Below are 224,833 nucleotides of genomic sequence, written 5' to 3'. Positions count from 1 at the left end.
AACTTAAAAGGTGAAACTAATATACGAGATAGACTAGTTACATGCAAAGCAAGATAGTTCAAGCCGTGATTTGTCATAATTGTGATGATTATGGTTTATAGCTCATGAAAACTCCAAATCCACAATCTCAGAAAATTAGAATATTACATGCATTCAATAAAACAAGGATTGTACATAGAACAATATCGGACCTCTGAAAAGTATAAGCATGCATATGTACTCAGTACTTGGTTTGGGGCCCTTTTGCAACAATTACTGCCTCAATGCGCCATGGCATGGAAGCTATCAGCTTGTGGCACTGCTGAGGTGTTATGGAAGACCAGGATGCTTCAATAGCCTTCAGCTCTTCTGCATTGTTCGGTTTCATGTCTCATCTTTCTCTTGACAATGCCCCATAGACTCTCTATGGGGTTCAGGTCAGGCGAGTTTGCTGGCCAATCAAGCACAGTAATACCACGGTCATTGAACCAGGTTTTGGTGCTTTCGGCAGTGTGGGCAGGTGCCAAGTCCTGCTGGAAAATGAAGTCAGCATTCCCATAGAGCTCATCTGCGGAAGAAAGCATGAAGTTCTCCGAAATCTCCTGGTAGACGGCTGCATTGACCCTGGGCTTAATGAAGCACAGCGGACCAACACCAGCAGATGACATGGCTCCCTAAATCAACACAGACTGTGGAAACTTCACGCTGGACTTCAAGCATCTTGCACTGTGTGCCTCTCCATTCTTCCTCCATACTCTGGGTCCTTGGTTTCCAAATGAGATGCAAAATTTGCGCTCATCAGAAAAGAGGCCTTTGAACCACTGAGCAACAGACCAGGTCTGTTTTTCTTTAGCCCAGGTAAGATGCTTCTGATGTTGTTTGTTGTTCAGGAGTGGCTTGACAAGAGGAATACGACATTTGAAGCCCATGTCCAGGATCTGTCTGTGTGTGGTGGCTCTTGATGCACTGACTCCAGCCTCAGTCCATTCCTTGTGAAAGTCCCCAACACTTTTGAATGGCCTTTTCCTGACAATCCTCTCCAGGCTATGGTCATCCCTGCTGCTTGTGCACCCTTTTCTTCAACACTTCTCCCTTCCACATAACTTTCTATTAATGTGCTTTGATACAGCACTTTGGGAACATCCAACTTCTTTTGCAATTACCTTTTGAGGCTTTCCTCAATGATGGTTTTCTGCACAACTATCAGGTCAGCAGTCTTTCCCATGATTGCGATTCCTACTGAACCAGACTGAGAGACCATTTAAAGGCTCTGGAATCCATTGCAGGTGATATGGCTTAACTTACTGATTAGAGTGGGACACTTTGAGCCTAGAATATTGTACCTTTTCACAATATTCAAATTTTCTGAGATTGTGGATTTGGAATTTCCATGATCTGTAAGCCATAATAATCACAATTATGACAAATCACGACTTGAACTATCTTGCTTTGCATGTAATGAGTCTTTCTCATATATTAGTTTCACCTTTTAAGTTACATTGAAATAAATGAACTTTTGCACGATGTTCAAATTTTTCGAGTATCACCTGTAGATAGCCTAATGCAGCACTCTGAAACATGCCTCAATGCACAAAAACACATGCCCTGTGCCTCACAGGATTCTGGTGTAAATGAGCCACTACTGACACTGTATAGCCAGTATTGTAGTGTACATACCAATGCTGGCCTTACACCTGTAGAATTTAATTTAAACCTTTGGAGGAGTAAGTATAAAAATCAAATGTCCGACCATTCAAAGATGCCTTTATGGACCCAACTAATTTTGAACAACTTTTTGCTCAAGTACCATGTCAGTGTCTTGCTTTTCATAGAAAGATTTTGGTGTGAGTGGAAGTTATGTATTATTGCATGTGCATAAGACTGTGTAACGTGTGTCACCAGTGCAAAACAAACTATATAAACAATGAATAAAGAAAACCCTTAGAGCCCGTTCACACTGAGGCAGCACGACTTGCAGCGCGACTGCCTCAGGCGACCGGGATCCGACTTTAGCGGCGGCTTGTGAAATGACTTCTGTATAGAAGTCAATGCAAGTCGCCCCAAAAGTCGTACAGGAACCTTTTTCTAAGTCAGAGCGACTTGATTCGCTCCGATTAGAACGGTTCCATTGCATAGAGCGGGACACGACTTGTCAGGCGGCTAAGTCGCCTGACGGGTCGCCCCTGTGTGAACCGACCCTTATGTGTGGTTTGCTGCAGTGAAGTTAACTTTCCTTAATTGGAGTGAAATTGTAAACCAAAATATATATATACAGTAACTAACAAAAGCGGGTACACCCCTCACATGTTTGTAAATATTTTATTATATCTTTTTATATGGCAGCACTGAAGAAATTGCACTTTCCTACAATGTAAAGTAGTGAGTGTACAGCTTGTATAACACTGTAAATTTGCTGTCCCCTCAAAATAACTCAACACAGCCATTAATTTCTAAACCACTGGCAACAAAAGTGAGTACACCCCTAAGTGAAAATTTCCTAATTGGGTCCAAATAGCCATTTTCTCTCCCTGGTGTCATGTGACCCATTAGTATTACAAGGTCTCAGGTGTGAATGGGAAACAGGTGTGTTAAATTTGGTGTTATCACTCTCACTCTCTCCTACTGGTCAGTGGAAGTTCAACATGGTACCTCATGGCTAAGAACTCTCTGAGGATCTAAAAAAAAGAATTGTCGCTCTACAAAAAGATGGCCTTAGTTATAAGTAGATTGCCAAGACCCTGAAACTGAGCTGCAGCATGGTGGCCAAGACCATACAGCAGCTTAACAGGACAGGTTCCACTCATAACAGGCCTCGCCATGGTCAACCAAAGAAGTTGAGTGCACGTGCTCAGCGTTATATCCAGAGGTTGTCTTTGGGAAATAGACGTATGAGTGCTGCCAGCATTGTTGCAGAGATTAAAGGGGTATGGGGTCAGCCTGTCAGTGCTCAGACCATATGCTGCACACTGAATTAAATTGGTCTGCATGGTTGTCATCCCAGAAGGAAGCCTCTTCTAAAGAGGATGCACAAGAAAGCCTGCAGTTTGCTGAAGACAAGCAGACTAAGGACATGGATTACTGGAACCATGTCCTGTGGTCGATGAGACCAAGACAAACTTAATTAGTTCAGATGGTGTCAAGTGTGTGTGGCAGCAACCAGGTGAGGAGTACAAAGACAAGTGTGTCTTGCCTACAGTCAAGCATGGTGGTGGGAGTGTCATGGTCTGGGGCTGCATGAGTGCTGCCGACACTGGGGAGCTACAGTTCATTAAGGGAACCATGAATGCCAACATGTACTGTTGTCAGGGCTGGCTTAGCCCTTCCTTCTCTGGGCTGGCTGCTCAGCTGTCGGCTAATTGCCAGCTCTCATCTCTCTCCACAGTTACCCAACATGGTAATGACCCCAATCACACCTCCAAGACGACCACTGCCTTGCTAAAGAAGCTGAGGGTAAAGGTGATGGACTGGCCAAGCATGTCTCCAAACCTAAACCCTATTGAGCATCTGTGAAGCATCCTCAAACAGAAGGTGGAGGAGCACAAGGTCTCTAACATGCACCAGCTCCCTGATGTCATCATGGAAGAGGACTCCAGTGGCAACCTGTGAAGCTCTGGCGAACTCCATGCCCAAGAGGGTTAAGACAGTACTGGAAAATAATGGTAGCCACACCAAATATTGACACTTTTGGCCCAATTTGGACATTTTCACTTAAGGATATACTCACTTTTGTTGCCAGAAATGAATGGCTGTGTGAGTTATTTTGAGGGGACAGCAAATTTACAGTGTTTTACAAGCTGTACACTCACTACTTTACATTGTAGCAAAGTGTAATTTCTTCAGTGTTGTCACATGAAAAGATATAATAAAATATTTACAAAAATGTGAGGGTGTATTCACTTTTTTGAGATACTATACCCCATAGACAAATATTAAAGTGCTCAAATCAATGTGTTACATAAAATAAATAAAACAATAAATGGGTTAGTAAATTGTCCAAACATTTGGCCATCCAACACCACTGTGACATGTGCCAGAAACCAGGATCATGTATAATCATAATATAAAGTCAATTGAAAGAAATCTCTCTGTGCCAGTGATGATTCCCTGCATATGATTATGCTGTATAGTGATTCACCCAAATCAAAATGTGATTGTTCCACCACCTTCCAAAATTTACACTCACCAAATAGCGGTATATTTTGACTGGTTCGTGACTGGTATAACCAGCTACTCCCATTTCCATTCTGCCCTTATCTCCCCATACAGCCTGCAATATCTTCATTGCAGTTCTATTGAACACTCAGCTTCAGCTGCATTCTATGTGGATTGTTATACCCTTTGATTGGAGAAATTCCAGGCTTGGTCTCTGTGGATAGTGATTTACCATTGGAATAATCTCATCTTTTTTATCCCACTGTCTGTGGAAGAGCTCATGTATCCCCATAGACTTATTTCAGTGTGGACTGTGTGTTGTGGTGTAGGAGGTGTGCTGCTGGCAGATATCTGAGTTGTTTGACAACGTTGTCATTTTTTAATTTTTGCACTAGTGGTCGTTTTTTTGTATCAAATCATTTTATCATTTTAATTAAAGTTGTTTTTTAAGTCCAGAGTATTTCTTAATAAGGTTTCTTGGTGATCTTCAATCCCCATTTTTTCAGTTTATGCATGATCTTGAGGAACCACACCTGTTAATTTAGTAGGGGGTCCCAGCATAGGGCTACGGTTCTGACGTTGAACCACCCTGTGCCTCAACTATTTATCGGTCTGCCTGGGTGTCCTTTTATACATTTTTGAGTAATGGTATATTATGAGCCTGATCAATACATGGGTCTTTTAGGTTACTCCTGTGGCACCCGACTGGTACAACCATATTCCTCCATATTCTCTGTTGGCTTTGCCAACCACACTTTTAAATGTGAGTGGAATCTATAGTGTTTTTTTATAATTGAATACATTTGTGATGTTGCGCAATGATGGCTAGTCATTTGATTATATGAGAGGGGAGTTTGGTGAGACCAACAGAGAATACAAAGGAATATCATTGTATCGGTCAGGTGTCACAGGAGTTACTTAAAAGACTGATTGATCAGGCTCATAATATAATATTTGGTGAGTGTGACTTTTGGATGGTTGATGGAACAATCACATTTTGATTTGCGTGAATCACCATACAGCATAATCATATGCAGGGAATCATCACTGGCACAGAGAGATTTCTTTCAATTGACTTTATATTATAACTACACACGATTCTGGTTTCTGGCATGTCATAGTGGTGTTGGATGGCCAGATGTTTGGACTAACCCATTTATTGTTTTACTTATTTTGTGTAACACATCGACTTGAGCACTTTAATATTTGTCTATGGGGTAGCTCAGCTATATATATATATATATATATATATATATATATATATATAAAATATATTGTGCATAAGACTAGTTATGATTTTTCCAAACTGGGAGCAAATTCATTGAAATTCATAGAAATTAGGTTGTTCTCATTTAATTTGACCAAAATTTTTTTATTTTTTTACAATCAGGAGTGCTTTATTGGAGGAAAATATACAGTACAATAATGCAAGAGTGACTTCAGCATTAAAATTACAATCAGAACATGTTGTCAGTACAGGCATGTCACATATTTCAAGGTTAACATCCATTATTCAGTGTGCTAGTCGGGTCGGTATAGAAGAGGGTACACTACTCAACATCAAAGCTATTAACCAGTTGTAAGATTCCACATGTGAGGGGAGGATAGGGGCAGGAGGGAGGGGAGGGAGGGGAGGGGGCTGGGGGCAGAAGGGGATGGGGAGCATAAGGTGTGGAAAAAAGGAAGACAGGAGGGGGGAGGGGCCACGGCCCAGACCAGTCACTGTTTATGGCGCTGTCCATAGTGACCACACCTTGTCAAATTTCCAAGGGCATCCACGACTAGTATATGTCAATTTGTAGAGGGGGAAAGCAGCATTAACTTTAGCCTCCCAGGTGGCTACAGCCACGGGGTTAGATGAGGTCCAGTGGCATAAAATTTCTTTTTTGGCGTAGAAGAGAAGAAATTAAATCAATAATTTACTATGATGTGGCCTTTGTTTGTTCTCGTGAACACTCAGTAAAGCTAGTTTAGGTGTCATAGGGACCGACAGTTCAAGACGGACATTCAGTTGTTCAAAAATACCTGTCCAATATATGGAGAGCATGGGATACTCCCAGAACATATGGAGATAGGTGCCCAATTGCGTCTGACAGCGAGGGCAATAAGGGTCTCTATCTGGATATATTCTACACATACGCACTGGGGTGAAGTATACTCTATGGAGGAACTTAGTTTGTACGAGTTTATCACCTGCAGAAATTACCAACTTGGGTCCCTGTTCCAGGCAGTCCTCCCATTCCTCCCTCTCCAGTGCCGGTATGTCAGCTTTCCATTTTTCCCATAGCCTGTCCATATTTTGGGAGTCTTTGGGTAGCAGAGTGCCATATAGTGTAGAGAGAGGCTTCCTTAGGTCATCAAAGGACAAGAGGTCCTCTACTGGATCCAATTGTAACGTTGATGGGGTAGGGAATTGGGCCCTGGCTGCATGTCGAAGTTGAATATACCGAAAGTACATCCAACCTGGTAAGGCATAGCTTCTAGTTAATTAGTGGAATGTCAGCAAAACACCCGCAGGCATAATGTCTCTTAGTGTCTTGATACCGAATCTCGCCCACAATTGAGGGTCCGGTATCGACCTAACATGGGGCAAATTAGGGTTACCCCAGAGAGGCTGGACCGGGACCAGCGCTCCGTCTGGGAGAATCTACACCTAGCCCTAATCCACACTCGAATCGTCGCCTTAGTTGGTGCAGGAAGATCTTCATATGCCCCCATTCCCCAATACACTAAACTTTGTAAATCCTGCAGGGAGCCCAGTCTAGTTGCTTCTACGCAAACCGCCGCATTTGTGCGTTTTGCCCCGAACCACCAGTACGTTGTGACTAACATCGCTGCCCAATAATAGATCTGGAAATTTGGGAGGGCCAGCCCCCCAAATTGAGTTGGCATGTGTAGTGTAGACTTCGACAGTCTTGGAACTGTTCCATTCCATAGAAAGGAGGTGATGCATTTGTCTAACTCCCTGAAGAAGGCTGTTGGTATCCAGATCGGACTGTTCCGGAAGAGATAGTTGAGTTTGGGCAATATAATCATTTTAAGGATACTTATTAGCAAATTTAGCGGGAGTCCAGACCAGGACCGGCATTTTCCTTTGAGGAGTCGGAGCTGTGGGATTATATTCAAGGTGTAATATTGACCAGTGTCCCTAGCCACCCTGATCCCAAGATACTTAAATCCTGTCACCCACAACAGTGGTGTAGGACCAGGTGTGGCCCGGGCCCGGTCATCTAGCGGGAAGAGCACCGATTTCGTGTTCCGAACCTATTAAACAGCTCTAAGGCAGCCGACAGGGACGGGCCAGCATTATTCAATTAAAGCAGGGTATCATCAGCATATAGGGATATCTTTTCCTCCAAGTTGCCAAGTTTCATCCCCTGGACCTCCCGAGACTCCCTGACCAAAATCGCCAGTGGTTCCAGCGCCAAGGCAAAGAGACTGGGGGACAGAGGACATCCCTGACGAGTGCCTCTGTGTAGTGAAAAGAGGATAGCCAGTCATTGGTGCGTACCCTAGCCCTTGGTGCTTTGTATAGCAATTGTATCCAGCGTAGAAACTTAGGGCAAAAGCCAAAACACCTTAAAACTCCACATAGATACTTCCATTCTACGGAATCAAATGCCTTTTCGCCATCGAGGGAGGCAATTACCCGGGAACCAGTATTATTATGATTTAGGGACAAATTTAGAAAGAGGCGCTTGATGTTTATTTCCGTGCCCTTGCACGGCATAAATCTGGTCTGGTCAATGTGGATCAATGTGGATATTACTGAGGATAAGCGGGTGGCCAGTATTTTTGCCAGAATTTTTGTATGCACATTGAGCAGTGAGATGGGTCTATATGACCCACATTCTTGGGGATCCTTACCGGGCTTGGGGATCAGAACAATTACAGCTTCCTCCATGGATTCGGGCAGGACCTCTGTCTCGGCAAGGCCAGTGAAGAGGGTTTTTAGTCTAGGGGCAAGGAGGTCTGCATGTTGGGAGTAGAATTCCGTAGGCAGGTCGTCTGCCCCCCGTGGTCTTACTGTTCTGTAGAACCCCCAATTGCAGTCTGGACCTCAAGAGAAATATCCCCCTCCAGCGCCAGTTTATGCTCATCTGAGAGTGTAGGGAAGGGGAAACTGTCTAAGTAGTCCCACAGCTCAGTGGAAGAAAAACTAGCCCTAGATGTATACAGTTCCCGAAAGAACTCCAGGAACCTAGCATTAATGTCTTCAGGGGAAGACAGGATCCGGCCCTGCGCATCTTTGACACTAGCTATATGGGTGGAGGCTGCCTGGTCCCTTGCCAGCCATGCCACCAGTCTTCCATTTTTTTTGCCATGCTCAAAAATCCGCTGCTTAGAGTAAAGCATGGACTTTTTGGTCTGTTCAATATTATGCAAGGATAGGTCCTGAAGGGCCCTCTGCCACATCCTATGATTAGTGTCACTGGGGGATTGGACATAACTTTCCTCACACCTAGCAGCCTCCCTCTCCAAAGTCTCTAAGGACCGGGAGGCCTCTCTCTACAGGGAAGAGATGCTGGAAATATATTCCCCCTTGTCCATGACTTGAAGGTGTCCCATAATATAGTGATTCCCCATTCAACGTCCAAAAATTACATATGGCTTCCATCATTGTTTCTTAAATTCTATCATCTATCGCCCAGAACCTGGACAGACGCCACAATTTCAGACCTGGGGATCTGGCCAGGGAGATCGTAATATGTACAGGGGCATGATCTGATATGCCTCGGGGTAAGTGCCTTGCCTCTCTCGTTCAGCTCAAAGCCCCAGAGGAGGCATAAGCCAGGTCTATGCAGGAGAGGGCCCTATAGGTGGAAAAGGGGCACGTGTACTCTCTATCAGACGGATGAAAGTGTCTCCAAACGTCAGTGAGAGTGAACGTGTCTGCCCAATTCTGCAAATCTGACAAAGAGCGGGTTGTAGCATGCAGTCTGTCCAGATCCTACGATGGTACCATATTATAATCACCTAACAAAAAAACTTCCTGTGTGTTATATTCCATCACAATATGCATAATGTCATACAGAACTTGTATGTTGGCAGGGGGGGGGGGGGGATAAGGTATAGTCCCACCAGGACCAACTTTCTATTATATAGAGTGATATGTATAAATACAAACCTGCCCCCCGGGTCTGTCCGGACATCCAGTATCTGCATAGGGAGGGACCTACGGACCAGAATACTTACATCCCTGGCATAGTTGGAATAGGTGGAGTGATGATGAATTCACACCCATGCCCTCCGGAGACCAAGTATCCGTGTGCCTATCAAGTGAGTCTCTTGGAGGACACAGATGTGAGGGTTATATTTCTGAAGGTATTTAAACACCAGGGACCTCTTGATGGCTGAATTTAAACCACGGACGTTCCACGATATAATGGATAAATTAGCCATGGAATGGTGGGTATAAAAGATTGACCGTGGCCCCCAGGTCCCCCCGCCCCCCCAACCGATCCCCAAAGGCAAAGAAAATCGATCTACACACATTTTCCAGATACTGCAACCATAGAACTTGTATCACAGTCCTTTGCATACAGTGCACAAATAAGGTGCCAGTACTCCACTTCTGAGAAAGCAACTCCAAACTTATAACTTGAACATAAAAGTTCCCAAATGTCTGCAACGGCAGACAACACCCCCCCCCCCCCCCAAGAACCTGGGAGCGATTAATATCCCAAAGCCCCAACATAAACATTAAATTATAGAGGGCGCTCACTCAGAGCGAGAGGTGCTGTTAAACATATCAGCAGAGATGCTGGTAAAGAATGTGTAATTATACTCCTAGGTAACCCCAGGGGTGCATAGCTTGGTTTCAAGGACAAAAAAAAATGTATACAACCGTGTAACAGTCAAACGTAGATCAGAGAGGTGCAACCCGCTGCAAGTGTAGCTCAACACCACTACCTCCAGATCAGGCAAAGCGGTTCAGTCAGGCACATGCCAAGAAGATTCCATCATTGTGTTCCGCAGCCTGTGACTCAAGCCACATGGGTACTCCCAGCTCCCTGGAACAGGCGGCGATGCATGAGATCAGCAAGAAAGAGTTCACAAGCTGTGCATAATGGACATTAATTGGGACTTTTAACGAAGCTATGGCCTGGTAAAGTCATGTGTTTCCATCCCACGGGACTTTAAATGAAACCATGGCCTGGTAAGGTCATGCGTTTCCATCCCTATTATATTCAAAAAAAAAGGGGGAACAAGGGGAACAAGGGGGACATTGGGACTTTATATGAAGTATGTGGTAGCAAGAGAGCAGAAGGTGAACTAATAGGAATTTTATTAATCGTTGCAGTTGGATTTACAAGAGATTATTACTTTGTTTATCATTGTACTTAACAATACATGATAATGGTAATAATGATAATAATAGTACAACATGATAATAACATGAATATCACAAAGTATCATAATAAAACTCCAAAGTTCACCGCAGCAGGATTGAATAAAAGCATATGTAGCATAATGCCTGCAGGACCAAGGTCTTTGTGCACCAATTAGGGTAATGTATAGTAACGTCAGAATCTGAATGTATTCAAAAGAAGCACGGCATATGATAGCTCTACGCACGTTTTGTGGCCTTTGTACCACTCATCAGGAGCAGAGCACGCGTTCAATCTATAATAAAGAGTAATATAATATTCAGAAGTAAGGTAACTGAAAAATAAAAATAGTAATTCCACCAATAGGGGTGGAATAATAAGTGAACCACCGTGAACATACACTAGGTGAAAGTAAAAAACCAATGACGCCGGTAAATAGAAGTGCGATGGTGCTTATTAGGGATAGGAATGCAGTGAAGGAGTGAGAGATTAAATTAAAAGACTGCATGTGATCTGGTGTATAAAAAGCCTCGAGTAACCACACCCCCTGGAGAGCCGCCCCCATGAGTACCACCACAAGTCGTCCCACCACCGTCACGCTGCATGGCGGGATGGGGGGAGAAGGGCTTCCGTCAGCCGGATAGTATGTATCTCTGGTCTGGCGGCTCCAAACTACCCCCATAATGCCAGCAGTGTGTAAACCTCAACTCCCAATGTCCCCCTTTTATATACCAGATCACATGCAGTCTTTTAATTTAATCTCTCACTCCTTCACTGCATTCCTATCCCTAATAGGCACCATCGCACTTCCATTTACCGGCGTCTTTGGTTTTTTACTTTCACTTAGTGTATGTTCACGGTGGTTCACTTATTATTCCACCCCTATATTCACAGCTATGTTTGGTCCTCTCACCTTTTTGCTCGGTGAGTCCTCACCTTTGTATTTTCCTTTTCTTCTTAACATTCAGCTCCCCTAATTATCTTTCTTATTCCTTCACTCTCTCCACATCTCGCAAATCTCCTAATGGTTCTAATTTTTCACTCTCTCTATAGAAGTGCCTCGTGGTGACTCTATGCCTGCCTGTGCTGCGGCCTTTTGTGGCTATCTCCATTGAGTTACCCACCACGGCTCCCGGTTGGGGGTGTATATTGGATGGCTTGCGGCACCCACCTACTAGACCATCAGTGTACTCACCTAAGTGAGTAAGCATGTATTAGGTGTGGGTGACTTGTTTACCCCACCCTTTTTCATGCGTTTTTATTACTATTTTTACTTTTCATTTACCTTACTTCTGAATATTATATTACTCTTTATTATAGATTGAACGCGTGCTCTGCTCCTGATGAGTGGTACAAAGGCCACAAAACGTGCGTAGAGCTATCATATGCCGTGCTTCTTTTGAATACATTCAGATTCTGACGTTACTATACATTACCCTAATTGGTGCACAAAGACCTTGGTCCTGCAGGCATTATGCTACATATGCTTTTATTCAATCCTGCTGCGGTGAACTTTGGAGTTTTATTATGATACTTTGTGATATTCATGTTATTATCATGTTGTACTATTATTATCATTATTACCATTATCATGTATTGTTTATTACTTTGTTTATCATTGTACTTATCTCTTGTAAATCCAACTCCAACGATTAATAAAATTCCTATTAGTTCACCTTCTGCTCTCTTGCTACCACATACTTCATATAAAGTCCCAATGTCCCCCTTGTTCCCCCTTTTTTTTGAGAGTTCACAAGCTGGTGTAGCCATGTAAGGGTCCATTCCCCGGCATGCAGGACAAGCCGTGCCTCCCCTCCCCCCCTTTTTGATATCCTGCAGACATGACCACTGTAATGACTATGGCAATGGGCCAGGGCACACCATAATTCAATGTGCGCACGCCCATCGCCCGGGAGCAGGGAATCCAAGCAACTCGCATAAATTCAGCAGGAACATTAATTACCTGTCAGGTATATTTATGTAGGGACCCGTCACCCTGTATGCCACTCAGGTCAAGCAGTTTAAACTCTCAGCGGGTACGGTTCCCATAACATTCAGGTTGGCAAAGTAGGGATATTCCAGCATTGAGGTCGTTGTTCTAGGACCAACTTGCCAATCGCAGTGTAGCAAATAAAACGTAGGTATGGGTAGCGGAGAGACCCAGGCCGCTCCAATTGGCCTGGTAGAGGCTAGGTCATAGGTGGTCAGGTGTCTACCCGACCCGCACGTACTGGGGCAATGCATCCAAACACCAGTTTTCATAGATAGGAATATACAACATAATACGTCAGCAGGGAATTGAGAAACTCGAGCAGGCTGCACACGGCGTCAACGTTTAACGGGCGGGGGGCAGCGAATCCAGCCAGGCTGCGGCATCACGGGGTGTAGTGAAGAATTTAACAGTTTCTCCCATTTGAACCCTCACCTTGGCAGGAAAAAGGATACTGTATTTTATGTTCCGCACAGGAAGGCCCACTTTGATCTGGTCAAAGGATGTATTTTTGAGTTTCAAGGGACTAATCGGGGAAGAACATCAGGGTAGTATTCTGCTATTTCACCTCACCTGCCCTGTGAGCTGCCCGGAGGGTTTCATCCTAATCCCTAAAGTTGAGCATCCTAAAGATCAGGGTGCGAGGATTAGATCCAGGTGGATTCCGGACAGGGAGGATCCGGTGGGCATGCTCCACCGTATAATATGGGAAGAATTGTGCGGTAGGTAGGACTGCTCTCTGTAGTTCTTCAACAAAGACCATGGGGTTTTTTCCTTCCACACTCTCTGGTAGGCCAACAATCCGGAGGTTATTCCTCCGGTCCGGTTCTCTGCATCGTCCACTTTGTATTCAAGGGCCCGGACCTTTGTTTGGAGGGTGTGGAGAGACATAACGTGTTCCATAACAGTATCTTTTGTCTGCCCCACGCGCTGCTCCACCTCCGTTACCCGCGAGCGGAGTTTATTCAAGTCCTGTTGGATAAGCCCAACATCCAGCTGCACCGCCTCAATCTTGTTGGTCAGAGCAGTCTGGCAAGTTGCGATCGCCGCCATTACCTCCTGGAAGCCGATCTGTGTCTCCGCTGCCCGTTCTTATGTCTCTGTCTGAGACGACATATTGCCTACTCACCTGGGAGTGACTGCCACGTGTGGAGCCGCTTGTACTGATATATCCTCCGCTCCTTGCGGAAAAGCTTTTTCCCCCTGGGAGAAGGATCTCTGTTCTTCAGTGTCTCAGACGATTTATCCACACCCCAGCCTCCTTCTGGACACTTCCCCTCTAAGGATTGTCCAGAACCCGATGAATATTCAAGCTGGTTGATTTGACTCTCCTGCCCTAAATTCTGGAAGCTTCTTCCAAAGGCAAGAGAAGCAATTAAACTCCCAGCTTATGAGACCCTGTACAGGCCAGATCAAACAAACAGAAGGAGCAAAAGATAAATTTGCCTAGCCACCTATGCTAGAAGGGTGCTAAATGACAGGAGTTACACAACTGCAAATCCTCAGGCAGGTAAAACATTTATCACATATATGTGTCTCTAAGGTATTTAGAAGTTTGCCTTTAACAATGTGGTAGAGAAGGAAGATGAAAGTAATATATTCTAAACATATATACTTTCGCTCATAATAAAAATACTGTATTTATCAGCGTATAACACGTACAGGCGTATAACATGCACCCTAATTTTAAGAGGGAAGTTTCAGGAAAAAAATATATTTTTAAAATAAACAACTTTGAAGCAAATTAAGGGTCAGTGCCCATCAATGTCCATCTGCAGCCTGATTAATGTCCTCAATGCAGCCCGATTAATGTCCTAAATGCAGCCGATTAATGTCCTCAATGCAGCCCGATTAATGTCCTCAATGCAGCCTAAGTAATGTTCTCACTGCAGCCTAAGTAATGTTCTCACTGCAGCCTGATCAATGCATCAATGCAGCCTGATTAATGCCATTTGTTTAAACTAATTTTAGTTAGGTTGCAGCCGCACCATCTCTCATAATTTGCAGCCTGAATCAGGAAATCACAAAGCCATCATCTCCACTCCACTCAGCTCTCCCGTCACACACACACACACACAGTCCCACCTCTGTCATCGGCATTGGACCAGCTCCTGTCCTAGGCAGAACACTGGTCCAATGCCGGTGGCATGTGTGTATGACGTGAGATCCGAGTGAGAGCCGAGTGGAGAGGAGATAACGGCTTGGTGAATTCCAGCGGCGTTCGTCCCCCTCTGAGGTACGCTGTCGGCGTATTACACGCACCCCTGATTTGCCCCCGATTTTCAATGTAATTCATTAATTTTAGAGAAGGAAGATGGTATTGCAATATGATGCAGTGGTTTTTGGTAAGCATTATAGTATTGCAATGTCATGGCGATTGAGTGCCAGATGTTGCAATGCAGTGTGAAAAATTTTGTTTTGTATTATATAACCCGTGATTACCAAGCACACCATTCTTCTCTCAAGAGTTTTCTGCTGTAGCTGGGACATTTGTCTGTGGCTCAGAATAATTTTTGATGTCTCGGAATCATTCTCAGTGGCTTCAAATTGTCCTTGGTGGTTCAATATTGTCCTACATTTAGGAATCATCCTTAGTAAGTTCAAAATCGTCCTTGGGGTTTAAAATTGCCCTCAGTGACTCGGAATTGTACTCAATAGCTCAAATTTATCTCCTGGTATTTCTGTAAGTGTCCTTGGCTCAGAATCATGCTCAGCATCTTAGAAAAATCCCCTGTGGCGTGCTAATGTTCTTCGTTTGCTCAGAATCATCCTTAGTGGCTCAGAATCATTCTTAATGTCTCAGAATTGTCTTCTGCGGCTTGGAACCTTTCTTTAGTTGCTCAGAATCATTCTCTATAGCTGGAATTATCCCCAATGTCTCGGCATCATCCTCGATGGCTCGGAATGCTCCATAATGGTTCAGAATCATCCTTGATGGAGTGAGATCAAATTTGAAGTTCAGAATTGTGCTTGGCGGCTGGGAATCAACATCAGATTTCATAATTATTCAATTGCTTGGAATTTTCTTCAGCAGTTTGGAATTATCCTCAGAGTTGCAGCTTTGGCTGCTGATGGCTGAGGCGGCACTTTCACTCCGACGAGACGTTTTAAATCAGGTCAGCGGCTGTACAATATATCTGCCGTTCGCTCTGCCAGCACACTGGCTCATGACAAGCAGAGGAATCGTCTTTAATTAGTGCTAATTAGTTTATATGCCACAATAATTTCTCACAGCTGAGCGTTCCAGCAATCTGCAATGGAGGGCAACAGTCTGTTGTGTTTTGTAAACATGAACCATAACATGAAACAAACAGACAGAACCCAACTGCTAAAATGGAATCCGGACCGAAGACAGAGGATGGACGACTGGGAGATTCAAATTGTATTGACATTGTATCTGCAGTCTATTATCTCTGTAATCAGCCATTATTGGAGGCTCGTCAGAGGCTGACAGATTACTGGTGTGCACAGATTAGGCGTGCACCTGAAAATCACCCCCCCCCCCTCCAAGGAGCAGTATATAGAATTTAGTTTATGTCACATCAAATTTTTTTGATCTTGGAGACAGGATTTGTATTAACAGATCATGGGTTATAAGCAGGCTACCTTCAGGTAGACCAGGGATCCTCAAACTACGGCCCTCCAGCTGTTGCGAAACTACACAACCCATGAGGCATTGTAAAACTCTGCCATTCACAGTCTTGACTAGGCATGATGGGAATCATAGTTCCTGAACAACTGGAGGGCCGTAGTTTGAAGACCCATGAGGTAGACTAATATTCACAGACCATGGGTACATCTCCCAAATATACCTTATTTGGAGGGTCTGGCCCTTTTTTGGAACCAAATTACGCTGTCCTTCTTTCCTTCTCAGTTGTCCCTCAGTTTAGACAGATCTGTAGACCTCTATAATAAATGCCTAAAGTTTTGAGAAATGCTCTGAAATTGCCACCAGCAGCGGCCCTGCCCATACAGGGACTCCACCCCCTTAATCCATGCGCCCGGCCCCTAAATTACATGCAGGGCACCGGATGCATGGATTCCAATGGGTTTTTTTTTTTTTAGAAGCATGTGATTAGAGCCTGAGGTGCTAATTGGCTTCAAAAAAAGTGAGCTTGGGGCACAGAACACTGCTCTCCGAGCCCATCCATTTGTGTGACAATTGTAAATGAATATTCGCTATTGTCTTCCTGATTCTCCACATCAGTAACAACATTGAACTTCCCCCAATTGGGACTTAAAGGGCAATATACTACAGACTGTTAAAATACATGTATGTAGATCTTTATTTTAGTACAAACCAATAAAACTAAGTAATGGCTGATTTTCTTTTTATACATGTATAATATATCACAACATTATGATACATCAATACCCAACATTCCCACTCAACATCTACAATTCTTATCTAGAGATGGCCTTGCGGTTCGCCCGGCAGTCAGTTCACAGCGAATTTTGCTCGTTCGCGATTCGCAAAACCGGCGGACTTCTGTCGCTGTTCGCGGCGGCCATATTTGTTTACATTGTGAAGAACTTTGACCCATGACACATCCATCATGGGGTACAGGACAGCCAATTGAGACATTTCAGCACATGGACAATTGGACATACTGTAACCCTACCTTATAAATAGACCTGATCTGGCAGCCATTTTACATTCTGTCTTATGTCAGCGTAGGGAAAGGACGCTGTGTGGAGCAGGCACAGTCAGTCTAATCACTAGCTATTGCTATTAGGTCCACAAAAGTCCTTTTAAGGACTGGTATAGGTGTACAGTATTATATAGGGTTGTAATACACCTATAATATACTTTCTTTCAAGTATATTATGGTGCACTGCTGACTGCTGTGCTGCTGAGTGCTTGCTGACCAATTCTGCAGCTGTCTTTTATCAGTGTAGGGAGGGACAGTTTGGTGTTTGGAGCAGGGGCACTCTGCAAATCACTAGCTACTAGGTCCACAAAGGTCCTTTTAAGGACTGATATAGGTGTACAGTATATAGGTTTGTGCACGCATAATATACTTTCTTTCAAATATAGAAAGCATGTTATACTTGACTGCTGTGCTGCTGAGCTGATTGCTGACCGATCGTGCAGCTGTCTTTTATCAGTGTAGGGGCTGAGGGACAGTTTGGTATTTGGAGCAGGGACAGTCTGCAAATCACTAGCTACTAGGTCCACAAAGGTCCTTTTATAGGTGTACAGTATATAGGGTTGTACACGTCAGTGGCGTCACTAGGGTTGGTGTAACCCGATGACAAAAAAAAAAATGGTGTCACCCCCCACCAACTATAGACCCATCTCTCAGTACAGATCCCCCTCCACTAACTATAGACCCCCCTCCCGCAGTATAGATCCCCCTGCCTCAGTACAGACCACCCTCTATCAATATAGACCCCCCTTCCTCAGTATAAACCTCCCCCCTCAGTACAGACACCCCTTCAGTTCAGACCCCTCCATCAGTACAGACACCCCCACCTCGGTTCAGACCCCCCATTGGTACAGACACCCCCACCTCACTGCAGACCCCCCTCTATCAATACAGACACCCCCACCACAGTTCAGACCCACCCAGCAGTACAAACACCCCCACCTCAGTGCAGACCCCCCCAGCATTACAGACACCCCCCTCAGTGTAGACCCCCCAGTGCAGACTCCCCTCGGTACAGACACCCACCCTCAGTGCAGACCCCTCAACAGTACAGACACCCCCCAGTGCAGACCCCCCTCAGTTACAGACCCCCCTCAGTGCAGACCCCCCTCAGTACAGACACCCCCCAGTGCAGACCCCCTCAGTACAGACACCCAAGTGCAGACGCCCCAGTACAGACACCCCCAGCAGTACAGACACCCCCCGTGCAGACACCCCCCGTGCAGACACTTCCCCAGTGCAGACACCTCCCCAGTGCAGACCCCCCAGTACAGACATCCCCAGCAGTACAGACACCCCCCAGTGCAGACATCTCCCCCAGTGCAGACACCCCACAGCAGTGCAGACACCCCCCAGCAGTGCAGACCCCTCCAGTGCACACCCCCCAGTATAGACACCCCCAGTAGTACAGACACCCACCTTGCATACCTCAGAACAGCAGATTCACACAGCAGTGTGTATCCCTCCAGCTCGGGCTCCTCCTTCTCTGTGGATGTAAACAGAAAGGAGGGGGAGGTGGCTTCGTTCCGCTCTGCTGAGGGACACAGCCATGGCGCGAGACTCATGGGTGTCACCCCTCTAGTGGGTGTCACCCAGGTGCGGCACGCACCCGCCTAGCAACGCCACTGGTACACGTATAATATACTTTCTTTCAAATATAGAAAGCATGTTATAGTGCACTGCATGCAGTGCTGCTGACCGATTCTGCAGCTGTCATTTCTCAGTGTAGGGAGGAACAGTTTGGTTTTTGGAGCAGGGACAGTCTGCAATTCACTAGCTAGCTACTATTAGGTCCACAAAGGTCCTTTTAAGGACTGGTATAGGTGTACTATTTGGTGTGCAGTATATAGGGGTGTAATACACGTATAAAATACTTGCCCATATAGAAAGCATAGTATAGTGCATTTCCACTGTGCAGCATTGTGACTGCTGAGCAGTTCTGCAGCGATACTACAAAGAGTGACAAACGCAATTAGAAAAAAGTATTATAACTGGTGTGATAGACCAGTGGCCCCCCAAAATGACAGATTGAAGCAGGGTGTTATATACCTTCTTCCACATACATACAGCACTTCTCTAGAGACTTTTGTCACAGGGTCATTTAAAAAATGACAGGCAGAGGAAGAGGCAGAGGCAGGCCCTTCCACAGGGGTGGTAGGGGTAGGGCAGGAGCAACAGGCTTGAGCCAAAGTGGCAAATTGCAGAAGGTATGTGCGATCATGTCAAAGGATGCACCAGACTTGGTTGAGTGGCTCACTCAGCCTTACTCTTCTGCACCCTCCTCATCCTCTCGATTCTGCACCCTCTTCATTCTCTGCTGTGTGCACCCCCAAAGACACTACCACCAACACCACCACCATATACCCTCCGCTTGAGTCAGGAATTATTTTCCGATCCATCACAAGACATTGCCGATGCGCAGCCACTCTTGGCATTGGATCAGGAAGAGGAGGTAGCAACAACCGCCACTCAGCAGTCTGACGACAGTACCCAGATCAGCCCAAGGAGGAGGTTGGTCCCTGGTGTTGCTGCCTACTCCGAGATCTCTAATTATAGCAGTGGGGAAGGTGACGTAGATGATGACGTGTCTAGTGATGTCACGTGGGTGCTTACAAGAGAGGAAGAGGAGGGGAGTTCAGAGGGAGATATGGACCAGCAGATAGGGAGGAGAAGCAGGCGGAACTTAGATTGCACAGGAGGGACAAAGCAGACTGCTAAAGCATCAGGAGCGAGGCATCAACCATGTACAGTCACATCTGGCGCTCCCAGGACGCTGGCACATGGCTCCACAGTGTGGGCTTTTTTTAAGTCCGCTGCTGACAATAGTGTTGCCATCTGCAGCCTTTCCAGTCAACGCATAAGTCGCGGTAAGCCCAACACTCACCTAGGGACGACCGCCTTAAGAAGGCACATGAGCTGCCATCACCGAGCCCAGTGGGAGCAACTGAACCCACAAAGCCACACTCCAGGCTCTCACCGTCCAGCCTCGTTTTCTACTTCTCCTCTCTCCTCACAATTGTCCTCCACTCTACCTTCCATCATGCCGTCCTCACGTTTTTCTGCAAAAAGGCAGGCTTCCGTGGACCAAATGTTCGAGCGTAAAAAAATGATGACGCCGGGTAACCCTCTTGCCCAACGGTTGACAGCTGGCTTGTCAGAACTGATAGCCCGCCAACTACTGCCATATAAACTGGAGGCCTTTCGAAAATTTGTGGCCATTGGAACACCACAATGGAAGGTCCCAGGAAGGGAGTATTTCTCACAGAAGGGCATCCCAGAGCTATATGGCCATGTTTAGCGGCAAGTGAATGTATCGCTGGCACACAGTGTCAGTGCCAAGATACATCTGACCACAGACACGTGGTCTAGCAAACACGGGCAGGGAAGGTATATAACTTTTACTGCCCACTGGGTGAACCTTCTGACGGCCGTCAAGCATGTAATCCATGGCACCCGTGTAGATTTGGTTTTACCACCACGGATTGCATGCAGGCCTGCCTCTTCTTCTCCTCCTCCTAATCCATACTCTTCCTTCTCCTTCTCGGCTGACTCCTCCTTTTCCGCTGCTAGCGTCTCTTCCGCTGCGCCGCCCAAGATCCCCAGAACCTATTTGACGTGCCAGGTGAGACGTTGCCATGCTGTGCTGCGTCTGTTGTGGCCTGGAAGCCAAGAGCCACACTGGCCCTGCACTCCTTTCAGCTTTGCGCTCACAGGCAGATCAGTGGCTAACACCGCTCAATTTGACAGTTGGTAAAGTGGTGTGTGACAACGGTGCCAATCTGCTTAGTGCATTGAAACAGGGCAAAATTACACACGTGCCATGCATGGCACACGTCTTAAACTTGGTCGTGCAGCTATTTGTCAAATACCCTGGGGTCCAGGACATCTTGCGGCAGGCAAGGAAAATCTCTGCCCATTTCAGAAGATCTTACACGACCATGGCTCGCCTTGCTGACATTCAGCGTTGACACAATCTGCCGGACGTCTTATTTGTGATTGCCCGACGCGATGGAACTCAACCTTCTATATGCTTGATAGGCTGCTCCAGCAGAAACGTGTAGTTAACGACTACCTGTAAGAACTCTGCGGCAGAACAGGTTCTGGGAGCTTGGTTTTTTTTCTCCACGTCAGTGGCTGCTCCTGCGTGGCAAATGCAGACTTCTGCGGCCATTTGATGAGATCACCAAACTGGTCAGTCGCAGCCATGGCGCCATCAGTGACATCGTACCTTATGCCTTCTTTATGGAGCGTGCATTGCGTCGTGTCATTGATCAAGCCATGGTGGAGCAGGAGCAGGAAGATGAGGAAGTCGCAATGCTGGATGAATTCCCAGGGGGGGCTACTCTATCTGAGACAAGTCAACAACAGGAATCTGAAGAGGAGTCAGAGGAGGATGGTGCCGGGGCGGATGAGGAGGAGCAAGAAGAGCATGCTTTAAACCTTTCTGGGATCCCTGTTGTTGTGCGTGGATGGGGAGAGGAGAATGAGGAGGACGACATTATCCTGGATGATGAGCAGGAGCCAGGCCACCACACCGCTTCCAGTTTAGTGCAAATGGGGGCCTTCATGCTCCAGTGTTTTAACAGGGACCCCCGTATAAAAAGCATAAAGGTCAAGGACCAGTAACTGGGTGGCAACGTACTTAGACCCCCGGTACAAACACAAAATGGCGGAAATGTTACCACCATCACAGAGGGCTGTCAGAATGGAGCTCTTACAGATCTTGCTTTGAGAAATGCTGCATTCTGCTTTTGCGTGCGCTGGCAGAGGAGGAATTCCCACTCCCAGAGAGAGAGTTGCGGTTACCAATCCAACAGTGCCTGCAAGAAGAGGCCGGTTTGAAGATGTGTTGGTGACTTCTGATATGAGGTCATTCTTTCAGCCGACCCATCAACAGGTGTCATCCGGATCCAGCATCAGGGAACGCCTAGACCAGTGATGGCAAACCTTGGCACCCCAGATGTTTTGGAACTACATTTCCCACAATGCTCCTGCACTCTGCAGTGTAGATGATCATGGGAAATGTAGTTCCAAAACATCTGGGGTGCCAAGGTTCACCATCACTGGCCTAGACCGACAGGTGTCCGACTACATTGGGTTAACGGCCGATGTGGACGCTCTGAGGAGTGATGAACCCCTGGACTACTGGGTGGGCAGACTTGACCTCTGGCCAGAGCTTGCCCAATTTGCAATGGAACTGTTGGCTTGCCCCTCGTCCAGTGTCCTGCCCGAATCTACGTTCAGGGGCCACTGCCCGATTGACACCATCCAGCACATACTACCTACATATTTCCTATTTAACATTACTGCATTCTGCATGATGTAAGTCACCTCAGACAAAAAAAACACACCCCTTTAAGCTATGTCCCATAATATTTTGCATAATTTAAGCCACACCCACATTTTTCTGCAGCAGCCGAATTATTTTTTATTGATGCCTAGGGCCCACTTTTTATCTTGCACACGGGCCCATTCATTTCATGATATGCCTTTTTCTTTGACATTGCATACACACATAGGCTTTGTGTTTAGTGGCAGGTTCTTTTACAGGCAGCAAAAAACACCACTGCTAGTGAGTCCAGCAGCAGAGTTTAGGCAGAAAAAACAACTGACACTTGTAAATGTACGTAAACGTGTCTAAATGCATGTTACCACTAGGTGTGTTTAGCACTTGAGCATTAATTAATTTCAGTTGCCAGAATAAATTATTATTCTGCACAATTAAAGAAGTTATTGTCCAAGTCCTGGAGGTCTGTAAACACGCCTAATCTCTTGTAAAAAGTATTAGACATTACAAGCCTCAGGTGTTTTTTTTTCTGCCAAAAATGCTGCTGGCGGAAGAAAAGGCCCCTAGGAGAGTTTGTAAAACATCCAGAGTGAGGCCAAAAACACATTCTTCAGGGGTATATGATACAGAGGGTATGCCAAGTACCGCAAGTGATGCAAGAACAAAATATTCAGCTGTTATTTTAAAAGAAACAGAGGTTTGCTGTTGTAAGGGATGTCAAAATCAGGTACCCCCCATAAAAACAAATAAGTATCACATTTCCAGCTCCAGCAGTCCAGGATTATAGTTCTGTTCATAGAGAAAGTAAAACTCATGGCATTTCTATAAAAACACCAATAGATGGGAGCATAGAGTTAAAAGCCTGAATGATGGAGAGCACATTTTAATGGAAAACTGCTAATATAGCAGAGGGAACCAAAAAGACAGACCTTTGTTTCTGATGGGAACAGAATAGCAGTTGTTATCCTGTCTATCAGACTGAAGGTCATGCTTTATGTCATTGCAGGTAAGAGGGAGACTATTTAGGGCTATAAACAGGGCAAAATAGATTTAATTTACATCCCTGTGATCAGTAAAGGCTGCTATCGCTGCTGTGTGATTAAATAACATATCAGCACATGTGCAAAATGTTTATTATTTTCTATGAGAATGTTATTCCTGTATACGAGAATATTATTATAAATGTAGATGTGTATTATTATGTATGAACAGAATAGCAGTTGCTGTCCTGTCTATCAGACTGAAGGTCATGCTTTATGTCATTGCAGAAAATTTTGTATAAAAACACTTCTGGTTTCACCCAGCCCCCACATTGGAATTACTGAACTTTCAGCATATGTGCAACAAAATTGGCACCCAATGTGGGGCTGAGTGAAGAAAATGCAAAAAAGGTCATGGAAGTGGAAAAGAGTAGTTATGCTGTCCGTGGCAAAGCTGAGAGAAGATTAAGGTATTAACCGTTGCTGCATGGAAATCATACAAAGATGGATATAGAAAAGTTGCAAGACGAAATCAGTGGGCACCTGATTCACCTGACAGTCGGTGATCTCATTGAGACTTGCCAGTTTATCAAGGCCTCTGAAGCAAGTATGGCAAAAGGAAAAACTTGGCGCCACTACATGCGGATAGTCAATGAGGAGATAGATGAACTGGTCGAGAATGAAAGTGAAGAGGCGGTGACAATTTCTTCAAGCAGCTAAAAGATTCATTGGTGAGCTAGAGAAGAAGACGGACAATTCTGAAGCACCAAATCTCAGTGAGAAAGACCCCAACCGGAACAGAAATTAGCCAATTTGAAACGACAATACCACACTATGCATGAGAAGTTCCAGGATACCTCCAGAATGATCGAGGAACAGATAAAAGAGCTGAGTACTGAAAGCAGGGCCGCTGATAGGGCAGTACAGCCAGCCCTGTTTTACTGGGCCCGGCCCCCAGCAGCTCCACAGGGGGGCCCGGACAACTTTACAGTTACTTTCCAGCTATTACAAAGTAGAGCTTTCTAAACTTCACCATCGTTCCCCGCTACTACTTGCTTAGGGAAAATAGTGTAATTATATTTTCCTGGACCCCATCGGGTCATCATAGAGGCCCAGAAGGTGAGAGCAGTGTTTGGAATATTTCTTGTTTTTCGGGCGGATGTACATAAAAGCGCACCGCACATTGCTCCGCTTTTTAATTAGTTCCGGCCACTGCTGCTCACTGCCTTCCCTGGAGGAGGGATAATACGATGCTCTGCTCCACTGGCTGCCAAGACCTCATGTGCCGAGACTGATGTGACTGTGACTGATGTGGCTCTGTGGCTGACAAGGGAGCAAGAACCCGGACACCGTGGCTGCAGTTCACACAGTGAGTGGAGCACAGAGGATAGAATCCTCACTGTGTGTTGCTTACACATAGCATGGCAAGTTATGATTACTTACACAGGCAGCACAGTCAGCATGTGCTCTGTAATCTGTCACAGTGTGTCATATTGTGGTTGGGTGCTTACTTTGTTATGGCTGTACTGGGTTAGAGATTGTAACACACAGTATAGCCAAAGTCAGAACCCAAAAGCCATTTGACACTGACAGATCCATGACAGAACACATGCTGACTGTGCTGCCTGTGTGATTTTTATAATGCTGGTAAGGACGCAGTGAGATGCTTTACACTTGCATTTGGGGGGCAGTAAACATGTGCCCCCCAACCACTTCCCTTTAACCACTTCCTGTCCAGCGCCCTACTGGTAAATTGCTGGTTTGGAAGGGTGAAATCTTGATTATCGCTACAGCAATGATCAAGATATAATTTTTTAGACCCAGCAAATCCGCACAAAGTAATAGTAATCTTAGTGGCTAAGAAGCCCCTCTTATATTTTACAGGCAGTCAGTTGAAGGGGGTTCCACCACCATCCCACCACCACCTTTACTGGGCTCTCTGAGCAATCAGGGGTCCTGTTAAGGATGTGAGCAGCAGCATCCAGTTCCTGAGACACAGTGAGGGGAACTGATGTCGTTCCTCCCACTGTGTGACATCAGAAACCAGAAGCAATTACCAGCTTGAACAAGCGTCTGATCAAACAGATCTGGGTTTGATCAGATGCTTTGGAGGCCAGAGGATAGGTATGGGGTCTAATAGACACCAGATCTCTCCATAAAGGGGACCTGTCACTGCCCCATGCTATCACTAGGGATGGTGTTCATTACTTCTGATAGCAATAAAAGTGATACAAAAAAAATTAAAGACACAGTCTCTGTCCCCCTGTACTGATAAGCCATAATGATTGTGTACGCATATGTAAATGATGACAAATCTGCAGAAGTGGGGACAGGGGAGGGGCCTGGGGTGGGGTTGAGGGCAGGATTAAAGGGGGCCCCATCAGGTAGGCTGTATGGGGCCCCATGATTTCTAACAGCGGCCCTGACTGAAAGCAAGGACTCGAGTGACAGTCATCCAAAACAAGAAACTATTCCAGTTTTTCAGAGACTTCACCATGGTAACTTGCCAGAAGTGACATTTAGGAAGGACTTTAAGATAGCTGGTCAGATAGATGAAAAGGAACAGAAAGACAAGCTGTCCTATACAAACTTTATGCACCAGATCGACATGGGACTACAAGAAAGGTCTTGTGGAAGCTGTGGTAAAAGCGATTAGTCCCAGCTTAAGTCTCAGAGATATGCTGGAAATGAAGAATGGACTGACCCTAGTGCATCCTAAAAAGCCATTACAAGGAGAAAAATGCTTCCAAACTGTACCAACAACTGATAAATATTGTTCAGAAAAGGGGTACTCACCGAGGCCAAGATGCAGAGAGCGGTTCACTCTTGCGACTAAGCGCACTCCACCCCTGGAGATGGTACAGTGGATGGATTGCACAAAGAGGCACAAGCTACCAGCAGGATGCCTGGACTTGCGTGATGGTCACCGAGGGACTGGATAGCTGTGCAGTATAGTTCTTGGACCCAGCAGGTAGGTAAGGCAACAAGTCCTGAACAGGTGCCAGCAGCAGAGACAAGTATGTAGGCAGGCAAGAGGAAATCAAGAGCAGGTTGGGGGTCAAACAAAGGAGAAGGCAGGAAATCCAGGAACAGGCAGGGGGTCAGAACACTGGAGACAGAAGACAATCCGGAAACAGGCTGAGGGTTAAGGCACAGGAGCCTGGAGACAAATCCCAGTACAGGCCAAGGGTCCAACACAGGAGAAGGCAGGAAGTCCGTAAAACTAGCCAGAGGTCAGCTCCAGGAGAAAGTCAGCGTAGGTTCAAACAATCCGGGTCACAACAGGTAGACAATCAGCAGGAAACGTGCTCCATTCCGCCGCGCATGCGTGCAGGGAAACGGCGAAGCTGACGGGACTGATCTTGGTTTCTTCCCTGACAATATCTCACAGAATAGTACAGAAACTCCTCAGAATTTCCTGTTCAGAGCTATTAAGTTGAAGGACTGCCTGTTTATCTCACAGGGAGAAGGCTCAGATGAACACTTTGGGACTGAGCTGATATAAAAGAAATTCCTAAGGACAGTGGGTACTGGACTGAGAAGTGACCACATCAAGTTCCAATTAAAGCAGTAGTTAGACGAGCCTTCCATTCCAGATGAGGTGATCATAGAGATAATGAATGAAGTCACTAATATTCAGATGGAAAGGGAACAGAAGCAAAAGAAAGCTCAGTCCAGCAATTCGATGAAAAGGAAAGTGTCAGTCCAATGTCTTACAGTGTCCTCAGGAACCAGATGTCTTGACAACTACCGCCAACACAATATCTTGGTCCCCACCACAAACAAGTAGCCCAGCCATCCAACAGCTGTCAAAGAGCAACTTTGAACTGGAAAAGCTGATGTTCCAGATGCAAAAAGAGATGATAGAGATGAAATCACTCTTCCAAGGTTTGAGAACTCAACAAGAACATGAATTCAGAGGGCCTCAGATAACAGTGGGCATGAGCAATGGATGCTGTCAATCTTGTAAAAGAACTGGTCAGAGAACTGCCTGTGACCATTGCTTCAACTATGGTCAATCTGGACAATTAGCGAGATACTGCAAAATGACCACACCCAACCAGTTAAACGGGAGAGGGTTTCTGTCGAGGGACCGACAGTAACCTGTGCTAAATTCAACCCTGTGTCCCAAAGTGTATCTCTTGCCGGTAGCAACTCAACAAGCTTTCAAACCACCATCAGTGCCACGGCTGGAAGGGTGAACCCAGATCCCTTTCAAAGGATACCCAACCACCATAACCAAACATTCTACTAGGTGGCTGAGGAAGAGCCAACTCACGTGGATGGAGTTACCATAAGACAAAACAGCAAGTTACTGAGTCTCTTTGGAAAAAGGTGCCTTGTGAAATAGACGATACTCCTGTCCAGGCCCTATGGAATACTGGCTGTCAGGTTAGCATCATCAATGAGAGCTGGAGACAGCGGGTTCTGCCACATACAGTACTCCGATCTTTTGAAGAATTGCTCGGGCCAGAAGCCCTCCTAGGTAAAGCAGCTAATGAGACTGAGATTCCCTTCTCCGGGTGGATTGGTAGTTTTGCAGCTAACAGCGGGAAGTAACACCACCCGAGAGCTAATAGTGCTATCGTAGGATGAGAAAGTTGCTGAAAAGCCCATCATCGGTTATAATGTCATTGAAGAACTCTTCAAGGAGACAGCTACCAAGGGAAAGGAAGCCATTCCAGGTTTTGGGGACATACTAGGGACAGCATTGGAACTGTCGACCACCAAAACAGAGATCCTTGTAAATCTACTACAAGCCAATCTGGGAAACCGATGGTACTACACTAAAGACTGGTACTAAGAGCCAAAGAATTCTGGCAAACACTGTGACGTATCTCAGGTGTGGAGCTCACCTGACCGCCATCCAATCCCTAGGATACAAGACATGCTGGACAGCCTAGGAGGAAGTTCATGGTTTTCATTGCTAGACCAAGGGATAGTGTACCATCAGGGATTCGTGGAAGAATCCAGTCAACCACTGACTGCCTTCATCATACCTTGGGGTCTGTATGCGTGGATCCGAATACCCTTTGCCCTTAGTACTGCACCAGCTGCATTTCGACGCAGCATGGAAACCTGTTTAACCACTTCAATACCGAGCACTTATACACCTTCCTGCCCAGACCAAACCAGTCGCAGTTTGAATGACAATTGCGCGGCCATGCAACACTGTACCCAAGCTAAATTTTTATCATTTTGTTCCCACAAATAGAGCTTTCTTTTGGTGGTATTTGATCACCTCTGGAATTGTTATTGTCTGCTAAACAAATAAAAAAAAATACAGAAATTTTTGAAAAAAATATAATTTTTTTTGTTTCTGTTACAAAACTTTGAAAATACGTATGTTTTCTCCTTCACTGACGGGCACTGATAACGTGGCACTAATAGGCACAGATGAGGTGGCACCAATGAGGTGGCACTGATGATGGGCACTAATATAAGGCACTGATAGGCGGAACTGATGGGTACACATAGGTGGCACTGAAAGGTGGCACGGATGGGCACTGATAGGTGGCACAGAAGGGCACTGATAGGTGGTACGATGGGCACTGACAGGTGGCACTGATGTACACTGATAGGTTGCACTGATGGATGCCAGTCAGTGCCAAACAATAATGCCTGCCATTCAGTGATGCTCATTGTGGGCACGAATTGGCATCCATTGTGGGCACTGATTGGCATCCCTGGTGGTCTAGGGTGGCATACCTGATGGTGACATTCCTGGTGGTCCTAGTGGTGTCCCTGGTGGTCCAGTGAGGGCATCTTCGGGGGGGCTGCACTGATAATCAATCAGCACAGACCCCCCCTGTCAGAGGAGCAACCGACCAGCTCAACAACGATTGCCACGATGTGCGACATCATATGTAGTCCGGTCAGGCTATCTAAACGACTTTGCCGCCGTCATTTTGCTATATGGTGGGCAGCAAGTGGTTAATGGGACTGAGGGATGAGATCTGTCTGCCGTACCTAGATGAGAACTAGGGATAAGCTGAACACTACCCCCCCCCCCCCCCCGGTTCAGTTCGTAACAGGCAAAAAATTTGTGCAAACACTGTTAAAGTCTATGGGACACGAACATGAAAAATCAAAAGTTTTCATTTTAAAGGCTTATATGCAAGTTATTGCCATAAAAAGTGTTTGAGGACCCAGGTCCTGCCCCAGTGCACATGTATCAATGCAAAATAAAAGTTTTAAAAATTGACGTTTTTTCGGGAGCAGTGATTTTATTTTTGACATTGAAAGCAGAAAAGGGTCTCCGTTGGACTTGTACAAAATTCTACACACAATCAGATTGTCTTGGCACACTGTTGGCACTGAAACTTAATCCCTGACCTTCCCGCACGGCGATTCAAAAAATTTGGAAGCCTGATGGCTCCCTCCCACAAAACCCTCAAGTGGTCATGTGTCTCTTTACTCCTATCACTCTAAACTCTAAGAGGTCCCTGAAGTACTGGCACCAGGTAAAATTTGGCCCCCCATATTTTAAAAATATGTAAAGCCTTGCAAAAAGGAATGACCATTGATGTGGACTCTAATAGGGCCCACATCTATACGATACCAAAGCTGAATAAGGACCCTAGTGACGTGGCAAATTATTGTCCAATATTGTTAATTAAGAATGACTTGAAACTACTGGCAAAAAAATGGGCTAACCTACTTAACACATTTTTGGAGAAGTATATACTTATAGATTAGATCAGATTAGTCGCCAGACATCAAGCAGTGGCTCAGGTTTGAAGAGCAATTAATCTCATCTTGCTTTTATGCTCTAATTGGGACAGAGTGGGGGCCAAACAGTGAATGTTACCATCACTTGGTTTATGTAAAGCTTTTGATTCCTATCTTGGCCTTTCCTCTTCTATATATTATGGAAATAGTATTTCAGTCTCAAGTTGCTTACTCTTCTAAAAATTCTGTACTCTAAGCCTACCGCCAATATTAGTAAAGGAAAATATTCCTGCGCCTACTCAGGGTAGAGGTAGATAGTGTACTGCTGCACACACTGGGAGGGAAATATCTGAACCCAGGGGAGTAATAAATAAAGAAGAAGAGGTAGTGGTGTGCTGTACTATGGTGGAATATGCCTATCAACAAGGGCGATATACTGAATCCACAGTTCAGGAGGTACAAAATAAAATTTAGGGTAAACTGAATAGGTAAAAACACAACATATATGTGAGCCTGTGCAGCATATTAAAGTAGTGATACTTTTAGCGTTAATAGATAGTATAGATATAGAACATCAATATACAAAATACGATATAAAAAAACGATATAGAAATAAAAGATATAAATTCCAAAGTGCAGCGTGTTGCGATAACAGAAATCGCATAAAGTGCAAGTGCTCTAGTGTGATGCACATAGGCAACCCTTGAAATATACACAGAAATATTGTGACAAGCAATGCCGGTGTATTGAACAAATGTCCGTTTCAAGTGCAAAGTGCTGCGATTATTCCTGTAATCGCACAGAGTGTGAATGCTTCAACATAATAATTTGTGAAAAATGTGGGAGTATTGCGATGGAAAGGGCAGTGATGCTGGTGATGGGGGATATATCCTTTGTGGTTCCGTGTACTCTGATGATGGGTGTCTCCTTACCTCACCGCTGTAAGGTAACAGCGTATATAAAGATCTTTGGGATCCTTTGGCGGTGTTTCCCTTTAGTGTTCTATTGTGAAGTTCCCAGGTCCTGACAAATGGTGTTGTCAAAATGGTAATAAATAGGATACAATTCATATACAGAAAGGCACTACTTTTTGTAGTTGCTATGGAAACTTTAATGAAAGCTATCAGAATCAACCTAGACATCCATGGTATGTCTAGTGCTTGCAAGACCCACAAATGTGCTTTATTTGCCAATGACTTGTTGATGTTCATTACTGAAATGATTGTGACCGTGCTTAACCTGCTCAAAACCCTGACTGACTTTGGAACCTTTTTGTGCTCAAGGGTAGATCCGGGCAAGTCTTAAGTGCTTGATATTAACCTTCCCACTACAACACTGGCATCTATTAAGGCCTCCTTCCTCTTTAAATGGAGTGCACATGCCCACCCATATCTCAGTATAAAACTCAACCTGGACATTTTATTGCTACATTTAAATTATGTTCCTCTTTAATATTCTCTGGAAACTGAACTGATACCAATGAACACCTACAATCTTTCCTGGATGGGTAGGATAGTCGCAACAAAAAAATACTATACTCCCTAAAGCATTGTACTTTTTTAATTTATTTCCCATTTTGGTACCTTCCCTTTACTTAAAAAAGGCTCCAATTGTTAATGTTTCCATTTATATGGAGCCCTGGAGGCTTTCCAGTTGCTTGCTCAACACTGTATACTCCTAAATTGCTCGGGAGTCTGGGTGTTCCACACCTTCAGAGGTATTTTAAGGCAACCCAATTAACCAAAATAACTTAGACCTTTTACACCATTTATAGAGCAGACTGGGTTGTACTTGAAGCTCATGCTTATGATCCACATCCTATTGATCTCCTTTGTGGCTTCTCCGCAAGGACTGTAGGGTAATCCTGAGCCTTGCACTGTCGCTCTCTCACCATCTTTGGGACTTGCTGATTATGATGTACATTTGCACCTACATACATTCTTGTATTCATCTCCAAACCTTAATACAAATATTGAAACATAAAAATTAACCAACCCATCTGTATTGTCCCCAAAGTCTCTGATAAACGCCAATATAGTGTCTATATTCCATTAGAAATCCTGACACTGGCACCGCGTGGGACCATCCTGGAGTTAAGCCTGCTCACCCACCCAATGCAGAGCAGCTCTCTCACAATAGTGGTGGCTGGAAACATCCTGCTACAGAGCCGACAGATGGAAAAACAGAGTCTGTTTTTTCTACAGTAAATTGACCGGTCACACTGGCATTTCCTCACTGGATACAAGGAGAAATATATTTACTGAATATGTGCGGACAGTTTAAGCCCTATCTCTAGGTTGGATAGACCCTACCTCCTTAGAAAAGCCCATCAGTCCTTTAAAAAAAAAGAAAAAAAGAAAAATTGTATACATACCTTTTTTGGAGCTGCCATCAGTATGGTCATGTAATGCCTCTGGGTCTTCCTGTTTCTGTAGCAGCTTAACAAGTCACATGCGGATGGTTCTCTGCTGCAGTCTCCTGTAAGCTTGCTCCTCTAGAGAGCGGGTCCTTGACACACTGGGCTCACAGAAAGGGATTGGAATAATGTTGGACTGTATCATTCAACCTAATAGAGGAACGGTGGCCAGGACAGGAGAAGGATGTGGAGTGCTGGAGCATGGAGAGGGAGAGTATTGATTTAGGACCTTTCTTTTTGTTTGTTTTTTAAATGACGGGTGGGGGGAAGGATTTTTGTAAATGCAGTAATTTGAGAGGATTTCTATTTAATGTGTGCCAGTTATTGCATGAAGTGTGTGTGTTTTTGTCTTCTATGATCCCTTACATTAAACAGATCTCCACCAATCACCAGTAAATGACAAAATAATTTATTCATTGAGTGATAAATCACATCCATAATTGTCTCCATCTGTAAAAGTATTTTGTAGTCATTACATGATTGTAATATTCCTGCACTGCGTGCTGTGGCAGGAGTGGTGGTGGATATTGGAGTTCACACATCATACACGATTCTCCTATAACTCGCTGAGCTCCGTCAACTGACTCCCCTCCTCATCCAGCTACTCAGCAGCACCAAATTTCTATTGATGAAGGAAGCCACCCGACCTCATCCTGGCCAGACCTAATATGGTCCTATTCCTAAAGAGCCAGATACTATGACTCAATCATCATATTTAGGCAAACACTGAAATATCAGTAATTCCATAATAACCAGGTGTGTCCATGATAATAAAGAATTTTCCACTGTTGCCAAATGACAGGAATGGCACCATCTGATAGCAATTACTCCATTAGGTGTTGGCCACTACCCATATAAATATCATCACATCCATCTCCCTTATTTCCGAAGCTGCAGATGTATTGGGTCATCCTTCCAGGCGATACCAGACATCCTTGTTTAGTGGGACAGTGCTCAATGAGACAAACAACTCCCCCAGAGAAGAATCTTTATTCTTCACCTGGAACTTTATCACATGACCATCCAAATGCCCCACTTTGAACTGCACCTGCCACAGAAACAGAGACATTATCAATTTGTATGTCCAGAATAAGATCATATAGAGATGTACAAACATGCAACAATGTATACATTCAATCTGTATATCTATATTAGGAGTATACAGAGGAGTCATACATACACACAGAAACAGACATGATTAATCTGTAGATCAAGAATAATATATTTATACTTACTGTGAAATACTGTTCTTGAAGTCCATTGAGTGACTCAGTTAATCTTTCACACTCAGGTTATACTGCTGCCTACAGAAGGGCTAGACACTGGCAAACAAAAAACAAAAACTATAGGCCAGCCCAGGATAACCCCTCCCACTTCCAGATTGCCTCAATTATGTAGCAAGCAGCACCAAGAGCATGATCATAAACACAGAGGGGTGGGATCTGCATCCTTCAATGGATTCCAAGGATTTTTTCTCACCCCTTGAAAGACACAGGTGGGTTGATTTACTAAAACTGGAGAGTGCAAAATCTGATGAAGCTGTGCAGGGTAGCCAATCAGCTCATAGGGTCGGTTCACACTGAGGCAGCACGACTTACAGCGCAACTGGCTCAGGCGACCTGGACGCGACCGCTGCGGTGACTTACAAAACGACTTCTGTATAGAAGTCAATGCAAGTCGCCTCAAGTCGCCCCCAAAGTCGTACAGGAACCTTTTTCTAAGTCGGAGCGATTTGCGTCACTCCGATTAGAGCAGTTCCATTGTACAGAACGGGACGCTACTAAGTCGCCTGACAAGTCGTCCTAGTGTGAACCGACCCTTAACGTCTGCTTGTTCAATTAAGATTTGATTGGTTTTATGCAGAGCTGCACCATATTTTGCATTATCCATTTTTAGTAAATCAACCCCAGGAAGTCTTTCACCTTCATGATACCCAAAAGCAGCCCAGCTGAGTGGTGGGCAACATTAAGAAAAAAAGCTAACAGGACCAATGTTAACAAGGAAAACTGAGGACTGAATGCAGCTCAAGAGCCGCCTGAAGAACTAATTCCCAAAGATGGCACTGGGTGGGGCTAAACTCCCATCTAGTAAGGAGGACTTGAGCAAAATAAAGCTAAGTGGTAAATTAGTATGGAGAACTATTCTTGATGGCAGAAAACCAAACAATTACTCACATAACTAGTGAGAAACAGTTCAACTAGGGAGAGAAAACACTGAACCATAGACCATAAGCATGGAACAGGTCTACCTTATCCAACCAGATAAGTGGAAGGAGAAACAATTTCTCAACAGGACAAAAACTCACAGTCTGAACCATGGTCAACAAGGTGCAATGTCCCCTTTCTAAGAACTGGGATTATACATAGGGAAATTAGAACAATGTCCTGTTAGAGCAGTAGTCATCAACCCTGTCCTCAGGGCCCACTAACAGGTCAGATTTGCAAGATAACTGAAATACATCACAGGTTATATCATTTGCTGCTCAGTGATTGCAGTATTCTAGTTTGCATCTCCCCAAGGTAATACATAAAACCTGGCCTGTTAGTGAGCCCCGAGGACAGGGTTGATGACCACTGTGTTAGAGGAAACACTGGAGCCATCATAAATTAGAGAAGACTGTCAACTCATCCAATCCCAAAAGATTAAATAGAAACAAAAAAGGAGTCTGTGTCTGGAATGAATGACAGAGCAGACAGTCACCTTGCCAAGGTAATGACTACTACTCTGAGGATGGCCTTGGTCAGAAATATCTCCACTGAGTGGTTCCTGAACCCATTTAGAGAACCAAGATTTGATCACAAGAAGTATGAATTAGGCAGGGGATTGAAGGTACATCCCCTCACAAAATTTTAACAAGGAGGAATACAGACCAAATAGAGCTGATGACCAAACTTAGCTTCCACTTCTCCACAAGCAAAAGGATAACCCTGGTGCGAAGCCCTAAGGTAGAACCTGTTGAAATATCCTGCCTACAGTATTTGGAGCGTCAAAGAGTTGCAGGACTAGATATGCTCCTGACTCCGCTGATCCAACGATGCATCAGAATCCTTAAAACAGCACTAAGCGACCTTAGGGTGGTGAGAAACATTCATTTGGGTGAATCCAAAGGAAAACTGCCAGAAAAGCCTTCCTTTCGGGTGTGCAAAACAAACAATCGAATGTAAATCGAGGTGTGCAGAGTCATTAGGGCATTCCCAGCTACTACCAGAGGGTTTCTGCATTAGGGAACTAGGATGTTTAGCATACAGATGGTCCAGGGCAAGGGCATCTTGGCCCACCCTCTGAAATCCTCCACCTGCAACACAGGATCTGAAGAACACCTTGGTGGACCGCTCCCCAAAGAGATTCAGTTGGGAAAAACTGGCCTCTAAAAAGGTCGCACTTGAAATGACAGGTCTAGACACAAGGTTTCATCCAATTCAGGACCCAAACTACCCTTCTTGTCACAGCAAGAACTCCTGTACCTCCACTATGGTAATGGCTATGATGTTGTCCATTGGTATCCATATGCAAATATCTGTCCAAGGAATGATGCTGTGATGTTCTCGATGGAGAAATAAAGGAATGGTAGATATAATGGATATTGTGCAAAATTGTTAGGTTTACATGACCCAAAAAAGACAAACCTTTTCTCTGAGAGAGAGATCAGTGGCCGGGTTGAGATGGTATTAAAGGAGAAGTACAGGTCTCACACCACACATAGGGGTTTAATGGTATTGGCGCTGGAAGCACAAGCTTTTGGACTACCACACAAGTGATACCCGACGTATAATCTAATTTAGAAGGTTTGGAACAAGACTAAATATCTCCAGAAGGTTACTGGCTACATGGAATTTAGCCTAATATGGGGTAATGACCCTTATATGGAACTGCCGAAATTGAAGTATGGGGCTAGGTGGTCAGCATATGGAGTAACACACCTTAAGCAGATATCCCATACCGGGGCACATTTGACATTTGCTGCATTACAGAGTAAGTTCAACGTCCCACAGTCTATGTATCTTTATTACATGCAGCTGCAGCACGCTGTTAAGGCACAGAGTAACTCCTCAGAATGGCACTTGTCGCCCACTCCAATATTCAGTCTCATCAGGGATGCCAAGTACTCCAAAGGATTTATTTCCACAAAGTTATGCTATGCTCCTGCAGTCCTACCTGAGTCAGCATCCCTTGAGACTGATGGAACTTTGGGCACTTGGATGGTGAACAGTTGCTGTGGTCACGTGTTCCTTAAATGTTTCGCAAAGGTTGACTCAACTGCATCTCCTTCTCAGGGTGTATTATACTCCTCACAGTCTCCACTTGATGGGTTTGAGATCAGATTCTACCTGCACAAGGTGTAAGAGGCACCATGGTGACCTAATACACCTTTTGTGGTGAAGCCCGAAACTAAACTCCTACTGGGCAGGGGTGGTACAACAGATCAATTATGTATTTCAGGTGGCCCTTCCCATAGACCCAAAAGCCTTCTTACTGGGTGTGGTGGATGAGTATGAGTGGGAAGTGTGTACTAGGGGGGTCATCCTCACGGTTTTGTTCCAGGCCCGCAAACTGAATTTGGTTCACTTGAAGTCGGATGCTCCCCCCACTGTGAGTGGATCAAGAATATCGGTGAGCTGTTAAGACTGGAAAAGCTTATATACCAGCATAGGGGAACAAGTATAAATTTGAGAGGCTATGGGCACCATGGTTGGATGTTCCGGGGCTAGCCCCGGTGTATTTGATCATGGATAGATTGCTTTGACTATATGATGGCTGATTAGGTGCATCTCTGCATGGTGTATTACTAGACTGATTGAGAAGGAATATCTTGTCTTTTTGAATGATGTAAAACTTCCTGCAGTTTGATTACGCTTAGATAAACAGCACTGTCTATTGTATTACCAAGCTTAATGGTTGGTTAACATTGACTTTGGGATGTGTTCCCGTCGGGTCTTACATTTACATGTACTGTTGTCAATGTATGATGATGCATCTTCAATAAAAAAAAATGTGTTGGATTAAAAAAAAAAAAAAAAAAAAAGGGAGAAGTACATACAGCCAATGCTTGTTGGGCTGTATTCCTCCTATGGATCACAGGAGTGGAGTTCGTTCTGCACTCCTGTGACCCATATTCAGCAGACAGCAGGCTATCTGCTGACATCACAGAGCCAGTCCAGGCTTGGGCAAGATCGCGACAGTGGAGTCGGGATCCACCTACATGCCTGGATTGGCACCCAAATCAGCCGCTCAGCAAACCACTGAGAGCCTGAGCCAGTTGCTAACGTCCCCTCCACAGCTCAGCACTCCAGTGAGCGAGGAGGGGACAGAGCAGAAAGCAGTGGCTGACAGTCACCAGCTCTCTGCTCACGGAGCCCTGAGAACCAAGCGATCAGCGGTGTTAGATTGCTCGGTTCCCAGTGTTAGAGCTGGTGTGGACAGATGCAGCAGCAGACCGATTGCTGCATCCACCTAGTTAAGTATGATTCTGAGAAAAAAAAAATCCCATACATCTCCTTTCTCTTTTAATGAGACCGAACTGGCAAAAAAGCTAGAACAAGGATCATTGGGTACAGGGGGCAGAGGTTCATCTGCTAATCTGGGCAGTGAAGGTGAGCAGCTGAAGGCCATGCTGGTGGTGGGGTTCAGTCTGTAATCCTGAAAGGGCACTCTGCACCTCATTGTCTGAAAAGCAAACTACCCAAGCACCCACAATGGTTAACAAACATCCCCCTCATGGGCGCACGTTCATGCTGATGGAGGCTTCCCTGAAGGTTTAGCAAGCTTCCTATTTCAGACCTTTCAGGAGGCTGGAAAACCAGGTTTGAAAAACCTAGACATGCCTACTCCAGGAGCGTGGGAAGGAGAGGGAGGAAATTTTGGCCTCCAATGATATTCTGGACATCAAAAGATTTTTCCAAATAGACGTCATACCTCAATTATAAAGCAGGGACACACTCTCCATGAATGCAGCGTCCACAATCTAGCACTTAAACCAGAGTGTTCTGCTCATCAAGGAGAGAAGCCCAAATGCTTTCAGCGGTTGCTGACATGTAAGGCTCCACACACTCTATCAGGATAAGGTCCACTGCCACAGTGGAGAGATCCCTTTTGAGGGATTTAGACAATTCTGCCATGGTTTGCCAGAGGGGGAATTCCTACTGTTTTCTTTTAAATATGGAGTAGTAGCAGAAGACTGTGATTCCTCTAAGATGATTGTGTCAGTATGAAACAGAGTCAGAGATGCTCACTGTGACCGATGGCTTGTCTGCCTCTAAGACTGCAGGCAACTCAGCAATAGACTCTCCAGGGGAGGGTGCAGAAGCGTGCTTAGAGTCTCTGTGGTCAGCGCTAGTGAGGAACTGGGTAAATTTGGCCACAAAGTCTTGCATGAGTGTGTATGTAGTAGAAGCCATGGCCGAAAAGGCAAGGGGCTCTGCCTCACCTGGGGGAAAAAAGGTTTGTGAGGACCCTATAATCCTAGGTTAACAGAACTCCAGATTACAGACTGCATTACCTTTAGAAGGCACAAAACAAACATCCGCACAACTCTGGGGGAGTGTATGTTGAGGTCACTCCTTGCAGCGGGACCAATTTTTCTGTCTAGATATATAAATGTTGTGACTATTTTGTTGAACGTCTTCCAAGTACTCGAATAAACCCAGATAACTGGTAGCGGGTGATGGTTGGATGGGCAGAGGAGACCAAGGTCACTGTAGGTGGGCAGTAAGGATTTGGACCAGAGATCAGAATTCCACATGGTTGTTTGCAAAGCAACAGCAGCAGCAGTGAGTAGATGTTTCAACACTGAGCAGCAGGAAATAGCATGGTTTGCATGAAAATCTCTACCCGGCGGATAACATAAGCACTTAGTCCCTCATCATTAACCCTTTCTGCAATAGAGACTGATAGAAAGCAGGAAATGTAAAGGCATCAATGATAACGCACTGAGGTAGCACCCAGTGCTTAGCCTAATCATCTTCATGTCAAGGTAATCCCACAGAAACCAGAACAGCAGGGTCCAGATGTGGTACTCACAAAGCCAGAGTGAGGATGGCCACACTAGATAGCTGCAGCGATTAGCTCTAGCAGCAATGCAGAAAAAAGTCTTCAATGAAGAATAAAAAAAATGTTAGCAACAAATAGGTTAGGTGTTTTCCAGCAGATCAGAAGAAAAGACATCCATCCTCCTAAAACACTAGTAAAAACACGTAGGCACACTGGGTAGTAGGAGGGCTATCCTAGGCTGGCTTACAGTTTTTTGTTTGCTAGTGTCTAATCCTCCAGTAGGCAGCAAGATAATTTCTTATGTCCCTCAATGGAGGAGAAAGAAAAGAGTTTACAGAGGAGCAGTGCATATACACTGCAGGCTCCATCTTGATCAGTCCTTGTTTTCACATAATCAGCATCAATAACACTGTGACAGGTATAATCTTTGTCATACAACATTAATGTTTTCTACAACATCTTCATTATCATCATATTTATTATCATCATCCCATGAATACTGCAGTGACAGGGAAACTCAGTGGGGACATGTTTTGCCAATTAACCAAACCAGCATGTTATTGGATCATGGCAGGAAAAGTCCTTCATGGGTATTGAAGCCAGGATCTTAGCGCTACAAGGTGCCAGGGTGGTTATGGATCAGGCTGGTAATACACGACACTCTGACACTGGACAGGGATTGGTTGTCAGGTGGCCTTTAACCCCTCACACCATGGTGTCCCTGTCATTGTACTCACCAGCTTGTTGAAGGTTGGAGCTGGATATCTGGCTGAGGATTTGACTTCCTCTCTGGATATCTCCAAGTTCTGATAACAGAGGGAGATGGTGACGCTGGCAGTGGGGGTGGAGCCATCTGATAAATACTGGAAATACAGAGAGAGGTGGGAGACTTGTAGGTTTATCATCACAAAATTTCCAGGAGTGGCCAAATCATCCTATCAGATTAAACAGTACTCCTACCAATCATGAAAACTATATATTTGGCCTATAACTATACAGGGAGAAGGTAACCCCTTCACCTTTGCTGCCCCTAGGTTCAGGCATGCTGTGTCTAACTAACAGCAATTTCTATGTAGAACACTGAGCACCTTGCCCTCTTGTGTGTGCTAGAGCTGCACGATTCTGGCTAAAATGAGAATCACAATTTTTTTGCTGAGAGGATAGATCACGATTCTCTCATGATTCTCGCACAGTAACATCATATTTCACATTAAAACCCCCAAAAATTGTGCTAACTTTACTGTTTCGTTTTTTTGTTTTTTATTTATTGAAGTGTATTTTTCCCAAAATATTGCATTTGAAAGACCGCTAGGCAAATACAGTGTGACATAAAATATTGGATGGAGCAATTGCCATTTTATTCCCTAGGGTCTCTGATAAATATATATATATATATATATATATATATATATATATATATATATATATATATATATATAATTAGCAGAGACCCTACGGAAACAAATGGCAATTGCGCCAATATTTTTATGTGTTTGGGGGTTCCAAGTAATTTCCTAGCAAAAAATATTGATTTTAACTTAAGAAAGAAGTGTCAGAAAAAGATTTCGACTTTAAGTGGTTAAACTTCCTGCATTTGTTGTTGAAAACTTGGCAGATAGCCTGGATTATTTGTTTACACAGAAGTTCTATCCCTTTGATCTAAGAAGGAAGAGTTAATTACAATGTTTCAAGTTCTAAACTTGGCAGACTGCCCAGATGCTTTCTTTTGACAGCAACTTGTTTATATGAAAGAATGGCAAACTCAGCAGGAGAGACTGTTGGGGGGGGGGGGGGAGGGGGTGAATCGAGATCACAATTTTTTAATGATTAATTGTGCAGCTCTAGTGTGTGCCCTCTGCAAACTGCCAGAACATATCTATTGTTATTTTGTTATTTATTATTTAGGTAGGAACTTACAATATTTCGGAGATGCTTAAGGTGGACGGAGAATATGGGAGGAGAGAAGGAGAATTGAATCTGAATGCCTTGCTCACCACCTGTTCAATCAGAAAAGAGAACTGTCTGTAAAATCTGACATGGTTTCATATTATTTATTCAGAACATCTGCCCGCCTCAAAGTAAAGAAAATCAGTGAAATATGGCTCTGTCGTCATGACATGGGGGACACTTACCTACTGCACCATTCGGCTCAATGTTTAGGGGTGCCTTGAACTCTGTCAGAATTCGCTCACTCTGTGGGAAGAGAAGGATGAATTGTTGCATTACTTTTTTTATTTTAACTAAAGAGGACCTATCCGTTTTAAAAATGGCTATTCAGAGATTCTTCTCTTCAAAGAAACACCTCAGTTGACACTCTAGTTTATAAAGCTAATTTTAGGCCACCCCACCAACGTCACATATCTCACCTTCAGCTAGAAATTAAGGCATTCAGTGTGGAGAGTCCTAGCAGACGGTTTAAAGTGGGGAGCATGGATAAAGTAAGGGTTTATGTCTAACAAATGTTCGCAATTTGGCGAACGGGTGAAAATATTGGTCGTATTCGGCTAGTTTCCCCCGCCCGAACCTACAACTGCCCCCCGAACCTACTCCACTCAGTTGGCCTCCGTGACTCTGCTCTTTCTTGCTTCTCCTCCTACCCATCTCAGCACAATATCAGTGCCACATTCAACTCTTTCTGCTCTTCCTTAGTCTTTTGGGGTCCCACAAGGCTCTGCCCGCAGAACCATTCTATTCATTCTCTAGTCTACACCAATCCCGGGGCCAGTTAATAACCTCCCATTGCACCCAAATCTATCTCGTTACTCCTCAGCTCACACCTTCAATCTCCTCATGCATTTACTGACAGACATATCAGTATGGATGCCACACCACTTCCTCAAACTTAATCTGTCAAAGACTGAGGTAGTATTATCCTCCCCACCAAGTTTGTCATCAAGATCAATAGCACAACTCAATCCCCCCCCCCCCAGTCCAGGATGTTAGGTGTATTCTCAGACTCTGACATCTCCTTTGGGCCCCACATCTAATCACTGACTAAATCATGTCTCAAAATCTCTGGGTGACATCATTGACCAAATACAGTGCCTTGAAAAAGTATTCATGCCCCTTGAAATTTTCCACAACATGAAGATATTTATTGGGATTTTATGTGTTAGACCAACACAAAGTTTCACATACGGTAATTGTGAAGTGGAAGGTAAATGATAAATCATTCTCCAATTTTTTTTACAAATAAATATCTGAAAAGTGTAGCGTGCATTTGTATTCAGCTGAGTCAATACTTTGTAGAACCACCTTTTGCTGCAATTACAGCTACTAGTCTTTTTTTGGGTATGTCTCTACCAGCTTTGCACATCTAGAGAGTGAAAATTTTGCCTATTCTTCTTTGCAAAATAGCTCAAGGTCTGTCAGATTGGCTAGAGAGCATCTGCGAACAGCCATTCTAACAAATGAATATGCTTTCATCTAAACCATTCCATTGTAGCTCTGTGTCACGTATCGGGTGTGACCAGAACTCTGTGGACAGCAACAGAGGAACAAAATGCATCTAAGGTGAAAATATTATGATTTATTAAAGATAAGTGAACATATATAAATACAAGCACCTTCAATAACACACAGTGCACAACAACCAATACCAAACAGAGACCCACAAATAGTAACAGTCAGACAAGTATATACAATAATAGGGGAATGCCAGAATTGTAAATGTAGCCAGGCCAGGGTCATCAATGGGAGGTAGCAGATGGGGACAGGGAACAAACAGGACAAGGAGGGGATGGATGGATCAGGCAGTATGGCAAAGGTAAGGGTAACAGGATCACTGGAGGGACAGGGTTCAGGTACAAGGCACAGGGTTCAGGTACAAGGAACAGGGATCAGTTAAAAAGGCACAGGGTTCAGGTTCAGAGGCAGGATCGGGTTTCAGGTTCAGAGCTCACGGAATCAGGTCAGGGCGCAAGGACGATACCAAGGCAAAGTGTGTGTGTGTATTTGCCTGGTATTTATACACATGTCCTGCAATCAGGCTCAGGTGATGCCTGATCACAGGAGATGATGTTGGCTCCACGCTGCCAGGAACCAGCCGTTGGTGGGCGCCAGTACTGCGGGCCGAAGATCAGATAATACCACCAGCAGGAGAGAGCTCCCCTGACAGTCTAGAACTGTCAGGAGAGACATGCTGGTGGACATCAGTACTGCACGCCAAATGCCTGACATAGCCATCAGTGGATGGAAGCATTCCTGACACTCTGGCTGTATGTTTAGTTTCGTTGTCCTGCTTTAAGGTGAACCTCCGCCCCAGTTTTAAGTCTTTTGCAGACTCTAACCGGATTTCTTCCAAGATTGCCCTGTATTTGTCTCCATCCATCTCCCCATCAGCTTTGACAAGCTTCCCTGTCCCTGCTGAAAAAAAAGCATCCCCACAATGATACTGCCACCACCATGTTTCACGGAATGTGTTTAGGACAATGTGCAGTGTTAGTTTTCCACCACACATAGCGTTTTGCTCTTAGGCCAAAAGATAGGATTTTTTGTACTCACCGTAAAATCCTTTTCTCTGTAGTTCACGGACTGACACAGCTCCTTTCTTAGACCATTGGGTTGTTATGCCACCTTCAGGAGAGGACTAGGCAGAACATGTTAACATGTTATAATATGGTAACAACCCCTCAGCCTGCTACTGCAGCCTCAGTACGTCAACAAGCAGTATAACGTAGACAAAAATAGGAGGGGAGGGTGCTGTGTCAGTCGGTGGACTACACAGAAAAGGATTTTACGGTGAGTACAAAAAATCCCATTTTCTCTTACGTTCACCGACTGACACAGCTCCTTTCTTAGACCATTGGGACTTCCGCCGTGGCGTTGTCTGACTGGATCCTGATCGGACGCCCTCAAAGTGTTATCGACCATGTGGAGAGGCACAGCCTGATCGCTCTCAGCTCGAGCAGATTGGCAACTTGGATTCCTCCACCAACCAGAGGCCCTGGGCCGACTGAACTCCCATTACTCCACCCCGACCGAAGTGACGGGGACCTTAGCCACCAGAGCAGGGAATCCCTGACTAACCGGCTCACCTGAATCTGCCGATCCAGGGACAATGGAGATTTGTCCCACTTTGTCAAAATCTCCTTCTGCAAGACTCTGGTGTGAAACTGGGCATACGGTACTGCCTCGAAGGAGGCCACCATGAGTCCCAGGACTCGCATGCAGAAGCGTAGTGACGACCACCTGCTGTTCATCAGCAGTTTTACTGCAGCTCTGAGAGTCTGCAGCTTGTCTGAAGGGAGAAACACTCTTGCTTCCATGGAGTGCAGCAGTAAGCCTAGGTACTCCATACGCTGAGTCCGTACAATCACCGACTTTTTTAGGTTCAGCAGCCACCCAAATTCCTGCAGGGTCTGCATGGTGATCGCCACATCCTCCTCTAACTCTGAGGCAGAAGATGCTCTCGGGAGGAGATCGTCTAAGTAACCTATGATTGCAATCCCGCGTTGTCGCAGCAACGCCAAAACAGGAGCCAATACCTTGGTAAAGACTCGGGGGGCTGATGCCAAACCAAAGGGGAGAGCCACAAACTGGTAGTGGGCTTCCCCAATTGCAAATTGCAGAAACCTCTGATGCCGAAGGCATATGGGTATGTCCAGGTACGCATCCTGGATGTCCAAGGACGCCAAGGAGTCCCCTTGATGGAGTGCAGCGACTACTGAGCGAACTGATTCCATTCTGAACCTCTGTACTTTTACAAAGTAATTGAGGGCTTTTAGGTCCAAGATTGGACGTACCCCTTCCTTTTTGGGTACTACAAACAGATTGGAGTAGAACCCCTGGAAGCGTTCCGACTCCGGAACAGGTACTATCACCCCGTGACTCAGCAGATCCCTTACCGTCCCCAATAAGACCTCCCGGCGAGCCGGGAGTACAGGTATGCTGGAGGGGAAGAATCTGTTTTGTCGCCAAGAGAGGAACTCTATCTTGTAGGAAATCAGATCGCAGACCCATTGGTCGGACAGCCGAGAGGCCCACCAGGCTGCAAACTCCTGAAGGCGACCCCCCCACCCGTGTTGTGGGCGGGGACAAACCTTCATGCGGTAGCACTTTTGCTCGCAGGCTTGTGGTTCCAGGGACACTTTTGTCCTTCAGAAGTCGTCCTGTCGGGCTGGGGACGCTTAGCCGAAGCCCCGGGTGGACGAAAAAGCCGTTTGTGAGTGGAAAATGAGGGCCCTTGCCTACGGCGTGGCTCCTTAGCCTTCCTGGCCTGTGGGAGTAGAGTACTCTTACCACCTGTGGCATTTTTAATAATGTCGTCTAATGAGGCTCCAAAGAGCCGTTCGCCAAGGAAGGGAAGATCCATCAGGGCTTTCTTAGATGCCTGGTCAGCTGACCAGCATTTTAGCCACATCAGGCGCCTCAGCACCACTGCCAACACTGAAGCCCTGGATAACAAGAGGAAGGGTATCCAGGGATGCGTCACAAACGTACTTAAGGCCTTGCACTAACTGGTGTGCTAGTTCCACGCAGACAGTAGAAGCCTGTTGCTCCCCCAATTCGTGGTGCAAAAGCTTTGACTACTCAGTAAGTGTCTGAGACTCAAGTGTGAATGTCAGTACTGGTCGCATTGTTGACCCCACAACTGTAAACAAGGAATGAGCCACTGCCTCAGCCTTCCTGTCCGTGGGTTCCTTAAAGGAAGGAGTCCCCTCTACTGGGATCGTGGTTACTTTGTTTAGCCTGGATACTGGGGGTCCACGACCAGAGGAGCCGACCACTTTTTGAGAAGGCTCTCCTCAAAGGGGTAAAACACCGCCATGTATTTGGGGACCGAAAAAATCAGTTGCGGTCGACCCCATTCATTGTATATGAACTTATCGAAATAAGTCAGATACGGGAACACCTTAGGTGTACGGGCTGGCTTACTGGACCCAAAAGGGACCGCTACATCAGCAGAGGGATCTGCTGGCTCCTGAATTTTCAGGGTATCACGCATAGCTGTGATAAGTGCTCCAACAAGCTCTTTGTTGCGCACGGACCCAGACAGGGACTCATCTTCACTGTCCGGTCGGTTCTGGTCAGCGTAGTCTGGAATGACAGAACAGGGGTCACCAGCTTCAGCAGGGCCCGAGTCTGCACCAGAGCTCTCCCCAGAGGAAGGGGGGGCAGGGAACATTTTTAACCACCTTTGCGCCCATGCACCGCCTCCATCTTGGCAACAAATTAAGGACCGCAGACAAAGCGTCCAGAGGCACTGCACTGTTTGCAGGTGAACCGGTTGCAATTGCCTGGATTACGGGGGTAGAAACACCAGTTTCTGAAGCCATGCTGACCCCACCCTGTATGCCACCTGTTGGGGACTTAGGACAGTGATGGTCCCACCCTCCTAACTGCTGCTGGCTGAGGGGCTCTTCCCGTAGGACTCACCACCCTGACCGAGTTCTGCGCCATCCAGCTAGGTGTGCCTGTGTCCTGTGTCAGCTCCCAGATGCATAAGAGATCAAACCGCGCTGTGCTGAACTGTTCTGAATAGCGCTGAAGCTGAAAAACGTGTTCAGGCTTCAAGTAAGTGTCCAGTATAAAGGACATAATCTCAGAGAAAATGGCCGCCGGATTACAGGAAAATGGAGACAGAGCATGCTGCTCCCTGTCACACCAAAAAAGGCTGCCAACCACTATGTGCCATGAGGGAAAGTGAAAAAACAGGCAGAGAAATGGCGGTGAAACCGCACTATAGCGATCAGCAGACACAGCCTCCAGACACCTCAGGGGAGAGACCTACACACATCCAGGGCACAGCTATCCAGCGCAGTCCCCCCCAGAGAGCCCCTGTCTATGGCACACACACCTCTCAGCAGCCCATGCAGCATCCCCCACAGGGAAGGGGGAGGGAAGATAGGGACAGGGAGAGAAGAGAGGGAGGTGAGGGACCCCCGAATCGACCTCCCAGGGTATGCCCAGCTGCTCAGCCCCACTGAGGCAGGGAGAACTGTACTTACCAGTCCTGAAGAGCTGGGAGACATTCCATCACAGACCCACTCGCCAATCAGTACGGGGTGGCTGCTGGCCTGGCACACTGTGACGTAGACATCAGTAGCCCGGTCATATGTGTGTCCCAGGGCATGACGCCCACTGGCCGCCCCTGGAGCCTGATTGGCATGTCGTGGCCGACCCAGCGTGGAGCTCTGGTCTGCACAAGCTCGCTGGCCAGGCTGGGGAGACTACAAGGATAAGGGTACCCAGCCTGTCACCCAGCCGGCTGTTGATAGCAGATCACAGGATCTTTAATCTTGCGCAAAAGGTAGAAACTTCTGCAGAAAAATCCACAGGCCGATGGGCCCGCAGGGTTCCTAGGTCCTTCTCCTTCACTAGGCAGAAAAAAAAAACTGAGCCTGCAGTAGCAGGCTGAGGGATTGTTGCCTAAGGGACAGCCCCTTGGGCAGAACTAGAAAGTTCTAGTTTTATTATAACATGTTCTGCCTAGTCCTCTCCTGAAGGTGGCATAAAAACCCAATGGTCTAAGAAAGGAGCTGTGTCAGTCGGTGAACGTAAGAGACAGTATTATTTTGGTCTCATCAGACCAGAGCACCTTCTTTCACATGTTTGCTGTGCCACTTGGATTCTCACAAACTGCAAACTGGACTTCTTATGGCTTTCTTTTAACAATGTCTTTGAATTTTTGGAAATCCCTGGTTAATTTCTCCATACTCAAGTACAAAGTCCCTTATTCTCATGGTTGCCCTGCCAAGTTTGGTAAAGTTTAGAACATTTGAAAGGAATCCTTTACCACAAATGCTACACAGTATTTGTTACTATGGTCCTGAATTGAAAATCTCTTTTGATTGCCCTTTTTTTAACTCCTGACCACAGGTATTCACTACGTATCCAACAGGTGGCGGTAGTAGTGGGTTGAGTGTATTTACTTGTTGTGTCATGTCTAGTTTAATCTTCTCTTTAGTAGACCTGAGCAGTTTAGTTTTTTAGTTTCCTTTTTTTTTTCTTTTGCTTGGCTTGCTGGTTGCTATGTACCTCTATCTCGATGTATGTGCAGAGCCAGGGAATGCCCAGAGGCTCTGTTTTGTTAACTTTTCCACATTTGAAAAATATTAAATATATATATTTTTCTAAAACAGAAAAAACATACACAGCTGAAGCTGTTTGTCAGCTGTTGTTTGTTTCGGGGTGGGCCCTCATATGAAGATAGCAGACGAGAGATTAGAAAGAAAGTATACCTGATGCTTTGGATTGAGGCTAGTACACAATAGAAGGATATGCTATGTTCATTTTTCATGTTAGAAGTTTATCAACTAGAGATGCACTGAAATTTTGGCCGAAAATGGAAATGGTGTTATTGGCATTCGGCTGATAAGAGAAAAAGGTACTGATAATGGCTCAGAAAATGCATGATTTAGCAGCGTTTTTGCGCCGATTTTACCGTGCTTATTGTGCGTTTTTTATAGGTCATGTGACTGAAAAATCGCAACAAAACCGCAACACGGGTGTGTTAATGATGCATTCTTGGTACGTTTTAAATGCATTTCAACTGGGAGGTGTGTTTTTTTAACTGACCAAAAATGCAGCAAGCAGGATTTTTAATACCACAATGGAAGCCCAACGGACCAGTGTGCAGACATACATAGAATTTAAAGGGATACATTTTTCTTCTAGCTTTTCTTGCGCTAAAGGTGCAAATAATGACCGAAGATAAATTCATATTAATTTATGACATTAAAGGGATTGTAAAGTGAATTTTTTTTTTTTTTTAAATAACAAACGTGTTATACTTACCTTCACTGTGCAGCTCGTTTTGCACAGAGTGGCCCCGAACCTGCTCTTCTGGGGTCCCTCGGCGGCTGTCTCTTCTTCTTCCTGCAGGTACTTCTCACGTTCATGTGAGCTCCCTCACATGGTGAGAAGCACCTGCGGGCACGCTCCCGTGATACAGCCGGCGGCTATAGCCGCTCGCTGTATCACACGGCCCCGCCCCTGGCGCTCTGCGTCAGTGGATGTGATTGACAGCAGCGTGAGCCAATGGCTGCGCTGCTTTCCATCCATCCACTCCAGCCAATCAGCGGCCAGGCTGAATGGTGAAAAGGACGGCGGGGGCGAGCGCGGGATTTTTGAGGGGTGAGGTAAGTAAAACGGGGGGGCTGGGGGCGCAGGCAGTGTCAGATGTTTTTTCACCTTAATGCACCTAGAATAGAATGCATTAAGGTGAAAAAACATTTACCTTTACAACCCCTTTAATTAAAAAGTCGAATATAATACAATTATATATAAAATATATACTTTTTTTTTTTTTTATTCATTTTTCGGTTTCAGTTTTTGGCCAAGTGCATGTTGCATTTTCGGTATCGGCACCAACATTTCTATTTGGTGCACCTGTCTTTTCAACCACTTTAAAGAGGAAGTAAACTCTGATGGGTTTACTTCCTCTTTCATTCCCTGCAAAGGCAAAGCATAATGGACTACTATGCATCGCATAGGAGCCCATTATGTGTCACTTACCTGACACAGGAGCCAGCGATGTCACCGCTGTCCCCTGTAGTCCGGCGCATCCATCTTTTCGGTGGGGTCTCGCAGCTCCGCCGCTGTCATTCGGCGGAGCCGCGATGACGTAACTCCCGCGCATGCGCACGGGAGCCGACACGCGCGGCAGCTCCGTTGTTGGAAATGCCGCGCTCAGTGCGCCTGCGCGCCACTGTCTACGGCGCATGCGCCGTAGACAGCAGTGACTGTCTTCGGGCAAATATCTCCTAAACCGTATAGGTTTAGGAGATATTTCTTGGACCTACAGGTAAGCCTTAATCTAGGCTTACCTGTAGGTCAAAGTGGTTTGTAAGGGTTTACAACCACTTTAAATAAAGGGCTTTTTTCTATTGAGTTTGTGTTTTTTTTTACCATTACCTTTTTTATTTGTAAATGAGTAAGAAAGCGTACTATTTACTCTGTAAGTACGGGGAAGGGGCCCATGTTCCAAAGAGGTTTTCTACCCCCATACCCACATTTTGAGGGACAGGATGTGGGGATGAGGCCCTTTTTCCCCAGCAGCATGAGGACAAGGTGCCTTGCAGGGGGAAAGGTTTGACAAAATGAATTCACCCAGATTAGTATACAAACAAGCCAGAAAGAATCTCTCAGAGGGGGAAGTGATACCATCACTAAATGATGGATCCCTGTCTACAAAAAAAAAAAAAAATAAAGGAGTACATATTACTGGTTTAAGGCATTCACAATGTTTAAAAGTATATGTATATTTTTTTGGCCTCTCCCCAATGGCAGTGCCTAGCTACCCATGCCCGGTTTTAGATAAAAACTTGTACAGTAGCATTGAAAAAGGCCATTAAGAATAACAAGAATAGATATAGATTTTATTGGGGATTAGTGGATTTAGCTTGGTTTGCTTCTCACTAGTGGGGAAAAGAGAAGGGGCCTACCTAGCTTACCTGTAAAATCCTTTTTAAGTCAGATACGGGAACACCTTAGGTGTACGGGCTGGCTTACTGGACCCAAAAGGGACCGCTACATCAGCAGAGGGATCTGCTGGCTCCTGAATTTTCAGGGTATCACGCATAGCTGTGATAAGTGCTCCAACAAGCTCTTTGTTGCGCACGGACCCAGACGGGGACTCATCTTCACTGTCCGGTCGGTTCTGGTCAGCGTAGTCTGGAATGACAGAACAGGGGTCACCAGCTTCAGCAGGGCCCGAGTCTGCGCCAGAGCTCTCCCCAGAGGAAGGGGGGACAGGGAACATTTATCATAGGACACAGAGCCTCAAGTATTTACTTAGTGGGTTATGGGCCTACCTTCAGGTGTTGACACTGGTATAACCAATACAGGAAGTTGACTCCCCTATATAACCCCTCCTCCTTCCAGGAGCACTCAGTTTTTGTAGCCAAGCAATATAAGCAAGATATTCTCACCCCATAAAACAGAGGGGCAGGGAGCTCTGTGTCCTATGATGTACTCCAAGAAAAGGATTTTACAAGTAAGCTGTTTTAAAAATCCTATTTTCTTTATCGTACATCATAGGACACAGAGCCTCAAGTAGCAATGCTACTTGAGGGGAGGGAGACACAACCCGTAGGGTAATCCCAGACCTGAGGACTTATACTGCTGCCTGCAGCACACTGCGCCTGAAGGCAATATCCTCATTCCATCTTGCATTCACTTGCTAAAATTTTGCAAATGTATGTACTGAAGACCAAGTCGCAGCCTTGCAGATCTGAGACATGGAGTCCTGGTGACGCACTGCCCAAGAAGCACCAACTGCTCTGGTAGAGTGCGCCTTAACTTGAAAAGGGAGAATCTTTCCCTTTAAATCATAAGTTTCAATTATAACTTGCCAAATCCACTTAGCAACAGTGGATTTCGACGCTGCCTGTCCTTTTTTAGGACCCTCAACTTCTTATCTGTTGGATCTTTAACCACTTCGCACCCAGGCCAATTCTGACATTTCTCTCCTACATGTAAAATTCATAATTTTTTTGCTAGAAAATTATATAGAACCCCCAAACATTGTATGTTTTTTTTAGCAAGACCCTAGAGAATACAATGGCGGTCGTTGCAACTTTTTATTTCGCACGGTATTTGCGCAGCAATTTTTCGAACACGTTTTTTTGTTTTCTGCTTTAAAAAACAAAAACAGTAAAGTTAGCCCAGTTTTGAAAGTGTGAAAGAGGAAGATACGCCGAGTAAATAGATACCCAACATGTCACGCTTCAAAATTGCACGTGCTCGTGGAATGGCGCCAAACTTTGGTATTTAAAAATCCCCATAGGCGACGCTTTAAATTTTTTTACTGGTTACATGTTTTGGGTTACAGAGGAGGTCTAGAGCTAGAATTATTGCTCTCGCTCTAACGTTCGCGGCGATACCTCACGTGTGGTTTGAACACCGTTTTCATATGTGGGTGGGACTTACGTATGCGTTCGCTTCTGCTTACGAGCTCATGGGGACAGGGGCGCTTTCAATTTTTTTTCTTTTATTGTTAATTTTATTTTTTATTTTTTAGTTTGACACTTTAAAAAAAAAATGGATTACTTTTATTCCTATTACAAGGAATGTAAACATCCCTTGTAATAGGCATATGGCACGATCGGACCTATTTACAGTGAGATATGGGGTCAATCAGGGCCGTTTTTAAGGCAGGGCAAAAGGGGCAGCTGCCCTGGGCCCTGTCATTGTTGTGGGGCCCAAAGAAGCTGCCTCATACTTGCCAACTATCCTGGTTTAAATTCCCTCGTCCTTTGAGGTTTTAGTCCCGTGCTGTGTTCCAATATCTCAGTGTGAAGTACTGCTACTAATGCTGCCCAGCTCTGCCCTATTGTTGTGTACAGTTGACTCACATGCAGACACTGTGTTTACATGCCAATTACCGGCATTCATATGTAAATAGCGACAGCATTCATATGTAAATAGTGGCGGCTGGCGGCATTGATATGTATATCATGCCCCCCTGAGGTCATAGCCACTGTAATCTCTAGCAACCTAGCAACAAGCAGAAATCATGTGCTGTAACCACTAGCTACTAATCAGTGAACCGTAATGTGTGCTGTAACCTCTAGCAACCAGTCAGTGAGTGGTAATGATATACTGTAACCTCTAGCAACCAGTCAGTGAGCGGTAATGATATACTGTAACCTCTAGCAACCAGTCAGTGAGCGGTAATGATACACTGTAACCTCTGGCAACCAATCGCAATAGCTGCCTGATTTGATTCAGTACACTGATTTTGAGTCTATCTGCTGTTTATTGTATGTCTCAGAGCAGGTGGAGAGCAAAACTGTATGAGGGGGGGCTCCAAGAAAAGTTTTGCCCAGGGTCCAATCAATATTAAAGACGGCCCTGGGGTCAATAAGACCCCATATCTCACCTCTAGGCTGGGAAGCCTAAAATAAATAAAAAAACTATCCTGGCTTCCCAGCCAAAGCGGCGCCGTTAATTTGAATGCAGAGGCCGGGCGTGACGTCATAACATCGCGCCCGGCCTCCGAACGATCATAGAGACTCCAGGGACGATCTGGTCTGCCGGAAATCTCTATGATATCATCCGGGGGCCGGCGGATCCTGTGACCGACTCACCAATGGAAGCGGTGAGCCGGTACAAGCACCAGAGAGTGGCGGGAGGGGGGGGCGTTCCCTCCCGACGCCCGTAAGAATGATCAAGCGGCGGAACAGCCGCTATGATCGTTCTTATGGTGCAGGGAATCGCCGGCTGAAAATGCCCATATCTGAATGATGTCTGTGGCCTCAGGCATCATTCAGATATTACGCCACAAAGCCCACAACGTCATATGACGTAGTATGGGCACCAAGTGGTTAAGCATAAGTGCATTGTCCACTGGCTAAGTTAAACTTTTTTTTTTTCACATTGGAAATCGCAGCGTCAACTGCTGGAACTTTACATCTTTTAGTGAATTTTTCTTCCATAGGATAGAGACTTGAGAGTCTCTTTGGAAAGAAAAAATGCTTATCCGGATGATCCCATTTAGTATAAATAAGCTTTTTAGTAATGCGTGGACGGGAAACGCATGCAAAGGCTGTAAAGGTTTAAAGGAACCCAAGGAAGAGACCGGACCTACAGCTAAATCTGCATGAAAGCAGAGCGAACCATCTTTGTAAGGCTCTGTACTTCAGATTGTGAAGTAGGAAGCTCAAGTATTGTTTCCTCCGCAGAGAAATAATCGGCATGTCTTTCCTCCCGATCATCTGAGGGCAATACCCCATCCTGTCCCCATAATTCTTTTGGACCCTCCACTGACTGTAAAGAGTCTAAGGTGGGGGAGGGGGATCTAGGACGCTTCCTATACACTTGGATGGAGGATGCGATTAAAGCCGCTAATCTTCCTTCTAAGCCTTGCAAAATGCATCTTTAGTCACATATACAGGGGCTGAAGTGTGTGAAGCAGTTGCACCACTGCTAGCTTCCAATGACTCACCCTGGTTTGCCATGTCTGATCTCTCCGAAGAGGAAGACAGTATGGAGGCATTACTGGGATTCCCAGCGCCTGGAGGTGACACCTTTGGTACCTTTACGGTAGGTCTGGAAGACATAGTGCAAAGCACAAAATAACAGTTCTTTTGCTGCTAAGTAACAATAGTTTTTCCTGTCTGGAAATGCCTGTTTACACCCTTACGTGCCCAGCGCTCTGGTGTCTCTTAGTGTGACAGACTGTCTCTCTTCAGTTAAAAAGTCTTTATGAAATGAGAGTGTCTGTGATATAAAGCCTCAGGTGGAAGCTGATTGGCATCCTCAGCGCTTCCCCCTCAACTGTGCGGCAAGTGCTGTGTGTGTGGACGTTAAATCCATACACAGCGCCACGTGACCTTGCGAACATGCCCCTCTGCGTCCTCAGGCCCTGCTAGGGACCCGAATGGCCAACACAAAGTAAGGTGAGTATCTGTAACTAGTGGACGTACTATACACCTCTACAAGAGAGGAGAGGGGGGATTCTGTCAGCAGATTTTTACTCTTTAAAACCACAGAGGCACAAGGAGTTTCCCCAATGTTACTAGGCGGAAGTGCTGGGTTGTAATTAAACCATGCAGCTAAAGCAGCTGTGTCAACCCAGCCACTGCCCATATAGAACTTTATACACATCTCTATATTAGTAACTGCTGTATTTTTACTAAATCCCACAAGATTTCTTTAAGAACCCCCTCTGTCGCTGGGACCACACATATTTTGAGACAGAGCTGCACTAAGACATCGCACATAGGTAGTGTAGGTTGATCCATATAGAGGAGACATTTTTAAGGCATATAAGCCTCGCTGCAGGATACTGCTGATTTAACAGACAGATCCAACTTTCACCCATCACGGCGGGCAGCGTAGTTTAAACCTTCAAAGACTGGGGCCCATTAAATAGGGGTTCCGCTCCATTGGGCCTTGTATAGCACCCTTCAGGATAACTTTAGGTAATGTAGCAAGACCAAAAATAGTCCTGGTTCCTAGGGTCCAACTCTCAGAGAGAAGCTTACAGGCAAAACCTTGTTCTTGAATCGAGGTCCAGGTACCATCCTATGGCCTCAGTGGCGAGGATGGATCCGGTTGTGGAGGTTCTTTTAAATCCAGCATGGATCCCTCCCTGAAGCTCTTCAGAGCACATCTTCACTCGTGCCCAACACCTTAGACACTGGCAAAAAAACGGAGTGCTCCTGGAAGGAGGAGGGGTTATATAGGGGAGTCAACTTCCTGTCTTGGTTATACCAGTGTCAACACCTGAAGGTAGGCCCATAACCCACTAAGTAAATACTTGAGGCTCTGTGTCCTATGATGTACGATAAAGAAATATGTGTTTATTGTGAGGCAGAAGGAGAGACAGTTTCTAGTCAACAAGCGAGGAGAGGCCATACAGACAGTTTATAGTAGGGAGAAGTTCAATAAAATGTTTTCAGTGGGGAGAAGTGGAAAAGTCCAAAAGATGGTTTATAATGGAGAGAAGTGGAGAAGCCCCATAGACTGTTTATAGAGGGGAGAAGTCCAATTGAAAGTTTATAGCAGAGAGAAGTAGAAAAGGGCAATACATAGCTTATGGAGTGGAGAAGCCCAAGAGATGGTTTATATTGGAGATCAGTGGAGAAGCCCATGAGTTTGTATATAGTGTGGGGGGGGGCGGTAGAGAAGCCCAGGAGCTGGTTTATAGTGTGAAGTGGAGAAGTCCAATATATGGTTTATAGTAGGTGACAGTGTGACAGTTGAGTAGCCTAATTGACAGTTTATAGCAAGGATCTGTGCACAGAAGCACAATAAATAGTCTACAGCAGGGAGGATAAGAGAAGACCAATAGACAGTTTATCATGTGGATTAGTGGCGAAGCCCAATAAATAGGTTTTAGTGGGGAGTATATTTAAATTGGGGAGGAGGTGGTTTTGACAGGGGGAAAAAAACAAGGACATAAAGTCTAAAATATACAATATATAGAAGGAAAGTCTGAGACCTGATTCACACCTATGCAGGTTGCAGTTTGCATACTCCAGGTGCATTTTGCATTTTTCAATACACATTTTTGATCCAATGAAGTATATGGAACCAAAAAAACAGAAAAAAGTCCCTGGCCATTTCCATAAAATGCACAGACGTAAACTACACCCATAGGAAACCATGTTAAATGGACGGTAGTGTGTTTCTGCAAAACTGAAAACACACCAAAAAATGCTGTGTGAAACAGGCCTCAAAATGAATATCACGGGTCCGAATTTCAGGTGAGAGTCAGTCAAGCTCTGCTTGTCAGGTGAATGATGGTGGCATGGCCTTACAAGATATAGCAAAGAATCATTTTCAAATCTGTTTGCCCACTCTGCAGTGTATGGGAGGGACCCCAGAGACAATTAAGCAGAACCTCGCACTCTCCTGGAAATCAGGGTGAGTTGGCACCCATCAATGTTGAGAAATATAGTTCCTCCACAAAACTCAGCCTGTCGTAGAAAACTGGCATATCTGGCAACCATCAATGCTTGGAGTTGTATTTCTTCAACGGAAACTCAGAATGTCCCAGAAATAAGTTGGCAGTCATCAGTACTGAGTGCTGTAGATCCTCAGCAGAACCTCTTATGCCCTGTACACAAGGTCAGACATTCCGACGACAAAATCTGTCGGATTTTTTCCGACGACAAAATCCATCTGATTTTTTATGACGGATTTTGGCCCAAACTTGTCTTGCATACACACGGTCGTACAAAGTTGTCGTAAAATACGATCGTTCAGAACGAGGCAACATAAACCACGTACGACGGGACTATAAAGAGGCCAGTAGCCTATAGCTTTCATCTCGTAATTTATTTTGAGCATGCATGGCACTTTGTGCGTCGGAATGGTCTACACACGATCGGAAATTTAAACGATCGGATTTTGTCGTTGGAAAATTTTAGAACCAGATCTCAAACTTTCTGTGTCGGAAATTCCGACGGAAAAAGTCCAATGGAGCCCACACATGATCGGAATTTCCGACAACACAGTGCGATTGCACATTTTCCGTCGGAAAGTCCGACTGTGTGTACAGGGCATTAATCTCCTGGAAATCAGGTAGAGCTCATAGCCATCAATGTTGGCAGTTTTAGTTCAGCAGGGGAAGATATGCCCCCTTCTGGAGATTTGTTTTGGTGGGGTCTGTGATCACCTTACTGTCCTGTCATCAAACAGCACTGGAATTGATCCATCTAAAATCAATATTTCTCTCTCGGCTGTTTCTGTGATTTATATAATTATTTCACTCCATTAGTCTTAGTGTTTCCATCATTAAATATACAAATCTATTCACAGGGTGAAATGTGGGCTGCACAGTGCTGATCCACCCTACATACTGTGGGTGAAAATAAATGTCTCAACAGTGCCTGCATAAACAGTGTTATTACTTTAATTCGATTCATTCACAAACCACAACAATGACACAAAGGACATGATTTAATTCAGCATTTCATCATTCACTGCTCAGGATTCCTTATCCATGTAACACATTAGAGTGTAGTTGGGGTTGCAGTCAGTATGACCCATTCACTTCCACAGAGTTGATACTAACTCCACTCTAAAGCTGACTATAGATGGCTCGAATCTCAGCCCGTTTAGCAGGAACCGGCTCAGATTCGAACCATGTATGGGTAGGCTGAATGTACCCAAGTTGATCGATCGATCAACTTGGGTACAACCAGCCTGTTAGATTTTACACGCGATTTAAAATTAACAGCCCACCTGCCCCAAAGCACCCCCCTCCCGATGTTGAGGGCATGTGGCCTGGTATGGATCAGGAGGGAAGCACTTGCTTGCCCTTTCTTGGTCTGCATGCTCAAAAAAGGGTCTGGTATAGATTTTGGGGGGACCCCACACCATTTTAAAAAACAAATTTGGTGTAGGGTTCCCCCCAAAATCCATACCAATCTTGAAGGTATGGTGTGGATTTGGGGGGGTACGACCCCACACTTTATTATTTTTTTTTCGTTGACAGCCATTCTTTTTTCTACATTCATCTGTCAGCAGGGAACTCCGCTGACAGCTGATGACTCATCAGCTAAAGACGCATCGGCCACCCATTCCCTAACAACCGGTTATTTACAGTTTGTTAAGAAAAAAAAAATAGGATTTTTTGTACTTGCCATATATCCTTTTCTCTGTAATTCACCGACCGACACAGCTCCTCTCTTAGCCCTTGTACACACGGTTGGACATTCTGACAACCAAATCCGTTGGATTTTGTCCGACAGATTTTGCCCGAAACTGTTGCATACACACGGTCGGACAAAGTTGTTGGAAAATCCAATTGTACATAATGTGATGACGTTATTTCGTTATGACGGGACTACGTTCAGGCTAGTAGCCAATAGCTTTGGTCTAGGAATTTGAACTGAGCATGCGTGGCACTTTGTCCGTCGGAGTAGGCTACACATGATCGGAGTATGTCCGATCGGAGCATTTTGTCGGAAAATTTTACCGGCAAGTTGGAAAAGTTGATCCGTCGGATATTCCGATGGAAACAGTCCTATGGAGACCACACACAGTCGGAATATCCGACAAAACGGTCCGATAGGACACATTCCATCGGAATCTCCGACCGTGTGTACAAGGGCTTAGACTATTCGGTTGTATACCTTTCTCTTTAGGAGACACTAGGCAAAGTTGTAACAAAACACTCAGAACTTTCAGTTCCGCCCAGGGGGAGGTTCCCTAGGTATCAACCCTCCACCCTGCCTTGCAGTAATCAGTACGCTAACAAGCAGTATAACGTAAAGATAAAAAGGAGGGGCGGGTGCTGTGTCGGTCGGTGAATTACAGAGAAAAGGATTTTAGTACAAAAAAGTACAAAAAAATCCTATTTTCTCTTATATTCACCGACCCAGCTCCTCTCTTAGACCATTGGGACATCCCCAAGCAGTGCCAAATGAGGGGTGGGAAAAACAGCATAAAAACCTCATCCACCATGGCAAGTGGGAACTAGTAAAACTGTACTCACAAAACCCTAGTGCGTGGAAACCTCCACCACAAAATCAGGGTACCCTCAAAGGGAGTGACTACCCACAACCGCACAAAAAAAAAAAACTGCGGAAGTAATACAACAGTGCATTCTTAAAGGTACTGTGTTTTTATCTAAAAAACCGAAAAAACAAAAAAATATTGCATATTCAATTGCAATTATACAGCCGCCTGCAAAAACGTTGCAGCCAAACAGGCATCAGCCGATGCACTGACGTCTACCTTGTAGAACTTGGTAAATGCGTGGACAGACGACCAGGTCGCCGTCTTATACACCTGAGTGACAGACGATTGGTGTCGGAAGGCCCAAGACGTTCCGATTGCTCTTGTGGAATGGGCCATAACCGGAAAGAGGGGCAACTGCCCCTTTAAGGTGTAGGCTTGTACTACAATTTGTCTGATCCAGCTGGAAATGGTGGCTGATGAGACCGCCATTACTTTCTTGGGACCAGCTACCGAGACAAACATGGAGTCTGACTTTCGAAAGGGAGCAGTGGTAGACAAATACACTTTCAGAGCCCGAACCACGTCCAAAGCGTGAAGGTCCACCTACCTCCTTAGGGTGTTTCGGCCTAGGACAGAGAGATGGTAACACAATGTCCTCATTAATGTGAAAAGCCAAGACCACCTTCGGTAAAAAGGACGGTTGCGAACGCAACACCACCTTATACTTATAGATAACCAGATAAGGTGACTTGCAAGACAAGGCCGCCAGTTCCGAAACCCTCCTGGCCGAGGTGATGGCCACTAGAAAGACCACTTTCTGGGAAAGAGTCAACAGTGGAAACTCCCTGATATTTTCAAGCAGCGGGTCTTGAAGCGCCGATAACACCAGGTTCAAATCCCATGGGGGTAATGGTGGGCGCACCGGAGGGACTACATGACGAACCCCCTGAACAAAGGTACTCACTATGAGAGAGACGGCAGGGGTCACTGAAAAAAGACAGCCAAAGCTGACATTTTTGCCCCTTAAAGAGTGCTTAACGCCATTTTCTGGTCTACTCCTTGCTGAAAAAACAGCAGGATCCTGGATATGGAAAAAAGAGCGCGGATGCCAACCTTTCTCCGCACACATGGAGATTCAGGCCATCCAGGAACGATGATATATCTTCCGAGAAGAAAAATTTCCATGCTCTCAACATAGTTGGGATCACAGAGTCTGGCAGACCCGGTTCCTCAATACCTGGCTCTCAATAGCCGTGCCGTTAAAGCCGGTGATGGTAATGCAGGATGGAGAATCGGACCTTGAGACAGAAGGTCCTCTCCTAATGGCAGTCGCCAAAGAGCGTCTACCACCAGACGCTCCAGGTCTGCGTACCAGGGACGCTGAGTCCAATCTGGGACCACCAGTATTACTGGGATCCCCTCGGCTTCCACTCTGCGAATCAGATGTGGTAACAGCTTCAGTGGAGGAAAGGCATAGATTAGCTGGTAATGATCCCACAGAGCCACCAGCGCGTCTGACGCGTCTGCCCACGGATCGCTTATCCTCGACACGAATCTCGACACCCTCCGATTGAGACGGGGGCCAGAAGATCCACGTCTGGTGTGCCCCACCTCAGGCACAGTAACCTGAATATCTCCGGATGCAACGTCCATTCTCCTGGGTCCAGCATCTGGCAACCCAGACAGTCCGCCTGCCAGTTCTCCACTCCGGGGATGTAAATGGCCGACAAAACCAGTACGTTGCTCTGCCCACCGAAGTATGTGAGCGACCTCCCGTGCCATGGCTGAGCTACTCGCCCCCCCTTGGTGATTGACGTATGCCACTGCAGTGGTGTTGTCTGACTGGATCCTGATCGGATGTCCTTGCAGTCTCATTGACCATGTGGAGAGGCACAGCCTGATCACTCTCCGTTCGAGCAGATCGATCGGCAACTTGGATTCTTCCGTCGACCAGAGGCCCTGAGCCAACTGAACCCCCATAACTCCACCCCAGCCAAAAAGGCTGCCTTCCTGTGTGATCACTGTCCACTTTACAAGTAGGAACGACTTTCCAGCCTGAATCACCAGGAACCTCAGCCACCAGATCAGTGATTCTCTGACTGACTGACTGGCTTACCTGACTCTGGCGATCCAGGGACAACTGAGATCTGTCCCATTTTGACAAGAACTCCTTCTGCAGGACTCTGGCGTAGTACTGGGCAAACGTTACAGCCCCAAAGGAGACCACCATGAGCCCCAGGACTCGCATGCAAAAACAAAGCGAAGACCACCTGTGGTTCATCCGCAGTTTTACTGCGGATCTAAGAGTCTGCAGCTTGTCTGAAGGGAGAAAAACTCTCGCTTCCATTGAGTCTAGCAGCAAGCCTAGGTACTCCAAACGCTGAGTCGGTACAATCACAGAGTTGTTTAGGTTCAACAGCCACCCAAATTCTCGCAGAGTCTGCATGGTGATCGCCACATCCTTCTCTAATTCTGAGGCGAAAAATGCTCTCAGGAGGAGGTCGTCTAGATATTGCACGATCGTGACCCCACGTTGCAGTAGCAACACCAAAACCGGAGCCAAAACCTTGGTAAAGACTCGGGGGGCTGATGCCAGACCAAAAGGGAGAGCTGCAAACTGGTAGTGGGCTTCCCCGACTGCAAATCGCATAAACATCTGCTGTCACAGGCATATGGGTATGTGCAGGTACGCATCCTGGAAGTCCAAGGGTGCCAGGGAGTACAGCAACTACTGGGCGAACTGATTCCATTCTGAACCTCTGCACTTTAACAAAGTGATAGAGGGCTTTTAGGTCCAAGATTGGACGTACCCCTTCCCTCTTGGGAACTACAAGCATATTTGAGTAGAATCCCTGGAAACGTTCCGATTCTGGAACCGGTACAACCACCCTGCGACTCAGCAGGTCCCTTACTGTCCCCAAGAGGGCCTCCAGGCGAGCCAGGGATAAGGGTATGCTGGAGAAGAAGAATCTGTTTGGCAACCAAGAGAGAAACTCTATCTTGTAGCCTAAGGAAATCAGATCACACGTCCATTGGTCGAAAACCGAGGGGACCACAGCGCAGCAAACTTCCAAAGGCAACCCCCCACCCGAGACATGGGTGGGGACAACCCTTCATGCGGTAGCACTTATACTCGCAGGCTTGTTAGGCTTCCGGTTCCAGGGACGTTTTTGTCCATCCGTGGTCGTCCTGTCGGGCTGGGGTCGTTATACCGAAGCTCCAGGCAGACTCAAATGCCGTTAGTGAATGGAAAAAAGGACCCTTGCCTACGGCGTGGCTCCTTAGCCTTCCTGGCCTGTGGGAGTAGTGTACTCTACCACCGGTGGAATTTTTATTAATGCCATCCAAAGAGGCTCCAAAGAGCTGGTCGCCAAGGAGGGGAAGATCCGTCAGGGCTTTTTTAGATGCCTGGTCAACAGATCAGCATATTAGCCAAATCAGGCGCCTCAGCACCACAGCTGACACTGAAGCCCTAGATACAGAGGGAGGGTATCTAGGGCCGTGTCACAATGTACTTAAGGACTTGCACTAGTTGGTCTGCTAATTTTGCGCAGACAGGAGAAGCCTGTTGCTCTCCCAATTTGCGGTGCAAAAGTTTTGCCCGCTCAGTCAGTGTCTGTGACACAAGTGTGGATGCCAGTACTGGTCGCACAGCAGACCCCACAACCGTAAACAAGGAATGAGCCACTGCCTCGGCCTTCCTGTCCACTGGATCCTTAAATGGTGGAGTTCCCACTACTGGGATCATGGTTACTTATTTAACCTAGATACTGGAGGTCCACGACCGGAGGAGCCGACCACTTGTGAGAAGGCTTTCCTCAAAAGGGTAACGCACCACCATGTGTCTGGGGACCAAAAAGGTCCGTTGTGTGCGACCCCACTCCCTGTAAGTGAACTTGCAAATAAGTCAGATTCAGGAACACCATAGGTGAATATGCTGGCTTGTGGGACCCAAAAGGGACTGGTACATCAGCAGTGGGACCTGCTGGCTCCTGAATCTTCAGGGTATAAACGCACAGTTGTGATAAGTGCTTCAACAAGCGCATTGTCGCGCATGGACCCGGACGGGGACTCATCCTCACAGTCCGAACGGTCCTGGTCAGCATCATCTGACAAGACAGAGCAGGGGTCACCAGCCTCAGCAGAGCCCGAGCTCTCCCCAGAGGACGGGGGGAACAGGGGCCACCTTATTGCACCCATCTTCCCATGCAGCGCCTCCATCTAGCAATGAACGAGTTGAGGACCGCCATCAGGGTGTCCATGGGCACTGCGCAGTCTGCTGGTGACCCGGTTGCCATTGCCTGGACTTTGGGGGAAGAAACACTAGTTTCTGAGCCATGCTGACCCTATCCTGTCTGCCACCCAAAGGGGACTTAGGACAGTGACAGTTCCACCTTCCCTGCTGCCACTGACTGAGGGGCTCATTCCCGCCGGACTCACCACCCTGGGGAGTTCTGCGCTGTCCACAAGTGGTGCCTGTAGTCCCTGAGTGCGCCCAGGTGCAGAGGAAACCAAAAACTGAGTTGGTGATAACCCCTGGAACGATCGCTAAAACGATCAGAAAAAATGCTCAGGCTTCCATAAATTGGCCGCTCAGCGTCCAGTACACAGACGGGAAACACAGGGAAAAAAAGGCTGTGAGAGCACATGAGCCGTGCTGCTGTCAGGGAACACTGAAATATGTTCAGGCTTCCAGAAAATGTCCGCCAGTGCCTTGAATAGGAATCACATAGAAAATGGCTACAAAAGCCCAGACAGTCAGCCTGCTCTGCCCACACCTAAAATGGCCGCCAAACATCGCCATGAGGTAGATATAAAAAAAAACCTGCAAATCCACAGCGCTGCACCATTCCCAGCACACCCTCACAGGCACCTTCCAGGGGCATACCATACAGGTTCCAGGACCACCGCCATTCAGCCAGCCCCCCATGTCAAGTGAGAACCCACAGAGAGCCCCAATATAGACACACACACACCACTTAGAAGCCACATGCAGCATTCCCCCCCGAAGGGGGGAGAGAGGGAAGATAGGGACAGGGGAGAGAAGATAGGGAGGTGAGGGGGCGCCCTGAATTGACCTCCTAGGGAATGCCTAGCTGCTCAGCCCCATCAGAACAGGGAGAGCTGTACTTACCAGTCCTGAAAAGCTGGGAGACATTCCATTGTAGATCTACTCCTGATCAGTACAGGGTAGCTACTGGCCTCGGCATACAGTGAGGCAGACATCAGTAGCCCGGTCATATGTATGCCCCGGAGCATAAAAGCTCACCGACCACCTCTGGAGCTGAGGTATGTCATGGCCTGCCGAGCCGTAGCTGCGACCTGCACACGCTCGATGGCCGGACTGGGGAGACTACAAGGATAAGTGAACCAGTCTGTCACCCATCCGGCAATTGATAGAAGATCACAGGATCACTCATCTTGCACAAAAAGCGAAGCTTCTGCATAAAAAAACACGGATCTATGGGCCCGCAGGGTTCCTAGACCTGTCTCCTTCACTAGGCAAAATAAAACTGATTACTGCAAGGCAGGGTGGAGGCTTGATACCTAGGGGACCGCCCCTTGGGCAGAACTGAAAGTTCTGAGTGTTGTGTTACAACTTTGCCTAGTGTCTCCTAAAGGGAAAGGTATACAACCCAATGGTCTAAGAGAGGAGCTATGTCAGTCTGTGAATATAACAGAAAAGCAAAACGCATGAAAAACACAGCAAAAACGCCTGTTCAAACATGCAAAACACATCAGAAACCTGCATTAACCGCAACTGCACAGATGTGAACCTAGCTGTAGGAAGGGGTTTTTTTAGGGTAAGAGAGGCTAATTTGTTTTGTAGGAAGGGTTAATTAGACTAAGACAGGTTAGTTTGTGTTGCAGGAATGTTTATTTAGGGTAAGTGGGGTTACTTTATTTTTTGTAGGAAGAGTTCTATAGGGCAAGAGAGGTTAATTTGTGGTGTAGGAAGGGTTTTTTAAGGTAAAATAGGTTAATTTGTTAAATAGGAAGGGTTTATTACAGTAAGACTGGTTAATTTGTGTTGCAGGAAGGTTTCTTTAGGATAAGAGTGGTTAATTTAGTGTTGTAGAAAGGGTCCTTTGTGGGAAGAAAGATTCATTTGTGTTGAAGGCAGTTTTTTTTTTTTTTTTTTTTTGTAGGGTAAGAGTTTCCGTTGTGTTGTAGGAAGGGTTATTTACAGTAACAGTGGTTAATTTGTGTTGTAAGAAGGGTTCATTAGGATAAGAGAGATTCTGTGTTGTAGGTGGGTTTCTTTGGGGTAAGAGAGGTTAATTTGTTCTGTAATTCCAGTAAGACTGATCAGTTTGTATTGTAGGAATATTTATTTGGGGTAAGAAAGGTTAATTTGCATTATAGGAAGGGCTCTTTAGGGTAAGAGTGGTTAATTTGCGATATAGGAAGGCTCCTTTGTGCAAAGAGTGGTTCTCTGTGCTTCTGTATGCAACAAATGCAGCTGATTATGGCAGGTAGAAGCAGTCGGCATTGTGCAGTACATAGCTCTTGAAAAACATCACAGCACCCTGTCGCAGTACTCATCTCATCTCAAGAGCCTGCAGCCCTGATGCAAATATCACAATGCCTTGATAGTGCTTTGAAGATAGATGACAGCCTGGAGGAATTGGCATTTCTATACAGGCTGCATTCTCATGCATCACCCTAGGCAACATGTGATGATGAGCTTCCAGGACTGAAAGAATTGAAACCAGTGAATGAAAAGGATTAGCCAGGTTTTACCTGCCTCAGCAAAGTGTGCTGTTAAATCAGAGAAAACTATTTCAGTACAGGAGAGGAGCTTGTATAACTGTTCAAGACTGAAGGGAAAACTGATATTCAGCTTTAAGTGCACATTTCAGGACTCATTAAAGATTGGTATTCAGGAAGCGGGAGGGTTTACACACAGATATTCCCTCTGAACCTGACAACGGGCAGATGACTGCTCTATGGCCCAGCGAGGTTCAGCATTCCGGCTGCCAGTTTATAGTACATCAGGTCCGGAGAGGCAGAGCAGTTTATGCCGTCTCTAATACACACGAGAAAAGCACTCAGATAAATCAACCGCCTTATTTACAAACATTTGAAAGTATCAGCAAAGTGATCAATGTTCCACAGAGGTTCCCCAATAAATATGCGCTGACACCTCGGGCCTCTCACTTCAGGATCTCATTGAATTAATCATCCGATTATTTATCTCTGGAATCACAATGCGAGGCAGTAGAAAATATACCGATGTAAAACGAGGAGCTGTACACAACTCCACCTGAAATGTCTCCAAATTCCCATCAGCCACTCATTTATTACACACCAGATGCATAACGGCTTCCGGCTAGAGAACTCCGCTGACAATTTATCACACCGAGAAACAAGATTGATCAGTTTTTCAGGAATCTCCATCGGCGTTTATCCCGGTGGGGAGGGGAACTGCTACTCTGAGATCGCTAGAAGTGAAAGAAGTTGAAAATAATTACAGCTGTCGAGCAATGGATCGCAAACAGCCAACGACAGAAAGTCGGGAGAATAAAACACAGCGCTCGTTTTTACCAACAAGAAAAAAATGGTGCAAACAGATGACACCAGAAATTTCAGACTTGAGTGTCTGTGGTGTAAGACTAAATCCTGACAAGACTACACCCAGTATAATTCTGCCCTCCAAACATACAATTTCTACCTCTGAACTATTTTTTCACTCTCACCAACACCCACTCACACAGTCCCTGTCAACTCTTTTCTACCTTTAACGCCCTACTTTGTCCTCCATGTCTCCTCCACCCACTAACTCACTCACTGCCCAAGAATTTGCAAATCATAAAAAAAATTGACTTTTCGTGATGAGATCCCCATTTTACAGATATCTCTTGCACCAAACATTCCGTGTCCACCTGCACACTAGGGCTGTTGAAATTAATCGCTGAATCGATGCATCGGCATTCGACCGTCCACGATGCGGCATCGATGCTGTAGCTTTAAGTAATCGATTATTGAGGATGACGTCATCCTCGTGCCATGCCATCCGAGTGGAACCGACAGCAGCTGAAGCTTTCGCACCGTTTTCTCCTGCCTACCGCCTCCTGCAGACGTCATGCGCCTGTGTCGCGGCTCAGAGAGAGGAGAAGAAGACGCCGGCCCTGCAGTCTGACCTCCTCCGAGTCCCAGTCCCCCCCCCAGAGCTTTCCTCCCAGTGGGCTGCCTTCCTCCCCAGGCCAGCACAGACACTGAGCACACACTCAAGGCTGCCGCTGTTACAGGGGGAGAGGGAGACCGACCGTCCATCCGTCAGTGCCGTCGTCAGGCCCGCCATCACCTGACTCAGGAGGACACAGTGACAGGAGTCAGGAGGACTAGGAGAGAGACCCGAGCTAGGCTGTGCTGTCCTCACAAGCAGCAGGAGAGGAGAGGAGAGAGACCAGCTCCGTCCAGAGTCCAGAGCACCTGAGTGCCACTGCCAGTCAGACACAGTGCCACTGCCACACTGCCTGCCACTCAGCTCAAAGTCAGTACCATCATCAAATCAATCAGGTAGGTAACTGACTCTGTGTCATTGTCATGTTAGTGTCACTATCACACACAGACACACACACACACTGTGGAAGAACTAGTACAGTCACTGTAAACTTGTCATTCTTCTGTCCTGTCCTCTCAGATTCCAGTCCTCATTCACACTCTCACAGGCAGCAGCAGGAGAGGAGGAGAGAGAGACCTGCTCCAGAGTCCAGCACCAGAACAGCACTGCGCTCAGCTCACTCATGGTCATCATCATCATCACAGGTGGGGGTAACCAACCAAACTCAGTCTCACGGTGTCTGTCTGAGTGCCTGTCACACACTAGTAGTAGTAGTAGTACTAGACTAAAAGAGGTGGTAGGGGTAGGGTACGGTACTACCAAACTAAGATAAATTAATATATAATCTAAAATAATAAAAATATCAAAATCGAATCTGTATCTGTGTCCGTCAGTGTAAATTTAATGTAAATGTCAAATTTTCACATTATACTAACTAAAAAATTGGGCTAACTAACTACTTTACTGTTTTTTTTTAAAATACATAAAACCATAATTTAATGAAATGGGGGCAGGAGGATGTTGGTGGGACACAGGGACAATGGGACAGTCACAGCGTGAGGTAGAATAGGATTTTTGTCAACTATTTGTTTAACATATCAGTAACAAGTTTACTCTACTAGTATGATGTATGTATGCAATTGTATATGACATAATGACATATACAATTACATACATCATATACTACTAGTAGAGGAAACTTGTTACTTTTCTGGTGATCTTGTTGTGGCAGTGGCAGGCTTTAGGCTTAACCACTTAAATTTTTTTTTTCTTTTTTTTTTTTTTTAATACCGACAGATATTTTAGACAACATTGTCATCACCCCTGTCACAATTACATGGCATGATGCTAGACTAGTAAAAATGGCAGAAGGAGACCAAAAAGAACGAGAAATAAAAAATGCACCTAGCTTTTTAAAAGCAAACATCTGGGCACATTTTGGCTTTTATGAACATGAACAAAGTGGGAAGCACGAATTGGACAAGTCATACGCTGTGTGTAAAGCCTGTCACACAAAAATGTAATATCTAGGGAATACTACTAATTTGAGAAACCATGCTAGCCGTTTTCACTCAGAGATGCTAAAACCTGCCACCACCACCAGTGCCAAGGAAAAAGACCGACCTCAGCAAAGAATTGATGCAGCAATAATCTCAACTTTGCCGCCCCAACTCTGAAAAAGGGAAGAGAATAACAAAAGCTGTAGCAACTTTCATAGCTAAGGACCTGCGCCCTTACTCGGTTGTGGACAACACTGGGTTTCACTACCTGTTGAAGACGATAGAGCCGCGTTACAAGATCCTGTCACAAAGTCACTTTACAGAAAACTTTATACCTGCACTCTACCACGAAACCAAAGCTCAGATAATTGCGTCAATGAGCCAAGCAAGTCGAGCCGCAATAACGTGCGATTCATGGACTTCAGTCACGACGGAGTCTTATGTTACAATAACAGCACATTACGTTAGCAAGGACTGGCAGATCATGTCGCATGTGCTACAAAGGAGAGCCATTTATGAATCTCACAGGGGTGCTCATCTGGCAGAGCTACTGTCTCGTGTTGTGGAAGAATGGCAACTGTCCGATAAATCTGTAGTGCTTGTGACCGACAACGCGTCAAACATGATAGTTGCAGCTCAAGTTGGGAAATTCCCCCATGTGAAATTCTTCGCCCATACACTAAACCTTGCATCCCAGCGAGCGCTGAAAGTGGCCACACTCTCCAGGCTTCTTGGCAGAGTGCGACGGATATCCACATTCTTTCACCGCAGCACTAGAGCAAGCCACTGTCTAAAAGAGAAACAGAAATGTCTTGGCCTGAAGAATCATAAGCTGATAACTGATGTGCCAACAAGATGGAACAGTGCATACGACATGGTCAAGAGGTTCTTAGAACAACAACCTGCAGTCTGTGCCACCTTGCTGTCTCCAGAAGTCAGAAAAGGAGAGTCCGATCTCTGCACTCTCCAGGAAACAGATGTGTCAAATGCAGAGGACGCTGTGAGTGCATTAAAGCCAATGAAGGATGCAACCATGCTGATGTCAGAAGAGCGCAATCCAACAGTTTCTCTCATTGCCCCTCTAAATGCACAACTCCTGCAGAGCATGACATACACTATGGGAGACACACCCATGATCCATGATATATAGAATGCCATCAGAACAGATCTCCAGAAGAGGTACAACAGTGAGGCAGAGAAGAAGATCCTTCATACAGCCTCTGCACTGGATCCTCGCTTTAAGGGACTGCCTTTTATCCTCACAGAGGAGGAGAGATTGGAAATATACAAAGGAGTGTCTGAGGAGGCATGGGCGTCCGCAGGTAGGGGCAAGGGGGTCAAGTGCCCCCCCCCCTGGAATCAGGGATCAGATCTTAAATTCAGCACAGTTGCATCGCTATCGGGGTGCCATCCACCAGTGGGGTAACACCATAAAGATGCTGTCAAGCCCCCCATCAGTGTAGTGTGACTTCGGGCTCTTTTCCTTGCTCAGTTCAGCAGAGAACTCAGCGTCACTGTGACAAGAGAAAGGCGTGCTGCGGGCTATCAAATGTTTCCCCCACTCGCCCCCCCCCCCCCCCTTTCTCCTGTCAGGGACAAGAGACGGCGGCTCTCACCAGGTTCCCCGCTCAGCTTCCTGCCCGAGAGACACACTGCCCAGTTCCACCAAAGAGAAAAACGCTGCCCATTGCCACCAGAGTGAAAAAATGAGCCACTACCAAGGTACAGACATGCTACACTACTGACCAGAGTCGCCCCAGGGGAACCCAGAGTGAGAGATCATCCAGCCGGAGGGATCACTGCTGTAGTTTTGTTGGGTCTGGTAAGAGGGACTGTTGGCCATTATCCATTACTTATCCTAGGGACTGTACTATGTCTGCAGTCTCTGACCATGATAATGTGATCATGACATTGTCGAAAAGGGGCGGTGCATGGGTGACACTAAAATGATGCCCCCCCTGAAAAAAGTTCTGCAGACGCCCATGTGAGGAGGCTGCATCCTTGGAGGTAACTTGAAAGCCAATGCTTCTGAATCTGATGTGGTGCGGGAACTGCACCGTCCGTTTCCTGCGCTTTTTCATCACCCCATCAGAATCATAGGCAATTGATAATGTGTTTTATTTATTTTTTTCTATTCTTTTTTGTTCAAACACAGATTACATCTAGGACACATGAGGAGGATGAAGTTGCAGTGCCTAGAAGAAAAGAAACTCTGGAAGAAGAAGAAAGTTCACCCATCGAGGACAACCATTCTCCATCTCCTCCCAAAAGAAAGAGATCGCTGCTCATGACTTTGCTCGGACAGTCTTTCACTGACACTCAAGGTACAATAGAACCCAAAACCCCCTATGCCAAGGCTGAAGAGGAAATGGAAAAATATTGTAAAGCCCCACCTCTGCCTCTCACGAGGACCCTTTGAACTGGTGGCGTGAGCATGAGGTCACATTTCCCCTCCTTTCTCAGCTGTCAAAGCAATACTTGTGTATTCCAGGCACAAGCATGTCTGCAGAGAGTGTTTTTTCCACTGCAGGAGATGTGGTAACTGCAAAAAGAAGCACCCTCAAACCAGAGCATGTGGATCAGCTAGTGTTCTTACAGAAAAATCTACACATTCCTAAATGCTAAGCAGCATTGCGTGCGCCTTGCAGTGATCCATTTTTGTTTTTTCTGTCATTTTTTACTTAGTGATGTTAGTCACATCCAGTAAGTGATGCTGTACTGTTGTTACGCATCTGCCTGCCAGTGCCCCTGCCCTGCCCACTGTCAGTCTGCCACACCAGCGGTGTTAATTGTATATATTTGTTTGTTTATAGCACTGTCTGCCATTGAAATAATGACTTGTTTTTTGCAGATTTTCATTAAAAGGCCCTCTTTCCCTTTCCCTTCCCGCTTCCCCTATTCCCTTCCCCTTTTCCCTTCCCCTATTCCCCTTCCCCTTTTCCCCTTCCCCCCTCTCTCTCTCTCTCCCTCTCTCCCTCCCCCTCCCTGTCTTTCTCTTTCTGTCTTTCTTTCCCTCCTTCCCTTTTCCCCTTTTTCCCCTTTCCCACCTTTCCCCCTTTTCCCCCTCTCCCTAATCTATTCCCAATCCGTATGTTATTGTCAAGAAGACCTTATAACGACAGTTATGCCACTCTAGTCTAGTGCGCTGTCAACGTCAACGCAGGCACACTGTTGTTGACTCAGACTCACTGGTGGTGGCAGGCTGGCAGCTGACCTGCTGGCAAGGTGGCTGTGGCAGTGGCACTGGCAATTGCAAACAAACAATGATGATCAGTGATCACAGTGAACCTCAACCTGGAGTATTATATGATATATATTATTTGTTAGAACTTTTCTAGCCCTGGAGGAGATGGAGAATGGTTTTCTAGTTCTATTCTATTTCTACTATTATTGTGTGTCCAACTCCATTTTGAATTTTTAGTTTTGCGTCGTGTACCTAACTAATGGCATGTTTGTCACAGTGTGTCTGTTATGCTCTGTGACTGTCTGTCTGTTTTAGGGGTTTAACCTTCAACCAATTCTATATTTAATTGCAGACAACTGACACCCGCCAAGGCAACATAGGAAGGCAAATCCTTGAAAGAATAAATTGAATCTTAAAACCTGGAGTAAATCTCTATTGGATCACACCAATACACACAAAAGAACAATCACACACCGTCTGACGTGTGTGTTTTTTCTTTGTGGTATTGTGTGTATTTCTGATCCCATAACGGTTTAACTCAAGGTTTTAAGCTTCAATTGATAATTTATTCTGTCAAGCATTTTTGGGCTTCCTCTAATGGTGGTGTGGCTTGGCTTCAGTTACAGGTGTATCGTGGTAGAGTGCAGGTATTTTTTACTGAATGACGACTCGAGTGTCAGTCAACAAGCTTTTCTAGCACTGTGGGAAGATGGAGAGAATGGTTTATTTTTGAAGATTGTGTCAGACACAATCTTCAAAAAATGTGTCCATTACATTTTCACACTTGATGTGTGTATAAATAAACTGTATGATGATTGTCAAATGTAAATTTTTGGGGGGGTCAAGTTCAACTTAACCCTTAGCTAAATAAATTCTAAAATTATATTTAATTCCAGACAACTGACGCCTGCCAAGCCACCAGAGGAAGGCAAATCCTTGAGAGAATAAACTGAACCTTAAAACCTTGAGTAAATTTAATCTTTATTGGATCACACAAATACACACACAAGAGAGAAACCACACACTCACTGACCTGATGACAATGAGTGGCTGTGCCAATGCCCATTACCTACCCGACTGTGGCCCACCCTTTCATGATTCTGATTCTGACGTGTGTATTTCTGATCCCATAACAGTTTAGATCAAGGTTTTAAGCTTTAATTTATTATGTCAAGGATTTTCCAGCTTCCTCTAATGGTGGCTTGGGTTGGCTTCAGTTACAGCCAGGTATATCGTGGTAGAGTGCTGGCTGGTAACGTTTTCTGTAAAGTGATTGGGTGACACAACTCTGAGAGCTTATAACGCTGATCTAGGTGATCTGTGCTGTTGACTCACTGGGCAGTGGTGGGGGTGACATTGGCAAACAATCATCACGGTGAACCAGGAAATTCTGCAACACACTGTGTGACTGTGTTATAGGTTCACTGTGTTTGCCACTCAGTCAGGAAGTGGAAGTGCTCTGTTTTATAGATGTAGGTGGTAGTGTTACTGTTACAAGTAGTTTACTTCTGCATAACAAATATTAAAATGTAAACTACTTTACCAGGCCAGCACTGTACTACACAACAGGTTTTGATGTCACAGTACTCTTTTAAATAAATACTGTTGTCTGTTGCACTGTTCATGTTGTTCATGTTCAGACTTTGCTATAAGCAGGGAGCTTGGTGTAATTTGTTTAAATAGCAGATACAAATAAATATATTTCTTCAATTTCTGACTGCTTGCATTTATTTTTTGATGAAAAGTTGAAAACAATGGGCACTTGGGTATTAATCGTCATGCATCGTGATGCATCGCGGAATCGAATAGAATCGTGGACATGATAATCGTAATCGAATCGAATCGTGAGGTAAGTGAAGATGCGCACCCCTACTGCACACTCAATACTTCCCTCGTTTAACAATGGTACTATACAGGAGGTCACTACATTTTTTGTTAATGTCTACCTAACTACCTGCCCCTGAACCCCATTCCCTCACAAATGCTACAGTCACCACCTCTCCCATGCTCTGACAGCCTCAATCTCTCCCCCCTCTGCTGATGTCTTCCCCAATCCTCTAAAATAAATTCTGGTCACTCCCATACTTAGAAAGCCCTGCCAATCTAAAGCTGGATATATACAATACAACTTTATTTAGATTGTTTTCATTTAGATTTAACAAAACCACTTAATTTGAGGTCAAACCTAAACATTTTTAATGTGTATGCAATCAGGCAGGCCCTTGGACTACATAGTTGAAGGTAAATCTAAAGGAAATCAAACAAAAGTTGTATAGTGTATATGGGGTCTTAAGCCTCGTACACACGGTATGATTGATTGTTGGCCAACTGAGCGTCTGATTTTTGTCATAAGGACATGTGCCAGGATATTGTCTTGCATACTAATGTTACATAAATTGTCAGTTGACAACACGAACGTAGTGAGGTACTACGAAGAATTTTAGCTCTTGAGTGCCACCCTTTGGGCCCCTTGTGCTAACTTTGTGCTTGGTGAACATTGATTCCGAGCATGTTTGTACTTTTGACTTTTGTGTGACAGATTTGTGCACTGATCATATGAAAATCTGACATCAAACCGTTGTCCGCCAAAAATTTACTAGCCTCTTTACTAGCCTGTCATCCAACATTTGTTGGCGGAAAGTTGGACAACAATTGTCAAAAGGAGCATACTAACGGTAAGATTTTAGGACAACAGTCTGTCAACAGACAATCCCTTGCCAACAATCGTACCATGTGTCTTTAGTCCTATTTCCTTGCTCCCTTTTCCATCCAAACTCTTTGAATGCCTAGTCTACAACTGCCTGACCCTTACTTTGCATAAACTTCTTGACCCCATTCAGTCTGGATTTCACACATAACACTCCACAGAAAATGCTCTCCTAAAACTCACAAACGACTTACTAATGGCTAAAGCCAATGGTCACTATTCTGCACTCTTATTGGACCTCTCTACTGCTTTTGATACAGCTGAAAAACCACTCCTCAAAATGCTCCAATCCCTCGGTCTTCCTGATTGTACTCTTTATTGGTTGTTATCTTACCCATTTCACTGCACCTTCGGTGTCAATTACAATTCTAACTGCTCCGCTCCTCTTCCCTTTTCCATCTGCACCCCTAAAGGTTCTGTCCTTGGATCTCATTTATTCTCGATCTACACCTCCTCCTTGTGTCAGCAGATAACCTCTTGTGGCTTCCAACAGCATATCCATGCTGACGACACCCAAGCCTATCTTTGTAACCCTCAGCTTACACCTTCAGTCTCCTCACACATCACTAATTTACTAACAGACATAGTATGGATGTCACACCACTTTGTCAATATCAGTCTATCCAAAACTGAGCTCCTAATATTTCTTCACCCACGTGCCCCTTCGCCTAACTACTCTGTCGAAATGAATGGCAACTTTTAGTCTGTCTCTACATGCCAGGGTGTTAGGTGTAATCCTGGTCTCTGAACTCTCCTTTTGGCCTCACATTAAATCCTTGTCCTAATCTTGCCACCTTAAACTCTGCAGCATATCGAAAATATGTTCCTTCTTAAGCAATGACACCACAAAGCTTTTAATTAACTCTGTGGTTATCTCTCACCTGGACTACTGCAACTCCCTCCTCATTAGCTTACCTCTACATAAGCTATCACCCCTTCAGTCCACCATGAATGCTGCTGCCAGAATTATTCACCTTACTAACTGTTAAGTGACTGCTATCCCTCTCTGTCAATCCCTCTATTGGCTTCTGTTCACTAGACATGTGCATTCATTTTCGTCCGAATGCATTTTCGTCCGAATTTAAGCTATTTTCGTTTTCGTTTTGACAAACGATAACGAAAGCACAAAATCCGAAAAACGAAAGATCCAACATAAATAAATGCTTTATTTTCATTTTCATTGTTACAACAGTTCGATATAGAATAGGAGATTCGACATGACTCTGACAATAAAAATCAGTCTATAGAACCTGTGGTCGAATGTGCCTAACCTTACCTCTATTAGTCCAAGATTATATAGAGAAAAAAGATTTGACAGAGAGAAAAGATTCTGCAAGTTACTGTCCTAAAAAGTGTTTGGGGACCCGGGTCCTGCCCCAGGGGACATGTATCAATGCAAAAAAAGTTTTAAAAACGTCCGTTTTTTCGGGAGCAGTGATTTTAATAATGATTAAAGTGAAACAATAAAAGTGTAATATTCCTTTAAATTTCGTGGGGGGGGGGGGGGGGGTGACTGTCTATAGTATGCCTGTGAAGAGGCGCATGTTTCTGGTGCTTAGAACTGTCCCTGCACAAAGTGTCATTTATGCAGGAAAAAAAGTCCTTTAAAATCACTCGCAGCTATTATGAATTGTCGGCTCCCGTAATAAAGAGAACACTCATTGAAAGTCATTGATCAAAAAATAAATAAATAAAAAGCGTGGGGGTCCCCCAAATTCAATTACCAGGCCCTTCAGGTCTGGTATGGATATTAAGGGGAACCCTGCCTCAAATTTAAGAAAAAAATTGACGTGGAGTTCCCCCTAAATATCCATAACCAGACCCTTCAGGTCTGGTATGGATATTAAGGGGAACCCCGCGTCAAATTTAAAAAAAAATTGACGTGGGGGTCCCCCTAAAAATCCATACCAGACCCTTTATCCGAGCACGCAACCTGGCAGGCCGCAGGAAAAGAGGGGGGGACGAGAGAGCGGCCCCCCCTCCCTCCTGAACCGTACCAGGCCACATGCCCTCAACATTGAGGGGGCACAGACCCCCAAAGCATCCTCCCAAAGCACCTTGTCCCCATGTTGATGAGGACAAGGGCCTCATCCCCACAACCGTGGCCGGTGGTTGTGGAGGTCTGCAGGCGGGGGGCTTATCAGAATCTGGAAGCCCCCTTTAACAAGGGGACCCCCAGATCCCGGCCCCCCCCTGTTTGAAATGGTAAGGGGGTACAAAAGTACCCCTACCATTTCACAAAGAAAGTGTAAAAAATAGTTAAATAAGACAAACACACTTTTGAAAAATTCCTTTATTTAAAAAAAAAAAAAAAAAAAAAAAAAAATTCCAGCAGTGGTAATCCACTCTTGCTATCCAGCGACGGACGGTCATCTCTCCAGCGATGGCTCATCTCATCCAGCGCAGCGAATACATCCTTCTTCTGTCTCCGCGGAGGAGACACTGCAAGGATTCTGGCGGCCTGACGTTTCTTATATACGGAGGGCGGGGCCACCCGTCACCTGACCCCGCCCCCCTCTGACGCAAGGGGAAACCCGGGGTTCCCTGTGACGTATGGGTGACCCCGCACCCCTCTGATGTAACACAGGCAGGTTTCCGTTACATCAGAGGGGGGTGGGGTCACCCATACATCACAGGGAACCCCGGGTTTCCCCTTGCGTCAGAGGGGGGCGGGGTCAGGTGATGGGTGGCCCCGCCCTCCGTATATAAGAAACGTCAGGCCGCCGGAATCCCTGAAGTGTCTCCTCCGTGGAGACAGAAGAAGGATGGATTCGCTGCGCTGGATGAGATGAGCCATCTCTGGAGAGATGACCGTCCGTCGCTGGATAGCAAGAATGGATTACCACTGCTGGAATCTTTTTTTTATTTTTTTTATTTTTAATAAAAGGAATTTTTCAAAAGTGTGTTTGTCTTATTTAACTATTTTTTACACTTTCTTTGTGAAATGGTAGGGGTACTTTTGCACCCCCTTACCATTTCAAACAAGGGGGGGGGCGGGATCTGGGGGTCCCCTTGTTAAAGGGGGCTTCCAGATTCTGATAAGCCCCCCACCCGCAGACCTCCACAACCACCGGCCACGGTTGTGGGGATGAGGCCCTTGTCCTCATCAACATGGGGACAATGTGCTTTGAGGGGTCACAGACCCCCAAAGCATCCTCCCAATGTTGAGGGCATGTGGCCTGGTACGGTTCAGGAGGGAGGGGGGGGCCGCTCTCTCGTCCCCCCCTCTTTTCCTGCGGCCTTCCAGGTTGCGTGCTCAGATAAAGGGTCTGGTTATGGATATTTAGGGGGAACCCCACGTCAAATTTTTTCTTAAATTTGAGGCAGGGTTCCCCTTAATATCCATACCAGACCTGAAGGGCCTGGTATTTGAATTTGGGGGACCCCCACGCTTTTTTTTAAATGTATTTATTTATTTTTTTATCAATGACTTTCAATGAGTGTTCTCTGTATTACGGAGCCGACAATTCATAATAGCTGCGAGTGATTTTAAAGGACTTTTTTTCCTGCATAAATGACACTTTGTGCAGGGACAGTTCTAAGCACCAGAAACATGCGCCCCTTCACAGGCATACTATAGACACCCCCCCCCCCCCTACGAAATTTAAAGGAATATTACACTTTTATTGTTTCACTTTAATCATTATTAAAATCACTGCTCCCAAAAAAACTGCAGTTTTTAAAACTTTTTTTTGCATTGATACATGTCCCCTGGGGCAGGACCCGGGTCCCCAAACACTTTTTAGGACAGTAACTTGCAAATTAGTCTTCAAAATTAGCACTTTAGATTTTGAACGTTGGAGTCCCATAGACTTTAATAGGGTTCTAAAGTATGCTATATATATACTAGCTCCGTCGAATCTTCTTTATACATTCGACAGACACCATAAGCCTTCAAAGACAGATTCGACCGTAATTCATGTGGATTTTCGGACGAATGCAATTTTTGAACGAAAAACTAAATAAAAACGAATTTCGGGAGTAACTAAATAAATTACGTTTTCGGACGAAAACGAAATTCCGAAACAAAATATTTTACTCTGCATATGTCTACTGTTCACCCAACAAATGAAATTCAAAGGACTAACAACTTCTTACAAAGCCATCCACAACTTTGTCCCCAGCTATATCACAAACCTAGTCTCAAAATACCAATCAATTCGTTCTCGTCGTTCCTCCCAAGACCTCCTGCTCTCTATCACATCTGTTACCTCCTTCCATGCTTGCCTCCAGGACTTCTCCAGAGCGCCTTACCACCATCCTCTGGAACTCCGTACCCCAATCCGTCTGACCATCTCTCACTTTATTCACCTTTAGGCAATCCCTGAAAACCCATCTCTTTAGAGAAGCCTATCCTGCCTCTACCTAACAAATGAACTTTTGTTTTCTCAATCAGCTCACCCCTCCACAGTTTTTACCTTTTTCTTCACTTTTTGGTTGTAAGCTTGTAAGCAGGGCCTTCTGATTCCTTCTGTATTAAATTGTATTGTAACTGTACTGTCTGCCTTAATTTTGTACAAAGCTGCACAAACCGTTAGTGCTATATACCGTAAATCCTGTATAATAATAAAAATCTCCAGTTCCTCCATAAAAGGCGGGTGCCAATCTTTATTGCAAACATCATAAAAAGACCAATAGGTCAATAAAATAATACCATCATTTCACAAGAAGTGACATAAAAGTACAATATTATACAATACAGGAGTACAGATACCCTAGACTGAGGTACACTGAAAAAACTGGCAACAATCATACAGTTTGGTCAGTCTGCGTAAAATCATCAGCCAGATTTCGACGCATTTTGGAAAAAGGGTTTCCTTCTTCAGGGATAGAAGGTATATCAGATATAAAATGTAATTATAACAATGAGTTCAGGCCCCATTGTCCCAAGCTGAGTATATATACACACACAATAAAGTCAGACCACATTTCACAATTTTTTTTTTTGGATTGTGGGTGGAAACTCATACAAAAACAGAGAGAACATAGAATCACAATGCTGACAGCGCTTAGGTCAGAATTGTGCCAGAATGTTGGTGATAATTTCTTAGTCTTGGTCCCCTGATATGTTCTCATGCTCCTAGGGGGGTTCAGGCGGGAGGGGGGGGGGGTCACATGAAGTTCTCACCATTTTATAGATCTTCTTTAAGCCCTTCACAGCTGTTTTCCGGACAAATTTTGACAGAGATGGCGTTGCCTGTCCGGCTAGTTTTGCAGCGTCCCCTGGGGTCATGTTTGCGAAAGCATGGATCAAGAAATTTAACTTCACAGAAACACACTGCAGACTCTCTGTAATCTTGCTGGAGGAACAGAGAAAATATTTCACAATTACAGGAATCTTTTAATAATCACTTCCAAGTTAGAGCTATGTATCATCGTCAGCCTACAGATTATCAGCAATTACTGCCATTAGCTGCAACTCCTGAAAACCAATCAAGGACTGGCAGACTAACAAAAGATGATTTTTAATTGGATTAAGGCTTTAGCTGTGCTATGTGCAATTTTTTCACAATGGTTGGACCTTGTGGAAAATGAATCACATTTCACTTGTAATAAATACAATAGGAAAGCTATCAGCTGTTAAGGGTTTTATTTCTGAAGCCATATTAGGAATCATGAAAATGTCTTGATAAAAATCTATAATTATTCAATAACCTGTATCCTAGATTCCATCACTGCATGCCTGGATCCCGAATCTCATCACTCCATACCTGGATCCCAAGTTCCATTATCTTATACCTAGATTCAGTCATCATATACTGGTATCCCAGACCCCATCACCACATACCTAGATCCCAGGTTCTATCCCCACATACCTGGATCCCATGTCTCATACCCACATACCTGGATTCCAGGTCTTATGACTGCATACTTGGATCCCAAGTACCATCACCACATACCTGGATCCCATCACCAGATACCTGAATCCTAGGTCTCACCACCATATACCTGGATCCCAGGTCACATACCTGGATCTCAGGTACTATCACTACATACCTGTACCTCATAATCCTGTCACAACTTACCTGGATCCCATCATTAAATACTGATATCCCAGGCCCCATCACCATATACCTGAACCCCACCACCACATACCTGGATCCCAGATCCTATCACCGCATACCTGGATCCCAGATCCCATCACCGCATACCTGGATCCCATAGCCACATACCTGGATAACAGGTCTCATCACCACCTAACCAGATGCTAGGTTCCATGACCACATATCAGGATCTCAGGTCCCATCACCACATACCTGGATCTTGGGTCCCATCATCACATACATATATGCCAGGCCCCCATCTCCACATACATGGATCCCAAGTCTCATCACCAAATACTTGGATCCCAGGTCCCACCATCACATAAATGGATATTAGGACCCATCACTATATTCCTGGATCCCATAAACACATACCTGGATCCTGGGTCCCATCACCACATACCCGGATCTTGTGTTCTTACACTCACAGAAATGCCTGGGTCATAACTTGTTAGCCACCATTTAGATCTCTTTATTTTGTATGTATGGATGAAGTAGATCCTTACCTTGTAAAATAATTTGTTGCTTGTAGATCAGAGTCATATGGCCGCAGGTTGTCATGGACATACTTCAGATCATGGATGCCAGATAACTCATCAAGACCAGCCTGCAGCATCTAGAAGGCACAAAAGGCCAGGAAGTCATTAGCAGCAGTACTTTCTGCTTGGGGGGGGGGCTTGGTTTTCTATAGACAGACTACAGTAGCAGCAGGAGGAAGTCAGTAGGGTTATATCTGTCCTCTAACTCAATCAGCTATCTTCGTAATCTAAATGTGGACTACTGAACTCTGTAAACACAAGTTACAAAATCTAGCAGTAGCAGGGGAAGGATGAGCTATGTCTGAGCTGACTGGAGGCCGACTGTCTGACCGCACAGATGCACACATTCACTTTATCTCAAGATAAAGTCTGAGTCGAAGGAGGGGGTGCTCAATATCAGTTTAGGAATACCTTCAAGTGTGGGCTAAGCCGGAAAAGGAGGTGTGTTAACTGACAATTTGTATTGTAGAATACATTGCACATTGTGCAGATGGCTCACCAGCTCCAGGGTAGTGATTAGTAAGGTGCTGTGTCTTCGGATGATGTTGTATGCACAGCAGCAGAGATCCACAAACTCCTGAGCACGCTGCGAGTTCTTCCCTCCCTCTGTGATGAAGTTTTCCATCTCACTGGTGAAGATGAACGGTGCCCGGTCTCTGCAAAGAATAAGCCAAAAAAACTGCATCACACAGAATAAATCTCTCAACTTAGCTCTAGTGATGTAACCAGAATTCCAAGCTGAGGTCTGCACAGTATACCATTTGTTATATCAGTTTAGGGTTATTAGATGTTGCAAGGTGCAGTGACCTAAGAAGATCAAACAGCCCAGGATGCCACCTGGTGTCCAGCACACAATCAACCAGCTCACTGGAAACTGAGGCCATCCTTATATCAGAGCTATTGACCTCTACAGCATCCCCATTGCAGGTTGAGTAGGGATTAGTTTTGAGTTTGAGTAGAACTCATTTTCGACTCGAACATTGCCTGTTCGCTGAACAGCAAACAATTTGGGGTGTTAGTGGCAAATTCGAAAAGCCACGGAACACCATGTAAAAGTCTATAGGCGAAATCTAAAGTGCTAATTTTAAAAGCTTATATGCAAGTTATTGTCATAAAAAGTGTTTGAGAACCTGGGTTCTGCCCCAGGGGACATGTATCAATGCAAAAAAAAAAAACAGTTTTTTCGGCAGCAGTGATTTTAATAATGCTTAAAGTGAAACAATAAAAGTGTAATATTCCTTTATATTTCGTACCTAGGGGGTGTGTATAGTATGCCTGTAAAGGGGTGCATGTTTCCCATGCTTAGAACTGTCCCTGCACAAAGTGTCATTTCTGCAGAAAAAAAAGTCATTTAAAAGCATTCGCGGCTATAATGAATTCTCGGCTCCACGTAATACAGAGAACAGTCTTTGAAAGTCATTGAATGGATATTAAGGGGAACCCCGCGTCAAATTTAAAAAAAAAAATACGCGGGGTTGCTCCCAAATATCCATACCAAACTCTTCTCCGGTGTCCAGCGATGGGTGATCTGATCTCTTCTCTGGGGTCCAGCGATGGGTGATCTCTCCCGATGGTCCAGAGCAGCGCATCCATCCTGTCTCCACAGGAGACACTGCAGGAATCCTGGCAGCCTGACACGTCTTAGCTGAGGAGGACGGGGCCACCCGTCACCTGACCCCGCCCCCACTGACGCAAGGGGAAAGCCGGGCTTCCCCAGTGATGTACAGGTGACCTTGCCCCCCTCTGATGTAACGCAGGTTTCCTCAGCAGTGTCTCCGGGGGAGACAGGATGGATGCACTGCGCTGTACCATTGGGAGAGATCACACATCGCTGGACCCCAGAGAAGAGATCAGATCACCCATCGCTGGACACCGGAGAAGAGGTCACCCATCGCTGGATAGCAAGAGTGGATTACCACCGCTGGAATCTTTTTTATTTTTAATAAAGGACTTTCCCAACGGTGTGTGTGTTTTTTAACAATTTTTTACACTTTCTTTGTGAAATGGTAGGGGTACTTTTGTACCCCCTTACCATTTCAAACGGGGGGGGGGCGGGATCTGGGGGTCCCCTTGATAAAGGGAGCTTCCAGATTCCGAAAAGCCCCTCGCCCGCAGACCCCCACAACCACCGGCCAGGGTTGTGGGGATGAGGCCCTTGTCCCCATCACCATGGGGACATGGTGCTTTGAAAGGGTCAAAGACCCCCAAAGCATCCTCCCAATGTTGAGGGCATGTGGCCTGGGATGGTTCAGGAGGGGGGGGGGGCGCTCTCTGATCCCCCCACTTTTCCTGTAGCCTGCCAGGTTGCATGCTCGGATAAAGGGTCTGGTATGGATTTTTGGGGGGAACTCCACGCCATTTTTATTTTGTTAATTTGGCGTGGAGTTCCCCTTAAAATCTGTACCAGACCTGAAGGGTCTGGTATGGATATTTGGAGGGAACCCCACATCATTTAAAAAAAAAAAAAATTGACGTGGGGTTCCCCTTAATATCCATATCAGACCAGAAGGGCCTGGTAATTGAATTTGGGGGAAACCCACGCTTTTCTTTTTATCAATGACTTTAAATGACTTTTGTTCTCTGTATTACGGGGAGCCGACAATTCATTATAGCTGTGAATGCTTTTAAATTCCTTTTTTTGCAGAAATGACACTTTGTGCAGGGAAAGTTCTAAGCACGGAAAACAACTATACTCACCCCCAGGTACGAAACTTAAAGGAATATTACACTTTTATTGTTTCACTTTAAGCAATATTAAAATCACTGCTCCTGAAAAAAGCAGTTTTAAAACTTTTTTTTTGCTACATGTCCCCTGGGGCAGGACCCAGGTCCCCAAACACTTTTTAGGACAATAACTTGCATATAAGCCTTTAAAATTAGCACTTTTGATTTTGAACGTTCGATTCCCATAGACTTTAATAGGGTTCTAAAGTTCACACGAAGTTTAGGTCTGTTCGCAGGTTCTGGTGTGAACCGAACCAGGGGGTGTTCGGCTCATCTTTAGTCAGTAGCTTTAGTGACGACTACTCTCTCCATCCAGCTAGGACAAGGACTGCTCTTCATAAAAACACAAAATTTGTCCAGAACATCACAGATTCTACAACCAAATATGTATGAGAATCGAGTGCACTGCATTTGGCACAGAAAATCCACATAGCATGGAGAGTTAATCAGTGCATAGCAATAATTATGCACAATTAATTATACTTGCTGCAGGGGGTTTATTTACATTGATAAATTATAAACCAATTAAGGTCTGGTTTATAATCCAGCAATATGTTGTCACCAAGATGACACCAAAATGTAAATCCACAAAGTAAAAAAAAAAAAAAAAAGTGTGGGGGGGGGGGGGGGGGGGAAGAGTTGTGGGTTCTCGTTAATTTTTAAACCTGACCCTCATCTAGGCATGCAGCCTGGGTGGCCAGTAATTTTTCTTATTATTTTATTTCAGGTACTTATATAGCGCTGTCAATTTACGCAGTGCTTTAAACATACATTGTACATTTACATCAGTCCCTGCCCTCAAGAAGCTTACAATCTAAGGTCCCTAACTCACATTCATACATACCAAGGCCACTTTAGACAGGAACCAATTAACCTACCAGCATGTCTTTGGAGTGTGGAAGGAAACCGGAGTATCCGGAGGAAACCCACACAGGCACAGGGAGAACATGCAGACTCCAGGCAGGTAGCATCATGGTTGGGATTTGAATCAGCAACCCTTTTGCTGCTAGTGCTAACCACTACACCACTGTGCTGCCAAGTAATTTGAGGGCAAAGAGTGTGGTCTCTCTTCCTCCTCCCGATCCAGAACACATGCCTATCAACATTGGGGTGCAGCTACCTTGTATCTTGCTCAGCACCATATCCCAATGTTGAGGGACATGAACCTCTTCTACTCCTCTGCGTACCCCAAGAAGGAGTTAGAGGTAATAGTAAAATAAGTGCAGTATTATTACAATAAGGGTGATACTCCCAAGAGAAATTAATACAGGGGTACATTAGTACCCCTTACTCATTCCCACAAAAAGAAAAAAAAAAGGAAACACTGAGTTAAAAATCTTATAGGGCACTTTCACACTGAAGCAGTGGGGGCGTCGGCGGTAATGCGCCAATGCTTTACCGACGTTTTAGCGGCTTTTTTCGGCCGCTATCGGGGTGCTTTTAACCCCCTCTAGCGGTTGATGAAGGGGTCAATACCGCCCGTGTAGCTCTGCTGCCGAATCGCTTTGCGACACTGCTCCTAAAGCTCTTCAAAGATGCTGCTTGCAGGACTTTTTTTTTACTGTCCCTCAAACGCACCACTCCAGTGTGAAAGCCCTCTGGCTTTCAAACTGGAGTGACAAGAGAGGCGCTTTACAGGTGCTATTTTTAGTGCTAAAATGCCTGTAGAGCGCCTCAGTGTAAAAGTAGCCTTAATCATACACAAACACATAGTTAATAACTTTTAAAATTACGTTTATTAACCTCTTGCCACTGCTGTGAAGCAGCCCTTTAAGAGGGTCTTAACTTAGGGAGGTGGACTTCCCAATCCTGTGAGCAGGGTGATTGGCTGTCACAGTGATTAGTAATCATATGATTGGGAGCTCAAGATCATAAGCAATGGCCAACAGCTATCAGTGACAGCTCAGTCACTGTGGGGGAAGCGCACTCTCAGCACAGAATGAAATTTTTTGCCTTAATGCAAGGAATGCATTAAGGCAGGGGTGTCCAAACTTTTTTCAAACCAACTTCTGAACTATCAGAGACCCTGACATCTAAAAATTTTACTCAATCTATGCTTCGGGGTCGAAACGGCAACCATGTTGCCCCTCCCTCCAAGGATGAAACAGTGGCACCCATCTTTAAAACCCAGATGGCGATTAGAAGCCCTACCTCGGGGGGCAAATCGAATGTGACCAACACTTCGGACAGATTGACCAGGTCTAGCACTCTTATTGATCCACAATGAAAGGTGGCCAGTGGAGTTGGGCTTCATGGTCCCACCCCCACTTTGGATGATACTCCGGATCTCAATGTGGTCAACCTGTCCTCTTACACTCTTGACCCCACTGAAATTCAGGTTTTAGCTCGAGGTCTGAGTTTCTGTCCAAATCAAAATTTGGACAGATTTGAAGCCCTCAAAGACATGCAACTTTTTGCCATGAAATTGATACTTAAACAACTCTATTCGAAAGATATATATCAGTACAATCAGTATATTGCAATATTTACTTGCAATGTACTAAATATACCACTTCTCCTTACAGTGTTCTACTTATCCTATAGGGTTATACTAATTGATGTCCCTTGTGAGTACTTTGTCTTACGGTGACGTTTGCTGATCCTATTGGTGCATGATCCACTTACCAGTATTTGGATAGAGGGCTCCTTTGTTTACTATCTTATATCCCCTATATCATCCAGTGCATTGACTCTGTTTATTATAGCGGTGAGTGATGCTCCTCCCCCTTTTTTTTTTTTCCGTCCCCTCCTTTCTTCCCTCTTCTCCTGCAACTTCTTATAACACATATGTCCTGCACGTCCAATCTCCAATATAATTATATCTACACACTCCATCTATGCTCCTCTCTTTTACCTTCCTTTCTAAGTTTTTTAAGCCTTTTTACCCATTTTTAATATATATTTTTTATCTTCCTTCCATCCCCCTTTGTTTACTCATTCTTCCATCCATTCTTTGATTTTTTCCAAATAGGATTTTATCCCATAGATATCTTTACCGATATGTACATAAGATTTCACCATAGACGTTGACTTCCTCCTTATACTAAGCCGCTCCAGCTCCCTCTCTCTCCCACTTCCCTCTCCCCTCATTACTCATCCCACTTCCCTCTCCCCTCATTACTCATTGTTTTCCTTCTCATACTCGATCGTAGCCATGCCCCTTCACTTGCTCCTAGTCCGCCTCCAGCCCCGCCCACTGTCCTTAGCCTGCCCCTATTTATATCCTGAGTCCCCTGCATTTTTTTCTGATTCTGCCTGATGAAAGAGCACGGTCGTCCGACAATCTCGACCCGCACGCTCAAGAAACGCGTCGCATACCCGCTGACGTCACAGCCCCGCGCCCTGGTCGTCTCTGCCTCCCAAGCCTCGTTTTGAAGACCGCACATCTCATGTCCACCACAAGCCGGCTGCTTCATACAAAACACCTGCAGTGGACAGCATGTGAGAGGAACAGGAACAACGCGATGAGATGACAGATGTGGACCGGACCACTGGCTGACGTCCCAAAAATCAGATATACCAGATGACCCCTGGTGTTTAATGCTTACTTTTTGCCTACTAAATGTGAGTGCAAAATTTTATGTTTTTTACACTGAAAATAAAACCTTTTAAAAAAATCTGCACCCAGAGGCGCCCCTTTCTCTCCTTTTTCTCCTTTATCCTGCAACTTCTTACCTATTACTATTCAGTTGTTGTTTTATTGATATAGATACTAAGTTTTGTATTATTCTGTTTTTAGATTTCCTGTTTTCTGTTTAATGCAATTTATTCATACCCCTGATGAAGAGAGTTTATCTAGGATCTCGATTAGGGGATAGTCAGACAGATTGGGGTAGGGAGTTCCAAAGGTTGGGAGAAGCTCTGGAGAAATCCTGGAGGCGAGCATGGGAGGAGGTGACAAGGGAGCTAGAGAGCAGGAGGTCTTGGGAGGACCAAAGAGCAGCTTGGTTGGTATTTTGGGACTAGGTTAGTGATGTAGCTGGGGGCAGAGTTATGGATGGCTTTGTAAATTATGGTTAGTACTTTGAATTTTATTTGTTGGGTGAGTGGAAGCCAGTGCAGGGATTGACAGAGAGGGGTGGAGGACACTGCATGGCTGGTAAGATGGATGAGTCTTGCAGCAGCATTCATTATGGACTAAAGGGGAGATAGTCTATGTAAAGGCAATCCAATGAGGTGGGAGTTGCAGTAGTCGAGGCGAGAGATGACCAGGGAGTGAATTAGAAGCTTGGTGTGTCATTAGTTAAAAAGGGGCATATTCTGGAAATGTTGCAGAGGCTAAGGCAACATGATTTGGACAGGGATTGTATGTGGGCCTGAAAGGACAGTTCAGAGTCTAAGGTTACCCCTAGCAGCCTGGCATGTGGGGACAGACTGATAGATATGCCATTAATCTTGACAGAGAAGTCAGGGGAAGGGGCACGTGGGGGAGGAAATATTAAGAGCTCGGTTTTAGATAGATTAAGTTTGAGGAAGTGGTTTGACATCCAGGCTGATATCTCTGTTAGTAGATCAGTGATGCATGAGGAGAATAATGGGGTGAGCTGAGGGGCAGAGAAATAGATTTGGGTGTCATTGGCATATAAAGGGTAGTGAAAGCCATGGGAGGCTATCAACTGACCCAGGGAGGACATGTAGATCGAGTATAGTAGAGGTCCAAGGACAGAACCTTGGGGGACCCCAACGGAAAGGGGAGTTGGAGAACAGGAAGTGGAGTTGTAGGTGACACTGAAGGTGCGATGAGATAGATAAGATCCGAACCAAAGGAAAGTGCAGCCATGGAGACCAAGCAAATTGAGTTTTTTGAGGAGGAGGGGTTGGTCGATTGTATCAAAGGCAGCAGAAAGGTCCAAGAGTAAGAGTATGGAATAATGACCGTTGGTTTTGGCTGTTAGTAAGTCCTTTGTGAGTTTTAGGAAGGCAGTTTCTGTGGAGTGCTGTGGGCGAAATCTGGACTGAATGGGATCAAGAAGGTTATTCTCAATGAGGTGGTCGCTCAGTCGGAGGTAGACTAAAGGTTCAAGGATTTTGGAGGCAAAAGGGAGTAAAGAGATGGGTCTTAAGTTGTTAAGATTGGTGGCGTCTGAGGCCTTTTTTGGTATGGGAGTGACTAGCGCATGTTTTAGAGTGTTGGGGAAGATGCCAGTAGAGAGTGAGAGGTTGAAGATATGAGTTAAGGAGTGTAGGATTGAGTCAGATGGTGACCGGATGACAGATAGAAATATGCCTGCCTTTTGACTTCAGAAATTGACCCTGACTATTCTAAACCTTGCCTGTCCGCTAACTGAAAGTACCTCTTTGCCTTGCTCAGTTTGCACATGCCCTGGCATGGGGACCAGGCACTATAGCTATGTGTATAAGTCCTGGGAGCATCCAAGTACTGGTAGGCCCGCTTGCCTTATGGGAAAGGGGGCTGCTAAAGATGAAGAACACAGAAGCCAGCTATAGTGTCTGACCACCTACTGTACATTAGGGGTAAGCGTGATATCTTCAAAAAGTGTTCAGAGTCAAGCTTTGGATTTTTTCAAATTTTTGTACTGTATGGCCAAACTGACAATGGATGGGGCATGAGCATGTTTGGGCAACACTAGCCAGGACCTTCTATCTTCATGTTACATCATTTATAAGCAACAATATCAAATCAGTGTTACTTAGGCTGGCCATACATTAAACAATTTTCTTGTAAATTTTACCAAAACCATATAATATGAGGTCAAACCTAAACACTTTCAATTAGTATGCAATCAGACAGACCCTTGCACTACACAGTTGAAGTTAAATCTAAAGGAAATTGAATAAGAAAATGGTATAATGTATGGCTAGCTTTAGAATGAGGCTGAAGAATAAGAAAGAGAATATAAAAATATTTTGCCCTGATGGGGCAGAACAGGAGCTCAGGCCAATAATGTGTATTTGTTCCAGAGCTCATCCTCATTTAATGAAGGCACACAGATGATTAGCTGAATAAGTGATAGGTGCATGCTTGCTTTGGGTCAGAGACCTACTGACTAGTGGAAGAAGATGAGGATAACAGGTCTAAAGCAATGGTAGGTCCCATATTTTTGTCCTGAGGAGTTTAATTTATAATATTTTGTTTAATTAACCTTCTGTATCAATATTAAACCATCAAACTCAGAATGATCAAAGTCATAATATTCAAAACTGTGTATGTAAGAATTTCCTGTTTTGAGTGTAATTCTGTTGAAAGCATGTCAGTGCTGACAACTTTGAGGATGATGATGTTAATAATTAAAATCCCCATCACCACACAGATTACAACAATAGAAGTTGTCGGGACATTCCCTGTTATCCCATATCCTAGGACTGAGCTCCACTATAAACCACTGTGTCCAGTCATTTGAATCATGAAAGTCGTATCTCGGCTGCTGAGATGAAGGCACAGCTTGTTCTCTGACCTACATATGGCGCGGCGGCTAGGAACAAGGCCTAATGGCTCCCCCGTGTCATTATCTCCATCTCTCTGCCTGACACTAATCATACCTGACGTCTACCAATTAAACATCTAATAGACGTTTTCCTCACCGGCTGATGAAAAGTGACAGCAACCATAATAAGCCGGGACCCCGTGTGACCCCCGGGGACATCTCTACCACTTCAACACTCAGAGGTCAGAAAAAAACATGTCCATCTATCAGGGAAGAGAGCCGATAAAAGTACTGCAACGTAAAGAATGGGAAGGTGGAGACAGGATTATATGATGAAATAACCTCATGATGAAATGGGCAGAATCAACAGAACAGATAAGATACCTGGCAGTGTTCTTTTTCAATTCCTTTGTCCTATCAGGGAATTTTCACTTTATCTCCAGTTCCAGATGAAAAACAGGAAATGAGAAGAACTCTACCCCATAGACAGTTGTGCCCATTAAAAGATTTCCTCTTTATTCCTATTCTGGTGACACCAGGACAAATAGAGAGCGGGAATCTCCCCTACAGATACCTATTCTTCTCTGCTTCATCCAAAATTAGGGCTCGTTCACACATGCAATGTCCTCTGAAGCATGATTCGATGCTCTTCAGAGGCCATTTGACAGAAGACAAAGAGGGGTTATGTTGCCTCCTCACCACCTGATTTAACCCCGTAAATGTTGCACCATCCCACCGCAATTGCATGGATTGCACACGGTTGAGGCACAGCACCATAAACTAGCATTAGCAACATGTGGTTTAATTTTTGCTATGGCTGAGAGCTGCAAAACTTTAACATTTCACATTATTCCCTGTGGAGGAGAGTAAAGCCGACCACAGATTCATCGAATCTTGGGTGGTTCAGCCACGACTTGATGATATTTGATCCATCTATGGGCAGGATGGTTGTACTCAAGTCGCTTCATCGATTGACTTGGGTACAACCAGCCTGTCTGATTTTTTACATGTGATTACTGCTGCCGGCTATACCCGCTACTCGTAATCACTGTGTTCTGTTAACTAGGAAGGCTCCCTGCTGGCAGAATACACTGCAGAAGAGATTGATAGGTGAATCAGATGATTTCCTTGCTTTCCACCCGTGGTGGAAGGAAAGAAAATCAAATCATCTATGGCTTGCCCAACTGCTGATTCCAACAGCATTGTATGTAAAGGCTAGTTGGTGTGTGGTGTTACACTGAAGCAACTGTGACTTATGCCCTGTACACACATTTGGACATTCTGATGTCAAAATCCGTCGGATTTTTGCAGACGGATTTTGGCCCAAACTTGTCTTGCATACACACAGTCGCACAAAGTTGTCGGAAAATACGATTGTTCAGAACGAGGCGACGTAAAACACGTACAACGGGATTATAAAGAGACCAGTAGCCAATAGCTTTTGTCTCGTAATTTATTCTGAGCATGCGTGGCACTTTGTGCGTCGGGATTGTCTACACATGATCAGAATTTAAACAATCGGATTTTGTTGTCGGAAAATTTTAGATTCTGATCTCAAACGGAGGGTCGGAAATTCCGACGGAAAAAGTCAGATGGAGCCCACACACGATCGGAATTTCCGAAAACATAGTCTGATCGCATATTTTCCGTTGGAAAGTCCGACTGTGTGTACAGGGCATTAGAGGACTGCCTTCTGAATTTAACATGGTTAGAAGTGATTTGGGGTCATGGGGTGTCTAACATACCTTCATACTGCCTTGTGAAGAGTAATAAAGCAAAGTGTAATCTGATCTCAAGCTGAGAATATCTGTCCTCCAACAGCGATGGATGCTGGATCTTATGATTGTTGTGGGACAAGCGCACACACAGGAAAAGACTGACAGAGGACTCCTCTCATGAATCAGATTTCAGTCCTGGGAAAGTTTACACTTCCTGACCCTACATATCCCCTTCCTCAGCGGGTGGTGTGCAAAAGATATGTGGAAGATTGGCATGTGTGTGTGTGTATGTGTGTGACGTCTTCCACACAATGTGTCACTAAGCAACTCATTATTCCCTTTTATGGGAAAATAAATTAAAACACATCTCAGTCCCATGGGAAGTTCCCCCCCCACCACTGACAATCTTCCCATGATGTGATGATAATAACATGTCATCCAAAAACTATCAGAGAAATTTCTGTAAGGTGAAAAAAACTGCAGAATGTTCTGGACATTATCCAGTATATGGCGACCCACCATGGAGGCCAAGCGGCAGTACAACATCTGAAAGCACTGCTCCTAATCACAAAAACATATTTTATGTATTTAAAGGGAACCACGTTGGATCTTCCACCAGTGTGTTGTATATATTTTACGTCTGTTTGGCCAGAGGGCAGCCACGCTAACAAAGTCTCCATTATACAAAGTTGCCAGTGGTGAGCATCTCTTCATAAGTAGCACATTGAGCCATTGTAAGATTTGTATAATTGTCTGCGCCAATCATGAACTCCTCTCACCCAACAAATTGTACAAATTGTATACCCACCTTTTTACCTTCCCAAACATCTGTGCATTGCCCAAAATCTTCCCAAAATCGATGTGGAACATGTGTCCCGTGCCTGTCAGCATTATGTTGTCATTGTGGCGGTCACAGATACCCAGGATGAAGGTGGCGACACACCAGCCAGCACAGGAATACAGGAAATTATCTGCGGCCTGAGGAACACATCACAAGAAATTACACATTACACACATGATCTTTGTTGATGAGTCGTGTTACAAATGTGTATAGATTTTATGAAATATGCACATTTATAAGATAATCGTATAGAGATATCATACATCTGGGAAAGTAAATGATGGAGAAGGGTCTGGGTGTTATGGTAGAGCATAAACTCAGGACTCTGCACTTAGCACCAATCAGTAGCTTCTGGGGCTGGTTCACAGTCGGATCGCACGAGAATGTGCATGTTCCCATGTAATTACTGCGCAGTGTGTTTTGACAACCTATTCACTTGAAAAAGTGCACTGGACCATGGAAAAAGTAGCGCAAGAGCTGCTTTTTCAAAACCTTATGCACCAAATCGCATGGTAATGTGGTACCATGTGATTTGGTGCTCACAAACGCACTGCGTCTGTCATCTGTGCCAGGGGTGCCATTAACATTATATTGGTACTCATATGCAGATCGCAAGGGCAGCATGTTCACCTGCGGGAAATGTGCACAGAACATGCCTTTCTCACACCGCGTTCTGGTGTGAACTGGCAATTAGAGGAAGCAAGATACTTTCTTGTATTATAGAAAAAGTATAGACTCTGGTGAGAGAGACAGACATGATCCGCCCTAGTACAACGCATTAGTAAGAACTCTTATCTAGAATATTCAGTTCAGTTTTGAACACTAGCTCACAAGAAAAAAATATCAGAGAAGTGGAGAAAATGCATAAAAAGGACACAAAACTAACAAGTGGCAAGGAGGAGATCAGCTATGAAGAAATAGTAAAGTCCAATTGAACCTTCAGCTTAGGGGCTTATGCACATGGCAAAAGACGTGACATTTCCATCAGTATTTTTCTTTAACTTATCTGAAGCCAGTTGTATTGTTTCCTATAGACTCATGCAAATCGTTGCGTAAAGACCAGTAAACTTGTGCTGTATTCAGATATGCAAAAAAATAAAAAATAAATAATTGAAAAACCTGCATCTGAGGTTCTGCGTATGGGTCATATTTTAATTGTTCGTGCTAACATTTACATGTGTACACTGTACAGCACAAATAAATCTATTGGAGTACAAGAGAAAGTCAAGCACCCAAGCAATACAGGATGCTAAGGGGCAATAGCTAACTGCATCCTAGCACTGAAGGATGTTGCTTTCTGTGTCTGAAGCAAATAAGGATGCTAGGTGGCAAAGTTTCCAGCATTCTAGCAAAGGAAGATGCTAGGTGGTAATAGCTACTTGCGTTACAGCAACTGAGGACATTAGGCAGCAATAGCTGCCTGCATCCTAGCAAAGGAAGATGTTAGGTAGCAATAGTCACCTGTGTCCTAGCAACCAAAAGGCTTCATTAATGTTGTACACTTGTATGCATGTAAAAATTGCTCAAATGTTATATGTGTACAGGGCACTTTTTACTCAGGATTAAGGATGAGCCGAACACCCCCCGGTTCGGTTCGCACCAGAAACTGCGAACAGACCTAAACTTCGTGTGAACTTTAGAACCCTGTTAAAGTCCCTGTTAAAGTCTATAGGATTCGAAAGTTCAAAATAAAAAGTGCTAATTTTAAAGGCGTATATCTAAGTTATTGTCCTAAAAAGTGTTTGGGGACCTAGGTCTTGCCCCAGGGGACATGTATCAATGCAAAACAAAATTTTAAAAACTGACTTTTTTCAGGAGCAGTGATTTTACTAATGCTTAAAGTGAAACAATAAAAGTGTAATATTCCTTTAAATTTCGTACCTGGGGGGTGAAAAAAAAAAAGCGTGGGGTTTCCCCCAAATTCAATTACCAGGCCCTTCAGGTCTGGTATGGATATTAAGGGGAACCTCGCGCCAAATTTTTTTTTTTAAATGACGTGGGGTTCCCCCCAAATATCCATACCAGACCTGAAGGGTCTGGTATGGATTTTAAGGGGAACGCCATGCCAAATTTGAAAAAAAAAAAATGGCGTAGAGTTCTCCCCAACAATCCATACCAGACCCTTTATCTGAGCACGCCCACCTGGCAGGCTGCAGGAAAAGAGGGGTGATGAGAGCGCCCCCCCACCTCCTTTAACATACCAGGCCACATGCCCTCAACATTGGGAGGATGCATTGGGGGTCTGTGACCCCTCAAAAAACCATGTCCCCACGGTTCAGGAGGGGGGGCTCTCTCTTGTCCCCCCTCTTTTCCTGTGGCCGGCCTGGTTGCGTGCTTGGATAAAGGGTCTGCTATGGATTTTTGGAGGGAACTCCACGCCATTTTTTTTTAAATTTGGCATGGAGTTCCCCTTAAAATCCATACCAGACCTAAAGGGTCTGGTTTGGATATTTGGGGGGAACCTCACGTAATTTCTTTTTAAATTTGGCGTGGGGTTCCCCTTAATATCCATACCAGACCTGAAGGGCCTGGTAATTGAATTTGAGGGAAACCCCACGCTTTTTTTTTAATCAATGACTTTCAATAACTGTTCTCTGTATTACAGGGAGCCGACAATTCATTATAGCCACGAGTGCTTTTAAATTACTTTTTTTCCTGCAGAAATTACACTTTGTGCAGGGACAGTTCTAAGCACGGGAAACATGCGCTCCTTTACAGGCATACTATACACACCCCCCCCCAGGTACGTAAATTTAAAGGTATATTACACTTTTATTGTTTCACTTTAAGCATTATTAAAATCACTGCTCCCGAAAAAACTGCAGTTTTTAAGAGTTTTTTTTGCATTGATACATGTCCCCTGGGGCAGGAGCCAGGTCCCCAAACACTTTTTATGACAATAACTTGCATATAAGCCTTTAAAATTAGCACTTTAGATTTCTCCCATAGACTTTTACAGGGTGTTGCGCAGCTTTTCGAATTTGCTGGGAACACCCCAAATTGTTCGCATTTCAGCGAACAGGCGAACAGGCAATGTTCGAGTCGAACATGAGTTTGACTCGAACTCTAAGCTCATCCCTACTCAGGATGAAGCATGGGCTCAGGCGTGTTCACAACTTCACATGCCCACGCCCGCCAGGAAGCTGACACTGAGCAGCGCTAATCACAGGCAGTGAGACATTACCCGATCCGCAGCTGCACAGATCGGGAAATGTCTCACTACCTGTGATTAGCGCTGCACAGTGTCAGCTTCCTGGCAGACACAGGCACGTGGAGTTGCGAACACGCCTGAGCCCATCTTTACTCAAGATCTTGCTGCCAGCAAGATCCCGGGTATGAGTTGTATTTTCATACAGTCATATGCATGTACACATTGTGTTTATGAGGAAATAAGCAAAATGGCAAGAAAGCGAAGTAGAAATAAAGAGTCTTTTAATTAAGGTGAAAGAGTAGAGTGCAAAAGCTGGCCTGAAATTGAACATTAGGAAAACTAAGATCAAAGCAACTGGTCTTATCACTCCTTGGCAAATAGGAGAATAAATGAAAACATGACAGATTTTACCTTCCTAGGCTCCAAGATTACGGCAGACGATGACTGTAGCCATGAAATTAAGAGACGCTTGGTTCTTGGGAGGAAAGCAATGGCAAACCTAGACAACATTATAAAAAGCAGAGACATCACCCTACCGACAAAGTGCCGTATAGTCAAAGCTATGGTATTCCTAGTAGTAACCTATGGCTGTGACCATAAGGAAGGATGAACGCCGAAGAATTGATGCTTTTGAACTATGGTGTTGGAGAAGACTCTTGAAAGTCCCTTGGACGGCAAAAAGATCAAAGCAGTCAATCCTGAAGAAAATCAACCCTGAATATTCATTGGAAGGACAATTCCTGAAACTGAAACTCAAATATTTTGGTCACCTAATGCGAAGAGAGGACTCATTGGAAAAGACCCTGATGCTGGAAAACATGGAAGGAAAAAGGAGAAGAGGATGACAGAAAACAAGATGGATAGATAGCATCATCGAAACCATGAACATGAAAATAAGTAATCTCCGGGAGGCAGTGGAGGACAGAAAAGCCTGGCGCGCAAGGGACTATATGAGGTCACGAAGAGTCAGACACGACTAAATGACTGAACAACAAGCAAAAACTTAGACAAAGGAGTGGCTATGCAATTAGGATACTTGGATTTCGCAAAAATGCTTGACAGTTCCCCACGAACAGCTAATGTGGAAGGTCAATTCTACAGGCTTAGAAAATTTAGTTGGATAGAAAACTGGCTAAAAGACTGTATTCAGAGAATAGTGATCAATGATTCAGACTCTCAATGATCTAAGGTTATTTGAGATGTATCCCAAGGTTCAGTGTTGGGACCCTTAATTTTTAATATACAGTATTTATAAATGATACAGATTTTGGGATTAAAAGTGCCATTTCAATCTTTGCAGATGATACCAAGCTATGCCATTTCCTTAATGGATGTCTCCAACTTCCAAGCAAACCTCAGTGCGCTTTTTAACCACTTGCCTACTGGCCACTTTTACCCCCTTCCTGCCCAGGCCAATTTTAGGCTTTCAGTGCTGTCACAATTTGAATGACAATTGAGCAGTCATACAACATTGTACCCAAACAACATTTTTATAGTTTTTTTGAGACAGAGTTTTCTTTTAGTGGCATTTAATCATCACTGGGATTTTTATTTTTTGAAAACGAAAAAAAAAAGAGTGAAAATTGTGAAAAAAAATGTTTTTAGTTTCTGTTTTGCAAAATTTTGCAATTAAGTAATTTTTCTCCTTCACTAATGTGCACTGATGAGGCTGCACTAATGTGCATTTATAGGTAGCCACTAAAGAGGCAGTACTGATATGCGGCACTAATGTGGCGGCACTGATAGGCAGCACTGATTGGCACTGTTGGGGCTGCACTGATAATCAGGACACTGATGATCATTGCCCTGATCATCAGTGTAGATGTCCCCTGTCACACTTACCGGTTACCAGTTCTCCTCTCCTCACGCTGTGACAGTGCATGAGGAGAGGAATGATGATAACTGGCAAGTGTGTTGAAATTATGATCAGCTGTGATTGGACATAGCTGATCGCATGATATAGGGCTGCTGTGATTGGCCCTTTACCCTGCTCACAGAGCGCACTGGATTTGTATTGCAGAAGGTGCACAGGGGAGGGAGGGAGGGAGGTGTTTTTCTGGGGGGATGTCCATGGACACCCTTTCAGAACTGGACGACCACACTGTAGTCATTAGTTAGTTGGGTAGCTATGTGAAAAATTACGTTTTAAGTTGATAAATGTAAAGTTATGCACTTGGGGGCTAAAAACATGCGTGCATCATACATTCTAGGAGGAGAACAGCTAGGGAAGTTAATAGTCGAGAAGGACCTGGGTGCTCTGGTAGATCACGGACTTAAATTGGTTATGAAACTCAGACACGAAATATGAACAAAATATATCCTTCTATAGTGCATACTTGTCTCAATTAAGAGCACTATGAAGTTGATTTACTAAGGGTAAATGGAGTGTGCACTTTGCAGTTGCTCCAGAGCTAAGTAAATGTGGTAAAGCTTCACTTTGCAAAGAATACCCAATCATGTGCAAGTAAGATAAAATAAACTGCATTTTTGCTTGTACATGATTGGATGATTGAAGTCAGCAGAGCTTCTGCTCATTTACTAAGCTCTGGAGAAACTGCATTTTGCAAAGTCTGTTTGTCTTTACTAAATCAACCCCTATGTGTCATTTCAGTCTGCTGCTTTCTTCCTCAGATATCAGCATGAATCGCATCTGACACATGGAGAAATATGGTGACAGGGGAGGGATCTCCAGCTGATTAACATGCTCAGCTCTGTTCCTGTGTGTGGTGTGAAGGGGGAGGTGTGTCCCTTCCCTCCAATCAGCTCTTATAGCTCTCCTCACTGATATCTGTAGAGTGTAATTTCAGTTCTCTGTCCTCTTTTTTCTCTACCAGTTCAGATAAGCTTTTAAATTCTGGACTTTGAACAAATGTAGAGAAGATAAGGCTCAGACAAAAGGGCATAACCTATGTAGTATAGGGATGAGCCGAACACCCCCCGGTTCGGTTCGCACCAGAACTTTCGAACAGAATGAAAATTTGTGCGAATTTTAAAACCCTTTTGAAGTCTATGGGACTCGAACGTTCAAAATAAAAAGTGCTAATTTTAATGGCTAATAAGCAAGATATTGTCCTAAAAAGGGTTTGGGGACCCGGCTCCTGCCCCAGGCTCAATGGCAAATTTTTTTTAAAAACTGAAAGTGAAATATTCCTTTAAATATCGCGCCTAGGGGGTGTCAATAGTATGCCTGTGAAGTGGCACGTGTTTCCCGTGTTTAGAACAGTCCCTGCACAAAATGACATTTAACGGAAAAAAGTAATTTAAAACTGCTTGCGGCAATACGGATGAAAATCATTGAGAAAAAAATGGCATGGGTAGCCCCTCCTGCCCATTACCAGCCCCTTTGGGTCTTGTACGGATATTAAGGGGAACCCCGTACCTAAATTAAACAAAGGAAAGGCATGGGGCCCCCAGGCCCTATATACTCAGGACAGCAGTATACAGACGGCGCAAACAAGAGAGGGACTGTGTAGGTTTGTTGTGTTAAGTAGAACCTGTTTGTAATTTTGAACCAGCACATTTTTAAAGTGTAGCTCCAGTCCAAAAATCTATTTTTCAGCTTTTTGGAGAACATAGGGAAGGGTTATCACCCCTGTATAATTTTTTTTGTCCGTCCGTCGTTTTTTCATCTAACTTCCTGTTGTCTCCTTCTGTTTGCAAGTAGGAGACGTTTGTAAGTTGGATGTTTGAAAGTAGGGGCCTGCCCTATATGCTCTGCAGAAATGGCGGAACAAGGTGTTGCCACAACACTGTAAGCCCTCAAAGTGACTCTTGGTGGGCGCTAGAGTGCCCTGCTGTGAAGATTATATCAAGAACTGCAATTACATGCCATTGTTGAACAGTGGTAGAAAAATTGGGCCTTTGGTGGTTGTGGTAGTGGTGCTGGTGCAACAACACTATAAGTCCTCACAGTTACTCTCGGTGGGCGCAGTAACGGGCCCTGCTGTGAAATATTATATCAAGAATTGTAATTACATGCCCCTGTTAAACGGGGGCTGAAAAATTGGGCCTTAGGCACTGGTGCCACGATACTGAAACCTCTCCCATATACTCTAGTTGGAGTGCAGGAATGCCTTGCTGCAAAGCATTTCATCCAAAATACATGCCCCTGTTAAACAGGGGCTGAATAATTGGGCTGGTGGCATCACCCAGAACCAAAAATGTTCTTCCAAGCTATCAGCAGGATCATTGAGGAGGAAGAGGATAGTCAGTCAACATAACAGGACAGTCACTCAGCATCAGCATAGGCTTGAAGGGATGTGACATTTCAAAAAAAATTATTCGGTTACATCAGCTTCAGGTGCTTGGTAGCTGGTGGTGATCCAAGACTAATTCATCTTTATGAAGGTCAGTCGATCAAACGAGTCGGTGGAAAGGCGCACCCTGTGATCGGTTACAAAGCCTCCAGCAGCACTGAAGGTGCATTCCGAAAGAACGCTGGATGCAGGACAGGCCCGTAGCTCAATTGCATACTGTGCAAGTGTCATAAGATGCGCACGAGTAAAGCGCTCTGGCGCACAGTTGTGCACAATAGGAATAAGCTAAAGCACATAAGCACACACACACAGGGTGTGACCCCTCGCTGACCTATAAAGGAAGTGAGGTCGTCCAAACACACTGCTGGTTCGTCTTCAGCTTCCTGTGATTCCCACGTCTGCTCCTGTGATCTGTATTACCCGTTGTGACCCGGATTGCCTTATCGACCTCGCTGATCTTCTCCTGACCCGACCTCTGGCTTGACCTTGGACTCCCGCTTTCTGAATGTGTTTGACCCTCAGCCTGCATCTGGACTTACCTGCTATCTCCTGTGTACGACCCCTTGCTTGTCTTTGGATTACCCATCTGTCTCAGCGTTCCTGGTACTTGTTGTCTTCTGATCCGGACTGTGTTTGACCCCTGGCCTGTCTCCTGGATTCTGCCTTTATCTTAACGGACTTGCTACCATTGCATCTGGACCTTCCCATGGGACATCAACTTTCAGCTCTGCTCAAGCTACCTGCTGATCTACTAGCAAGTGACTGTCCTACTGGTAGCTTGTGCCTCTTGGTGCAACCACCCTCTGTGCCACCTTCAGGGGCGGTCTGCGCCGAGTCGCAACAGCGACCGCTCTCAGCATCTTGGCCTCGGCGAGTACATTTATATGATAGCAAGCTCTGGCCAGTGATCCATCCTCTAGACCCAGTAAGCCAGAGGATTTTTGGTGGGAAAGGTGTCCAAGTCTGACCTTGCCCCTAGGTATTCCCGCACCATGTAAATCAGACGCTGGCGATGGTTGCAGGAACCAATCATACCTTGGGGCTGCAGACTACAAAATTGTCTGAACACATCGGTCAGACGGCCACCTTCTCCACCGCTCTTTCTGTGACTGACCGAAACCTCAGCAACATGTTGTCCAGGATCAGGAGTTTGGAACGTCCCAGTCTCTGGGAACACGTTGCACAGACTTTTCTGCAAGGCCTCCCGGAGAGGTCTCATCCTCTGCTCCCTCTGCGACGGCAAGATAAGGTCCACAACCTTACCCTTGTACCGTGGATCGAGGAGAGTGGCCAGCCAGTAATGGTCCCTCTCCTTGATCCGAAGAATACGAGGATCCTTCCGCAGGCTTTGCAGGATCAGGGAGGCCATGCAGCGTAGGTTAGCTGAGGCATTCAGTCCGGAGTCCTCTGGGTCACTAAGGACAACATGACCGCAGCCACCTCCTCCCAGCCACGTACAAGTCCACGGTTTCTTGGGACTGTAAATAATCCCGAAAAGACTGCTTCTGCTGATGCTGAGTGCCAGGCTCCACCTCCATGCTGACACAAGCCTCCTCGTCCTCTTCCTGTGTGATGGGTGGGACAGCAGGAACACTGTCTGGATAAAGGGGGCCTTGAGAGGCAAGGACGTCCTCTTCTTCCTGCCTCTGTTTTGCCTCAAGTGCCCTGTCCATTATTCCACGCAGCGTGTGATCCAACAGGTGGAAAAGAGGTACAGTGTCACTGATGCATGCACTGTCACTGCTCACCATCCTCATGGCCTCCTCAAATGGTGACAGGACAGTGCATGCATTCCTGATCATGCCCCACTGGCGTGGTGAAAAAATAAAACGAGCTCCCCTGACCCTGTCCTAGAGCCGTAGTCGCACAGGTACTCACTGATGGCCCTCTGCTGCATGTGCAGCCGCTGCAGCATGGCCAACGTTGAGTTCCACCTGGTGGGCATGTCACATATAAGGTGGTTCTTGGGCAGGTTCAACTCTTTTTGGAGCTCAGCCAGCTGAGCACCGGCATTAAATGATCAGCGGAAATGCACACAGACTTTCCTGGCCTGCCTCAGGACATCCTGTAAGCCCGGGTACCTGCCCAAGAACTGCTGCACCACCAGGTTAAGGACGTGAGCCACAAAGGGCACATGGGTCAGTTGTCCCTCGCAAACCACCATTCCTGGCTGAAGCTGCCCCAGTGTGGCTCCTGTCCCCCAAACAAATTAGCGCAAGCACGGCATGGCATCTTTTTGCCTGCGTACTTGCGTAGCCCCTTGAACGCCTATGGAGCACCGCTGGTTCCGAGGACAAAGCACTGGAAGAGACCATGGAGGAAGACGAAGAGGAGGGGGTGGAGGAGAGAGGTGTGTCACAACTAGTAGTAGCATTTTGGAGGTGTGGTGGCGGAACAACCTCCAACACTACTGCACCTTGTCCTACATCCTTCCCAGCTGCCAGAAGAGTGACCCAATTGGCCTCAAAGAATAGGTAACGTCCCTGTCCATGCCTGCTGGACCATGAGTCAGTGGTAATATACACCTTACCGCGGTGCGATCTGATGCACTCGTCTCAAAAAAGGCCCAGACCAAAGAACTTTTGGAATAATGCGCAGAGGCAGCGCCCTGCACAGGCAGAGCTCTGCGGTGTGATTCAGTCGGTCTGCTGCCCCTAAGCTGGCCCCCGGAGGACATCCTGCCTCATTGGAGATGTGCTTCCTCCTCCTCTCAGGCACCCAGGTGGAGTCAGTGACCTCATCATCCCCTCCCTCTTCATCACTGGAGCAAACCTGGCAGTATGCTGCAGCTGGTGGAAGATGACTGCCAGATTGCTGTCCTTCTTGAGCATCCCCTCTCTCTGCGCTCATGCTACTGCCTTCCTCTAGCTGGGTATCATCAGAGCCTTTAAAACGCTGGGCATCCTCCTGGAGCATGTACCCAACACTGTGCTCAAACAGTTCGGGGGACTCCTCAGGAGGACATGGTGGGTCTAGGGAAGGAGTGACTGATGACATTGAGACGAGGGAAGAGGACGTGTTGGCAGCTGCTTTGCTAGTACCCTGAGCCTGGGTGAGAGAGGATGAAGAGGATGAGGAGGGCTTGGTCATCCACTCTACAAAGTCTTCGGCATGATGCATGATGCGGCTCAACATGTCCAGCTGCCAAAAATAAGGACAAGCGTGTCCCATGGCCACGTGCTGATGACGATATACCACTTCCACGACCAGCCCTGTTGTCTCTAGACACAGAGAGTGTTTGCCCTCTTTTATTGGCTCCTGACTGTCTGCCTCTCCTTGTTGGCCTTCCAGTAATGGCCTGCAGGGAGATCGGAAAACCAGCAATTGGGTAGTATATACTGTGCAGAAGGCACACAACACCCACTTTAACTCCTGCAGATGCCTGTATTAGAGAACACCAGCAATAAAGGGTAGCTGCAGGTGTATACTGTGCTGGAGGCACACAACACCCACTTTAACTCCTGCAGATGCCTGTATTAGAGAACACCAGCAATAAAGGGTAGCTACAGGTGTATACTGTGCTGGAGGCACACAACACCCACTTTAACTCCTGCAGATGCCTGTATTATAGAACACCAGTAATAAAGGGTAGCTTCAGGTGTCTATTGTGCTGGAGGCACACAACACCCACTGTAAATGCTGCAGATGCCTGTATTAGAGAACACCAGCAATAAAGGGTAGATATAGGTGTATACTGTGCTGGAGGCACACAACACCCACTTTAACTCCTGCAGATGCCTGTATTAGAGAACACCAGAAATAAAGGGTAGATACAGGTGTATACTGTGCTGGAGGCACACAACACCCACTTCAACTCCTGCAGATGCCTGTATTAGAGAACACCAGCAATAAAGGGTAGCTGCAGGTGTATACTGTGCTGGAGGCACACAACACCCACTTTAACTCCTGCAGATGCCTGTATTAGAGAACACCAGCAATAAAGGGTAGCTACAGGTGTATACTGTGCTGGAGGCACACAACACCCACTTTAACTCCTGCAGATGCCTGTATTAGAGAACACCAGCAATAAAGGGTAGCTACAGGTGTATACTGTGCTGGAGGCACACAACACCCACTTTAACTCCTGCAGATGCCTGTATTAGAGAACACCAGCAATAAAGGGTAGCTACTGGTGTATACTGTGCTGGAGGCACACAACACCCACTTTAACTCCTGCAGATGCCTGAGAAAAGAACACACTGTCCCTGCGTATACTTCTCTCCCTGCACGCCAGAACACACTACACAAGGCCGCCACGTTGGCGGCCTTATATAGTGTGGGGCGTGTACTAAACCCCCTAAATCAGTCTCTCTGACTAGACTTGCCGATCTACTGCCATTGGATCTCCTGAGCTCTTCCAACCTTCTCACTGAGAATCTTCCTCAAGAGTCACCCCCGTGTCTCTGCTGGGTCCCTAGCTGGGAACTCACAGATACTCCTGAAGTTTCACCCCACTGGCCTGCTCGGTCCCTGGCTTGACACACAAGGCTGCTCTCCAAGCGTCACCTCCGCTGGCTGGGTCCCTGGCTTGACACCTGCTGAAGTTTCCAATTCTTCACCATCCCCAGTTCGTGAAAATACTGCTCCGGTACTTGCTTCAGCTACTCAATGTGGTCCCTGGTAACAAGGTGGTTGGTCTCTTGGTGGCGACAGCTTCCCCTCTACCTCCAACACCAACAGGTTCTCCAGCAGGCAGAACCATCACTTATGGTTGGACTGCAAGACCCAACCCTATGCTGCTCTCTTGCTTCTGGATAGGCCCTTAGACAGCCTAGCAGCCATATGTCCCCGGGATAGGCCTTAGGCTCTGGCCTAGCAGCCCCGGGCAGTACAACACATGTCCACCCAGACAGCCGTCCAGGTGGCACAGAACCCTGATCACCTTACCTCACCCAAATAAATAGGCTCTCCCAGCAGACCAAGGGACCTAAGAAAATCCCTGCCCATTGGCTGAGATACCCTTATCTATTCCTAATCTGTCCTTGCAATGCCCTTGTCTTATCTAATGTCACCAGATACCCGGCCACCCAGCGACAGAAGAGAGAAGTGCAGCAATTCCAAAATTAGGGTAGAATCAATTGATCTCCTATCAATTGGCCAAGGCAACTATACCTGGCAAGTAAATTTACTAGAAACCCCGACTAACCATCAGGGTGCTACACATCCGAGGCTACACATGCAGTTTCTAAAGCTAGGAAACTATTTTCTTGCATTAAAAAAGATAAAGACTCCAGAGAGACAGACATAATTTAGCCCCTGTATAAAGCATTCGTGAGACTTCATTTAAAATATGCAGTTCAGTTTTGGGCACTCATTCATAAGGATTTTGGAGAATTGGAGAAAGTGCAGAGAAAGGTAATCAAACTGATAAGAGGCATGGAGGAGCTCAGCTGTAAGGACAGATTAGAGGAACTGAATTTTTCTTGAAAAGGAGGCACAATTAAGCGGGGATATGATCGCTGTGTATAAATACATAAGTGGGCCATCTAGCCAAATTGGTGTAGAGTAAACCTGGCTATACATAGATCAAAATTCATCTGTCTCCTTCCCCGCTAGGTCCAGGCAGACCAATCATCATCAGGAAAACAAAAAGTTCCTGGTGGTCTGTTGCCTTGAATGACAAACTTTGCATCGAAAGCAAAGAGGGCAGGGTAAGATCAAGCTGAGAGCAGGTTGGTGTATTTTTTTTATTCCTGGAAAGGCGTTTTTATTATCTACAGACCATAAGAATTTGGGATGTGCAATACTATTTTCAAAAAAATTTGAAATCTTTCAAAATAAATAAAATAAATTAGGAATGTAGAAAAAAAAAAAAAAAAAGACAGATAGACCAACCCAGACAAAAAAACAGGCACACAGTGCCAGTGGAATATATCCGGAAATTATCATATATAGGTAACAATAACCCCTGAAGAAGTTGTTGGATTAAAGCTGCCCATAGAATGATAGTTCTGTCAAGCAGGGACAGTCACACAGTGATCAGAATTCGGCCTGTCACTGCTGAACTGACTGAATTTTGATCCATTGATGGCCAGCTTTGTGAGTGCTCTTGCTTTCCCTACTAATGACTTGCCATGTAACTACACCCAGCCACTCAATTAGGGGAAAACAAACAGACTATAAGGGTTCCAACCTTTTTTTGAAAAATATATTGGCTCATTGTCTAAGCAGAGACAGTTAGGAGTACAGGATATTTAGAAACAGTAAAAATGTAAATCAGGCCTTCAAGTCACAGCAAATCCACTACCTTTGAAGTTGATAATGGCTCTAATATTTCAGTGGCAGCCTCCCAATTATAAATGGATTCTTTGAGATCAACTAATTGGTGGCACTAGATTTTTCAATAGCAACCTCCCAATGAATAGATCCTTTGGGTAGCACTATTGGTGACCTTGGATTCCGCAGTAGCAGTCTGCCAATGGGAGCTAACCTTTAGGTCCATGCAAACAATCAGTGATACCTTAACCACTTTCAGACCGGACCATTTTGCTGGTCAATGACCAGAGGTCTTTTTACAATTTGGCATTGCGCTGCTTTAACTGGTAATTGCGCGGTCATGCAATGTTGTACCCAAACAAAATTTGCGTCCTTTTTTTCCCACAAATAGAGCTTTCTTTTAAAGGTATTTGACTGACTCTGCGATTTTTATTTTTTGCGATATAAACGTAAAAAGACCGCAAATTTTGAAAAAAATTATATTTTCTACTTTTTGTTATTAGAAAAATCCAATAAACTCAATTTTAGTCATACATTTAGGCCAAAATGTATTCAGCCACATGTCTTTGGTAAAAAAAAAAAGTCAATAACTGTATATTTATTGGTTTGCGCAAAAGTTGTCACATCTACAAACTAAGGTACGTTTTCTGGAATTTACGCAGCTTTTAGTTTATGACTGCCTATCTCATTTCTTGAGGTGCTAAAATGGCAGGGCAGTACAAAACCCCCCCAAATGACCCCATTTTGGAAAGTAGATACCCTAAGGAAATTGATAAGAGGCATGTTGAGCCCATTGAATATTTTATTTTTTTGCCTCAAGCGATTGAATAATGACAAAAAAAAATTTTTTTTTTTTTTACACAAAGTTGTCACTAAATGATATATTGCTCACACATGCCATGGTTATATGTGGAATTGTACCCCAAAATACATTCTGCTGCTTCTCCTGAGTACGGGGATACCACATGTGGTCGACTTTTTGGAAGCCTAGCCGCGTACGGGGCCCCGAAAGCCAAGCACCGCCTTCAGGATTTCTAAGGGCATACATTTGTAATTTCACTCCTCACTACCTATCACAGTTTTGAAGGCCATAAAATGCCAATATGGCACAAAACCCCCACAAATGACCCCATTTTAGAAAGTAGACACCCCAAGCTATTTGCTGAGAGGCATGTTGAGTCCATGGAATATTTTATATTTGGCACAAGTTGCGGGAAATTTACAAACTTTTATTTTTTTTTATTTTTTTTTCACAAAGTTGTCACTAAATGATATATTGCTCACACATGCTATGGGCATATGTGAAATGACACCCCAAAATAAGTTCTGCTGCTTCTCCTGAGTACGGGGATACCATATATGTGGGACTTTTTGGGAGCCTAGCCGCGCACGGGGCCCCGAAAACCAAGCACCGCCTTCAGGCTTTCTAAGGGCGTAAATTTTTGACTTCACTCCTCACTACCTATTACAGTTTTGAAGGCCATAAAATGCCAAGATGGCACAAAACCCCCACAAATGACCCCATTTTAGAAAGTAGACACCCCAAGCTATTTGCTGAGAGGCATGTTGAGTCCATGGAATATTTTATATTTTGCCACAAGTTGCGGGAAAATGACAAACTTTTATTTTTTTATTTTTTTTCACAAAGTTGTCACTAAATGATATATTGCTCACACATGCCATGGGCATATGTGAATTGACACCCCAAAATAAATTCTGCTGCTTCTCCTGAGTACGGGGATACCACATATGTGGGACTTTTTGGGAGCCTAGCCGCGTACGGGGCCCCGAAAACCAAGCACCGCCTTCAGGCTTTCTAAGGGCGTTACAGTTTTGAAGGCCATAAAATGCCAAGATGGCACAAACCCCCCCCCAAATGACCCCATTTTGGAAAGTAGACACCCCTAAATTTAGGGGTACACTAGTGAGACTAGGTAATAAATGGCGGGTAAAAACTCAAGATACACTATCAATGACCTCCCGATTAGTATATCATCCCAGCTCTCAAACTCCCCCACCCCCCAGCTGCCACTTAAAAAATTAAATATATCTCTCAGAAGGTGAAAAAAGCAAACCTACCACTTACAATGCAAAAAACACCTTGTGGCGCTACAAAAACTACACACTGTTAGATAGCAATGTGCTATGATAACCAAAACTACACAACGTGAAAATTATAAACACATGTGCATAAATATAATCAACAATAAAATAAATCGTGATTAAATAGCAAAAAAAATACAATCAAAAAAATATAATCGCACAAAAGTGATGCAGTGAATATGTGACAAAAGGTAAATATAAGAAATGAACACAATAACAAATAGTGCTCTAATGAAGATGTGCAGTTCCAAAGTAAATTAGATTGATCTTCAATCAAGTACAATTATTGAGGAGCAATAACCGTAATGATGGCAATAGTTCCAAAAAAAATTCAAGTGAACATTCTGTAACCAAGTGTCCATCAAATGCAGAACCTCCACCGCACCCTTGGTGTTAGTGCCCCCCTTGTTCAGAACACTCACCAGCAGTATTGCCCAGCACTCTCGTGTCGGGCAAAAAACGCTTATAGTGTATACAGATGATGACTATTTCTCCAAGCCACTTCTTATGAAAACTTCGCAGGCAGAGGATAATCACTTAATATCTCAGAGTTACCTCAGGGAGACAAAAGAAACTTCCCATAGTGCAACATTGCAAAACTATTTTAATCTCAATAAAACGTTCAATTAAAATCACACTCACATGGATCCAATTAAAAACAGGCACTTCAAATAGACAATCCACTGGTCAATTCAAAGATCCTTCACTCATAGGCATTGGTGAGTACACTGGAAGCAAGTTAAGTTCATATCACATAGCACCGTCTCTACACAAGGTATCTGTGTGGTACCTGACAGCAGACAACTCAAATTTGAAAACAGCGCCAGATGGTGATATCCAGTCCTTCAACTTGTGTGTTCTCCTTCCTCCGCCTTCTTTCTAGTCATTTACTGTGTGTGCTGGTCGCCATATAGCCACGCCCCCGACATGTTTCATCCAATGGACTTCCTCATGGGTTTGGCTATCCAGCTGTAACAACCCCCCTTTTATTTGCAATCTCAGGCGACCAGTCCCTCCCAATCCAGGTGACCACTCCCCCTTATGTCCTCCAATTGGTTGATAAACTCTTGCGGTGGGTGGTTAATAGTTCGTACCTCCCCCAACCCCTCCCCATCTCTATGTGTAAAAACACTCCCAACTTCCCCACACATTGCTCACATACCGATCGGGAGGAAAAAAACACATTTATTAAGGAAGGCACATCAACCTACCCTTCTAAATGGTTTCCTGATCATTCCATAGCAATAGATGGTTTTATTCTATCGGCGCACATGCGCGGACTTCCGGGGACGCTGGTATACTTCGTCAGCTGATTGGCTCAGTCTAGGTGCCGCCGTCATCACGCTTACCCTAGCGTGCCTCCCCGAACCGCCCACTCCACCCGCGCCATCATGCTACACCCAGGTGTCACTCGTGAGCTGCGCACGCGCCAATCACTGCACCTAGTAATAACGTCCTTCCCACAGACCTCCCCCTCCACCCACGCCATCTTGCTGCACCCAGGGATCACTACTACGTCAACTGCGCAGATGCCAAACACTAAGCAGTGTCTTGGCGAGAAAAATGATTTTCTTAATCATTGGCGCTCCCCTTCTGTCAAGATACCCAATAGATCAAACAGGGGAAGTGCCATAATCACAACCAATCATGTTTCATAGCAGAGTCCTTCAGGAATCCCAAAATAAACGCCGTAAATGTGCACACCACTACGCCACACACAACACCCTAACGAACCCCTCACCTCCAACAAGCAGGTCCTAGACAATGTGTATATGTAACAGAATAAGTGTGTCCACAGACTTTTAGCGTCTAGATGGATCAGCAGTACCTATACCATACAATAATAAACTAACGAACTAAAAAATCGGGCAGAGGAGGAGAACATACAGAGAATTTTCAAAAAATTTATATTTAACCCCACTACTCAAAATTAGGATGCTAAATGTCACCCTTATTATTGAACAACTTGCTTGTGCGACCAATGCCCAAGAGTTCACATAATGATAAAAACAATATAAAAAAGTGTATATATAAAGGTATTCCATCTCCTAATCTATAGATATACTCTTTACAAAATATATATAAAAATAAAAATAAATAAAAATGTTAGCTATCATAAACACCAATTTCCTCAAACCCATCTACTCATTTCAAGATGAGATACATTTCCCCAAGATGCGTGCGGGTCATATCCTCCTAGTTTAAATACAGCTAATAGGGAAACACAGGAAAGCGAGGCGGCCAACCCCCCAGCAAAAAATCTTGTCAGGAGTTATTGATGAAGCTATTGACATCCAGCTCGATATTCATACCCACTGGTGCCAAGCTCCTCATCAAGAAAATCCACCTCGTTTCCCTTTGTGACAGATCCCTGATCCGGTTTGAACCCCTCCAAGAATGGTGAACATGGTCAATGCCGCAGAACTGCAGAAGGGATGGATCCTGCTGGTGGTGCTCTTTAAAGTGCATAGACACACTATGGTACTTGTACCCCTTTCGTATATTCGCAAGGTGCTCCGAAATGCGGACCTTCAATTGCCTTTTAGTGCGTCCCACATAATAGAGTTTACATGGACACCACAGCAGATATACTACAAAAGTCGTGTTGCAGGTCATGAACTCCTCTATTTGGAAGGACTCCCCAACCCCGTTGGTCACTGAAATTATGCCCCTATTGATCTTTGAAACCGTCCTGCAGCATATACATTTCCTACATGAAAAAAATCCTTTTAGATCTCCAGAGATGGTGATTTTCTTATTAGGAGCTCTTCTGTAGATGAATCTGGGAGCAGTTGGTAAAACCGCGCCCAGATATCTGTCCTTCCCCAAAATATGCCAATGCTTAGCAAAAATAAATTCTATGTCCCTATATTGGTGATGAAAACCTGACAAGAATTTAAACTGATGTTGTGTCCGATCACTGCTTTTCAACCGGTCTTGTAAACATACATCCCTAGGTATATTCCCCACTTCCTCTATTACTTTCTCAAGGCGAGTACAATTATTATGCAATTAACTTGCTTCCAGTGTACTCACCAATGCCTATGAGTGAAGGATCTTTGAATTGACCAGTGGATTGTCTATTTGAAGTGCCTGTTTTTAATTGGATCCATGTGAGTGTGATTTTAATTGAACGTTTTATTGAGATTAAAATAGTTTTGCAATGTTGCACTATGGGAAGTTTCTTTTGTCTCCCTGAGGTAACTCTGAGATATTAAGTGATTATCCTCTGCCTGTGAAGTTTTCATAAGAAGTGGCTTGGAGAAATAGTCATCATCTGTATACACTATAAGCGTTTTTTGCCCGACACGAGAGTGCTGGGCAATACTGCTGGTGAGTGTTCTGAACAAGGGGGGCACTAACACCAAGGGTGCGGTGGAGGTTCTGCATTTGATGGACACTTGGTTACAGAATGTTCACTTGAATTTTTTTTGGAACTATTGCCATCATTACGGTTATTGCTCCTCAATAATTGTACTTGATTGAAGATCAATCTAATTTACTTTGGAACTGCACATCTTCATTAGAGCACTATTTGTTATTGTGTTCATTTCTTATATTTACCTTTTGTCACATATTCACTGCATCACTTTTGTGCGATTATATTTTTTTGATTGTATTTTTTTTGCTATTTAATCACGATTTATTTTATTGTTGATTATATTTATGCACATGTGTTTATAATTTTCACGTTGTGTAGTTTTGGTTATCATAGCACATTGCTATCTAACAGTGTGTAGTTTTTGTAGCGCCACAAGGTGTTTTTTGCATTGTAAGTGGTAGGTTTGCTTTTTTCACCTTCTGAGAGAAATAAATGGCGGGTGCCCTGAAACTATAAAAAAATAACTAACCAACCAGCGTCACCTGTAACAGTTATATGGTGATCACTGGTGAAAGGGTTAACTAGGGGGCAATCAGGGGGCTTTATGCGGTAGTATATGGGGGTCCCTGGCGCTATAAAAAGCTGCGGCGAACCTAAATACCTACCTGCCTAACTAGCGTCACCTGTGACACTAATACAGCGATCAAAAAAACGATTGCTTATTAGGCTGGGTTCACACTGGAGCGATGCAGGAACGCCACGAATCCGCGGCGGGTTCCCGCATCGCATGCCTCCCGGCGGCAGTTCACACTGCCCTATGCGAACTGCTGGGAGTGTCAGTGAAATGTTAATGACACCCCCAGATCAGTTCGCATATCGCAGTGCGATCTGCAAACTCGGATCGCATGGTGTGAACACCCATGCGATCAGATTCTGCTGCGGACCAAAAAAAGGGTCCCGTGCGAGTTTGCGGCGGGTGCGACGCGAATTCAGCCATACTATCTGTATGGCTGAACTCGAATCGCACAGAGATCGGATGTGATTTGCACTGCGGTGCGAATCACATCCGTTCTCATAAACCGCTGCAATGTGAACCCAGCCTTAGTGACACTGGCGACGGGGGGTGATCACGGGGTTAAACCTTTATTGGGGGGGTTAGGGGGGTACCTTAGAACTAAAGGGGGCTAACCCTAACTGCCCTAACAGTTATTACAGTCACAAATGACACCAATGCAAAAAAAATAAAAAATGCAATTGGTGTCACTGTGACTGGGGGGGCAGGGGTAATTGGGGGGGTGAAGGGGGGGTGTGAGTGTGCCTGGCATGTTCTACTGTGTAGTGTCGTGTTGGTGCAACTCACCGATCCTCTCTCCTCGGTGCCGGAACGAAAAATACCGACACGGAGGAGAGATTACATCACTTCCTCTGCCTGTGTTTACATTACAGGAGAGGAAGTGATGTCACGGAGCATTTCCATTCGTCGGGAGCGATCGCGAGGGGGTGGCCATGAATGAATGGCCGCCCCCTCATCCCGGATCGCTCCCGAACGAATACCGACCGCCGCAGGCACCGGGGGGGGGGCGATCGGGCCCCCCTCCCGCGGGAAGGCAGGGACGTACAGGTACGCCCATATGCCTGCCCGTGCCATTCTGTCAACGTATATCGTCGTGCGGCGGTCGTCAAGTGGTTAAACTGCTAAGTAACAAGGACTTCATGCACTGTCCATCTGAAGCTGCTTCTCCTAATATCTCCAGGACATTCTTCTACATAGCACACATAACAGAATCCTCTGTAGACATCTTCCTGATCATTCAGCCCCAACATAGGCCAGCTTAAAGTGGTTGTAAACTCTCACATAGTGAAGGGACCATCCTGAGGTGATACAGAGAGAATAAACAAATCCTTGTACATAAATTATACCAGTTTATCTACATCCATTCAAAGTGCAAAATTTACACAGCATCTCTCAGCTTTGAATAGTGGGGGGTGGAGACCTGAAGTTACATCAGTGAGGAGAGCTCTGAGAGCTGATTGGAGGGAAGTGACACACCCCCTTCACACAGGAACAGAGCTGAGGCTGTCAATCTGCTGGAGCTCCCTCCCCGTCATAATTTTTTCTCCTATGCCGCATACACACGACCGGACTTTGACAGACTATGTCACACTGAACGAATCCGCCGGACAATAAGATCATGTGTGGGCTTCATCGGACCTTTGCTGTATAAAAATCAGATGGACTTTAGATTTAAAACATGTTTCAAATCTTTCCGACGGATTCGAGTCTACTCGAAAAATCTGTTCGTCTGTATGCTAGTCCGACGGATGAAAACCGACGCTAGGGCAGCTATTGGCTACTGGCTATGAACTTCCTTATTCTAGTCTGGTCATACGTCATCCCGTTCGAATCCATCGGACTTTGGTGTGATTGTGTGTGGCCAAGTCCGTTCGTTTGGAAAGTCCGTCGGAACTCTGCCGAAAGTCCGTCGGGAAGACCATCGGACCTAGTCCATCGAAAAGTCCGGTCGTTTGTATGCGGCATTAGTGTCAAGAGAACTTGTCAGAAGCAGATAGGAGAGGAACAAGACAGCAGACAACAACATTTCATATTCCTGATATGTGCCTGCTGCACCATGTACTTGTATGAAAAAGTATCCTGTTCTTTTTCTATTGCTTCCTTTGTGTGAAATCCCTGGTGTTCCTGCCAGCTTTTCTATCAAAAACTGACCACACTAAGCATAACACACTGTGGTCAGTTCTCTATCTATGCTGGGAACTCAGCCTGCTCTCCTCCAATGATCAGACTTGTCCTGACAGCCTTTCACTGGAAAGCTCGGTGTAATGCTGCTTCTCCTCCTCCCAGCTCTTATGCAGCTGAGAACAGAGGGAATGTGATCACTTATAAAAAAGGGGAAAAAGGGTATTTTTTTATCTTTACACAAATGTTTTGCTTTTCATTTCTATTTTATAATGAATGGGTTGTTTTACAAGGTGATCAATTACAATCACTCTGGCTTTAGACAAGTACACACTATAGAGGGATATGCTTTATTCTTATTTCATGTCTGAGGTTTACAACCACTTTAAGCTCATTAGGCCTAGACTTAGGCCCCAGGCAAAGACCTTTCCCACTCTGGCTTATTCCCAAAGCAGAAGTTCCGAAGGTAAAGATTGGAACCTTCATGCACAATCCTTTCTAGAAGGTCTCTCCAATTATTTATCCTCTTCCCCAGCCCACATCAGTGAGATTAATTCCTCAGTGTTTGTCCAGGACTACAAATATTCATAACCCAGTAAATGATATTGTCTCACTGGACAACCATCTCCACTAGCAGACAAAAACAAACAATGTCCTTGGGCCTAGGATAAACCCAACAAAACTACATATAAACAAAGCTCGGGCTGGCTACAGCCTAGCTGCCAACATTAAATGTAGGCACTCTAGCTTATGGCAGGGTCCCTACATATGTATACATTATTGTGTATACAGTAGATCACTGTGGCAAGCACCATAACTGCAGTCATAAATCTGCATCAGGCCCGATCTCCTCCTGTTCTATTAAGAGGTGGACAATATGCACCGGTCAGCGAGTGTCTCTTTACAATGATTAGAGCGCCGGCTCTGTGTCTCACCTTCCATCACATTAGCAGAGTAGGAGGGAGGCTGAAGGTTGATTAAAGTCTATTGGAAAGCAAATGGCTTGATAAATGAGAATTGGATTTTTATAATGGAGACGGAGAAAGAAAAGGGCACAGAGGATTCCTCATCTAGTCAGAGAAATGAATATATTGCTGAGAATTATTCAGTCACATCTCACACTATGTAACACTGAATAATGAAACGGCAGCTTGTGCAGACCAGACAACGACATTCTGCTGTTTATCCGAACGGACAGTATGTGGGGGCGCTGGACGGTGGAGGGAGATGTGATTAAAGGTGTGCTCAACATTTATTTTCCATTATAAGAAAGCAGAATAAAGCCCTTAGGAAGTCCCGAGTCATTCCTCTGCAGTTTTCTTCCCTGCTGTACTATCATTTCGTTTTCATTCCATTTTCAGTCCTCAATCCTCAAAACACTTTACAAAGTAGAAAACTGAAACAGATGGAAATGGAATCTCAGAAAATTACTGGGAAGGATATAAAACTTCATTGTAATATTCTTCTGGACAATCAGACCCGCACTGTGCTGACATTTTCTTTCTGGTTTTAAAACAGAGAAGGATTGAAGACAATCCCACCTGAGCAGAGAGTGAATTGTATTGTACCAGCAGGGGTCAAGTCCTGGGAAAAAAAGTGTGGGAACTCCCACCCAAGATCCATTCCCCCACCAAAAAAAAAAAAAAAAAAAAAAAAAAAAAAAAAAAAAAGGTACGCTCATATGCATATATACTTCACAGAAAATACAGTACAACATTTATTGTAAAGTGCCAGTTTACAAAAACAAAATAATGTGTCAAACAAAACAATCAACACAATGGGTGATGATCTTTCCCTCGCAGGGAATTTCTACCACAAATACACCCTGTTCCAAATTCTGTTACACAGCCCATTAGAAAATATCCCACAAACAGGAATAAGTATTGGCAGAGTATTGAAGAGTATTGGCAGGGTATTGCAGAGTATTGATAGGGTATTGCAGAGTATTGGCAGGGTATGTATTGAAGAGTATTGGCAGGGTATTGCAGAGCATCGGCAGGGTATGTATTGGCAGGGTATTGCAGAGTATTGATAGGGTATTGCAGAGTATTGGCAGGGTATTGCAGAGTATTGATAGGGTATGTATTGTAGAGTATTGATAGGGTATTGCAGAGTATTGGCAGGGTATCACAGAGTATTGGCAGGGTATTGCAGAGTATTGGCGGGGTATGTATTGCAGAGTATTGGCAGGATATTGAAGAGTATTGGAAGAATATTGAAGAGCATTGATAGGGTATTGCAGGGTGTGTATTGGCAGAGTATTGGCAGGGTATTGCAGAGTATTGGCAGGGTATGTATTGCAGAGTATTGGCAGAGTATTGCAGAGTATTGGCAGGGTATTTATTGGCAGAGTATTGGCAGGGTATTGCAGAGTATTGGCAGAGTATTGCAGAGTATTGGCAGAGTATTGCAGAGTATTGATAGGGTATTGCAGAGTATTGGCAGGGTGTTGCAGAGTATTGGCAGGGTATGTATTGCAGACTATTGGCAGGATATTGAAGAGTATTGGCAGGATATTGAAGAGTATTGATAGGGTATTGCAGGGTGTGTATTGGCAGAGTATTGGCAGGGTATTGCAGAGTATTGGCACAGTATTGCAGAGTATTGATGGGGTATTGCAGAGTATTGGCAGGGTATTGCAGAGTATTGGCAGGGTATTGCAGAGTATTGGCAGGGTATTGAAGAGTATTGGCAGAGTATTGAAGAGTATTGGCAGGGTATTGAAGAGTATTGGCAGAGTATTGGCAGGGTATTGCAGAGTATTGGCACAGTATTGCAGAGTATTGATGGGGTATTGCAGAGTATTGGCAGGGTATTGCAGAGTATTGGCAGGGTATTGAAGAGTATTGGCAGAGTATTGAAGAGTATTGGCAGAGTATTGAAGAGTATTGGCAGAGTATTGAAGATTATTGGCAGGGTATTGCAGAGTATTGGCAGGGTATGCATTGGCAGAGTATTGGCAGAGTATTGCGGAGTATTGACAGGGTATTGCAGAGTATTGGCAGGGTATTTATTGGCAGAGTATTGGCAGGGTATTGCAGAGTATTGATAGGGTATTGCAGGGTGTGTATTGGCAGAGTATTGGCAGGATATTGCAGAGTATTGGCACAGTATTGCAGAGTATTGATGGGGTATTGCAGAGTATTGGCAGGGTATTGCAGAGTATTGGCAGGGTATTGCAGAGTATTGGCAGGGTATTGAAGAGTATTGGCAGAGTATTGAAGAGTATTGACAGGGTATTGCAGAGTATTGGCAGGGTATTGCAGAGTATTGGCAGGGTATTTATTGGCAGAGTATTGGCAGGGTATTGCAGAGTATTGCAGAGTATTGGCACAGTATTGCAGAGTATTGATAGGGTATTGCAGAGTATTGGCAGGGTGTTGCAGAGTATTGGCAGGGTATGTATTGCAGAGTATTGGCAGGATATTGAAGAGTATTGGCAGGGTATTGCAGAGTATTGGCAGGGTATGTATTGACAGAGTATTGGCAGGGTATTGCAGAGTATTGACAGAGTATTGCAGAGTATTGATAGGGTACTGCAGAGTATTGGCAGGGTATTGCAGAGTATTGGCAGGGTATGTATTGCAGAGTATTGGCGGGGTATTGCAGAGTATTGGCGGGGTATTGCAGAGTATTGATAGGGTAGTGCAGAGTATTGATAGGGTAGTGCAGAGTATTGATAGGGTATTGCAGAGTATTGGCAGGGTATTGCAGAGTATTGATACTGATAGGGTATTGCAGAGTATTGATAGGGTATTGCAGAGTATTGGCAGGGTATTGCAGAGTATTGATAGGGTATTGCAGAGTATTGGCAGGGTATTGCAGAGTATTGATAGGGTACTGCAGAGTATTGGCAGGGTATTGCAGAGTATTGATAGGGTATTGCAGAGTATTGGCAGGGTATTGCAGAGTATTGATAGGGTATTGCAGAGTATTGGCAGGGTATTGCAGAGTATTGATAGGGTAGTGCAGAGTATTGATAGGGTATTGCAGAGTATTGGCAGGGTATTGCAGAGTATTGATACTGATAGGGTATTGCAGAGTATTGATAGGGTATTGCAGAGTATTGGCAGGGTATTGCAGAGTATTGACGGGTATTGCAGAGTATTGGCGGGGTATTGCAGAGTATTGGCGGGGTATTGCAGAGTATTGATAGGGTAGTGCAGAGTATTGATAGGGTACTGCAGAGTATTGGCAGGGTATGTATTGCAGAGTATTGGCGGGGTATTGCAGAGTATTGGCGGGGTATTGCAGAGTATTGGCGGGGTATTGCAGAGTATTGATGAGTATTGGCAGGGTATTGCAGAGTATTGATGAGTATTGGCAGGGTATTGCAGAGTATTGATGAGTATTGACAGGGTATTGCAGAGTATGGATGAGTATTGGCAATTTGGCAGGGTATTGCAGAATGCAACTTACTTACACATGACACTACTAGTGACTGACCTCCTGGTATTCTGTTCTTCCCTTCTGTTCTCAATAAACTTCTGTTCTCTCAGTAAACTCAAAGTGCACTGCAGCGGCTGTTTCCCCAGGAGGCACTGGGTAGAGGGGAGCGGGAGGACAGTCCGGCGCGCAGCGTGTGTCACACTGACGGGCTCGTGCCAGTGCGTGCCCACGCCGAAGTCATGTGACCGGTTGCTAGATGCGGAGCGGCCTCTGCCTAGCAACCAGTCACTCGGCGGCTGAGGAGCGGCGCGGACTACGCGCTGCATAGCCTCAGCCGGCCCTGCTCAGACAGCTAATGGGAACGGCGTTCCCGCTGTGGAAATAGTACGGGAACGCCGTTCCCATGCGTTCCCGCAGCACTCGAGCCCTGTGTACCAGGTAAGATGAATGGAAAATCAGTTTTGGCCTCCCCAGGTTCCCCCTGCAGGCTCATCAGCCAAATTTTATAGGAAAGTGCACTAGAGCAGAACTCTACTCTACCATAATTGTAGCCCAGATGGGGGGAAAGGATTTATACTGTATATCAAGTATGTCAATTGAAAAATAGTTCTACGTGTCTGCCAGTATGAGTAGTATTAATACTCTGGAGGTGAGATGATGGTAAGTACCGTCTTATTAATTCCAAACCATTTCTTCATTGATGTATCCTTTAAGGGACCAAAAAGACCGCTGTTGTTTTGAATCTTAGCAAGGGTTGTGGAATCTGGAACCATCTGAATCAGACCTGAGAGAACACAGAGGACAACAATAACAGAATACTGAGGAACTGGGAAGTATCAATCAATATTACAGGTCACGTGCTTTCCAGACCTTTCCAAAATCATACTAACAGGTCATGTTTTTCCATAAGTCCTCACAAAATCACAGTGGCATTCATACAATTCTGTTTTTATACTTTACTAAAAGCAGCTGTATTCCTATCTAGAATGTCCAAAAAACATTTTTTTTTCAGCTGTCACAGTTGTGCTCCAACCTGGAATTCTGCAAATCATTATCTCTTTTCAGTTATCAAGGCTGTGCTCCTACCTCAGTCTGGAAATCATCTTTTGTTTCCAACTGTAACAGCTGTGGTCCTACCTGGAATTCTAGAAATCATTACCTGCTTCTACTTAACACAGCTGTGCTCCTTCTTGGAAGCCTGGAAATCACCAGTTTCCAATTGTCACAGCTGACTTGCCCCCTGGAAGTCTAGAAATCACCAGCTTCTAAAGCCAGCCATAAATGGTTAGCATCTCAGGCTGATTATACCTAAAGCCTCGTACACACGATCAGATTTTCCGCTGACAAAAACTCAGACTTTTGTCCAAAGGCGCGTGCCTGGATTTTGTCTTGCATACAAATGGCAAGGAATTGTCGGCCAACAAGCACAAATGTACTGACGTACTATGTGGTTTTTCAGCTTTCCAGCGCCACCCTTTGGACTCCTTCTGCTAATTTCGTGTTAGTAGGAGTTTGTTGAGTGTTGATTCGCACTTTTCAGTTCACACTTTTCATTTTGTTTCTGAGCTGCCGTTCGTCAACCAGACATGTTGTGGAATCGGAGGAGATAACGTGTTGTTTATTATTGGCCTTGGAGTTATTGCTTTGATCCAAGTCCAGTCCAGAAACAGGAGGAGGAAGAGTTCTTGGACCAAAAATTGGTTGCTTTATTAATTGTGACCAATTATGTCATATGCCTTTGCTGCGGGAGCTGCAGGAGAATAATCCAGATGACTTTCTTAATTATCTCCTGATGATGAATCCCTGCTTTCACCAAATCTTAGCATTGTTGACCCCCTATATTAAGAAGCAGGACACATGCATGAGGCTTTTATTTTATCTTTTGGTTGAATAATAATGATTTGATTTGGTATATTTTCTATATTTTTGGATGCATAGAATGCACTTTTTGGTTAAGTTCTATTGGCAGATAGCATCTCTAATTGTATTTGTTTTCTTTTTTTAATGCACAATGAAAAAATTGTGTAGAATAATACTTGGCTATGTGTTTTATTTCAAATTACAGTTTGGAAATAGGCAGTTACATTTTAAAAAATACAATGTAAAATTAACAAGGGACACCAACATAGTTGTATCTTTGATCTTAAAAAGTACGGGATATTGGTGCTGTGGTAACTTGCCCAAATAAAAAATAAAAATAAAAAAAAAGGATAATAATATTATTCTTGATATCACTAGAAAAAAAAAGCCCTTGAAAATTTGTTTGCAATAACTCCATCAGTATCACCAGCAAAGCAGCTTCATTATTATCCCATTAAAAAAGAAGAGAATGTGCACTGCATTTCGTGATTTCATAATTTGCCACATCACGAATGTTAATTCTCCATTAGGAACGCTAGTCTACAAGACCGACCGCTTCTGTCTGGTCCTTGCTTCCGAGCATGCGTGTTTGTACTTTGGACTTTCTGCTATCCAACATGTGTCCGTGGAAAATCCGACAACAATTATCCGATAGAGCATGTGAACGGTCTGATTTTCCGCCAACAGCCTGTTATCACACAATACCCATCGGAAAAATCAGATTGTGTGTATGAGGCTGAAGTTGATCCATCAATCAACTTGGGTACAACTAGCATGTCATATTTTCGGCATGCAATTATTGTCAGTGGCTATAGCAGCTAGCAATAATCACTATGCTCTCCTGGTAGGGATGGCTCCCCAAGCTCCCCTGCCAGGAGAACACAACAGCTCCGCAGAAGGGATCACACCCCCCTCCCCCCCCCAACACTGACTGTGTTGATGGGGGAATCTAGCCATTTTCTTTCCTGCAACTCGTGGCTGTAGGAAAGAAAATCGCATCATCTATGGCCTGCCTAAGTAACACAGGCGTGCTCCAATTAGAAGTCTGGAAATCATTGTCTCTTTCTACTTATCGCAGCTGTGCAGCTACCTGGTAATTCAATCATCCTCTGTTTCTAATGGTCACAACTGTGCTGCTACCTAGAAGTGATCAGTGGTCATTCTGAATATTGAAGATTATCAATCTTACACATATTTCAAGACGACCAATCATTGTTTGCTTCCCACACACTATAATTTAGGATGGTCCTTTTTAAATTATTTTTTTAATCTGATAGATGATTGCAGCCAGATCAGAGATTGATAGTAGTGATGGCATTCTCAATACATCAGCACATAATTCTTCTCCCATCACAGACTCACCTTGTTTTCTGCCAGTGGATAAACACCGATAGGTCACCATCCTCAAGTCCAGCCCTTCATAAAGCCAGATTCTGTCCATTAGATTGATAATCTGGAGGATGAGCATGTCTTGCCGGATGTCATCTCCTGTCTGAAGAGTCACAAATTACGCTCACAATTAACTGCACACAGTTAAACCTGATATGACACCCATCAACACTGAGTCATCAAGCTGCAGTCTCAGAAGTGCCAAATACTGTGTTAGCAAAGGCATGCTGAAATAAGCAATCAACCAATGGTATTGTATGTCAGTATGCCTTAAAATGGAACTGTGGCCAGTCTTTCAAAAATTTACATAGTCTTAAAGTGGTTGTAAACCCTTACAAACCACTTTGACCTACAGGTAAGCCTAGATTAAGGTTTACCTGTAGGTCCAAGAAATATCTCCTAAACCTATACGGTTTAGGAGATATTTGCCCGAAGACAGGCACCGCTGACAGCGCAGGCGCACTGAGCGCGGCATTTCCAACAATGGAGCTGCCGCACGTGTGGGCTCCCGTGCGCATGCGCGGGAGTGACGTCATCGCGGCTCCGCCAAATGACAGCGGCGGAGCTGTGAGACCCCACCGGACTACAGGGGACAGCGGTGACATCGCTGGCTCCTGTGTCAGGTAAGTGACACATAATGGGCTACTATGCGATGCATAGTAGTCCATTATGCTTTGCCTTTGCAGGGAATGAAAGAGGAAGTAAACCCATCAGGGTTTACTTCCTCTTTAACAAGTATAAAATCTGCTTTAAAGCGACTTTGTCGCTTTTTAAAAATTTAAAAAAGAGCCATCATGTAAAGCAAACAATTCTTACTTCCCCAACCCACTGACCATACTGGTGACCTCCTACAGTATATAGTAACGATGTATTGACTAAAAATGGTGTACGGAAGAGAAGTATTAACTCTTTCTATGAAAAAAAAAAAAACTTTAAAAGCAACCACTAACCTCTGTAGCTGCAGATTCTCTGGACTGATTCATCCTCAAAATTTACTGCAAAATTACATTTTAATTTCAGCTATTGATCTTCCCTTTTCCAGACCCCCGTACTCACCCAGTAGCGACTCAGCAGATGACTCCACTACTGCATCAAACCTCTAGCAATGACTCAGCAGATGAGACCTTTCCCACACACTGGTCCGCCCTCCTTACAAAGACTCAACAGCTCTGCACATCCTGCTACTCCAGTAGGGAGTTGGCAGCCATCTAAAGCCTAGTACACACGGGCCAAATATAAAGCGACAACAGCCGGTTGAATAAAAACGGGCCGACATTTGGCCCATGTGTATGGCAGCCAGTCCAAAAAAAGCTGACCGGAATGTTCTGGCAGGGGAGCAATCCCCCTTTCAGAACACAAAAGAACAGCAGGGGAGAGGGAGATCACTGTACTAACATTGTTAGTACAGCGGTTTTGACCGGAGCTGTTGATTTTTTTTCGTTCAAGCCATTAAGTTAAATGAAAAAAAAAAAAAAACGAATGGTGAGTACCAAGCTTGAAGTGGTTGTAAACCTTCCTTTTTTAATAAAAAATAACAAATATGCCTATACTTACCTGCTCTGTGCAATAGTTTTGCACAAAGCAGACCCGATTCTCCTCTTGTGGGGGACCCCCCCCCCCTGCTGCTCCATGCCTCTCCCCTTAAATCGGGTGGCCCCACAGAAAGCTGGACTTGGCCCCACCCCCCACTCCCATCTCACAGGATTTGATTGACAGCAGCGGGAGCCAGTAGCTTCTGCTACTATCAATCTGTCCAACGAGGAGTGAGACAGCAGCTGGACCTGCTGCGCTCGTGCACATCACTGGATCGAACCGGGCTCAGGTAAGAGAAAGGGGGGGGGGGGGTCTGAGGGGCAGCTGCAGCACAGGAGGTTTTTCACCTTAATGCATAAAATGCATTAAGGTGAAAAACTTTAAGGCTTTAGATAGAACAACTTTAAGGATAACCAGGTACTACAATCTGATTGTACAATCTCATTTAGATCCATTACCATTAATTCTAGTGCAAGGGTTCACCTGATTTTATACATATTAAATGGATTGTTTAGGTTTGTCCTCATATTATATTTGACACAAGACACAAGACTGATGGCTGTACAGAGATTGTATAATCAGACCGTGTAGTTTATGGCTAGTTTAATGCAAATGCTGAGCAGGTGCACAGGAAGAGGATGAGCAGATTGATTTAAAAGTTTAGTGCCTGCAGCTACAGAGGTCAGTGAGGGATTATTTTGTCATTTATTTAACCACTTAATAACCGCCCTATAGCCGAATGACGGCTTCAGGGCGGTTTCTTAACTCTGGGAGGCCGTCATATGACGTCCTCCCAGAATTCCGCTCTCGCGCGCCCCCTGGGGCGCGCACTCGAGAGCATCCGTGACCGCCGGGTCCACAGGACCCGGCTCATCACGGTAAACGGTAAACGGCCGCTCATAGCGGCCGTTTACCACGTGATCGCTCCGTCAAATGACGGAGTGATCACTTGTAAACAAACGGCGTCATGTTATGACGCCGGTTCCTCCCTCCCCCTCTCTGTACCGATCGGAACAGCGGAGGGGGAAGAGATCGGTGTCAGCAGCGATGTGGGCTGCATCTGCAGTGCCCACATCGCTGCTCACCGAAAATTAACCCTGCAATAACCCTGCAATATGCAATAACTCTGCAATAACCCTGCAATACCCTGCAATACCCTGCAACACTCTGCAACACTCTGCAACACTCTGCAACACTCTGCAACACTCTGCAACACTCTGCAACACTCTGCAACACCCTGCAATACCCTGCAATACCCTGCAATGCTCTGCAACGCTCTGCAATGCTCTGCAACACCCGCCAATACCGTGCAACACTCTGCAATGCTCTGCAACACCCGCCAATATCCTGCAATGCTCTGCAACGCAATACTCTGCAACGCCATACTCTGAGATACCCAGCCATACCCAGCCATAGTCGGTGATACCCTGCAATACCCAGCCATAGACACCCCCCCCCCCCTCCTCCCGCCGCCCTCCGGTGCTTCTATCGACTCGCCAATACGATCAAATCCAGAATCTTTTTTTTTTTTTTTTTTCAGGCTTCCCAACTTAGAGGTGAGATGTGGGTCTTATTGACCCCATATCTCACTGTAAAGAGGACCTGTCATGCCATATTCCTAATACAAGGGATGTTTACATTCCTTGTAATAGGAATAAAAGTGATCAAAAAATTTATTTTTGGGGAAAAAAATGTCAAACTAAAATAAATAAAGTAAAATGAACAATAAATTTTTTTTTTTTTTTTAAAGCGCCCCTGTCCCCATGTGCTCGCATGCAGAAGCGAACGCATACGTAAGTCCCGCCCACATATGAAAACGGTGTTCGAACCACACATGTGAGGTATCGCTGCGAACGTTAGAGCGAGAGCAATAATTCTAGCCCTAGACCTCCTCTGTAACTCAAAACAAATAACCATTAAAAAAAAAAAATTTAATCGTCGCCTATGGGGATTTTTAAATAGCGATGTTTGGCGCCATTCCACGAGCCTGTGCAATTTTGAAGAGTGACATGTTGGGTATCGATTTACTCGGTGTAACCTCATCTTTCACATTATGCAAAAATTGGGCTAACTTTACTGTGTGTTTTTTTTTTTTTAAGCACAAAACTGTTTTTTTTTTTCCAAAAAAAAAGCATTCGAAAAATTGCTGCGCAAATACCGTGCGAGATAAAAAGTTGCAACAACCACCATTGTATTCTCCAGGGGGTTTGCTAAAAAAACATATATAATGTTTTGGGATTCGATGTAATTTTCTAGCAAATAAATGATGATTTTTACATGTAGGAGAGAAATGTCAGAATTGTCCTGGGTGCTCCAGAACGCCTGATGGCGCTCCCTGCATGTTGGGCCTCTGTATGTGGCCACACTGTGTAAAAGTCTAACACATGTGGTATCGCCGTACTCGGGAGTAATAGCAGAATGTGTTTTGGGGTGTAATTTGTGGTATGCATATGCTGTGTGAGAAATAAACTGATAATATGACAATTTTGGGAAAAAAAAAAAAAAAAAGTAAAAAAAAATCTTGATTTTGCAAAGAATTGTGGGAAAAAATGACAACTTCAAAAAACTCATCATGCCTCTTACTAAATACCTTGGAATGTCTTCTTTCCAAAAAGGGGTCATTTGGGGGGTATTTGTACTTTTCTGGCATGTTAGGGTCTCAAGAATTGAAATAGGCCGTCAGTACTTCAGGTGTGATCAATTTTCAGATATTGGCACCACAGCTTGTGGACTCTATAACTTTCACAAAGACCAAATAATATCCACCAATTTGTACTTATTTTTACCAAAGATATGTAGTGGTATAAATTTTGGCCACAATTTATGAAGAAAAAATTACTAATCTGCTAAATTTTATAACAGAAATGAAGAAAAATTCATTTTTTTACAGAATTTTCTGTATTTTTTCTTTTATAGCACAAAAAATAAAAAACCCAGCGGTGATTAAATACCACCAAAAGAAAGCTCCATTTGTGTGAAAAAAAGGACAAAAATTTCATATAGGTCCAGTGTTGCATGACTGAGTAATTGTCATTCAAAATGTGAGAGCACCGAAAGCTGAAAATTGGTCTGGTTATTAAGGGTGTTTAAGTGCCCAGTGGTCAAGTGGTTAATGTTATGGCTCATTTAATAAACAGTGGCAAGAGCAAAGCAATTGTTGCCAAGTTTATCAGCCAATCAGAATGCTCTGTATGCTCCTCTTACTTCATCACCGTGAATTTGCCTGCTCTTTCTATATGTAATAAATTGGAACATATTTTTCCTTCTTGATCATTTGGAAGGTGAATAATATGTCACTATATGGGTTATTTGGAATTATATACAATCTGCTTTTCTATAGTCCTGACTCTTCCTGCCCGTCTCAGGCCTTCACTGTGCCTTTCCCATGTCTCCACAAAATGCATGTAAAATGTAGCTGCTATGCCTCTTCTTCCATAAGGGAAGGGTTGTGGGTAATGGACGTATCTTGTATCATATTTCATGATCCATAGGATAGTAAAACTAAATAAAATTAAACCGTTTTTTTCAATTGCCAGAAAATTCTTACTATCCCCATAATATGTCCATATCAGCTCTATTGAGGGATACCCAAAAAATGTAGAATGCTGCTTCTAATCTACCATGCTTAGCTTTGTGCCATGAACTGGGATAATAAGCCAACTTGGCCCTTCTGGACAATTCACGCAAAATTCAGATTTCAACCCCCAAACTGACCCCAGACCATAAAATGTATTACATTGGTTTACATGATAATTCTTATTTCCTGGGCTCTCCTTTACCTTGTATATGAGGTGGATATCCGGCCCTCTGCTATCGGCATTCAGGAAGGTGATCTTCAGTGGTCTGGCGTTGGATTTGAAGTAAGAACACAGCTAGAACGGAGTCACACAAGTTAGAAAAACGATTAAAACTAAATTTTATAATCTTGCTTCTGGCTGCGATTCAGCGGCAGCCTAGGATGGAGCAGGAATATTAATTACTGGAGGAGACTTGGTGATTTATAATCGCCCAATTATGGATAATCCATCCTCCTTCCATCCGGAGATGGCAAAATTAATAGAAAATTTCCTAATAACCTACAACCATCACCTGCTCATGTATGTACGTCTGTGTATTGAATCTGTTTGTACAATCTCCTTTAGATAAACAAACAATTATGTACTGCAAGGACCTAACTGAATGGATAAAAATAAAATGGAGGGTTTTATTCGGCCATCACACCACATCATTTTTTGGTAAATATAAAGGAGATTTTATAAAGAATGTACAATTAGATTGTAACGAGCCTGATCAGCTTTTTTTCGGTAAAAGTGTGGAATGGAGAATGGAAGGCTTGCATATAACTGGTAATATTATACATACTTCATACAATGTCAGATTGGTGCAAATTGCTGCACTTAAGCCGGCAAAACATGGATCAAAATGTGGCCTGTACATCAACCTGTTGAAAAATTTCTGCATGACCACCGCCACCGATTACAGCTGGCAGTGCTGATCAGTGTGTTCTAATGGTGGGGAAGTCTCCCCGACATCAGAATACAATAGTGCAGTGGGAGGGATTCCTTCATCCACAAAGAATATGTGGATGGGGGAATCGAGTCATTTGCTTTCATTCAACCAGCTGGTTGAATAAAAATAAAAAAAAGACTCATGTATGTTCAGTCTTAGTCATCTTCATATCCCTTTATCTTAATACAACACTTCAACAATTCTGATACACCTACTCCACCATTAAACACAAAGAAAAATATATGTCCAAATATTGCGGAGACTGACCTCTCTGTTGATTCCTTTCACAATGATGGCTGGATCCAGAGGAAGGTGACAACATTTCACCTCTTCAAAGAACCGATCCAGATCGATCAGACCCAGCTTCAGAGTTTCCTGCAGGACAAAATGTATTTCATTAATATACAGATGGATACGCATTAATATACAGATAAATAAGCATATATATTACATGCAAACCTTAATAATACCACCTGCGTTATATTGTACTATGTAAGTGCTCCAATTCAAACTTAACAAAACTTTAACAAAAACAGATGCTCATAAACAAACAAAAAAGTGCAACCAAAAACACTAAACAAAACCCCCCTACCACAATTCCATATATGCTCTCAATTTTAAAATTATGTTTGTGAAATGGTGTGCAACTCCCCTATCACAATTCTGAAGAGAGTTCCTTTATGAATAAGCAGTTAAATATTCCTGTTTTCACGTGCGTAGCTCCACACCACAAATCACCATTTGTGCCACCACCACCTTACGAAATGGCAACTCACCAGAAATAAATGGAAGCTCGCTTTTGGTTCATTCAATGGATAACCACTCCTTAAGCCCCGTACACACTATCAGATTGTCTGCTGAGTTTTTCCTTCAGGTTTACCAAAACCATGTAGTACAAGGACCGGCCTGATTGCATACACATTGAAACTCCTAAGGTTTGACCTCATATTATATGGTTTTGGTAAATCTGAAGGAAAAACTCAGCAGACAATCTGATAGTGTGTATGAGGCTTTATACCCACTTATTCTCCAGTCAGCAATCCACCGGTTATGCAAACTCATAAAAAACATATGGAACCAACATAGTATAAAATGTTCCAACTTTTATTATAAGAAATTTAAAAAAAAAAAAAGATTGCACTCACTGTGTCAGCTAGCCAACACTAAGCTTATCCAGCCATTACTAAAGGTGCACTCTGGGCCAGTCAGTGTTGTTCCACAGGTGACCTCTTTCTCCCTGTCCTTGGTTTACCTGTTGCCGGCATTTGCGCTACAAATGGTTTCCACAGCCTCTAAGCGTTTTGCAGTCCCCTCTGCGTCATCAGGAAGCGGGTATAAGGAGTGAACATTATCCATTACCCCGATAATGTCCCTGGGCTCCCCTCCTATCCCTTTTCCATTATCCCTTACCTTTGATTATGTCCCTAGATTCAACTCTTATCGCTTTTATATTATCTTTTACCCTGATCATTTTTCCTGAACTTACTCCTTAAGCCAGCCATAGACGGTTCGATCCATGACTTGGGTACAACCAGTCTGTTAGATTTTACATGTGATTATTGCTAGCGGCTATTATAGCTGCCGGCAGTAATCACTGTGTTCTCCCAGCGGGGTTGCAGAAAAGAAAATCGCTCCATCTATGAGCGGCATTACATATTTTGTGATACTGGTTGATTAAGCTCAGTGATGTTGAGCATTTTTAATGAGTAATGCCAGTCTGAACTGTGGTTTAAGGGCTTTCTGGCCCACTTTCATTAAAAGGAAAAGCAAGGCCTTGACAACAGGTTGCCCACACAGGGGTTTCCCAACAGTAAAACAAATAACAAAAAAAATGCCAAGTCATCTGACTCTATTCAGTAACACTTCTGGCCTCCTTGACCATGGGGTCTTCAGGCTCATGCAGGCTTAGATACAGCACTTTACTGCATGGGCCCACTCCTGGCCTCTAGATATGGTTCTCCTAGCACCCTGGGCTCTCTCAATTTTTTAGAGACTAACAGACCCCCTCCAGTCCCCTGGATGCACTAGTTGCCTCAGCTCTCTCAATATTCCCAATTCACTCAACTATCCCAACTCTCCTAGTCCCGCAGGTAAAGTGTCTCACCCACATGGGGTACTGTCTACTGAGTGGTTAATTTCTCCTAGCTGGAGCACACACCTATCGCCATACATCGGGGATAATTTACTAAAGGCAAATCCACTTTGCACTACAAGTGCACTTGGAAATGCAGTCACTTTAGATCTGAGGGGAAGATCTGAAACGAGGGGAAGCTCTGCTGATTTTATTATTCAAACATGTACAAGCAAAAATGCTTCTTTTTATTTTGCATGTCCCCCCTCAGATCTACAGCGACTGCACTTCAAAGTGCACTTGCAGTGCCAAGAAGAGAAGAAAAGATTGATCACCCATTTGAATCCAAAAGATGCTGTAGAATTTTCTTTATTGTTATGAGCCAGACAAAATTGCTTGTTCACAATGGTTCTTTTCGTGTGAAACGTGTCAACTGATCCTCCTTGCAATTTTGTCTGGCTCATGACAATAAAGAAAATTGTACAGCAGCTTTTGGATACAAGTGTGTGATCAATTTTTTTCTTCTCTTCTTGATATTGCCTACGGTGATGATCCAGGATCAACACCTTGGATCAGGTGTGTCAATTTTTTGCCTGAAGCGGTTCCGTTTCCTGCACTTGCAGCGCACTTGTAGTGCAAAGTGGATTTGCCTTTAGTAAATAAACCCTAAAGTCTCTGTCTCCGAATAGGACCTTTGAGCTATGATCAGGCCTGACTTATAATGGATCTTCACACCTGTGTACTCACACAGCCTACAGGTCTCCAGCAAAACCCAGACATAGGGGTTTATTTACTAAAGGCAAATCCACTTTGCACTACAAGTACAATTGGAAGTGCAGTCGCTGTCGATCCGAGGGGAACATGCAAAGGAAATTTAAAAAAAAACTGCATTTTTTCTTATATATGATTGGATGATAAAATCAGTAGAGCTTCCCCTCATTTTAGATCTTCCCCTCAGATCTACAGTGCCTGCACTTCCAAGTGCACAGTGGATTTGCCTTTAGTAAATCAACCCCTTTACTTCTCGCTCTCTAAAGTGACACCTTTGTGATAAAGACAAGCGTCTGCAAAATGACAGGTAACCTGAACAATAGTATACATGGGGAGCATTCAGTAAAATATGATTGGTAACCTGTTGCTAATCTGTTTTACCAGCATATTTTGGATAAAGGAATTTGCTTTGTATCTAGAGCTCAGTTTCACAGTTCTTTTATTATCAGGCACCAACCACATCAATGGGAGAAGTCTAATCCTGAGTAGCTATGAATGTTTGCCATGGGTTACAAAACATGGCACGGCTGCATAGTGTCAGTTGATGATGACAGCTGAAAAGAGATCACATGACCCTTTCTCATAATATAATTTTGAACTGTCTTAGCTAGTAAATAATACCACAGAAAAAGTTTTACTTTAGTGGTGTGACATTAAAACACAAAAGTAAGATGATATTTTGCTAATTTGATTATATTTGTCCTAAACTGGTGACGAATAGGTTAGACAAATGTTCACAAATTTTATCATCTGAAAATATAGTTTAGGCCTGCAGACCTGAAATAACACCTAGCTGCCAATAGGTCTCTGACAGAGCCTGCAGGCTTGTGACTGTAGATAAAAGTAATCAAACTACCTAGCAATACCTCAAAAGAATTCTACAGACCTTGCAACTGCAAAAGCAGCAGGGAAGGAGAGAGTGTAAGGTAAGGGCAGGAGATGCCCGAAGCTGTTTCAATACTGGGTAGGAATAGTGGACAGAATAAATAAAACTTTTAAGACCACACTAGTACCAGACGTCAGGACGTGTCTGTTGGGATGCATAGAGGAAGATAGAGTACCTACAGGTACTATAGCTGTGGTACTGAGGTGCTTATTCCTTGCGAGAAAACTGATTGCACAAAACTGGAAGGCTCAGAGCCCTCAGTCAGTTGAAATATGGTTTAAGATAGTAAATGCAACAGTTTGGGAGAAGAAAGTGGTGTTTACTAGGCATGGCAATTATAGGAAGTTTGTGAAGATGTGGACAGGATGGGTTGCCCCTTGTGAGGGAGGAGGGAGTTGGAAGATGATCTTCTTTCCATCTGCCCGCCCCCCCTCCTCCTTTTTTTTGCTTTTATTTTTGATCTCTCCTTCTCTAGGTAGAGAGATATTAGACAATAATGTTTAAATAATGGATTGCATGGCGTGGGTGGAGGTGGGGAGAGGGGGGAATACAATGTATTAATTGATTTGTGTAAGGTACAAGATATACTGTTTTTAAGAAATAACTTTTTGTAATTGAGAAAAAAATAACGTTTAAAAAAAAAAAATGTAAGGGCAGGTAGGTTCCCCAGTGTATTTGTTCTTTTTTGCCACAAGATGGCGCTAGAGTACCATATGGATTAGGCAGTGCGGGTGCCGTAGGACCCAACAGAGGTCCCTAAATGCATGATAGCAGTGAATAGAAAGGTCACTTAGAGGTAATACCAGCCCTGCTTCTGCCAACAGTGTGGCTCTTTGGGCAGAGGGCTAAAATATAATTAGTTTGGCATGGGTGCCTATGAGAAGATATAACTGGGGCCACGCTTCAACATTCCGTATGAATTTCTTCAGGGAAGGAAGGGAATTAAGCAACATGCAGGACTTTTTATATACACGTGTCCGCTGTTACTGAAGCAGGACTATGGACAACCCCTGTAAAAGACTGGGCTACTCCTCAACTCTCTCTCCTCACTTATCTAATGATTGTTTGCAACTAAGGATTATGACATCACCTGGAAACAGGATGACTAAAATATATAAATATGGAATTAATTAATTGTTCAAGTAAAGTATTGAAAATATTTTCTGTTTCTGGACTCCTTGTCCTAACTTCTATTGGGAATGTCTCCTGGTAATTAGGTTGTGTCTGTGTGGACTCATTGCTGAAAAGCCTGTGGCAGTTATGAGTTAGGAGGGCATCTGATTGGCTGTGTAATGGCGCCAAGAGATACAAGTCCCCACCTCAAAAATCAACAACCCACCTGCTTGTAGCCCTCTACCACTGTTATATTGTGCCAAAGTTCATGCCGCAGGCTTCCCATGACATCCCCAGCCATTACCCTGTATTTTTCAAAAGGAAAAGAATTGTCCACACCAATAGTACAGTGTCCATACTTTATTGATGTTTCTCCATAATGTAGCACCCTCCAAGACTGGTTAGTAGAAATGTCAGGTAAGATTCATTTTTGGACTCCTCTGTAGTCAGTGGAGCAGTGTGGGATTGTTTTGGGCTGTTCTAGGTTTCACTGGCTGCGGGCTCAACTGCTTCCCTCTGTCTTCTAGTGGATTCTAGAATGTAGTGGGACTGGAGGGGAAGGACCAACAGAATATTTATGTGGTCTTCGCCAATCCCTGGGGGGGGGGGGGGGGTAAGCCCAGTAGGTGGCGGAGGTGTGCATAAATAATCTGATGCCTAGAGCAGCAGGGTTCTTGTCCAGGACGAGAAGTTCACAGCCTAAAGGGCTAAGTAGCTGAAGTTTCACAAGTGGTTATCGAACTCCCAGCTCAGGCAGAGCTCGGGGGCCTGTTCTAGTGATAATTGAGGTCCCAGCTGTGTCAGAACTGGGAGGGAGCTGTTCTACTGGATCTTGCTGGAACTGATTGGGGGATTTTCACTAAGGATCTGGTTGTGAGAGTTCACAGGAGAAACGTCTGGCTGATATTGGAAGGAAGCATCCAAGTATCCAGAGACATTTGTGAGTACAGACCTATGTGTAGGATCCTAGTGACTGTGCTGTTTCTATTCCTTGTACATCAGCGCCAGAGCTTGCTTAAAGTGGGATGTTTTATATGGTCTCTCTATATTGCTTTGTGCCTTAGTTGCTACTGAAGGGACTGCATTAAGAAGTTTGAGAAAGTGTCCTTGTGTTTTCACATAGTGATACTAGAGTATCCCATGGCCTCCCTGCACCCTATCCACGTTCAACTTACAATAGAGCATCAAAAAAGTTACTTGGTGCCTGGATGCTACAATACTAGTGTGAAAAAAGAACCTGGGACAAAATCAGTGGGTCCTTTTGAGGGTGAGCACTATGAGGTGGCAGTAACCAGTCACATCTTATAGATACTCTTATCAGTGGTCACTAAACATTACTTTGTCAATCACATTAAGTGGACGTACCGTAGTTGTCATTATGTGAAATGAGCAAGTTACATCACGTTTAAGCCATCTTCCCTTTAGACAGTTTCTCTCCTTTCCATGGTCCTTAGTACTCACTCAGTGGGCTCTGACTTGCCATACATAGGCTCTATGTATCCAGCTCACGACTCACTACTTGCTCCAGAGACAGGATTACTGCAGCTGAACCTCTAGCTTCAGTTCAATTCTCCCAGATTCTCCAGGGTGATGTAACTCACTGCAGAGAACACTTGGCCTGGCCTGAAAAGCCTTTTGCAACCCACTGTAGCCTCACCCATTAGAGACAGGAAGACTACAGCTGGCTCTTCTGGGTGTAGAACTATCTCTCTCTGTCCTTTAACCCTATCCAGAGTCTCTACACAGCTGACTACACCTGCATGCTGATGGGGTATCTGGCTCTCATCCCTGACTGCATTGAGCTACTCCTAACCAGGCATTAACAGTATATGTCCACTGACTCATTCATGGCATCACTACAGGAAGGCTCTAGCTAAAAGTGATCTAGAACCTGATTTCACTATTCTATGTTACCACACACTGTTCCTCGACACAGCCACCTAGTGGCAGACTAAATAACTGCCTCTGCTTACACTTTTGAAAACTCAGGTGGAGAACACTGGTCATGCCAGGCCTGGGTATCTCTAAAGTTGTGAGCTCATGCAAAGGGGTGTCATATCATAGGCCACAGGCCGCGACTACCCTGCAGAGCCTTGTGCCCAGAGTATCCCAGCATGCTCAAAGGAACTACACACAAATCCAGGCATAAATGGGTTGAAAAGTACATGGGGTGATCATGCAGCCCAGCATCTGGCACCCAATCGTTACATAACATGGTCTTTATGAACTGAAACTCCACACTGTCTAGGAACCCCCGCTCATTATTCCTAGAGCAGAATATTATTTGTCAGAAAGAATAAAATTATTTCTTCTGACGGTATGCATTGGAGGCCTTATAGAACACCCTAGGCACTGACATAATTGTAAATGGACCCTGTTCAAATAAGCCAAGTTATGTTTAGACTTTCTGCAATTGGGATGATGCACTGATGTTGGAAATCTTAACACTGACTCAGTCACCCAGCTGACTGGTCCATAGAACCTATAACCTCCAGAGGTGATAGGCAAATGCTCAGAGTCCATCCCACACTTCTATAAGGTGAGTGGAATGAAAAATCAAAATTGTATTTGTCTGGAGAGCGATTCAAAGATACAGTATCTCACAAAAGTACACCTCCCGCATTTTTTGTAAATATTTTATCGTATCTTTTCATGTGACAACACTGAAGAAATGACACTTTGCTTCAATTTAAAGTAGTGAGTGTACAGCTTGTATAACAGTGTAAATTTGCTGTCCCCTCAAAATAACTCACACAGCCATTAACGTCTAAACCACTGGCAAAAGTGAGTTCCCCCCTAAGTGAAAATTTTCAAATTGGAGCCCAAAGTGTCAATATTGTGTGTGGCCACCATTATTTTCCAGCACTGCCTTAACCCTCTTGGGCATGGAGTTCACCAGAGCTTCACAGGTTGCCACTGGAATCCGATTCCACTCCTCCATGACGACATCACAGAGTTGGTAGATGTTAGAGACCTTGCGCTCTTCCACCTTCCGTTTGAGGATGCCCCACAGATGCTCAATAGGGTCTAGGTCTGGAGACTTACCCTCAGTTTCTTTAGCAAGGCAGTGGTCGTCTTGGAGGTGTGTTTGGGGTTGTTATGTTGGAATACTGCCCTGCGGCCCAGTCTCCAAAGGGAAGGGATCATGCGCTGCTTCAGTATGTCACAGTACATGTTGGCATTCATGGTTTCCTCAATGAGCTGCAGCTCTCCTGTGCCGGCGGCACTCATAGAGCCCCAGTCCATGACACTCCCACCACCATTCCCTTTAAGAGAGTGCTCCTAACTTCAGCTTGTTTTTTTTTTTTTTTTGGGGGGAAAACCAACTCTATTAAATATATGCGGTTACATACACAGTCAACGCTCAATAATACAAACACATGAAACAGCATAATGGCACAGCAGTACAAACCAATCTGATATTACAGCGTAAACAGTATACATAATTGACCCACTATGCCGTGACCAACCAAGGGAAGGAGCACATGTTATACCATACTCCCGTCGGGCAGGTCGTTTTTTTTTCTTCTTTCTTTTACTCTCAGTGTCCCATTGGCGATTCGTCTGAACATTACTGCACTTAAACCCCTGCATTCGCCCAGCTTTACGTACAAGTTTCCCCATCTCCTATCCATTTGTCCCATACTTTGGAAAACTTTTGCAAACACCCCCTGTATTGATATATCAATTTTTTAAATGGCAGCGTGTTATTAATATCTCGTTTCCAGTCGCCAATAGTTGGAGGAGAACTCCTCATCCACATACGGGCCACTGCCTTCCTGGCTGCAAACAGGGTTTTGTGAATGAATGTTGCTTGATGGTTGTCGATGTCAATATCGGGCAACAGTCCCAAGATACATAGTCTTGGGTCTAGTGCCACCGGGGAACCCATGACATCATGTAAGAACTGAACTACCTGCACCCAGTATGGCTGCAATTTATCACATTCCCAGATTTGGTGATAGAACGTACCAGGGTTGTGACCCTCGAGCGGGACAGCTGGATGATTGGTCCTGTCTGAATTTAGCTAGTCTCTGTGGTGTTAAGTATGACCTATGGACAATGTAGAGTTGTGTCAATCTATCCGAGAGCTTGGGCGACATCTTCGGGACATTATCTAGGATTTCATCCCAGTCAGTGTCAGTAACATCACCTATATCTAGCTCCCAGGCCGCCTTTTTCTTCTGGATAACCACTACTGTTTGGGGAGATGAAGTGTGGAGTAGAGATTGGAAATTAGTTTTCTGGAGTCTACATCTAGGAGTATATCAATGAGCGGGGGGCGTGTCAGAGATAGCTCTGTATTTCTAAATTGGGCTTTCAAAGCATGGCGCAATTGGAGGTAGCCAAACCGCAATCGCTGTGGTAACGCAAATTCCTCTTGGAGGGAGCGAAACGACTTTGGACCCAGCTCCGTCATAACCTGGTATAGGTGTACCACCCCGTACGAGGCCCAAAGTCCCGCATCCGGGAGCTGCTGTAACTCCACCAAATGGCTGTTGGCCCAAAGTGGTGTGTGCGAGTAGATGTGCCCTATACTTAGTTTTCTTAAGGCCGTATCCCAGGTTTTTTGATGGTGTTCCAGCATGCCATCATTGTATCTATGAGTCCGTCTGTGCACCTGTCCGCCCCTGAAGATAGCCTGCAGTGGGGTCACTATAGGATTTCCCGGATTGTCCCCTACCAGGGCTCGATACCTAGAGGCCTCTGTTGTATTAAAATAGTGAAGATGGGATAGCTGTGCTGCAAGGTAATATTCCTGCAAGTCCGGGAGCGAAAATAATTTTGGGCAAAAGTACAGTTTTCACTAAATTAATCCTGCCCATAACCCCAAGCGGCAATTTGGTCCAGGCCTGTGTCTTAAGTTTAAGCAGCGTAAACAGGGGCACTATATTACGTGGTCAGTAGTCCCTCAGATCCCTTGTGACCTGTACCCCCAGGTATTTAATCTCCTCCACCCTCTGTAGAGGAAGCTCCGGGGTGTTCTGTGGCGGTGGAAACTGGTCTATAGGGAGAATTTGGGATTTGTCCCAGTTCATACGTAGCCCTGAATAGTTGCCCATGCGTTCGATAATGGTCAGTGCTGCCCGGAGAGACAGACCCTGATCAGCCAAATATAATAGCGCATCGTCCGCGTATAGACCTATTTTATCCAGTGTATTTCCAACACGCAGGCCCTCTATGTCCGGGGATGCCCTGATTGCCATGGCCAAAGGTTCTGCCGCCAGGGCGTATAGGAGAGGAGAAAGGGGACATCCCTGTCTGGTTCCCCGTTCCAGTGGAAACTGCTCCGACATCCACCCATTGACAAAAACTCTGGCCTTAGGCAACTGGTATAGAATACGTATCCATTTTTGGAAATTGGGCCCGAATCCGAAACTACGGAGGCACTCCACTCCACCGAGTCAAACGCCTTTGTCGTGTCTAACGCTACAATGACTCGCGAACCCGAGTTTTAATGGCGAGCCTGTATATTCATAAATAGCCTCCTGATGTTCATAGCCGTATTCTTCCCTGGCATAAACCCAGTTTGATCGGGGTGGACAAGGGACAGTATAACTCGATTCCGCCTAGTGGCCAAGATCTTCGCCAAGATCTTGATGTCCACTTGTAAAAGGGATATAGGTCTGTAGGATTCAGGGTATCCCAGATCCTTCCCTGGTTTAGGGAGTACTATAATTTGCGCTTCTTGCATAGATGGGGGGAGTATCCCTTCGCTAAATATGTTATGGTATAGTTTTGTCAGAGTGGGGGTAAGGTCCTCGAAGAAGGTTGAATAAAATTCTAAGGGTAGGCCATCTAGGCCCGGGACTTTGGACTTGGCCAATTGAGACACTGCCTCCGCTACCTCCTCTGTAGAAATAGGGGCTTCCAACATCTTAAGTTGTTCAACATTGAGCCTCGGGAAATCGATCCTGTGTAGTTCTGCCTGTATGTCCTGACTTGTGTGTGTAAGGTGGGTCTGATACAGCTCCCGGTAGAAAACCCTGAATGAGTCTGCCACCTGTGCCCTGTGGAGTCCGTAAGGATACCACCACCGGGGGTCTGTCATTCTGGTTGGAAAGGTATGCTAGGAGTCGTCCGGCCCTCTCCCCGTGTTCAAATACCCGTTGTCTACTTAAGAATATATGTTGTTTAGCTTTCTCCATGTGGAGCTGGGAGACCAATCTAGACTGTAATTTAACCTGTCTTAGTTTGTCTGCACTGGGGTCGGCATTGTAGGCCAATTCTAGCTCTTATAATTTGGTCATGGAGAGCTGCACAGCTAGACCCGAAGATCGTTTCAAACGGTCAATTTTCCTGGACAGCAACCCGCGGGCATGATCTTTAAACCCATCCCACTCCGTCGGGTCAGTGTATGTAACTCCGGTCTCGCACAGTATATGGCGCAGCTCACCCGTAATGGCCTCCATATCCGGCAGGCTAGATAGCCAGAACGGGTTCAGCCGCCAAACCCACTTGGGCGTTGAGCCCGGGAACGTGATAGTCACCCAACATGGGGAGTGATCCGAGAGGGCCCGCGGTGCCATCCCCGATCCCCCCCACCCTGGGCAGCAGGATATTTGAGAGCAAAATAAGATCTATCCTAGACATTGAGCCATGACTAATAGAATGGCAGGTATATGCTCTGGTGGTCGGGTGTTGGCGACGCCAAGCATCTGTCAACGCAAATTCCGTCATCAGTTTGCCAAATCGGGTTAAGCTATGTCCGCCAGTCTGTTGTACCCCCCCTCCCGACCTGTCATGTTAAAATCCCCCATCCACACCGCCGGTACCGAGGGGTTCTGTGCCATATAAGCCAATCCCTTTGTAATCACCTCAAACGTGAATGGAGGAGGAACATAGCAGGCCAAAAGGAGAAATGAGCTCCCCCCTAGCAGGGCGTGCATAAACACAAATCTGCCCTGTTGGTCTGTCTCCATTGCTATCAGTTCAAAAGGGGTCTTCTTAGCCACCAGCAACGAGACCCCCCGGGATTGGCTTGTGTGGGTGCTGTGAAACGCCCACCCCTCCCACGGCCGCCTCAATACCGCCTGGAGGTGACCTGTTATATGTGTCTCTACCATAACTATTACATCAGCCCTCTGGGTCTTGAGGAAGTTGAGAGCTGCGGTTCGTTTTATCTTGTTACACATCCCCCTAATATTCCAGGTCATAAACTTCACAGACGCCATATCCCTGTCCATCGTATACACGAGGGGCCGATGCAGCTCCAGTGCGGCCGACCCGGGAGTGGCGCTATCCGCTTGCCCCTCCCCGGCCGTACACACCCGACCCCACCCCCCTCCCTTCAATTGTTCATACCGCAACCAGCATATAGTAAATAGGTATTTCCCATGTACATAATAACCAAACAATAGAACCCAACCCCTCCCACCCAGCTTTACACCGCCCCAACATGGTGAAAGCATATCTTCCCGAACTATATTCCCAATGCTCATCATCCAGTGTAAAAACGCAACTGGAGGTACATCATAATTAACGGTATCATGCATATTTCACCAGGATAAGTGTCCTCTGGAGGCAACTCTTCACATTGTCAATCAGCGGAGCTCCACGGTGTGGCAGGGTCCAGTAAACCTGGGATCCCTCCGCGTGAGCTACCCCGCCTTTCAAATTATCGGTTGTAATGTGGAAGAGAGTCTAACCGCTTCACCCATCCTGGCATGTCCCTTCCCTGCTCTGTAGTCAACAATAAAACAATACGGAATAAGTCCGCGGTGCAAGCCCCATGTAAGTAAATTGCACAGCATGTCAGGTCCGTTGCACTCCTCCAGCCATCCAGGTGACGCACTCGGTGGGTCACGAGTACTAAATATATAAAGAAGAGATCTTCAGGGGAGCATCCGCCCTACTCCCCCCTCCTCTGTCCCCCCGGGGTGAATCGGGCATATAACAGCGGTAGATGGCTCATTTTATGATTCCTCCCCTGTAAATGGGACAAGTTAATCAATTCCCCAAGTTCATAAAGGGGATCCCTGCGGACCGCAATGGTGGTGGTGTGGGGCCAGAATATTATAGGGCATAGTCAAACAAGCGGCAGGGATACTCACGGGACCTCTGGTTTCTCGGGTACTAGGCCAGCCTACCCCGCTGGTCCAGCCAGGCTGTCACAGCCGCCGGGTCATCAAAAAACTGGGCACGGCCATCCTCCTCGACCCGCAACCTGGCCGGAAACAACATGGCGTATTTGAGGTTCTGTGTGCGGAGACGCCGCTTGACTTCCTGGAAAAGGGATCTTTTCCTTTGCACTTCGCTGGAGAAATCTGGGAGCACCGCTACTCTGGAATTTTCCACTTGGATGTTGCCTTTTTCTCTGGTGAGTCTTAGGATCTTATCCCGGTCACGGAAATTCAAAAACGTCGCTATAAATGTGCGGGGAGGCGCTCCAGGCGGCGCTGGCTTCATAGGAATACGATATGCGCGTTCCACCGCAAACATCACAGAAAACTCTGCTCTTCCATATGTATTGATAAGGAGGGATTCCAGGTATTCGGCAGGATCCATTCCTTCTATCTTTTCTGGGAGTCCAATAAACTGGATGTTGCACCTCCTCAAGCGGTTCTCCATGTCGTCCTGGTGAGAGTGCAGCATATGTATCTGCCTTTGCATATCCTCCGCGGCGTGTCGCAGCGGGTGTAGGATGTCCTCGGCCGCCCCTATCCTCGTTTCTGCCTCTGTAACTCTGTCCCGGAGCTTGGACATATCTTGCCTAAGTAGGGAGATGTCTGTTTTAACATCGTCTATTTTGGCCGTCAGTGTCCCCTGGAGTCCCGCTATGGCATCTAATACCTTGGCAGTGTCTGAGGCCTGGCGCTCTGCGCACGTGCTTGCGTCATCTTCAGCCTGCCGGTCCGCTCCCAGACGGCAAAATTGTGCCAGCTTGTCCGCGGCCCCAGGGTTCCGTTTGGTGGGCGACATCTGGCCTCGGTACTCCGCCAGGGTGTGAGCAGTCAGTCTTCGATTTCTGGCTAGATTTCTGTGAACAGGATGTAAATAGGAGTAACGGCGGACGGGACCTCACTCACAGCACGTCTTACTCCATTGCTTGCCAGGCCATGCCCCCTAACTTCAGCTTGTTACCTGTATAAAAGGCACCTGGGAGCCAGAAATCCTGCTGATAGGGGATAAAATACTTATTTCACTCATTAAACTACAAATCAATTTATAACTTTTTCGAAATGCGTTTTTATTTTGATATTTTTGTTGTTATCCACTGCTAAAACAAACCTACCATTAAAATTAAAGACTGATCATGTCTTTGTCAGTGGGCAAATGTACAAAATCACCAGGGGATCAAATACTTTCTTCCCCCCACTGTAGTGTTTATGGAATTTCGGGTGTTCCCCTGCCAACAGGGTAGAACAATATTGTCCAAATTGTATTTATTTCTGGGGTTTTTTTTTCTTTTTTATTCAACAGCAAAAAGGCACATTGCTGTATGTCATTTTAATTTTTGCCATTTTTACTTTTACACATACTTCTGTGCATTTTTATGTATCAGGCTGGGCCAACAGGTATTAGGGACGCAGAGCAATGCACACCGTGATATACTGTGGACATTTCTTAGGACTCACCAAGGACTTTAACACAGTATCAGCCACAATAGGATCATGGACGGAGCTCATCTGAGCTGTATATCAGTAAGCTGCATCACATTTAAGAGGGTGGTTGCATATTTACTCTGGATTCACATAGTATATCTCCCAGAGACATCATCCATCTTTGGGCTCCATGCGGGGTGTTCCCGATTTTTCCATTTAAGTATCCAGGGGTGTTTTTAGGGGGAGGGAATTACAAAGAGTTACATAGCTGGGGTGGTTGGGTTTGGAAATAAGGCGGGTTATATATGGGGAGGAAATGAAGGAGGAGGGGCCTAGGTTTTTTTTTTTTTAACTGGAACTGTTATATATTTTTTATATATACTAAATAAATATCTTGTATTAGTCTCAAGTAGGCGTCAGATCCGTATTCCTTTTACTTTTCTGATTACATATTTCTGTGTGCTTGGGGATATTATACAGTATATCCAAAATTAATAAGTGGCCATCTGTGTACTAATATAATAAATCATACTCCAGAAAGATTGGTGCATTATATTGCTAGGACCTGTATACTCAGTCATAACTTGGTCCAGTGGTGGCCAACAGTATTGCAGGCTGTGATAACTACCTCATCATTCCCTCCTCCTCTGGACAAGGATTTTGCTCCAATTAACAAGTCACCATGGGTGTGATTTCTTGACAATTCGGTATAATGATTACATCTTTCCCATATGTGCACAGTCCTCAAATACTGAATGTCCCTGCCATAACCCTTTCCATTCATTTTTTATATATGCCTTTCAACTCCTGCAGATTGGCAGCATATTGTGAGTATACACAGATTTTAGGACTGCAGACTGCAGATCAGCAGCTCTGATGTCACTACTTATAAATAATGAAATTAATGCACTTTTTGTATATTTATATAAAACTTGCCAAGATAAAAGTGCCAAGCTGAGTGGAGAGGAGATTTCATGCTGTAAATAATTGATAGCTCTTTGGGCGCATAAAACACTGGCCAAAACTGAAGGAGAATTAGAGGGGAATTTACAGGACAAGTTTGATGTTCAGTGATCCCCTCACTGGCCAATCCAGAATATTAGGGCTGTTTTCTATTCATACATATTAGCCGTCCTTATTCTGTAAGATCCGCAATAACAATTCAAGGTTTACAGTAAACTTTACCTTTATAAGGGAGACATTACGTTTGTCTATGCTTTGTTTTTTCAATATTTTTTTTGCTATTGAATGATTTGTGTGTATAATCTACACTATATGGCCAAAAGTATGCAAACCCTCCAAATGATTTCAAATGTTATCAAGGAAGAGTACTGTTAAACTACAGAATGCAAGAACAGTTTAGACAATTGTACACTTTCTATCCTGTGGTAATAGTTTCTGTTCAAGCATTACTCTGCCCCTGTGCACAAAGCAAGCTCCATAAAGACAGTTTGGCCAGTTTTGGTGTGGAGTGAATCAAATGGAATGCACAGAACCCTGAATTCATCCCTACTGAACACCTCTGTTATGAATTGGAATTCCAGCTTTGAGCCAGGTGCACTCATTCAAAATGTGTGATGCATAGGGGTACACAGACTTTTGATAAAACAGATTGGAGAACAAAGGCAGAATAGTGAATACACTGATTAAATAAGCTGTGAAAATCCTGCACATGACTGTAGGGAAGGAGAGACAACGGGGAAGAATGGATAGACAGAAAAGAGTTTAGAGAGAAGAGGACACAGTATAGAGGATGTCAGTGGAGGGCAGGACAATATGGAGGGTGACAGCAGGGGGGAGAAGAGAACGCAGTGGAGGGGAACACAATACAGACTTTACCAGAGCAGGAGAAATGACACAGTGGCAGGGAGGACAATACAGAGGATGACAGTGAAGGGGAGAGAAGGGGCACAGTGGAGGAAGGACAATACAGATGATGATAACAAAAAGCAGAAGAGGACACAGTAAAGGGGGGGGGGGGGGCGGATAATGAGGAAGAGGAAGGGGAGAAGACACAATGGAGTGGAGGGCAATAAAAGAGGATAACAGAGGAGAGGTGAAGGCTCATTAGAAGGGAGGACAATACAGAGGATGACAGTCATGGAGACAAGAAAACACAGTGGAATGGAGGACATTATAGATGGTGACAGCAGAAGGTAGAAAAGCACACAGTGCAGGGAAGAACAATATGAAGGGTGGCAGTGGAACAAAGAAGGAGGAAAATACAATGTAGAAGGAGGATAATACAGAGGATGACAGCAGAGGAAAGAAGAGGATGATATGAGTGGAGGACAATACAGTTGAGGGGAAAAAGAGGACACGGCCATGGGAAGAACAATATGGAGGATGACACAAGAGGATACAGAAGAGGGGGGCAGTAAGGAGGATGACAGAGGGGAGAAGAGGAAACCGTGGAGGGGAAGACAATCAGACTTTATTAGAGGAGGAGAGAAGACACAGTGGAGAGGAGGACAACACAGAGGATGACAGTGGAGGAACAACAATACAGAGGGGACAACAGAGGGGGGAAAATACAGAGAATGACAGAGGAGGGGAGAAGACACAGCGGAGGAGAGGACAATACAGAAGATGGCAGCAGAGGGAAGAAGAGGACACAGTGGAGGGGAGGACAATACAAAGGATGGCATTAGAGGGGGCATTGAAGGGGAGCTAAAGATGAAGGATTATAGCCGAGAGGGAGAAGAGGACACAGTGGAGGGGATGATGTGACAGACCCAACCACAACAGGGGCTTTTGGAGAAGACTTGCCCTGGCATTTAAGGGAACACTACTCTTTGGGAGGTGTGTGCCTGGGGGACCCTTGGTGTGGTGTGGTTTTGTTTCTGATTCAAGTCCATGTCTGCAACGGACCTCCAGGCACACACCTCCCAAAGAGTAGTGTTCCTTAAATGCCAGGGCCCATAGTCAATAGACAAGAGGCCACCCTACAGTCCTCTCCAAAAGCCTCTGTCCTGGCTGGGTGTGTCACAGATGACAATACAGAAGATGTCTGCTGAGGAGAGAGGACACAGTGGAGAGGAGGACAATATGGACGATTACAACAGAGGGGAGAGAAGGATACATTGGAGGGGAGGACAGCATGGAGTCTGACAGCAGTGGGAATAAAAGGACACAGTGGACAGGAGGACAATACATGGGATGACTGCAGACTGTAAAAAAGGACGTTGTAGAAGTGTACACAATACAGAGAATGAAAGAGGAGGGGAGAAGACAAAGTAGGAGAGAGGACAATAAGGAGGATGACAGCAGAGGACAGAGGAGGAAACAGTGAAGGGGAGAAAAATATGAAGGATAACAGCAAAGGAAGAAGAGGACACAGTAGAGAGGAGGACAATACAGAAGACTGCAGAAGGGCAAGAAGGACACAGTGGAGGGGAAGACAATACAGAGGATAACTGTGGAGAGAAGAGAAGTACACAGTGGAGGGGAGGACAATATGTAGGATGACAGCAGATGGAAGAAGAGGACACTGGAAAAGAGGACAATATAGAGGATGACTGTGGAGAGGAGAAAAGGACACAGCGGAGAGGAGAACAATATGTACAATTACAGCAGATGGGAGAAGAGGACAATACAAAGAATGACTATGGAGGGGAGAGAAAGACAAAGTGGAGGAGAGGATAATGCAAAGAATGACTGTGGAAGGGAGAGAAGGACACAGTGAAGGGGAGGATAATACAGTGGATGAAAGCAGAGGGGAGACCAAGACAATAGAGAGGACAATACAGAGTATGATAACAGACAGGAGTGGAGGAAACAGTGGAAGGGAGGACAATACGAAAGATGAGAGTGTAAAGGAAAGAGGACAAAGTAGAAGGGGCAATATGGAGGAAGGCAACAGAGGGAAGAGGAGTACAGAGTGCACAGGAGGACAATACAGAAGATGGAAGTGGAGGGGAGAAGAGGACACAGTGGAGAGCAGGACAATACAGAGGATGACAACAGAGGGGAGAGGAGGACACAGTGGAGGGGAGGACAATAGCGAATATGAAAGTGTAGGGGAGAAAAGGATACAGTGGAGATGAGGCCAATGCGTAGGATGACAGAGAAGGGGAGAGAGGGACACTGTGGAGGGAAGGACAATAAGAAGGATTGACAAAGGAGGGGAGAGGAGAACACAGTGGAGGGGAGGACAATATGGAGGATGACAGCAAATGGGAGAAGAGAACACAGTAGAGGGGGGACAATATAGAGGATGACAGGAGAAGGGGGAAAAAGACACAGTGTAGGAAATTATTTAGAGGAAAGGTGAGTACAAGGTAGTGCAGTCAGACGTTTGCCACACACGCCACAATTTTAAGACAATTTTAACCACTTGCAATCAGCTTTCAGTTGCAGGAATTGCCAAATATATCAACATAAACTCCCAGCAATAAATTCCACTAAACGTGATACAGTGCCTTAAAAAAGTATTTATACCCCTTGAAAGATTCCACATTTTGCCATGTTATAACCAAAAACGTATGTGCATTTTATTAGGATTTTATGCTATAGACCAAGACAAAGTCGCACATAATTGTGAAGTGTAGGGGAAAAATGATTGTCACAATTTTTTACAAATAAATATCCGAAAAGTGTGGCGTGCAATATTTTGTAGAACCACCTTTTGCTGCAATTACAGCTGCGAGTCTTTTTGGGTATGTCTCTACCAGCTTTGCACATCTACAGAGTGAAATCTTTGCCCATTCTTCTTTGCAAAATAGCTCAAGCTCTGTCAGATTGGATGGAGAGCATCTGTCAACAGCAATTTCCAAGTCTTGCCACAGATTCTGAATTGGATTTAGGTCTGGACTTGATTATGCCATTCTAAGACATGAATATGCTTTGATCTAATCCATTCCATTCCATTGTAGCTCTGGCTGTATGTTTAGATTGGTTGTCCTGCTGGAAGGTGAACCTCCGCTCCAGTTTAAAGTCTTTTGCAGACTCTAATGCCACATACACACGACCGGACTTTCCGGCAGAAAAGGCCCGACGGTCTTTCCGACTGAGTTACGACGGACTTACGACCGAACGGACTTGCTCACACACGAATGGACCAAAATCTGTTAGTTTTGAATGTAATGACATACGATGGGACTAGAAAAGGAAGTTCAATAGCCAGTAGGCAATAGCTGCCCTTGCGTCGTATTTGGTCCGTCGGACCAGCATACAGACAAATGGTTTTCCCAATAGAAATTGATTCCATTGGTCTTATTTGAAACATGTTCTATTTCTAGGTACTTCAGAATTTTTGAAGAAAAAAGTCAGATGAAGCCCACACACAATCGTAATATCCAACGGAAAGATTCTGTCTGACCTTTTCTGCCGGAAAGTCCGGTCGTGTGTACGCGGCATAACAGGTTTTCTTCTAAGATTGCCCTATATTTGGCTCCATTCATCTTCCCATCAACTCTGGCCAGCTTCCCTGTCCCTGCTAAAGAAAAGCATCCCCGCAACATGATGCTGCCACCACCATGTTTCATGGCGGGGATGGCGCCTTCAGGGCAATGTGCAGTGTTAGTTCTTCACCACACATAGGGGGTTATTTACTAAATGCAAATACACTTTGCACTACAAGTGCACTGCAAATGCAAGATAAATAAAAAACAGCCTTTCGGCTTGCACACTATTGGATGATAAAATCAGCAGAGCTTCCTCTCATTTCAGATTTTCCCCTCAGATCTACAGCGACTGCACTTCCAAGTGAACTTGCAGTGCAATTGTAGCGCAAAGTGGATATGCCTTTACTAAATCAACCCCATAGTGTTTTGCTTTTAGGCACAAAAATTTGACTTTAGTCTCATCTGACAAGAGCACCTTCTTCCACATGTTTGCTGTATTCCCCACACGGCTTCTCCCAAACTGGACTTCTTATGGCTTTGTTCTTGTCACTCTTCCATAAAGGCCAGATTTGTGGAGTGCACAACTAATAGTTGTCCTGTGGACAGATTCTCCAACCTGAGCTGTAAATCTCTGCAGCTCCTCCAGAGTTACCATGGGCCTCTTGGCTGCTTCTCTGATTAATGCTCTCCTTGCCCGGCCTGTCAGTTTTGGTGGACAGAGATGTCTTGGTAAGGGCTTCACAGAACAGCTGTATTTACTAAGATTAAATTACACACATGCGGACTCTATTTACTAATTTGGTGACTTCTGAAGGCAATTGGTTCCACTAGATTTTATTTTATTTTATTTAGGGGTCTCAGAGTAAAGGGGGCTGCAAACAAATGCACGCCACACATTATTTTTTTGTAAAAATTTTTACAAACCATTTATCATTTTCCTTCCTCTTCACAATTATGTGCCGCTTTGTGTTGATCTATCGCATAAAATCCCAATAAAACACATTTACATGACAAAATGTGGAAAAAGTTAAGGGGTAGGACTAAATTTTCAAGGCACTGTACATCAATCACAAGTGTCAGTGGGTTAATTATTATTATTATTTTTTTTTTGCAAAGTTCATGTAATAATCTCTGTATAAAATGCTTTCCATCAACATTATCTTATTTGTATTGACAATTGACAATGACAATAGTCCAAAAAGTTAAGCTTAGAGTCCTGATTTACTAATAATAAAATAATAATAATATACAAGGAGGGCAGAGACCTGTCTTTTCTCGTCTGGGGCATTCTTGACCCTCTCAGCGATTTTCTGTAGAATTCCTATCATTTTAGTCTCTCTGGAGAATTCAGCGTTCAGGGCACTCCCCATACAGAATTGGAATGCTGCCAGCAGCGTCTGATACAAGTGTCTATAATGAGATTCATTTGTAGCATCTGTTAACAGCCTGCAGGAGGAGAACAAAATTCATGTTTATTTCACAAAAAAATGTTTCTGCTCAAACATGAGAGCAATAAAAAGTAAAAAATGCCAAAGCTGCAGCTGCTAAGAAGAGTGTGAGGCACGAGGTGTGCAATGTCTCACAATGCATTCCTATTTTATGGCTCAGAAGTACATCACACAACCCCCATTTTCCATGCATCCATCTCGGTACCGTTGATGTGCTTACCAAATAAAAAATAAGCAGTGAGCTAAGAATACCGTGTTAGTGGAAGTAGCGGATCAGTTACCCAGTATCTACACACTTAGGAATATATAAATATAATAACATTATAAAATATAAATACTGTCGTATATCTCACAGGCTGTGCTCCAAATTATACAGATTATTCATAGCCTGCATGAAATATTGATCACTCTGGTAATAATTATCTTCTCCTCTGTGGACTAAAAAATGTATTGCATTATTGGTAACTTCACTTAACATTGTGTAAGACAGAAAAACTCACCAGAATAATCTGTGGGCGATCTGGACAGATCGCAGCGATCGCTCAAGGAGTAGCTTTACCAGACTGCTGTCTAGGCACCAATCAAACTTTACTGCCTGCCAAAGAAATAACTGTCAGCAAAAAAGATGGAAGGCGGCAGATGGAATGCTTGGAACCTTTAAAGAGACCCTGTCACTAAACCATTCATGTCATCAACAATCTTCCTATAAGATTATGTGTATTGAATGTATTATAGGCATATTGTTTGCTGTAAAACCCTTCCTTGTATAGACATTCAAAAGCCCAGAAACTGCTGCTGAGCGCCACCATCTTGGATATGATAGCGGCAGTCCAGGCAGACTCACATGGGGTTTCCAAAGTATGGTCCGCGGGCCACATCCAGCCCAGAGACATAGATGAGCAGAGAATCGTGACATGGAAGAAAAAGAAGTATGATGAAATGGAGAATTGAAGGATGATAACACAGAAGACAGTAGGATGATGACATTGAGGTAAGAAGGATGATAACACAGAGATCGCAATGATGATATGGAAGAAAGCAGAATGATGACATGGAGAAAGGACGGTGATGATGCAAAGGGGAGGTGAAGGACACAGAGGAAAGGAGGATGATGACATAGAGGAATAGAGAATGATGGCATAGAGGAAGGAAGGAAGGATGAAGACAAAGAGTCAGGTATGATGATAGCATGGGGAAAGGAAAGATAATATATGCAAAAATAAATAAAAAATGAGAATCCCACCTAGCAAACAGAAGTAGTACTCACCCTATATATACGGGGGGGGGGGGTGATGACAAAGAGGAGAGATGGATGATAATGACACAGATGAGAGAAGAATGATGATATGGAGGAAATGAGAATGGTGACACAGGGAGAACGATTATGATATGGAGGAAAAGAGGATGATGACACAGAGGAGTGAAGGATGATGGCATGGAGGAAAGAAGGATGATGACAAAGAGAAAGGAGTATGATGATATGGAGGAAATTAGGATAGTGACAGTGAGGAGCAAACAATGATGACATGGAGGAAAGAAGGATGATGACATGGGGAAAAGAAGGATGGGTGATAAGAAAGAAAGGAGGGTGATATTTAGAAAAAATTAGGATGATGACATAGAGGAGAGAAGGGTGTTGACACAAAGGAGAAGAGGATAATGATACAGGGGAGAAGTGGATGATGACACAGGGGAGAGTCGGATGTTAACAGAGGGCAGAGGGGTGATAACAGAGGGAAAGAGAGGATGATGACATTTAGGATGACAGAAGAATGAAAGTTGGGCCCTGTGAGTCTCACAATGCCTCTGGCTGGAAGATAGATTGCGGTAGGTGTTTATTGAAATAATTTTTCAAAGTATGCAGCACAGTGGGATTCTAACCTGAATGAGCTGTGGCAGGAATTCCAGCAATTCATCATCTGACATCTTACCAATCTGTCGACAGGCCGCATCACGAATGTTTCCATCTGAGAAGCTGGAGCAAATTGGGAACCATTAGACAAAGTAAAAGAAACCTGCAAGATGGGGAGAACAGTCTGGGTGATAAATACTAGGGGGGCCATAAATGCCGAAAGGGGGATTAATACCAAGAGGTAAATAAATACTAGGGATGGATAAATAATCAGGTGAAAGATAAATACCAAAGGGTATCTTAATAATGGGGAGGGTGAATAATTTAGGGAAGCAGGATATAAATACTGAGGTGAAACTAATATCCCGGGGGTGGAGTAAATACCATGGGAGATAAATCCAGGGTGAGGTGTGTGGTAAATACTGGTTGTGGGGTTACTATATACTAGGGAAATCTCCATTTTAATCTGGACATAAAAAGCTGTTTATGGAAAATTTAAATATAAGACAATGATGGGGAACTGCTTCAAAAATAGGTTGTAATATAAAAGGGATTCCTACTTTGTACATGCTTAGCTGATGATGGTCAGCAGAGATAACACAATGATCAGTGAGCTGTATTTGAGGAACAAAATGATGCACAGTAGAAATAGAACAGAAAAGCTAGTCAGCAGGGGAGAAGGGAGAGAATATTTCTTAAAGCGCCCATTACTCTACCTGAACCCTGCAGAAAGAAATTCTCACCAGGGGCTCAGAAGGCTCAGGCCCTCCAGCGGATCTGAGAAGCTCCAGTCTTGCAGCAGCCGGTACATGATGGATATAGTTGGGGGATCCCAACCGGCTGCACTGCCCAGCAGCAATGAAATGTTACCTGGCAGCTTGTTCATACAGTGGCGGTAATTCCACAGACATTGTTTATCTGCTTCAGAGAGCCTAGAAGGAAGAAATTAAGAGGGAGAATGAAAAAGGAGGCTCGGGATGAAAGAACATACCAGAAAACATCGACAACAGTAAGAAAATACAGTAAACCCAAACTCAAGTGTAGCACTCATAAAACATTAAGGCCTCATGCACACGGACGTTTTTACAGCCACTTTTTTGAGCTTTTTTTGCAGCTTAAAAACGGCTGTCCATGTTAGTCTATGGCTTCATGCCCACCTAGGCGTTTTTGAGCTGCAAATGGCATAGGCGTTTTTAAGCTGTAAAAAAAACCCAGGACCAGTGCGTTCCGTGGCGTGGAGCTAGAGCTGTAAAAACGCGAATCGCGGGAAAACGCACAAAAACGCGCATAAACGCGCATAAACGCGCAACATATTTTCTTTGTTTTCTGAGTGCTATAGCCAAGAGATGTGTTTCTTAAAAAACGCTACTTAACGCTAACGCTAAAAAACGCGCAAAAACGCGCAAAAACGCCAATGCAAAACGCGGTAAAAATCACGTTTTTAACAACAATTTTTCCAGGCATCGGAGCTAGCTTTGCAGCCAGTTTTTTAAAACGTCCGTGTGCATGAGCTCAAACAAAACATGATAAATGTTTGTAAATTAAAAGAACTGCCTATGTTACAAAGGTTCTAAAACCTTAATTGATAGTATCCTGATTCACAGCACTGTCCCAAATATTCCATTTCTAAAATTATCACTCTAAAATCATCATAATGTAAACACAAAGTGCCAAACTTTCAAGTCCTCAGTGTCCAAATAATACAGTCTTTTAAATACAGTGCTGGTGCTTGGATATTGTGTGCAATCGTGCAACAACTTGTGCTGATGTACCAATTACTCCACTGCTTCACATGCATCAATGTCAGTGGCATGCCCCCCTCAGGTGTTCCCACACTCATCAAAGCTTGTGGACTATATGCATAAGAAGAGTCATGAGCGCTTATAATGCAGGTTTCACTGGCATATATGGGTTCTCTGGATGTAGACTTATTTTTTTCTCTCTGTCCTCCACTGCTCCTCTGATGTGGTAACCAGACTCAGTATCTAGTATATCTATCACCATGCAAAGCATATACAACAGGAGTTCCCATAGTGTAATTCCGCTTTAATTACTAATAGTATTATTTACTTAAAAAATTATTATAACCGATGAGAACGCTGAACCCAGATGCACCGTTCAAAGCGTGTGCTCCATGGGCCAGATGTGATGTTGCTGTTTAACTCCACCCAACGAGTTTATGAAGATGCCCCGTTGAAGGGGAGAAATGCATTGGGCCGGAGTTAACTGGTGACATCACATCCAGGCCTATGGAGCACAAGCTGCAAGTGGTTCTTCCGAGTTCAGCATTCTCATCTGTTATATTCATCTTTAAGTGAGTGTAAACCAATTTCTGTGTTTTATAATAAAGTGGAATTATGCTATGGGGGCACCCATGTTTATTCTTTGCATGGTGAGAGATATAACAGGTACTGAGTCCAGTTACCACATTGGATTATGGTAAGGAATAAAGTTTACATCCAGATAGCCTATATATGCTAGTGAAACATGCATCAAAAGTGCTCATGACTCTTAATGCTTATGCATAGATTCCACAAGCTTTGATGAGTGTGGGAACATCTGAGGGAGGCACGGCACTGACATCGATGGATGTGAAGCAGCGGAGTGATTGGTGCCTCAGCCCAAGATATCCAAGCACCAGCACTGTATTGCAAAGACCGTATGTATTATTTGGACACTGAGCACTTTATTTAAAGTTTGGCACTTTGTGTTTTTGATGATTTTAGAGTGATAATATAAGAGGTGGAATATTTGGGACAGTGCTGTGAATCAAAACAAAACTAAATATTAGTTTAATATGTGTGTCTATAATAGAATGTCCATGCAAACAATGCCCATTTGAATGCACATTCTACTACAGACACATAAAATAGACTTATTTAATTTTCTTGTATGAGTGTTGAACCTGAGTTTGGATTTATTTGATAAGCGATGGTGACCAGACAATGTGGAGGGAAAATTACCCCGCCAGTAAATAAAATGGCTTATACATGATCCACCTCCTGAACTCTACGAGATTTCTTGACTTAAACTGGGCACAAATAGTCTATTTTCAGATTGAAATTCAACCCTGATGAACCGGCTGAATTTCGATTTGTCTATTCCCAGCTTTAGTGAGATGGAAAGGAATTTGGAAAGTTAACTAACTTGAAGTGACAAACTGTAAATCAGTTCACCAATCAATTTCACCACTTTAAAATAACTGAGCGGTGGGATCTAATTGGCTGCACTTTGCAGTTCCTGATAACACCTCCCACTTAATGCTCTGCCTACCTTTTCCTGATTGGATTTCTTTCCACACAGATTCTACTCTGCTCATTATTTCCCTTTCCTTCAGCTGCTAACAACTCTACCCAAAATTCACATTTCAGTTCTGCATGGCTGCTGCTTAAAGGCTGAAATTCAAAACAGAAAAAAGAAGAATCAGCACAAGGGACATAACCTACAATCAGTAGGATGTGTCCCTTGTTCTGATTCCTCTTCTGTTAGTAGAAGTCCTCCTCCATCCATGCCCCTTACCCCTAACCCCTATCTTTTGGTGCAGTGAGGCTTAATACAACTAAGGGACTGTCACAGGCTCTCATCAGGAGAGCCTAACTATGCCTGCCCTTTCTGCCCAGCTACTCCATTCATAGAAGCCATAATACAGCTCCTATGAATGAAACGTGATCTACAAATAGAAGGGCTGACCTATCAATCACCCGCCTTTCCTCTATTCATAGATTACGTTTCATTCATAAAAACTGTAGCACGGCTTATGGGAATAGAGCAGCTGGGCAGAAAGGGTGGCCATAGTTGGGCTTTGAATCAAAAAGGTCTGGCAACTCGGATGCTCTTGAATAAGAGTCCTTTATTGGTTACATGGGTACACAGGTACAGGCTATACGCTATAGTTGGGCTTTCTTGACCAGAGTCTGTGACAGACCCCTGGTTGTATTAACGTCCACCGCATCTAGTGGAGGTGGGATGGGTGTTATGGATGGAGAAGACTTTCTACTAACAGAGCAGGAATCAGCGTAAGGGACACATTCTTCTCACTGTAAGTTATGTGCCTTGTGCTGACTTTTCTGTTTTTTTTATTTAGCTACATTTATGCTAAACAACAAGTAAATTCCTCCCAGAAGAATCTCTTGCTACCCCCCAACCACTTGATAAATGATAATGATAATGTCACCCAGGGTTCTCTATAATGATAATCAGGGAGTCTGACTGTGAGCAGGTGACACAAAAAGCTGTGGCACTGTAATCTTCCCACCATATAAGGTCATTCCATTTGCTGTTCTCCACCCAAAACCAAAATAATAGCTTGTTTTATCCTTTTAATCACCAGTGATGAAGCTTACAAGAGCACAGAGCCACGTTGCGCCAGGAATTCCATCTGATGTGTCGGATCCTGAAATGTGACACTAATGTTGGACTTGTCTGCGGTGGGTCTGCAAAATTTGTGCGCTGTCTGAGGGAAACCAACCTGCACCAAATAACATGTTGCAGTTACTGTGCTACAAACTGGAAATGTTAAAAAAATATAAAGAACTAGAAGCAGAGACTGTATCGGAATAAAAATACATTATATATCAGTGCTTGCTGCAGAGGAAGGCAGACTAACTGTGTATCAGTTACATACTATACAATATACCGTTAATATTAAATAACCGACTAGAGAGACTGTACTAGGGATAAAACACATTCCATCTCATTATAGAGTCCTCAACTGCAGTGGCAGAAAGGAGACTCTATTTATATTAGAGGGCCAAGACAATACTGGAATATCACACAAAATAGAGTGATATCCATATAGTAGATAGATACAGCATACAGAGTGTATTGCAGGAACAATACATAGAGAATGGATACAGAATATTAAGGGGCCCATTGTAGATGGCTAGATAGTATTATGGGGCTCATATTGTATATAGTAGATAGATAAAAAGTAAATAATAAATCTAAATTTCAATGAATGTATCTACAGCATCTCACAAAAGGGAGTACACCCTCACATTTTTGTAAATATTTTATTATATCTTTTCATGTGACAAGACTGAAGAAATGACACTTTTCTACAATGTAGTAGTAGTGTGTTTACAGCTTGTATAACAGTGTACATTTACTGTCCCCTCAAAATAACTCAACGCACCCATAAATGTCTAAACTGCGGGCAAAAAAGTGAGAATACCCCTAAGTGAAAATGTCGAAATTGGGCCCAATTAGCCATTTTCACCCCCTGGTGTCATGTGACTCGTTACAAGGTTTCAGGTGTGAATGGGGAGCAGGTATGTTAAATTTGGTGTTATCGCTCTCACTCCCTCATACTGGTCACTGAAAGTTCAACATGGCACCTCATGGCAAAGAACTCTCTGAGGATTTGAAAAAAAGAATTGTTGCTCTACATAAAGATGGTCTAGGCTATAAGAAGATTGCAAAGACCCTGAAATTGAGCTGCAGCACAGTGGTCAACACCATACAACGGTTTAACAGGACAGGTTCCACTCAGAACAGGCCTCGCCATGGTCAACCAAAGAAGTTGAGTGCATGTGCTCAGCTTTATATCCAGAGGTTGTCTTTGGGAAATAGATGTATAAGTGCTGCCAGCATTGCTGCAGAGGTTGAAGGGGTGAGGGGTCCGCCTATCAGTGCTCAGACCATACCCCGCACACTGCATCAAATTGTTCTGCATAGCTGTCATCCCAGAAGGAAGCCTCTTCTAAAGATGATGCACAAGATAGCCCGCAAATAGTTTGCTGAAGACAAGCAGACTAAGGACATCGATTACTGGAACCATGTCCTGTGGTCTGATGAGACCAAGATAAACCTATTTGGCTCAGATGGTGTCAAGCATGTGTGGCAGCAACCAGGTTAGGAGTACAAAGACAAGTGCGTCTTGCCTACAGTCAAGCATGGTGGTGGGAGTGTCATGGTCTGGGGCTGCATGAGTGCTGCCGGCACTGGGGAGCTACAGTTCATTGAGGGAACCATGAATGCCAACATGTACTGTGACATACTGAAGCAGAGCATGATCCCCTCCCTTGGGAGACTGGGCCGCAGGGCAGTATTCCAACATGATAATGACCCCAAACACACCTCCAAGACAACCACTGCCTTGCTAAAAAAGTTGAGGGTAAAGATGATGGACTGGCCAAACATGTCTCCAGACCAAAACCCTATTAAGCATCTGTGGGGCATCCTGAAAGGGAAGGTGGAGGAGCACAAGGTCTCTAACATCCACCAGCTCTGTGATGCCGTCATGGAGGAGTGGAAGAGGACTCCAGTGGCAACCTGTGAAGCTCTAGTGAACTCCATGCCAAAGAGGGTTAAGGCAGTGCTGGAAAATAATGGCGGCCACATAAAATATTGACACTTTGGGCCCAATTTGGAAATTTTCCCTTAGGGGTGTACTCACTTTTGTTGCTAGTGGTTTAGACATTAATGGCTGTGTGTTGAGTTATTTTGAGGGGGACAGCAAATGTATATGGTTATACAAGCTGTACACTCGCTACTTTACATTGTGTCATTTCTTCAGTGTTGTCACATGAAAATATATAATAAAATATTTACAAAAATTTGAGGGGCGTACTCACTTTTGTGAGATAATGTACTCTCTAAATCTCCCTATTTAGAGAGGAGGGGTGGATTTAAGTAGTTCATATGTCTTCTTTGCACTTGATATACTTGATAGTTTTTTTTTTTTTTTTGTTCTTTTGCTTTACATATTAATACCCCCCCATGGCCTTATGTGTATAATGTGATGTAACATAACAAAATAAAACTCAGTCTAACATAATATTATTTAATAAAATATAATACACAACGGGTCAGATTACTAACCTGTATGGTGGCGAGTGTGGGCAGGGTGACATCAAAGGCTCCTGGGGTGATGGCGGGTGGTGGTTCGGCGTGAGATATCATATTAATCAGCAGAAACCCCTGAACCATTTGGCTGGAAGAGAGAAAAAGGTCAGATGGGGAACACAGAGTGCCATCAACCAGCACTGACAACCCCATACAATCTGCCAGTCACAGTGATCAGTAATGCCCCACCCCCAAAGTGGTGATTCTCTGATGTCTAGACGTTGTTTCCAGCAGAGAATTATATCTCACATAACTGACTGCACTAATTGAGTGCCTCCATCAATAAATGATCACCATAGATTGATGTGTGTGAAGAATCTGATCGAGTCTGTGTAAAAATTTGCTAACTGAAATTAATCCAATTGGTCAATTATCCATCATAAGTACAGCCATCATTGCTCAGTGCAGAACAGGGGGCTCCCAAGGTGCATCACGTGAGCAGGAATGCTCAGCTATAACATGGTAAGAGGGAGCAGTGGCCATACACAGTTGTAATTATTTTAATTTCTCTCCATGTTCTTGGCTGTTAGAGGCTTAAGTGGAGCAGAACTCTTGGTACGTTCTCTTCTTGGGGACAAGAACCTCATCCTCACAACCCTTGCCCGTTGGTTGTGGGGGTCTGTGGGTGGGGGGCTTATCGGAATCTAGAAGCCGCCTTTAACAAGGGGACCCCCAGATTCCCCCCCGTGTGTGAAATGGTAACCGTACATTGTACCCATACCATTTCACAAAAAAAGTGTCAAAATGTTTAAAAAAAAACATGACACAGCTTGGGACAAGTCCTTTATTAACCAAGTGTCACTGATGATGCTGGATAGCCAGTTAGTTATTTAGTTATTTAGGTTCCCCGTCAGGTTTTTATATAGCGTCCGTGACCCCCATATACTACCTATTAAAGGTTTTAACCCCCTGATTTCCCCCAGGTAACCCTTTCACCCCCTTCTGCCAGTTTCACTAAGCAATCGTTTTTCTGATTGCTGCATTAGTCACTGGTGCTGCTAGGTAGCTAGTTATTTTTTATGTTCACCGCCAGGTTTTTATAGCGTTAGGTACTCCCATATACTACCTAATAAAGATTTTAACCCCCTGATTGCCCCTAGAGTTAACCCTTTCACCAGCGATCACCGTATAAGTGTCACTGGTGACGCTGGTTAGCAAATTAGTTATCTAGGTTCCCCGTCAGGTTTTTATATAGTGTCAGGAACCTCCATATACTACCTAATAAAGATTTTAACCCCCTGATTGCCCCTAGTTAACCCTTTCACCAGTGATCACCGTATAAATGTTACGGGTAACTCTGGTTAGTTTGTTTGCTTTTTATAGCATCAGGGCACCCACCATTTATTACCCAATAAAGGTTTAACCCCCTGATCACCCGGCGGATGATATCAATTAGGTTTTAGGGTCAGGGTCTGCGTTGCCCCAGGCAGCGCTAGGTTAGTGCCAGTACCGCTAACATTCACACGCAAAGCATACACCTCCCGTAGTGGTATAGTATCTGAACAGATCAATATCTGATCTGATCAGATCTATACTAGCATCCCCAGCAGTTTAGGGTTCCAAAAAAATGCATTGTTAGCGGGATCAGCCCAGATACCTGTTAGCACCTGCGTTTTGCCCCTCCGCCCAGCCCACCCAAGTGCAGTATCGATCGATCACTGTCACTTACAAAACACTAAACACATAACTGCAGCGTTCGCAGAGTCAGGCCTGATCCCTGCGATCGCTAACAGTTTTTTTTGGTAGCGTTTTATATTTAAATTCTGAAGGCGGTGCTTGGTTTTCGGGCTCCCGTACGCGGCTAGGCTCCCAAAAAGTCCCCCACATGTGGTATTCCTGTACTCAGGAGAAGCAGTAGAATTTATTTTGGGGTGTAATTTCACTTATGCCCATAGCATGTGTGAGCAATATATCATTTAGTGACAACTGTGTGCAAAAAAAAAAAAAAAAGTTTGTAATATTCCCGCAACTTGTGGCAAAATATAAAATATTTCATGGACTCAACATGCCTCTCAGTAAACAGCTTGGAGTGTCTACTTTTCAAAATGGGGTCATTTGGGGGGGAGGTTTTGTGCTATTTTTGCATTTTATGGCCTTCCAAACTGTGATAGGTAGTGAGGAGTGAAATCAAAAATTTGCAGTTGCACCCTTAGAAATCCTGAAGGCAGTGATTGGTTTTCGGGGTGCCGTACGCGGCTACACTCCCAAAAAGTCCCACATATGTGGTATCCCCGTACTCAGGAGAAGCAGCAGAATATATTTTGGGGTGCAATTCCACATATAACTATGGCATGTGTGAGCAATATATCATTTAGTGACAACTTTTTGTAAACTTTTTTTTTTTGTGTGTCATTATTCAATCACTTGGGACAAAAAAAAAAGATTCAATGGGCTCAACATGCCCTTCAGCAATTTCCTTGGGGTGTCTACTTTCCAAAATGGGGTCATTTGGGGGGGGGGGGTTTGTACTGCCCTGCCATTTTAGCACCTCAAAAAATTAGACAGGCAGTCATAAATTAAAAGCTGTGTAAATTCCAGAAAATGTACTCTAGTTTGTAGACACTATAACTTTTGCGCAAACCAATAAATATACGCTTATTGACATTTTTTTTACTAAAGATCTGTGGCTGAATAAATTTTGGCCTAAATGTATGACTAAAATTTAGTTTAATCGATTTTTCTTATAACAAAAAGTAGAAAATATCTTTTTTTTTCAAAATTTTCAGTCTTTTTCCTTTTATATCGTAAAAAATAAAAATCGCAGAGGCAATCAAATACCATCAAAAGAAAGCTCTATTTGTGGGAAGAAAAGGACGCAAATTTTGTTTGGGTACAACATTGCATGACCGCGCAATTACCAGTTAAAACAGTGCAGTGCGAAATTGTAAAAAGACCTCTGGTCCTTAGGCTGACAATTGGTCTGGGGCTTAAGTGGTTAAATAATAAAAAAAATGTAAAAGTCTGACGAAGTCCATTCATCTTCTATCTCTCTGCCAAAAAAACTGAAAAAAAAACCCACCAACGATCTGCCTCCATGAAAGGCTCCCACCGTCTGACGCGTCCTCGCAGGTACTCCTACCCCTACCTAAAGGGCCTGGTATGGATGTTAGGGGGACCCCCACACAATTTTTTTTTTATTTGGATACGGGGTTCCCCTTAATATTCCTACCAGACCCAAAGGGCCTGGTAATGGACTGGGGGGGCCTGGGTCCTGCCCCAGGGACATGTATCAATGCAAAAGCATTTTTTTTAAATAGCTGTTTTTTCATGAGCAGTGATTTTTTTAAAGCTTAAAGTGAAACAATAAAAATTAATTATTCCTTTAAATATCATGCCTGGGGGGTGTCTATAGTATGCCTAAAAAGTTGCGCATTTTCCCCCATGTTTAGAACAGTACTGTAGCAAAATTAAATTTCTAAAGGAAAAATTGTCAATTAAAACTGGGCGCGGCTGTAATGAATTGTCGGGTAATATAGATAAAACAAATTGAAAAAAAGAGCATGGGATTCCCCCCCACCCCGGGCCATTACCAGGCCCTTTGGGTCTGGTATGAATATTTCATTTTTATTGTTCCACTTTAACCACCCCTACCGGGAGGCCGTCCCTGGACGTCCTCCTGTTTACTCCCGGGAGGGCACATCAGGGAAATTCTGTGCTGCCCGTGTCCTTGTAAACATATGAGATCATCTCTAATCACCTGCTCTCCCTCCTCACACAGAGACAGGGTGTGAGGAGGGAGAGACGAACGGCTGCAGAGTAAGTGTCATCTGTCCCCACTGCCACCTGTCAGTGCCATCTGTCCCCAGTGCCACCTGTCATTGTCACCTGTCCCCAGTGCCACGTATATGTGCCATCTGTCATCAGTGCCACGTGTCATCAGTGCCACATTAGTGTGACGTGTCATCAGTGCCACATATTAGTGCCATCTGCCATCAGTGCCACGTATCATCAGTGCCACGTATCAGTGCCATCTGTCATCAGTTTCACATATTAATGTAATCTGTCATCAGTGCCACGTATTAGTGCCATCGGTCATCAGTGCCACCTGTCATCAGTGTCACATGTCATCAGTGCCACGTATTAGTGGCATCTGTCATCAGTGGCACATCAGTGTCACGTATCATTGTCCTGGTGCTCCAGGGCCTTCAAAAGTGTAATAGATAGTCAACAAGTTAGATGTGTAATTTATGCTCCTAGAACACGTGATGGTGCTCCCTGCATGTTGGGCCTCTCTAAGTGGCTAGGCTGTGGAAAAGTCCCACACATGTGGTATTGTAACACTCAGGAGGAGTAGCAGAATGTATTTTGGGGTGTCATTTGTGGTATACACATGTCATGTGAGAGAAATAACCTATTACAATGACAATTTTGTGAAAAAAAAATTAATAATTTGCAAAATGTTATCACAGAAACAAAGAAAAATGCGGTATTTTTAAAAATTTTCAGTCTTTTTTCATTTATATAGCAAAAAATAAAAAACCCAGAGGTGATCAAATACCACCAAAAGAAAGCTCTATTTGTATGAAAAAAAGGACAAAAAATTAATTTGGGTACAGTATTACAGTATCACCGAAAGCTGAAAATTGGTCTGGTCACGAGGAGGGTTTAAGTGCCCAGTTGTCAAGTGGTTAAGCATTAAAAAAAATCAAAAAAAAATCACTGCTCCCGAAAAAACTGTTTAAAAATTTTTTTTTTGCATTGAGACATGTCCCCTGGGGCAGGACCCAGGATGCCAAACACTTTTAACGACAATAACTTGCATATAAGCCTTTAAAATTAGCACTTTTGATTAATGTTTGTGTCCCATAGACTTTAACGGTGTTTGTGTGTTATGCCAAATTTTTGGCCTGTTTGGTATGTTCTGGTGCAAACCGAACAGGGGGGTGTTCGGCCCCTCCCTATATATCATATTTTTAAATTTCTTCATTAACTTCCTGGTTTACAGAGCTAGGCAAATGATGTCATACATCTCAGGAGTCTTCAAGAGAAGAGGGGAGGAGAGTTTTTTTTCCAGCTAAGCACACCCTCTCTTCATGTCTGAGCTAAGGGCAGATGGATTCCAGGAAGTAAATGTCACATGAATCAGCTGCACTTACTCAAGATGGCCATGGCCAGAATTTCTAGGGGTGTGTCTTTCAAAGTGATTTCTCAGCAAAATAAAGCACGGAGACATGGATGGATGGGGGAGTTTGCTTTAAATATTAAAAATGAATGAAATAGCGTTTCTGGCTTGTGTTGCTCAGATGCAGTGTAGTTCTGCTTTAAGTCTCCATCTCTGGACTGGTAGTCAGCCTTTTCCTATTAAACAGAAAAACTACCTGTCCGGGGTCACCACTGTCTTCTTGCCTACAGACATCCAATCACTGTGTGTCAGGAAACTACGCTCACATGCATCACAGGATATCACTGAGTGATTGATCTCCCCAATTTACATCCTAATTATAAACAAATAGAGAAGAGAAAGTGATCGATAGACCCTAATGGACGAGCAGCAACGGCTGCTCTGATATCCAGTGAGATGAAGCCGTTTAGGGAAGTCCAAGGATTGTGTTGAAGGCAGGGCTCCACTATCAGGGAAGTTCACACAGATAACTCACTTGGTAGAGTAGAGCGGCAGACAGGACCAGGCCAGGAAAGTGCTGCGAGTGTCAGTCACGGCGTACAATCTCAGCACCAACATCGTTTCATAAGGCAGAGCTGCCAGCAGGAGTGGGAATGTCATCCTGGAACACAAAACACAAAGACATGTCAGAGCCCAGGGCTGCCATTGGCTAGATCCTGGAAATGTTTCTAGTTCTGTGTGCAGAGGTCACCTCTACAGCACCACACAGACATTACGACTACTGTGTCCCAGTAACTCTACTTCCAAGGGTCAGCAAATGGTAACAGCCAGCATGACAAGATCACTCATAAAAGAGAACTCCTAATAAAAAAATTACCCTTTTCATTCCCCAATGTCTTTATTTTTTTGGTGTGATCTCCTGCAATTGGTTTACCTGCCGAGCTGCCACACTGCGACTGAAATCATGCTTTGAGTGGCAGTAGCTGCTCTGTAAGTGAATAGATGGGACAGCGAGGTGATTATAAAATTCAAGTTGCTCAGGGTATGTAGGTGATGTTAAGAAGTAGGGCAATGGCACACAATGTGCAGAACTGTCAACATCCTCCTATATAGCACTGCAAAAAAGGGGTGATCTTCAGGGATGTACAGTATATCAATTCCTGTAGCAGCTCCAGTAATGGATTAGTCTCCTAATCTTCTAAACCTGGCCATATACAGTGCTCTGAAAAAGTATTCATACCCCTTGACATTTTCCACATTTTGTCATGTTACAACCAAAAATGTAAAAGTATTTTATTGGGATTTTGTGTGATAGACCAACACAAAGTGGCACATGATTGTGAAGTGGAAGGAAAATTATAAATGTTTTTCAATCTTTTTACAAATAAATATGTGAAAAGTGTGGCGTGCATTTATAGTCAGTTTTTACCAAAAATATATAGCAGAATACATATTGGCCCAAATTGAGGAAGACTTTTTTTTATAGCAAAAAGTTAAAAATATTGCTTTTTTTTCAAAATTGTCAGTATGTTTATATTGCAAAAAATAAAATATCACCAAAAGAAAGCGCTATTAGTGGAAAAAAATGGACATCAATTTTACTTGGGTACGTACAGCTTTGCATGACCGCACAATTGTCAGTCAGTTACAGTAACGCAACGCAGTATCGCACAAAATGGTTCGTTGGGGGGAGGGGGTTTGGGTGGTAAAAACTTTCAGGAGCTGAAGGGGTTTAGATTGAACAAGACTAAAATGGCAGCATTTGTTTTTCATCAATAATGGCAGTATGGCACACAAGATTTTGCGATTTTACACATACATTATTTCTTTTACTCACTTTTATATAATATTTTGGTGCATTGGTGGGGGGGGGGGGGGGGGTTCCCATGCAGGAGCAATTGAGATCAACGGGATCCTTTAATTGCACTGTCTGCAGCATCAGATGACAGTGACACACAGTCCCTGCTTTTTCCTGTGTTCATGCCATGCTGTAGAGGAGATGGAGGGAGGAGGTGGATCTAGCCAACACTCTCACTCAGAGGCGGAGAAGGAAGAAGGCTCCGCTATGAATGCTGGGGTTCTCCTCCTCCTCAGCAGCGGCTCCAGCCTCCGACATGACTGACATCACTGGTTGCTACACGCCAGGCAGCACAGGCGTTGGCAACCAGTGCAGGGCAGCCAGCGGCGCAGCTCCACACACCTCCTCCCTCCATCTTCCGCAGCGTAATGACCACAAACACAGAGTCTCTCTCTCTCAGTGCCGCTGATCGGCTAATTATACTGATGTTAGAGAGAGAGAGAGACTCGGTGGGGACTGCATTGCAATCAGGTGGATTCTATTTACTAGTTAGGTGACTTCTGAAGGCAATTGGTTCCACTAGATTTTAGTTAGGGGTATCAGAGTAAAGGGGGCTGAATACAAATGCACGCCACACTTTTCAGATATTTGTAAAAACTGTGGAAAACCATTTATCATTTTCCTTCCACTTCACAATTATGTGCCACTTTTTGTTGGTCCATCACATAAAATCCCAATAAAATACATTTACGTTTTTTGTTGTAACATGACAAAATGTGGAAAATGTCAAGGGGTATGAATAAGGCATTGTACATTACCATCCAATTGTGTAATCTCTATTACATTTATCACAACGATATCAAGGTTACCTAAACCCTTCACCTATTCAGATGGGCCCCTGCACTATTCCAAAGATCTAAATCTGCTTATACAATCAGATTGCAACTGTGGTCAGCCTAAAGCTGGCTACAGATTATACAATACTCTGGTACAATTTTCCTTTAGATTTACCAAAACCATATGAGGTCAAACCTAAACACTTTCAAATTGTATGCTTTCAGGCAGGCCCTTGCACTACATAGTTGAAGGTAATTCTAAAGGAACTGAACAAGAAAATTGTATAATGTGTAGCCAGCTTAAGGCTGGCCACAGATCAGTCAGTTTTATTTGTTCTCCATCCACACACTCAAGGTGGATGGAGAATACTTCCATCTTTGTATTTTGATAGCGAGGAAGCTCCCCTGCCATCAAAATACACAGATCAGCACTACAGTTAGGGTGATATAAAGAAGTTAACGTCTGTACAACCACGGTGACCATACATGGATCAAAATTCAGCTGGTCCCTGCTGAACTGGTCGAATTTCAATCCATGTATGGCCAGCTTAACATTTATTGAGTAAATATTGCGGTAAGCTGAACCAAAAGGAAGAACTGGACAAAAGAGCTTACATTTCATCCCACACAAGTCTGGAGAACAGTGATTGTGTGGCCTTCACATTTTGAGATCTGATTTCAGGGCAGATTTTCCTCCCACTGTATGTCACCGAACATGAGATATAGAAGTCGGAATCCTGACTGGAAACAGAAGACAAATGTCAGATTATAAAGAGTGACTGCAACGGACAACACACCAACCAATAACGTCTGGACATGACTTCACCCAGCTACATATTCTACGACCCAAATACAAGTTCTAGTAGATGTGAATCCAATAAGTAAAACATCATAGAAGCTTTAACATGTCAACTTAATTTTCAATCTTTTTCAAGTTATTTTCAATCTTTTTAAATCTGCAGCTTTCATTAAAGTAATCCCTGATCGTCCTGCCATGAAGTTCCTCATTCAGACACTTCCTGTTATTGGGTGTCAGTGCTCTGTCTGTGTCTCCCAACCAATCTCCTTTGTTGCCACCCTATCAAACAGGCTTCCAATGGAGACTACAAGCATTCGTAAACCTGCCCTGAGAAATGCCACTGGGGTGCATGTAGACAAGCAGTGGCTGCAAAGAGGCTGCATGAGATCGGCTTCGCTGAGATTTAATAAAGAATAAAAAATGGTTAAAACAGGAGCTTTGTATTAATAAAAAGGCAATTGATTATAACATACAGTACACAGAGCAACCTAAATGTCATCCAGTTCAGGTTTACATCTACTTTGTGCTGGTATTATTGCTCCATAAGAATCTCCATCATAAGACGATTCATGTCTCTGGGCGGAGTTCTGTTTGTCTTAGTAATTTCTCCTCTAAATAGTTAATGAGCTCTCTGAGTGTTGTTCTCATAGATGGGGCCCCAGGGGGCCGTTATATAAGATGTACCGAGGCAGAATTGGGGCACAATCTGCACAGACAGTGCTTTAATAGGAACATTAGATCAGTAAAGTAATTTTGTAGCGGGGGGGATTTTTACTGGTGAGTCCAGGTCCCCTTAAAGTGTATTTTGTTTTTTAATATTGGATATATTGTGGAAGAGTTAAATGCCTGCCACTTTATGTATTTATTTGTTTCTTTTTTGCACCTCAATGGGCAGATTTCCTTTTATTTCCTGTCCCAAAAACACAACATGAAGTATGCGGAAATCTTTCAAAAAAGATGAGACAGCTATCACCAGAACAGGTGTTCCCTTTGGAAGATTCCCCTTTTATTTTTCTAGTGAAAACTGTTTTATATATTTTGGATCTCCCCTCACTTTCTTTCTCCTTGACGAATAGAGAGGGTGAATATTTCCAGTGCGAAAAAAACAAACCCATAAATCTGCCAGAGGATCTAATGTTTTCGTACCCAATCCAAACCTGAAAAAGGTTTGGCTTTCCATATGCCGTAATGACTTTATTTAGATGACATGGCTAATAGTTCTAATATGTGTGATGGGAGGCTCCTGGGATGTACAGTAAATGGTATTGTGATTTCTAGAAAAGAAAAGTTTGTAGCATTATTATTAATGGTGGAGTGCTTCGACTACATGTGACACATCAATTCACCATCCACACACTTTCTTTACTAAATGATATTTAATCGACAGGTGAAGACTGCTGGACTGTCCCTCATGGGCTTCTCTCAGGGTGAATGGGGAAGGAGAGTCAGCTCTCTGCTTATTCAGCTATTCAGCTCTGTAAACTAGAGGCTTTTATTAACAAAGCGGTTAGCATTAGGCCGCGTACACACGGGCGGACTGTTCGCCCAACCTTGTCCGCTGAACAGTGTTTGGGCGGACAGTCCGCTCGTGTGTGGGGCTTCAGCGGACAGTTTCAGCGGACAGTTGGCCGAACAAGGTCTTACGGAAATTCCGAAAAACTGTCCGCTGAAACAAGGTTTCAGCGGACTGTTCGCTCGTGTGTAGGCTTGTTCGGCCAACTAAGTCTCGCGCATGCTCAGAAAGGATTTCCACGTCGGAAGGTTGCATTGCAGTGTATTGGACGTCGAAATTTTCGATCCGTCGTGCGTGCCGAAACGTCATCGCGCACGGTTTCAGCAAACTGTTCGTCCGTCGTGTGTGGCCATGTCCGTCCATGCTAAGTTTGAGCGGACTGTTTGCCGAAACTGTTGGACGGACAAAGTTGGGCGAACAGTCCGCGCGTGTGTACGCGGCCTCAGTCCAGTAAAAAAGTGATTCAAGTAATTCACCTGCCAGATGAAAAGAATAACTATACCTATCTGCAATATTTCATATTGAGTTGACTAACAAAACAAAAATGAAATGAAATTTTGCACAATATATTGTATATTAAACAGATGCTACTATCATAAAAGTGCAAAAAAAAATAAAAAATTTGTAAACGATTGCATATGACTGCTTAAAAAAACAACACTATACTGTGAATTTCAAACATACACCAATATTGTATAATATACATATCAAAACTAAACAACATTATATAGTGTGCATATCAAAAAACAAAAAATGTATATTGTGCATATCAAACAAAATAATATTGATATGCACAGTATAACATGTTATATGTTGGATATGCACAGTGTACAATGTTGTATATTTGATATGCACTGTATACAATGTTGTATTTCTGACATGCACGGTGTACAATCTTAATAGTTTGATATAGAATGTGTACAATGTTGAATGTGTCATATTTACAGTATATAATGCTGTTGAATATATGTACAGTATACAATGTTGTTATATATTTTATATACACAGTATACAAGGATGTTGATGGATATTTACAGTGTACAATGTTGGTCTAAGTTTGATATGCAAAATATACAATGTATGTTTGATATACTCAGTATACAATGTTGTATGTTGGATATGCACAGTGTACAATCTTGTTGTATGTTTAATATACAATTTTGCTGTATGTATGATATGCACAGTTTAATACAACATTGTTATACATTCGATATACACAGCATACAGCGATGCTGTATGTTGGATATGCACAGCGTACAATCCTGGTGTGTGTTTCATATGCAAAATATGCAATGTTGAAAATAGAGTTGAGTTAGAATGAAGCACTAGGAAATACAACTGGTGCGATCTGAAGACAGTTGTATGTTGAAATGCACAATATACAATATTGGATATGTGATATGCACAGTATACAATCTTGCTATATGTTTGATATGCACAGCGTACAATGTTGCTGTATATTTGATGTGCACGGTATATAATCTTTCTATATGTTTGACATGCACAATGTAAAATGTTGCTGTATGTTTGGCATGCACAGTGTACCATATGGTATGTTTGATATGCACAATATCAAATGTTGCACATTTGATATGCATAGTATACAATGTTGTTGTATGTTTGATATGCACATTATACAATGTTGTTCTAATGCCGTTTTTTTTTCTCGAAAATTCTGACAGACCTATAAATAAAACATGTTTTAAATCTTTCCTACGGAATCAATTTCTATCGGGAAAACTTTCGTCTGTATGTTGTTCCGACGGACCAAAAACGACGCAGCTACTGGCTACTGAACTTCCTTTTTCTAGTCCTTACGTGTTGTACATCAGTGCGTTCTAAACGATCAGACTTTGGTGTGCTTGTGTGTAGGCAAGTCCGTTTCAGCAGAACTCCGCCGGAAAAACCGTCAGAGTTTATTCTGATGGAAAAAACGGTTGTGTGTATGCGGTATTAGTTTGATATGCATAGTATAATATACAGTGTTGTTATATGTTTGATATCCACAGTATAAAATGGTGTATATCTGATATATATCTGATGTGTACAGTGCTGTATGTTAGAAATGCACAGTATACAATGTTGTTGCATGCTTGATAAGCACAGTTTACAATGTTATTGTTTGTTTGATATGCACAGTATACAATGTGTATGTTGGATATGCACAGTGTACAATGTTATAAAATGCTGGTGTATATTTGATGTACACGTTATACAATGTTGTTATATGTTTGATATGCACAGTATACAACAAAGTGTGTTTTTTACACACAGTATACAAAGTTGTTGCATGTTTGATATGCACAGTGTATAATGTTGTTGTATGTTTGTTATAAACAATATACAATATTGTACGTTGAACATGCACAGCATAAAATGTTGTTTAACATTTACTGAACTAAAAAAAATGAAAATATAATTATTTTTTTCATGTCTTGACCATAATAAATCCACAACAGACTCTGTATATTCCCTCTCCACCAGTGTGCTCAGAGGGCTAACGGGTAATGATGGAGTTCTGACCTGGTCGTCCAGTTACCGGGCAGGTTGTGCACAGCGTACAGGTGGAAGGTCAGGAGATCTTGGGTCCCCACTGTCCACTTCGGCTCATCAGGAGATCCCACCTGGAAATCTGTACAGAAACTGCGGCTGTAGATACTGATGAGACTGGAGATAGCGAGGGAGACTTTGGTCACTGCGTCCTGTGCCGGGGCTGCAGGAGAGAGACATGACAGCTGGATAGTCTAAGAATTTCAAAGATACATGCTAGATAGAAAGCAATCTCTCCTCTCCAGCCCAAGGAAAAAGGGCAAGAGTAAATATTACAGTAGGAAACAATGTAACAACAGATAAGGATAATATACTAACAGGGCTAATGTAGTAACAGCATGAGACAATGTAAAAGCATAAAGAAATAATATAGTAATACAAATCAGATATTACTGGAGGAATCCCTCTCTAGAACTACCCACCAATCATATTTCACTATACTAGAAGCAGCTGACAAGGATTAATTCTGATTGGTTGGTTTGGGTTCCTGCCCCTCCATTCTTTCTATTGTTTAATTTGATGGTGTTACAATTTCTCTTATTGTGTTGTATTGTATTACCCTCCTTCATTCCCCACACTGTCACCATCTGTCCATGAGTGCAGGACACAGATGACATTATTCTGATTTAAAGTGCAGCTGTCATAAAGGAAATATGTGGGCTGCTGTTGCTGGCCTTCAGAACGCACAGATTGCCTGGCTTTTACTGGAAACAATAAAAGTTCATCAAACTTTTTTTCAGGTAGCGACTTAGACAGCATTGAAACGATTAGGTTAGCAAAGCAGCCAGGGAAAAAAAGAATAGCTCATCATGGGCAGCCTTTATATAACACTATTTCCCATATACATTGTTCACTGTAAAAACTTAAAAGGGTAATTTTGTGTTCTGTGAATCTTTACACTTCCTTAGCTGCGCTCGTCAGCCAGTGGCTAGTGAATGTAACGCCTACTCTATGCATATGTTCAAGGTCAGTTTTGGCTGTCAGATGTCACAGAGGAGGAAATCTATTATCCCCTTCAGTTCTAATGACAATAAATGAACCTGATGTCACTTACTCTTCCCCTGCGGTAACATAGTCCAGATCTGTGAAGAGAAAAGAATTGCAGCGATTGGTAAGAGAACTATGCCAGGTGGATTGTCGCATTTCATAATTCTACCTGATACAAACATCTCTATGGTGTATGTACCCTGCAGGGTGATATATTTCAATTCCACCCCCCACTGCAGCACTCAGGCCATGATTTCTTGATACCCTCAAATCACTGCTCACTAGATCTAGCCTGGGGAGGTAGATTATTGAATGGTTTGGGAAGAGGGGGGGGGGGGGTGTCATTACATGTTTATTTTCAGTGTATAAGATATTAAACTGATATTTTATACCTTTGTCTTTCTATTTTAAGAACATCTAATTACAACACAGGGAGTGGTCATGACACTGTTTTCTCAGATAACTGCAGATTCTCTAGAAAACAGTGTGTGCTTTCAGGGTCCCTGCCTATGATTGAAAGGACATTGTGAGCTGGGGAGGGGGGAGGAGCCAGTTCTCTACAGAGGCAGAAGTCATTGCCCCACATACACTTCTGGGTGCCTTTTTTCCCCTATTATATTATAAACAAAGCAGATAATTAGAGCCTAAAAAAAAACACAAAAGGAAGTCAAAAGCACCACCTGCAGCATTGTGTGAAAACACAAATATTCATAAACATTATTTCATAATGACCTTCCTAAAAAACAATTTTACCTAAACATTTTATTTTTTAAGACTAAAGAAAACTGCTATACATTCCTTTTAAAGTGAAAATGTTCATGTTTTTTTAGCGAGAAGGGTGGTGTTTAGCCATTATCCAGGGTCACCATCTGGACATAGATGCCAGATCAGGGATAGCACAATCATGTAAATGCTGGTACCTGTGCAGTTCTTGGCTGTGACACAGATCAGCTACTGCTGCAACTTCTCACCTTGAGACTTGTTGCAAAGTTACAATGATCTTATTGATTGGGGAGGGGAGACTAAGACAGGCCATAGATGGTGCAAATTCACACGATTCCCCCTATCAACACAAACAGCGCTGACAAGGGAATCCCTGCTGCCGAGACATTGTATTCTCCTGGCGGAGGGGCGGGGGTAGCCGTCCCCGCCGGAAGATGACAGATTATTGCTAGCGGCTATTTCAGCCGCTAGCAATAATCGCAAGTAAAATCCAGCAGACTGGTTGTACCCAAGTTGATCGATCGATCAACTTGGTACATTCAGCCTGTCCATACTCCGTTTAATTCTCGTCCTGCTTAACCAAGATTCGAACTGTCTATGGCAGGCCTAAGGAAATGCTTCTGTCTGCCTGCAGCAGGTTGATAGCATTATCTCAGCATAGGCTAAGTCACTAAATGAGTGAAGCCCAAGGTAGACAGTCTTTTTTTTTTTTTTGCGAAAAGGTGGAATGTTTCTGAAAAATTATACTGTTGCTGTATACAGTATTGTAATATGTCAGGGATTTATTTATTCATGCAGACGTTTAAAGATACTAACAGGTACACTTTAATGTCAATCTCTGTCCATACTATAATCTCAAAGACATTTCCATGACATCTTATATTAGTAATTTAGTTGCTCTGTGCTCATTGACACTGTACTGATAAATAGTGAAGTGGTTGTAAGTCCAGATTGCTGCATATCATATGGACTTAGCATTGTGTTTCTACTACAGGTGATCCCTACATGGACTGCATAGCGGGGTAACTGTTATAGTGCAACAAATGCGGTCACTGTGCAGTGTGTATACTGCGCTTGGAGATGAAGAATAATTAGGTGGGGACCCCAAGTCATATAGAACGGGGCACCAAGGACATTGTCAGACTAATCCCTCAGATCTGGCCGCTGAGTGGCCATGCTGTGTCCGCTGCCTAACAAGCAAATTATCAGTACTGTCTGATGTGAGATCCCCGGAGACAATTTATCATGCGATCAGATCCGACACTTCACAGGAAAAGCTGAAAATCAGTGGAGTCCTCTGCCCGGAGAACAGGCTGATCTGGCCATGAACTTCGGCAAGCACGGCTCAGCCTGGGCGCTGGTCCCGGGAACATTGCCTGCGGGGGAACCATTAATATTCAACATTTAGTGCCTGGGATTCTGCGTCGAAGATAGAGGCCAGCACGTTCTCCCAGCGCCTAGATGGAACTCTGTGCTTCTTGCATCTATGTTAGCTGGCAGACGAATGTAAATTACCAGTCACAGAGCATTCTATGTGTGTGACAACATGCATGTACACAGCATGTGTGGTGCATGATGATGTGTACACAGGGTGGCAATGGCAGCTCTGTTCTGACTGATCCCCTTTAATTAGTGAAACATTGGGAGAGGAACAGTAAAGTGCAATCACTGTGCAATGATTTAGACCCCTTTCACACCAGGGCGTTTTGCAGGTGCTATAGCATTAGAAATAGCGCCTGCAATCCGCCCTAAAGAAGCTGCACCATTGTGTGTAGTCTGAAAGCCCGAGGGCTTTCACACTACAGCGGTGTGCTGGCAGGACATCAGAAAAATGTCCTGCCAGCAGCTTCTTTGGAGCGGTGAAGGAGCGGTGCGTTTACCGCTCCCCATTGAAATCAATGGGGCAGCGCTGTAATACCGCTGGCAAAACGCCGCTATTGCGGCGTATTGCCGGTGGTTTTAACCCTTTCTCAGCTGCTAGCGGGGGTAAAAGCGCTCCGCTAGCGGCCGAAATGCGCAGCAAATCCGGCGGTAAAACGCTGCTAAAAATAGCGGCGTTTTACCGCCGACGCAATGGGCGGTGTGGTGTGAAAGGGGTCTTACTGATTTACTGTGCATGTGCAGTAACTCAAATAAGGGTGACACTGTGATCTCAGGACACAGCATCATGGGGCCTGAGTTCTACAATGCGGGACTGTCTCAGCAAATCCAGGACAGTGGGCATCTATGTGGACATTATGCGCGTTTTTGCGCGTTTTCCCGCGATTCGCGTTTTTACAGCTCTAGCTCCACGCCACGGAACGCACTGGTCCTGGGTTTTTTTTACAGCTTAAAAACGCCTATGCCATTTGCAGCTCAAAAACGCCTAGGTGGGCATGAAGCCATAGACTAACATGGACAGCCGTTTTTAAGCTGCAAAAAAAGCTCAAAAAAGTGGCTGTAAAAACGTCCGTGTGCATGAGGCCTAAGACTTCAAGTCGAAAATCAATTTAGTTTTGAGTCTAGAGATACTTAATTCTAGTGTGCAAATCTATTATATTTAAGCAGAGTTTGTGCTATTAATCCAGCATATTTCTTGATATATTATTTATGTAAATTTTTCTTTTCACTATGGTTTTATCACTTAGCGCTGCACTTATTTATTTGTCACTGATTTAGGGCTTTTCTTGTATTCTAAAACTCGAAGTGCTGGCTGCTCTACCGACTGATTTATTTTTATTTTGTGGACATTCATATCCTTTCTCTAGCGCAGTGTTTGGCCTTTGGCTGTTTTTTATTTGTGTTTCTTTGGATACTTTTTACGTTGCAGCTGAGTAGTCATTATGGATATATTTGAATATAGATCTCAACACAGCATTAATACGGATGGGGTGTTTGATGGTAACACCGAGTCAAACGATGAATTAGGTGGATTGTTTTTGAGACTGAAAAATGTATTAGTCTCTGAATTGCATACAGGGTGGGACATTGCATATCTCGAACAATATGTAGCTAAAAAAAAATGGTCCCTCGCAGTTTTAGATGGGAAGTTAATCTACAAAAGGGGGAAACCGACCTGGAAGGGTGGTTTCTATATTTTAATGATACTGGGATTAGTTTTCTTTAGTTCCTTTTGGCTAAAAAGCATAATAAACTTAAATCCCTTAATGATGAAATTACCTCAGTTAAGGGAAAACTGGGACCTTTTACGGATTAGGATATTTATAAACAGAAATCTGATCAATTGAAATTGTTTCTTGAAAAGTAAGATCACGATCAAAGAGTTAAAAAGAAAAAAGAAAAAATACTTTCGTGATTTTGCTAATTATACCAATAAGGTTTTCAAATGACAGATTAAAGTAGACGCCCCTATGGAGGAGGAGGCTGTTGTCTTACAGAGTGTACCTATACCTGTGCAGTCTCCTTCCGTGGTACAATCTGGTGCACAACCGTCTGATTGGCCATATGAGAGAGGTAGCAATGGTTTTAGGAACCAAACTGTTCAAGGTAACCAGAGAGGCTTCTTTTCTGCTAAACTTAATAGGAGAAATCCTAATAGATGTAGCAATGAGGATAAGCGCTCACAATATCATAACAGACCTCCTGCTAATCACTATAACAGGGGTGGTGCTTATCCTTCATGGACACCTTATGCAAATGATTTCAGTTATCAGAGACATAGAGGTTTGAGAAATGACCCTAGGGATGATTTTGACAACTATAGAGGCCGAGATAGGCAGACCCCTAAGCGTAACCTTATTCATCTTCAAAACAGATATACCCCTCTCTTGCGCCATCAGGATGATAATTCAGGATTAGAGTCGGTTATTACCAGGCATCCCAATCAATTTGTTGATTATCAAACTGGATGCACACAAGATCAGGTAGAGTCCCCTTTGGAATTTAACAGAGTGGAACAAGCACATTTTTTTTCCCATGGAGAACTTCAGACCCAAAAGGGGACATGAAGAAAGAGATGCAGAGGGGGGAGGAGGATCAGGTCCAAAGAGAAAAAGGCAATAGACATCAGTGGAGTTTTTAATTTGAGCTCGGCTCAACTCTCTTTAGGTGAACAGAGAGTTATTAGCCAGGGACTTAAATTCGCTCCCCCCCCCCCCCCCCGAGACTTAATAAATTCAAAACATTTATAGAGGTCCATAAATTTATCCGTAAAATTAACATTAAAAGATATCTTTTATCTAATCCGGAGGTCAATCATAGGCAGGTAAGTGTCAACACTGCGCCTCAGATTGTAACCACCAATAGTGTATCTGGTGTTAATCCTTCGGCTAGTTTTTCTCAAAATGTTGAGGGTGGAAGTAGGGTGGCTACCATCCGTCATACAGAACTTCGGAATGCCTCACTGTTCAACCCTCCAGGTTTTGTTGCCCCTTTTGTTCAGATCTTTAAAGAGATGGTCGTTAAGGACCTTGTGGCCCTTAAAATACCAAGATTTGGGAGTCAGAATGACTTCCAAGTAGGTTTAAAACAGATCTGCACACGCAGTGATATCGTTATATGCCCCACGGATAAGGGGGGTGCGGTGGTTATCTTAAATAAAAGTGATTACTAAGAAGAAATGAACAGACTTTTGTCTGATAGGAAGACTTACACCCCTCTGGCTTCAAACCCTATGGTTAAATAAAAGAGAACTCGTGTCTATAGTGGATAACGGATTTCAGCTTGGGATTATTAATAAAAAAGAAAAAGCATATCTGGTACCCTCTGCACCTAGAGTGCCGGTTACGTATTCTCTTCCTAAAATCCATAAGAGTCTATCCAAACCTCCTGGCCGTCCTATACTTAGCGGTATAGACTCCGTTAAGGCCAAAATTGGGAAGTATGTAGATGAGTTTCTACAGCCTTTGGTTGTGGCCACTCCCTCACATCTGAAAGATACTACCCAAGTTATCAAATTGCTGGCAGATTGTATATGGAAAGAAGGGTGTATTCTGGCAACAGCTGATGTTACTTCCCTATACACTATCATTTCACATCAGGATGGCCTAGATGCGGTTAAGTTCTATTTGGAAACTGACCATACTCTGACCACTATTCAGAAAGCTTTCATTATTAATCTTTTGGTTTTTGCCACAAGCCATAACTACTTTTGGTTTGGGGGAAACTTCTTTTTTCAAACTTGTGGCATTGCCATGGGTGCCAAGTTCACCCCAAGTTTGGCAAACTTGTTTATGGCCCGATGGGAACGTGAAGTAATTAATATAGACCCACCTGTCGAGTTACGTCTTTGGAAAAGGTACATTCATGATGTACTTGTGATTTGGGAAGGGGGATCTACCTTCTCTAGAAGCCTTTTTTACCAAATTTAATTCCAACACTTTGGGTATTGTTTTACAGCATGAGGTGAGTGAATCGCGGATTAAATTTTTAGATCTCAACATATTTGTTAGAGATGGACGTTTGGTTACTACCACGTTCTTTAAAGAAACAGACCGTAATGCGTTCATTCCGCTTAACAGTTGCCATCATCCAACATGGCTGCAAGTTGTCCCTAAGGGTCAATTTCAGAGGTTATGGCGCAATTGATTATAAGCAACAAGCTCTTGTTTTGAAAACTAGGTTTATTGATAAAGGTTATGGTGATCGTGAATTGGATGATATTATCCAAAGAGTTGCTGATATGGATAGAGAAGGTATGTTCAATCGTCCAAGGAGAGTTACCCAACAAGTTGATAATAAATTCGGTTTTTCTGTGATTACCAGATATTCCAATCAGCATTTTTCAGTTAGAAAGATTATTGGAATATATTGAGAAATGATAAGGTTTTGGGCCCAGTTATCCCTAACAGACCAATTATCATTTATAAAGGAGCCCCCTCCTTACGCCATATGATTGCTCCTAATGTTATTGATCCTCCTAAAACGGTTTTGTTTTTTCAAACAATTAATGTTTTTTTTCCCTGCAGGAAATGTATCATTTGCCAGATTCATTTGTTTAGAGGTAGAAAATGTGAAACATTTAATCCTACCCAAACCAATAAGGTTTACAACATTGAATAATTTATTACATGCTCTACGGAGTGTGTGGTATATTTGATTCAGTGCCCGTGTACATTGGGTGTACTAAACGAGCTCTACATGTACGTTTGGAAGAGCATGTCGATAAAATTAGGAGAGGCTTCACCAAGCATAATCTTTCTAGACATTATGCTACACATCATGATAAACAAATTAAAGGTACTTTATTTCTCCCGATTGATAAAATTCCACATTGGAGAGGTACTAATAAGGTTAGGGCGATCTCTAGACTCGAAACTAAATTGATTTTCGACTTGAAGTCTTATATGCCATTCGGATTAAATGTTGATTGGGATATTAATTGTTTTCTTAACAATGCCTAGAGTGTTTTTTTTTTTTATCAAAGTAATTTTTATATTATTATTATTCAATTAATCTATCGTTTCAGGTATCAATTTGTAAGGTTTTATGCAAATTTGTAAACTTTTATGCTAATGTATTATGGTTTATCCCAATATGACTCTCATGCTGCCTTGTCCGACGTATTATTGTCATTAATGTAGTTGTTTTACATTTCACCTAACCAGTAGTTGGTGCTGTGACAATGTTTTGTATCTCTGTATCTGTCCCGCTCATTTTGGCATACTATGAATATCAATGGTGCAGCTTGCGCCGTTTGTTTTTCTATTATTGCCCCTTTTGCCCTAAGTTAAAATGGAGCCTTCGCATTATATAAGAAGTCTTGTGATGATTCAGAAGCCTCAGCCAATCCCCAGACGATGTCCGCTTGTGACGAAACGCCGCATAGGGAGGTGCTTTGACGTCATCATGTTTGCCTCGTTGGAGGTGTAGCTCTGCGGAGGACAGCGAGCAGGGAGAGTGTTATCCACAGAGGATTTTATATCGCTCTATATTGCAACTTTCTTGTAAGTGCAATCTATTTATTTTTATTAAATTCTTTATGTAAATACTACACAGTGGGAGCTTTTATTATTTATATTCCCTGAGTGGTACCGATCCAGGATCAGCTGTATTGCGCCATAGGTTTTTGGGAGACCGAATTCCCTGGGCTTGCTGAGACCATTCTATTGGTCTTTGGAGTCGGTAAGGAGAATATTTGCCCACTTCCTGGGTGTTTTTCCACTTGGCAAAGGGATTTCATACTCACTGATCTTCGTTGGCAATTCACCTAAGGAATTGTATCTATGGACTGATTTTCACTATACTTTCACTTTTTGGGACTCTGCCTTAGTTTTCACTTTTAGCATTTTTTTTTGTGTTTATTATATATGCTTAATTCTAGTGTGCAAATCTATTATATTTAAGCAGAGTTTGTGCTATTAATCCAGCATATTTCTTGATATATTATTATTTATGTAAATTTTTATTTTCACTATTGTTTTATCACTTAGCACTGCACTTATATTTTATATGTCACTGATTTAGGGGTTTTCTTGTATTCTAAAACTCGAAGTGCTGGCTGCTCTACCGACTGATTTATTTTTTGGACGTTCATATCCTTTCTCTAGCGCAGCGTTTGGCCTTTGGCTGTTTTTTATTTGACTTTCCAGCTCCAGGCTGAGCTCTTTATGCTGAGTAGAAGCACAAGCTCTGGAAACTTTTCATGTCCATGAATTGCATTGTTTGTAATGGCTAGAGCCCCCCTGCAATGTACTTACCTGATTTTGGCGGTAACAAGCTGCGCGCACATCCTGCAGGCTGTCACTGATCTCTTTGGTTTCCACCGAGCGGAGAAGGTAACAGATTTCTTTCACGGCCCAGAGAAGACCTTCAATGCCAGTGTGCTAAAAAATATGTGAGTAGAATGTTCATTTGTTAAGTATGATTGGAAATACCTTTTATATATGGGGGCTGGGGGTAGGAGGGAGCTTGTGTGGGTGATTCGTTGGGGTTTCGGGTATGGGGTTGAAGGCATGGGGTTTTTGGAGGATGAGGTCGGATTTGTGGGGTTTATGGGGATGTCCTCACCTGGTCATAGAGGAAATGTAGCACTCTCTCCTCATATTGGCAAATGGCACTGCGGATTCTCTTTCTGGAAGGGAAGAAGACCTGTTAACCCCAACGAGACAGTATAGGTAAACAGAGCAGCAGAACTTTCTCCATGTTGGAAACTTCAGACAGCTGCCTGTTTGGACAAATCCTGCATCCGACCATCCGTCCTGATCGTAGGATCTTATCACAGAACAGTTGGTAAGATTGCGTTGGTTAGATACCGTCACAAAAAGGTACCTGAGAGCAGTGAGTCACTGAGGACAGAGGGTACCATGACCAAATATGGCTGATATGCATCTCTTACCTTTAGGTGGACTTGTCATTACTATCTCAATAAATCATGACGGCTCATTGTCACAAAATCACATTATTTGGAGACAAAATTATGCTAAAGTTCAGAAAGTTTCCAATGAGCATTGTTGGTGTTTCATGTAATTAGAGACTCTATTATTTCCATTCAGACAGATCCTAACTGGTAAAATTGCAGCTGTGAAGCTCTACTAAGCAAAGCTGTATATGTAAATATGGCCATCTCATTCACATCCTGTATATAAGTACACATTATATACATAGACAGCATTATATGAACTCACATTAAGCTGATCACATTCACACATGTGTGTAGGAATACATGTAAAAGACCTTCCTTGGGAATGGTGGGAGGGGGATTCTGGATCCCCATTTGGTTCTCTTACAAAGAACTACTCTGATTTACTTTCTGGACTCTAACTTTTGGTTTTGTTTTGGGTGGATTGCAGAAGGTGAGATCAACCTCTTGCTTGCTGGGGAAATGTTTTCATCTGGTGACAGGTGTCAAATGGAATAAGAAGTGAGGAGAATCCCTTCAATAAGGACAAGGATGACAATGGAATTAAGCAGAGGACCAATCTTTCTGCACTCCAACCTATAATAAATCAAAGGCTAGAGTTTTACACAGCGCTTCAGCTGTGACTGGCTGCTTACCCAAGCTCTGCCCAGTACTGGGAATGTTCCTGTCGGTCACTGAGCTCCAGCTGCTTCAAATCATCCTCAACCTATAAGATATAAGAAGACAATGAGGAGGGTATGACAGATTATTGATTTCTTCACTATTTTCCAGATCATTTACTCCACCCTAAACAGGTCCCATCCTTTAAGGGCCCACAGGCGCTGCCCCCCCCCCCCAATACTTGCCGACACCACCCTATCCGTGCATCCGGCCCCATGCAGGACACCGGGCGCATGAATTACAGTGGTGGAGGTGTTTTTTGAAGCATCTGATTAGAGTCAGAGGCTATAATAGGCTTAAAAATAAGGTGGGCTCCTATACACAGAGCATTGGGTCCAGAGTCTACCCAGGTGTGTTGCAATTGCGAATGAATATTCACTGTTGTAACACTGATCCACCTCTCAGCTGATCAGGAAGTGGGTCTGAAACCCATCACTCGATTGGCTGAAAGGACAGGCGATCCTATTGGACGCCTAGGAGGAGGGGAGGAGACGCACAGCGGAAGCGAGGAGGAGAAGAAGACACAGGAGCCCGATGCTTGTTACTGCCTGATGCCCTGATGGTTGTTGTTTGCCTTTAGATTATGTCATTGGTTATTGTGTCACTATTTGATAGAAATGTTCTCAATTTTGCCATTTTTACAGATCGATCAATCAGACTGTATTTCAGTAATGGAAGGGCTGCTCTGGAAGATGTTGCAATATTCATGATCTGTATTAATCTCCAGCTTAAAGGGAAAGAAGGAATTCAACAACCCCAAGCACTGTGCAGGACAACCCATCAGAATCTGTCCTTTCCTGCTCTGACTTCAGTAAAGTGAATTCTGCTAGGTCAACAAATATTGTACAGTGAATGATTGAACTCACAGATCGGGCAAGTGGAGGAGAGTCATCCCCCCCATAATGGAGCTGAAGCTGAATACGGGACAATCTCCAGAGATTCCAATGACTCCGCAAGCTGAATCTGCTACAAAAGGAGAAAAAAGGCATCAGAAAAACATCAGATACTTTTCCTGAAAGGGAAAAAATAGGATTTTTGTACTTACCGTAAAATCCTTTTCTCTGAAGTTCATTGGCGGACACAACATCTTCATTTTGACCTTAGGGTTATATCGCCCCTTTAGGAGAGGACTAGGCAAAAAGTGTTAAAAACAGCAACACTTGAAAAGTACCGCCCAGGGGGCGGTCCTACTGGCTATAACCCCTCACACTGCATCCAGCAGCTCAGTTCGTCAAAAGCAGTACAAACATAAATAGGAGGGGTGGGTGCTGTGTCCGTCAATTAACTTTATAGAAAAGGATTTTACGGTGAGTACAAAAATCCTGTTTTCTCTTTCGTTCACTGACGGACACAACATCTTCATCTTGACCATATAGATGTCCCCAAGCAGGAACGAGGGGTGGGAACAGCAAGAAAATAACTCCACCCATAACAACCAGAGCTCCTCAATGGAGGAGTTGCAACCTGAAACAGCCGCTTGCAAAACCTTGCGGCCGAAGCAAGCATCCGAAGATGTGCTCACATCAACCTTGTAAAATTTAGTAAAACTGTGAACGGACGACCAGGTCACTGCCTTACACACTTGGGAAATGGAAGCTTGATATCGGAAAGCCCAAGAGGCACCAACTGCCCTGGTAGAATGTGCTGTGAAAGAAAAGGGAGGCGCCCATCCCCTTATGGCATAAGCCTGAACCACAATCTGTCTGATCCACGAGAAATGGTGGCCGATGAGACCGCCAGTCCCTTCTTCGGACCAGCCACGATACAAACAGCGAGTCCGAACCTCCGAAAAGAAGCCGTAGCAGACAGATACACCAGCAGAGCCCGGACCATGTCCAAGGAATGCAAAGCTACCTCTTTGGGGTGTGACGGCCAAGAACAAAGGAGGGAAACATAATGTCCTCATTCAGATAAAAGGCCGAAACAAGCTTTGGCAGAAAGGAAGGCAGAAAGGAAGGCTGCGGTCGCAGCACCGCTTTATCCTTGTGGAGGATCAAGTAGGGAGACTTGCAAGACAAGGCCGCCAACTCAAACTCTCCTTGCAGATGTAATAGCCACTAGAAACACTACTTTCTGAGAGTGTCAATAAGGGGATCTCCTTAATGTTTTCAAATGGCGGTTTCTGAAGCACCGAGAGCACCAGATTCAAATCCCACAGGTAGCGGTGGTCGTACCGGAGGGGCCACATGTCGAACCCCCTGAACAAACGTACTCACTAATGAATGAGTCGCCAAGGGTCGCTGATAAAAAGACAGCCAAAGCTGATATCTGCACCTTAATGGTGCTTAAGGCAAGTTTCTGACCCACTCCACGCTGCGAAAACAGCAGGATCCTGGAAAGCGAGTATGTGCGTGGACGCCACCCCATCTCCTCACACATGGAGATGTAGGCCTGCCACGTACAATGATAAATCTTCGGGGGAAGATGACTTCCATGCCCTCAGCATAGTGGATATTACCGAATTCGACAGACCTCGGTCCCTTAGCACCTGGCTTTCAACAGCCATGCCGTTAAAGCCAGTGACGGTAAAGCAGGATGAAGTATTGGACCTTGCAACAGAAGGTCCTCTCACATCGGCAGTCACCAAGAAACATCCGCCACCATTCGTACTATGTCGGCGTACCACGGACGCCGAGGCCAATCTGAGGCAATCAGAATTACCGGAATCCCCTCGGCCTCCACTCTGCGAAGCAGACGTGGTAGAAGTTTGAGTGGGGGAAAAGCATAAATCAGCCGATAATTCCCCCATGGAGCCACCAACGCGTCTGCCACGTCTGCCCAGGGATCATTTGACCTGGCCACAAACCTCTGTACCTTCCGACTGAGTCAAGAAGCCAGGAAATCCACATCTGGCGTGCCCCACCATAGGCAAAGGAGCTGAAGTACATCTGGATGTAGCGACCATTCCCCTTGATCCAGCATCTGCCGACTTAGGTATTCTGCTTGCCAGTTTTCTACGCCCAGAATGTACACAGCCGACAGAGCCGGCACGCGCTGCTCTGCCCAGGATGTGAGCAACCTCCAGTGCTGCAGCCGAGCTCCTTGTTCCTCCTTAATAGTTGACATACACCACCGCTGTGGCGTTGTCTGACTGGATCCTGACTGGATGCCCCTACAGCCTCTGTGACCATGTGGAGAGGCACAGCCTGATTGCCCGAAGTTCCAGCATGTTGATCGTCAGGCGGGATTCTTCCTGGGTCCAGCGACCCTGGGCTGACTGTACACCCCAAACTCCCCCCCAACTGGTCAGGCTGGTGTCCATTGTGATCACCGTCCAATGAAGAGGAAGGAATGACTTCCTGGACCGATGGGACCTCAGCCACCAGAGCAGGGAATCTCTGACTAGCTGGCTCACCCGAATTTGACAATCCAGGGACAAGGGAGATTTGTCCCATTTGCACAGGATCTCCTTTTGCAAGACTCGAGTGTGGAATCGAGCATATGGTACCGCCTCGAAAGTGGCTACCATGAGACCTAGGACTCGCATGCAAAAACTCAGCGACGACCACCTGCGGAACACCAACAACTTCACCGTAGCTTGAAGAGTCTGCAGCTTGTCCGAAGGGAGAAAGACTCTCGCCTCTGGGGAGTCCAGAAGCAGGCCCAAGTACTCTAGGCGTTGAGTCGGCACCAACACCGACTTCTGTAGGTTCAGTACCCAACCAAACTCCCGAAGAGTTTGCATAGTGATTGCCACATCCTCCCTTAATTCTGAGGCGGAAGCTGCTCTCGGGAAGAGGTAGTCCAGGTAACCCTGAATTGCGATCCCTCGCTGCCTTAGCAAAGCCAAAATTGGGGCTAGCACCTTGGTGAAGACCCTCGGTGCCGACGCCAGGCCAAAAAGGGAGAGCTATAAATTGATAGTGCTCGCCCCCAAATCCACAGACAGACCCATCACCCGGGCAGTACGGGGTGGCTGCCGGCCACGGCACACTGTGACACAGACAGTAGTAGCCCGCTCATATGTGTGCCCCGGAGCATATAGCTCACCAGCTTCCCCTGGATCAGATGGGGCCAACCCAGCACGTAGCTAGGGCCTGCTCCCGCTCAATGGCCAGGCTGGGGAGACTACAAGGATCTATATTATCCAGCGTGTCACACAGCCCGGCTGTTGATTGTAGATCACAGGAATCAAAAATGCATAAAAAAGAAAAAAATTCCCAGGACCAATGGTCCGAGTGAGAGCCAGGTCCTTCTCCTACACTAGGCAGAAAAAAACTGAGCCGCTGGGGCGGTACTATGCAAGTGTTGCCGTTTTTAACCCTTTCTGCCTAGTCCTCTCCTAAAGGGGCGATATAACCCTAAGGTCAAGATGAAGATGCTGTGTCCGTCAATGAACGAAAAATAAATGCTTTTTTTTTTTTTTTTTTTTTTATACCAAAAACTTCCCTGAAACTCACATCTGCCAGAGCAGAACTGATTCGAACACTATAGATGTTAATTACAGTCCATTGCTGTCATTTCCCATGGTGACGAACAATGTTCATAGAAAAAAAAAAATCAATGGACTTTACTGGCAATGAAAATATTGTTTATTTACCACCATATTAAAACAGCTTATATCGCAATAAATGAAATGGCTATTAATATTATTTCTAGTATTGATTATGTCATTTTTTTGCTTTTTGTTGTTCTTTGCACTTTTAGTGATTGCCGCTGAATTCTCATGCATCCTGAGGAAGCTAAATCAGAGAGACGTGTTGACTCATGAGGACAAAGTTGCCATACAATCATATATTTGATGAATTAACTCAAGTGGAATTTCATTAATATAATTAATGGTAAAAGTGAGTCAGCAGTCACTATAAAATCATGTGTGTATTATCTTTAATTGAAATCTCAGCTTGAGATATAAACTGTTTTAACCACTTGTTGACCGCTCTCTAGCTAAATGACCGATACAGCGCGGCCATCCAGTTCTGGGAAGCCATCATATGACGGCCTCCCGTGAACGTGCCCACGGTTCAACAGCTCTTTACCAGGTGATCATCTGTATCCAATCACAGCTGATCATGGAGGTAAACAGAAGCCGGTTATCGGCACTCCTTTCCTCATGCTGACAGTGTGAGGAGAGGAGAACCAATAACCAGCTTGTGTAAAAGGGACATGTACACCAATAATCATGGCACTGAATATTAGTGTCCTGATTATCAGTGCCGTTATCAGTGCCGTTCCAACAGTGCCCACCAGTGCTGCCAATCAGTGCTCTTCAGTGCCGCCTATCAGTGCCTATTGGTGCTGCTTATTAGTGCCCAGTGCCCCCTACCAGTGCCCATCAGTGCCACCTATCAGTACCTATCAGTGCCCGTCAGTGCCGCCTATCAGGGCTCATTGGTGCCATCTATCAGTGCCCATCATTGCTGCCTAACAGTGACCCCTTACCTTGCCAATCAGTGCCCCCTAGCAGTGCCCATCTGTACCGTATATCAGTGCTGCTTATCAGTGCCACCTAGTAGTGAAGCCTCCTCATCAGTGCCCACTGATGCTCATCAGTACAGCCTATCAGTGCCCATCAATGCCACCTATCACTGCCCTCAGTGCTGCCTACCAGTGCCCATCAGTGCTGCCTATCAGTGCTCACCAGTGCCACCTATTAGTGCCCATCAGTTCTGTCTATCAGTGCCACCTATCAATGCCCATCAATGCCGCCTATCAGTGCAGCCTCCTCATCAGTGCCCACCAGTTCCCATCATTGCCCATCAGTGCAGCCTCATTAGTGCACATCAGTGAAAGAGAAAAATTATCTGCTTGCAAAATTTTATAACAAACTATGAAAAAGTTTTTGTTTGTTTTTTTATCAAAATTTTCAGTATTCATTTATTTAGCAAAAAATAATACAATTAAAACAGCGGTGATTAAATATCATCAAAGGCAAGCTCTATTTGTGTAAATAAAATGATAACATTTTTGTTAGGGTACAGCATTGCATGACCGCCGCCTATCAGTGCAGCCTCCTCATCAGTGCCCATCAGTGCCGCCTACCAGTGCCCATCAGTGCCCCCTATCAGTGCCATCAGTGCCACCTACCAGTGTGCATCTGTGCCACCTACCAGTGCCCAGAGCCACCTATCAGTGCCCAGAGCCACCCATCAGTGCCCATCAATGCCACCCATCAGTGCCAGTGCTGAGTAAAATTACCTGTTTGCTAAATTTTATAACAAACTTTGAAAATTTTCGGTATTTATTCATTTATTTAGCACAAAAAAAAATGAAATACCACCAAGAGAAAACTCTATTTGTGTGAATAAAATGATAAAAGTTTGTTAGGGTACAGCATTGTAACTATCATTCAAGGTGCGACAGCACTGGAAGCTGAAAATTGGCCTGGGCAGGAATGGGGTAAAAGTGCCCAGTAGGCAATTGGTTAATATGATTGTAAATAAACAATATTTTTTTTATTGAATTATTTGTGTTCCCTTTCATTGCCAGTAAAGCTGATTTTGGGTTTTCGTCTATGGATGTATATTTATGGAAGTGGGAATTGAGCGGTATATACTATAATGATGTACAATGCTCATCTTCAATAGACTTCTCTCTCCCAGACACACAGAAAGTTCCCAATCCAAACATATGGGAGGATTCCAGACCTCACAGTTATAAGCCCTAATGAAATCGGAGAATCTGTACTGGGTAAAAACCTATGGGAAGAATAGAATATATTTCTGCACCTCTTTCTTAAAGACTGGCCATATGCCACTTTGGGTGAAGGGAATTGTAGCTCTTATGCCGCGTACAAACGATTGGATTATCCGGTGGACTTGGTCCGGCGGACAATCCGCCCATGTGTGGGCTCCGGCTGACTTTTTGTTCCCAAAAGTCAGGCAGACTTAGAAAGAAGTTTTGACTCAAAATTGTCCACCAGACTTGGCAGTCCGCCCCGTCTGAGTGTTGGTGCGCCGGACTTTTGAAATGAACAGACTTGCCCACACACCGAGAAAAGTCCATTCATTTTGAACGTGGCTCCAGGTAGACGGAACTAGCGAAGGAAGTGAATGTCGCCACCTCCATCGGCGAGATTGACACGTCGCTAGCCCTGTCACCTGGTATGTGTTTAAAGGGGAACCCCTACGCAGAAAAAAATGGTGTGGGGGTCCCCCCAAAGTCCATAGCAGATCCTTATCCGAGCACACAGCCTGGTCGGTCAGGAGAGGGGGTGGGGACGAGCGAGCGCACCCCCCCCTCCTGAACCGTACCAGGCCGCGTGCCCTCAATGTGGGGTGTGCTTTGGGGAAGGGAGGCCCCTCCACCCCAAAGCACCTTGTCTTCATGTTGATGAGGACAAGGGCCTCTTCCCAACAACCCTGGTCGTTGGTTGTCGGGGTCTGCGGGTGGGGGGCTTATAAAAATCCGGGAGCCCCCTTTAATAAGGAGGCCCCCAGATTCCAGCCCCCTACTCTATGTGAATGAGTATGGTACCCATTCACCTGAGGGAAAAAGTGTACATAAAAAAAAAACACAACACAGATTTTTAAAATACTTTATTAGACAGCTCCGGGGGTCTTCTCTTCTTCCGTCTTCGGGGGTCTTCTCGCCGGACTCTTCCGCTATTTTCTGCTCTTTTACCACTAGCACTTTTACTAGCGGAGGAGCCTGGCTTTCTCCCTCGTCGCCGCCTTTGTCAGGGGGTCTTCTTACGACTTCGGGGGTCTTGTCCTGCTCTTCGAGGCTCTTGTCCCGCTCTTCGGTTCTTCTTGCCGGGCCTCTGCTTTCTTCTTACAGCTCTTTTACTAGTGTTGGCCTGGTCTTCTGTCGACGCCGCCTTCTGCTTCTTCTTCTTTTCTCTTCTTCCGATGTTGACACGACGCTCTCTCCGGCCGTAATGCTGGGGAGTTATTTAGGGACAAGGAGCGGGGTCTCCGGGTGATGTCACATGGTGACCCCGCCCCCCATGATGTCACAGTCCCGGAGGATGAAGAAGAAAACGGAGGCCCGGCAAGAAGAACCGAAGAGTGGGACAAGACCCCCGAAGTCGGAAAAAGACCCCTGGACGGCGGCGGCGACGAAGGAGAAAGCCGGGCTCCTCCGCTAGTAAAAGAGCTAGCGGTAAAAGAGCAGAAGATAGAGGAAGAGTCCGCCGAGAAGACCCCCAAAGTAGGAAGAAGAGAAGACTCCCGTAGATGTCTAATAAAGTATTTTAAAAACCTGTGTTGTGTTTTTTTTTTTATGTACACATTTCCCTCGGGTGAATGAGTAGAGGTACATCCTATCCCATACTCATTCACATAGGGTAGGGGGCCAGAATCTGGGGGCCCCTTTATTAAAGGGGGCTCCTGGATTCTGATAAGCCCCCCGCCCGCAGACCCCGACAACCAACGGCCAGGGTTGTCGGGAAGAGGCCCTTGTCCTCATCGACATGGGGACAGGGTGCCGCAGGGCCCCCCTTCCCCAAAGCCCCACCCCATGTTGAGGGCACGTGGCCTGGTACGGTTCGGGGGGGGGGGGGGCGCTTGCTCGTCCCCACCCCCTTTCCTGACCGGCCAGGCTGCGTGCTCGGATAAGGGTCTGCTATGGACTTTTCTCCGCGTGTCGGCAAGTCCGTTAATTTCAGTCCGGCGGACTCACGCCATAGTCCGGCAGATTCTCCGCCGGACCTAGTCTACCGGAAAAGTCCGGTTGTGTGTGGGCAGGCCCGCTCATTCGGAAAGTCCAGCGGACCTCCATTGCAAAGTCCGGCGGGTTGTCTGCCAGACTAAGTTCGCCGGATAGTCTGATCGTGTGTACGCAGCATTATAGGAAAAACCCAGAAAGAGAAGGGGGGTATAAAATATATATTTTACCCCTCTACCCTATAGGACCAGGTTCATATGAGTGAAGGTAATCCTGGGACTTGTATTCCTACAGCAGCAGCTGAAGAGTCCTGGCACCCAGATGTAGACAATCTAATTGCTGATTGATGGCGACGGGGAAGAGCTGACACTCTCAGTAGTCACACAATGCAGAAAATGATTTGTGGATCAGGAGCACCACCTGCTGGGGAATGTTAGTTCTGCACCTCACCACATCAAGCAAATGTAATTTAGAGTAATTTGTCTGCGATTGGTACAGCTCATCAAATCTCATTTTACTCACACAGACATCCAATGGAGGGGTCCCATACTGCTGTCAGGGGATCAGTTTAATATGATTTGTCATACACCTGTACGATAAGAACAGAACAATGGGGAGCAATCAGGAATCAATAATTTCCAGCTTGCCTGATTGATCTGTTTCCTCTCAGTCATTGCTCCACGTTTCACAATAGCAAATATTTTTTAGAAATCCCTGAGCTGAAATAAATGTTGGGCAGAACAGACAATCCAGTCTGTCATTTCTGCCAGTGCTCATTTCGTTGACGAAAACATTTTCGTCATAGTTTTTGTGCAGTTGGCATGTCTTCGGTGAGGAAAACTAAACGAAAATAAAATTAGGATTAAGTCAATTGACAAAAAACTATGTTGAAAATCAATTCCAGTTTTCACCAGTGTTAATTTAGTGGCCGAAAATATTAACACTGCTGCACTGTGCACTCCCTCACTCCTATTTACTTCCCCATCCTCACTTGCAGGTCACCTCTCTATCCCCAAAGTATAAAAGCAGCCTGCCCTGTACCATCCCTCACCCTCATTTATTTCCCCATTCCCACTTTTAGGTCACCTCCCCTTCCCAGAAAAGTATACTGCACACTCCTAAATTTTCTAAATTTGCCCCCCCCCCCCCCATCACACAATCCTGCTCCACTGAGTTAGTGCTCTCAATCCTTTCACTTTCCTATGCAGTTTTACAATCATTCACACTCTCTTTGGCGCCCTCTGCTGGCCTTTTCTAACTCGAGGACACAAATCCATTCTCAGCTTTAAAAAAAAAAAAAAAAGCTCATGGCCGAGAACCCAGAAGTGATGTCGGAGGCCGCTCTGGCCCTCCAAGTGCATAAAGCCAAGTGAGGACCATCTTGCTTTCACTTGACTTCCTGCCCAGCTATCGGGGGGATCCCTTCCAGTCTGGTAAACCCAAAAACAAGTGGCAGGAAAGGGGGAGGGGCTGCACCTCTCCCACCACCTATAAAAGTGGTCCCATGATGAATCTGCTGCCAGGATCCCTTTTATCTGAAAGCCGGCTGCCTAGCAAAAAAAATAAAAAAAATAAAGATACTGGGGGGTTATAGCAACCAACTGTTGCCATAAACCCGTTATATTACTTCAACAACATGACATACATTTACAGTTAGGCGGTCGGCAAGTGATTAATAGCAAAATAAACATTAAACATGTGTATCGTTGCACTATTGCACTACCACATAAGAATAAGTAGGGCCATCTACTAAGCTGCTGGAAAAAATAAAAAAAAAGAAAGAAAAGAAAAGTGCTTTTCTTTCTTTATTTATTTTTTCTTAATATTTAATGTTAGTAATATATTCATTGTGTACAATGGCATTACGGCAAATAGAGATGAAAATAAAAAAATACCCCAAAAAACTGTAAAGTTGCACTTCTGTTTGTCAAAAAGCGAAATTTTTGTTTATGAAACTTGGTTTTATTTATAAAGACGTTATATATCACAACAGCTAAATCTGTGCCTGTGTTCTATCGAATAGTGCCCTCCGTTGAAAAGTGTGGAGAATGGAAGGGCACTCCAGCTGATTTCCCGATCAGCTGGCATGACGTCACCATAGTGCATGCGCACTTTATAGGAGGCTTTTTTCGATGGGAGATACCATTTCACGGGCACTATTGAAAGCTATGCAAAGAGCAGAGGAAGACCGTAGTTGCCAGATTGAGCCTCGCTGTTGCAGGGCAGGTTGTGGGTGTGTTGAAGGGCGGGTTTTGTTTGTGTTGCAGCCCGCCCTTAGACACAGGCAAATTCCGCCGTTCAACACACCAAACCCGCCGTGCAACACAGACAAAACTGGACCTTGAGCACACTGTAAACCCGCGGAACAGCGAGGCACAATATGACAAATACAGTGTGCCCCCCGCTGTTTGCACAGCATTCAACTGTGCCCATGAAATGGTATCTCCTGTTGAAAAAAGCCTCCTACTATATGCGCATGCGCTACAGTGATGCCACACCAGCTGATCGGGAAATCAGCTGGAGTGCCCTTCTGTTCTGCACATGCATGGACACTTTTCGACAGAGGGCACAAATCAACAGTACACCTGTAGTGCATGTTCAAACCTTAATACCAGAAATAATAACATGCTATTAGATATTTATTTCAGTATATAATGAGTTTGAGTTCTAGAGACATAAAGACCACTTCAGCCCTGAAAGCATTTATCCCCTTCTTGACCAGGCCATTTTTTGCGATATGGCACTGCGTCATTTTAACTGACAATTGCGCAGTCCTGTGACGTTGTACTCAAACAAAATTTATGCCCTTTTTCCCACAAATAAAGCTTTCTCTGTGGTTGGTTTTTATTTTTTGCACTATAAACAAAAAAAAGTGTCAATTAAAAAAAAAAAAAACATTTTTTCATTTCTGCTATAACACATATCCAAAAAAGATATAAAAAAAATGTATTCATCAGTTTAGGCCAATATGTATTTTGCTACATATTTTTGGTAAAAAAAAAAAAATCACAATAAGCGTATATTGATTGGTTTGCGCAAAAGTTATAGTCTACAAAATAGAGGAAAGATTTAGGAACTTTTTATTCATTTTTTTATTTTATTTTTACTGGGAATGGCAGCGTTCTGTGATCTTTAGAAGGACCGCGACATTGCGGCAGACAAATCTGACCCGAAGTGACACTTTTTGGGGACCAGTGACACCAATACATTGGTCAGTGCTATAAAAATGCACTGATCACTGTATAAATGGCACTGGCAGGGAAAGGGTTAACACTAGGGGGCGATCAAGGCATTAACTGTGTTCTCTGGGAGGTGTTTCTAACTGTATGGGCTGCCTGGGAGAAGAGAGAGATTGCTGTTCCTGATCACTAGGAACAGCAGATCTTTCTCTCCTCCCCTGTCAGATCGGGGAACTGTTTGTTTACATTGCCAGATCCCCATTCTGGCTTTCTTTCCCTTAGTGTGCCCGCAAAAGCCTGTGCATGAACCGACATACCAGTACGTCGATTCACGCAGCCGAGCCAATTCGCTGCAATGTAACCAACTCCCTGAAAAAAAAAAAAGGTTGGAAATTAGTTAGGGGCTTGGGGAGGAAGAAAATAAGTGGCACTTCAATTTTTGGGTAAAGGTCTGCTTAAAATATATATTTTTTACTATATTAAATTTCTGGCCAGCAGGTGGGGGTCTTGGAGGATTTTCACATGTGTACAGAGCAAACCTTAGCTGCTTTGCTGAAAACGTCTGATGTTTACAGGGATCAAAAACCTAAACTCAAATTTGAACACAAAACAAATCCCTAGCAGTTACTCTTCCCCATTCAGAGCAGGGACTCCTCCCCCTCAAGAGCAGCAATTCCTCCCTCTTCAGAGTAGTGACCTCTCATCCATATCTATGACCCCTCTGCTTCCAGATCAGTGGCTCCTCTCCCTCCAGAGTAGTGATTACTCCCCTCCATAGCTTTGAATTCCCTTCTCAGAGGAGTGGGGTTATTCCAGAATGCTATAGGGAGATAGGAGAGTTGGTTGTCAGTGGTAATTCATGACTACTATATATATATATATATATATATATATATATATATATATATATATATATATATATATATATATATATATATATATATATATATATATATATTTTTTTTTTTTTTTTTTTTTTTATTATTATTTAACTTAGATAATCAACATACCATCAACTTTCCTGTTTATTACCCCTGTAAATTATACTTTAACTAGCCTGTACTAAAAACTCCTGCAAAATAAACTGTAAGAGAGAAAAGTTAAAGAGTGTTTTAAGTTCCAAGTACAGTGTTAGTGAGGGGTTGTTCACATCAACATATGCACGGCTGTATTGCAATTGCTGTGCTAGCTTTTTTCTTTTTTACCCCAACTGAATGTATTTCATATGCACTGCAGCGCGTTGGTGTAAACTGAAACAATAGGACGTAAAGGCAAATAGCTCTTGCAGTGAGACTGCTTTGGGCTCACTGCTGGTGTGAATAAGCCCAAAAATATAGTAGAGGAGATCATAAAGGTTGTGGCAGACACCCTTTTAAATTCAGTCAGGCTGGCACTCCAAAATTGTTTGAGCCAGGTACATGAATCTGTTGGAGCCTGGCACTGAGGTTGGATGGTCCATACTGGACTCTTCTTCCTTAGTGCGCTCTCTACCGGCCACTACGCCTTCACACAGAAAGGCTTATGGCCAAGGATTTTTATTTTAATCTTATTTTATTGAGAAAAATGTAGCTAAGATAAAAGTTACAAGAGAAATATATCAAATATAACAACATGTTGCAGTCTTCCAGAGTTGTCAATTTGCCAACATTAGTATTGTAGAAGAGCATAATGCAACCGATGAGAAAGATAACATTAAAGAATTAAAAAAACAATTTAGGCTTTTCTGGGCAAGACCTTCCAGACTGGGTCTATATATACCGTATACTGGCACAACTGAAGCATTAAAAAGGCAAGAGCTTGTTCAGAGTAAAAAATGTGGATGACAGGGAATGGCAGACAGGTGTACCAAACTATGGAGAAGCATGGAGCAATACAGGTACGTCTAGTGGGATATGTAAGGAAGCAGGTAGAAAGATGGGGAAACAGTAGTTGAGGTAGAAGAAGGATTAAAGCTGAGGGAAGTGTAGAGGGAGGAGAAAGTGAAGAAAGGTGTTTACTCCATCATGGCTCATTTTTGTTCAGGGAGTCATCTTCCATGATCCAGGTTTGAAACTCTGAGGAAAATAAAAACATAGACCAGGAAGTCCAGGTTTTGGAAAACTGTTCTTCTCTGCCATTTTCCTGCACCAACAGATGCTCAAGGTCTCAAACAGAGTGGAGTTTACTTGCCCATTTTGCAAGGAAAGGCATGGTGGAAGTTTTCCAGTGATGGGAAATAACCATCCTGACAGCCGCCAGGAAGTGTCAGAGGACATCTTTCTTAGCTGATCTGATAGGTCTGGCTAAGGATTTTTATATGTGAGGGGGGTAGGGCCTGAGAGACAAGTTCACCATCAGGTCTGCCATGCTGTTGATTGACAGCACGTAACAGTGGGCAGGTCCATAGCTACTTTTCAGGCTTCGTGCACACCAGGCGCAGTGCAGAAATGCATGCAAAGTCCCTTTCTAGTAAAATTAATGGTCTGATGTCCCAACTTCAGTGTATCCTATAGCGCACTACCAGCATTTGATCTTGCTGTCATATATAAAAGAGAACAGAACATACCACATCTAGTGCTCTCCATTAAAAAAAAATATTTAATATGCGGAATAAAAGTAATGCACTTACATAAAAGGCACTTCAGCAGTGCTAGCTAAAAATGCATGCATGCATCGGCTCACAAACACAATGAGAGATGCCCGTGGGATGACCTCACGCTCCAGGTTTCACCCCATACACGTTACATCCAGGAATGTGGACTTTATCAGTAGGAATTATAGGCATGGCCATATTTGAGCAACAATGTCCCCAGCATCCCTCGCCCTTTTGTTTACATTCAGCGTTGGGCTGGGGACTCTCCTGGCCAACAGTTGAGTAGAGCTGAGGACAGAGCCATGTGCAAGAAGCTTTCGCATTCATGAGATGTTCCCAGCACATACTGTACATGCCTCCACTCAAAGCAATGGCATCTCTCTGTATGTCAGCTCAAAGCTGACCTTAATTACTGCCATTCTTTAAAAACGGTTGCAGCCATAGAGACAAGTTCTTAAAGTGGCAATAGTAAGAATCTGTCCACATGACTGCAATGTTAATGAAAATAGTGCCAGAATTAGGTGCAAGTAGTTTTAATGGGAGCTACTGCCAGAAAAGTGTTGTTAAAACTTTACTGAGGATACATTGTACCCCTTAGTACTCATTCACCAAAAAAAGTGTAAAAAAGTTAATAAAAACACAACAGTTTTTGACAAGTCCTTTATTAAAAAACAAAAAATAAATGTTCCCCGAAGTAGATCCAATGTCAATCGCAATGCCTGCCGCTACCTGCCAACCTCCCCCCACCCAAAAAAAAAATCTCTGCACCCTAGGAAGGCTCCCCCATCATCTGACAGTTTCGTTCTCTAATGCCCCGTACACACGACCAGACTTTTCAACATCAAAAGTCTGACGGAATGATTCCGGCAGACCATTCGAACGTGTGTGGGCTGCAGCGGACTTTTGATTTGCAAAAGTCTGACAGACTTTAGAAATGGAACATGTTTCAAATGTTTCCGACAGAACTCTGCCGGACCCAGAAATCCACTCGTGTGTGTGCTAGTCTGACGGACTAAAACCGACGCTAGGGCAGCTATTGGCTACTGGCTATGAACTTCCTTATTCTAGTCCAGTCATACGTCATCACATTCGAATCCGTCGGACTTTGGTGTGATTGTGTGTGGCCAAGTCCGTTCATTCGGAAAGTCCGTCAGAACTCCTTCGAAAGTCTGCCGGACTTAAGTCCTGTCGTGTGTACGCGGCATTACAGCTCTTAAATAACTAAGGGGAGGGGGCACCCAATGACGTCATCAACTGGCGCATGCTGGGTCATGATGCCCGCCGCAATCATCAACCCCCCCCCCCCCCCCAAAAAAAAAAAAAAAAAGAGTTCGGCACCAGACAAAGGCTCCTGCCATCTTACAGTTTTTAAATAACTTGTGATGTCATAGACCAGTGATGGCTAACCTTGGCATCCCAGATGTTTTGTAACTACATTTCCCATGATGCTCAACTACACTGCAGAGTGCATGAGCATCATGGGAAATATAGTTCCAAAATATCTGGGGTGCCAAGGTTCACCATCACTGGTCTATGACATCACAAGTTATTTAAAAACTGTAAGATGGCAGGAGCCTTTGTCTGAAAATTTGGAATTAGTTAGAAAACTAAAATATGAGACAAAACTAATTTAAACAAAATTTGTTACTATTTAATTCGGAGAATCAGATACAGTGCCTTGAAGAAGTATTCACACCCCTTGAAATTTTCCACATTGTGCCATGTTACAACCAAAAACTTAAACGTATTTTGTTGGAATTTTATGTGATAGACCAACACAAAGTGGCACATAATTGTGAAGTGGAAGTAAATTGATAAATGGTTTTCCAATTTTTTTTTTACAAATAAATATATGAAAAGTGTTGTGTGCATTTGTATTCAGCCCCCTTTACTAAAATCTAGTAGAACCAATTACCTTCAGAAGTCACCTAATTAGTAAATAGAGTCCACCTGTGTGTAATTTAATCTCAGTATAAATACAGATGTTCTGTGATGCCCTCAGAGGTTTGATAGAGAATCATAGTGAACAAACAGCATCATGAAGGCCAAGGAATACACAAAAGAGAGGTCAGGGTTAAAGTTATGGAGAAGTTTAAAATAAATCCCAAGTTTTAAACATCTCACGGAACACTGTTCAATCCATCATCCAAAAATTGAAAGAGTATAGCACAACTGCAAACCTACCAAGACACAGCCAACCACCTAAACAGACAGGCTGGGCAAGGAGAACATTAATCAGAGAAGCAGCCAAGAGGCCCATGGTAACTCTGGAGAAGCTACAGAGATCCACAGCTCAGGTGGGAGAATCTGTCCACAGGATAATTATTACCGATGCACTCCACAAATCTGACCTTTCTGGAAGAGTGCTAAGAAGAAAGCCATAAGAAGTCCATTTGCAGTTTGCGACAAGCCATGTGGAGGACACAGCAAACATGTGGAAGAAGGTGCTCTGGTCAGATGAGACCAAAATGTAACTTTTTGGCCTAAAAGCAAAACACTATGTGTGGAAGGAAGCTGGTCAGAATTGATGGGAAGATGGATGGAGCCAAATACAGGGCAATCTTATGCCCCGTACACACGACCAGACTTTTCAACATCAAAAGTCCGACAGAATGATTCCGGCAGACTATTCGAACGTGTGTGGGCTGCAGCGGACTTTTGATTTGCAAAAGTCTGACAGACTTTAGAAATGGAACATGTTTCAAATTTTTCCGACAGAACTCTGCCGGACCCAGTTCCTACTGAGAAATCCGCTCGTGTGTGTGCTAGTCCGACGGACAAAAAACGACGCTAGGGCAGCTATTGGCTACTGGCTATGAACTTCCCTATTCTAGTGCAGTCGTACGTCATCACGTTCGAATCCGTCGGACTTTGGTGTGATTGTGTGTGGCCAAGTCCGTTCATTCGGAAAGTCCGTCAGAACTCTGTCAGAACTCCGTTGAAAGTCTGTCAGACTTAGTCCCTCGAAAAGTCTGGTCGTGTGTACGTGGCATTAGAAGAAAATCTGTTAGCCCTTGTACACACGGTCGGAGATTCCGACAACCAAATCCGTCAGATTTTGTCCGACGGATCTTGTCCGAAACTGTTGCATACACACGGTCGGACAAAGTTGTCGGAAAATCAGATCGTTCAGAACGTGATGACGTAATTTCGTTACGATGGGACCACACACAGTCGGAATATTACACAAAACGCTCCGATCGGACACATTCCGTCAGAATCTCCGATTGTGTGTACAAGGGCTAAGAGTCTGCAAAAGATTTGAGACTGGGGCAGAGGTTCACCTTAAGCAGGACAACAACCCTACACATACAGCCAGAGCTCAAATTGAATGGTTTAGATGAAAGCATATTCATGTGTTAGAATGGCCCAGTCAAAGTCCAGACCTAAACCCAATTGAGAATCTGAGGCAAGACTTGAAAATTGCTGTTCACAGACGCTCTCCATCCAATATGACAGAGCTTGAACTATTTTGCAAAGAAGAATGGGCAAAAATGTCACTCTCTGCATGTGGAAAGCTGGTAGAGACATACCCAAAAAGACTTGCAGCTGTAATTGCAGCGAAAGGTGGTTCTACAAACATCGACTCAGGGGGGCAAAATGCACGCCACACTTTTCAGATATTTATTTGCAAAAAAAAATTGAAAACCATTTATCATTTTCCTTCCACTTCACAATTATATGCCACTTTGTGTTGGCCTATCACATAAAATCCCAATAAAATACATTTACGTTTTTGGTTGTAACATGACAAAATGTGGAAAATTTCAAGAGGTATGAATACTTTTTCAAGGCCCTGTATATCCAAAAATGTATATTCGGACCAAAACGAATTGCACATTCGTTGCACATCGTACAACTTTGTTTTGAATCTTGACACCAAAACCTTGGGGATAGTGTGTGTGTTTCCCCCTTCAGGGACCTCTTCCCCCTACACAATTAGCGGACCGCCAGCTGTTCCAAAACGTCAAGTCCCATCATGCTCTGCCTCTGGGTGTCATGCTTGTGGCTGTCAGAGTCTTGCTATGCCTCATGGGACTTGTAGTTCTGCAACAGCTGGAGGTCCGCTAATTGCATATACCTGCTCTACACCCTTAAGCCAGAATTCAACACAAACCAAAAAGACAAACCTAAATAATTTTTTATAAAAACAAAAGTAAACATGTAGCATCAATTACTGTATGTAATTTATCTTGACAGATTTATCTATCCAAATATGAAAAAGTAGTACTTTTGTCCTCAAAGAAATATTGATACATTTGAGACCATAAAATATATCCCAGTGTTACATTTGAAAAAATAATATGCATCTTCAGCTTAGGTTCACACTGTGAATCGCACAGGAAGCGCACTGCATTCCTATGCAAATCCTATGGGATTCTGTGTGGTGCGATTTGAGCCCATTCCTGCTTTTGAGATGTGGTTACCATTTACCTGACACCCGCAGCAGATCACGGATTCGCTGCATTTCCCGCACTGCATCAGTGTGAACTAGGCTCAAGGGGTGCAATTACTGACTGGGGTCAACTGGGTGGGGTGGAATAACAATGTTTTATAAATTTGATGGTATTGTCGGAGGAAGGAAACACAGTGTCCACTTATAATGTAACAAACAAAAAATTGAAATGTCCCTCTACATCAGTGGTTCTTGACCTAGGGGTCGAATGACGATTTGCCAGGGGTCACCAAATCCTGGGCTGTTCCTGAAGCCCACACCGCTCTCCCAGCCTTTTCATGGCCGCCCAGCTGGGCTGTTCCTGGAGCCCGCAACCTCTTCCCAGCCGCTCATTCATTTCACGGCATAGGTGGGGGGCAAAGACTAGAGGTCAGCTGACTGGTGAGGAATGTGAAGTGGGAGGGGCTGGAGGAGACCCTATCTCCCGATTTTGGCATAGGAGTCACTGCTGCGAGACACCACAGAGCCGGAGACACAGTGAGTTATGCTGCGTACACACGACCGGACTTAGGTCCGACAGACTTTCGACTGAGTTCTGACAGAGTTCTGACAGAGTTCTGACAGAGTTCTGACAGAGTTCTGACAGAGTTCTGACAGAGTTCTGACAGAGTTCTGACAGAGTTCTGACAGAGTTCTGACAGAGTTCTGACGGACTTTCCGAATGAACGGACTTGGCCACACACAATCACACCAAAGTCCGACGGATTTGAACGTGATGACGTACGACTGGACTAGAATAAGGAAGTTCATAGCCAGTAGCCAATAGCTGCCCTCGCTTCGGTTTTTGTCCGTCGGACTAGCATACACACGAGCGGATTTCTCGGTAGAAACTGGGTCCGGCGGAGTTCTGGCGGAAAAATTTGAAACATGTTCCATTTCTAAAGTCTGTCAGACTTTTGCAAATCAAAAGTCCGCTGCAGCCCACACACGATCGAATGGTCTGCCGGAATCATTCCGTAGGACTTTTGATGTTAAAAAGTCTGGTCGTGTGTACGCGGCATAACACTACCTGTGATTAGAGTTGCCATTAAAAGTCCCCACTACAGTTCTCAGATCAGTAACCTAAGTTGGTTGATTAGAACTCCCCCTAGCACTGCCACTCATCCCATTTCCCCCAACCACCAAAGCGTAAAAGAAGGAATAAAAATAGAGAATACATGGAAGGGAGGGGAAAAGAGGGGGAGGAACAAAGAAAAAGGGAGAGAAAGAATGAGAAAAAGACAGCTAAAGAAAGGGATGGGGGATAGAGACAGATAAAAGGGAAAGAAAGAAAGGAGAACAAAGAGAGAGTGGTACATCATAAAATGTACCATAAGGGGTTTTAATACTGTACAAGTGGAAGGGATTCGGAGCGTTAAATGTCCGTGGATTAGGGGTGCAAATTACCTGTCTTGCCTTGGGTGCTGATAACCCAGACTACGAAAATAATTTTACTGTTAGGAGTCCCCACAACATGGGAAATTTTATCAAGGGGTTATGGCATTAGAAAGGTTGAGAATCACTGCTCTACATCATTTCCTCCAATTTCCACAAATACCAGCTTAGCAGTCTTTGTAAGTTTAGTTGCTCATGACATTGAGAAGCTTACAATCTAGCCTACATTAGATGATATTTGAACACTAGCACATCAAGGAGCAGTTCAAAGTTTATCCAAGCAATAGACATATAGCCATCAGTAAAATGTGTTAATGACAGGGTACCAATACCAAACTTGCAGGACCAATTCTAAATACAAGACCTAACGTGCCTTCTCCTTATCACGATAAGGGTTTGGTATGGGTTTTGAGGGGGCCACAAACTTTTGTTTCTTTTCAGGGCATGTTGCCCATTATTGTTAAGCTGCTCCCTATCCCCTTTTCTGGCCACTAAGGCTGCCATGCATGTCTGGTATGGATTATGAGAGGAAGCATAGACTCACAAAAAAAAAAAAATCCCATGGGGTCCCCTTCAAAATCCATACTAGGCCTTTATCTTGGCAAGAAGCCTGGCTGACCAGAAAAAAGGAGACAGAGGGCGTGTGCCCTCCCTCTTCCTGAACCATACAAGGCCATATACCCTCTACATTAGGAAGATACCTTGCCATGTTAATAGGGACAAATACCCCATTCCCACATCCCTGGCCCAGTGGATGTGGAGGTGTGTGTCCTACAATGTTAATCACGTCATCCAGCAATGTAATTTTATTGTCAATTATGATAAGCAATGCCCCAATGCCTTTGCTGACATATGTACATGGAAACAGGTACATGAATTTGAGGCAAGTACTAACATTTGTTGTGTGGAGGCAAACAGAATGCCCATATGACCAATCTATGCTCAGTGCACCTGAGCTCCCTCCCAACCACTGCAGCTGTCACACAGACACAGTCGGCAACTTGCTATTGGCTATAGAATCTGCCCCTACTGTCAATCACAAGGGGAAAGCAGACTTGGCATCAGGTGCTGTCCACTGTCAGCATCACTGCTTGCTAGGAGCTGGTTGGCTGTGAAGCAGATAGTGTTCTTGACAACCAGTGACAAATAAGCAAGGGAGGGGATAGCTAGGCAAACATGTCATTCTGCTATATACCATACGGAGACAGGCACTCTGTGACTTCTGTACATCTGCCCTATCAGATTTTCCCCACTGGATCAGCACTGCAAGCTTTAGTCTGCAACACTGATCAGTGTATTCTGACAGCAGGGAAATTTCCCCAGCTATCAGAATACAATATCTCATCAGAGAGGATTCCCTTTTCCACATCGAGCGTGTGGATATCTGAATCAAATCAGTCAACCCGCTGGCTGAATGAAAAACATTGACTGATTTATGGACTGCCTTAATCTCAGGATACACAGAACACCTTATAGAAGCAGTAGGAGTATACTTCCTGAGCCTGTGCTAGTAAACCTCTCTCGGCTTTCTTATGAGTTCTTACTAATCACATTCAGCCTTTAAGGATTAAATCTAGTTGTGAAAAAATGCACAGTGAGCAGCACCAAGGCGGATGTTTCAGATCAACAGCAGGCAAGTTCCAGAATCTTCACATGACAGACAGAGGGTGGAAGGCACTGTAAACAATGTCAACATAGTTTCATAGTTTGTAAGGTTGAATAAAGACACCAGTCCATCAAGTTCAACCTGAGTGAGTGTCTACAATTGTCCCTATCCCTGTACATTGCACACTCACATCAGTCCCTACCCTCAAGGAGCCAACAATCCAAGGTCCCCATTCATATACTAGGGCCAATTTTGGACAGAAGCCAATTTTTTATTTTATTTTTTGGACAGAAGCCAATTAACCTACCTGCATGTCTTTGGATTGTGGGAGGAAACCAGAGTACCCGGTTGTAGTTGGGATTTGAACCAGCAACCCTTCTTGCTGCTAGGTGAGAGTGCTAACCACTACACCACTGTGCCACCCAACAAATGAATATTTTTTTTAGCTACACTGTGCTTCCAATAGTCATCTGGAGGCTTAAGCTGGGTGCACATAGATCAAGGAACCAGCAAAATTTTGATTTCAACCAAAGACGATCATTAGACTGGTTGCTGTCAAATGGTCCTACTGGAAAAATCAGCATTTGATCAGCTTCTGCAGTCAATGGCTGCAGCACTGATCAGTAAATTTTGATGGGAAAGGAGTCCCCGAATACAATAGCGCAGTGGGGGGATTCATGCATTCACATCACCTGTGTTGATGCAGGAATCTGCGAGTTTTATTTTATTTTTTTATTCATTCAGCCTGGTGGTTGATTGAAAAAAGGCTCATATGTGTACTTAGCCTAAGTTTTCAATTTTTTCAACTAGCCAACTCACAAGTTTACCCCAATGTCTGTTGCTTTCCTTATAGAGGAAGATTTGAGTTTTGACAGAACCTTACCTCTGTAGATACTCATCCCGGCCGCAGATTTGAAGAAAAGCAACTTTCCTTTTGAGGTCCGGTGGGTTTGGCAGAGATTCCTGTGTCTGTAGCACAGAGTCCAGGACTGGGTATAGGCTCTGTGATGGTGGTTGCAGATTAGGTGCTGGATTCTGGTCCAGGTAATATTGAGTCTGAGGAATGTAATCCGGCATGTGTAGAGACGGGTACAGAGAAGAGACAGATTTGGCCAATTTATGGAGAATATCAGAAATTAGTTCTTCTACCCGCACTGTGTCTGGAAAGGAAAATTCAACCAATTAATCTTCCATCGTTTTATCATTCACTTGGGAAGGGGGGCAGATTTCCAATGATTGCCAGATCACTGCTTATTAACTTCAGAGTACAGGGATCAGTTGTGTGGGGCCCTATGTGCTGTAAGGCTGGCCATACATTATACAATTTTCTTGTACATTTTTCCTTTAGATTTACCAAAACCGTAAAATATGAGGTCCGCACTCTTTCAATTTGTATGCAATCAGCCAGGCCCTTGCACAACATACAATAGTTGAAGGTATATCTACAGGAAATTGAACAATAAAAATGTATGGCAAGCTTGAGCCACAGATAATTAGGGAAAGGAGTTGCCCAGGATATCCCCAGATGATTAACAGATCTCTAGGACAGCCTCTCCCCACCACCATCTTATGAAAGACAAGGCCTCAGACCTCACACAGCCCTTTGCTGTTCTATAAAAGTTAATGACCTGTACACTGGTAATTAGTAATCACTGAGCACTACAGTCATGGCTGTGGATAAGGGGGGACCACTAGTCCTCCTATACAGGGCCCAGGCCAATGGAGGGCCCAGGCAACAAGGTGAATCAGATTTGGGCAGGGAGGGTGATCGGCATGGCAGGGGGGGTGGGGGCAATTACTGGAACCGATCCCCTGTATGGCTCTCTCTGTAGCAGCTGAAATCTTGCATCTGCTCCTCTCCCTCCTGCTGGTTTTCAGCTGCTGTAGAGAGAGTCATACAGGGGATTGGTACCAGCAGCCCCCGCAGCACTGATCTGCCTCCCTGTGCCCTTGCCCCAGGCCCCCCTACCCGTGCAGTGCTTCTGTCTTCCCTACTCAGGCAGCTTACAACAGGATGAAGAGTGGTGGAATGGTCCGGTAAATATGTCATATTTACCAGCCCCTTCCTTTCCTGAATGAACACAATGAGTGATCAGCAACGATCACTCATTGTGTTCATTCATAACTGAAGCATACTAAACTGTGATAATTGGGGGCCCTGTCAGGTTGGCTTTATGGGCTCCCATGGTTTCTAACAGCAGCCCTTACTACAGTGAATAGAATGTGTTTTCCTCCTTTCCTGGTTATTAATTCTAATACAAGCTTATCATATGATGAGTGTGGATTACCCATCTTTTCTTGTTCAATGATGAGCTATAAACATCTCCCCCATCAGATTACTGACCTCTATTAAGAAGCAAGAGGGGGGCCTGGAGATTTTCTACATAGACAGAAATTTCCACCTCAGAATCTTCCACCTCATCCGGGTAGGGAATGGCAACACTCCACAATCTGCCAGAATTTGAAGCAGTGTCTGCAGCACAGAATTTGCTTCGTATACTAAAAGAGAGGTAATAACACAAGTGACCCAAGTGCCAGATCCAAATACTGCGAGGAACAACAATATGGCATTATAATAGTAATATTACCTAATAATAATGAGTCAGTCACATCATCCCACCACAGTCACACACTATTATCATTATTATTTGTATTATTATACTGTTATTATACTGTTATTATTATTATGCTGTACAGAGAACACTGAACCAATCACATCAGTTTCTGTACCAGGGAAGCTTACACTCTACTGTCCCACCACAGTCACACACTATTATTATACATTTATATACCTCTGACATATTCCATTCATACAGTGATAATAAACTAATACAATCAGATATGGATAATACAGTAAAGACAATGATTTTGGGATAAAAATATAATATAATAGTGAAGTTCTCATCTACATACAGTTTTACGGTCTCACAGAACGCAGTGAACGCCGTATTTCTATCTGAGGACATTTCCAGGATTTGAATTTTCCAGTCAGTTATCTGAAGTGAAATGAATCGATCAGTAAATACCTCAATAACGGTCATCACATAAATCTGATACAAAATTATTCACTCGGTGTGATTAGCTCAGAAGTCTGATGGGGAATACAAATTAAATCATGCATGATTTCAGATTGTCCCACTTGTATAGGCCCCAACCACACAGGCGCTGAGGCCTATACAGCATGAAATGAGGTGTAAGCACAGACAATGGGCACACTTGAACCCCCCATATGCCAGTCAGATTTGGATATGTGGCTGTGTCTATACAGCCTCTGAGTCTTCATTCACTAGCATAGGATGCCTGCATGCAGATCCAGGCGGCTCCAGACATGTAAATAAGCTCATTGTACAGGTTTCAGTGCCCATGTGAATGAGGCCTAATGCTGGCAGAAGATGATTTGCTTTATCTACTGGTTTAAACTGTCCATACACTAGGGGGAAATTAGACATGTAAGAACATACAGTACATTGCAGGTAGGTGCATTGGTTTCCACTGAGGTCTTAAACTGGCCATACATCGGGCTGAATGAAATAGAACAATTTCCTCCATCCACAAAAAAAACAAGGTGGATGGAGGAATTCACCATGCCGAAACATTGTAATGTCAGAATGTAGTAATTTGCCGCTCCAGCCGATTGGCTACATTTTAAGAAAACATTTTAGCAACATTTTTTGCTAAATACCAAGAACAAATTTCCAACCTGTCCCGACAGAAGTTGATCAAATCATTGACTTCTGTCAAACAGGGACAATGACACACTGACTGACATTCAGTCAGTCCCTGCTAAACTGGCTGAATTTTGATCAGTGTATGGTCAACTTGAGACACATTGGGGTTGATTTACTAATAAAGGAGTAAAGGCTGTTCAGTGTTTATTTTGTAAAGAAATTTTCACTTAGCTTAAAGCGGAACTTCAGTCATTTTTTTCAAACTTTCCATCTATTAAATCTTCTGCCCTTGTTTTAACTTTGGATAGTAAGACATTTTTTTCTGCCAGTAAATATCTTATACAGCCCACTTCCCGATTCTTCCCTGGTCAAAAGTCTAGGCTTATGACATCATGCACAGCTCTCTTTCTTACTCTCATGGGATTTACCGGGAATGGAGGGGGTGAGTCATGAGAGGGTCAATGAGAGCTGCAGGGCTGCAGAGCTAGAGGTGTGTCTCTGTGTGTCTGTGTAAATCCAGGAAGTGAACAGGCAGCAGCTTCAGCTGCCCACAGTTAAAATGGCTGCAGCCAGACTAATACCGTGTACACACGACCGGACTTTTCGATAGCAAAGGTCCGACGGAACGAATTCGCTGGACAATTTGATCGTGTGTGGGCTTCATCAGGCCTTTGCTGTCTAAAAATCAGACGGACTTTAGATTTAGAACATGTTTCAAATCTTTCCGACGGACTCGAGCCCGGTCAAAAAATCTGTTTGTCTGTATGCTAGTCTGATGGACGAAAACCGATGCTAGGGCAGCTATTGGCTACTGGATATGAACTTCCTTATTCTAGTCCGGTCATACGTCATCACGTTCGAATCCGTCGGACTTTGGTGTGATTGTGTGTGGACAAGTCCGTTCTTTCGGAAAGTCCATCGGAACTCTGCCAAAAGTCCGTCGGGAAGACCGTCGGACCTAGTCCGTCGAAAAGTCCGGTCATGTGTATGCGGCATTAGTGGAGGGATATTTGGCAAGTACAGAATCACAGTATATATAAAATAATATGCAAAGTGGTTGGAGGGAAGCTTCAGAATGGCAAAGATGTTTTTATTACAAATTATGTGAGCAGACTGCAGTTCCCCTTTGATACTTGAGTTGAATATGTGCTGATTCAATCATGTGCAAGCAAAGATCTATTTTTTTTTATTTTCCTTGCACGTGATTGTGAATTCTTTGCAAAGTGATTTTTCACCACATTCCCTAATATAAGTGAAAGTTCCCTTCTGATGTAATGTTTCACTTTGCAAAGTGAACATGCTCTTCTTTAGTAAAGCCACCCCATTGCACAGTGGACACCACCAGTGCTGCCTCACCAGGGAAAACCAACAGAGATTGGATCAACATTTCTGAGGCTGGGTTCACATTAGTGCGAATTGGATGTGGATTTCTCTGCATGCAATTTGCATGACAGGAGAGTGTGCCTGGCTCTCAATGGAGCCGATTCACACATCTCCGTGGCAGCCACGGAGAGCACTGGAAAAGGTTCCTGTGCATCTTTGGCTCCGTTTCAGGTCCAGATTCAGGCAAAAATTTGGGGCTGATTCGTCCCTGAAACAGAGAACAGGGCGGCACCGGACCCCTGCTGTAAGGCAACCACCCTAATGCTGCTTACATATGGTCGAATTTTCCAATGAGAAATGTTTGATGTGAGCTTGTTGTCGGAAAGTCCGACCGTGTGTATGCTCCATCGAACATTTGCAGTCGGAATTTCCACACACAAATGTCTGAGAGCAGGTTCTCAAAACTTGTTGTTGGAAAGTCCAATCGCGTGTATGCACAAAATTTCATGCATGCTCTGAATCAAGCAGAAAGAGCCGCACTGGTTATTGAAATTCCTTTTTCTCGGCTTGTCGTATGTCTTGTACGTCACCGCGTTCTCACATCCGGTATTTTGGGCCAACATTTGTGTGACCGTGTGTATGCAAGACAAGTTTGAGCCAACATCCTTCGGAAACAAAAATCCATGGTTTTGTTGTCGGAAAATCCGATCGTGTGTACGGGGCATAAGTGTGAACCCAGCCTAATAGTTCACAATGGAGTTGATATACTTAAGCTTAGTAAATGTAAGTAAAGCTCTGCTGATTTCCATCATCCAATCATGTGCAAGCAAAAATGTGCTTAACCCCTTGACGCCGTCTGCATGCATATATGCGGCCGCTGGGCGGGAGGTCCTTAACGCAGAGCAGCCGCAAATATGCAGCCCTGTTAACACAACTGATTGTGCTGAGAGAGTGCTACTTGCGTTCAGGAGATTTCCAGTCATGTGACTGCTGTGACAGACAATCACAGTGGTCACATGACCCAAATGCCAGCCTCCGCCTCTTGGCTTTCAGAATTCTTAAAAGGTCGAGAGGCGGGCGGTGTGAAGAGGTTAACTGAAGCTGAAGTAAGTAGCTGATTGGCTGCCATGTCCGGTTGCACCAGATTCTGAGAGCTACAGTTTTAGTAAATCCCCCCCCCCCCCCCTATAGTGATGTAATAAATATGGGAGATTCTATCAGTAAATTAATTGTCTCACCTGAGATTGGCTGTAATAACTGGGAGCTCTAGGCTGGATGTCATACATAGAGGATCTTCTTGTCTGTCGTTCACCCTCATCAACCCGCAAGGCATCCTCTCTCAAAGTCTGACTTCTCACCAGCTTTCGTCCGCCAATGGTTGGTGTGAGAAAGGCACCGCTGGGGCAGTCAAACTGGTGATAATGGATGGCAGGATCAACGTGAGAGAAATCCCCAAGATTTTCAAAACCAATTTTGAATCCATAGAGATTTGCTGTATTTTGTGGCTCTTGCTCTGCGGTTGGGTCATAGCTGTCCATGGAGGGAAGTGGATACTCTGGGTACCACGACTGTTGCTCTTCCATATAGTTGTTTGTTATGAATCCATAGGTAGGTGGGAGAGCTGCTGTGCTGGTCATGTGATGAGTAGGCTCTGTTGTACTGGTCATGAGATGGGGTGCCCATGTGCCGATCACCTGATGGGGTTCTGCCATACCGGACATTTGATGGGGTGCTGGAGTGGTAGTCATGTGATAGGTTGTTGGACTGCTTGCCATGTAATGGGATGCCGGTGTGCCAAACATGTGATGGCCAGCCATTGTGTGAGTCGTGTGATGGGGTTCCAGACTGCCGATCATGTGATGTGGTGCCAAAGTACTGTGATAGGATAGTGGTGCGCTAGTAGGATGAGATGGGGTAGTTTCAAATCCAAAAGCTGGAGGTCCATACCCACCAGGATAAGCCTGTGCATTCTGAACCAATGGATCCAGTTCATATCCTGGACAAGGGAATTGTGAGTTTTGGGCATTGGGGCTGAAATTGGTCACATAGTCTGAAAATCCAATATGGAAGCCAGGATTCATCCTTCATGTGAAGATCTTTATTATGGTGGATGCGTCAGAATCTGTGAATGAGAGGACACAAACAGTCTGTAGTACACACAATGCTAAGGTGGGGTTTGGTGTTGCCCGAGGGGGGAAGGGGTGGTGCCTGGGCATTGAATTGCTGACGTGGTGAGAATTTTTCTCAAAATGTATTAATTGCGAAAACTTTATTTTACTTTTCAGTAGAATAGTGAGACCATCTGTCAGGCTCTTATTGCTGTCTGTGTCCCTGCAGAGGAGATTGTCCCTCTCTATTTGTACTGGAGACAATTGTCACCATAACAGGAATAGAAGGGCATCTTCCAATGGAGTCACCTGTTATGGGGTCAGCTTTCTAAAGTCTGAGATTTTTCCTTTCACTTCCTATTGTGTCTCTGGGACAGGAAGGGGAGGGAAATCTCCCCAATAGGATGCAGTCACAATAAACTGACAGGGGAGTTCTAACTATTTGCAACTGTGTCAAAATTAATACAAGTTTTGGCTTTAGGTTCACTTTAAGGAATAAGCTACAATTTCATAGCTCCCAACTGTCCCTGATTTTGAGGGACTGTCTCTGATTTGTCCTTCTGTCACTCTTTCCTCCTCATTTATCCCTCATTTTGGTCTGATTTATATAGTGGCACATAAAATGAACTTTTTTTCCTTCAAAAAAGATTTCACCGGTGCTAACAAGTGCTAAAATATCTAAATTGCTGCATTTTTAAATGTCAAAAGCCAGTTTAAAGGAATAGCAGTGGTAAAAAAAAAAAAAAAAAAACGCGTGTGTGTTTAACTAATTTTTTTTTGTACAATTCTCCTTTAAGTGGGCCTGTCAGGGGCGTGTCCTATGTCTACATACTTTTGATAATAGGTGTCCCTCATTCCCATCTCAAAAAAGTAGGGAGGTATGCAATTTGATAATTTAGTTCACTCTATTATCACCCCAATAGTTCACTGGCCTGGTGGTACCAACCAAGACAAGGAGTCCAGGAAACTAAAGGGGCAGCCCAACTTAAAATTCAGGGAGCAGTAACTGGCAGCGGGTATCACAGCCCAACACTGATAAGATGGGACCGTACCCTGAATGCCAACACAGTGCCTCCCACTGAGTCAGAATGATTATTCCTGTGAGCTGAGGACACTTATATTAGTGAATGTACACAGACACACATGAATATTCTGTACACAGCTACAGAAACACTGTACATGGATACAAATTATCATACATCCTATATACACACACACACTGCACAAATACATCCTACACAGAATGATCACTCTACATACACTGACAGCTACTTAGTGGAGTGCAGAGTCAGTCATATTGATGTGCTTTTCCTATAGTAGGCAGACAGAGGTACAATCTCTCTATCATGGTACTTGTGTGGTACCCTCCTGGTATTGTCACTGTTACCTGTGTGGTGTCCCCCTGGTATTGCCAGTGTCACCTGTGTGGTGTCCCCCTGGTATTGTTACTGTTGCCTGTGTGGTGTCCCCCTGGCAGTATTACCTGTGTGGTGTCCCCCTGGCAGTATTACCTGTGTGGTGTCCCCCTGGCAGTATTACCTGTGTGGTGTCCTCCTGGTATTGCCAGTGTTACCTGTGTGGTGTCCCACTGGTATTGTCACTGTTACCTGTGTGGTGTCCCCCTGGTATTGCCAGTGTTACCAGTGTGGTGTCCCACTGGCAGTATTACCTGTGTGGTGTCCCCCTGGTATTGTCACTGTAACCTGTGTGGTGTCCCCCTGGCAGTATTACCTGTGTGGTGTCCCCCTGGTATTGCCAGTGTTACCTGTGTGGTGTTCCCCTGGTATTGTCACTGTTGCCTGTGTGGTGACCCCCTGGCAGTATTACCTGTGTGGTGTCCCCCTGGTATTGTCACTGTTACCTGTGTGGTGTCCCCCTGGCAGTATTACCTGTGTGGTGTCCCCCTGGTATTGTCACTGTAACCTGTGTGGTGTCCCCCTGGCAGTATTAAATGTGTGGTGTCCCCCTGGTATTGTCACTGTTACCTGTGTGGTGTCCCCCTGGTATTGTCACTGTTACCTGTGTGGTGTGCCCCTGGTATTGTCAATGTTACCTGTGTAGTGTCCCCCTGGCAGTATTACCTGTGTGGTGTCGCCCTGGTATTGCCATTGTTACCTGTGTGGTGTCCCCCTGGTATTTTCACTGTTACCTGTGTGGTGTCCCCCTGGTATTGTCAATGTTACCTGTGTGGTATCCCCCTAGTATTGTCACTGTAACCTGTGTGGTGTCCCCCTGGCAGTATTACCTGTGTGGTGTCGCCCTGGTATTGCCATTGTTACCTGTGTGGTGTCCCCCTGGTATTGTCACTGTTACCTGTGTGGTGTCCCCCTGGTATTGCCAGTGTTACCGGTGTGGTGTCCCCCTGGCAGTATTACCTGTGTGGTGTTCCCCTGGTATTGTCACTGTAACCTGTGTGGTGTCCCCCTGGCAGTATTACCTGTGTGGTGTCCCCCTGGTATTGTCACTGTTACCTGTGTGGTGTCGCCCTGGTATTGTCACTGTTGCCTGTGTGGTGTCCCCCTGGCAGTATTACCCGTGGTGTCCCCCTGGTATTGCCATTGTTACCTGTGTGGTGTCCCCCTGGTATTTTCACTGTTACCTGTGTGGTGTCCCCCTGGTATTGCCAGTGTTACCGGTGTGGTGTCCCCCTGGCAGTATTACCTGTGTGGTGCACCCCTGGTATTATTACATGTGTGGTGTCCCCATGGTATTATTACCTGTGTGGTGTCCCCATGGCATTATTGCCTGTGTGGTTCCCCCCTGGTATTGACACTGTTACCTGTGTGGTGTCCCGTTTGCAGTGATGTCGATGTCAGGTGTCAGTCTCTCCCGGCTGGGTGTCTGGATTGTGACAGAACCTGTTGTGTGTCATCCTGGTGGAGTTGACCTCCTGATATCCCTGATGAGCACTGTTTACACACAGCCCGCCTCTTCAGAGCGCACAGACCTCTGACTGGAATAGAACACACAGTGAGAAGACTTGTCTGGTATTGTGAGGGAGACAGAGAGGGGATCCCCTCCACTCTCCACACTGCGCTCTCCGCCCCGCTCACGTCCTGGCCTGTACAGGGTGGAGGAGATATTGGCACACTCTCTAGTTAATGATTCTCCTGTTTAGCAGAGCTGCAGCGTCTCCTCACTTCTCCCCTCCTCACTGACTACAAACTTTAGTGCCTTCCATCTTCCTGTGTGTGTCCTGAGACAGACATCTCTGGTGAACTCTGATCGGAGGACCTCCCCTCACCCGACACACCCCACACACAGGAAACTCTCTATGGTGATGATCATGTCCTCCCCGCCCGCCTCCATGTCTGCAATCACAATACCGAATATCACAGGCTCACTGTCCATTGTCATCCTAGAACACTACTGACTGTGCATTGTCATCCTAGAACATTACTGACTGTCCATTGTCATCCTAGAACACTACTGCACGTCACACAGGTCACTGCTCACTACTACACCGTCACACTGGTCACTGCTCACTACTACACCGTCACACTGGTCACTGCTCACTACTACACCGTCACACTGGTGACTGCTCACTACTACACCGTCACACTGGTCACTGCTCACTACTACACCGTCACACTGGTCACTGCTCACTACTACACCGTCACACTGGTCACTGCTCACTACTACACCATCACCCTGGCCACTGCTCACTTCTACACTGTCACACTGGTCACTGCTCACTACTACACAGTCACACCGTCACTGCTCACTATTACACCGTCACAGGTCATTGCTCACTACTACACTGTCACACTTGTCACTGCTCACTACTACACTGTCACACTGGTCACTGTTCACACTACTACACTGTCACTAGAGAGCGAGGAGTAGTACTGGATATGGATGACAGGTCATCTGGTATCGAGGTCGTCGGTGCTCCAGCTCCTTCCCTAGCAGTTGATTCCCCAAAAGCTATTGGGACCAAATCCGCAGTACACAGACCCCCATGGACCTAGCCGCATACTACGGAAGAGTTGCAGGAGTTAATAAGTGCATTGTCATTGGAAGTGAGGTGGCAGTGTAAAGATGGACTGGTGCAGCAGGACATGGGCTCTGCGGTGTCCCCCTCTGAATGCTACATTCTGGAAGATAGGGTGCTCAGCGAAATAGGACAGTGTTTCACAGAACCATACACAGCTGTACACAATGTACGAATAATCTCTGACTTTCACATGAACACGGCCCCCGTCTGGTCCTTGGCATCAGTGACAGCTAACACAAGAGAGGTGCCCCCAAGGGCAGGGTGAGTAGGCCCCGCCCACACACTGCTCACTGTTTATACTGTCTGAATGTGAGCTCAGATTGTTCTTCAGTTCTACTGTCCAGACAGTGATATGCACAGCTTGAAATTAAAAGTTCTGAGTATACAGTCAGTGTATAATACATACGTGTACAGATATACATATATTTACAGAAAACATGCAAGGGATATATACTGTACATGTACAGAATACATATACAGCATGTGAACAAAATACACACATGTTCAGGATACATACATGTACAGAATACATATACAGTTTGTGTACAGGATACACACATGTTCGGTATACATAAACAGTATGTGTACAGGATACACACACGTTCAGGACATGTACAGAGTGCATATACAGTATGTATGCAGGATACATATCTGTTTCACATATACGCATATACAGGATACACTTGTGTTCAGGATACATACATGTACAGAATACATATGTGTACAGGATACCTGTGTATACAGGATACACACGTGTTCAGTATACATACATGTACAGAATACATATACAGTATGTGTATGGGATACATAGGTGTACATTAAACTTATCTGTACAGGATACACACATGTTCAGGATACACACATGTTCAGGATACATAAATGTACAGAATACATAAACAGTATGTGTACAGGATATGTGTACAGGATACACACATGTTCAGGACATGTACAGAATACACATACAGTATGTATGCAGGATATATATCTGTTTTGCATATACAGGATACACACATGTTCAGGATACATACATGTACAGTATACATATATGTGTAAAGGATACATACATGTACAGAATACATAAAAAGTATGTGTACAGAATACATATGTGTACAGTATACCTATGTGTGCAGGATACACACACATTTAGGACATGTACAGAATACATATACAGTATGTATGCAGGATACATAGCTGTATCACATACATGCATATACAGGATACACACATGTTCACGATACATACATGTACAATATACATATATGTGTACAGGATACATACATGCACAGTACAGTAAGGACAGATCAGTGCTCTCCAGCCACCAGCACACACGCCTGTCTGTATGGTCAGTCTGCACTTTATTTCTGGAGCAGCACATGACCCGAGGGCTGTTTATCAGATCTCATATTTCCCCTGAAGATATTATTCCACACATTAGGGGATGAGGATACAAATGTCACGGGTTCTTCTCTGATAACTTATGCCACCTGTTGATGAATGTTATCCAGGACAGAACACTGTATACAATGAGTATAGTGTATATGGTGAGCAGGGTATATCTTTTATACAGTGTGGGGGATACATGGTGAAGAAAGTATATCTTATATACACTGAGCTGTGTATAGTCTCTATATGGTTAGCCAAGTATATAATCCTGTATATGGTGAGCAGAGGGAATGCTATATTCAGTGAGCAGAATATATCTTCTATATGGTGAGCACAGTACAGCTTTATACAGTATCTCACAAAAGTGAGTACACCCCTCACAATTTTGTAAATATTTTATTATATCTTTTTATGTGACAACACTGAAGAAATGACACTTTGCTACAATGTAAAGTAGTGAGTGTACAGCTTGTATAACAGTGTAAATTTGCTGTCCCCTCAAAATAACCCAACACACAGCCATTAACGTTTAAACCGCTGGCAGCAAAAGTGAGTATACCCCTAAGTGAAAATGTCCAAATTGGGCCCAATTAGCCATTTTTCCTCCCCGGTGTCATGTGACTCGTTAGTGTTACAAGGTCTCAGGTATGAATGGGGAGCAGGTGTGTTAAATTTGGTGCTATCGCTCTCACTCTGTCATACTGGTCACTAGAAGTTTAACACGGCACCTCATGGCAAAGAACTCTCTGAGGATCTGAAAAAATTGTTGCTTACATAAAGATGGTCTAGGCTATAAGAAGTTTGCCAAGACCCTGAAACTGAGCTGCAGCATGGTGGCCAAGACCATACAGCAGTTTAACAGGACAGGTTCCACTCAGTACAAACATGGTCGACCAAAGAGTTTGAGTGCACGTGCTCAGCGTCATATCCAGAGGTTGTCTTTGGGAGATAGACGTATGGGTGCTGCCAGCATTGCGGCAGAGGTTGAAGGGGTGGGGGGTCAGCCTGTCAGTGCTCAGACCATACGCCGCACACTGCATCAAATTGGTCTGCATGGCTGTCATTCCAGAAGGAAGCCTCTTCTAAAGATAATGCACAAGAAAGCCTGAAAACAGTTTGCTGAAGACAAGCAGACTAAGGACATGGATTACTGGAACAATGTCCTGTGGTCTGATGAGACCAAGCTAAACTTATTTGGTTCAGATGGTGTCAAGAGTGTGTGACAGCAACCAGGTAAGGACTACAAAGACAAGTGTGTCTTGCCTACATTCAAGCATGGTGGTGGGAGTGTCATGGTCTGGGGCTGCAAGAGTGATGCCGGCACTGAGGTCCTACAGTTCATTGAGGGAACCATGAATGCAAACATGTACTGTGACATATTGAAGCAGAGCATGATCCTCTCCCTCCGGAAACTGGGCCGCAGGGCAGTATTCCAACATGATAACGTGACCCCAAACACACCTCCAAGATGACCACTGCCTTGCTAAAGAAACTGAAAGTCAAGGTGATGGACTGGCCAAGCCTGTCTCCAGACCTAAACCCTATTGAGCATCTGTGGGGCATCCTCAAATGGAAGGTGGAGGAGCACAAGGTCTCTAACCTCCACCACCAGCTACGTGATGTTATCATGAAGGAGAGGAAGAGGACTCCAGTGGCAACCTGTGAAGCTCTGGGGAACTCCATGCCCAAGAGGGTTAAGGCAGTGCTGAAAAATAATGGTGGAGACACACAATATGTGTTTGGACCCAATTTGGACATTTTCACTTAGACCCCTTTCACACTGGTAGCGTGAGTGCGTTAGCGGTAAAGATAGTTTTAGAGGCGCTTCGGGAGCACTGCCCATTGATTTCAATATCAGGGGCGGTTTAGGAGCGGTGTATACACTGCTTCTGCACCACCCCGAAGACACTGCTTGCAGGATTTATTTTTCTGTTCTGCATGCGCACCGCCCCAGTGTGAAAGCACTTTGGCTTTCACATGGGGGAGGCATTTCAGGTGCTTTAGAGGCGCTATTTTTAGCACTAAAACGCCTGAAAAGTTGCTTTAGTGTGAAAGGGGTCTTAGGGGTGTACTCACTTTTCTTGCCAGCGGTTTAGACATTAATGCCTGTGTGCTGAGCTAGGCCGACAGCCAGAACTCAGTCAAAGTCCTTGGAGGAAAAATATGTAGACTTAGGGGCCTTTGAGTTTGTGCCAGCAGTTAATCCTACGGAAGAGCGGGATATTCCTAGTTACTGTCCAGGGGTTAGAGATACCTGTCAGTTGGACATGGAAACCCCAAGAGTTCCAAGAGAAAAGAGAGAGAGAGACATTCGCCCACCCCGCAGACTGACTTATGACACATTGGGCGAATGTTCTGAGTCATCACAGTACATTAGTAAAAGAAACTCTGAACTGCCTGGTCTCCCTACTACTGATTCAGTAGGGGACAACCCCACCTCACCCCTTGGCACATCTGTACCTAACATGGGGAGCTCAGCTGTGAGTGCACAGGACAGCTCCCCCACCATACGACAACTGGTGGGAGGCTCCTCTGTCTGTTTTATATAGTCACATAGATGATAAAGTGAAAAGCCTCTTTGGGGACCAAAGAGTTCAAGTGGGGGGGAGTGTGTAGCAGGGATATAATTGTGTATTAATGCAAATAATGTGAAGTACAATGTAAATCTATGGACAATGTTATTCACTAGTATTGGATGCCATCTAGTGACCAGAACTGGAAATTAACTTGAGCTATTTTCCTTTTTCATGGTGTTGGAAAGATAACAGGAAGTGACTGTATTTACTTTGGTCATTTGACCTCATCTACCCAGGAGTCTGTGTGACCTACCCATGAACACTTTGATATGCAGTGCATGCTGGGTAGGGTATAAAAGGGACTGTAGTGGCCATATTTGGTCTCTTGGAACCACGTTGCCTGCCTGTGCGGAACTGTGTGTAAGGTTCTCGGACGCATCGGTAGATAGTCACCGCGCAGTGCAAACCAGACTGTTTGCTGCGTGAATTGATGGAGCCAAGAGCTGGTGATCAGACCAACAGAGATCGGAAACGCTTGTTGAAGCAGCGGAGAGCCGGATTCAGTCGGTGGAATGACATGGAGCATCTGGCCTAGACAGCGGAAGCAAGCTGCAGTTGAAGGACTCAAGCCATCACTCAGAACTCTGATCTGATTGGTGAGTGGGTTGCGGCCCACTGTTTAATCTATTACATGTACTTAGACTTACTATTAGGCCCCGCTGGGACCTGTTTTTCCACAGAAGCGTAATTTAGCAACTGACACTTAATAGGCTCAAGGTCCGTTTCACTTTAGTACCTGAGTGTGATTACAAGTTTCTGGAGGTATACCTGGAGTGTTCTAAGTTAACTTTCTCTACTTACCCCTTTGGATTACAATTATTTGAGGAACTATTTAAGCTAGTGAAGAAAAAAGATAAAGGAAGAAATACCTTAAGTGAGGCCTCACGTAGACTTTAAATAAGGGGAGCTCCCAGGTTTAGATAGTAGTTTAGTTTGCCTGTTGACTTATGTTGTGCTGACGTTCTACGTTGGAACGACAGTGCAAACTCTGTAACCACCTATTTGCTATATTTTCAGTAAAAGTATTCCTGTTTAAGAGTACAAGTGTGTGGTTTACTGTCTTTCCCCACCAGGTGGAGCCAGAGGATCCTGAGGGATAGACACAGGTACATTATACTGTTTACACTGTACTGTATTATTATTGCACCACAGCTGTGCCAAGGGGACAGAGTAATTCAGAAGGGGGTTTCTCAACAGAGTGCAGGCCCAATTCAAATCAGCAGCTCCTTCGGGGGTCAGTGCTACAGTAGCAAATTGTAATTTCTTCAGTGTTGTCACATGAAAAGATATAAAAAAAAAAAATTTAAATGTGGGGGTGTACTAGGGTTGCCACCTGTCCAGGATTCACCTGGACAGTTCGGGTTTGGAATCATGAGTCCGGGTTTCAGACTGCCTGAAACCCGGACACATTATTTAGACTGGACTATGGCTTCCCAGCAGGGTTGCTGGCTGCAGTTGTCTAAGCTGAGAGTGTCTGTTACACTCTTTCACACTGCCCAAAGCCAACACTAACAACCCCTCTCCAAACACGCAGACGGGAGAGGAGAGGGGGCTCGATCTGCACCTCTTCCCCCCACCCCTACCCCTCTGTGTCTGCCCCACACTCCAATCCCCGGTGATGTGCCTCAGAAAAGGAAAGTAAGTTGGGGGTGGGAATTTGAAGTCCAGCAGCATCAGATACATCTGGATGAGAGGTGCTGACTGCCAAGGGGTGACTGAGCTCACCATCCATCCCTGTCTGTGACTGAAGTCTCCCCCCTTCTCTTTACTGCCAGTACACTAAGGTAAATTAGGGTTCTCAGAGCACCCCTAACATCACAGTTCCCCTTTACACCAGATGCCACAGTTTTTCCCCTTATATCAGAGTCCTCTCCGTACATCAGAGTTCTCAGTGTTCCCACTTAAATCAGGGTTCCCAGAGCAGCCCTTATGTCACAGTTCTCCCTTACATTAGAGTCCCCAGAGTTCTCCCTTACAGCAGAGTCCCCAGAGTTCTCCCTTACAGCAGAGTCCCCAGAGTTCTCCCTTACAGCAGAGTCCCCAGAGTTCTCCCTTACAGCAGAGTCCCCAGAGTTCTCCCTTACAGCAGAGTCCCCAGAGTTCTCCCTTACATCAGATGCCCCAGAGTTTTCCCTTACATCAGAGTCCCCAGAGTTCTCCCTTACATCAGAGCCTGCAGAGTTCTCCCTTACAGTGAAAGGGAACTCTGTGAGTTCAGATGTAAAAGGGGAACTCTGTGGACTCTGATGTAAAGGGAGACTCTTGTTCTTAACTTTATATGACTAGAAATGTTATTTAGTAGCAAAATATATGTATAGTTTATACTATAAAAAAAAAATTGCCGTGCGCCGCTAAAGTGTTCGGATTTGACGTACAAAAAAGGTGGCAACCCTAGGGTGTACTCACTTTTGTGAGATACTGTACAGTGAATCCTATATACCGTATGGTGACTGAGGTATATCCTATATACAGTAAGGGAGGTTTATCCTAGACACAGTGAGCTGGGTACTGTATATCTTATATACAGTGTGGGAATATGTCCTACAGTATATACAGTAAGCACTGTATGTTTTAAGCACAGATCACCACCTAAATGTTGTTTATAAGTGCCTTCCACCTAGCATAGGGGTGTTCTATCTTCTATAGATCAGTGTGATTTGGCGTGACTATTGTTAAATGTGTTAGGCCCCTTTCACACATGCGGACGATATGTCCGTATTTCATCCATCCGTTTGCGGATGAAATACGGACATACATTCATCCCTATGGGATAGCGGGTGTCTGCGGATGAACATCCGCAGACACCCGATTTCGTCCGCCTCCGCAACAGTCCGATTCTGCAGACGGAGGAAAATCCTATTTTTCTATCCGTCTGCAGAGCGGATCGGACGAACACGGACAGACGGTCCGTGCTCGTCCGATCCCCATAGAGGAGAGCGGAGATCTGACAGGGCGGTCCCTACACAGTGTGCGGAGACCGCCCTGTCCGCAGCCGGCTCAGCGGGGACAACGGAGCGATCCCCGCTGAGCAAGCGGATCTTCACGGGGCGGATCATTACTGATCCGCCCCGTGTGAAAGAGGCCTTAGTGGTGTCACTCTCTCAGGTAGGTGAGTCCTGGCCAGGCTCTAACTGGGAATTGTTCTGTGTCGCTTTGGTGTCACCTGGTTGGCGCTGAACTCAGATAATAACTCTGAATCAATATTCAGAGCTGGGAGAGGAAAGCAGTCTTTGTTTTATGTCACATGACCATCCTGGCACCGTAACTGACTCTCGCACAACTCCTGAGAGATTTCTAATCAAAAGTTAATAATTAATAGATGATCACCTTCATTTCTCCTTCAGTACACCTAATGAAATGTTAATCAAACCCCTTTGTAGGTGTAAACTGACATCTGCACATTCAGACTGCAGACACAGAATTGATGCACAGGAAGAATTGTTATGAACAGTCTCATTGTATTCTCTGCAGTGCTTGTAAAGTGATATCTATTAACCACTTCAGCCCCGGAAGAATTTACCCCCTTCCTGACCAGAGCACTTTTTGCGATTCGGCACTGCGTCACTTTAACTGACAATTGCATGAACGTGCCACGTGGCTCCCAAACAAAATTGATGTCCTTTTTTTCCCACAAATAAAGCTTTCTTTTGTTGGTATTTGATCACTCCTGCGCTCTTTATTTTTTGCGCTATAAACAAAAAAACGTAAATTTTGAAAAAAACGCTTTTGTTTACTTTTTGCTATAATAAATATCCCCCAAAAATATATATAAAAAAGATTTTTTTGCTCAGTTTAGGCCAATACGTATTCTTCTACATAATTTTGGTAAAAAAACAATTGCAAAAAGCGAATATTGATTGGTTTGTGCAAAAGTTATAGCGTTTACAAAATAGGGGATAGTTTTATGGCATTTTTATTAATATTTTTTTTTTTAAATGGCGGCGATCAGCGATTCTTATCCTGACTACGACATCATGGTGGACACATCAGACATTTTTGACACATTTTTGGGACCATTGTCATTTCTATAGCAATCAGTGCTATACGAATGCACTGATTCCTGTGTAAATGACACTGGCAGTGAAAGGGTTAACCACTAGGTGGCAGTGTGGGGTTTAAGTGTGTCCTAGGGGCGTGTTTCTAACTGTGGGGGGGCATGGCTGTGTGCGACACGTCACTGATCTCTGCTCCAATCACAGGGAGCAGAGATCAGGAACACTGTCACTAGGCAGAACAAGGAGATGCTTGTTTACATTAGCATCTCCCCGTTCTTCCTCCCCGTGCGACTCACTGAGCTTTCTACGGGCACGAGCCCACTGGCCGCCTCTTAAAGGGCAACATACAGGTATGCGATTCTGCCTGTACGAGCCCTTCTGCCGACGTATATCGTGGTGAGGCAGTTGGCAAGCGGTTAATTACTTTGATCCTCTCTGTTTTAGGTCCATCTTTAGTGCAGTATGTGTGTTTTCAGAAAATGTTAAAGTGGTTGTAAACTCAATTTTTTTACTTTTACCTACAGGAAAGCCTATAATAAGGCTTACCTGTAGGTAAAAAAAATATCTCCTAAACCTGTACGGTTTAGGAGATATTCCCCTCGGTATGCGCCGCTGACTGCAGCGGCGCATGCGCACAAGGGGATTCTCGGCCTGAAAATCCGGCAGTGGCCGACCGGCCGGAATGAAATCTCCCGCGCGCATGCGCGGGAGTGACGATATCGCGGCTCCGGCCACTCACAGCGCCGGAGCCGCGATACCCGGAAGAAAACACAGAGGGAGCATGTCAGCTCCCTCGGCGTGGATCGGGCCAGATGTCGGGGCCTCGTTCGAAGGTAAGTATTTCATAATGAGCTAGTATGCGGTGCATACTAGCTCATTATGCCTTTTGCTTTGCAGGTTTACTACTGCTTTAATGCTACATGCCTTCTTAGCACAGTGCTGCATGTGACCTCCCTCTGCCATCATCAGAGGGAGGACATGTAAATTGTACAGCAGCACTGTGCAAAGAAAGTATTTAGCATTAAAACTTTAGGAAAACACACAGACCTAAAATCGAGAGGATCATAGTATCTAATAGCTGTGACTTTACGAACACTTAATTTTTCAATTTTCGACATGTGGCATAGCAAACGCTATTGTGTGTGCATTAACACAACAAACAAAAAATGGCAAAGTATGAATAACTGAATAAGCCATAAAAGTTAAGTAAGTAGAACCTAACACAGGATTTTAGGGAAGATCATGACAGTGAGGGAGGACAGAGGCATAAAAGCTGCTGACTCTGCCTTCCATAAAGCTTATGTAAGGCAAAATACAGCTTCATGGTAATGGTCACTATACCTAATTTACATATATTAATAACTAATTTATGTAACAGCTTTTGTACCTGTAGCCCCCTGTTCCTAAAATTGGGGCTATAATGTAAATTACATTTTTGGCTGAGTTGTTAACAGCTCAGATTTGATTGTATAGTTTATTTGGTTCTGCTCTAAACTTAACCGAGCTGTGCAATTCTTACTGTTGCCAGTAGGTGTCACTGGTACCACAGGCCAGTATGAGAATTACAACTAGGTTGAGCTAAGTAATGATTATTCTTTTTCCAGAACAGCCCAGTAGGAGGTTCCTGGTCACTGTGCATTCTGGGAAGTGGGTATTTATTGCGCAGAGCCACGTGCTATGGTGTCTTCTATTACCTTGGGGCCCTACTGGCCTGAGGATGTGTTGCTGCAAGTAGGCCCCGAAGCCAGTCTGGGGCCTACTAATCGTGCGGTGGTCCTTAGGCTGTCTTGCCTGTATGGAAGGTATGGAAGAAGCCAAGTCAAGCTGAGGAGATCCAGGGGAGGACCCTTGCTGGAAAAAGCCAGGAAGAAGGCTGGTCTCTCAGGAGCGCCTGGTAACTCATTTGAAGGACACACCTATACCTAAACTACTCCTACAGTGTTGCCAGATGGCTTAAAGGTTCTGACACTGTGAAGCTGAATCCTATTCTACAAATCTAAACCATGGTAACTAACTCCTGACTTTTAAGTCTGTGAGAGAGGCCTATCCAGGTAGTCAAGGTCTGCTAAAAGAAAAATCTGTTTTACATTTGGATTCAAGGAGTCTGTAAGTGATCTACAAATGGTATCTGAAACCTCCCCTAACCCTCTCTCCTACTACTTCTTTCAAGTTCTTTATTAAAGCATTGCAAATATATAAAGTGACTGGCGCCCAAATTCTGTTCTTACTTCCCATTATAGCCATGGACTCAGCCCTGGGGTGAATTTAAGCTTGCCCCCTGTCTCTGGAGGTACCTCCTTGTTCCCAGTAGACCCAGGGGGCGCTACATTTTGGTGCCAATGTGGGGCCTGGTGGAACAAGTTTGCTGTTGTTCCTAGCAACCAACTGCAACTCAGGAATTTCCTCATGGCATTGTGGGGATTGTGAACTATGAATTCAAGTAAAGCCCTTGAGACTGTTTCCAAAGTGCTGCACTATTCACTGGGGAAGAACCCGAGAGTCTCTGCT

General features: G+C 44.4%; 1 protein-coding gene across 4 annotated transcripts; it reads right to left on the bottom strand.

Annotated features, from left to right (window-relative positions):
• Window positions 1–32,850: 32,850 nt before the first annotated feature.
• Window positions 32,851–215,734, bottom strand: PIK3C2G (phosphatidylinositol-4-phosphate 3-kinase catalytic subunit type 2 gamma). Of its 4 annotated transcripts, XM_077468635.1 has the most exons (32): window positions 215,650–215,696; window positions 213,154–213,327; window positions 209,505–210,388; window positions 206,189–206,271; window positions 205,620–205,774; window positions 204,159–204,435; window positions 182,408–182,507; window positions 181,517–181,587; window positions 180,530–180,593; window positions 180,220–180,345; window positions 171,927–171,954; window positions 170,846–171,035; window positions 166,626–166,751; window positions 163,912–164,037; window positions 158,291–158,402; window positions 155,812–155,936; window positions 152,212–152,400; window positions 151,498–151,591; window positions 150,117–150,211; window positions 149,434–149,614; window positions 128,705–128,812; window positions 127,708–127,800; window positions 122,369–122,498; window positions 119,815–119,930; window positions 92,982–93,151; window positions 81,845–82,001; window positions 81,313–81,422; window positions 79,891–80,062; window positions 41,577–41,637; window positions 41,362–41,441; window positions 40,182–40,307; window positions 32,851–33,505 (listed from the first exon to the last, which is right to left on the bottom strand). In XM_077468635.1, the coding sequence occupies exons 3-32, from the start codon at window positions 210,345–210,347 to the stop codon at window positions 33,365–33,367; spliced, it is 4,449 nt and encodes a 1,482-aa protein (XP_077324761.1). In that variant the 5' UTR covers window positions 210,348–210,388; window positions 213,154–213,327; window positions 215,650–215,696; the 3' UTR covers window positions 32,851–33,364. The 4 variants fall into 4 exon arrangements, with proteins under 4 accessions (XP_077324761.1, XP_077324762.1, XP_077324760.1 ...); XM_077468636.1 differs by lacking the exon at window positions 213,154–213,327 and having other exon boundaries at window positions 215,650–215,734; XM_077468634.1 differs by lacking the exon at window positions 215,650–215,696 and having other exon boundaries at window positions 213,154–213,601.
• Window positions 215,735–224,833: the final 9,099 nt, after the last annotated feature.

This window comes from Lithobates pipiens, unplaced genomic scaffold, assembly GCF_037356315.1.
Source record: "Lithobates pipiens isolate NorthernLeopardFrog02 unplaced genomic scaffold, aLitPip1_a1.2 Scaffold_8, whole genome shotgun sequence".
In the NCBI taxonomy this organism is placed as follows: Eukaryota; Metazoa; Chordata; class Amphibia; order Anura; family Ranidae; genus Lithobates; species Lithobates pipiens.
The sequence above is the reverse complement of the archived record's forward strand: the minus strand, read 5'-3'. Positions and strand labels throughout refer to the sequence as shown.

Excerpts from the sequence above, each read along its gene's own strand:
- PIK3C2G (XM_077468636.1), bottom strand. The coding sequence starts at position 210,347 with ATGAATCCTGGCTTCCATATTGGATTTTCAGACTATGTGACCAATTTC. Across the intron at positions 205,775-206,188 it reads TTCTGTGAGACCGTAAAACT|TATACGAAGCAAATTCTGTG; the intron begins GTATGTAGATGA and ends CCTCTCTTTTAG. Across the intron at positions 119,931-122,368 it reads ATCCACTGGCAGAAAACAAG|GTCTGATTCAGATGGTTCCA; the intron begins GTGAGTCTGTGA and ends GTGTTCTCTCAG.